At 47.1% G+C, this 288358-nt stretch overlaps 1 protein-coding gene across 3 annotated transcripts; it reads left to right on the forward strand.

The window, feature by feature from the left end:
• The first annotated feature begins 18537 nt into the window (after positions 1 to 18537).
• On the forward strand, positions 18538 to 127906 carry LOC138567154 (prospero homeobox protein 1-like). 3 transcript variants are annotated; one of them, XM_069645089.1, is made up of 5 exons: positions 18538 to 18655; positions 78366 to 79805; positions 123132 to 123239; positions 126216 to 126410; positions 126881 to 127906. In XM_069645089.1, the coding sequence occupies exons 2-5, from the start codon at positions 78387 to 78389 to the stop codon at positions 127064 to 127066; spliced, it is 1908 nt and encodes a 635-aa protein (XP_069501190.1). In that variant the 5' UTR covers positions 18538 to 18655; positions 78366 to 78386; the 3' UTR covers positions 127067 to 127906. The 3 variants fall into 3 exon arrangements, with proteins under 3 accessions (XP_069501190.1, XP_069501192.1, XP_069501191.1); XM_069645090.1 differs by lacking the exon at positions 18538 to 18655 and adding an exon at positions 18739 to 18860; XM_069645091.1 differs by lacking the exon at positions 126216 to 126410.
• The last annotated feature ends 160452 nt before the right edge of the window (positions 127907 to 288358 follow it).

The following is a 288358-nucleotide window of genomic DNA, read 5'->3' on the forward strand; positions in this document are numbered from 1 at the left end:
CCTTTATTGTGATGAACATGGCGGAATTGCCTTAGGCACTTGTCTCAATTGCACGATGCTTTAGGACATCCAGTGACTGTGGCCGTACTGCATGCTGTTACCACTTTGCTTCTGACGGGAAGATACAGCCAATTTCAAATTTTGATCTAACAAAATATGAAAAAGTGCTACTTTTTGCTGCTAATTTCTCACTACCCTGTTCTGAACCCTGCTTCTCTACACCCAACTTCGTGTGATGGTCAGACCCACGTCTGCCTCATGGTTATTGAACATCTCTTGACCCCCAGAATTGAATTAAAACATGTGCCACGGCAAACATCAGGATTGAGGGGGTCTTCGCCTGAGACGTTCACATTAACAAATCACATCAGTGTGTGTGTGGTTTGTACACAGTATGAAGTGTTGGGAACCATTGATTGCCAAATATACAATCAGCCCAAGTTGCTGAGCAGAATGCTTTGACATGTTTTTGTATTATAGCAAAGTAAAGTCTGCTACAATCTAAACGGATTCCCGCCATGCCCATGGGGTGACACTTGACTTTGGCATACTTTGGAAACAACAGGGTTTTTAACCTAAGTTGGCACTCACACATGCAATGGTTCTTATGTAGATGCTTTATTCAGCAGCGTCTTTGTTACCTTCTACCCTTGCAATAGTCACATGCAAAGCATGTAAATAATATGATTCTGATTTTCCTTGAGGAAATTCCCTAATTGATTAATCAGCTGGATCCACGGTGCTCAGAGGCCCGTTGGCTCCTGATTATGTCCTCAGTTGTATTGCAGAGGACCAGTCGCTGATCGAGACCCTCTCTCATCTGGCTATATTACAGGATGTAGCTCCTGAAGAAGAGAAGGTGTACTGGTCTCACAACAATTGTAAATTGGGCAGCAATACTTTATGGGGCAGTCCAGATGGATGCCTGGTAAGACCAAGATCACATTTACCTACTTTCCTAGAATCACTTTGTGATCCACACTGGTAAGACAGGAAAGATTGGTCTTATTACTCGTGATTGGTCTGCACCTTATTTCCCTTACAGTAGCTCACCGGTATTGCAGTACTTGCCCCATCTGTTTAGCTCATAATGAATGTTGACCAGGAAGTGAAAACCTTGCTTTACGCCCATCATTCCGCGAAAGGTCGTTCCTGAATGTGCAAGTTGATTTGATTCCACTCCCAGAATGTCTGTTTTATGAATATTATCTGGTTATCATAGATGTGTTTTCAGGGCAGGTGGAAGTCTACCCCTGAAGAAAGGCTGGCACTATCAATGTTGCCAAGACATTTGTGACCAAGATCATTCCTTAGATTGGTCTCCCTGTTACAATAGATGGTGACAGAGGGCCACATTTTACAGGCCAGATTAACGTAGATATCTGCAGAGCTCTGAATATCACTGAGCATTCACAGTGTGCATATCATCCCAGTCTACCGGCATTGGGGATTGCAGCAATGAAGATATAAAGAATAAAATGTTGAAAATGTACCAGGAGACTGCCATTAAGTGACACAAAGAATGATCACTCGTTCTGCTCCACATCTGCAATAATGTGAACATAATGCATGGGCTTTCAGCCCATGAGATACGCACTGGACACCCCATGCATATGGCCACTACTCCTCCTCAATCATGTTGTGGAATGAATCTCCATTTTAAAAACAATGCTATTTTAAACGACTGTAAATCACTTGTAAATACTCTTAGACTTATGTATCCCGAGATAAAAGAAGCCCACCCGTTGCTGATGGACCCTGCCATTTTCTCAAACTGGGTTACTTAATCTACGTCCGAGTCCACGAGAGGAAGTCATCACTTCAACCATGCTGGAGAGGCCCATGGCATGCCCTCCTCAATGCTCAGACAACCGTCAAGCGCTAGAGGCATTCACTGTTGTTCCATGCTTCTTCCTACAGAAAGGTCCAGCCTCTAGTACACACTCCAGAACTGACTACAGCACCTCCAGAGACCACTATGCTGATTTCCCTCTTAGAGAGGATGGTTCACCTGAACCATCCTCAACCAAAACTGCTTTGTTGCATCGATTGCCATGCCTCCATCGACTGTTCTGAATTGTGATCATCCCCCAATGCAGACTTCATCTTCCACCTCAGTCGATACTCCTGTCTCAACACCAGTGATCAGAAGGGCTGCTAGGGAAGTTGAACACCTGCACGTCCTTGCTGCTCAAGGTAGCCATGCTGCTTCCTCACAAAGGTACGTCTGCCGTTGGTGACGACACTGAAGTTTGTCTGCATTTCTTGAAAAACCTTCATTGCACCAGAAAGCAGAAACACCCCACCCGTTAACGCTTAATGTGTTGTGTAAGTGAGAAGAAGAAGAAGCACTCCTCTGCTCCAACATCAGTATAACAGGGCAAGAATCTGCAACCTTTGTCACTACAAATGTTTTGGACTACAACTCCCATGATGCTTCTCCATTGACTTCACTGAGTAAGTAATGGGTGTTGTAGTACAAGACATCTGGAGAACCAAAGGTTGCATAGACCTGTCATAGGGGGTATTCTTCTCACCGTTGGCAATTTCTCTCACCATCGTTTGCACACCCTGATGACAAAATTATGGATAGCAATATTGTTCTTCTAGTCTGTGGGAATGTACACTGCTTATCAACTTTTTGAAATCTTATAAAGACTATGTTGTTTCCTGAAATGCACATGCACGCTGTGCTTACAGAAACTGAGACTGGGCAGAACTTTAATGTCCAGCATGGCTTTTCTTCAGCTCAGTTTGTTTTCAGTACTGACTGAAAGTCCCTCAACAGTTCCTGACATCCTCTGAAGAACTCTGTTTACGTCTTTGGATAGAAAATAAGAACAGCTATCTGCACACTACCTGGGAGTATGTTTGTATCCAGAACACATCTGAATACTTCTGCTGGGTCTGTGCATACCGACCCCAGGAGATATGTGCAGTGATTTCAGACTTGCCATCAGAACCTATGGTGCTGAAGCTAGTACAGGCCAGCGTTCCTTGATTGGGTTTACTGATCTGCCAAACTTTCCCGCACTTGCCAGACTCCTGCAAAAGGCCTTCTCTGTTTTGAAAATAATGGCACATTGTTCATGGGTGTCAGGGAATGCAGATAGACTCTGTCTACTGAAAAGAATGTCACTATTAATGATGCACCTTAGTTCTTTTAGAAAGATTTCTTTCACCCTACCAGGTTTTGCCAGCCATCATGGTACATATTTTTTTTTCCAGACCTTCCACTTACAGTTCACTTCCAATGAATTAGCCGGGCAGCTGTTACATAGGATATTTATCACTTGCTACTAGACACTTTACTTAATTACCTTCACCTCCCCAAAACATAAGAAAATCAGGACGAGAGAAGTTTGCTTAAGGTAGGGGCTGTCTAATACCCAGAGTATAAAACTGATTTGTGATCAAACCCTTAATCTTTTCACTGTTGCTGGAAATAATAGCAAATGGCACTTCAGATACACTATCCTTAATGAATCAAGAGCAGTTAGCCTTGTGCACCATGGAATTGCAGAATTGCATGGCTATAGATACGATGTTAGCCTATAAGGGAGGAGTATGTGACTTGGCTGTTTCAAAATGTTGCACATTTAGACAAGACCATCCAAGTAACATAATTGAAACTATCGCCAATATTCGAAGCTCTGCCGCTCTTTTACACAGAGACGAATCATTTTACTGGTTGGTTTCTTTGGGTGTGGCTTAATCGATCACTGGGAAATTAAAATAATCCATGGTGTTTTGCTTGTATTCGCAATCCTGCTTTGGATATATTGTTTGTTTGTTCTGGCAAAATATGCTTCAGTTGTACGTCTACAAATACCACCAATATGCTGAAAGTCAAAGAAAGGCTGATGTTTATGAAATGCCCTGAAGTTGTTTTTGAGAGTGATAGTGACTGGTGTCTAAAACTGTCAATCTGGAATGTTCAAAGATTGTGTGAAGCTGCTTGAAGAAGAACCTCGAAGGAGGGCTCTATTAGGGAAAACATTGAATTTAAACTCATATTGCAAAGCTATTGTGAATAAGGCGATTTGTTAATTTAGGACACACAAAAGTGACCAGAAAAGGGAACCATCTAGGCTGGTGCGCATGTTATTTGGCAAATGCAAGTTAAGAGAAACAAGTATTTTTTACTTGTTTGTACATTTATATTTTTCCTATGCCAGCACAATTCTAATTATGGGGTAGTTCCTCCATATGAAGATATGGCATCCTTCCACTCTCTTATCTCTCTTATATTAAAATGTATGCAAACGTGGGTATATATTTGTGGGACGGGTGTCACTCTTTGCTGTACAGTGGTCTCTTTTCCAGTGTTTTGGTTTGTCTCCCACAGCTATGTGAAATAAATATGTTTAAAGAATTAACCTTACCCCAAATTGATCCCTGCATTTGATTTACCCGACAGAAGCATGTACACACATATAATGCACTCCTGAACAAACTCATGGATAAATCCAGCCCCTTAAAGAATACCAAACAAATGCAGAAAACTTTACATAAGAGATGGTACACTCTAAATCTCTTTCTTGGCTACTGTGATGAATCTGGATAATTCATCTCTTCTCCCTATAGGGGAGCCACTGCCTTTGAGGCTAGGGAGGTATGGGCAAGTGGGACTTCACTCGGAGTGTACCATATTAGGCCAACTATTCGGTATTTGGCCAACAACATTTACTATTCGGTACATCCCTACTACAAATACCATGTGAACGTGGGAGTGATAGGAGCGGGAGTGTTAGGAAAGATTTCCATTTCATGTTTAAACACCTTAGTCTGACTTCACCAGAGGAGCACAGCCTTCTGCTGCACTCCCCTGGGCTTTTCACTCACTTTGTTATGGGGAAACTGACATGCCCTTAAAAACAGTCAGTACCGGTAGACTTTGTTTCCCTTAGTCCTTGTCACTGTTGCCACTTTTCTGCAACATGTTGCAAGTGTACAATGTACCTTCCAGTATAGTGCACTTGGGTCTTCCTGTCATTTCTAAAGGCCCTAGATACTCTCAAGGCATTTATTAGAAGTGCAGGTGTGCCTTGGACAGGGCTGGTGGCAGCTTATCTTTTGATATATTTTTAACCCTTTCCTGCCAGGTAAACCACGGTTACCGCGTTTGGCACAAATAGGTGGTGTAAGGATGGAAAGGTCTTTTCAGACTCCCCTGACATTCCTAAGTGAAATGGATCTCGTGTTTACCCAAATGGAGGGAGACGTCCCCCTATTTGTCTATCGATTCAGCTGTTTAGCCACACCGAGACCTTCTTTGCTTCCCTCCTGGCCCCCAAGCAGCGGCCAATGGCAAATGGCTCCAGGTATGAATTAGTGCTGCCCTTCATAAACTGAAAGTGATCATGGAAACTGAGGCTGAGATCACCAACGACTCATGGATTGATTCTTTATTCTCGTGGGTACCTCCTTGGTTGACCCTTGGTGTGAAGATTCTGATGCCTATTTTTGTCTTTTTTACTTATCCTTTGTTGTTCCTGCCAACTAATCCTACGTTGTTGTTCTGCCAAGGTACCAACAGCTGGTGCCATAAAGACTGTAACCATGTCCAAGGCTAGGGCCACCACTACTTCATCCCATACGGGTACTCAAACTGAAGCTGTTTCATTTCTTCCACCAAATTGACATGCTTGTGTGGAGCCGCGGGTAGATTGCAGAAATGGTGGGGGGACGAGTTGTATTGATTCAGCGGAAGAGTATACCCATATTGAGACCAGGTGAGAGATGGTTGTAGGGATGTTTCCCAAGAAGATGATTATGATTTGTTAATGGGGGAATGTTGGGGTTGTCAGGGAGGGTCCCATCATTACAAGGGATTCATGTTGGGGTGGCAGCAAACTGGGCGCAATGTGGCAAACCCATATATGTATCAAGTGAAGTTAATTATGGATGGGATATGTTACTTTTAGTGTTCCAGTTGTTTAGAATGTATACATAGTAGATCTTCACGCACGTAGAAAGATACCATATTAAAACTGCAAATGCAACATGAACACATTCCACACAACATTATAAATACTTATATACTTTTTGCAACAATTAAAACACTCTCAGATACTCTATTACAATCCGCCCCCAAATATGATTGGACAACAACCTCTTCAAAGAAATCCCATCTTTTCCCAATTCTTCTCTTTTTATTGGCCAGTATTTTCTTGATTGTCATCTTCAGATCATATTCAGAACACACCTCTTCTTAGGATTCGTTCGTAGTAGGCCATGTTGTCAGTACATGGTTAAACATTGTTATTGAAAACAGAATTCATTGCTAGCAATAACTGGCCTAAGGCCTTTAACTTTAAGTGTGATTGCACATGGTCCACTTACATATTTTACCAAGTAGAGGAAGGCCTGAATATACAGCATCTCCTTTTAACTACTGATTGCAATCTTAATCCCCCAGACGTTTAGTGTGGAGTAGTGACTTTGCACTGCCAACAAACACATCCCACCGGGCCTAATTCACTGAGTGGTGCAAAGTTTATTTTTGTGTTCAGACTCTAACCTGGGATATAGGCCGGTAGTAGAGAAACTCCCAGAACCCCCCTTGTTTGTCCATCCGTTTAGCTGCAGAATGCCTTTCTAGCCTCATAAAGTTCATCATGTCGAGAATTGAGCTCATCGTTGTTGTTTTATCCGCATTCTCACCCCTTGCTACGTCAAAGAGCCGAGCCTGCCATTGGGCGGTTAACTCTGCCTCTTTGTCTAGTCGAGATTGCATTTTTGTTGTAATGGGTTTCAAATGAACCTTATAGTGGATCATAGCCAAGAGGGTTGCTTGGTCCTTCATAGTCTCACTAAGGGTTTCATACAACTTCAGAAATGGTGATAATGAGATATTCAGGGCCACCATGACATTATTTTGGAGAACCATCATGGTTACTGGCCTGATCATGAGATCTATATATGGAGTATGTAGAGGCGCACTCTGAGTTCAATTGTTACTTATAAACATATAATAAATTCCTGATATTGTTATAAGTACTTTCTAGGTGCTCCCCGTTAGTAGAGTGCTACCTCTACTGTAACAAATGTGACAAATACCTAGTACAGCAAAACACCATGCTGTACAAACCGGGGCACTGCTTGAGGCAAAATCAAATCTTGCAAAATATTCTATTCTTCTGTTAGAATTACTGACATATATTTGATTATTAAATGAATTTAGATTCCTTCAAATTCGACATACTCAAATGCATGAATATATTTATTTTCCAGTGTTTTACCAAAAACATTATTCCATAAACTCAAAATTATGCATCTTAAATAAAAATGACATATTTTCTTATGTGTGTTTTTAAAAAAACAATACATTTTTCTTTCACATTTTTTTCACATATTATTCTCATATGTTGACAAATATAATTTGTTCACGTGATCCAATAAACTTGATAGGTTTCAGATCTTATTTCCTATCTATCAAACTACGCGTTTTGGGTAAATAGTTCCCTTCTTCAAGTTTATAAGAGTATTGGATTTCTTTCTGTAAGATATAAATTGATATATTTCAATTATTTTTCTATTAGTTCCCAAAATTAAGAATTACACTAGTTTATCGCTCAGTACAAATAGACTAACCTTTAGAATTCGTTTCTCCCTTTCCAGAAAGGCTTGCTGCCCAAATAGGGTAAATTTAAGTAACTGTAATAAACAGAAATAAAAATATATATCACTTGAGTGTGATGTTTATTATAACAGAGTGGTGATGTGCAGAGGGACCTGTCACTGTAATTAGCGCTGGGTCCCCCTGCATACCACCTATTTTAAATGAGGGTTCTGAAACATACATAACGGGAAGAATTTAGGGTTTAAACTCACCCCTGTATTCAAAGTTAAATTAATGATCAGCCTCCGCTGTCTCCTATGCGGTTGCAGCAATGTCAAGGAACCTGTAACAACAGGTATCAATATTATAGATATGTGCTAACACGTTTTGAATAAAGTAGCATGGGTATTTTATGGTGGTAGACCACCTACTGTGATTCGCCTACCTGGAAAAGATTACTTGATGTTCCCATGTAATCCGGATAAGGAGATTTAGCGGTTTTTCAATTGGCCCGTAATATTTCGTGCCTTAGTTGGCGGCGCACCTCGAGGATATACAATTGTAAACATACAATTACTATTACTAGCGCGAAATCACTGTGAGAAGCAGTTCTCATATCTGTGACGACTAGAGAAATTCTTACCCGTAACAAGCAGTTGTGTATACTCCTAGAGTGCTCAATGCGCCGTTCTGAAGTGAAGCTCATGGACGGCGAGCAGCGGTACGTGTCGCATAGGCAACCGCGGCTGTTCCCCGTTACTGAAATAAAATCTAGACCAACACGGCCAGTTGATGACGCCATGTTGGAAGGATGATTCAACATTATGTTGTGTGAGTAGAGCATTAATGGCTCCATGTTGGAAGAACTAAATTGTAGTTCAAACGGAGCAGAATTAATTGTTTTTGTATTTATTCACTTGCCAGAGCGCCTAGTTATTGATTAAAAAGCACGTAGTTGTATAAAGACCTTCTCAGATCGTATAAAATATTGGGACGTTGGCCTGTTTCGCGCTGCACCTCATGAGATAAATTAGGATATTTTAATCTTATTTTTAAAGGTTGATAATCCTCATGAAACTTAAACTTATGACATTCAAGCTAATATCCCTTATTTAACTGGCTATTTCAAATAATTCTCCATGCGAAATACAACACAGTGTGTAGTTTCATTATGTGACATTTCAGTATAACCGATACACTCAATTCTTTTTAACATACATGATTCTTCATGGTGCATGGTAGAACCCTATGACCTTACTCTACTTTCAGTATTAATGCTTTTGTAATTTCATGTTGCTACATACTTACAAAGACTTCCACATATCAGAGACTAATCATATTTCATTGGTCAGAACATCAGTGTCCATTTCACATTCAAGAAAAAAAATGTGTCTATAAATAACAATTTAGATCCCAATCTAAGTTCATCCCTCTGGGACTCATTGTATCGAGCATCTCGATCCAGAATATTTCTCTTTGTTGTAAGAGTTTACAGATGTTACCACCTCTTTTCGGTAATTTAACATGTTCAAGAATGACAAACTGGATTTGTGCAATCGAATGTTGTGCTGCATCAAAATGTTGTGCTACTGGTGATTTGGCTGAATGGTTACGGATATTGGATTTATGTTCGCCCCAACGGGTTTTTGCTTTCCTCGTGGTTAATCCAATGTAGTACAGTCCGCAGGGAAATTTCATGCCATAAATGACATTCTTCGTATCACACGTTGAAGTGTGTTTTAACAAGATACGTTGACCCGTATGGGGATGATTAATTGTTTTGCCCTTCATCACATTATTGCACGAACTGCAATTATTACATGGTATAGTGCCCCTGTGTATTTCTTTTGTGGCACAAGGTCTCTGCCTGAAGTCGGACTTGATCAAATGATCCTTCAGTGATCTGCTTTTGTTGTAGGCAAATAACGGGGGTGATGGAAACAGTTTGCCTAATGTGGCATCTTGTGATAACGCTTCCCAATTCTTTTTGATTATTTTCTTTATTGGGCCACTTTGTTGTGAATACGTGGTCACATATATCAGATCAGTCTTTGTGTTTTTTACTTTCGTAGTCAGAGATTCTTGCCTAGTGGTGTTCTTGACTGTTATTGCATGTTGATTCAATATTTCGTCATTGTATCCTCTTTGGATACATTTTTGTTTCAATTCTCTTGATTTAATTTCATACTCATCTTCCTCTGAAATGATGCGCCTGTATCTCAAGAATTGACTCAGTGGGATACTGGATATTGTGTTCCTTGGGTGAAAACTAGTTGCCAAATGTAAACTATTCCTATCCGTTTCTTTGGTAAAAATCATTGTTTCCAATTTATTGTGTTTCAAATATATCTGGACATCCAGGAACTCCATGGTGGTCCGGCTGTATTTGTGTGTGAATTTAATGCGTGGAGCTAAATTGTTCATGAAGGCACAGAACTCTAAAAGCTCTTCTTCCCCTCCTCTCCAAATTCCGAACAAATCATCAATGAATCTTGTGAAGAATTTCAATTTATCTTTCCATCTTGGGTTGTTGATTACTTGTGTTTCTTCCAAGTAGGACATGTAGATATTTGCGTAACTTGGGGCCATTGCAGCACCCATTGATGTTCCAGATATTTGGACAAAAAATCTGTCTTCAAATGAAAATAAATTGTTGTTCAATAAAATCGTCAGTAGTTTTAAGATAAAGAGTGGATCACTTTTTACTGGTTCTGCTGTGTTCAGTAACACCCATTCGACAGCTTCTAATCCAGCCTGATGTGTTATGTTGGTGTATAGGCTTGTTACGTCCATTGTAAATAGTATGTCAGTACTTGTATCAAAGGTCACTTCTCCAAGTTTCTTCAGGAATTGATTGGTGTCTTTTATAAAGGTTGTACAATTTTGGGCAAGTGGTTGGATAATCTTATCAATATATTGAGCGATTGGTTCCAATAGGCTGTTATTAGCCGCAATTATGGGTCGTCCAGGGGGTTCCATCAGATTCTTGTGAATTTTTGGTAGAATATAAATGACAGGTGTCAGTGGATATTCATTTGTGAGGAAACTTTTAGTTTTGTGAGTAATGTATTCTTCCTCTTCTGCTTCTTCCAATGTCTTTTTTATGATTTCACGTACTTGTTCTGTTGGATCTTGAAAAATTTCCAAGTATGTTTCTTGATCATTTAGTTGTTTCTCTACCTCAGCTTTGTATTTGCTAGTGTCCATTATTACTAGGGCTCCTCCCTTATCGGCTGGTTTGAAGATAATCTCCGGATTCTCCCATAGGCAATCCAATGCTTGTTTCTCCCTTGAGGTTAGGTTTCCTCTCGCTCTATTTTTGAATCTAATCTTTTTCATATCTTTTAACACCTGCCTCTGAAAGGTGTCAAGTACTGTGTTCTGTATTGGCGGTGTAAATGTACTTTCCCGAGGGGATTACGAATTGATCTAGAGCCCACCCTATGTAAACAGAACCCAGAATTCGTTAAAAGATGGAGACTCATCTTGAATAAATGTTCTTTAGATTTGATTATATTAACAATTGAAGAGCTATCTAAATCACTTACGTCCATTGAAGTAGATCTGGAAAGTACAAAGAAGTCCCTAGCAACCTATATGACCAAAGAAGAACTCACAACCTTACTAACAGAAATAGACACAAAATTGGAAAATTATCAAAGAGAAATTGAGTCCAAGAAAATAAGGAAATTTAGACGTGACACTTTGGACTATAAATTAGACATAGTGTACTCGTGGAAGGAATACTATCAACAAAAAGATCAACAAAGGGGAGCCATACCGTTTCCCAATAAAAAGAGATCACCATCAGAGACTAGACCTTCATCTTCGGAGGCATCCAGTACTGAAATTGAAACCCCAGAAGTCACTAGCGAAATTGATCAAGGGGAAAGTGAAACGAGAGAGAGTCAGCAGGTTCCAACCGCGTCCAAGAGCCAACCGGAGAAATCTAAAACAGTATATTCTTTTTTAGACCGAATCCGACACGACGAAGCAAAAAGAAAAAATCCTCCAAGGAAAGTGATCCACCCTCCAAAGAAAACTTAGTGGTAAATATCTCTAAATATAAACTTTCTAAATTTGAGATACAGACATTACAAAAAGGAATATCATTTGTCCCACATTACAGTAGTACGCTACTTAAAGAAAAGATAGCATTCTTCAAATTGACCAGAAAAATTAGGTTGAAATTATTCTTTGACACGGTTGAAATCACAGAGAAGCAACAACCTTCTGGATTCCTAGAACTGAAACCCAAAAGTACATTTACACCGCCAATACAGAACACAGTGCTTGACACCTTTCAGAGGCAGGTGTTAAAAGATATGAAAAAGATTAGATTCAAAAATAGAGCGAGAGGAAACCTAACCTCAAGGGAGAAACAAGCATTGGATTGCCTATGGGAGAATCCGGAGATTATCTTCAAACCAGCCGATAAGGGAGGAGCCCTAGTAATAATGGACACTAGCAAATACAAAGCTGAGGTAGAGAAACAACTAAATGATCAAGAAACATACTTGGAAATTTTTCAAGATCCAACAGAACAAGTACGTGAAATCATAAAAAAGACATTGGAAGAAGCAGAAGAGGAAGAATACATTACTCACAAAACTAAAAGTTTCCTCACAAATGAATATCCACTGACACCTGTCATTTATATTCTACCAAAAATTCACAAGAATCTGATGGAACCCCCTGGACGACCCATAATTGCGGCTAATAACAGCCTATTGGAACCAATCGCTCAATATATTGATAAGATTATCCAACCACTTGCCCAAAATTGTACAACCTTTATAAAAGACACCAATCAATTCCTGAAGAAACTTGGAGAAGTGACCTTTGATACAAGTACTGACATACTATTTACAATGGACGTAACAAGCCTATACACCAACATAACACATCAGGCTGGATTAGAAGCTGTCGAATGGGTGTTACTGAACACAGCAGAACCAGTGAAAAGTGATCCACTCTTTATCTTAAAACTACTGACGATGGTATTGAACAACAATTTTTTTTCATTTGAAGACAGATTTTTTGTCCAAATATCTGGAACATCAATGGGTGCTGCAATGGCCCCAAGTTACGCAAATATCTACATGTCCTACTTGGAAGAAACACAAGTACTCAACAACCCAAGATGGAAAGATACATTGAAATTCTTCACAAGATTCATTGATGATTTGTTCGGAATTTGGAGAGGAGGGGAAGAAGAGCTTTTAGAGTTCTTTGCCTTCGTGAACAATTTAGCTCCATGCATTAAATTCACACACAAATACAGCCGGACCACCATGGAGCTCCTGGATGTCCAGATATATTTGAAACACAATAAATTGGAAACAACGATTTTTACCAAAGAAACGGATAGGACTAGTTTACTTTTGGCGACTAGTTTTCACCCAAGCAACACAATATCCAGTATCCCACTGAGTCAATTCTTCAGATACAGGCGCATCATTTCAGAGGAAGATGAGTATGAAATTAAATCAAGAGAATTGAAACAAAAATGTATCCAAAGAGGATACAATGACAGAATATTGAATCAACATGCAATGACAGTCAAGAACACCACTAGGCAAGAATCCAATAAAGAAAATAATCAAAAAGTATTGGGAAGCGTTATCACAAGATGCCACATTAGGCAAACTGTTTCCATCACCCCCGTTATTTGCCTACAACAAAAGCAGATCACTGAAGGATCATTTGATCAAGTCTGACTTCAGGCAGAGACCTTGTGCCACAAAGTAAATACACAGGGGCACTATACCATGTAATAATTGCAGTTTGTGCAATAATGTGATGAAGGGCAAAACAATTAATCATCCTCATATGGGTCAACGTATCTTGATAAAACACACTTCAACGTGTGATACGAAGAATGTCATTTATGGCATAAAATGTACCTGCGGACTGTACTACATTGGATTAACCACCAGGAAAGCAAAAACCCGTTGGGGCGAACATAAATCCAATATCCGCAACCATTCAGCCAAATCACCAGTAGCACAACATTTTGATGCAGCACAACATTCGATTGCACAAATCCAGTTTGTCATTCTTGAACGTGTTAAATTAACGAAAAGAGGTGGTAACATCTGTAAACTCTTACAACAAAGAGAAATATTCTGGATCGAGATGCTCGATACAATGATTCCCAGAGGGATGAACTTAGATTGGGCTCTAAATTGTTATTTATAGACACATTTTTTTTCTTGAATGTGAAATGGACACTGATGTTCTGACCAATGAAATATGATTAGTCTCTGATATGTGGAAGTCTTTGTAAGTATGTAGCAACATGAAATTACAAAAGCATTAATACTGAAAGTAGAGTAAAGTCATAGGGTTCTACCTTGCACCATGAAGAATCATGTATGTTAAAAAGAATTGAGTGTATCGGTTAAACTGAAATGTCCCATAATGAAAGTACACACTGTGTTGTATTTCGCATGGAGAATTATTTGAAATAGCCATTTAAACAAGGGATATTAGCTTGAATGTCATAAGTTTAAGTTTCATGAGGAATATCAACCTTTAAAAATAAGATTAAAATAACCTAATTTATCTTATGAGGTGCAGCGCAAAACAGGCCAACGTCCCAATATTTTATACGATCTAAGAAGGTCTTTATACAACTACGTGCTTTTTAATCAATAACCAGGTGCTCTGGCAAGTGAATAGATACAAATACAATTCATTCTGCTCCGTTTGAACTACAATTTAGTTCTTCCAACATGGAGCCATTAATGCTCTACTCACACAACATATTGTTGCATCATCCTTCCAACATGGCGTCATCAACTGGCCGTGTTGGTCCAGATTTTATTTCAGGAACGAGGAACAGCCGCGGTTGCCTATGCGACACGTACCGCTGCTCGCCGTCCATGAGCTTCACTGCAGAACGGTGCATTGAGCACTCTATAAGTATACACAACTGCTCGTTACAGGTAAGAATTTCTCTAGTCGTCACAGATATGAGAACTGCTTCTCACAGTGATTTCGCGCTAGTAATAGTAATTGTATGTTTACAGTTGTAGATCCTCGAGGTCCGCCGCTAACTAAGGCACGACATATTACGGGCCAATTGAAAAACCGCTAAATCTCCTTAACCGGATTATATGGGAACATCAAGTAATCCTTACCAGGTAGGCGAATCACAGTAGGTGGTCTATCACCATAAAATACCCATGTTACTTTATTCAAAACGTGTTAGCACATATCTATAATATTGATACCTGTTGTTACAGGTTCCTTGACATTGCTGCAACCGCATAGGAGACAGCGGAGGCTGATCATTAATTTAACTTTGAATACAGGGGTGAGTTTAAACCCTAAATTCTTCCCGTTATGTATGTTTCAGAACCCTCATTTAAAATAGGTGGTATGCAGGGGGACCCAGCGCTAATTACAGCGACAGGTCCCTCTGCACATCACCACTCTGTTATAATAAACATCTCACTCAAGTGATATATATTTTTATTTCTGTTTTTTACAGTTACTTAAATTTACCCTATTTGGGCAGCAAGCCTTTCTGGAAAGGGAGAAACGAATTCTAAAGGTTAGTCTATTCGTACTGAGCGATAAACTAGTGTAATTCTTAATTTTGGGAACTAATAGAAAAATAATTCAAATATATCAATTTATGTCTACAGAAAGAAATCCAATACTCTTATAAACCTGAAGAAGGGAACTATTTACCCGAAACGCGTAGTTTGATAGATAGGAAACAAGATCTGAAACCTATCAAGTTTATTGGATCACGTGAACAAATTACATTTGTCAACATATGAGAATAACGTGAAAAAAATGTGAAAGAAAAATGTATTGTTTTTTGTAAAAACACTCATAAGAAAATATGTCATTTTTATTTAAGATGCATAATTTTGAGTTTATGGAAAAATGTTTTTGGTAAAACACTGGAAAATAAATATATTCATGCATTTGAGTATGTCGAATTTGAAGGAATCTAAATTAATTTAATAATCAAATATATGTCAGTAATTCTAACAGAAGAATAGAATATTTTGCAAGATTTGATTTTGCCTCAAGCAGTGCCCCGGTTTGTACAGCATGGTGTTTTGCTGTACCACGTATTTGTCACATCTGATCATGAGATCTGCCTTCTCGTTCTTTGATCTCTTGTCCTTTGATCTCTGCTGGAACACTGAATCATTGATCTCTACCCCAGCAGGGCTACTGTCAGGGATACTAGAGCCACTGGCACTAAGTCTCTGAAAGGAAGACTGATCCGTTGCCTGGATCCCCTCCAAACATGAATCCGGGACCCGAGGGCCTAGATATTTTGCCTCTGGTCGTGTGTGGAGACTCGTTTTCAGGGACATTTGGTGCTCTGATTCCTGGGGAGTATTTATAGATGCAAGATTTAGTTTCCCATCCACCTACAGAACGCTCTGCGTACTTAATGTAGAAATTGAGTCCCGTTTTTTTAGGATCCCATTTTGTAGAAGAGTCCCAAAAACATTGTTTCTTCTTTGTTTGGAGATCCTTAATGATTGGATTTCTGCAATATTCAGAGACAGTCTGGCCGTCCGTGCTAGGAGGTACTTCAAAGCACTCAACTCAACACTATGCGAACAGGCCATGTCAGGAGCTCTTTTGTGAGGGGGGAGAACAGCCACAGTAGATATCGACGCAGGCGATGTAGGCAGCGGCGTTAACATTTTGAGATTATTACAAGCCGGGCCCATCAACTGTGTCGGGCCTCCACCTGCCCCCTGCGAAAATTCCAAAAAGTCTCAGCAATCACAGAACAGGCAATATGCATTACAGGAGTACCTGCAAGAGGAAAGGTGGTAGTTGGCGACCCTGCAGGCAAGGGTTCTCTGTACACAATTGTGATGAGATCAGGGGATGGGGAACCCAACAGTTCTCCAGCTCCTGTGGAAAATTAAGACTTGACCCCCGCAAATCACGAGAGTCATGGGATTTAGACCGTCTAAGGTCTACTGTCGTCACATTCTCGTTAGTTTCCAAATCTAGGAGACCATACCTTGAAGCTAGACTACTCGCAGGCACGCTCACCTCCTCCTGCATTGTCAAAGCTGGTTCCACTTTCTGTTCAATTTCAGACATATACAGGGGATCCAAGGTGTTTGAAACACGGTCACAATCATCTGATGGCACAGAGGGGACATTAGAACACATTCTGAGTTGGTGTCTCGTTCTCGGTTCGCTGAAAGACATCCGACCAAATCCCCCCTCGATCCTCCTCGGTCTTCCGAGTTAACTCCAAGTAACTCCGCGCCGGCGCTTCGCGCCCAGCAGGGGTTTTATAGGAGTTAAAGGGACAGCGTTCTCAATGGAAAAGCAGTTCAAAGTAGCAATTTTCTCTCGCCAGTACCGCCAGATAAATCAATGCCAACTTTCGCGCCCGGCGGGGGTTTTAGGAGTTAAAGGGACAGCGTTCTCAATGGAAAAGCAGTTCACAGTAGCAATTTTCTCTCGCCAGTACCACCAGATAACTCCACGCCCACTCTTGCGCCGGTGCTTCGCGCCCAGCAGGGGTGTTATAGTAGTTAAAGGGACAGCATTCTCAATGGAAAAGCAGTTCACAGTAGCAATTTTCTCTCGCCAGTACCGCCAGATAACTCCATGCCAACTCTCGCCCTCAAAAAACATGTGCTGTGTTATCACATGCCCAATGCATTTTTTAACTTCCCTCCCTTCCTCAAATTACTGCTTTCAAGTTCTTGCCAGTTTACAGTTGAGAATTAGGCCTTTTTAGCACGGTGCAAAGAGTACTTTTTCAGTGCAAAGTGACTTTGCACCGCTTTTGGAATTAGGCCCTGTGCAACGGGTTTGTTGGCAGTGCAAAGTCACTTTACTCCGTGCTAAACGTTCCATGAATTAGGCCCTTGGAATTGTTAGACTTGTCTCGAGTACCAAGGTCCTCGACCAAGGTGCCCCTTTGGGTGGAGTAGCTTCGGTATATAATTTATGTAATTTAAACTACGATTATAGGTTCTTGCGCTATATAGCCACGTCTACGTCGATCAGAATGTGCATATGTAGGTAGGAACAAGGCTTGTGTTCTTTTCCTTTGCGTCCAGGCTCATCTAAAGTGGGGTATTAGTGTGCCAATTTCTGAATGATTGAATACAATGTAAACTTGATTTTAAGATGTGGAATTGACCCGCAGAGCCGTGCTTTGCAGTGGACCGGAGCACATGCGCTGTCTGTTTAGCCTACAGTGTGGGGACAGGCGTAGCGTCTCTGCGTCGTGCAGCAGTAGCCCTGGTGTGGGGCAGCCAGGTCCAGCAGGCTTGAAAGGTTACTGTTCCATAGCGCCCCGGTGAGGGCGCGCCCGTTTACTGCACGCCATCCGCTCGCTTCTGTTGCCTGTTATCTCTCTTCTGAAGCTTGCGTTCTCCCTCCTCTCTCTTCTGGCACCGGCCCTCTATTCTGATGTACATTCTGGGGGTACACTCAGTGCTCTGCCCCCTCCTCTCACTACTGACTCGTGTGCTTCTCCCCGTGTCCACCCCCTGCTTTCCTGGCGCATGCCCCCCGTGCGAATGTACATACTGATATGATATGGTATTTATAACGCGCCTATACACAAGTGTTACTGCCCCTTCCCTCTCCCCTCACTCAGTGTCTACTACTCTCTCTCCTAGCACCCTTTTAACACTCATCCCAGATACTACTCCTTTGTTCCTTCCGCGCCTACTGGTCTCTCGCTCTCTCCCAAATCCCCTTCTCTCTCTCGCGGTGCCTGTTGTCTCTCTCTCTTCCGAAGGCCGCTGCATCATCCCTCCCCCCTTTCCAACAGGGCTCATTATGACCCTCTTCTCCCCTCTTTCCAGCCAGGGCTGCTTTGCATATGAACCTGTCACTGACCCTCTCTTTCCACCTAAGAGAAGCTCGGGCCGAGGACGGCGCCCTTCGCGACCAATGGACGGGCGACCCTGTGACGTCGCACTCTGCTATTGGCTGCTTCCATGGAAGGTTGGCGCTGCGGATCCCCACGTGGGCGCTGAATGTCCATTGTGATGTCACATGGGGGAACCAGCTGCCCCCGCTGGGATGTCAGTCGGGACCACAGAGAGCTGGCGACAGCAGCTGGATGTGAGTACTACCGGTGTGATTATCTGGGGCCGGCCCCGCGTGATAGGGACAGCCGCTGGATATATCCCTCTCTGTGTGGGACTCCTTGCGCAGTGAGTGCCCAAGTTGTGAGTACCTGGGTCCTTAGTCCTGGAGAGGTTGCCTGAGGGGAAGCGGCGGGGGCAGCCTCCGTAGCTGAGTGCGTTCTTGTGCATTATTCTTACCTGTAAGTGCCTTCCCTCCGAATATTTGAGTACCTGGGCCCTCTGGGTATTTCTCTACCGTTGATATCGGTTCCACTATGGTATAGTAATTATATGCGGTCTGTAAATGTATCTACTCCGTGTTCCTCTTCTCTAACTTAAGTGCTTTTGTCAAGTGAGTACCGGCGCCCTGTCTGTGGGTGGGGTAGACTGAGGCGAGGTGCCCCAGTCTGTATTTGACCGTGCCAGTGTATACTTTTGGTATGGAAGTAGTTCTGCTCTGTTTTTAAGTACACATACGTCCTATAGTGAGTACCGTGGCTATCTGTGAGTGCCTCTGTGAACATTTCTGCTGCGCCAGTTTGCACCTGTTCGCTTCTCTGTTTGGACCTGTGTATTGTAGGTTCCCGCCCTATGAACACATATGGTTTCGTGATTACTATTGTCTGTACGTGACTACCTGCCTAGGCGAATGCTTGGGGTTCTGAGTACTTCCTGCCTGTGAGTACCTGCTCCGTGTAAATAGCTCTCCTTTGCCCGAGTCCCGCTGCTGCTGTAAAGCACCTGTTGACGCTCTTCTGCCGCTTCAGAGCGCTTCGGGCCGGAGATACACGGCGAGAGGTTGAGGCCGAGAGCTGTGACGGTGGGTACACGTCTGCGGCGGTGCTGAGGCGAGGACGGGGTTACATCCGATCCACCAGGAAGGAAAGTCCTGGGGTGGAGTGACGTGATGGCCGAGGCTGGTGTGGGGGCGTTTGGCTCGGTAGTGGTGGGTCTAGGGGGGGGGGGGGAGCCTCAAGCCTACGGCCACCTATGTGGACACGTATACTTTCTATACGATGTCAGTGACTTTGCTCTGCCTGCGATTGCATCTGCTCTGTGAGTAGCCCAGCCCCCACACACCCGGTTTACCCCGTGTCCCTGTGAGTACCTGTGCAGTGTAACTGCGCTTTGCGTGTAGCTCTAGGCGCGGTGCCTGCCTCTGCTCCTTTATTGCCTCTTCTCGCGCCGAGCCCATCTGCACCTTCTGGGAGTAGCTTTCTCCGTGAGTAACACTTCCCCTTGAGTACCTAAATGCCTCTTCTCCTCCGACTTCCATATCTCTACTCGGTTTGTGACCGTGGGGTTCTCTGCCGCGTGAGTATCCCTGCGCTGGTTGTAAGTTCGCCTGTGAGCACCTCTGGTCCTCTTGAGTACCGCTTCTCTGCTCTGACTGCAGGTAGGACTCTTTCTCTGACTGTCTCTGCTTTACCCGCATCTCTGGTGAGTACCTCTGAGCAGTCTCGCAGTTCTACCCGAGAGCATATCTGCTCTCTGACTGCGGGCACATCTGCTCAATCAGCAGCTCTGCTCTGAGTATCCATCCCTTTGTGAGTACCTCTGTTCCCCTTGAGTACCGCTTCTCTGCTCTGACTGCAGGTAGGACTCTTTCTCTGACTGTCTCTGCTTTACCCGCATCTCTGGTGAGTACCTCTGAGCAGTCTCGCAGTTCTACCCGAGAGCATATCTGCTCTCTGACTGCGGGCACATCTGCTCAATCAGCACCTCTGCTCTGACTATCCATCCCTTTGTGAGTACCTCTAGTCCCCTTGAGTACCTCTTCTCTGCTCTGACTGCAGGTAGGACTCTTTCTCTGACTGTCTCTGCTTTAGCCGCATCTCCGCGCTGAGGCTACTCTGGTGAGTACCTCTGAACAGTCTGCTCTCTGAGTGCGGGTACATCTGCTCGGCCAGCAGCTCTGCTCTGAGTAGCCACCCCTTTGTGAGTACCTCTGTCTGTTAGCACCTCTGCGAGCGCTTTGCCTATTACCTCTGGCCTGTCCGAGCCCATTTGCTTCGGCTGCGAGTCCTCGCTCTGTCTGACCCTCGGGCCCGGCTGAAGACGTGCGGGGGCCCATTTCAACTCCATGGCTGCCCCCACCTCCCCCTTTGCTTGGAGCCAAAGCAGTCGGGGGCACACGTGCGATAATGGAGAGAAGGATAAGGTTAATGGCCGCCAGTCGTCACGAGACGGCGAGCCAGCAGGCAGGCGCAGCGCCGAACCCCACCAGCTATGAATAGGGCAATGAACCCAACGTTGTCAGCAAGTACCTGATGAGGAGGAACCAGCGTTGAAGGGCAAAGAGGTCCAACCAACGCAGCTTGTAAGGTGAGCGCCGCAAAGCCACACCGTAAGCACCAGAACGTGAAATATATAAAGAAATACACTGCCATGTTATTAGAGTCGCTGGGGACCCCTAAGGCTTGTGGGCCCTAATTGTAAAAGGCTGAAAGGCCCTGCCGCCGTCCCTGGGTCTCAGTCTCGTCTTTGTGAGTCCATCTTTTGCATGAGAACCTTTGCCCCGGGAGCATCTCTGCTCTGTCTTCGTGAGCAACACTGACCTCCCTGCTATGAGCACCTGCTCTGCTCTGAAGGGGGCACTGCTCTGTCTGACGTTCCTCGGGGCGTGAGCAGTGGGCACATCTGCACCGCGGGTATCTCGGCTCTGCTTGTGAGGCCCTGCCAGAGGCCGACTGTGAGTACATCTGCTCTATATGCGAGCGCCCCTGCTCCGTGAGTACATTTGCTTTGGCTGCGAGTCCTCGCTCTGTCTGACCATGGCGCTCTGCATGCCTCTGTGAGCAGCTCTACCCCGTGAGTACGGCGAGGACCCGGGCTCTGACTGAGTGAGTCGGTCTTATTCGTGAAAACCTTTGCTCCACGGGCGTCTCTGCTCTGTCTTCGTTATCGTGAGTAACAGTGCCCTGTCTTTGAGTACCTCCTCTGCGCTGTACGGGCCACTACTTTGTCTGACGTGTTTCTGAATGTGAGCGCGGGTCATCTCGGCTCTGCGGGTACATCTGCTTGTGAGTCCCTGTCTGAGTTTGTCTGCCCTGTCTGTGAGTACACTCGATCTACATGCGAGGGCCCCTGCTCAGTCAATACATTCCCTCTGTCTATAAGGAGGCCTTTTAAGTCATGAATTGGGGCGTAGAGTTGGTGGCCCTCTCATCAGTGGGTTTTTGGGGGAGGGTAAAAAGTTGAAATAATGACCCCTTTCGGCCACTTCCTAGCCCTGTTTTGTTTTGATGTCCTGCACGAATAGCTCCACCAAGGCACCTCAATCCCGAGCTGTGACATCACCTCCAATGTCAGAACTGGGGCCAGCAGTTTTGCTAGTGACCCCCAGCCCTCATGTGCGTGTTGACAGTCCCCGCCAGAGGCGTTGCTGGGGGGAAGGGGGGGTGAGGGGGCTATAGCCCCAGGTCTTTTTGGTTATAGCCCTGGATAAAAGCTTAGGGACTACAACCAAAAAGGCTATAGCCAGCCCTGAGTCCAGACAGTCCTGACATTAGCGTAGCCCCAGATCTTTTCCAGACCTAGCAACACCCCTGGTCCCCACCCCTACACTGCGATGCCAATGCACCCCAACCCTGGCCTCAGGACACCCTGTTACTTCACCACCAGGGATCCACGCCTAGCTGTGCGCAACACACCTCTATTTCCATAAACAGCACCACAAAGTAATCTACTGTTCGCACAAAGGTAGCTCTGTCAGTGCACCTCCTTCAGGTCCTCAGACTGCCGGTGTTATTCCAGCACCAGGGGTGCTTGGCCACTTCTGAATCCTGATCGTCAGAACCATCTGCTAGTCCAGTACTTTGGTATGAACCCCACGTGACTCTGCCGGTGCGCCTCAATCTGGACCTGCATCCTCAACTATTCTTTCACTGACGCCCCTGAGCTATCCTCCCGAGACTAGCACTGGGCCACTTAGTATTGCTAACACGCACGAAGCCTCGCCTGCACACCCCCTGTCATTCTATCTCTGGACTCCCGTGCACAGCTCCGACAGTGTACCTCAGCCCTGATCTTCAGTACCCCTGTGATTCCAGGCTTGGGAACCGCACACCCTGCTCCACCACCACGACCTACGTCAACACTGGCGGTTTCAGTCTGGTCCACAGGCTGCTGACCCCGGTGCTGTTTTTAAAACCCCCTGCTCTTCCATTCCTGGTGGATGCACCCATCCACCCTATATTCTGGCCTGCAGTGCCTATGGAATGTGTCCATCGTTATCCTGATAGAAGATCTACATTGAGTCATTTGCAAATATATTGGAGTTCATGGCGGCTCCTTAGCAACAGTTGAATTCATCAACAGGTTGATCCTAAAATGTTGCAGTCAAACAAAGCCGTCCCACGGCGATTCCACATCCGATGTTAAAGGCACCCGCTCATATGACTGCCACTCAGCAAAAAGACTGTATTTTTTAGAAGAAAGGGATTACTACCTTTTGCGCCAACCAGTTAGTTAAAGGTGCCTTGGGTAAAGGCACACATGACTCTTCCAGGAGACATCAGGTTACAGACTGGCGCACGGCGGCCGAATGAACACAAATACCAGAAAAGCTTTGTCTGAAGATTTAAGACAAGATCAAATGAATGAAAACTTAATCATGAGTAACCCTAAAGCATAAGAAAACCTCACTCAAGGAAAACAGAGAGAAATAGAAGCTACGCGAGGAATAGAATTCTTTTAGAAAAAAGCACATTTTGAAGTGATACATTAAAAATCTATTGATAATTGAAAGAGTAGTGATTGCCTTTACTCAAGGCACCTTCAACTAACTGGTTGGCGCAAATGGTAACAATCCCTTTGTTCTAAAAACAGAATTCATCAACAGCGTCTCTTCTGTAACCACTGATGCAATGTAATCAATGTAGCGCACACGTCATGTATTTTGTGGCAGTTACTGCCACACTGGTCTCCCGTTGCCGGATATGGCTAAGGATTGTGGGACCTGCACAGCTCATCGCTGCATCGCCTCTGAGCAATTAGAAGAGTGCACTCCCATTCCTTCTTGAAATCCCGGACAGATGGGTACATCTGTTCAGACGCCCATGCCCTCCAGCTGTGCAGTCCCACACCAGGGTCTGGAACTGCACGGTGCTGTGCTGTGGTGGAACAGTCTGAGGGGAGTTTCAGTGAGCAATTTGTAAGGGGCATCCTTTGAATTGGTTGCGCTTGCAGGCCTGGACTGGGCGCACTGAGATACACAGAGGGTCTTACTTTAAAAGCCCGTTTTTTGGATGACATATCGTCAAAATGGTAGAGGACTATCCTTACCAATGGCGGCCTTAGCAGCGGCAGTGTCGTGGGCGGTTTAAGAAAAATGTGGCGCCCCTTCCGCTCGCGCCCCTGGTCAATGCTGGAGGCAATTTCTTTTTTAACTCCCCGGTCCGGCACCTGAGCAGGGAGTTAATCCCTGGAATACGGCGCTCATGGGACACTCTTTCTGGGCTCTGAAGAAGTCAGTCTGATCTGCGCCCCCAGATGATGGGAACTCATCCATCTTGGGCCGACCCTTCAAATCGGCACCCACCCTGTCATGCCAACTCTGTGATGGTCTGCCCAAGCTGGATGAGTTCCCATCAGCTGGGGGCCCAGATCCGACTGACTTCTTCACAGCCCAGAAAGAGTGTACCATGAGTGCTCTAGTCCAGTGATTAACCCCCTGCTCAGGTGTCGGAGCAGGGAGGTAATCATCCCAATAGGGTGCTGATGCTTTTGCATCAGCACCCTATTGTTATTATATATGCTGCGTGCGCATTTAATAACAATAGGGTGCCTGCCACGCCTTCTCCCACTATGCCAGATCGGGGGAGCCCTTGAACGACTCTCCCGAGCTGGTGTGGCAGGGGGCTATTGGCATCCTGGGGGGCCAATGGTGCCATAGGCAGTCGTCCGGCCCGCCCTGCCCTAAGGCTAGCCCTGCTTCCTACTATGTTATGTTATGTTACTTGACATTTTTATAGCACCTTATGTATCATTGGTATGATCTCAAAGCACTCTATGATTTATTGCAGGAAGTAGGGGCTACAGTGGCTGTAGGGATGGGTGGGAGGTGGGTATCCCGTGCTTTAAATGGGGTGAAAAATCAAGGGGCAGATGGGGGCTGGAACGAAGGGGGTGGCCTAAATTATGTCTGTGGCCTGAAGTGACCCCAACATGGGACAATAAAAAAGAACAGTTGTTGTGTTACTTTTTTTTAATTGCCCTGCGCTGGGCCCTGCTGGTGACAAGCCAGTGTCGCATTGCACTGTGCTGTTTCTGTGGTGCTCAATGTATTTAGTTTCATTCAAACGACTGTGTCAAGCAGTCTATTGCATGAAACCTTTGGATTCCAGCACCTGCAAAATAGCATAGTGTGATGCAACACTGGCTTGTCATCAGCAATCCCCAGGACGGCACAACAAAAACACATTGTATTTTTTGTATTGTCCCGTGCTGCGGCTTCAAACCCAACCCCTTCCGCTGACAAACCAGTGTTGCAGTGCACTGTGCTATTTCATAGGTGCACCATTTCTTTTGTTTTATACAGTAAACTGCTTTACACATGAAGCCCGTTATGTTGATAAATTGTGGTCATTCTTATGTTCCCAAAATGCACTTTGTTTTAATGCAAAGCTTCCATCATCCTGTATTCAGGGCACGCACATAATAATAATTTAGCATTTATATAGCGCTACGAACCCTCAGTCATCTGAGCGCTGCTTATTATTACCCATGGTGTGTGGTGTTCATTTATCGACCTCGGAAAGATGAAAGGTTGAGATGAAAGATTGAGTTTGGCCCTGCTGGGAATCGAACCTGCGTCAGCAGGCTCTGCACAGATGCCAAAGTGAGCACTCTACTTGCTGTGCTATTGGACCGGCATATCATGCGATACTTGGCTCTGTTTCCCAGTCCTACCCACACCACTGACAATTCCGAACCCCTCCTCCAGTCCCCGTATTTGTTCATTGGAGAGGGGCCTATAACACTCATTCTCCAAGCCACACCCTCACTTCAGCACCAACATCCCTCACGCCTAGGCATGAAACAGGGCTTTAAGTGGGGCCGGTCAAGCAGCGAACAAAGCTTGCTTTCACTGCTTGTAAATGTACCTTGTTCATGCTTTCCGACTCCTAACTGCCCCCAAATACGTTTCTTTAATGCCCCTTGTTACTGCTTTCAGACCCCCAACAGCCCACCAATATGTAGAGGGGCCATTAAGAGCCTGAAAGCAAATGAAGGGGGTGGGGGGCTACCAGTGCCTTAAGTGGCACTGCTAAATGAGCCGGGGCTCATCAAGGGGGTGTGGCCTAACAGCACGGTCACCTGCTGGCCCATTAGGCGACGCCCTCTTGACGAGTCCCAGCTCAATGGGCTATTAGCACCCTTGCCAGGCAGCCTTTTGTAGAGATCAGCACCCTCTGCTCACGTGGGAGAAGGTGCTGATCTCTGCATTTATTTTCTATAGGATTGCCTGGCAAGGGACAACGCCTCGCCTATTCAGCCTTAATGGTGGCCCTGCCCCTCGAGGGGCAGCGCCATTAGGGCTGAAAGGGTGAGCCTGCTGGAAGCTAAGGCCTTTTCCCCAAAGACTGAAACTCCCGCGAATATCCGGAAGCTTCAGGATTTAGAAAACAAGGCCTCTGCTTCCAGCGGCCGCACGTTTCTCTCCATAATGGTGGCACAGGCCAACGGGCATCTCTTGCTTGAAGGGATGCCTCTCAGGTGCAGCGTCACCATTATGGATGAAAGGCATTTTTTCTGAAGCCGGAATCTCTCGCACACGAGCGAGAGCTTCCGGCTTTAGAAAAAATCCTTGCCATGTGGTGGCCAGGGCTGCCAGGGGAGACTAGTGAGCCCCGGCAGGGCCCCGCCTCAAAACGAGATTTCGGAGCCTGCAGGGACTCAGCCCCGGCTGGCCCATGTCCACTTAAAGCCCTGGGGGCTACCCTGCGAGTTACGGCCCAGCAGAAACAGACAAGAGAGGGAAAAACATTGAAAACAAAGGAGTTCGTGCCGAAATCCATTTTCGCACTGCTTAAGTAGATGGATTTGGACACTAACTCCTTGGTTTTCAATATTCCAAAATAGCATATAACGTACAGGTGAGCATTAACATGTTTAAGAAATATTGCTCGCGTTTTACACCTTGCACAGCACGCTTCCGGCCACGCCCATCTTTGTTGCCACACCCCCTTGTTACAGCCCCTCCCCCTCGATTTCTTGACCCAATTAAAGTAGTGCATGAAACAATGTGCCCAGCGATGCAGCCAGTATTAGAGCACCACTTCGCAACCCTGAGCCTTGCAATGGACTGCACTGGCACGTCCTGCCAGGCCTTAGACCTTTATGTGGGTACAACATTAATAATAATGTTATGTTCTAAATTGCACTTCCTACTTGAAGTGCTGAGTGAGACTTGTAATTATGTGCTGTGTTGGACTTCAGGAAGACTGCAGAGGTCCACACAGAGGAGCCAGGTGCTGCGCCTAGTGTCCGTAAGGGAAGATTTATTAATTGTGTTTTGATTTAAAATAAACCTTTCACAAACTCACATATCTTTACAAAAAGGAAATACAGAGAAACATGTATTGACTAGGCAAGAGATCCTTAGACAACATTATCAAGACTCCATGATGGTTTTAGTTGGCCTTCCTTTTGCCTCATCTTGGGCAGAAGATGGTTTCCAATGGCGATGCCAGCAGTCCTGAACATGCTGCATCCACTTCTCTTTTCTTCTCTAATCCAGTGGTCTTCAAACTTTGGCAGGCCAGGCCCTCCACAAAAGCCAAATGGACAGTATGTATTGCAGGCCGCCACCGCACCCTACTCCCAGTATAGTCCCTGGGCTCCCCCACCTGCTTCCGTCACAGTCGCTGGGCTACCCCATCCCACTCTTACCCAGTCCCTGGGCTCTTCCCACCCCATCACACACCCTGGGCTCTCGCACCACTATCCAATGGTTTCCACCCCACCGCTCCCACAATAGTCCCTGGGCTCCCCCATCCCGTTCCCAACACAGTCGCTGGGCTACCTCATCCCACTCTTACCCAGTCCCTGGGCTCTCCCTACCCCATCACACACCCTGGGCTCTCCCACCACTATCCAATGGTTTCCACCCCACCGCTCCCACCATAGTCCCTGGGCTCCCCCATCCCGTTCCCAACACAGTCTGAGGGCAAGTGGCAGCTGGTGAATATTTTAAGTGGAGGTGCATAACTATTTCCCCCAAAAATGCCATAGTGACCTACGCAGTGAGGGAGCCTGAACAAATGAACAGGTGTTCGGGGGTTCCCCCCCCCATGAATTTTTTTTAAATAATGGGTTAAAATGTTGCATTGTAGAGCATACTTAAAAAAAATGGCTAAATCGCCAAACAGTTTGCAATTGGTGCTGGGGGACCAGGGGGCAGGCATGACATTTTTTACTGGACATCTACGATAGATGTCCAGTAAAAAGATACCATCCCTGTCCCCTGGGCCCCACTGGGTCTAACACAATCAACATGATTATGTGTGTATGTAAGGCACTAGGGTGCCAAGGGGGAAAGCAGGGTATTTTTCACTGGACATCTATAATCAGGGTCGGACTGGAACAAGAAATAGGCCCGGACACCCAAAAAAAAGTGGCCCTCCCTCGCCTCAAAAAAGTGGCCCAGCCTTCAAGGTCACCTCAAAAAGTGGCCCACCCCTTGCATCAAGAAAAGTGGCCCTCAAACCATCATCAATGCAAGCAGACGTCCAAGGCCAAATGATAATATGTTATTGTATAGCACCTACTCTTAAGCTCTTTTTTATAGAACAAATATGCATACAATATCACCCAACCTGTGTTGGTACTCATTTATCAATCTCAGAGGATGAAAGTCTGAGATGGCCTTGCAGGGATTCGAACCTGCAACCTGCAGATCACACACACATCGCAGTAGCAAGCGCTCAACCCACTGAGCTATCAAATCAGCAATAGTAAACTGAGCAATTGTTATGTAGTGGATACCATTAAACTGGTAACTGAGATTTAACAGCAGATTAGTTAAGTTCATCTGCAAGTCTGTGCAAATTTGGCCGCATTTCAAGACTGCGTGCATCTACTTTTCGGGCTTCAGATTAGAGGTTGGCAAAATAGGGAAAGCAGCACACTCACAGGACATTCCATACTCTGAGCACTCGTTACCTCATACATGCAAACAAACATCCTGAACAGCATGCTATGCAGATAGGAAAGATAGACACATTACAACAAGGCATTCATTGCGGCACAATGAAGACTAGTCAATGGCCACTTGATGTGCATGGTCAAATATTTCTACACTGAGCACAAGCTTTTAGGCACAAGGATTTCCACATTTCCAAGAGGCAGGCAGCATTTGAAGAAGGTGCATCCGTTGAACCTTTTTTTTTTTATTCAAAGAATGGAGCTTTGGTTATCAGGGTGTGGAGCTAAGAGATACAAAGTGAGACAGGTGGGGGGGACATTAATGATAATGATGTGTTATTTATATAGCGCCTTAATCCAAAGCGCTTTACATACTTACATACAATATCACCCAACCAAAACTGGTACTCATTTATCGACCTCGGAAGGATGAAAGGCTGTGTTGGCCTTGCCAGATTCAAACTTGCGACCTGCAGATCACGCTCAGATTGCAGCAGTGAGCGCTCAACCCGCTGAGCTATTTTACCGCCCATAACAGCATTTACGGCCGGTGACTCTTACCTCCTCAGCTCAGCCAGGGGTGTCTCTCCATCTCCGCTGACGCTGTGGGGTTGTGACTGTGTGGGCAGGGAGGATCGGGGGGGTCGCCCGTGCCCGAGTGCCTGTGTGCCCTCCTGGGCTGGCCTCTGCTGCACTGCTGGAGACGAGTCGAGGGACTCTTGCTGTGGTGTGGAGACAGGGGCCTCGACCTCGCCCATGGCACTGGTAAGGTCCTCATTTGTGCGCAGCTTCCTGCAGGCTACAGCTCCAATCCTGACCTGGGCTGGGAGTGAGGGGTGGTGGCGGCACGGAGTCTCGCCGCATTTTCATTGGCCATGGCCAATATTAGTTGCTTTCAAATTTGCAAAGTAGCGTGCAACGAAATGTGTTGCTTGCTTCCTGCAAAGTTGAAAGCAATTTATCGTGCCTCTGTGCCTCTGGCCAAGCCCAGCCCTGCAGGCGGCCTCCAGGCTCCTCCATCAGACTGCCTGCTGCTGCCCCAGGTCCTTCAAGGACGAGCAGTTGCAGGAATCTGTTACTTTTTTACAAAACACTGGTAGCGGGCCGGGCTGAGGCCAGCCCGACCCACTAACAGTGTTTTGTAAAAAAGTAACACTTCCTTCACAATCACCTAGCAGCAGCGCCATGGTGTCAGTCTCGCGCCGACTTGCTGCCCGCAGGCCCTGATCATGCAGAGCAGATCAGCACCGCAGGCAGCCCTGAGCCAGCGCGAGACCAGCCCAGGCATGGGCTTGAAACCGGCCCCTCGCCAGCCTCTAAGGATTTCGTATCGGCCACGGGCCGATCGGCCGACGGGCCAATCCGACACTGTCTATAATAGATATCCAGTAAAAACAATACCATCCCTGTCCCCTGGGCTCCACAGCGCCACAGAAGGAGAGCTGATTTTGGCAGGTGGATTGTGCAAAAAAGGCATTTAGGCATTTTTAAAATGTCGTTGTTGTACAACGATCCTTCCCCCCCTCTATCCACCACTTGCCAAAATCAGCTCAACGGACCAAAACAAACTAACAAACACACACACACATTCATACAGCAATCACTCTATCATTCACACAGGCATCAATCACCATACACTCACTCATAACACAAGTATACATGCATCCACACACATGTTTAAATAAAAAAGAAAATGAACATAAACGTACCTTTTGCATTGGCCTGCGTGTGGGTGCTAAAACGTCCTGCTCCAGGCTGCTCTTTCCTTATGTGCGAGGAGGCGCAGGAGCTCCCCCACGCACATGCAAACATGCAGTGCCCCAGCCAGCATTTCCAATGAGCTATGCAATGCTGGCGAAGCAAAACGCCCCAGCACTTGCATGGCTCAGTGAGCATGTGCGTCTGGGTAACTAAACTGAACTGTCAAAGGGAAATAGTGTTTCCCTTTGACAGATCAGTCAGCCCAGGAGCACACCCTCAGCTGGAAAAAGCAGCTCAGGGAGTGCTCATTGTTTCACTGGGCTGGCTCCTTAGCTCCTCCATAATAGGTGAGGCGGCCACTGGGTGGACGCTCCCTCTTCCATTATGGATGAGCCGCCAGGCTCGGACTGACCTATAGGGCAATAGGGCAATGCATGTACCAAAAATGCAAAATGCTAGTGTGGGCCAGTCAAAATGGGCCACCTTTTTGACCAATGTGGGCCAGTTTGATGAGTTACTTCACTATGCATTTAGTAATTTTGACCATTGTTGCTGAATAAATATTCTTTAAAAATCACAATGTTCTTACATTTTAACACAAAGCACCCCCTTGGGTACTATTCAAACAGTCTGTGACTAAAGGAATGAATATCCATTTACAACTGCGGGCCACTTTTTCATTGGTGACAGACAGTTACATGCTTCATCCCGACCATGTGAGCCCCCTCTACCTATTTCTTCCAATCTAAAAAAAAAAAAGTTTTTTATTTAAATGTTTTTTTTTTACATTTCATGCTGGGTTCTCACGGCCCCCCAGACATGCGGCCGCGGGCACGGCCCTGTGCGCGGCTGCACCCCACAGTTTGAATACCACTGCTCTAATCAGTCTTGGGGAGCCTTCTTGCGGTGGTGCAAGGGTAAGACCTTCAGATGTAGTTGAGAGCTCAGAAAATCGGATGGAATGAGGCATTGCATGGTGACCATGTTCTTCAGTGAACATAGCTGAGTTTGTGCCCCGTGGTACTAACACTTTTGATGTTTGCTTTACTCTTGATGCACAGTTACTGCTAAGGTTCAGCAAACATGATAAGCGTCATTAGCTGGCTAGACTGTCCTACATATAAGCCTAGCCAGGTAATAACATGTCATTAATGTGGCATGGCATTTTTTACTTGGCATCAAGGGAAAAGCAAACGATACTTTTACTAGTGGCTAAATAGGCCTAAATTAGAATTGCCAGTGTGCAATTACTTTCTTAATGTGTTATGACATTTTGTACATGGCATCAAGGGTGAAGCAAATGTGATAAGTGTTATTACATGGATAGCATCATCGTAGTGTTGGTATGGGGGAGCCATTCAGAGATTCTAGTGGGACGGTGTTCAGTTCCCAGTATCTGCAAACAAGTTATTTTAAACTTTGCTGCTTTCACATCCTGGGCATGAAAGGAGCTCTTCCTCAGTTGGATGATAGGCTGATTCCATATCCCAGATCAGGAATTAAGCAGGCCACGTGATCCACAGAAAGGCCCAAATGAACACATCTTCTTTTAAGGACTCTTTAGGAGGCAAAAGCCCATTCCGTATTTCTTGTGCTGGGAGAAGGGGGTTCAGCTATGTCTAGAGCTGAAGTGGTAGCTTCTTCCATCTACGGCAGGAGGTCCGAAGGCTTCCATGAGAAGATGTCAGATTTGCTGGGCAGGGATGGGCTGCGTAAGAACCATTTATAGTAAACCCACTGCTACTCATTGTCTTCCTTGGAGCTGAAGACAATCTACAAATCAAAGCTGTTGGGCGAGGAGAAGACCACTGATAGAGCCAACAAGTGGGCTGTGGTAGCAGAGCAATGACTGATTCTGTAGGCTTTTGGGTTTGTTGTCTGGTGTGATGCCTTATCCAGGGCTGGTGGAGGGTTGAGGGTGGTGCAGGAACAGCAGTGCATTTTAGATCTGTTGGGTTAGAAGAATCCTGCTGTGACCTTCTATGTTCGCATGGAGGTTTTCTAGAGTGTGGCATTAGTCTGCGGGGCGGGGGGCTGTGTAAAGCAAAGGTGTAGCTCTGTGCCATCAGCATACAAATGTAAGAGGACATCCTAACTGCCAATGATACTGAGGGTCTGATTCAGAGGTCTGTGTAAAAATAGAAATGTGTTGTTCTAAACCGGAAAAACACATTTCCTAACTGCACCATATTCTGACAGTGGAAGAATGTGTTGCAGGGGCATGAACGCTTGGCTTTTGCCTGTGCCTAATTTACAGCTTGACAACAGCCGTAGCAACCATCAGAAATGCAGGGCAGCCACATGGAGGGGATTCTCCTTGCAGGAGGACTGGTAACACGTCAATAAAATGAGCTAAAATACAACACCTCTGAGGTGCCGTTAAACTCCACTGCACACCTTTCCCCTTTATAAACATAGTATTTCTTAGACTGCTGCAGCACTTTAGTTTAATGAAAGTTTAAGAAACCGTTCTTAAATTAGAAAAGTGGCAGTCTTTAAAGAAATGCTCGCAATGCCACTGGAGCACGTTCCCCCCCATAACGTGTGATTTTAGCAGCTTTTGCTGCTGGAAAGCACGACATCTCCCCTCCAACTCTTCCACCCACTTCAGAATGGTGGTGCTGGAAACTGGAGGGGAGAATGTCGTATTTCCACGCGACCTTTATCACAAGCTCAGAATGATGTTAAAGAACATTCATAGAAAGGGCGATCCTTGTTGGATTTTTCAGCCTGATGGGAGTCAACGAGGAAGGGCCCCACTTTGAATTCAGAGGCTTGGGCAAGGCCCACCCAAAATCTGTAAATGCCCACTGTGCAGCGCTGTGTGGGCATTTACAGATGGTAATGTCACTGCGGGGGGCCCAACTACATTAGCTTCAGGCTCTACTTGTTAGACAATCCTGGCTACGCCTCTGGACCGTGAATTGCTCTCATCAGTGAGACCAGAAGGAGGCTAATCAGAAAAGGGAGGAGCCAGCTACGTAACGCAGTTTACTTCAGAGAACGGCAGAGCGGGGGGGGGTGGGGGGGGCTTCTCTAGAATTCCCAATACGATTGACGTAGGGGCTGATGGTAGTTTTTTTTATATGGGTGTGAAGGTGGGGGAGCGACCAGCGTTTGTTCAAAGGGACTGGGACAAAGCTTCCTTTGAGGCTTGCAATGTGAAATGTGTGATGGCGAAGGCTAAAGGATTTACATACTCTTTTTATTTCAATATTTGTACCGGAAATTCAAGTGTAAAACATTGGGCCTCATTACAAATCGCCCGGTATGGAAACAACGGTGGCGGTAAACCCGCCGCCACCGTTCTTTCCATGCCGGGCGATCACAACTCCTGCAGGCGGGAGGTGATGTTCCCGCCAGGTCTGACCTGGTGGGTTTAACACCGCCCGCCTGCAGGCGGACGAGGAAACACCGGCAGCATTATGAGATGCTGCCAATGTTTCCATGATCCCCATTCCCATAGGACTCAATGGGAATGAGGATTAATACCATTCGCCTCCGTGATTCCCGGGAAACCGGGGTTGTAATGCCCCGGTAATTCCGGGAATCACAGAGGCGGAATGGTAATACGAGTCCGGCGGTAACCAGGCGGTTTTACCGCTGCAGTTACCGCCGGACTCGTAATGAGGCCCATCTTTCAGATCAATAGGAAAACCAACACACCCTATAAAACGCCAGCACAAATAGAAGCTTACATGTCATAACGCCAACACAAGAGTAACAATCAAAACCTCTACTTAATCTGTGTAAACTCTCCTCCAACATCCGCCAACAGCTGCCGTCCTTCATAACGGGCTGTAGTGCGCTTCACAAATATAATAAAAAAAATCTTTTTGTTTGTATCGTTACTTTATTCGATAAAGACAGCGCTCCAACAGCGCAGTTCATTCACCCCTTTAGGTTTTACCTTGATACAATTTATTGGTATTACGGGTGGCGTTTGCTTACCTAAAAGAAGTGACGTGACTCTGATTCTCAATAAAAAATTATATTATTTTTACTGCTTTCTTCCCCGTTTCTCTTCTGTCACTTGGTCCTCAGGGAATGAAGAGATTTCGAAAAACAAAGGACGAGGAAGCGCTGCTCATTATTACCCACAGTGCGTGGTGCTCATATATCAACCTCAGAAGGATGAAAGGCTGAGTTTGGCCCTGCCGGGATTCGAACTTGTGTTGGCAGGATCTGCACAGATGTCAAAGCGCGCACTCTACTTACTGGGCTATCAGACCGGTTTAGGAATAATGACTTCTTGCAGTACATTGGGCCGAGCTAAGTTTCTGAGGCAATAACATACCTTTATCACAACAGATTTGTATTAATTAATTAAAAACATTGCATTTATTCAAATTAAAAAAACATTTACAAAAAAAATGCCACCATTGTTTCAGTTCTCCACATTTGAAATACACCTACAAATGGATTGCAGCATCACACTCAACATCTGGGTGTGATTACCTTTCCCAATTATCCACACCTGTGCAAAACTAGAAAAAGCACTCAAGCTCTCACATGTCTGTCCCACAGTCAAGTGACAAAATTCATACAGAAATCAAAATGTACAAGTTTTGTTTATTCTATCATCTCTAGGACTGATCAAATCATAAGAGCACAACTCAAATGTTGCAATTTTGCCCAACATAACATGTTTCTGTTCACAAGCAATTTAATGCAGAACATTCATCGGGGGCCAACAAAAACTCATTATTTGACTGTGGTCTAAAGATAATTCACTCCAATTTCCAGCATATGTAGTCCTTGTGAAAACTGCTCTTTCGTATAATTGAAATACCCAATCTTCACGGGCCAATTTATTAGTTTCTTCCTAGCGCGAACGTCAAATGGCCACGTAGGCAAACGTCCCATATCCATAACTGTGTTGGATGGTTCTCAATCTTTCAGGATAAACGCTGCCCAAACTTGTCACCACTATTGAGGTGTGGTTGCTTACTGAGTACGGCAAACCGTTAAGGTTCCTCCAGCAGCAGTAGTCCCGCCTGAGGTTGGAACTCCATCGGAGAGAAAACAATCAATGCGCGGCTGCTGGATTAGAAAACCCTAGGGCATTTTTCACAGAAGCATTTTATAATGGCAAAGCCCCATTGGAAAACGTTCTGTGAATTAGGCTCTAAGTGTGCCTATTCTTTTTGTGGATATAGGTATTGAAGGGATTTCTACATCTACTGTGGTCCCCCTCATCTCTTTCCTTTGATTATCCAAGTCTCTGGCCATGACCGTGACCACGTTTATTAGCTCTTTCCTCAGTGGGCTTCTTGGTTCTTTGAATCTTTAGACCTTGATGTAGGTTTTGGAATCTCTCTTCTGAACTTGCATTTAAAATGGTTTATTCTGTCTCTTAGGAAATGGGTGGTTTTTAGAACACCTCGACAAAATTGCATCGAAAAAATATGCATCGACTGCATGTTTTTTTCAAGGTAAAGGGTTTAGTGTTATTTATAATGGGTTTTAAAGGGTAAAAAACAGGGGGTGGGGGGACCCCCCATTTTGTTTTAAAAAAAGGAAAAAACATGCATTCAATGGTCATTATTTCGATGCATTTTATTTAGATGGAATGGTCATTCGATGGTAACAAATTGATGGAATGACCATAAACCCTTTTCTATCAATGCGCTAACAATACTTGTTTCCTCGTTTAATCTTTTTTAGACTGTGACTTTGTCTTTGGACCTGATTTCCCAACATGCAATTCAGATCACTTCTCACTTTTCTCTGGATTGGTCATTGGATTTTGGTACACCTTCCTCAATAACCTACAACTATTTCTCAGTCTCTTTTATGGTCGTTTACTTCTTTAGAACCACCCTGCCCGGTAGAAAACCTCATGTCCTTTTCCTTTTTCCGTCCCCCTTAGATTATTAGTGGAGCTTCAAGTACTTTGATGCACACACAATTCAACATACTGCTTGGCCTCTCTTCTCTAGTAGCTGCTTCTTTCGGTAACATTCCATGGATTCTGTAGGATTCCGCTCCTCATTGGATTCAACTTACAATGGCCTTTACTCATTCAGTCTTTCTCACACTGTGACTGCATCCTGGAAACACAGTTTGCAGCATTCAATTCAAATTATTAGGTTCTCGTATTGTTCTTTTTAGGTTGTGACAGATTCTTTGAGGAACTTTGCCCAGCACACAAACTCAAAGACGCTTTCTACGCTTTTATATTCTCGCCCGGCCTTTGAGACACCTACCCCAATGCATACATCAAATAATCCCCTTTCTCATTCACACTTTCGTGGGTTTGTTCGTTATCTTTAAAGAACGTGTTAGTAGAAAATGCTTTTTTACTCTTTCTTGGTCCTCAGAGGTGGGATGACGGAGTCGAGGTGGGGCCCAGGCCCTGACCCCCCTGAGTGTGACATGCCTTGTGTTGCACAAATATTGGTACCACTGTCCTTTCCACCGTGACTACTGTTTTTTGGGATGTGGTCTTTTTTTGTACCTTTCAGAACGCTGGCATCAAGAAACCACAGAGCTAACAGCAGACCATACCAAACGGGAAGAGGATGACAGCTGCATGACTCACTCCAGCGACGACCACAAATACATCTGCAAAGAGGCATCTTTCACCGGACAGAGTGAGGGGCCTCCTTGGCAAGCCCTGGCAGACCCACGCTGGGCAACCAGGGAGAACACAAGCACATGGAAAGGGGCGAGGGGCCAAATGCAGACTTTGAAACTTTGCACCATGAAATCCCAGACCCAGGGAAAAGCTCAGGGGAAGATTGGTCAAATAGAACAGGTGGCTGTAGGGTCCAGTGGCAAGGGGCAGAGGTCAATTCCAGGATGGCCAGGGGTATACATTCCCCACACTTAGATGCAAGAATGTGGGAGGTTCTGGTGAGGTGGAAAGGAGAGGAGGTGAACTAAGGGACAAAGCGACAAGAGCGGATGGTAGAGCAGACTTCTGAGGCGTTTGTGGGAGTGTTGGATGAAAGTACAGGTGAGCTATTGAGAGTGACAGAGGCTGGTGCCAACCCTGTGAGACTGACTGTAGCGATTGCTGTCTGTGTGAGAGGAGAAGGGAGTGGTAGATCAGAGTTTGAGAGTAGGCGAGGGGTCAATGTAGATAGAGAAAGGTCAGGGTGAGAGAGAGTGTGAGAGCAGGAGAGAAGAGGGTGGTAGGAGAGAGGAAGTAGGTGTAGTTGCGAGCAGAAGGGAGGAGGTTGTAGCAGGAAGGAGGTGGCAGTAGAAGAAGAGAAATGAGGAAGTAGTGTGCAAAGATCTGAAGAAGGAGAGGGAGAATGAGATAGGAAGGAGTAGCGAGAGGAGAAGAGGATGTCTAGGGAGAGAGGCGAGATAGCTCAGAGGGAAAGCTAGAGGCCCCTGGGAAGAGAGAAGGAGGCGGTAGAGAGACGGAAGGAACGAGAAGAAACAGAACAGTGATACCTGAGGCAACACATTGAAGACTTGAGTCTTGGCACACGAAAGATGTCTGTTTCAGAAGGCGTGAACAGCGGTCTGTTTATAATGATTGTCTGTTCTACTATGGCAGTTCTATGATGGTTATGCCTTCCTCCTGTCAACAGCTGCTGCCTTGTATTTGCGCAACTCGGGAAGGGGAGGAGGTGCCTAGCAACACTTCTGCTTCCTTTCCTTGTGTGATGCTCGATCCTTGCCAGCAACCCCTCACTCTTCTTGCTGCCGTGAAGTGCTCAATGGTTTTCTGCCATTGGACGTTTCCCCTTTTGGAGCTTTGCTCCTTGAATCACCCAGTCTACTATAGAGCACTGGTGTGAGCAAGCGCGGCGGCCCCAGGTGTGAGTTGTCCTAACCTTCAGAGATCAAGGGAAAAGAAGCAATCGGATCATGCCTGGACTGGGCACCCTCTTATATGTATTCCCCTAAATGCTTCTCCCCCACTGAAATCCTCCTCTCCTCTACCATTCCCCGATCTGTTCTGTGGCTGCAGCCAAGGCAACCACTGAGAACCCAGATCCTCGTGGAATCATTTGAGCTCTGGGGAGCTCTCCGGGGTGTCACCAGTCCCAGGGGATCTGAGACCCGAAAAAACGGTGTAGTTCCCCCCAAGGAATTATAAATGGACAGCATAATCTGGGATTTGCAATACACCCTTGTAAACCATAAAGGTCACCTTTTTGGGCTTCCACCTGAACACTCTCAGGCTGCTGCACTTTGAAAAGATGTAACATTTGCCATAAGCATCTATCAAATCAATATATAGTGGTGAAAAGCCTCAATGAAGCCCCTCCTCACGATGTTTGTACCTAATTTGAGTTCAATTCATCCATCTTCTCTCTCCCCCTTTACTTTTTTCAGTTTGTCCGGGACAGATAATGTTCCTAATTATAGAGCATTCATCTGTCTTTGCCTATGGAATGGAGAATGGAATTATGATAATAAATAACTGGACAGACTCAAAGAATATGGCAAAGCTCAAATAAAGTAGGGAAATCTGGCAAGCATAACAAGTTACAGCTCACACACTCTCAGTTACTTTTCGCTTACACAAAGACTTTATACTTCGATGTACGTCAGCTATGACGTCATACTAAAAGGCAAACAGTAAAACCTATCGAGGGCAGGGATTGGTTAGTGGAACATCTATACTTATAGTATGTATAATTGTTAATAACATGAGTGGGTACCCTTCATCTAGTAGGCACACCTCGAAATATGTATAAACTGATTATTAAAATAATAGCGGATTGGCTTCCGCAACATTGTATAGCATGTCGCTACCTAGCCACTCATGATTGGTTGGTATACTCTCGCAGCCTTGAACATTCGGCTCGCTAGCAGCACATGAACAGAATGAAACCCAGGGGCAGAGAACAATCCGACCACTGCCCACATTTGGCCAATAGCCTACCATCTCTCATCATCTAGACCATGAGCCAAGGCTTCTCCTTTGTAGATGACCTTGTTGGCTGTTTTCTTCTCTAGGATTCAGGGTACAGCACTATCTTTGTCTGAGGCTTAATGAATAGACCTTGTTTTCGACTTCTCAGTCACGTGTCATTAGAGTATGAATTTGTTCATTTCAACCTGTTATTTACTGCTATTTGATTTAATTGTGCTGGGTGTTATTACTGCTATTGTGCCAAGTATTGGACAATCAAGAGTGCAGAAAGCAGTAGAGACTTGGTTGTTCCCTGTTACTTGTGCTTTCTGCACTCTTGATTGTCCAATACTTGGCACTGCAGATGTTTTCACGTCTCCTTAATCTAAGAGAAAAGTGCACTTTGTTTATAGCTTATGCTGGTTTACTCCCTTTGTACTTTCCAATTATGTCTTGCTGTGTCCTCCTTAGTCTTAGTGAAATAGAAATTCTTTATTCCTCGCAGGAAGCTATTTTCTGCAGCGTTTCTGACCTGTGACCCTGTCTGGTCTTTGAGGTAGTTTCTACATGATCCGACATCCATCTTTCCATTGTGGCCGCTTTACTTATGTTATAGTTTCTACTGCAATAAACTTCTAGGTACCTCATCTACCTTGCGTTTCTGTATATGTACATTTGTTGAGCTTCATCTCACTTGTCTTCTCGGCATAGATGATTTCTTCATCTCTTTATACTTGATTACTTCGTTACTTGAATTACACCTTCATTCTTTAAGTATTCTTATATCATTTCTGGGCGTCATCGTGTCTTCCCTTTATGATGTCACTTTACTCTCATCTGTTCGCACTTGCAGCTCTTCTATGTCTAATGTTGTATGCCGACATGCTTCTACCACTTCAGTGTGAGGGTACATTCGATACAGTTGTCTGAGTGCATAACATCTCTCGTACATTCAGTCTGGTATTGGGACAATCCTGGTGCCATGCACAGCCTCTTCCTGTTTTGCTTCCAGTATGACGTAGGTGAGGGGGCGGCTCTAGAGATGGCGTCACCTGCTCCTCTACAGTGTACTCTCACAGTGCACCCCACTATATCCTCTGGCCTGCGCAGGATTGTTCCTTCACCAATATATATACGGTTGCTTTCCATGCAGGATTCTGTATTTTCCGGCACTTGCAGTAGACCGGCATGTTTATCTTTGCGGTTCACTTATTCATTCAGCTTTGAGTATTTGGGCCCATAGATGTGTTCATGCTGGTGATTAGTTCATGGGGTAGCAACACTTTGGATTACATGCCACTGAATGCACGAGTGATGTAGTCTCTTTTAATATGGCTGACAGATTTTTGGCAGCGTTGACATAATGATTTTGGATGTAGTCCATTGTTTTTTTGTGTTTGTACCCGTAACTACAGGTCGGACATGGTTAGTCAGATTCAGTTAAGGCTTAAATACAGCACAGGCACGTAAGGAATTATACACTGGTTTTTAGCGAAATCAGGAAGAGAGACCCAGTTATTACCGTAAGTAGATACTTTTCTAATGTGGACCATAGTTCTCAGGCTATTCCCCTCCGTTGGTTTTTAGTTGGTAACTTTGGTTATGTGATGTTGCTTTCACACATCCTATGGAAAAAGTTTCAGTATGTTATTTGACATGTATGTTGTTTTTAACTTTTGTAACTAAAACTATTGAATATGAATATATTGCAATAAACGTTGTATTAGTTTGCTTTTTAACCACTTCTCATTGTTTAGGTTATGAGTTGTTTCTCGGCCGAGTGTGTTCTGGGTTTGTCCCCTGCGTTTGTACTTAGGACAATGCATGCTGGTACACACACATTGATTGGTGTACTCAGGAATATTATTTATTAATTGCGTACGCAGGTTCTTTTCCATAAGCTTTTGTGTTTTATAGATTGTTTGTGAACATCTACAGTTGTGCCAAGTGACGAAACTGCCCTTCTGCAGGTAGGTGGCTTAAACAGGGTGCCCTTGCAAGTCCCGACCAGGGAGCCCAGAGAACCAAGACCAGAAAACATTCTGGGCCTCATTCCGAGTCATGGTGCTGTTAGCGCCATGACTGACTCCAATAACGGTACCGAGTCCGCCCTGGTTCAATGGGGACTTACCGGTCTAGTCCGACTTTTGCGGGATCGGTAAGAACCCATTGAAAATACCATTCCCCATTCCCATTTGAGCCCCATAGGGCTCAATGGGAAGGGGGAAGGCGCTAATATCGGTACCGCAAATTGCGGTACTGTTATTAGCTCTAAAGTCCCTTAACGGGTCCCGTCCATAACGCCTGGTAAAACCAGGCGTTAAGGAAGGGACCCGCTAAGGGTACTCGGAATAGGGCGCAAAGGGATTACCGGCACCGGTGTCCTTACCGGTCCCCGGTATCCCTTTGCGCCCAACTCGTAATGAGGCCCTCTGTGTAGTAAATACCATGGGTATAGAAGGGATAAAAGCTCCCTATGTGCAGATCCTGTCTCTGAGCCTTGACTTTAAATGTAATGCAAGGCCGAGAACCAGACCCAATCAGTGCGCTACATACTAGGAGATGTCAAGTCAGGGTGTCACTAGGAACCTAATCATTGGGTCACTTCCCTGGCATCTCTTAATAAAAAGTGAAAAAGTGAACATTGGGTTCCTACAGCGCTCTTCTCAAGGTGTTAAGATTGATGTTGTCAAACAGTGAGTCAAGAGCCAGATAAGTTATGTCAATTACTGAATTGATTTCTTGACTCTTATTTATTGGTTATGCTGCACAGGGGAAGGGGGTGCAATCCCTTTCCCAGAACGGCTCTAGGCAGGACAAAGCTCCAATTCAATGAAATGATCTCTCGATGTGATGGTAGATCAGTGGTTTACTGTTCGGCGGGTGGTCGCTGGTAGCGGTATCAGTCCTTGGGCTGTGGGATAGGGCAAGGTAAGCCCCACGAAACTAAGTCAAGCCCCCTCTGCGGTATAGGTTATTCGGAGCATAGGTTGGCGTAGGTGTAATGTGAGGCGACCATCTTACTGCTGGATATCTGGTATTAAACAGCACTTGGTAATTGGCAGGCAGGCCACGGTAGTTGGGCCCCCAGCTTCAGCTCAGATGCTCCTCAAGGGTCTCTCCCCCACACCGCAGAGCCCTCCTTTCATAGATGGGCAAGTCACTGGGGAGGGTTGCACTCTTGGTTCCAGATCCCTAGCTCCACAGAGTGGAGGTCAGAGGAAGGGGCCCCTGGAACCCTGTGGTACTGCCACTGACCAACTTTGGGTCAATGGCTGTTGGATGTGCTCTGCGAGGGGGCACCAATGTAGCACAGTGCGTGGCAGTAATCAAGGTGCTGTGTAGCGATGAGCTAGTGGTCCCCGGTTCATAGATGTAAGAGGATGAGAGGGATTGAATCGCGTCTCGGTGTGTCCTCGTCCCAGTGGCACCGCCTGCAGTCTCGCTGGTTCAGATCTGGGTGGAGGAGTCCCTCACCATATGGGAGCCGTCAGCTGGGAGGCATCGCCATGTTGAGAAGGCCTTGTAACGGTGCCGGCATCCGAGCCCCCGCGGAACACCACAGAGCACACTTAGCAGCAGAGGGGGTTAGGGGCATCACGGGCATGCCCGGCTCTGAGTCCCACCAAGGATCCAAATGTGGAGCGAGCCGCATAGTAACGAGAGCCCCCCACCTCAGCTCCGGAGCGCGCACATTTTCTGTCCCTCACCGCGGCTCCGGAGTGGAATGCTCGTTTCTACCTCGCCGAGCAGCGTTTGGAGTCGGTTGAAAGGCCGCAGGCAGCAGGAGTTATTGGGGAACCTGCCCTGGATTATGGGCACAAAAGTATGACTTGGAGAAGGTACAATCTGTCCTGGCCAGCCGCCGGTATCAGAGCTCTACACGGACAGGGCCATCATGTTCGTTGCGCAACAGCACCCCTTAACATGTGAACTTTTTAAAAACGTATACACAGAATAGATAATGGGTGCACTGTTGCATTCTTTCAACAAAGTCACAATTACATTGTGTACGTAGGAACAGTCATCTGCATTACAACACATTGTATGAGAGACATTCACACATTGCTAATACAGCATGAGTGAAGGGCTGATGACATGGCTGAGTTTAGTTTTGTGACTCACAGTATACCAAAAGCACTGGTTAACTGTGAAAGTAGAAAAGGAACACACTTTGCTAGGTACCCTCTCCACCTCATCCCTTCCTTCTTTCCCTGCTGGTATTTACCAAGGGCATCTATACACTGTTATAGGCAACAATGATCAATTCTTATGTTCCGTTTTGACCTTTACCTCCACGTCCCTCTTTTTCTCATCCCATACAGGAACTCCGCCTCCCATACAGGAACTATTTTTTTTTTCTTCTGGAGGTATAAACCTTGTACCTACTAACAATCCCCAGTTCTTTTTCTCCTGTCTCTGACAGGGACTGGTTCTTCCAGGAGCGACGCTGCAGAGTCTTCCGGATGGCGTCTCCGGCAGGGTGGCGACATGCTCCTGCTAAGATGGGTCTCCCTGGCTTCCTGCAGGGCTTGGGGTCAGGTTGAGTGCAGATCCCTGCCCTGAATCCCCTGCAGGGCTTGGGTGTGGGCGTTGGTTGGCTTAAGGTCTTGCGGTCTCTGTGAGCTGTCACGGGAGGTGGGCTGAGCCTCCCCGCTCTTCCGCCGTGTGGTGGCCTGTTTCGTGTGGGTTGGAGCGCCCATAGAGGATCCCAATAACTCAACAGGCAGGTAGAGCATGTGTTTACCAGCCACAAGGTGCTGCGTTCAAGCCACCCATCAGGTAAGAGAAATTGAAAAGTATGGCAGAGTGAGGCACAGGTAAACTTTTAAAAGAAAAAGGTTGCTGCCTGGTTGGGGGCGGGGCCTCCACCAGCTTCCTTGTGAGATTGATGCTGGCGGGCTTGGGTTCCCCGCTTCCTTCCTTGGAGGCCTGCTGCAGGGCTATCCGGGCATCTCCAGCATGCCTCCGATGATTGCCGGTTGCCATTGTTGCTGGTCTGGCTCGTGGTATGCGTGGTACCAGTGATTTGGTGGCTGGGGTGGTCCATCTGTCATTTGCTGTGTGTTCAGCCCGGTACTCCTCTGTGGAGCTGTCGGCTCGCTTGTCCTGTTTGGGGGGACACAGCATGCACTCCTGCTGGGGTAATGTGGTTTGTAACCCGTGCAGCTCTGCTGCCCATTCGCCCGGTGATTGTCGGTGCTTCTTTGGTCTGCTGTTCAGTGCCGGGGCCCGGATGTGTGTTTTTGTTTGCCTGTGGCGGGTCTGAGCTGGGGGCTCCCCTCCCGCTATGATCGCCACACGTGGCAGCTCTGGTTGGTGTCCTTAACGAAAATCCTTATTGGCGTCGGCAGGCGTCCTTCTGCTGCAGGCTGTAGTCTGTGCAGCCCGCGCCAGTCACTTATATGGGGCTTGGCCCGTCCCTTTCTTTTGTTGCCCTTTTGCGGGCTTTCCCGGCGCTTTTGGCACGCTTGGACCTATCTCTCCCCTAACCCAGGGAGGAGGAGGACCCTGCCCCGGTTATTGGGGTGCCTCCTCCATTTTGTTCTGTCTTTTCTGTCATCACCTTCAGTGTCTGCGGTTGGTACGGTGGCTCCCTCCGGTTCTGTCGTGGGGAGGGTTCCCAATGGCTCCACTAGTGGAGCATGTGTCCACCAGCCGTAAGGTCACCTGTTTGACTCACCCCCCCAGGCATATCACAGCACAATGGTGGATTGTGGCTCCTGGCTCCGGCCGCCCATCCGGCAGGGGAAAGTGCATTGGCAGCGGGAGGTACATGTCTATGTTTTACCTCTGTATATTGTCAGCGGCGCTGAGGATGGTGCGTTGCTGGCTCGACGGATGCCTGTCGTTCTCCCTTGCTGTTTTTCATGGCCCATTGGGGAGGAAGATCCTCTAGCTGGGTGGCTGGGGCTTGAGCTTACCAGTGGCAGGGTTGCAGGTTCCAGTCTGCACAATCGCCTACAAGTACACTGGTGCCTACAGAGCACTGTCCGCTGGGGGGTGATAGTTGCAGGTTCCAGTCTGCATTTTGGCTTGCACTTAGGCAAGTAACATCAAAGCACGGTGCACCTGTTTCTTTTGTCCGTTGGTGCTTTGCCGCATTCTGGTGCTGTCCTTAAGGTGCTGTTTTAGCTATTGTGTTCGGCGGCAGGCTCTTCGTGCATGGCTTGGCCTGTCCGGCATTCCTCTGGACTTTGTTTTTTCTCTGGCCTGGCCCGGCGTTGGGGGTTCTGGCTTGTGGCTGTCCTGTTGCTGGCATCCCACCCTCCTTCTCTGCGGTGCCGGTTCTTGCAGGTTCTTTGTACTGTCCCCGGTCACATACGGGTTTGGCCTTCTTGGTGCCGGCTTTGTAACCTTCCTTTAGGTGCTGGCAGTGGCTGCTTATCTTGTCCTACTGCCAGGGTTTTCAGGTTCATGATTCTCAATGTGCCTTCCCTTGTTGCTGTTCCTCAGGCACGTGCACCCTGTTGTTGGTTGTTTGTTTCTGCGTCCCGGTGTCTCTGCTGGTGTCTGCCTCTCCGTATGTTCAGGTTGCCCTGCTTGCCTCTGCGTCCTGCTATGATCGGACTTGGGCGGTGGGATTCTGTCCGGGTGTCAGGGTTGTGCCCTGGTGGGCCACCCTGCCTCTTGTGCACTGGCTGTTGCTGCCGCTGGGGTGCCCGGTTCCCCTTGCCCTCCCCGTTGGGGTGCCTACAGAGTGCGGCTGCATGCCAGAGGGGGGGGGGAAATTGCTTACTTGGTTGAGCCTGTGTCTCCCTGCAGCAGGGTGCTTGGTTCTGGCCTTCTCTTGGACATATGTCAGTGTGGTGGATGTGTGTGGTGGCAGTCAGTATTACCTTGGTGGCCCGGCCCTCTGGCTGGTCTGTTGTGTTTCTGGTCCTGTTCTGTTCCCTTGCTTTTGACTGGGTGCAGTGCTTTGCTATACTGGATGGTTCTCACTGCTTGGACCTCTGGCTTGCGCGATGGCTGTTGCCTCCCAGTTATCCTGATCTTCCTGCTGGGGTTGTTCCTCCTGGGCCTTCGGTGTGGAGGTCCCTGTGTGCGTCTGGTGTTGGGGTCCTTCTCTTGGGTTTCACGGTTTGCGGCTTCTCCGGTTGGCTATGTGCCTTCGGCCTTGGGTTCTCCCTTTGGGTTGCGTATGCCCCTGGGGGTGTCTCCTGTGTGTCTGGTTTTCCTGGTGGCTCTTCTCTGCCTGCTGGATGTTCGGCTTTCCCCCTGTCTGGTTGTCTGGCTAGTCATTGGGGTCTGACAGGGGTCCTAGCGCTCCTATGCCTCTTGGCTCTTGTTCTAGCGCTCTAGAAATAAAATAAATAAATCTCCGTCTGGTCTGCCGGGCTCTGTGCGTCGGGACTCTTTAGTCCCGTTGGTGTGCTTTCCAACTGTCTCCCTTCCTGGGTCTGGTTGTCCTGAGGGTTCGGTTTGCTCCTGGGTTGGGAGGCCTTCTTGCTTTTGGAGGGGGTCCTGCGTCTCCTTCCTGGGCTCTTCGCGGTCTCTGGCAGTTGTGGATCTGACTCACCTGTTTCCTCTGCTGGGGTTTGTGGCCTTCTGTGTTTCTGGTCCCAGGGGCCTCCTCGCTTTGCAGCCTCTGGTCTCCTGCCTCCTGGGCACTGGTTCCCAGCTTCTCAGGGATCTGTTACTGCTGTCCCGGACTCTCAGTGTCTCTGCTGTGGTAGTTGCTGGTCTGTCGTCTCCAGGAGGGGGTATCCGTGGTTCTGCCCATGGTCCTCTCTTGCTGCTGTGGCAAGGGTGGGGTCCCACTCTGGGTGCACCTTCGGCACGAGGATGTGGGTTTTGTTGCTTGTCCGACTGGATGGGTTGTGTGCCGTTGGCAGGGCTTCCTTCCTCGGCAGGGTGTTTCCCGTTTCCCTGGAGCTGGTATTGTCGATGGCAGTATTCACACAGCTTTGATGCTGGTTTGGTGCTCTGCGGTTGGATTTGTATGCATCTCCTTCCTCGGTCTAGGTCCCCGGGTTTGATCCCAGTTTCGGTCGGTGGGGACGTGGGGAGGGGACGTCTTGATTGTTGAGCGGCTTCGGGGTCTCCTGTTGCGTTCCCGCCTCTCATGCTCATCTTTAGGATGGTGCGTTATTTGCCTTGTGCCCCTTTTTCTCCGCTGGTGTGGGGCTGCCGCCACCCCCTCCTGTAGGTGGTGGTGTTCTGGCGGCTTTTGCATGGCGTTGCAGGTTTTGCTTGAGGGTAGTACACTAATTTGGTGGCTCTGCGGGTTGGGCGCTTCTTGTGGTGCACTATGTTTATTCGGCAGGTCGCTGGTTCGGGTCCTGCCTGGCCAGCTCTGCTTTTCCTCCTTCTGGGGTCAGTGTCTGCGTGCCTGCTTCGGTTGGGTCATTTGGTGATGTATGTACATGGCCCTCTGTACTGCGCTGTGGATTGTGGTGCTTTGTATGATGCTGGGTGTTCTTCTTCCTTCTTAGGGGTGCTGGGGCTCCCCGTGCGGATCTGGGGCTGGTGTACCGGTTACTTTTGGGCCTGGCTTCTTTTCTGCACCCCCTGGGTTCGGTCCCTGGTCTTGCGGTTCTTCCGTCTGGACCTTGGTGTTCTTTGCCCATTTGTAGTTCAGTGCGTTGCGCTCCTGGTGGCATTTCGAGTTGCCTTCTTCTCTTCACGCCTGATGGGGTTGGTCGGGCTCTTCTTGGTCTGCCTTGTGGCCCCAGTTGTTGCCTCTGGTGGCGTTTCATTTGTCATGGGAGGTGGTCCAGCCTTTTCTGTTCCCACTGCCCCGATGGGAGTGGCTTGTCACTGTCTGCCTGTCCGGTGGTCCGTCCTGGCGTGTCTTGCTGGGCTGGTTGCCTTTGGCTGTGGGCCAGTCTGCTGTAGTCCTTTGGGGCAGCTGGGACATGGTGGCCGGTGGCTGTGTTTTTGTTGGTAGCTAGTTTGGTTGGTTCTCTCCGGGTCATGTTTGGCTTCTGGGTTTTCGGTCCCAGTAGGGGTGCAGGGTCGTGCCGCTCGGGGGGTGCTTCCTGGGCTGTAGCCTTGGGTCTTCCTTTGCATGTATTTGGCGGGTCCGCTTCATGGTCGGTCCCTGTTACTTTTCTTACGCCCTTCAGGCTGGCTGTGGGTGTGCCTTGGGTTGGGTCCTTTGGTGTTGGGGTTCTGTCTGTGACCCTGCTGTTGTGCGCTGTGGATCGGGTGTTCCATGGCTCGGTGCATTGGAGTATTTCTACTATGGTTGCCTTCTTTTTGTTGGGCCTCTCCACTGGTTTCTGGCTTGGGTATGCCTCATAGGTGAGCACTGGGACGAGGAAGAGGGACGAGGAGGTAATGCTCAGATTATTTACCGGTAATCATCATTACTCCTAGTTGTGCTCTTGCTCATCCCTGTAGGGGACCTTTCCTAATATGCTATTTTTCAAATCCAGACAGAATTTGCCTTTTTAATGTCCCCAATTAGCAAATCTGTCTTGTTTATTTTGTCTATTGCTCACCACAATGGGTATCAATGGTTTGTTTAGCTCGGTAGCAGCATGGGTTTTTCGCATGAGACGACGGCCCGTCAGCGTGCAATAATTGCAGGTTAATAATCCATCTCGATGGCAGCTCGATTAGCCATCTGCTAGCCGGGCAGACTGAGTCCCCATTTATCTAGAAGGCAGCAGGTTCACCTGACCCGACTGAGACCAGAGCGATATGTTTGTCTTGATGACATGGAGCTGTGCAAAGGACATTGGGCCATATCGGACAGGTGTGTTATCATTTCTTATTCCCGTAAACTCTTTTTTGGGAAACCTATGGCTGAACGAGTCAACGGCAGAAGGCAGCAACCCCTTCCAAGGAGGTAAACTGACTCCATTTGGCACGCTTCTTTGCTGGTTAGTGTGTGACGCAGCACGTCCAACACCAGTGTGTTTGTTTTCCATTGGCGCTGGAAATTGAAAGGAAGAGAAGATCACATCCAGTGAGTCTTGGGCCTAAAATGGAATCTCTTCATTTCCCATTTGGGCCTATTTTGTGGCTCCCTGTTCTGCTGTATTCCCAGCTGTACATAAAGCAGGGCCGACATGAACCGCTTGGCTCACGTCCCCCCTTGTGACTGTCTTTTTTTAATATAATGGTTTTGTAGCTTTTATCTAGAAGGCAGCAGGTTCACCTGACCCGACTGAGACCAGAGCGATATGTTTGTCTTGATGACATGGAGCTGTGCAAAGGACATTGGGCCATATCGGGCAGGTGTGTTATCATTTCTTATTCCCGTAAACTCTTTTTTGGGAAACCTATGCCTGAACGAGTCAACGGATGGGGTGGTGTTCAAACAAAGTTAGGATGCATGCTGAGCAGTTGAAAAGCAGAGCTTCAGGGTATATGGGTATGGACCACTTGGATTCTTCATTTGGTAATGGTTTAATGCGCTCAGTATTTCTAAAGCATCATTTTTTGTATCCCATTCCATTTTACTGTATGTAAAGCAAACGTGTAATATATCGGGAAAGCCGCACAGGAGCAGCACATGTAGAGTCGGTCTCTCAGGCTGATGGTGTGCAATTTGGGCCTTCTCTTTTGCAGGCATTGCACGCAGAGTAACATAATTCTTGTCGGGAGTCTGAGCTTGCAGGGACAGTTGTCTGTAGTGAATTGCCAATTGGTATGGGGTAAGTTAAAAAAGTGGCAATGCCCGACCAATATATTGGAACCCATCAAACTGCTCTATTCAAATACAAAGATTCGAGTAAGACTAACTGAAGAAGGTGTTCAAACTGCCTATATTGAGACCTGGAATGGTCTGAAGCAGGGTTGCACGTTGGCTGCAACCCTCTTTAATTTCTACACTGCTGACATTGAAAATGAGATGATCTCAACCATTCTAAATCCTCCAATACTTAATTCTACAGCTGTCTCAGTGATGATGTACGCAGATGATATTGTCTTACTTGACAAAACTCTGCAGGGGCTACCAGTCAGTCTTGATTTGATGGGAGCATTTATGGATCGGAACAAACTTAGTCAATATAGGCAAAACAAAAATTATGTCAGTGACATAATCACATCGGAGAAACACGAAGATCCCGAGCCTACATATAAATGAAACACCATTGACGGTAGTTACATCATTTAAATACCTGGGTATTTTGATCAATCAATCCCCAGATGAAAAAGAATGGGCAGACCATCTGTTGATAAAAATCCAATCACTTGCATGACAAGTGAAAAATCCAATCACTTGCATGAGATTACTGCATCAACCAAACCCTCACTGAGGCTGCTACCCCTGGACTATTGGACTGCCATGACCCTCCTACCATTTTCTGTTTGGGTTAGTTCCCTCCTTCTTGATTTACCTGTACTTCCTTCGCAGAGAGTACTCTCAACTCTCCCTGTTGTGTACTCATTTGAAGCTTTATCTATACTCACCTCTACCAGCTGATTACCACTCTAAATTCCTTAACTACTGGTCTCCCATTTAGCTGACCTGAGTGTATTTTTGCATTTAGCTGAAAGTGAAACTTCAGTGCATTTTTTGCACCTAACTTTGGCCATTGATTGTAACCTGCTATCCCAATGACTGTTCAATACTGCTTTACCTGCTTACTCTACCCTCTGCCTCCACTCTTTTCCACTCATGGCGCTCTCTGTCTCCCATCTATTCCAACTGCTTCTCTATCAACTATCCTTCTCTTCTCACTAAGTCTGGAAAAAAGAAATTTAAAAAGGATATCTTGGCCTCCAACCCTGGTCTCCCTATTGCTGATACCTATACCAGCGCCTCTTCCAAACAGACCCTCACTGACATCCTCTTTGTTGTCCCTTTGCCGGATCTATGGAACCCCCATATGATCTCTGTGCTTTGTTCTATCTTCTCCTCTCCCATTAATGGTGGCACTCGCTGAGATGTCTTCATGGCTTCTTTCGACCCCTCCAGAGTCTTCCTTAATGTCTACCTAAATGGCACTATCATGGTCCAAGGTCCTCAGGCCAATCTCCTCCTCTTTGATAGGCTCTTCCCTTGCCTCATTAACTTCCTCTCATCTCCAGCTGTCTCCTCCTCTCACTCCTGGGCTACCTTGCCCACTTTTTCCTCCTCCTCTGCGACTCTACAGGCTACCTCCACAGCTCTGCAGGGCAAACCTCTGCTTTGTACCCCTCCCCGGAAGGTCTTTAAGGCTGGCAACCTTCTTCATATTGCCACTCTCAACTCTCGCTCTGCTGTCAAAAACTCCTCTGAAATCTGCCACCTCCTTGAAGAATTGGACCTTGATGTCCTCGGTCTTACGGAGACATGGTTCACGGCCAGCTCTGTCACAAGCTTTGACACTCTACTCCTTGAGGGCTACAAGATCCTCTCCGCACCCAGATCCACTCGACCTGGAGGAGGTTTAGCCCTGATCTTTCCTGAGTGGATTCCCACCACTATCATCCCAATTCAGATTTACTCCTCTTTTGAATGCCTTGTCTGCAGGCACTCAATCTCTCCCAGTCACTCCCTTACTGTTGCTACTCTCTACCGGCCCCCAGGCAAATCACCTCTTTTCTCTCTGAGTGGGCTGATCTCTCCTCCTCCCTTCTGGCCTCAGCCACTCAACTCCTCCTCTTTGGTGACCTCAACATTACCTCAATTCTCCATGTCCCTCATCTCTGCTCTTTCACAACCTCTGCGATTCCCTCTCCCTCTCCATCCTCCCCTCTAGCCCAACACACTCTGCAGGACACACACTTGATGTCTTGATCTCCCCTGGCCTCCCCTCTCTATCCCTCTGACCACTCCTCTCTCCTGGAGTGACCACAGCCTTCTCTCCTCCAATCTCGCACTCTCTTCCCCCCAAGCCAATCCCACCCCAACACTGCCACTTACTTTCTCGGACATCCGACCTATGAAGCGTGTGTCAGCTGAGGCTTTCGCTGCCATCTTCTCTCCCCCGACACAACCCTGTCCCTTCTCTACTATTCTATCTCTGATACACTTGATGCTCTTGCCCCTGTCATGAGGATCCGCTTGAAGCCCAAAACCAAGTGCAATTCCTGGTATGACTCCGACCTAGCTACACTTAAACGGAGGAGTAGGCCGACTGAGAGGAAATGGAGGGCTTCTTGTTCATCCTCTGACAAACTGGCCTGTCGCCTGCTCCAAAGGCAATACCGACTCTCTGTCCACAGTAAGAAGAGAGCCCACATTCAAGCCCATGTCTCTGTGGCATCTAACAACTCGGCTGAACTCTTTAAAATCTGCAAGGAGCTTGCCAACCCTGCGGCAGTCTCCACCCCTGCTCTTGCCTCCCGGGCTCTCTGCAATACCCTGGCCTCCCACTTTATTTCAAAAACCCAGGACATTCTGTCCACCCTCTCCTCCCCAGCGCCCCCCATTCCCTCTCAGTCTGTGCTTGAGACCCCCCTTTAATCACCCCTACCGTCCTTCTCTTTCTTTCCTATTTTCTCCCCTGACGAGGTCGCTAGACAAGTCCGATCTATGAAAGCCTCATCAAAACAGGTTCATCCCTGTTCCTCTAAAACCATCAAGGACCACATTGACACCCTCGCTCCAGCCCTTGCCGATTTTTGCAACCACTCCTTTGCCTCAGAATCTTTCCCCTCCTCCCTGAAGCACTTCCTTGTGCATCCTCTTCTCAAGAAACCCACAGCTGATCCTTCCTGTCTGGCTAACTATCGCCCAATTTCCATTACCCCCTTTCTGGGCAAACCCCTGGAAAAGCTGGCCATCTCTCAGCTTAACCTTCATTCAGACTCTGTTGGCTGTCTCCATGACCACCAGTCTGGCTTCAGAGCGGCCAGAAGCACAGAAACCGCTCTCCTGAATATCCGTGAAGATCTGCTCTCCAACCTGGACTCCAACATTCCCTCTGTCCTCATCCTTCTTGATCTCTCTTCTGTCTTCGACATGGTCAACCACACCATCCTGCTCAACCGTCTCCGTGATAACCTGGGCATCACTGATCAGGCTCTGGCCGGGCTGACCTCTTTCCTCTCTGACCGACCCTCCCAGGTCCAACTGGGGTCCTTCCTATCATCTATCTTCCTCTCTATCTGTGGGGTTCCCCAGGGGTCTAAACTGTCACCCTGGCTCTTCAACCAATACCTGGCAACTCCCACCCACTGCATTGCCATTTTCTGCTCAAATTTCCAGTGTTACACTGATGACACTCAACTCATTTTCCGGCTGCCCTCGCCCACCTCCTCTCCCTCTCTCATCTCTGACTGCCTTACTGCCATCCAAGATTGATGTGCTGCCAATGATCTTTGTTTGAATGCCAGCAAGACGGAGATCCTCCTCATCGGCACACCATCTCCATTCATCTCCCTCAACCTCTGGCCGGCCTCTCTTGGCCCTCTACTCCTACCTGCGAGGCTAAGAACCTTGGGGTCATCTTTGACTCCACACTTTCCTTCTCCGCCCATATCTCTGAGGTCTCTAAAAAGTCAAACTTCCTACTGCACCTCCTCAGAGGCACTCTGCCTTTCTTCTCCTTCCCTCAGAAGCTCACTGTCTCCGAAGCTCTGTTTCTCTCTAGTTTGGACTATTGTAACAGCCTCTTTCTAAATCTACCTGCCTCTACTCTCCGCCCTCTGCAACTTATCCAGAACAGGACTGCTAGACTTGTCCTCGGCCTCAAGCCCTGGGATCGTATCTCTCCAGCCCTGAAATCTCTCCATTGGCTCCCAATGGATGCAAGGATTAAATTAAAAACCCTCTGTATTGTCCACAAGGGTTTCTGGGGCCTGGGTCCAAAATACCTTCAGCTATCCCTCCGCAAATACCTCCCCTCTCGAGCACTTCGCTCCTCTACCTCTAACTCCCTTCGGCTCAATCGCTTTTCAAAGAAACAAACTGGGGGTAGATCTCTATCTTCAGCTGGGGCCGCCCTCTAGAACGGCCTCCCTGCGAATCTAAAACTTGAGCAAAACCATCTCCGGTTCCGGAAGAACCTCAAGACCTTCCTCTTTGCTTCTGCCTTCGCTCCCCCTCTCCCCTGCTGATCTGCTCTCTCTTGGCACTTTGCACCTGGCCACCCCCTGTCCCCTGGGCCCAGGTACCTTCTCACCCTCACTGGGGACTGTATCTGTACCCTTACAGCTCCCCCCAGTTATCAGACTTACCCAGTCTGCTGCCTTAAACACAGCACTTGCCGGCTGCACTACCACTGTTTATTGCCCCCATTTTCTATTTATTTTTTATTTAATATTATTTATCTGCTCTCCTCTGCTCTGCAGTTTCCACTCTCCCCCTTCCATGCCTTTCTCCCTTTTCCTATTCCCATGCACTTGCGCGTTCTCAATGTCACTGGGCCTACTAAAATCGTTGTTGTTGTTGTGTTGTGTTCTCCCCTGTTCCCCTCCCTTGCATAGTCGCGCTCTGAAACACTTGTGTACGAGTGCGATACAAATAAAATATCATATATCATATCAAGGCATACTGCTTCATGGAAAATTTGGGAAATTTTCTTTCATCCCAATACTGACTTTTTACAGCAATAAAGTGCTTCCGTGTATAACTTATGGAAGCAAAGCTTTGCTCAATTTAACACCTATGATATGGCCAAAAGTTGAAGTAATCTTTTGGAGAAAAATCATGAAGCTACCGACTTCTTTCCCTATCGTCAGAATACGCTTTGAGATCGCCACACAATCGTTGGCTTCGATTGTTCTCTGGGAAAAAAATGATTTGTTCCGCAAAGTGATCAGCGAAGAATCAATACCAGCTATAGAAGTTCTGAGGTAAAAAACGAATGCAATATGCATTAAAGCTCTGTCTGAATGGAAGGCAGAAATTAATGCGATAATTGAAAGAGAAGACATACCATTAGAAATGTTAACAAACCGTCCACAAGAAGCAAAGCGAAAACTGATGCGGAATGATTGGCTAAGTACGATGAACGAAAAATCAAAATATCGTGAGAATTTAACATGAAATCTTGATATCAGAGCATTGAACCAACCATCTAACTATCTGAAGACTTTTCTGGATACAAACATCAGGAATCTCTTCCTAACTACGATTGAACATCTTACCCACAAGATCTAGATTAGTAAGAACAAAACAACGAGATGCCTCACAGCAGTTTTGCAGGTTTTGTAAAAACACGGAAACTATTGAGACGATATACCACATAATTATGGAGTGTCCTGAACTACAAACAGAGCGAGCTTTATGTAGAACCTATTTCAAAATTGAAGCCACAACGATGGAGGCGGAAACAAGATGGACCCAGATTTTGCTATGCCACTATAAGAACTTGATTTATACTATTATCCAATTTTGGATTAAAATTGTGAGAAGTGAAGAGAATCGAACAAAGAAAAACACTAATTGATTTGTAATAACTTTGTATGCAAAAAAGGTAACTACTTAAGATGAGATCAAATGAAAAGTTTATTTTGTAAACTATAACACTTTCAACAATAAAAATTTAAAAAAAATAAAAGAAAAATCTTAATTTCCCATTTGGGCTTATTTTGTGGCTCCCTGTTCTGCTGTATTCCCAGCTGTACATAAAGCAGGGCCGACATTAACCGCTTGGCGCGTACGCTGTATGTAAAGCAAACGTGTAACATATCGGGAAAGCAGCGCAGGGGCAGCACATTTAGAGTGGATCTCTCACGGTGATGGTGTGCAATTGGGCCTTCTCTTTTGCCGGCATTGCACACAAATTAACAAACTTCTTGGACGAGAGTCTGAACTTGCAGGGACAGTTGTCTGTAGTTCTGTGAAACGTTTTGATGTTTTTATTTTCAACTCTGACTGTATGCTAGGGTCGAACTGGGTCATACAATTGTCTCAGGCACCAATGAAAAAGTGGCCCACAGTTCTTTTTTGACACTCTTTGAATAGTAGCCAAGAGGGAGTTTTTTCTAAAATTTGATGCAAATTGTGCTTTTTAAAGAATATTTATTCAGGAACACTGGTCAAAACTATCATACTGCATAGTCATCAAACTGGCCCACATTGACCAAAAAAGTGTCCCACTTTGACCCAAAAAATGGTCCCACACCAGAATTTTGCGTTTTTGGTTCGGCCATGGGCCTATCACCCTATAGGACAGTCCGAGCCTGCAGTATGGTCATATCACAAGAGCCTCAAAGGCTAGCATTCTACCGCTTGAAAGCGCTCCCTTTTTATCAGTAATATGAATCCGCAGAGTTCTCTGCTGTTTACATTCTAATCATTAGTGGAGATAATATGACCCAACACACGTTTCATGCAAATTTTTACATCGATCTTTTGAGCTGAAAACCTATACAATGCAATAATCAATTAGCGTGTTCTTACTGTGAGATTGGGGCTCATTACAAGGTTGGCGGTAAGGGGTTAACGGCAATGGTAAGGGTGCTGTTGCCGTTAACCCCTTACCGCCGCATTACAAGGTCCCTTAGCGGGAGCTGCTAAGGGTCCAGGGAGCTAATAACGGGCCTGCTATTAGCGGGCCCGTTATTAGCTCCATCCCCATTCCCATTGAGCCCTATGGGGGTTCGAATGGGAATGGGGAATGGTTCCCAGAATGGGGATTTACTGGGTCCTCTAAGGTTGGAATGACCCGGTAAGTCCCTATTCCGAGAACCCGTTCGAAGGGGGTGCGACAGACACTTAGAGAGGCAGTCGCGGGTCGTGAAATGGCGAGGCTACCAAATTTCCACTTATTTTTGTGAGAGTCTTATCTAGTGTTAAAATGAAGGAGATCTAGTGGTCTTCTAAATGTTCAGCTGATACCAAGGGATGACCTTTAAAAAAATGGAATCTCTTGTTTCCATGCAATTTACAGAACTGGGTGATAGGATTACCTGCCTCCAAGATTCAGGTCCTGCCGTGGGTTTTTCTAGACCCGTTCATCTGTGCTAAGGAGTCCCCTCTAGTAAACCTTCCACCTTGCAGCGCACTTTGTCTGCCTCCATCTTGGAGTTCCACCAGACCTGTTCCATCAGTGGCTGAGGCAATTTAGCAGTGTGGCTGTGACCTAAAGAGCTCTCTACAGCACGCATGTCATGACAGTTTAAATGTGTGGGCCTTGACAATGAGGTCTATGTTAAAGCAATGCGTGCTGTTTGTGTGGCTGGGCCCGACCCTACAGTTTAAATTGATGATGTGCTGTCACGTACACGTTTAATGATCTGTCCCTTAAAACATCTGTTTACAGTTTCTGCTTGATAGGCAGACCGTGACACGCCAGTTCGTTTGGGGGGTTTTCTTTTTATTGGTTAAGTTTGTTATTTATGGGTTTCTTGATCCTTCCTGTAATATTGTGTTCTTTGAATACTTCTATGCAAAATGCAGATTGCTCAATATAAAGATTGTTTTAATGTTTCTGCTCGATGGTTACCTTGGTGGTGCCAAATGTTAACCCTTTCTGCCACTTGCGTCGCCGTGAATTGCACGCCAGTGTATCTGATTGAGGGTTCCTTCCCCACTGGTGTTGTTGGCAAAATGAAGATGCTCAGAGTTCAAGAGGTCCTTTACTCGTAAGTGTTCTATTACTAAATGTGATGTCCTCTGCCTAGTGGGTAATACCAAAGAATGATTGAAAAGTGTATGAGTGCCCCGACCCATATATGATACAGAAAACTCACGGTTTAAGGCTTAGGACCCTTAAGATAATGTATTAATACAAGTTTCTCTTTCTGGCTTTCCAGCCCTATTGCCCTAATCCGAGGCCCTTCGGCTGTAACACAGGGTGACATCTCTGCTCCATGTCAGGCACACAGCTCATGCGCCTATTCTGGTCCGCTTAAGTCAGTAGTGGGGGCAAGGTCGAACTGTGGCATAACATTGTCCCAGGCACCAATGAAAAAATGGGCCACAGTTGCACATGGCAATTCATTTCTTTTGTGACAGACTGTTTGAATAGTACCCAATGGGGAGTTTATTGATAAAAGGTGATGAAAATTGTGCAATTTAAACAATATTTATTCAGCAACAATGGTCAAAACTACTAGCCACATGGTGAAGTAACTCATCAAACTGACCCACATTGGCCAAAAAAGTGTCCCACTTCGACCCCAGAAAACTGGCCCACAGCAGCATTTTGCGTTTTTAGTTCGGGTATTGCCCTATTGACCTCTATGCCAGCCCGAGCCTGAGTGGGGGCTGCTAACGCCTGCCTTTATAATCCCAATGGTGACCTAAACAAAAGGGTGGCATTCAGGGATTGATATAAACTCAATGCTAATCAGGTCAAAACTCCCAACAAAGAAAAAGAAAAGGCAGTAACAAGTATGAATGAACTTGGCCCTTTGGCACCCACAATGAAAAAGTGATGTGTTCTGACAAGTGGCACACAAGCAGCACCTGCCGCAAAGAGGTCCTCTGCCACAGTGCTGCCGCATGTGAAGACTGCGTATGCCATATTAATGTGTCTTTCCATCTAACGGCAAATAATATTTAAATCACAAGAAAAATGCCTGTATTGTAAATTTAAACACTATTTCTACTCGCCTAACAATCAACCAGTTGGGACTGAGAACGTTGATGTTGCTCCCAAAATATCCCTTTACTTCGAATTATCCAGAAAATGGAGCAAAGCACTCTACCCTTCAATTGTGATCTGGCGCCCTGGCTGCATTAATTGGGTGAGGCCAGCATTGGGCTTGCGTATGTGCAGCACACTTCCGTAACGTGCCACCATGTTGTGTATCTTGGCTGGAAAATACAGACACCCCATCCATCTTCCTGTGGAAATAGGCCGTAACCCCACACACTAAAAACAGCACGGACATGTTGACTGCTCATCTCTCAGTGAAACCCCCAGCACCTAGGACACCAAGTATACGAATACATGTCACAATTAACTGGCACGTGTTTTAAAAGCGTTAACACAATTGCACAATTTGGCTTCAGTATCTGTAAACGCATAGGAATCGTGAAGCAGTGAGAAACATGTCCGGCATTGTTTTGCACTGAACACATAGCTTTCTGTCTGATCCACGGTATGTACAGGTTTTCACGCATAGCAAATGCTGGGCTGCCCAGCTCATGGCCCCATAAAAACCCACAGAAAGGCTTAGCTCTATCACTGACCAAGCGCCAGTGCTCCATAACGGCCAGCATGCAAGACAAACCCACTGCAACCTGTAAGCCTCTATCACCAATAGCACCAATCCAGAAGCTCCACCCCCCTAGAATGTCCATCGCAAACACCACTCTCCTTCATCTTCACCGCAGTAAGCAGCTTCAGGTGCAATTTCCTAAGCATGTGTACAATCTCCCTTCATCTTCATAGCTCCTTAACTTCGCTGACTACCACCTTGACCGTTTCCTCATAGTCGAGACTTGCAATTTCCTGGTTCCCGATACACTCACAGGTTCAAATAACATTACACCACGTCCTGTGATGTCACCTGGGGTGGGGATGGGGGTGGTGGTCAAATGACATCACTTCCTGTGTCATCCGGGAGGTCAAAGGTTGTGTGGTGTCACTTCCGCTACCCATGGCATTTTGGTGAGGGGAAGAAGCGTACATCATTTCATCTAAGAGTTTGTGTCCTTCTTCTAATCCACCACACTATACAAATCTCCCCTCCAGTGTCAGGTAGTTGGAGGCTTTATTTCTTTAAAAGCACTTCTTCTCCCCTCTAGGGTTTGCTCTGATTTACTGCCACCATTGTAGTTCGAAAAAGCTTGAAGTGTTAGAATCCTCAAACTGATTTGTGAAGGAGTGGGATCTGCGCTCACCTGGGTCCCCAGCTGCCCTGAAAGAGTAAGCACCTCAAACGCGAATGAGATTGCATTTGAACGCAGCTTCGCTCGTATCTTTTTCCAATGCTTTACTCTCTCTCAGGCTCTCAGCCCTGCAGGCCAAGCAGACTCGCGCTCCTCTCCGGCCGGACGAAGGTGCTCATGCGCATTGTGACTGGGACTGCTTTGATGTGCTCACACAGCACTTAGTCTTCTGTAACTAGTGCTCGGGAGGGCCCTCTCCCATGTAGCAACCCCCCACGCTCCATGACGGACTCCGGTGGGCCCCTGAGGGTGAGTTCAACTATTTACAACCACACCCCCTACGCTCCATGACAGACTCAGGTGGGCCCGTCAGGGTGAGTTCAACTATTTACAACCACACCCCCCACGCTCCATGACAGACTCAGGTGGGCCCGTGAGGGTGAATTCAACTATTTACAACCACACCCCCTACGCTCCATGACGGACTCCGGTGGACCCGTGAGGGTGAGTTCAACTATTTACAACCACACCCCCCACGCTCCATGACAGACTCAGGTGGGCCCGTGAGGGTGAGTTCAACTATTTACAACCACACCCCCTACGCTCCATGACAGACTCAGGTGGGCCCGTGAGGGTGAGTTCAACTATTTACAACCACACCCCCTACGCTCCATGACAGACTCAGGAGGGCCCCTGAGGTTACAACCACAGCCCTACGCTCCATGACAGACTCAGGAGGGCCCCTGAGGGTGAGTTCAACTATTTACCACTACTGCAAATGGACTTGCTCCAAGTAGTCTATGACAAGGAGCGTGAGTGCTGCCTTCACCAACAAGATACAGTTCACAAACTCCTTAAACAAAACAGATCACACCGTAACTCAGATGCGTGTCCCACGAAAGCTAGGAAGGTCTAGGGTGGTTTCTGAGGACCACAATGGTCCAAGAGAGAATACAGTAGTTGGCTGAGGCTCGAGCGAGCAACATTATACTAGAGGTCAGAAAGGAGACATTAGGAAGCAGTCAGGGAGGAAAGGCAGCTTTTGGAAGCAACATAGGAATGAATAGGAAACAGTGAGCAGCAGTGCTCCACCTCTCCATCAAACCCTTCCAGGGCCAACAAGATATCCTGGCGGGCTGAGGAAAAGACTTAGAAGACACAGATCTGGCCGACCTCCCAAGCACTCTATGGCTGAGAGCAGTTGAACCGAGGCCACACACTAGTCACAGGACAAGTCGAGTGTCGTGGGAGAATTCCACCCTCCGTGTGGATTCAGGAGGAAGACTTGAGATGGCCTCTCTGAAAGACTTCATCTAAGATACTTTGGTTTAGAACAATGGGGTCACTTTTGCTGCCACAGATTTTGGATTTCCATTGAAAAGTTGGGAAATTGAATATTTGTACTGAGGATGCCCTCTGGCATAAAGAGGGAAAGGACTGTGCCTCACTATAGGGACGAACTTGTAAAGTAATAGTTATCCCTTTACTTTGGTTGTCAGTCCTTAATTCTACTGGCATAGGCGGCGAATCCACAGTCCACACGGTGGGTCCTCTCCACAGCTCCTGCTATGTGACCACACGCAACGTGCTTACTTTAGGTGTGAAATATGGCTAAGATGTTGTTTATTTTGCCATTGGTCCTGGTTTTCATAGGACCTAGCTGCTGTACTGTATCCATCTCAATGTCTGGCTCAGGCCGCTAACCATCTCAGAAACTCGACCCCGCTCTTTTTTCATTCCTTCTCCTTCTTCTGCTACTTCTTTAGTTCGAATGTTCTCTCATGTAGAACATTTATCTGCACCCTCATATTGCCAAAGCAATGTTGCCCTTGTGGACAACAATCAATTTTCCTGCCATACCTATCGCTTAGCTATAATTCTCCCCATTTCTTCTCCCAAAGAAGCAACATCCTTTTGTGAATCTGTAATATTTCTTGATCAGCCCTCCCTGATTGAGTGAAAATCTCTCCCTTAAACTTTGTACGCCCCAAACCCCCTGCCACTGCCGCCTATGATTGCCCTTCATGCTGCATGAAGCCACCGGGCCCTTCACGCCCTTCTCTAGCACTTCGCATCCCACTAGCTGCCGTGCCCTGCAGGCTTGGGGCTGGGGAACAGCCTCTTAAGCGGGTGCAGATGAGCCGCATCAGTGGCTGGAATGTGTTGCTTTTAGGAGCTGTTATGGGTGAGTGATGGTGTGAGTGTGGGAGTTGTTGGGGATGGGTCGTGTCAGTGGCTGAGGTTGAGTGCTACGCTTGCAGGTGTGTGATCTGTAGTTGCTCGTCGGTGTGTGTTGTTGTGGCTGCAGGGGAGGAATCCTATGGGTTGCCGGGGCAATATTATTGTTTGCGGCTTAAGTGAATATTGCTCTGTGGGACAGTAGAGTGAACCGCTGAGGATGGGTGGGGTTCTGGGTGGAGATGTAAGTGATCCTGGGGAGTGCTGCTGTGAAAGGCTGTGTGCCTGTGTCTTATAGGAGGCCGTATGTTATTGCTGTTATGAGTGCTTCTCGTGAGTGGTGCTTTCTGTGACTCGCGTAAGTGAGGATAGGAGTGGCTATCAATATGGCCTTGTTAGTGACTGGAACACACCGATACATTGCGGAGTGCGGAGTTGCATGAATGGCTAATTGTGGATGATGAGTTGGGTAGACGTTTGAGCGGTGGAGGAGTGGGTGACTTCTTAGCACTATGTGAGAGGCCATGGACCCTTGATGTTTCATGCGTCTGGGTTGAGTTGTGAGTGACTGCAAGTGGGTTGTTGTAGGTGAATGGCTGCGGTGAATGCTTAAAGTTAGTGGTATTATGGAAATCGTAGAATGTTGTAAATTGTGTTAGCAGTTGTGATGTGCTTTTCTAAAATGTCAGCAAATGGATAAAAAGAACAGCACTGTTGAGATGTCATTAATCCCTTCTGTCCTTTAGGGAGGAATGGTAGTCATGCCTCTTGTGGGGGGAATGATAGATATATCTAAATCACCCATTGTTCCGCATTGATATGATATGATAGGTTATTTATAACGCGCTTAATACCCAGAGGTTTCTAAGCGCAGACCCGGGGATCGAACCTGTGCTACTCCATGTCTCCTCCCGAGACATTAGCAAAGAAGGAGAATGCATTGTACACTGTTGGTGCTATGAATAAGACAAATATGCCCTCATTATCAATGTTTTATTCCCTGTTCATATTCATTGAATATTGTATTGATCTCTTAATAACTTACTGAAATCCGTTGAGCGAATAGAACTTTTCTTATCCCTTTGTATGTGCAATGGAGGTAAAGTAATTGGGAACATGGAGACCTTTGGAGGACTACACCATTCCCCAGTAGAGCAGTCATGTGTTTGATGTCCTACACAGACCCTTTGCGGAGCCGTCCTCCGCGTGATGTCTTCTACTGCCCGCCCAATGTTCTTTGCCCCCGTGTCACCCTTCTATCGATTGTACTAAAGGACTGTTTGTTTTACTTGGGGATCCTGAAGTCAACAAACTTGTGAAGCTTGTGAACGTTGACACATAAGGAACTTTGCCCGATGTTGCCTGCGTTCCTCATTTCCGGAGCTCACCCAGGAGGATGTCCCTGAACAGCGCCCACTGAGTTCTGAACAGTTATGACCCCGGCAAGACAGATTCTCAGCTGCATTCTCTACTCTGGGTTGGTATTTGCCCATACTGGTTTTCACTGTTGGCAGGGACAAACACAACTGGAAGAATGTAGCTGTCCAAGGCCAACCTGCCAAACATTGATCGTGTGTGGCATTCCTTACTTCGGTTCATTCATAGCCAGGTACTGTACAAGGCCAACCTGCCAAACATTGATCGTGTGTGGCATTCCTTACTTCGGTTCATTCATAGCCAGGTATATTTTGTTCATGTTCAAATCCTTTCTCCATGCTTTTTCTATATTAATATGCATTGAACCATCAAGCAGCAGAATGAAGCTATCTGTCTCATGTAGCCTTTCTTTGGTTCTCATTGGGGCTTTTTATATGACGATGATCAACCGGCTGCTAATGGATAACACAGAAACGATATATTCTGGGCATGTCTGTTTATATAGGATATTAGCATGGAATCTTCCTTTGAAATTTCCTAGCTGCACCACCAGTCTACCGCTGTCACACAGCCTGCCATTCTGGGCATGATTAGTCTGATGGTGTTATCGTAATAAGGACTTAGGCTCTTGGTATCCAGTACTGCACCTGCAGTAAGCCGCTTCATGCTGGAGCCTTGTGTTCCTTTTCCTCCCCCATTGATCATGTGCATTCCATAAACTGAACCACATTCTGCTACAGAATCACAGAATTCCAACTATTGCTATACGAATCATTACCACAGTTCTCGGATACGGTAGCCAATCAGGGATTGCAGAACGTAAGGCTTTATACACAGGTGAAAGTCAGCGTCTTGCACTGCTCAGCAGACACTAGCACAGAAGTACGCTGAGCTGTGTGCCAGTACCCCGGCCTGTCCCAACTTTCCACAAGACCATTTTGCACTTATCTTTCATTGGCTGACCTCCACGACACATTTTACCTTGCTTCAATGGCATGTGCTTCATTCATTTTTGGTCTTCAACACACTTCCTGTCAACAGCCACTATGGAGATTTAAAAGGGGCTCTCTTGTTAATTCTAGGTAGTGTGACGAATCCCAGGATGCCGTCACTGCTTCTGTAGGGAGAGCCCCTCCTCATGAGGCCAGGGAGGTGAGGCTGCTACCCGATTGTCCCCTTGGGGGTGGTACTCAGTGGGTGGATCTCATGGGAAGAGAAACCACTTTGGGACCAGTGACAAACACAGTGTTCACATAATACTCCCACCTCTCCTTCACCCCACTCTCTTCACCACTACCTTCCTATTCCATATACAACTGTAGTAGGCAAGAAGTAGAAAGGAATGAGACGAGGAAGAATAGGGATGAACATCATGATCCAAAACAAGAAAGGACTGAGACGAGGAAGAGGCACAGATACGCAGGGATTGCTCCAAAGGACTTACCTGAACGGTCTAGCTTTCAACTGCAGATCTTGATGGGAACAGACATAAAAATTGACAAGGGACTTACCTTAATGTCAGACGCTCTGGAACAGCAAGAGGGACCTAGGCTCACCTAGACTCACAGATGGAGGCAGTAGGAGCAGACCCAGGCGCAGAGACGCTGAAGGGGTGGTCTCCAATGGATCTGCTGAGAAAACTGAAGGACTGGCAGCGGGAAACGCCAGCCGTGCAGCACAGCAGTAACATGCGTTCTGTAGAGAAGGGAGACACCGAAGTGGGTCTGAAGCCACAGAGATGCTATGGCAAGCCAAGCACAGCCCCAGAGCGCAGGCGAGGCAGAGAAGGACACCGGGAAGCCCCCGACCGACTTGAGGACATCAGTCAAGACCATAAATGTATTTGGGTGGCTGAGCCTATGGTTGGGGGTTCCCAGAGGGTGTGAGAAAACCTGAGAAGCATAGTTGATGAACCTTTACTGAGACACAGTAATAAGGGGAAAAGGGTCTAGGACCCTTACAAGAAAAGGACATACCAAGTAACAGGAAGGTCTAATCTTCATTGTGGCAGTACCTGGAGGGAAGGTGACCCAGGGCTGTCACATAAGAGAAACAATAGAGCGAACTACGAGAGTGATACATATGAGGGCAGTACTTGGCAGGGGAGTAACCTAAGTCTGCATGTGAAATCAAGAAATCCTAAAGAGAACTGCTAGAGTGATATATGTGAAGACAGTTCTCGGCAGGGGAGTAAACCATGTCTGTACGTGAAATCGAGAAACCATAAGGAGAACTATGAGAATAATACAAGTCTGTGTTTGGGACTAAGAGACATGATAGAGAAGGAAATCAGGTCTGCCAACCAGGGTCGAGAACACACCAGAGCTTAGATACGCTTCCAAACTCCTCTTCTTCGTTGCAGTGTCTGGTAAGAAGAACCCAGGTCTGCCAACCAGGGCCAGGGACCCACCACAGCTTGGAGAAGCATCCAAGCCACTTTTCTTTGTCACAGTGCCTGGTAGGAGGAAACTAGGTCTCCCAACCAGGGCAGGGGACCCACCACAGCTCAGAGGAGCCTCCAAGCTATTTTACTTCATTGCAGTACCTGGTATCAGGAAACTAGGTCTTCCAACCAGGGTCAGGGACCCACAACAGCTTGGAGGAGTCTCCAAGCCACTCTTCTTCATCACAGTGCTTGGTAGGAGGAATCCAGGTCTACCAACCAGGGACCTACCTACTACAGTTTAAAGATGCGTCCAAACTCCTCTTCTTTGTCACAGTGCCTGGTGGGAAAAGAACCAGGTCTGTCAATTAGGGTCGGATCCTAAAGACAGAGAAAAAGCCTACAAACGGCCAAATGAGGAACAGAGACATTTACCCACCACTTTCTTGACTGTCCATCAAGTGTAAGGAGGACCGGGGATGGGAGATATCCCCCAGCAGTTGATGAACTGTACCAGAAGCCTGAATCAGGCTGGGTAAGGGATACAGCCCCCACCCCAACACTCAAGGAACTGATAAAGCCAGAGCTGTCTTTTTGTCCAGGGGAAGGAAGTCATTCCTCTGGGCTAAGAGAACTACTTTTTATTTAATTCAAACTTAGAGTGTGAGGGACAGAGCTAGGATTCAGATATTGGACATTGGGACTTTTGCTTTTGACATCCTGATGTTAGTAATTTTGGTTGAGGCTGGGAAACACCTCTTAGAGTTAGGGGAAGATATGGTTTTCTTTTCATTTTCTCACTTGAATAAACATTTATGCCAACCACCATGACCCCTCCATGTCAGAGTCTTACTTCTGCACCCCTACAGTAGTGAGAGCTTTAATCCTCAACCAGAGCTCATCGAGCTACACATTCGTGCAGCTCTGGTACCTGTTAGCTGTTCCACGATGCGCAGCGAGTGCATCACGGTGAAAGCTCTGCTATAGTGACTGCCATTTTGTAGAAACAAGTGGAACTGATTAAGCTGGGGCAGGGGTGTTGCTAGGTCTGGAAATGATCAGGGGCTAAGCTAATGTCGGGACTGGCGGGATTCGGGGCTAGCTATAGCCTTTTGGTTGTAGCCCCTGAGCTTCTATCCGGGGCTACAACCAAAAGACCTGGGGCTATAGCCCCCTCAGCCCCCTCCAGCAACGCCCCTGAGCTGGGGAGAGAGCTGCCGAATGAGGCTTTTAAGAGCTTTTCCCTATTTCCATGCTGTTTGGTACATTTATTTTAAAAAATGTGTTTTTTACAATTTTGTACTGCATTACATTTCTGGTAAATTGCTGATTGTTATTTGTAGTGATTAGATGTTGCTGCCACCGCTACTGCGGTTCAAGCATATGGTAAGGATATTTAGAACTAGCACTAAGATGTGGGAGTGGCTTTATTGGGCTTTTTGCAGTATTTTCAGCGGCCTCATCCACGAGTAGTAGACTTGCCAGTCTTATTGTTACTTGTGTACGTCAGCTCTGTGACAATGTTTCATTCTGTTTGCGTGTGTGTGCATCTTACACTGAAGCATTTAACAATACATTATAGTGACTCACTCAGTGCATTCCATTATGCGGGAATAATATTGCCGTATTCTTTCCACTTTGAGCTGTGGCATGTATTACAATGATACATTATGTAGACTGAATCGCTGCATTTTCTTATAGAAGAACAGTTTTGCTTACAGAGGGTTCTTGCAAGATAGTACCATTCTTTGTTGTACAACATCTGGCATTTAGTCCAGATGCAGCGTCAAAATATGATTTATCCCCCCACCGCCCCACCAAGTCACTGGAGTTTCACATTGAATCGTAGGTGCTTGAACTTCAAACTATAGGGTGCGAACAATTACTATTATTATGGGGGGGCGAGGGGGGCTCAGCCATCTTTATTCTTTAATAGGGTTGGATTTGGAGTTTTTCCCGTTTGGGTGTTTGTCTACTTTTAAATGTAAAGGCAGTGAGGCACTTGCTAAATAGGGGTGAGCTTAGACCTCCTTATAACAAAGCCTGTTGCTGCAAAGAAGAAGATACTAGATACCTGTGATGGGACTAGATGCAGACTGCCCCATAGCTGTGATGGGACTATATGCAGACTGCACCGATACCTGTGATGGGACTAGATGCAGACTGCACCGATACCTGTGATGGGACTAGATGCAGACTGCACCATACCTGTGATGGGACTAGATGCAGACTGCAGCATACCTGTGATGGGACTAGATGCAGACTGCACCGATACCTGTGATGGGACTAGATGCAGACTGCACCGATACCTGTGATGGAACTAGATGCAGACTGCACCGATACCTGTGATGGGACTAGATACCTGTGATGGGACTAGATGCAGACTGCACCAATACCTGTGATGGGACTAGATGCAGACTGCACCGACACCTGTGATGGGACTAGATGCAGACTGCACCATACCTGTGAGGGGACTAGATGCAGACTGCACCATACCTGTGATGGGACTAGATGCAGACTGCACCGATACCTGTGATGGGACTAGATGCAGACTGCACCGATACCTGTGATGGGACTAGATGCAGACTGCAACATACCTGTGATGGGACTAGATACAGACTGCACCGATACCTGTGATGGGACTAGATGCAGACTGCACCGACACCTGTGATGGGACTAGATGCAGACTGCACCATACCTGTGATGGGACTAGATGCAGCCTGCACCATACGTGTGATGGGACTAGATGCAGACTGCACCGATACCTGTGATGGGACTAGATGCAGACTGCACCATACCTGTGATGGGACTAGATGCAGACTGCACCGATACCTGTGATGGGACTAGATACAGACTGCACTGATACCTGTGATGGGACTAGATGCAGACTGCACCATACCTGTGATGGGACTAGATGCAGACTGCACCGATACCTGTGATGGGACTAGATGCAGACTGCACTGATACCTGTGATGGGACTAGATGCAGACTGCGCCATACCTGTGATGGGACTAGATGCAGTCTGCGCCATACCTGTGATGGGACTAGATGCAGACTGCACCGATACCTGTGATGGGACTAGATGCAGACTGCACCATACCTGTGATGGGACTAGATGCAGACTGCACCGATACCTGTGATGGGACTAGATGCAGACTGCACCGATACCTGTGATGGGACTAGATGCAGACTGCACCATACCTGTGATGGGACTAGATGCATACTGCACCGATACCTGTGATGGGACTAGATGCAGACTGCACCATACCTGTGATGGGACTAGATGCAGACTGCGCCATACCTGTGATGGGACTAGATGCAGACTGCACCGATACCTGTGATGGGACTAGATACAGACTGCACTGATACCTGTGATGGGACTAGATGCAGACTGCACCATACCTGTGATGGGACTAGATCCAGACTGCACCGATACCTGTGATGGGACTAGATGCAGACTGCACTGATACCTGTGATGGGACTAGATGCAGACTGCACCATACCCGTGATGGGACTAGATGCAGACTGCGCCATACCTGTGATGGGATTAGATGCAGACTGCACCGATACCTGTGATGGGACTAGATGCAGACTGCACCATACCTGTGATGGGACTAGATGCAGACTGCACCGATACCTGTGATGGGACTAGATGCAGACTGCACCGATACCTGTGATGGGACTAGATGCAGACTGCACCATACCTGTGATAGGACTAGATGCAGACTGCACCGATACCTGTGATGGGACTAGATGCAGACCGCACCATACCTGTGATGGGACTAGATGCAGACTGCGCCATACCTGTGATGGGACTAGATGCAGACTGCACCGATACCTGTGATGGGACTAGATGCAGACTGCACCGATACCTGTGATGGGACTAGACTGGACCATACCTGTGATGGGACTAGATGCAGACTGCACCATACCTGTGATGGGACTAGATGCAGACTGCACCGATACCTGTGATGGGACTAGATGCAGACTGCACCATACCTGTGATGGGACTAGATGCAGACTGCGCCATACCTGTGATGGGACTAGATGCAGACTGCACCGATACCTGTGATGGGACTAGATACAGACTGCACTGATACCTGTGATGGGACTAGATGCAGACTGCACCATACCTGTGATTGTACTAGATGCAGACTGCACCGATACCTGTGATGGGACTACATGCAGACTGCACTACCTGTGATGGGACTAGATGCAGACTGCACCATACCTGTGATGGGACTAGATGCAGACTGCGCCATACCTGTGATGGGACTAGATGCAGACTCCACCGATACCTGTGATGGGACTAGATGCAGACTGCACCATACCTGTGATGGGACTAGATGCAGACTGCACCGATACCTGTGATGGGACTAGATGCAGACTGCACCGATACCTGTGATGGGACTAGATGCAGACTGCACCAATACCTGTGATGGGACTAGATGAAGACTGGACCATACCTGTGATGGGACTAGATGCAGACTGCACCATACCTGTGATGGGACTAGATGCAGACTGCACCATACCTGTGATGGGACTAGATGCAGACTGCACCGATACCTGTGATGGGACTAGATGCAGACTGCGCCATACCTGTGATGGGACTAGATGCAGACTGCACCGATACCTGTGATGGGACTAGATGCAGACTGCACCGATACCTGTGATGGGACTAGATGCAGACTGCACCGATACCTGTGATGGGACTAGATGAAGACTGCACCATACCTGTGATGGGACTAGATGCAGACTGCACCATACCTGTGATGGGACTAGATGCAGACTGCACCATACCTGTGATAGGACTAGATGCAGACTGCGCCATACCTGTGATGGGACTAGATGCAGACTGCACCGATACCTGTGATGGGACTAGATGCAGACTGCACCGATACCTGTGATGGGACTAGATGCAGACTGCACCGATACCTGTGATGGGACTAGATGCACACTGCACCGACACCTGTGATGGGACTAGATGCAGACTGCACCATACCTGTGATGGGACTAGATGCAGCCTGCACCATACCTGTGATAGGACTAGATGCAGACTGCACCATACCTGTGATAGGACTAGATGCAGACTGCACCGATACCTGTGATGGGAGAGGTTCTTTTAACATGCATGAACACTTGACCCTTGAGGACACACGCAGAGGCACTCTTCCACTTTACATTTCACGTTGTGCGGGTGGCCCTATTGTGAGGACGTGTTTAAGCATGAGGTTGAACCATATCCGTACGCGTGAAGTCCATTTTATTAGGGGCATGTGTCAGAATAAGTTGTGTAGGTTTTGTCACCATGGTGTAGAGTCCCCAAAGCAGCATCTTTTTATCCAGTGTAGTTCTCTGCAGGAAAGAGTCCTGTTTTTTACCAAATGGGTGCATGCTGTGGCTGTTCTGGACACCTTTTCTTTTTGGCTTAGAATCTTGAGTGGGTATTTTACACCTTTATTAATTGCGTCAATATCCCTTTTAACTTCTTTAAAAGTTGATGGATAATTCATTTTGAATGGAAATGTTATAGAACTTGTATTTCCCCTTCCAAAATTAATTATATTATGGAAAGAATGCAATTTCTATGTGTATATTTTCTTTAATGCTGTCGAATTTTCCGTCTCTAATCTTTGAGAATGTAATGAACTCATAGTGTATCGTTTTATGTAGATTGGTTTCAAACAATCAGTACGAAAAAAAAAATTAAGACATAGGGCACAAACAAAGCAAGATATGAATTTATAACCGGTTGGCACATCTCCATTCTCTAATTGTTTATTTTCACACATGGAACAAAATCGATGAACGGAAAGAAACAAAACATTTCCTTCAAAAAGGTCGGTACTTTAATTGCATCATACAAAAGCAATACGAGTGCATGAATGTGGCTTTAAAGGACACCACCACTTCCCATAATTCAGCAATGTTTCAAGTAAATACAAAATGACTTTTCATTTTGTAATTATGAAACTGCAGACTGTAAGGTTGAAATGCAAGTGAACAATAAATAAATAAATGGAAAATGATCTGCAAAACTGCAGTGTATCGCAATCTCACGCAGCAAAACGACACCAAAATACAAGCAACCTATTGTAGTAATAGCTGAGTTAGACCTGAGAATAGTGCTTACCAGGTTTCACCTTCGATTTTCGCAACAAAAAGTGTCATTTGGCACTGATCAAAAGATAAGGATGACAGATTTTACAATAAGATGGTGTCAGAGAGGGGGGATGTTCTCAGCTGTAGCAAGTGGTGCCTTTTGATAATGGCCAGATGGAGTATTCAGAGCTCAGCTTTTGGAAACTGGGGCACTTGTTGTGGTGCTGGCTTTTGATCCAGGGCAAACACTTAAGGCACTTCGCTCTTGTATTCCAAGGGGAGGAAAGGAACACATCAATACTGATAGATACATACTAATGTATCCTTGTGATCTTTGGCAAGGAGTATATTATGAGCTGTGGTGTTCTGTGAGTAGGACAGAAAAGCATCCTGTGCTGGGAGGAGAGAGGATTCCTCACAGTGCAGGATGCTGGTGATCGTGGTGATTGCATTGTGAGGTTCTTATTTCCATGGGGAAGAAAGAGAATGAATCCGGTCATAGAGTTGAAGGGATTCAATGCAGAGCAGCCTCATGATCTTTGGCGAACACTATATTCGGATCTCTTCTGCTCCACCCATGGGGATGAACACAGTCAGCACATCAGTAGGAATCTGGGAATGAGGGATTCATGATGGTACAGCCTTTTGATCTTAGGCAGACTCTACAACCAAAGCTCCTGTATTTCAAACAAGGAAAGGAACGGAATCAATGCGCACTGAGAAGTCACTGTATAATTTGAAAGCTGCCTTCTGATCTTTGGCAAATAATATAATATATATATATATATATATATATATTCCAATATAAAACATAATGTACAACACAGGGCACACACTTTTCTTCCTGTGTGAAACTTGCTACCAGTCCCTGCACAAGGGTGACCAGAGTTTGAAAATAGAAAACCGGGGCATGCCACAAACATAAAAGTAGGACTAGTCCTCAAGCCCATTCAAATCCTCCCGACCTCCACATCCCCTGGGACCCACATTAAAATAAGCACAATTTCCAGCACTTCTCCGATATATAAACTGCAGATTTGGCTGTGACAGTAAGCATGTTAAATACAAAGGCTTTTGCTTTGATTGTTACTATTATTAAAGGCTTTGCTATGTGCATTTCCTAACCAATTGCATGGTTCAAGCAGTAAATGCATGTACCTGTAAACGGAAAGGTTGGGGGTTCTAGCCTACCCTGGGGTGGCAGACATCTGATTAAGGTGATATGGTTGTGCTAGGGAACTCTTGAACTATTTATTATGTATCACTGTCACGCTGAATTGTTGCATCTCAACAGTGATCACTCTCCCTATCCTAAAACCGGGACAGGGTTTTTAAATTAAAAAAAAAAAATCAGGATTAGGAGAAAGCATATTTTGAACTTGCAGATAGCTATGTGCTAGTGGTAAATGCTGCACTTGTGGATCATGTCGCTAGCTATTATTTCTGTTAATTATAGGCCTCAAGTACACTTTTGTAACCTACATTAGTACCCGTGAGGGACAATCAGATTGTAACAATCTGATTGGCCCTCGCTGGGTCGTTACCAGCCCGACAAAGCTTTACCTGCTGTCATTCCACTTCCCTCGATGTCCGTTTCCTTTCTCTTACTGAATGCCATGGAAAGGGAGAAGGGACTATGTGTATGCGGCCATGTTCTTCGTTTCCTTTTTTCTTCATTTGTGAATGGCCGCCATGGAAATATAGTGAGATACACTTATTAACTGAATGAATTTATGAACACATTACATAATTAAGCAATAAGCCCCTGGCCGCGGGGCATTACTGCTTCAGGTAATACCCCAGGGCCTGCGTTGTACCTACGGGCCCCAGGGCATTACCTGAAGCGGTAATGCCCTCCAAACCCCAGCTCGGGAATTATTGCTTAATTATGTAATGCGTTCATAAGTTTCTGTGAAAATTATACATTCTATTAATAAGATAATATCAACTAAATCAATTTTTTTCAATAATAAAAAAAAAGAAAATGAATAAGATATGATACAAATGTTAATGTTACACATAAAGCAATTAAGTTAATAAGTGTATCTGAAATTTCCTAAGTTTTTAGTTAAAAAAAAGAAAAGGTTTCCAGGGCAAAAAAAACTAATTGCATAGCCCAGCCCACCATAGATGGCACCATTTGTGTAATTGTTTCCATTCTGTTTTACAAAGCTGCAGGGGCTTTGGCATTGGAGAGAGTTTGTGGGTGGGATGGGGCATCAATTTTGGCAAAGCAGATTATAATATTTTGAATGTGAGCAGAACAAATTGTCATATATTGTACTATTTTTCAGTTAGGGTGAAAATGTGTTCGAACCACCCGGTCCATGCACTCAACCCTCTCAACGCAACCCTTTGCCAACCATTCCATGAGAAAGTGTTGAGGGATGTGCATGAAGAAAACAACCAAAGCAACAGGGATTCACGGGTATTGTGACGACCCTTCAGATAGCATCACTTCACAGGGCGCCCACTGTGGTTTTCTAATCAGTGTTTGTTACGTGTTACACGATGCTTGACCAGAGAGGATGGGCGGTTTTCAGTCCTAGGCCCACGCCTCTTGAACAACCTCCCAATACAGCTTTGTTCTTTGAATTCCCTCATGGCTCTAGAAAAAAGTTAAAAACCCACCTTTCGATCAAATTGGCTAGATGTTTCCAGTACACCCGACTGTGTCACCATAGGAATTTCGTTTCCTTACGCGCCTTACAAATACAAGTAATAAAATCAGACATATGGGCCCCCAATGGTTAATGGCAAGGATTGGGTGCCAGCCAGTTGCCCTCGGCTCCAGGGCCAGGACTGGCTCTGGATTGTCTTGTGGCAGCCCTTGCCCTCATCCTCTTGACAAGGCCAGACTGCTGGCCACGTGACATAAGCACCTATTTATGTCCGTGGAAGTTTTGCAATGATTTTAGGCTTTTGCAGTTTTTGTATTTGTGTTTATATAGCCTGAACGTAGATAGAGAGCAATAGAGCATGCTACAAATACTTTGGGGGTTTACCAAGTCCTGAAAATAAATGGGGGGGGGCTCTGACATATGCAATGGGAAGTGACGTCACAGAAAGTGAACATACCCTAAAGTCAAATAGTCACATTTCATTCAATTTGTCTTTCCCAGTTGAAGAAAGTGCACAAGACAAATAAGCATTTGCAAAGAGAACATATGTTCTTGTAACATTGCTGCTAAGTATAAAAGGTGCACACCTTTTATACCTAAGAATCTGTAACAAAAAATATCCTGTATGGTAGAATGTCAATAGAAGACATTTTACAAGCTCCTTATGAGACATTCCTGTGGTCTTGCAGCTAGGAGTCTGGCCTCACAGCTGCGTGACGTCAACAATCCTGTCTGTGGCACAGAGTGCATTAAGTTATGTTTTTTTAATTGCTGAAAACACAAGGGGGGCTACGCCCGCTCTCTGAAAAAAGTGGGCAGACTCTGTGGCATATACCTTAGAGTAGCATGCCCTAAGCAGTGGTTTAAGGGGGCGGGAGCAGTTGAGAGCGGTGCTCCTCTACTTAATTTGTTTTAGGTTTCCCTGTTCCTATACTTTTATTTTAAAAAGAAATCGTTCTGCAAAGGTTTCGTTTTCAAAGAAAAGGGTAGTGCAAGAAGAAGTAGGAAATTGCACTTCAGTGCTCTGCACTGAACATTCCCTTAAACAGGGGGTGTGTTTGTTTGGGGGGTTTGGATTGCACGTGGGAGGGGGCGTGGCGATGGGGCTTGTGGGGAGCGGGAGCAGGCCAGCAGGGAGCATAGTTCCACTACTTCTTTGCGTACACTTCGACCACTGGCCCTTAGTGACCTCTGTAGGATGCAGGGGCACCTTAATAGACGAGCCCCCTTTTCAGACAAATCCACAGCATACTCTCCCCGGGCAGCAGTCCCACCATCGAATGGCTTGTGCCTGAATGGCTCCTGTTGGCCACAGTATATAGCATGTGCCGCAGTGTAACAGGTGGTCTACGGGTGAATAATAGGTGAGGCAACAAAGCGTGGGTGTCTGTCCTGCACAGCAAATCACTTACTGGCCAGTTAGAGAATGCTATTGCATTAGCCACAGTAATAGACTTAGTAACATTAGGTCGGTAAATGAAGAAAGCGCCTGTTATGGGCAGACCCAGATCAGTGAGTCAGTGTAAAAGAGCCTGTTGGAGCACCCACGTACTCCAATCCTTCATCGCACTGGGTGGAGGCGAATTATGGGATCCTAGCATGTGGGCTGGGAAAGGCATGTACACCCGGCACCTGGGCTGGTTGAGGATGTGCTTGGGCTCATGGGGGGCCCATTTCGAAATAAAGGGGGCCTCTTGCCTACGCATGGGAACACCAGTCTGACGCACCTGTGGGGTTCATAGATTATAATGGAGAGATAAAGGAATGAAGGCAGGGGATTAATAGCTGCAGTTTACCACAGACAATGCAGCGAGCTGAAGCACTATTTGTGCACTCAAACGATATTAAGCTCTCTTTGCAAGCATATTGCTAGTTGAAAGTGGAGAAAAGGGGTATCTCAGGTAGGGGGGAATTGGGCCCTGCAAATCTTGTTCATAGACACAGGGCCAAACCCCCAAAAGGTTCTCTGCCTCTGACTGCCAGGAATCTCCTCAATACTGAGTCTCAGACACAGCAGCCAGTAAAGGCAGAGAGCTTCCTCAACTTGGGGTGTGTGGGCAGTCTGTGGTGCTGGTTGCATTTTATTGTTTGCTGCACACATAGATCTGGACATTTCTATGTGTGCATCTGGGCCACAACTTGCAACAAGTTCACAGACTCAAAGTCTTCCTTAGTTCAACAGCCCGAACTCAAACAATAAAACCGTCCAAAGCTGTATATATGTCTCATGCTTTGCACACATGTTACTGTCAGGGTGACTATTCTGACATCGGACATGAGCACCAACACCAAGTGTGCATTGCATGCTCAGAAGGAATGAATGTTTGAATTACCAGCACAGGCATGTTTGATAAATTGGGGGCCATTCTTTTGTTCCCAAGATGCACTTTGTTTTTTATGCAAAGCAACCAGCATCCTATATTCAGGGCGTGCACATCATTCAACACTTAGCTCCGCACCCCTGTCCCACCCACACAACGGACAATCCAGCCAGGGAACGGCCCACCCCCCTCCTTAAACCTCAGCCCTGTGCGTGCAAAGTGGATGGGGGGGGAGTTCCCCCAGTAAATTGGGTCCATTTCCAGCACTGATAACAGGGATAAGAATGCTGCTGGATACGTTCAATGCCCGAAACCGGTGACGGTCTGAGGACAGCAGCGGAGGCAGCCTGTTTTGCATGCAGGTTTAACGTACAAATTAAAGAAATATTTTGCTTTGTTATAAGGCTGCCAGCATGGGGGCAGGTGCTAGGGACCCCTCCTGATGCTCAACCTTCTTGTCAACTGAAACAGCAGAAAGGCGCTGGTGCGGCACTGGTGTAGTTTCCATTCCTCTCGCTTAAGAACAGCAATGGAGGCCGCCATGACACATATGTCAACTGCCATTTGCCTATTGATTTCTACCGACAGCCTGCTTTATCGCAGATCAGAAAAGCATGCGCATTCTGCAAAAATCAAGCCGGTCGGTGGTGTGTCAGAATACTGTTCCCACCAGTTTGCGTCCGCTCCTTCTAGAATGATGGTCTAAGTGGCCATTCTGAATAGGACATCAGTTTCCATGGGATACTTTGGTCCAAGTTCATGATTGATGAATGCATCATTGAAGCCCAGAAACCAGTCTGTGTGGCATGTAACCTAGTGGGTTTTAACTGCAGGTCACTTACAGCAGGAACACCTAGTGGCCAGTTAGAGGATGACATGTACATGAGGGCTGCCTAGACTCCTACCAGAGGAGAATGTTGGCCGAGGTCCTGAAAGGGACCATCTGTCTGCCTCTGGTAATGAAGGGGTTATATCTAGTGTCTGCTTCTGCCTACCTTAGAGGTAGGGGCCAAGGGACTAATGAGGCTATCAATTGTGTGTTAATGTCAAAAGTTATTAGTGCAGTAAGTTGGAATGTGGTGGTTTACCTCAATTGAGGACTTGGTCTGACAATGTGATACTCCCACAAAAAGTGTTCTCCATGCATAATGTCGAGGGACTGAATGGAATAGGAGGGAGAACGCAACTCCTAAGACAAGGCACGGGGAGATATACCCATTGATCGGTTTCTACAAAAACTGTGGAGAAGGGTTACCATATTTCACCAATTAGTATATGTCCGGCTGTGAAGAAGGCCATGGGCCGAAACACGTGTCGATAACGGACACTACTCACATTACCGAATAAACTCAGTCTCAACTGGCGCAAATTGTGTTGTGGCATCAGTATCTATAATGATGGGTAACCTCTGCCTAATAAGTCTCTGTTCTATTTGCAGGAGTCCTGGGGCCACTAAGCCATGTCCCTCACTGCAGCAGACCTCAAGGTGGAGTGCGTGGAGGAGGAGGAGGATCTGGACGGGGCGAGCTTCACTTACCACTTCAGCGTCCAGAGTAAGGACAACCCTTACAGGGACCCATCTCATCCCTTCCCTGACAGAAACATTATCTCCCAGCTCCTGAGGAAGGGCATTGTAAGGACCAGGCACGCTGACACTTCGGAGCCAGGGGATCCGGGGGACTCCGGCCTGACAGGCCCCGTGCCAGAGGCTCTGGCTCATGGGAGCCCGATGGGAAGCACGTTCAAACGCCGCTTGGATTCTGAAGGCTTCTATGAGGACTTCATGAAGGCTAAGAGGGCCAGGGTGGAGAATATTGTGTGTAACATCAGCAGTTCCTGCAGCTCTGGATTCCGGAATGGTGGCTCATCTGAAGGGGAGGAGCCAGTGGGGAGCAGCTATGAAGCGCACCACCGGGAAGCCCAGACCCAGAATACTGCACGGGGCCAGGAACGCAGTGAGCTGAAGCACCAAATGGAGAAGATGAGGGAGCAACTATTCCAGCTGCAGGAGAAGCTCTACAGGATGTACGCAGGGGTGTCTGGGGAGGACCCTGGGGCCAGGGTGCCCAAAGAGGGTGGTGGACAAAAGGGGTCTGGAGCCTGCACTACCAAGTCAACAAATGTGGTAAAAGAGTTCCATCACTGTCGGTATGACGCAGCCTCAAAAGAGAACGTCAAGGCATACCAGTCCACCGTCAAAGGACGTGGCTTTTGCATGCTAGACTTGGAGTCCAAGAGCCTGGCAGAGGCCCTGAAAGAGGAGCTAAGCACCGCAGTCACACAGGTTGTGGATGCCGTGGTCCAGGCTTTTTCGAGGCCGGGGACCGAAGCCGTGCTGCCACCCGTTCAAGTCACGAGTTCCCACCTCCTGATGGAGCACAGGAGCAGCAGTGAGGAGGCAGCCTCCCACCTGCCGCAGCGATACTTCGAGGCTCTCTCTAGTGGAACACCCTCAGAAGGGGATGTGGTCAGTTTCGAGGAGGACCAGACTGAGGCGCTGCCCCTGGTGGTCCGCAAGGATGCCAACATCCTGTCCGAGCCCAGTTCATCCAATTCACAACACGTGTCATCTCGGGATTTGGATAAGGGGGGCCTAGTCAGTGCGCCATTCCCTCACGTACCTCAGTACTCCGTGCCAAAGATTCCTCATGCCGTGCCTCTGAACCAGCTGCACTTTAAGGACAGGGCACCCATTGAAGCCTTTTGGGATGGTGTCAGCCTGCGGACAAAGCTGAGTGCCCGCCATATGATGCAACAGCAATGCCCTCTGTTCCAGCTCTCTGGAACCGCCGAAGCTGCTTCTTGCGCACATATTCCAAAACTGGAAAGCCGAGACCCCCGTGGCGGCGTGGACACATCGCTGTACAGACCATCCTCAATATCCTTTAATGGCACGTTGCCAGTGTTCTTTTTTTCGTTTCTGATTGTTGTATGCATACATTTGTACTTGCGCACACCTCTTTGAATTAATATGTATCTCCCAGGTTTTATACTCCGTCAATACCGATGCAAAGGGTGGCTGGTGAAGGAGACAATAATTGCACTTATCAACTTTCAAGGCCACGTGCTGCTGGCATAGTAACTAAAAGCAGCGTTTTGCTTCTTCATGTACATTTATTGACTGCTTGGGAGGCCATCTTGGGAGTACATACGCTATGCCAGGCAGGCTCTTTCCTCATAGTAGTGCCAGTATGTGGGCTTTGTGCTTCTGGCCAACATGCATAAAAAGCAACACTCGAACGTTCCACAGAAAAGGCAGAGTCAGGTTATTTAGAAAGTAAATAACATATTTATCCTATAATACAATTCTCTTAGGGTGTTTGTGCATTTGAAACTGCGCCGGTGCGCAGCCATCCTAATCCTGAAACCGGGCTAACATTATGTGCAGAGCTGGCACCATCCTAACCCTTAGCCTGACCAAATCAGTATAGAAACAGTTCAATAGGATGGTGAGGGGTGTGGGCACACCGCCTAGTGTCCATTTTGTACTTAGCGATCAAGCATCCACCTCTTTTATCACAGACAGATTTGTCAAATATAAAGGTTTGTGGACATTTTGATGTTTTAATGTTGCCACCATGCTCTCTGTTTGCTGAGGCTGGAACCTTCAGTAGTGTATTTGGCCTCGCCCGCTTCCTCATAAGGGTATTTGGGAAAAGACTGCAGTAGTAGCCTATCAGTCTGTTGGTTTTGGGGTGATAGCCAATCAGAAAATCATGTATGTGTTAATTATGTGCTTTGCTCAGTAAGACATGTGATGCCTTCCCGTTATGACTCAAATGCACGTACTGTACGTGACCATGGAAACGTTGGCAGCATGTACACGAAAGCATACATTGTACTTGAGGTCACTGTGTGGTGCTAACAGAAGAAGTCCTTGGCAATTAGTATGGAAATCAATGGCGTATAACAAACACCAAGACTACCAGTTCCTAGCTACCCGGAAGGTTGCCATACAAGTCGATTATTAGTCTGGAGCACAACTTCTGTTGCCATAGTGACATATTTCAGAATAAATGGGTAGCCTGCCCGTGGCCATTCCCATAATGGGCCATGTGGAATGATTACGTGCCAAACTGTTCCTAGAAAACCATACAAATGGTAGCGATAGGACAGTAAAATCTACAATGAGGATACACCTGACATAATGACACTCCTCGATGAAAACACATGGACTGCGGTCTCCAAGGGCGTTCCAACCACAAAGCGCATGGAGGCCATACAAATGGGGAAAGAGCACTATATACATGTCGAATACAATACAGTACAAAAGGGTTCCAGTGTCCTTAGGAGTAATAGGGAAACCCCACGAGAGTCCGGTGCAGCCGACCAGCTACGTGTGTTGGGAGTTAGGGGCTGTTTGTCGGATTCCGAACCTCGATATTGGGATTTGGGATCTTGGGGCCATTTTAGCTTTGGGATTTCAAACGAACACCTTGGGGGGCCACAGAAGTCTTGTATGGCTGGTGGCTTTACTAATCCAGAGGGGAGGGACAAGGAAATCCCAGAAATTGGCATGTCAAGAGGATGCAGCCCTACAACACATATACCGAGTACTGGCCACAGGGACAGGGCTCTTTTCAGGAAGCAAAGAGGGGGATGGGGGGTTTGCCCAACTAGCTTCAGCCACACACAGAGGCTAGACTGTCCACAGGAACACACGGGCCCTCAATACGAGTTCGGCGGTAACCATGCCGCTATTGGCGGCATGGCTGCCGCCGAAATCGTGTCAGGGTCCGGGTCCTCGGAATGAGGACTTACCGGGCCATTCCGAGTTCGGAAGGCCCGGTAATTCCTCCCTCCAAGGACCCGGACACCCGGACGAGGTCCTTCCCCATTCCCATTTCAGCCCCCAAAGGGCTGAATGGGAATGGGAGAGGGAACAAACAACAGGCCATTACGAGATGGCCCGTTGTTTGCTCCCTCTTCCCCCCTCGGGACCCGGTAAGCACGCCGGGTTTTCCCAGGCGTGCTTACCGGGTCCCGCTAGGGGAACTCGTAATGCAGCGGTACGGAGTGAATGGCGCCGGCATCTTTTACGGCGCCGTTCACTCCGTACAGCCAGGGTCGTAATGAGGCCCACGTTCATTTCTTTAAGGGCTTCTTGCGCATGGACAGAGGGGGAGTGGCCAAAAAGGTGTATCATGTTCCCTCCACGTTGGACCTAGAAAGCCTTTTGTATGAGATTTGATATATCTTGGACTGGAAGGAGTAGGTAGGAAGGGATGAGGCAGACATGGTTGGCCTGTTGTCTGCTAGGTTACTCCTCAAAGGAAATCCTTCATTACATTCCCACAACATGGGACTTTCTGGGCCAGTGACTTGATCATTTATTTCCTGACCTTCAGCTCACTCACAAAGGTCTCAGAATTTCACCTTCCTCTGAACGCTTTGAAAATCCACAAACACAGCTCAAGTGGTTTCTATAAGAAACATATGTACACATATTTCAACCTAGTACATCATCACCTGCTTTTCATACATCAGGAACTATAATGCATCCATATCCGCGAACTATTTATAAGTTCCAATTCCACTGCCATTATCATTGGTCCTTACGCTATGTTATAGCTTTCTTCGTACTTTTATTAAATACAGCCATTAGCCTCAAGTTAAGGACCTGTACTAAAAAGATCCAGTTAGCACACAGAGAACACAGACTTCATCTTAAGGAGCGACATGCTCTGTACACTCACAACTTTTTCTCCAAATACTTCCCATCTTGAATGTACGTTGTCCAGGACCCTACAGTAGATGTTGTGTACTGCTACAACGTGTTTTCAGACTCTAACAACGGGAAAGGATGTTTGTGGAGGACCAAATTCTCACAATACATGAACACCGTGGGTCAATTTACATAAAAACTGGTCTGGAAGAGTTTGACCCAACTTTAAATGCTTATTTGGTTTGGTGTAATCCATCCTGCAGAAAATGTTAAATCTGAATAAGAAAACATAGTGACATATTGATGGCTGGGTTTGCAGAAAGTTCTGAACACAATATTCAAATTGAACATCTGTAGCTGTAATTGGTTATTTATAAGACGCTTAACAGCCAGAGGTTTCTAAATGCAGACCTGGGGATCGAACCTGTGTTGCTCCACTTTGTCTTGCTTCTGAGCCAAGCACATTGCCCTTGAGCTATCCTCCCGGGCTGGCTCAAAGGCTAAGATGGGCCTCCACTGTACGGCGCATTTGCTAACTCGGTATTCGCGAGCCAAAGCTACTGACCACAACCATTTGAAATGAAACATGTGGCTGTAAAGTGGCCCCTTGTGCTTGTAATGCGGACAGTGTGGACAGTATTGAAAAAATTGCTAGTGTCCAGAGAGGTGCAGATCTTACATTCAGCTCGAGAGTTCCGTGGTAGATCAGAATCAGGAGGCGGACAGGCAGGTATGATTTTCAAAAGGTTTTATTTCCTCCTGTGATTCAAAAATGGCCGTCGATGTAGGCCAAATGCCTCTCTCTACTCGCCACCGAGCCACTTACGCAACTCCTCAACTGGACTCTGCAGCGGTGGGCATCTCCTTCTGGTTCCTGCTGGCTTGGTGCAGGAGTTTGTGGGTACTCACAGGGGTCAAGTCCAAAAATAAAAGTGGGGGGACTCATCAATGAACGCAATGTGATGTGACGTCACCAGAAATTAGCATAGCAAGGTGATATATGCACATTTCGTTAAATTGACTTTGCATAAACACCCAGATTGCAGAGGTTGAATGTAATTTGCCTTTCATAAAATCAATCCACACACTCAAAACTAAGAGAGGATATTTTCTTCTAATAGTGTTTTTGAAAACGTTAAAATGTGTGCATGTTTTAAATTCCAAGAACCAATACAAATGTTTTTCCTGGAACATACAGTACCGAATTTCCATCAGGTTATATAGTACAGTGGTGAAGTGTCCAGCCGGCAATCCTGACGACTGCAGTTTGGTCGTCTTTAATTGATAAATTCAAGGAAGAGTCTAGGGGGGACTGAGTCCACCCTCTGAATGTGTACCCTCGACTGTTCCTCTTCCAGGCTCTGCCTTGGTCTGCTGAGATATAATCCATTCTCGAACTGGCTGCCACACTCCACGTCTGCAGTTTCTCACCTACCGGGCCGTGTTGTAGTGTAAACCTGTGTGTCCGATGTCACATCTGGCGTTCTGTCTCTCTGAGCGTCTCTCCTCTCAATGTTAGGTGCAACGTAATTAAAGTCCGTGCTCTACATGGATACTCTTTCCTGATTGGTTCCTCACTTGGCGTGACTTCAGGAAGCTGTTGTTTTCGTCGTTCTGCTGTTTTCCGTACATAGGTTGAAATTAAGTTGGGGTCAGAAACCGAGCCAGCCATCATTGAGTCCTCACAGATCTTAGTTCCTGCATACCCCATAAAGGTATTAGTCTCTGGGGAAAAGGGACGGTGACTTAAATCTCTCTCTGAGGTTGCCCAGTCCTTAAGGGGACTCACCTCCAGGTGGATCCCCCTTACTCTGTCGCCAAGGGGTATCAAGTAGAGGGGGTATCTCCTCCTTGGGGAGAGGTGACAAACTCCCTGGACTCTTCACAGCACCTATAAGGTTTTCGACTGCCATTCAATTTTTAAAAAAATATATTGGACCATACTCTGGGCATAGTGGAAATTGGGGCGATCAGATTTTTTTAAACTAAAAACGTGGTTCTGTAATGAATCGCACTGCTTATTTTTCCTTAATTTCTTTTAGCAACATATTTTCACGCAATAATGCTGTACACTTTTCCCACAAATGTCTTTTCCAGTCCCACTCTGATGGTTATGATTCCCACTATAGCATCTGTTTCATGTCCCCACGGTCAGTAGACCACACCCATCACATTTTCTCAATTCTAAAGCTGGGGGTCTGCAGCAAGCTGCTAGCTCTTCTTTCCTCGATCATCCGCCCCTTTTCATGCCAAGCAGAGAGACCCCCACAACCCCTTTCTTGCCCTTGCCCTACTTGCCCTCTCCTTGTTTCCCCACAGCCCCCTTCCACTGCTGCTACACCTGACTGCTCCACACACTGGTCACCTGGTCACCCTCTGAACTCGGGCTCAGGCTCCTGCATGTTCAGTTGCGCTTGCACCGCCTACGGGCTCCCCAGCACTTAAGGGTCTGTATCTGCAACCCTACAGTGCCTTCTCTCTGCACTTATGAGCCACCCGCTGGCTGCACTCGTGAGTTAACTGCACTTCCCCCTTCCCTCTGGCACTTCTCCCCCTCCCTCTTCCCTGCACTTGCGCAATCTGTTTGACGCAAGGTCTAGTAAGATCGTTATTTTGTCCTCCCTGGTTTCCCACTCCTTGGCTTGTCTCGCCTAGGAACACTTGTGTACAGGCGCCTTATAAATGCCACATCATATCTTATCCCGCCCTTCCTCCTCACCTATGCTCCATGCTGATTCGGCATACCACTGTGATCCCACTTGATGCCACTGCCACGAAATATTTTTGTTGGGGTTATTCCATGTTTTCGTTGAAACATAAGTGTCGATATTCACCAATTGTGGCACTTTGTTTGTTTGTTTTTTTGCACTGAAACGGGACAAAGTAGTGATAGGCAGCCACTGACATAACTTCAACTTTGGAGTGGGACTGTAACCTGACCCTTGCAGGGAAATACATTTCCCATCCTGCCTAACGGTGGAAAGGAGAAAGAGGCCAACAGACCCTTTGGAGGATTGCTCCATCCCCGCACACCCTAACTGGCAACTCAGCGAAGAGAAGCCACTACGCAAAACAATTGAGGAGACTGACCCGCATATCAGTGCACATTCAAGTCGCAATAGCCTTCACAGAGATAATACACTCACCTGTACTGGGGCCGCAGAACGGCTCCTAGACTAAACCAGCAATGCTGGGTGCAAAGGAGCCCCCCCACCCCAACAGACTTGGACATAGATTGTAACATCAGCGGTCCGTCATTGACAAACTCAGATGGACCTGCAAGCGAGAAAGGGGCAGGGCTTAGACCCCCTATCATCAAAGTTGTGTGACCAGTTCAAACATCAACTAAACTACCCAGTTGTAGGCCATGTAGCGACAAATATTGTAAATCGTACAAATCTGCAAGGACATTTATTAGCACCCTTGGTGGGTGCATCAAACAATCACATTGCTCAAAACGCAGGCTGAATCTAACGATCCAAGCAGTGGAGGCACCCACCCCCCAACTTCCCTCCCCACTCTCCCCCACTCTTCCCGTTTCCGTTCCTCACCTCCCCCCACTCCTGTAGCTGGGCAGCAGAGTGGCACCACAGACTTTACCCGCCTCCACCGATGGCCGCCATGAAAATAGAAGAGGGGCTCTGCATTAAAGCCCTGACTTCCAATTCCATGGCGGCCATCTTAGATGAGGAATGGATGCCTTTGTATGAAGTAACGGTCTGTGCGCTTGCCACAACCAGTTGTTGCTGTTGGCACCCCGAAGGTTGGCCTCAGGGTGCTAATAGCAATAAGTACCCATTCGGGGGGGCTTCACTGGCTGGTAACAGCGCCGGGCCCGGTGTTAAGCCCCTTGCTTCGCTCAGACCTATAACTTGGGCACCAGACCATTAGCATCCAGTGAAGCCCCCCGAATGGGTGCTTATTGCCACAATGTTGTGGACCCAGAAACATAGCCTGGATGGATGATGCCATCAGACCAACAATTCTGGCCAGGTTCATGAGTGGTATACAGCCTTCCGCTAAACCTGTGCATATGTCTTTCTTTATAGAACAAATGTTGTTGGTTGGAAGTTTTAGGCATTCTGTCCCTATGTCCACCGTAAAACACAAACATTCTAACTGTTGAGTTGGAAGCAGTTCCTGCTTGCCTCATTCAATGAGTAACTGTACGCCTTCCACCAAATTGATTGTCCGTAATCATTTGGTTCGATGGAGTCCACTCCTCCTGGAATATGAAAATCATGTGGTCCAGACAATGAATCATGTGAACAACTCTCTACATGACCAGGACTCTTTATTCCCGTGCCTGACCTCACCAGGGACACTGAAGTTACCTCCAGTGCAGAGAGTCTGGATGGGAATAATAAGATAAACATCGTTCAAGTCTCCAGTGCTCCATCCAGTCAGCTTCCTGAGGGCCATTTAGAAGGTCACTACCATTCATCTTAAAATGGTGAGAAACTATCCACTGATTGACCCCTCTCGAATATATGAGAGTCACATTTTCTCCCTCCTGTGCACCAGAAAGATATTGCTCGAGAAGCCCCTCCGATGGTGTGTTGACTGCACTGTCACTCCCTCCTGTGCGAGATCCATTAAGTTCCTGCCCATCAGTGTCTTTTCTTGCGGATAAAACCCCATTGATGCTGGCGGTTTCACATGCAACCAGGTGAACCCAAGAACTCGGACTTTAAAATCCACCCACACGCGCATATCTCTCTCCAGGCAATGCTTCACTCCACAGTCAAAAAGTATAATTACCCGAGACCGGATAGAACAAGAATAAATGTAACACTGCAGCAAGGGAAGCAGTATAGATGCACTAGGCAGAATGGATTAAAATTTGACATACCTGCTAAAAGAGCAGTCAGGAAAGAGAAAGGTCCAAGGACAGGGAGTGACATTAAAGACTGGTGAAAGACTAGGCATTGGACGATTTCAGCTAGATGTTTGAACTTTTGAAAGGCAAGAACTACTGTTTCCCCCTGTTTTCTCTGGAATCCAGTTATTAGTGTCTCTAGCAGTATTTAAGCGTACTTTGAAGACCTTGCTGTTTGCTTAATGCATGACTGTTGCTTTCTGTGTTTTGACTTCTGGACATATGGCTAACAGTAATAATGAATCAGGGATTCATATTTTTGCTTGTATTTTGTGAGCGCTCAGATGACTCTGGGCTAGCTTGTCGTGGTTCTAAATAAATGAATACAATATTTTTTGTTTTGGCTATTAGGTAGTGCTATAGCTCCACCTATAAGCTGAAACTATTGCATTTGAGTACAGCTATGGAGAAATGGCACATGAGGAGGGATACACAGCTTGTAGGTTTTGTTTGCTTATTTACCCTATGTGATGAATCATGATGAGAATACGTCACTTCTCCCCAAGGGGGAGCCTTTCCCTGTGAGGCTAGGGAGGTGAGCCCGCTCCGCAATACCCTTACTGGGGGAAGAGGCAACTTCCCCTTTGAGGTCAAGGACTTCCGTTCTGATGAGGAACTCCCTAAGAAACACACCATCAACATGCCTCTAAAAACATTTGGTGAAGAAAGGTATGAAGATCATACCAAAATCTGTTATAGACACTAAGACACTCTATTTATTTCTGTAAGGGAAAAACAACATGATACTGAGACAAAGGAAAATATCTGTGGAGGAATACGGATCATGAAGCAAACAGAGAGAAAGGACTGTGACATTATGCTGGGGAAGGCTGAGGAAAGCGTCATAAAGGAAGTAGGTAGAGACTGGTAGAAAAGTGGGAAAACCCGCCATCCTGTGCGAAGGGGAAATACAGCTGAGCTCTCCGACACATGGTGTTGGAGAAGAGAAAGAATGACAGAAGCCGAAGGGAAGGCGAGGTGTCGAAGCCCAGAACAAGAGCTAAGTGGTGTTGGGACCGAAGTTGCACAGATGTGGACCAGGATATCTGTGATCAACACCGATACCACTTTGTTGAATGAAAGGAGATCAAACAAACCTGTGAATCACAATCCGCCAAGACTGTGTGTGAAACCGCAAGCACTACGTGAGGCCAACCGGACCACTGCAGAAAAAAGTCCCAACCAGTCGAAAGTCCCAGTGATGTCCTTGAGCATAGGAGGAAACAGGGAAAACGGGAGACCCAGGAGGGGGACTGAACAGAATCATTACTGACATGCTTATTCATACTCGTCCCAGTAAAGACAAGATGTTCGCATTGAGTGACGAGAAAGAGGATCATTAATGGCACGCTCATACTCGTCCCAGTCCAGATCAGTTATTGAGATTGGATGAAGAGAAGGAGAATCATTGCTGACACGATCATACTCGTCCCAGTCCAGATCAGATATTAAAGGAAGAGAAAGAGAAACATTACTGAAATGCACATATTCACCCCGGTCAAGACACTAATGTAGAATGATCATCCTTACTGGAAGGTTTATAATCCAAGGGAGCAAGGAGACAACCTTGAGATATTACAGAATAAGAAATACTGTTAGAGGGACAACTTGAGAGAACAGATTGAAATAGAAAGCAAGGGCCAAGGCAAAAGTGAAACCACGGACTATGAAATAAAGATTAAGAACTCAGGAATTCAAGGGATACGCTCTAACTGTTGGACAAAGTTATCCTTTGAAAGGAAAAAGGATAAATACAAGTCGAGTAAGAGAAGAGAAATACAAGAAGGAACAAAAGAGTAAAGAAAAGAGACACTTTGAAGAACCCAGTAGTAGAACTGTGTGACTTAATAAAAGCAGTTACCAAGAACTACTTAAAACTACTTTATTGAATGGAAGTTGGTGAAGAACCAGCTCACAGGAGAACACAGGAGAAGGGAGTCATTCTCCTGGCTTTTTTTTGTTATAATAGTGGTAGGGTTAGAGTAGGTTAGTCTGGACTGATCCTGATTTTGTACTTTCACTGACGACTGATGAGCACCTTAGTTTTGTTAGGTTGGGAATCCCTTAGTGTAGGGAGAGGTAGGCCTTGGTTTCTTCAGTTAAAATAAAGTATCAGTGAGATTGAAAGTTAGAGTCTGTGTCCTTCTGATCCGCCACCCCACCCACTGACGCCATGTTAATCCCTATGGCCATTCTCACCCACTTTCTGCCCCTCCGTGCCCAAAAGTCTTCTGAAAGTTATTAACTTATTTGGGGCTGTAAAGACGCTACTTGTATAATAAAAAAAATTCTACACCAGGTCTGCCATCAGCCACTCGATTTATAAGCACTAGGCATGTCCTTCACTGAAGTCCTGTTAAAAACGTGCATTGGCAAAGCAAACAGCTTTGGCTTGTGTATAAGTATTAGGCATTTGTCAGGCACTGCTATTAGATGTCCAGGCACTCGCGCCGTTTTGCAGCTGCTACCATCGATGGCAGTTGTTATCACTACAGCAGTGCCTGGCAAATGCCATTCCAATGCCTACACAAAAGCCAAAACGGTTGGCATTGCCAATGGTTGTTTAAGTTCATTTTCCTTGCTGCTGAAAGGGCTTAACGTAAAAGAACAACAAATATGCTCGCCTCCAGTCTTGCCATAGCATCTGGACATTCATTCTTCTTTACATACAGAGGCAGAGGGAATGTTCAAGGTTTTCACAAGTGAATTCTGTAACTCCCAAAACAGCTAATCCCATTAAACCCATTTGCACGGCTGAGCCAAGGTAAGCAACATGTTGTCTGCAAACAACATTATTTTTCTTGCCACCTTTGCCCAAAAAGGTTGCCGAAAATATCCACTTTCTCGTGAGTAGCGGCCAGCAGCGATGAAATATCAAGGGGGGTGGAGGGGTAATCTTGATTAATTCCTCTATAGTCGGGCTCGATATTACCACTGTTTACAAATCAATGCCTTGGAATGCTTGTAGCATGGAGCCAGGCATTACAGAAGGGTTCACCCAAATTCCATTTCTGGAAGATTCGAAAAGCTAAACCCAGTGTATCAGATACAAGCGTTATCATCCTGCAACGATGTTGGCTGATCCTAGTAAATACAACAAGTGTTGAGTCTGTACATGGAACAGAGCTGAGTATTATCCCACCCAGATTGCGATCCTCCTGCCATTTCAAGGTCTTATCTTCAGTCTCGTGCTTCTGACAACCCAGAATGTGATGGCTTTCTTGTGTCCTGATATATTCCATTCATCCCCATGTGCTGATATTCTCTGTGTCTGTCTAGCACTTAGACTGGGAGGATGTCCGATGATGCTAAGCAGTGGGGACAGTAGCCGGCCTAAGCAGATTAGTGCCTATCGGACCCCTCCGTAAAAAGGTTCGCTTCTTAAGGCCTCTGGGGACTTGCGGCATTGTGAGGGGATTAGAGGCAGGATCTCCGGAGTGGCTCAGGGCGAAGAGCGGCCTGCAGAAGAGTATCCACCGGGGCGAATGACGGGGCATCACATCTCAGGAAAGAGGTGGGAAAGGGCGAGATGTTCCAATTCCCTGGGAATGCAGAGGTACCGTAGAGATCCACCGTGGAGGGTGGGAGCCCCCTGTCAACCGCCCAAGAAAGTAGAGGTACAGAAGAGATCCACCATAGAGGATGGGGAGACCCCCCAGGCCCCATAAGAAAGTAGAGATACAGAAGAGATCCACGTGGAGGCTGGGGAGCCCCCCCCCCTGTCCCCCTCCCTCTAGCTCCCCAAGAAAGTAGTGGTGCAGAAGAGATAGGCAACATATGGAGGAGGGTGAATACATGGAAAGGAGGGGAGGAGAGGGAATAGAGGGAGAAGGATAAGGGAGGGATTCAGTAGTTAGAAGTACCCCAGAAGAGGAAGTGAGAAGTCAGGTGAGTAGAGCGGTGGGGGGATAGGGAAAAGGGCATGTAGAGAATGCATGAAAGATGATACGGGTGAATGGAGATACAATTGTGAGCAGGGGAAACGGGACTAATGGAATAACGTAGTGGTGGAGATATGACATCTGAGAAAAAGTGGCAAGGGGGTGGGCCATGAGAAGGGACTGCGAGCAGGAGGAGATCTGCTGTTTGCCAGGAAAGGCAAGAGATAAGAAATAGGGAACAGGAGACACCAGGAGTAAAGAAATGGGGCATTGAAGGGAACAGTGAATAACGGAAAAAAGAAGAAATGGAGAGAGGGAAGGGAGTGTTACGAAGGATGTGTCAGAAAAGGTCAGGGAGAGGGGCTACATGAGAGCAAGAACAACTAAAGGGCCGAACATGGGGCTCGAAGGAGGGTGAAACAGGACTGGATGCCGCGTAGCCACATTAGAGTTCATAGGGATGCCGCGTAGCCACATTAGAGTTCATAGGGATGCCGCGTAGCCACATTAAAGTTCATAGGCTGACAAAGAAGCTTTAACACTGAAAGGCTCTACAACTTAGGGTGGATTTCAAAAGGGCCGCAACCAGATGGCTATTTAAACTTCATGGACAAACTGTCGGGCAAAGTCCCAAAGAAGCGAGCTCATGAAGCTGGTGGCCACCTAAAGGGGCGACCGGTATTGCTTTACTGGAAGCAAGGCCCCGCTTATGGAGTTCCACGCCCTGATCCAGGCTTGCCGGTGGCACATTTCCTTCGATATTTTAGGTATCTGACAAAGAGTTTACCCTACTCCAGAGAAGTCACTGGCAGGTTTACTCACTGCACTGCTACGGTTACCCTGCCCAATGCCAGGCTGAAGGCTGTGCCACACCCCCTACCCTCTGCCCCTTACTAAACGTAAGAAAATATCTCCCCGCTATTTACGACACGCAATCCATATACCCCCTAATCAGAGATTCGTTCGTTTGTTCTAGCCCTGCAACAGCTTATCCTGAAAAATATCTTACATAAAAAAGGGTCATTCCTTATTGTGCATTTCATTTTGGTTCCTCATCTTTGTATGCCCTTGTGGCTCCACTCTTGTAATAATGTCATCATCATAATGTGATGTTTTGCATGACCCTTCGTGCCTGCCAGCTTCCTCCCGCTGTAGGTGCTATTGCCACCCAATTTGATGGGATGTTGGGAGTCATTTCCTGGGCTCCCGCTCGAGGTGACGGCAGAGTTCCTTCCCCCACTATTCACTTGACCACTAGCTGCAGGATACACTGCACTGGTTCCGCACAGGCCAGTCTCCTGACCACATTGACCAGTGCTATCCCTTCCGCTTTCCCCCTCAGTCCTGCTTCCGGGTCATGAAGAAACGGGATGCCAGAGGGGTTTCCCTACAGCTTGCTGTGGACCATGAACCATTCCCAGGGTGTGCCCCCCTCCTCTCGGATTACCCACAGTTCTGGAAATCTTCAGCACCCTCTGATCTGGCAGACTTTCAACGGGGCGCCGCTTTCTGTCCCCACGGGCCTGTTTTCCGATGCACAATACAAGCCCCAGAGCTAGCCTTCAGGCGGGACGTTCCATGATGCTCGCACCTGCCTCCGGCGCAGCCTCTGGGACCTTCGGCAGTGGCCGAGATACACCGCTTCCCTAGCCTGCTTTGCAAAAGTAGCACGCCCTTAACCAGCTCAGCGGAAGGGTCCCTGCTTACTGAAAACATGACTGCCCAAAAGTGGGAACGCCCGTTGGCAGCTCTCCTCCCCAACTGCTGCCATTACAGCAATGGGGACCACTCTCGAGACTAATATCCGAGGCTGCTTTACTGTCTCACCTGCTATAGTGTCCCTGCGCTGATGGCATCCTGCTGTAATGGCCCACCTACTGCTGCTCTTACAGCGATGGGGGACCGCTCTCGAGATTAATAGCAGAGACTGCTTTACTGTCTAGCCTGCTATACTGTCACTGAACTGAAGGCATCTTGCTGTAATGGCCCACCTACTGCTGCTCTTACAGCGACGGGGGACCGCTCTCGAGACGAGATTCATATCAGAGGCCACTTTAGTGTCTCACCTGCTATAGTGTCCCTGCGCTGATGGCATCCTGCTGTAATGGCCCACCTACTGCTGCTCTTACAGCGACGGGGGACCGCTCTCGAGATTAATAGCACAGACTGCTTTACTGTCTAGCCTGCTATACTGTCACTGAGCTGAAGGCATCTTGCTGTAATGGCCCACCTACTGCTGCTCTTACAGTGACGGGGGACCGCTCTCAAGATTAATATCCGCGGCTGCTTTACTGTCTAGCCTGCTATAGTGTCCCTGCGCTGATGGCATCCTGCTGTAATGGCCCACCTACTGCTGCTCTTACAGCGATGGGGGACCGCTCTCGAGATTAATAGCAGAGACTGCTTTACTGTCTAGCCTGCTATACTGTCACTGAGCTGAAGGCATCTTGCTGTAATGGCCCACCTACTGCTGCTCTTACAGCGACGGGGGACCGCTCTCGAGACGAGATTCATATCAGAGGCCACTTTAGTGTCTCACCTGCTATAGTGTCCCTGCGCTGATGGCATCCTGCTGTAATGGCCCACCTACTGCTGCTCTTACAGCGATGGGGGACCGCTCTCGAGATTAATAGCAGAGACTGCTTTACTGTCTAGCCTGCTATACTGTCACTGAGCTGAAGGCATCTTGCTGTAATGGCCCACCTACTGCTGCTCCTACAGCGACGGGGGACCGCTCTCAAGATTAATATCCGCGGCTGCTTTACTGTCTAGCCTGCTATAGTGTCCCTGCGCTGATGGCATCCTGCTGTAATGGCCCACCTACTGCTGCTCTTACAGCGATGGGGGACCGCTCTCAAGATTAATATCCGCGGCTGCTTTACTGTCTAGCCTGCTATAGTGTCCCTGCGCTGATGGAATCCTGCTGTAATGGCCCACCTACTGCTGCTCTTACAGCGACGGGGGACCGCTCTCGAGATTAATAGCAGAGACTGCTTTACTGTCTAGCATGCTATACTGTCACTGAGCTGAAGGCATCTTGCTGTAATGGCCCACCTACTGCTGCTCTTACAGCGACGGGAGACCGCTCTCGAGACGAGATTCATATCAGAGGCCACTTTAGTGTCTCACCTGCTATAGTGTCCCTGCGCTGATGGCATCCTGCTGTAATGGCCCACCTACTGCTGCTCTTACAGGCATAGGGGACCGCTCTCAAGATTAATATCTGCGGCTGCTTTACTGTCTAGCCTGCTATACTGTCACTGAGCTGAAGGCATCTTGCTGTAATGGCCCACCTACTGCTGCTCTTACAGGCATAGGGGACCGCTCTCAAGATTAATATCTGCGGCTGCTTTACTGTCTAGCCTGCTATACTGTCACTGAGCTGAAGGCATCTTGCTGTAATGGCCCACCTACTGCTGCTCTTACAGCGACGGGGGAACTCTCTCGAGACGAGATTCATATCAGAGGCCACTTTAGTGTCTCACCTGCTATAGTGTCCCTGCGCTGATGGCATCCTGCTGTAATGGCCCACCTACTGCTGCTCTTACAGCGATGGGGGACCGCTCTCGAGATTAATATCTGCGGCTGCTTTACTGTCTAGCCTGCTATACTGTCACTGAGCTGAAGGCATCTTGCTGTAATGGCCCACCTACTGCTGCTCTCACAGCGACGGGGGAACTCTCTCGAGACGAGATTCATATCATAGGCCACTTTAGTGTCTCACCTGCTATAGTGTCCCTGCGCTGATGGCATCCTGCTGTAATGGCCCACCTACTGCTGCTCTTACAGGCATAGGGGACCGCTCTCAAGATTAATATCTGCGGCTGCTTAACTGTCTAGCCTGCTATACTGTCACTGAGCTGAAGGCATCTTGCTGTAATGGCCCACCTACTGCTGCTCTTACAGGCATAGGGGACCGCTCTCAAGATTAATATCTGCGGCTGCTTTACTGTCTAGCCTGCTATACTGTCACTGAGCTGAAGGCATCTTGCTGTAATGGCCCCCCTACTGCTGCTCTCACAGCGACGGGGGAACTCTCTCGAGACGAGATTCATATCATAGGCCACTTTAGTGTCTCACCTGCTATAGTGTCCCTGCGCTGATGGCATCCTGCTGTAATGGCCCACCTACTGCTGCTCTTACAGCGACGGGGGAACTCTCGAGACGAGATTCATATCATAGGCCACTTTAGTGTCTCACCTGCTATAGTGTCCCTGCGCTGATGGCATCCTGCTGTAATGGCCCACCTACTGCTGCTCTTACAGGCATAGGGGACCGCTCTCAAGATTAATATCTGCGGCTGCTTTACTGTCTAGCCTGCTATACTGTCACTGAGCTGAAGGCATCTTGCTGTAATGGCCCACCTACTGCTGCTCTTACAGGCATAGGGGACCGCTCTCAAGATTAATATCTGCGGCTGCTTTACTGTCTAGCCTGCTATACTGTCACTGAGCTGAAGGCATCTTACTGTAATGGCCCACCTACTGCTGCTCTTACAGGCATAGGGGACCGCTCTCAAGATTAATATCTGCGGCTGCTTTACTGTCTAGCCTGCTATACTGTCACTGAGCTGAAGGCATCTTACTGTAATGGCCCACCTACTGCTGCTCTTACAGGCATAGGGGACCGCTCTCAAGATTAATATCTGCGGCTGCTTTACTGTCTAGCCTGCTATACTGTCACTGAGCTGAAGGCATCTTGCTGTAATGGCCCACCTACTGCTGCTCTTACAGGCATAGGGGACCGCTCTCAAGATTAATATCTGCGGCTGCTTTACTGTCTAGCCTGCTATACTGTCACTGAGCTGAAGGCATCTTGCTGTAATGGCCCACCTACTGCTGCTCTCACAGCGACGGGGGAACTCTCTCGAGACGAGATTCATATCATAGGCCACTTTAGTGTCTCACCTGCTATAGTGTCCCTGCGCTGATGGCATCCTGCTGTAATGGCCCACCTACTGCTGCTCTTACAGCGACGGGGGACCGCTCTCGAGATTAATAGCACAGACTGCTTTACTGTCTAGCCTGCTATACTGTCACTGAGCTGAAGGCATCTTGCTGTAATGGCCCACCTACTGCTGCTCTTACAGTGACGGGGGACCGCTCTCAAGATTAATATCCGCGGCTGCTTTACTGTCTAGCCTGCTATAGTGTCCCTGCGCTGATGGCATCCTGCTGTAATGGCCCACCTACTGCTGCTCTTACAGCGATGGGGGACCGCTCTCGAGATTAATAGCAGAGACTGCTTTACTGTCTAGCCTGCTATACTGTCACTGAGCTGAAGGCATCTTGCTGTAATGGCCCACCTACTGCTGCTCTCACAGCGACGGGGGAACTCTCTCGAGACGAGATTCATATCATAGGCCACTTTAGTGTCTCACCTGCTATTGTGTCCCTGCGCTGATGGCATCCTGCTGTAATGGCCCACCTACTGCTGCTCTTACAGGCATAGGGGACCGCTCTCAAGATTAATATCTGCGGCTGCTTTACTGTCTAGCCTGCTATACTGTCACTGAGCTGAAGGCATCTTGCTGTAATGGCCCACCTACTGCTGCTCTTACAGGCATAGGGGACCGCTCTCAAGATTAATATCTGCGGCTGCTTTACTGTCTAGCCTGCTATACTGTCACTGAGCTGAAGGCATCTTGCTGTAATGGCCCACCTACTGCTGCTCTTACAGTGACGGGGGACCGCTCTCAAGATTAATATCCGCGGCTGCTTTACTGTCTAGCCTGCTATAGTGTCCCTGCGCTGATGGCATCCTGCTGTAATGGCCCACCTACTGCTGCTCTTACAGCGATGGGGGACCGCTCTCGAGATTAATAGCACAGACTGCTTTACTGTCTAGCCTGCTATACTGTCACTGAGCTGAAGGCATCTTGCTGTAATGGCCCACCTACTGCTGCTCTTACAGCGACGGGGGACCGCTCTCGAGACGAGATTCATATCAGAGGCCACTTTAGTGTCTCACCTGCTATAGTGTCCCTGCGCTGATGGCATCCTGCTGTAATGGCCCACCTACTGCTGCTCTTACAGGCATAGGGGAGTGCTCGAGATTAATAGCAGACGCCAACCTTTATTTAGGTACGGCCATTACTTTTTATGCAGAGCAAAACTATAGGAGGGCACTCACAAGGATATAGAACCAGGCAATTTATGTTTTATTTCATTTATTATTTATTTCATTTATTGTGTAGGCCAATGGGTCCTACCACCTCACATATAAAAACACATATATATACTTTTTGATCAATGTTAAGTTAATGCAAATTTGATCAAGTACTATTTAATACATGATACATAAAAACACCACAGATGAACCATTCAAAGTCTGAAATACAAAATACCATTCAAAGTTTGTAATCCAAAATGTAGGTTACCGAAACACACATTGAAAAACCACTCAGTACATAAACATGTTCGTTGACTAAGTACTGAATGTCACCATGAGCCAATTCCTATGTCCTTAGGCCACACCCCCTAACTAACCCTCCTCCTCCCCCTCCGCACCTCCCTCGATTTCCAATCAACTTCCACTTAAAGCACTGGCAGTGCCTCTTTCCCGTCAGAGCCCCGGGCTCAGCACTCGGGCATCACACCTGAGCGTTGCCTTCTGCCTGCAACCTCCTCAAAGTGGGAGGGCTTAAGCCCTCCTTAGACAGGGGCTGGTGTCACCCCAGCCACTTTCCAATACCCACTCCGTTGGCACCTCTTAAGGGACATGTCAAAAACCGTGCCCCCTAATGCTCAATCTCACACCCAGCTCTGCCTGCAGGCATATGGCGGTCTGTGTTCTTCATTTCAGAAGACAAACGCTGCGGCGCAGTTTTTGCGCTGGTTCGTGAATGGGATTTATGCCCCAAGCACGCAATTGAAATTCAATGGAGCAAGCCTGTCAGTGCGAGATAGCAGAGTGAGCTATGACATGAGTATATGAGCCGCAAAACACACCGGTTCAAGTCCCTACACCTAGGGGAGCTTTGAAAAACAAAAGTCACTTGCTCCCATTGTCCAAGAACGGCGGTCTGGAGACCAAAAAAGTAAGGGGCTGATGGGTGAGTTCTTAGAAAAGTAAGGGAAAGTCGTACCCTTTAGTTCCCGCCCACTTCGACCCCCGGATGTAGACGACTCCATGCATTTATCCTCTGGTTACAGAGCTCCTAGTACCTCTGAGCTTCCACGTGTGCCCACTGGGCTTCGACACACTTTCCAACTGTTTGCCCCTTCTGACCCCTAGGAAAATGTAGACACCTCCCTCTCTGTGGTGGCTGCGGCAGGCGATCCCTTATCTTTCAGTGGCCTATTGCAGAGCTCTGCCTCAACCCTTTGTTTCCCAAGGGATTCAAAGGTGGGTGGGGGGGCAGATTGTGCTTTTGGCTGATGAGAGTCCATTGTATTGGATTGGGAGGGGCTTGGCGGGTGAGGAAACTGGTTAAATGGTGGGTGACACCTGCCAAAAGCATGTGAGTTGCGAGGTATGCTATTACTGTTTCTAGGTAGGCTCGTCCACCCTAAGTGCTTCTGAGCCTGGATCCCTTCCTCTGAGTAATTGCTTTGATTTTTTTCCGGTTTGCCTTCCCTGATTGACGTTCAGAATGTCAGTCTTGCCCCGTGGTTTTGTAGCCCCACCCCTTTGATGCGATCTAGTAACCCTTAAGGTTTATTCTGTGGTGCTATATATCCTTTCTGGTTTACAATCTGAAATCCTTTTCACTGTGGCAGTTATCCATCCTCTTTGTCCTCCTCACCCTACACTTGCCGGGTTGTCCCCCTGTGAGGGACAATCGTCATTTCTACAGTAAGCAGTGGCAGATAATCATTATAGCGACCGATTCAACCTGGGAACTTCCCGCCCGACTGCCATGGCTGAAGCAGTCAGTCTGTGCGCTCAAATTCACCTTACACAAACCTGTGGTGAAATCAGGGCTTTAAGTGGGCCGGGGCCAGCCCCAACTAGACCCAGCCAACCGACAGCTCAGGTAGCCCGTGTTGAGGCTGCACGGTTACACGAGCTGCCTGCAGGTGTCAGCACTTCAGTTTAGAAAAAAGAAAAGGCATCTCCTTTACTTTTTTCTAAACCGAAGTACTGACAGTTGCAAGCAGCAGGTGTAGCCGTGCAGTGAGCTACCAGCTGCAGGCAAACCTTTCATTCAAGGAACCTGTGGTTAAAGCAGGCTCCTTGAATGAAATGGCTGCCTGCTGCGTACGAGCTGGGGCACACTGGTGACAGACCTTTTGGTGCGCCCAGTCCCTTCTCTTGTTTAAAAGGAGGGGCTGGTCGCATCAAAGGTAATAATGCCAGTGTGCCCCAGCTCCAACATTTACCAGCTGCCCCGCACCCCCCACCCTTAATCGAGGGGGGGCTGGTTAGGGGGCACACTGGGTGAAATACTCCATCCTGTGACCAACACGCCACCTTACGGCAACAGTTCATGCTCTCTGCCACAATTACTGTACACCGCTAATACTGATCTTCATTACTTTATGGAAAAGGGCCTGGGATTTTAGCCTTGTTCTCATTTCCTCACAGCTGTTTGCCTGCGATAAATATTGGCGATATTGCTCGCTGATAATCTTCACTACTCTGAGCCCCAGTCTGCCTCATCACATTCCTACATTCCAAAAGGACGGTGACGAGGTAGATAGAGAAGGAGGTTACGCCTCGTTTACTGGCCAGTAATCTTCATTACTCTGAGTCCCAGTCTGCCTCATCACTTTCCTACATTCCATAAGGACTGTGACGAGGTAGCTAGAGAAGGAGGTGACGCCTCGTTTACTGGCCAGTAATCTTCATTACTCTGAGTGAGTGCTACGTTTCCATCCTCTGTGCCCTTGGGGGTCTGACTTTGTACTACAGAACGAGGGGGATGACTGGCTCCTATAGATCTAGAAAGCGAGGGACCAATCAATTGAGCAACAAGTGAAGAGGGACAAAACAAGCACAGGATGGTCGTCCCTATTCCGTGTTGTTAATAAGGTGGCAGCAAGTGGCTGTGTTGGGAGCGAACAATCCTCATTTTGTCAGAACTGTGACGATGAAGACGGGTGATGAGGTAATCATAGCCTTGTCAGTAAATGCTGGTGAGTAGTTAAAAGTGTAAAAAGGTCTTCACGGTAACGTCTAAAGCCGATCAGCGTTCCTGGTGAGTTCTTTCAGTGTTCCATGATGATGCCGACCCTAATTTACTTTTGCTCTGCTGAAATTGGCCCCACAGCCATTTGTAGGGGCAGTGTGGTTTCAGGTGACCGCACGCCGTGACATTGCATGTCACGACGTGCAAGCTAATAAAGACCGCCCCGATTGGTGTGCTCAGTCAGATCGGAGCAGGGACTGTTGTGGCCTCAAAGGTTGACAGGACGCTTGGAGATGTTCTAACTGGCTTTATTGCCTGGTATAACAATTAACTGCATCTGACCATGCAAAGGGGCAGGGCATGTACTCACAGTCTCAGGCTGGGCTTCCCCAGTTACTTCACTGGAGGCAAGGTGTGCATGGACTGCACGCTGTAACTTCCAGGGCCCCCATGAGGCCTCCTGTGGCATTGGACTTCCTGCAATAAGGCTCCTCATAAGGAGCAGCGCTCGCCAGTGCGACTGGTCTTGTCGCTGCGAGCCTCTCTACTCCCGCCAAACGCTTCTCGCGGAGCGCAAGCTTGCGAGATCCCGTTTGGCCGAGATCTCGCGAGATCGTGCTCCCGCGATCACGTGATGTCCCCACAGGGACCTGCCGAGACCACGCCTGCGGCCTGTGTGCAGAGTCTCCTTTGAGCAGCATGAGCGGGCCTCCCCCGGCCACATAACAATGGTGACCAGGCTGTCCTGCTATTGATCTCCTGGACAGAGAGGTTCACAGCGTCAGGACTCCCACTGTGTGCGCTCCCCTGAATCATCGGACGTCGGCCGCATTTTCCGATATTCTGGCAAGGAGCCTCGGGCCTGCGTTTTGTTTGCCGCCAATTTCGTTGCACACAGAGGACCCCCGCCTCCATTTTTGGACCCACCAGGCCAGTCCTGGCGACATGCTTGGGCAACAAGCATATGTTCTTTGAAGGGTGTAAGACCTCCCTCCATTGTGGGTCGTCAGGGCCTCATTAACCAGAGGCTCCATCCCTACACTGTGTAAAGCCCCCACCTTCCCAAGACCTGTGAGTGCCACGGCTCCCCTTGGAGTGCTTGTGTGCCCGCCTACAGCCAGCATCATTGCCGCCTGTTGTGTTTGATGCCCACCACAACAGGGGTAAGATGTCGGGATAAGATGACGGGGCACCTTTACCACCACCAAGTGGGAGGGCGTCCCACCAACGAGGCTCATTGGTGCCACTCTGCAAATTCGACGTAGACAGAGGCCCAGCCAGCATTGTTTCATGGTGGGAGCTTTGGCAGAGCGCCTTGAAATGTACCACAGGTCAAAAGGATGACATGAAAAAAATGTTTACACTGATATATTCAGCAGGCCCAGCAGTACACAAACCTTTTAAAACTCTACACCCCACAGATGACTCGTATGAGGCGGCAGTGAAAGCCTTTTCAGACTACTTTGCACCCATGGTCAATACTTATTTTGAAAAATGTGTTATGCCCACTGCTATGCAAAAAAGCGACGAAAGCCTGGACAAGTACCACATCCGCTTGAGACAATTGGCAGCAACCTTCGCTTGGTCGAATGAGGAAGAAGTAAGACTACACATCATCATAGGGTGCCACTCTGTAAAACTGCAGCAACAAATACTTTGCGAGCCAGGGATAACACTGCCCAGAATTCTGGAACTGAGGCGGTCTCACAAGTTGACCGATGTCAGAGTTTCCAAAATGGAGTCGGCATTGAAGTCAGTGAAGCTGGAGGAAGTCTGCACGGTGGAAAAACGTCCGCCCAAAAGCCAAGGTTGAAGGAACACCTGGCGACAAAGAAAACAAAGAAAACAACAAAATGCATCCACTCCTACTTCTTGCCCACAGTGTGGATATGACCTCCCTCACAAGAAGGAATACCCAGTGAAAGAGTATACATGTACCAGGTGCGGAAATCAGAACCACTTCGCGATAGTGTGCAGAGCAACGGCCCCTGCCATTGTATCCCGTGGCAAAGAACGACAGAGAGACACTGCAACTCACATTGGCCTATACAGATTCAAGAGGCTCAATTTCAGCATCTCGTCGGCGGCCGAAGTCTTTCAGAATGACATCCTGATCCACAGAAAGTCTGAAAGTCAACATTTAGAGCGCCTCGAAAATGTGCTGAACAGGATTCAGTCTCTGGGGTAGAGTTCTTCGACTTTATTTTCCAAGAAGGGGGACTTTAGGCTGACCCAGCCAAAGTAAGAGACATACAGGAGGCCAACTCACCAGAATGCGTTTCTGAAGTAAGGACCTTCTTAGAAATGGTCACTTACTGTGGCTGTTTCATTGAGAACCTGGCGACGCTCTCTGAGCCCATGCATACCCTTACGAAGCAGCCCACAGCGTGGAGATGGACACCCCTGGAACAGAAATCATTTGACGATATCAAGGCAGCCTTGTCAGAGGATTGCACCCTAGCTTTCTTCAAACCAGGAAAGAACACAGAAATCATAGTCAATGCCAGCCCGTTCGGCCTAAGGGCCGTGCTCACGCAAGCCACCCAAGAAGGCACCTCACACACCATTGCCAATGCCAGAAGGACCCTCTCCCCAACAGAACAGAGGTACTCTCAGATCGAGCGAGAGGCACTGGCAGTACTGTGGGGGTGTCGTCATTTCCACGTGTACATATACGGGAAGCCAGTCAGCATGGTAACCGATCACAAGCCCCTGCTTCCCATCATGACAGGAGGCTCAGCAAGCCCACCACTGCAAATTAAAAAAGGGTTCCTTGCACTGCAAGAGTACGGCATCAGCCTAGTGTACTGACCAGGGCTGAACAGCACAGCCGACTATCTGTCCAGACTACCCCATGCCACAAGCAAAGTTGCACAGAAGGATGTCGCAGAGGCAGAAGAGTATGTGCAGATGGTCACAGAAAGGACAATTCCCATATCAATGGAGGTTGACGACCTCAGGACAGCATCAATACACGATGGCCGTTTTCAGCTCCTACACGACGCCATGGGAAAACCATCTTGGAAAACCTGGGTGATAAGACTCAGGAAGCCAAAACAACGCTGGAACAGCTATGAAAGGTGTGGCATGAAATGACAATAACAGATGACGGCCTACTCCTGAGAGGTGCCCACATGGTAGCACCCACTGAGCTAACGGATACAGCAATTGCCTTGGCACACCATGGGCACCAAGGAGCCGCAAAGACAAAAAGCTGCCTTCCACTAAAAGTTTGGTTACCTGCTCTTGAACAGAAGGTAGAAGAATTCATACAGGCCTGTAAGTGGTGCCAAGTGGCCACCCGAATGTGAAGGAACCCATCATTCTGTGCATGCCAAGGAGCAAAGAGCCCTGGCAGTGCCACCACATGGATTCTGGATCCATGCAGCGCGACTCACACTTCCTTGTGATGGTGGACCAATGGTCCCGCTATCCTGAAGTAGAGTTTATACCCTTGGTAGCCCTACACGACGTTTTGCCGGCAATGGAAAAGGTGTTTGCCACTCATGGGTTCCTCTGGTCAGTGTGTTCGGACAGAAAACCACTGTTTCAGAGCTCAGGGTGGGAGGAATTTGTAGCCGAAACGGGGATCACACACACGAACATCACCCCAATATGGCCTTGAGGTAATGGAGAGGCTGAGGGCTTCATGCGCACCCTGAACAAAACTTTTTGAATTGCACATGGTCAAGGGCAGGGTGAACTGAAAACGCAGTTCCATTTCCCCCTCGGGTACAGGACCACACTGCATTGCTCAACAGGGGTTGTTCCGGCGGAAGCCCTATTTCAGCAGTGCCCTCCCACCTTTCTCCAAGAATTGGTGGGGAGAACTCTGGGGGTCATAGGCAACTAAAAAGTCAGCACCCAGAGAGAGACACTGACCAGAAGGGAGAACGCGCGCTGAGGACTTATGATCTTGCCATAGGCAACACGGTCTTAGTGCGAACTCGAAACCCAAAGGGAAAGACTTCCCTAATACACGAGCCAACACCCTTGAAGGTGTCAGAGTAAAGGGATGCCAAGTGACAGCAGCAGATAACCATGGGCGAGTGACCAGGGAATCAAGTTTCTTCTGCAGACTACCGGGCCATCCCGGTTACAGAAAGGGTGGAATGGATGTGAAATGAATGGTCCAGCCCGCCACCTAGAGACGACTGGGAGGGGCCATGTCCAAAAGAGGCAGAAGATCCACATTCTGTGGTCATCATGAGTGAGAAGATGTGCCATATGCAGAGACTGAATGCTGTTATCCGGCTTGCGAGTTGAGAGGTCCACCTGCATATTGGAGAGACTACGACCTAGGCACGTGACATTTCCCAGACATTTAAGAATGCTTGCAGTTGCTTAAGCGTAGCTTTGATCTCGCATTGTTCACAGTTGTGTTTGATCTGACAGGTTGCCAGCAGAGTTTGATTTTTGTATAAAATAGGAGGAGTGTGGTGTCAGGTGACGGCACCCCATGACGTTGCACGTCACGACGTGCAAGTTAATAAAGACGACCCTGTTTGGTGTGCTCAGTCAGACCAGAGCAAGGACTGACTGAGACCACACCTCTGTGCAGAGTCTCCTTTGCACGCCGCGCAGCATGATCGGGCCTCCCCTGGTCACTTAACAGGCGGGTAAACCGGGCAAAGGCTTGGGGCAAGTATATACTGGAAGGGTTGCAGCAGGCACAGCTTGTTAAATCTCTCCCATGGTAGAAGACAGATTGCGCTTTGTATTTCGACAATGATTCAAAGTAGCAACACATGGACACATATGCCCTGTCCACATTCATCTACCCCCCCACGATGCAGGGAAAGTATTAACTATTCTGCTCCCACCTCCCAAATGATCATCTGTGTTTCTAACATCCTTAAAAGTATACCACAACCTTGGACACAGTGCAATAATTATATAGGGACTAAATTATATAGCTTAGGGTGGGCTAAACAGGCCTGTTGTATTTGTTGCTGGCTTCATCAAAAGGGCTAGTGACGTCCTGGAGTAGGAGCTTCTGAAGGCAGCGGTGGAAGATAGAAATAAATTGCCAAAATAAGGCATAATATTTGATCAATGGAGAAACTGCATTGGTTTATCGGCTGTGGCAGTGGAGTAGGCGCATTATCGAAACACACTGGGCTTTCTTTTGAAAATCATTGTTTTCGCGTATGGTAATCCAACTAAAAACAGACAACTGCTCCCAGAATGCCTTTATTTGTTAGATGAAAGCCCAGTGCTGGAACACACGTGTCTTGGTGACATGGAGTAACCTGGCCAACCTATGCTGTTTACTGGGAGGCACATTTTTCGATTGGACTAAGTAGAGACAAATCAATATTGTTGCTCATTATGTCCGTTGCTCTTCAAGATTTAGGCAAAGGGGGCAGAATTTGGAAAAATGGCAGGATAATGATTTTGAGCAGAGGAAAGTTTGACGGCTGAGGGGATTGCTTTTAACTGGATAACTACCAGTGTTTAGGTTTTTTTTCCATGGTCAATTTTGTTTGTGTTTGTGAAAAACCTATATGGGCAAAGGTAGAAAACAAGCATTAACAAAGACATAGTTTTGGCTTGTTTGTAGTGATAATGTCTTCTTTGTTGCTGCAGTGATTTTCTTACAATTGCATATCCAAGTTACTAACCTTTGCCATGATATGTTCACATGCATCATATGGTTTATAGTGATTTTTTCGAACGCCATATTTTCGAAATACAATTTTGTCGACACAAAATTGCCGAATTGATTTTTTTCAAATGTTTTTTTTTTAATTTTATTTTTGAAATGGGGGGTGGGGGTTCCTCCCCTAACCCCCAGTTTTTTTATTTACACTTTTTTTACTTACGAAACAAAAATAAAACATAAAATTAAAAAAATAAATTGCATTTTTTTTCCCCCATTTTGTTTTAGACAAAATGGCATTACGAAAAATTTGTTTTGGAACAATTAATCGCATACCGCATCATATTACAGGTATTGCTATCATTTTGTAAGATACTGGCAGCATCGCTAGGGACTCACACAAACTGTCAACTTTTGCCATTAGATAACAACTCACAGAATGTACTAGGTAGGTCAATAAGTTGGCCTTATACCATATAATGAGTTGCTGTTTCTTAGAGATTCATGGACTGGCCGCATGTAATATTCACTGTTATTGTTACCGATTTGTGGTACTCAATTTTTTGACTTTGGAAGGATGACTGGTCTAAGGCCAACACTGTTTCAAACCTGTGTTGCATGGCATTGTGCCATCCCTAAACAATAATGATGCACATAAACTATCCACCCGGCTTGCAACAATTTACCAGATTGTAGCATTATATACCCAGGTAGTTACATCATTATGTAGCTGATGCTGTCATATACAAAAGTTGTTGTGCCATTTTCTAGAGATTGGCATCCTATACTCGGGTACTCTCACAATATGGCAGGTTCTGCCATTAAATGTTCATGCACTCACACCATTTGGCAGATTTTATTCTATTGTTTAAAGCGTGGACCTAGCTTTAAAGCAGTGGCGCACTGTACAGAGTGTGCGGAACGAGTGGGCTGGTAGCTTTTAGCAGTAACGCAATACTGTGAGTTGCAGTCAGGTCGTCAGTCTGTCCATCTATCGGGATTAGACTTTGGTCAGGTATTGTTGAAAAGCCATGTTTTTAGATCTTTATGGAATTGGGGAATTGTGGGGCCATTCAGAGCCGACACAGGCATCTAGTTCGAGAGTGTGGGTGCGCAACAAGAGAAGGATTATTTGCGTGTCCTCTCTTTATGGACGAGTTGTGATTCAAGACAGCTGGTCAATTTGTGGAGCTTAGTCACAAGGTCCGCTGGTGTGCTACTCGTGACTGCTTTGTAGATTATACATGCAGTCTTGAACAATATCCTAGCCTAGAGAGGAAGCCAATGTAGTTTGCGTAGGACGGGGTGATTTGGTCAAATTTCTGCACACCCTTAATGAGGCATGCTGCAGCATGCTGGGCTGCCTTTAGGTGATGTAGGTGAGCAGATGGAAGCCCAGACAGGAGGGTATTTCCCCCATCAATTTGCAAGACTACTAGGGCCTGCACCATAGTCTGGAAGTCTTGTAACGGGATGAGAGGTTTGATTTTGCAAAGGGTAGAGTTTGGAGCCAGGCCATTTGTGACTTTTTGGCTATGTGTTTGTAGAAGGGCAGACTGCTGTCAATGAAGAAGCCTAAAGATTTTGATGAATAGAGAGTTGTGGATCAAATCTTTGTAGGACAATATTATTGAGCCATTGTTGGACGAGTTGTTTAGTGGAGGGAACAATGGGGCTAATTTGGTCTTCGAGAGGTTACGTTTGTGGTAAACAGTCTAAATCCAGGACTGGATGATGGCTAGGTAATTGTGGAGACGACGGATGTTCTTTGCGCTGTTTACTCTCGTGTGCAACTATGTGTCATTGAGGTGTTGCTGAATGGCTATATAGGCATCTTTGAAGAGGGTGCCCTGTCCAGAGGCTTTATGTAAAGGTTAAAGAGAATTGGTGACAGGATGGAGCCATGGGGGACTCTTCAGGAGACTGTGAGTTGGTTAATACACAACATGCTCCTCTGGGTGGCCTGGAGCCTGCTGCCCAATAAGTAGAAAGTAAACTAGTTCTGGACAGTGCCTGCCAGTGAATCCCATCCCGGTCGGTGAGGCGGGAGAGGATGTGGTGGTCGGCTGCAGCAGAGTGTCACAGGTTTCCCCCCTTCTCATCTATCTATGTTGTTTGTTAGAGTTCTTCGATGGAGCCTTCTTTCGAACAGTTCGGTCTTGTATAACTCTGTGCGTTGGTCCACGGGTTCCAGAGTGTGTTCAGAGTTCCGTCTCCTGGAACGTTCAGATGTCCGAGGAAAGTCCAGGAAACGGCGAAGAGTGCACTCGGGGAACGAGTGCACAGAGATCCGGGATGCAAGAGAGGACAAAAAGGAGGGGGAATGAAGGAGGAGGAATTTAGGGGGACCGGGAACCAGGAATCAAAGGATAAGCAAAAGCGAACTATGGCAGCACACGTCTAGCCACGGCAAGCGGTAGCGTTGAGACGCGCAGGGCCGTGCGACGTGTCCGCTTTATAGAACATAGTGCGTACGGCGCGGAAACTGGTAAACAGCGTTCCGCGTTCGGCGGCCATGTTGGGAGTACTGCTGAGTGCAAGCCCCTATGGGTCAGGGACCAGGAAGACCAGTAAGCACGCGTCCGATGGTTCATGACAGCATGCCTCCTCCGAAGGCCTGTTCCTCTGGGTTTGCCCGGGTGTATAAGATGGCCCCTTTGAAGTAGCCTGGGGGCGTTTAGGTTTGAGACTGGTTCCCAGGTGCGTTCACTGGGTGGATAGCCTTTCCACTCAACCAGATACTGTAGCTGACCACGTCTGTACCTGGAGTCACATATTCTGGACACTTCGTATTCTAGCTGGTCATCGACAACCACAAGGGTAGATCTTGGAGCAGTTCTGGGAGCTCTGGACGTATGGTTTCATTAGGGACGTGTGAAACACTGGGTGGATCCTCTACCAGGAGTCTGGTAGTTTGAGTCGGAAGGCCACTGGGTTAATGATTTCCTTTATGGAAAAGGGGCCATAGTACCGAGGAGCCAACTTATTAGGTCGTAAGTGTCGAGGCAGTAGTTTCGAGGATAGCCAGACTTTATCACCCACTGCATAGGAAGGTCCGGGTCTTCTTTTGGAGTCTGCATAGTGCTTGATGTTAGTTCGGGCCCTTTAAGGTGTTCTTTGGCTTCCTTGTGTACGTTGATGAGGGTTTCAATCCAGGAGTCGACTGTAGGAACTGGTGTAGGATGTGGGAGAAGATATGGTAGAACCAAAGGGTAGAATCCTTGGCTGCAGAAGAAGGTGCTGGTCTTGACAGCCGAGTGATCCGAATTGTTGTAGGCGAATTCAGCCACAGGTATTAAGAGAGAGCAATCGTCCTGGACCTTGGTGGTGAAACAAAGAAGATACTGCTCCAGGGTTTGGTTCACACGTTCAGTAGCTCCGTTGGTCTGTGGATGTTAACCTGAGGAGAGGGCACGTTGGATTCCTAGTATACGGCAAAAGTGTTTCCAGAATTGAGATACGTATTGAGGACCTCTATCTGATATGATCTTGGAAGGGAGTCCATGAAGTCGGAATATGTGTTCCAGGAAGATTCCAGTGAGTTCCGAGGAAGATGGTAGTTTATACAAGGGTGTACAATGAGCCATGTGAGTGAATAAATCAATGGTAACCATGATAGTTGTGTATCCCCTGGAAGGTGGTAATTCCACAATAAAGTCTGTAGCGATAAATTCCCAGGGTCTTGTTGGTAGCATTGGTTGGAGTAGGAGACTCGCCGGCCTCTTGTTATAATGCTTGTTTTGATTGCAGACTGCACAGGCTTGGATGTACTGCTGGACGTCAGCTTTCATTTTTGGCCACCAAAACTGCCTTTGTAATAAACAGAGAGTGTTGGTAATGCCACGATGTCCTGAATGAAGGGTATCATGACAGAGGCTTGTAATCCTTTGTCGCAGTCTCTGTGTGGGAATGACCAGGCCATTGCCTTGAACAAATACCCGTCCATTGTTTTAAGATTCCATCGATTCTTCCCAGTAAATTCATTCCAGATCTCAGAGGACTGGGTTTGAATCTGAATGTCTTCCAGGAGAGTGATTGCTTGGGCTACGAAAATTGTATGGGGAAACATCTTTGGGAAGGATCGATCTTCAAGAGTTTCGTAGTCGGGACACCGGGATAAGGCATCAGCAATTATGTTGTGTGTTACAGGAAAATGATGGATTTGGAACTGGTACTGGGCAAAGAAGAAGGCCCAACGGGCTTGACGACTATTCCTACATTCCAGGGATTGTAGAACTTGAAGATTCCGATGATCCGTACGGACTTGAACAGGATGTTTTGCTCCCAGGAGTAGATGACACCACTCTGTGAAGGCTTGACGGATGGCTAACAATTCCTTTTCCAGAACAGAATAATGGGTCTCGCTAAAAGTTAGGGTTCGCGAGAGATAAGCGATGGGGTGTTCTAACTTGTCCTCGAATTCCTGCTTTAGGACTGCTCCGATGGCGTAGTTGGAGGCATCAGTCTCCACTAGGAAAGGTCGATCAATGTCAGGTTGAGCCAAGATGGGGGCTTGTGTAAATTCCGACTTCAATCGTTGGGACGCCTCATCTTGGGCTGCTGTCCAGAGGAAGGGAGTATCCTTCTTCAACAATGTAATGATTGGTTGAACTATCTCCGAAAAGGAAGGTATGAATTTCTTGTAGAAGTTGGCAAGCCCCAGGAAGGATTGAATCTGTTTCACAGTAGTTGGAACAGGCCAGGATAGTATGGAATTTACTTTTGAGTGGTCCATTCCAATTCCTTCTGGACTAAGGACAAATCCGAGATAGTGAACAGTAGAGACATGAAAAGGGCATTTCCCAGGAGCATATGTTCATGTAGCCACTGTAAGACTGCCCTAACATGCTCTTCATGCTTAAGATGGTCCTTGGAGTATATCAGTATATCGTCGGGGTAAACTATGACGAAGAGGAACAGCATATCGGAGAACACCCGGTCCATAAAACGTTGGAAGACCGCTGAGGCATTGGCGAGTCCGAAGGGCAAAACCAGGTATTCAAAGTGACCAAAGGGTGTTCTAAAGGCTGTTTTCCATTCATCACCTTCCTTTATACGGATCAGATGGTAGGCACCTCTGAGATCCAATTTCGTGAAGATTACAGCTCCTCTCACCGCTTCCAGGATATCCGAGATTAAGGGCAATGGGTAGCGGTCCTTGAGGATGCATTGATTAAGACCACAATAATCAAGACAAGGCCTAAGCTCCTTAGTATCTTTCTTGGGAACTAAAAATAACAAAGCTCCCGCCGGGGATTTGGATGGTCGTATGGTACCATTTTCTAAATTGGTATCCAAGTATTCTCGGAGGGCCCTTTTCTCTGGTTCTGATAGGATGAACATCCTTCCAAAGGGAATCACTGCTGAGGGTTCAATATCAATATCCCAGTCTTCAGGTCTGCAAGGGGGTAGGGCTTGAACTATGTCAGTTGAAAACACATCAGTGTAATCCTGATAGGCCCTGGGGACCAGGATATTTGAGACCGTGAGTGGGCCTTGCTGGTCTGTCAGCGTACCTTCAGAGGATCTTGACGAGGAGTCCAGGGATAGACAGTGAGACATGCAATGTTCGGAGCCAAGAAACAAGGATCCTGCTGCCCAGTTGATGTATGGGTGTGCCTCTGTAACCAGGGCATACCCAGTACCATTGGATAATGGGCAGACTTTATGATGTCAAACTTTATCATCTCTTGATGATGGTTTATCGAGAGCTGGATCTCTTTGGTTTGCAGGGTCATTGGTCCTGAAGAGAGAGGTCTTCCATCGATGGCCTCTACAGGTTGCATGATGTCTCGAGTTTCATATGGAATGTGGTGTGTAGTGACCCAATCCTGATCTATTAAAATCCCCATGGCCCCACAATCCACTAATGCCAGAATGGGGTAAGTTTCTTTCTTGGACGGCGATAGAAAGCCCTGCAAGATCACAAGGTTGTTTTGTCCAGGAGAGTTCAAAGATGGAATAGATGTGGAGCAAACATCTCTCTCCCGAAGCTGTGCTCCATCTAGGATCGGGAGCTGGCGTTTCCCAAACGCCGTGGAGGGGCCAAAGGACATTCTCTCACGAGATGTTTATCTGAGGCACAGCACATACACAGCCCGGTGTGAATCCGTCACAATCTTTCTTGCGGGGATATGGGTCCGCGGAAGGCCCCCAGTTGCATGGGTTCTGGGTCTGTGGTCGGGGCAGGAGTGGGCTCGGGTTTAGAGGGAGATTCTATAGAGGTCTGTTGGTAAGGCATCTTTGTTTTCTTTTTTTCCGCCTTCCTTTCCTGCATACGAAAGTCTATTTGTAAAGAGAGGTCCATAAGGGTCTGGAAGGAACCTGGGCGAGCTACCCTGGCTAGCTTGTCTTTTATCTCTTCGTTTAGTCCTCTCCGAAATAGGGTAAAGCAGGCCTCCGAGGACCAATCTGCTTCCTTGGCCAGTTGCTCAAAGCGTGTTACATAGGTAAGCATATCCTGGGACCCTTGTTGGAAATCCAATAGACGTTCTTGGGCACTGAAAACCTGTTCTGGGCGGTCAAACATGGTCTTTAGAGACCGTACAAACCCATCATAATTATCCAGGAGGGCATCTCCAGAATTAACTAAGGGTGTAGCCCAGGTTAATGCATTCCCGGAGAGATGCAAAATCATAAAGCCCACCTTTGCTTTGGGGGTGGAAAAGTAGTAGGGCTTAAAGGTAAAGTGCACTAAACACAAATCAAGGAAGCCACAAAGGTTCTTTGAGGAGCCATCATATTTATCCACTACTCTGCCCAGCAATACACTTTCCTTGGTCGCGGAATCACGTGACAGGACTAGTTGTTTTAATGCGGCATTCTCGGCTTTGAGATTCTGAACTTCTGTGGTTCTCTTGCATGCCGCGCATGAGGTCTTGAACTGCAGCCTCCATGTCCGTATCTGTATCAGTTTGTTGGCGTCTCAATCTGTCACAGGTTTCCCCCCTTCTCACCGGTCTATGTTGTTTGTTGGAGTTCTTCGATGGAGTCTTCTTTCAAACAGTTCGGGTCTTGTATAACTCTGTGTGTCCGTCCTCGGGTTCCAGCGTGCGTTCAGCGTTCCGTCTCCTGGAACGTTCAGATGTCCGGGGAAAGTCCAGGAAACGGCGAAGAGTGCACTCGGGGAACGAGTGCACAGAGATTCGGGATGCAATAGAGGACAAAAAGGAGGGGGAATGAAGGAGGAGGAATTTAGGGGGACCGGGAGCCAGGAATCAAAGGATAAGCAACAGCGAACTACGGCAGCACACGTCCAGCCACGGCAAGCGGTAGCGTTGAGATGCGCAGGGCCGCGTGGGCGTGTCCGCTTTATAGAATTTATTGCGTACGGCACGGAAACTGGTAAACAGCGTTCGGCGGCCATGTTGGAGTACTGCCGAGTGCAAGCTCCTATGGGTCAGGGACCAGGAAGTCCAGAAAGGACGCATCCGATGGTTCATGAAACAGAGAGGCTTAGGAGAAAGAGCAAGCACAAGTCGCCCTTATCAGTAATTTGGAGAGCATTGTCCACCACTTGGATGGTGGCTGTCTCGATGCTGCACTTAGGGTAGAGCCCTGACTCAGTCTTGTAGCAGCTTTAGTTGTTTGAATATAGCGAGTAGTTCTGTAGCAACTACTTTTTCCAAGATGTTGCTGATAAACGGAAGGTTCATAATGAGCCGGTAGTTGGCCAGATCACCTGCTGAGAAGAGCATTGAGCGCCGTCAATTGTTTAGTGATGGATATTGGATGCTACTGTTAGAGTAGGGGGTAGGTTTGAGGGAGGGAGCATTTTAGGAGGTCTGGGGAAAAGAAGAGAGAATTCAGACCACAGGGGCAGCGTGTGTGCTGGGGTGCAGGGGGGCTATTGCTGGGGAAGGTTGATTCGATGATCTGTCAGATTCTGTCTATTTTTTCACTAAAAAAGTTGTTTATGCTCGAGTTGTTGGCACCTCGGGACGAGGTGAGGGCTTGTGACAATGCTTTACTACTTTAAAAAGTGCTTTGCTACTGTTAGAGGCTGTCGTGATGGTGGTGGACCAGTAAGTAGTCTGACCTCGATGATCAGAATCCTGCAGTTGGCGCAGAGAGATTTGAGGTTGGTGAGATCTCTGGGGGTTATGAGTTGTAGTCACAATTTCTCTCAGTCTCTGACTTAGTATTTGTTGGAGAATAGATCAGGGGTATACTAAGGGGAGATGGTTTGGTCTCAGAGTTGCTACTTTTTAGGGGATATGAGTGTCCACCAGTTTCATAGCACAGTTCAGTAATTCTAGGAGAACCAAGGCATTCCCTTAGGCAGGAAGGTCTGAGAAGTTTGCTTCTAGCTCATTGTTCGTGAAGGTTTAAATGAGTGGCCCTGAGTGAGGGGCATTTAGCCTGACCATGGTTTGGAGGCCAAGGTGGTGGGTGTGATCGGCAATGGAATTCAATAGTTGTCAGACCAGTGAAGTGGGATAGTGTCTGAGCAGGTGATGAGGGGGAATGATGTAAAGACTAGGTCTAGGCTGTTGCTTTTGTTGTGCATGGGGGAGAACACAATTTCCTTAAGGTCCAAGGATCTGGTCCGTGTGAATAGCGTGCTTCAATTGTGGTTGTCGGTGTGAGCCTCTGGGACGTTAACATCTCGGAGAGAGATATTATTGTGTGATACTTTGGTAAGGGAGAGTATGTCATCGATGAAAGTTCCTTCCATGGGTTTATCTATAGATGAGGTCAAAAGCGATGGATTTCTTGTGTGATAAAGGGGCGCATAATTTGAATGAGCTTGTTCTGGGAGATGGAATGATGGAGCATGGCCAATCAATCCTGTGGATGATTGCCACTCCACCTTCTTCCCCTAGCGGCATGTTGGATGCTGTAGCTGGGGGTAGGAGGATATTGAAAACATTTGAGGAGGATGGGCTAAACCATGCTTTGGTTATATAAAGGGAATCAAGTTTGTTGTACAAGATGAGGTTGGAGATCTCAGCAGTGTGACTACTGAGCAAGCATTGACCAGCATGAGGTGTGTGCATGCATGGTCTGTGGGTATTGAATGGGGGCAAGGTGGTTATTGATGAGGTTCACTAGGGTAGCTTTTCGGACCTGCCCAGGGCACTTGGCCATTCGACACTAGCAAGTTTGGGGGTGGGCTCTGGAGGGAAGAGACACATGGTGATGTTTTTGGGCAAGTAGTTGTGTAGCGACTACTTTGAAGCTGAAATGCGGATTGCAGGTCTGGTCCTTGGCCCCATCAGGCCCGAACAGGCATAAACAGGTGAGGTCCTTGTCTTGATCCATCCTTTGCTGTCTACACTGGTGATGAGGACATCTAAGGAGGACTCGTGAAATAGTTGGTGGGCAGAGCAGCTGAGTGGCAGGTTCTGGTCACATGGCCAGCAGCCGCCTCAATGCAGATATTGTTATAATTTGTCAAAGTACTTACATCATATGGCAACATGACTGCTTCACCTCATAGCCTACCTACCCAAAATCCAATTTTCAATATGCTCACTGTAACCAAAAAGACATACAGAACATACAACAGCAGCGAAACTTAGTTCAAAACAATTCTTATTTTTGTAGGTGGGAACATGTACTGGGCAGACTGCTGGACCCGCATCCAATAATAATGCAGTCAGTATTCTCTTCAGTACACCAGTTACAAATCTGCAGTCTGCAAAGGACTTTCAAATCCTGGGATCTAATACACATTTGACCCACTTTGGGATTAAGCTAAACTAGGATTTTGTTTTTGAGTGATTCCCTTCATTCCTCTTGGCTAGGCTTGACCACATTTGTCAAAATGATATTTCTTGAGTCTTAACCCACCAACAATGTGACATAAGCTTACCTTGGAACGGCCCTGCTTTTCCACGCTGCCTAACTTACTTCGTCCGTTCTTCCTCTATGATCACTGAACAGGGGGTTCCATAGCTGAAGAGAGCTATAGTCTCTTGCTGTACTTTCAATTGGGAGGGAAATTGTCGGGGAATATAAATTGCAATGATTTCATGATGTTGGAGAGAGAGTGCAGTGCAGGGTAGCAGTGCGGGACCAACCTAGTGGGTCATATTCTGGTGTTTTGCCCGTGGCGCAGTATCATCTAGAAACGACCCACTTACGAATTGCATCACATTGTCTCCTTCGCGATGACAGCTTCTCCATTGCCCAGTTTCCAATCCTCCTGTGTTGTGATGCATTGTAGCTGGGACAAGTATGGCCTCCTGCTTCTAAGTCCTGTCAGAGAGAGTGAAAGATGGAGTTAGTGGGGGCAGGTGGAGCAGCAAAATGGGAACCCCTGAGCTGTTAATGCTTGCATGCCACGTGGGGTGTGTTTTTCCACAGGTGATCCCCATGTGTAGTCACCATGTTTAACGACGGAAACCCACACCAGCCTGTCGCAAAGTCAGTGCCCAAGCATAATACATTCAGGTAGGACCATCAAACTTCCTTCTCCCCAAAATCTGCCACCCTCCCCCAAAACCAGACAGAAACACACGACACGTGGTGTGTGGCGGGAAAAACGCATGTGGCGTGCTTTAGTAGGCAGGATTTAACCTACAGGTGCTCAGTTAAATGAAGTTGCAGTGTCATGATTCTAGGCTGAACTGGCGTCCTTGCTGTGCCTGTGAGGAAGTTCTTAGCCTCCTCACCGGGTCACCTGGGCAACGGCCCTAAAGGCGGCCGCTCCAGCAATCCTTTCAGGGGGAGTGCAACTCCCAGCGGCTGTCGTTCACCAACCCCTTCCCTCACAGAACACTCGAAACCCTCCCTTTGCTCACCCCCATCCATGCACACTATTCCCACTTTTGGCCCTCATCTCTTTGCATGAATATTTCCACTGTTGGATGCCATGTGGGCCCTGTGCCTGGAGGCTGTCTTTCATTACTGTTCCCCAAGCCCCCTACATGTCCCTCACCCATTGCATGCCCCATAGCCAGACAAAGATCTTGTACCCCCAGGTGCCGTGATGTGATTCTTGGGTGTGACCATTGTGGTCTCAACCACATTTAAGTGGATGCACCATGTCACTCCGCCGCTGGGATCTGAAAATGAAACTGAAACAGTATTAACAACAGAAAACAAAATACAGTATCAGTGGGCGGGTGGGTGGTCATGCTGTTAGCGGTTGGCTTGCTGGTGACTGGAGGGCTTGCGCACATATAAACCCATGAGGATATGTGGTACACCCTCAAACTTCCATGCCACCAAGGTCCCTCCCATCTCCCGCCTCCACCCATCCCCAGGCCTAAACCACACTCCCTCAACCGGGTCAACTGCGGTCTGTCCCTCTGACAGCCCCTCCCTACTGCTCCACACCCCCTTCTCATCAATCAGGACTCTGCTGCCAGTGGCGGGTGCTGCCACGAAGGACGGTACCCACCAAAGCCTCCCACCTGGTCTGCTCAAGACCCAGTATAGCGACGGCAACCCAATAAATCCTGATGGCACCATCAAACCCCCTCCCCCGCTACCCCCAAACCCACCACCCTCTGCCAAAACCACACAGAAACACAGGGCAAGTGGTGCGTGGGAAGAGAAACGCCAGCAGTGTGCTTTATTAGGCAGGTGTTAACTGACAGGTGCTTCATTAAATGAGGCCACAGCGTCAGGATTATACGCTGAACTGGCGTCCTTGCTGGGCCTGCTGGGCCTGTGAGGAAGTCCTTAGCCTCCTCACTCTAGGAAACAGCTATAAAGTTGGCCGCTCGGGCACTCCTTTCGGGGGGAGGGGGGAGTGCAAATCCCTGCAGGAGCCACTGACCAACCCCTTCCCTCACTAAAATCTCTAACTCGAAACCTTCCTTTGCACCACCCCATCACACGTTCCATCTTTTTCGCCCCAGCTCCTTTACGAGATATGTCCACTGTTGGATACCAGCTTGGCCCCCGCGACCAGAAACGGTCTTTCATTACTGTTCCACAATTGCCCCCCCCCCCCACATGTCCCTCCCCGCATGCATGCTCTGTAGCCTCGACACAGGTTGTTTACCACCAACCAGCACTTTTTCAGTGGATGCAGCTGTAACACTGCCACGACTCGGGCAGAGGTGTCGCTGAGATCGAAGAGTCTCCCGCCATCCCCGGTGACGCACTCTTCACACACACACACCGCTGGCTTCGGCGCTCCAGCCCAGGGTTGATACCATTAAATTACCAGGTTTGGATTGAGAGGACAAGCTTTAGTGTCGTGAACAATTTAAGGACAATCGTAACTTTCCAACATTTCATGAATTCCCCTGGGTAGAAACTGAGTACCAACCTCACACAGGTGTACACTGTCATCTGCTATAATTCTTCTCCTGGGCCCTTCCAACAACCGCTCCAGTGTAGAGACTCGTGCATTCTAGGGTTAGATTGCAGAATTAGCTCTATTGTAGTGCACAACTAAAGTCTACTCTAACCTTCCCTAACATGTCACAAATGCCCTGGACCCTCCTTCACCTGCTGTGCCCATCTGCTGGAGGTCCAATCAGACCAACCACTCCCTGCTGCAATTAATCTGTTCCATGCTGGATCTGCCATATCTGTAACTTCAGTCGAAGGGCCTTCCTTCACCAAGCAATTCCCTCCTCCCCAAATGCACTACTCAGTTGTGCAGCTCCCCCACATTTTCATCCCAAATGCATGCCCCCCATGTGATGTTCCAGGAACATCAATGCGTGAGGGGCTGACTCGCCATTTAGCGGGGCTCACCCACAGACGGAGACCACACAAGGTACGCCTTATCGTACTGCCAACTTTATACCACTTTGAGGACTTCCTGTCCTCAGAACGTCGAACTCGAGCCTCTACACATAACAAGGCTAAGAGAAACAGACAATGTGACATCTCCCCCTTTCTTAAACACTAGGATGAACCTCAACCCATTTCTTCAATCAGTCTTGTTGGTTTTATTTTTGTCCCTCCCTCTGACAATCTGGATTTCTTCTCATGGGAACTGCTCTGTGTCATCTCTGACATCTCCCACTCTTCCCGTGATGCCTCACTTCCTCCTTGGTATGAGTCTTCGGGGTCCCATGCACCCTTGCCTCTTCTGGCCATTCTTTCGCTGCCGTTCTCCTCTCTGCAGTTTTTGAAGTGAGAAACATTTCTCGTGATTGTCCATCCATCCGCGTCACCAGCAGTGACCATGATCCTGCGTATCTGGGTGACCGTCTGTACTTCTGGAGCAAACGTGGAGTCTTCCTTCCATTGTCTGGATTGTGTCACCAACTCTCTGTCCCCCACAGCAAAAAGCACCTCTTGGGCACCCCTCCGGGAGTCAGCAAGTTCCATCATCCTAATTTTTGCAGCCCAGTTCTTCCCATAGACCCTCCGGTCTATCTGGTTCCCCGTCCCTGGGCCTTGTGATATTCGGATTCGGGTCCTGATCCTTCTGCCAAATATGAGATCTGCCGCGCACATACCCGTGGTACTGTGGTGTGTGTGATGCTCTTGGGTGACTTGGTCAGGTTGTTTTGCCATGTCCGTGGCATGTGTCATTTTCTCTGCGGTGATGCAATGTGCAATGATGGCCAATGCCGGGTCTGTTTCCGACTCCTGTTGGAGCGTCGTCCAGGCGGTAGGGAACAACTTCTTCGTTAGAGTACAAGTGGAATGTGCAATGTTTCATATGTATTAAGAGTCACATAACAAAGTTGTCTAACGTCTCACATTTTTGCTGTGTGGTCATGTGGAACACATGTCTCTCCTAGTCCATGTTGGTTTGTGGTGCAAAGTAAGTAGATGGGGCTTCCTGTATTTCTCGAAACGTTGCCTTTTCTTCATCCATCATCTCATATAGTATATTGTGCACAGCCGCGCCTACTGCTAGGGTTACCATGTTTTCTTCCGCTCCTTAACAATGAGCCCCCTGGCACCAATGTATACTTTGAAGTCCTTGGCCCAGCGGATCCATCGTGGGCCTATGTTACTTGTATCTGTGAGATCAAAAGCCATGGGTAACTGTCACGGGACAGCTTCCCCTTGCACCATCTCAAACATCCCTGAGGGTGCGCTGACACTGCGGCTGGGACATCTTCCTCCAACATCTTCCTATCACCCTCCTTCTGGACTCTAGCCCCCGAGTCCCTCACCAAACAGCACCTTGTCATGTGTCGGGATAGCAGCGATCCCATCCATTCTGAATGTGTAACCCTCCTTATAGGGTCGTATGGCAGCAGCCCCCTGGTACTCCTATGTATGGCCGTGTGAGGACGGTGCGCCCTTTATCTCAGAGTGAGAGGGTCATGTGGCAGCAGCCCCCTGGTACTCCAGTATCTCGCTGTGTTAAGATGGCGCGCCCTTTATCTCAGGGTTGCACCATGCGTGTGGGAAGATCACGCCCGCTGCCCAGGGCTCCATTTGTCAGTTGTGCCACGGGCCTTTGAAGTAAAGATGACTGCTGCCGCCCGGGACACAGCTGTGCTGTGTGTTGGCAAACAGCGTGTGGCACCACGGATGAAAGAGACGTGGATCCCCCTGCACAGCCGGATTCTTGTCATCGTCAATGTGATGTTCCAGGAGCATCCATGCGTGAGGGGCGGCCTCACCATGTAACAGGAGAAACAAGACTGATTGTTCCAAGGCAAAGCGCTGTCACATCAAGTGAGATCAGGAGTGAAAATATAGGAATTACAATTTCTACAGTCTGTGTTTTAATCACAGTTATGCAGTAAATGTGTCCAAACTTTGCCAACTTGGCCAACACGCATTTCGACCCTTCCTGGGTCTTTTTCAAGACAAGGCTGAATAGATAAATACACGATATAGATAAACAAACAATATAATGAAAATATGAAAATATGGCACACATTGGTTGTAAACGTGTGATAATTACACATTACAGAAGTAAATAAGGGAAACGCAGAGGAGCAAGGACCCATGTTCCATATAGCATAGTATACATGTCACTAGAGATAGTACCAATTGTAAAAATAGGTATCGGCAAGAAGTTTGAAAATGAAAAAAAACCACAAGGGAAACAAAAATACAATGTGGGGAAAGAGAAAAGGAAAACAAAGGGAAAAACAAATAAACAAATAATACATATGCCAGTACTCGGTTCATATTCATTGTTGTAGGCAAACCAAAAGTTTATTATATGCAAACTACCCTATCCCAATCCATATACAAATGGAGAAAACTAATGTAGGAGGCATTTCGCCCAATTATTGGAAGTCCTGATTCACACATAGGGTAAAGCGAAACCAAAAAACAGATACATTGTAAATCATGTTATCACAGACTCGGTTCTTATAGGATTGGTTATTGTCGGGCCTCAATGCAAGAAGTGGCACCACCAAGTACATTGTGTATGCTGTTCTTTGCTTCTATCAAAAAGTGTATGTAGGCAGTACGATACACGTCAGCTTCGTAGAAGGGTACGCGAGCACCTCTCACCTGAACAGCCAGGACCCAAAGTTACCATTTGCGGTGCATTGGCAGACTTAATGCAGCACTCCACTGCTAAAGGCGGCACATTGAGTCCCACTACTCTCGGATCAGCATTTTGTAAATAATGGACCTTTTTTGTTTGCGGATTTAATCCTCCTTAATTTATCGACCTTATGAAAGGATGAAAGGCTGCGGCAGCCCAGCCACGTTTCAGACCCGAGTTCACGGAGATCAAGCAGCCTGTGGCCCTTGTTTATCTTGCTGCAATCATTTACCTAACGGTCACCCTCGCTCCCGGGGTAAGGAGACCTGTGTTGACTTTTGGTGTCTGAGCAATGTCACGCTGCTGTCAAAAAAGGATGACGCTTCTGGGGGATTTGCATTTAATACAGCGCTCTTTAACCCTTCCCGAATAAAGGAGTCAGAGCCCATTAGAGAACACACAGTAACCTTTATAACCAATAACACCATTTCTTTGGAAAACAGCTGCTCTTTCCGCCTTGTTCCCAGGCTCTCCCAACAACTTTTCAAACCAAACATCTCGGGCACCGCCATTCTCTGAACATTAAGGTGTACACATGTGTTTCCAGCATTATCATGATGTTCCCCTACAAAAGGGCTGTGCGACCTGTGGCTCTCCAGATATTTTGGGCTACGACTCCCATGACCCCACCTCGAACTATGCTTGGTTGGGCTGTGGGCTGATGGGAGTTGGCAGCCAAAGCATCTAGTCACAAGGCCATAATTGCAAATATTGGAAGTAGGGAGGTAGGGCGAAGACACTCCCTTTCTCACGTGGTGGTAGGAATTACTTTTTCTAATAACCACTCTGCTCTGTGTCAATGATCTGTTATCAATTGGCATTATGAACTTAGATAGTCCCCGCTGTGCCTCCCCACAGAGGGCCACTGTTGTTGTGCAGGGGTCGGTGGGGGGGAGCTCGTGGGGCTGCTGTTTGGCACTGTTACAATCGAGGTTGCACCCCCATACCAGCCCCCTTTCTACCTACCTGTGCCTGTGGGTCCATCCCATGGCGCACCACACTTTGTGCGGTGTCCTGGAGATTCTAAAGGCTTCTCTGGATTTCTGTATTAAAAGAACACCCGCCCATTCATGGACAGAACCCCCTGTGATTTATTTATTTATTTATTTTAAAGTGCGCGCCTCACCCTTAGGTATCTGGGATGAGTAGAAATGAAGCATGAAGCTCAGTAGAACACCCGTGGAACTCCGCGGGGTTCCTCAAGGAATCTCCACCATCCTAGGCAGAAATGTCTGGTAGAGTTCATCGGAAGGGCCTGCATGGTCCATACGGCCGCTACACCAGAAAAGAGCTATGAATCGGAGGGAGGGGCCTAGGTTGGCGGGTGATTTTGTGACTAGAACCCTTCAGTTCATCTTTAAACAGCGGGGCATTTTACGGTACCCTATGAAAGGCCCTGAATCCCAAGGGTTCTGTAAATGTCCAAGAGAAGACGTTCACTCCACACAACGTGTTCTGTCCAAAGGCTGTTGTAACCGTACAGCGGCACTTGGGTAGTGCATGGGCCCTGCACTTACTTTTCAGTGAGTGGACCGTGTGCATAAGATGTTCCCGTTTCTTCCTCCTGAAATGACATGACCCACTCTCCCAACAAACCCCAATCCCTGCCTTAGTGTTTGTCCTGAGTCCATTTCACGTGCCTACTCAGGCTTTGCCGCAGGTGCCCGCCTTTCAGGGCCAGGCCAGGCTAGTTCAAAGTTTCCTTAACTCTGCTACTCCCAGGAAGGCTTGACTCCCGGGCACTTGAAGAAGGCCAAGCTCATGTTCTTCTACTGCCGCTACCCCAGCTCCACCACCCTGAAGACCTACTTCAACGATGTCAAGGTGAGTGTGCAATGGTGACTTAGTCTGTTCAGGTGCGTTCTTAGTACAGTTACTCTCATGGCAGCCAGGAAAGCATGCTGCAGCCAATAGCTGTACCCGAGAAGAAGAGCATGAGCCCTGCAGCTATTGCCAATTCATTGATGGGAATTTATGAGCAATGGGTGGCTACATAGAGAGACGCAGATTTAGACAGGGAGTGTTAGCGCTTTGGAATGTGCCATGGCGTGGAGGCTCTCCAGAAAATCTGAAATGTCTCCGTGTTGATCATTCTTTTTCTTTCTAAGATTTGTATGGCAAAGTTGTGCATTATGTGTTTAAGTTTAATTCTGAGTTGGTATTAGGAGCAACAGGGACAGTAGAAGTAGAAGCTTTAGCTGAGACAACACCCTTTGTGGCCACTGTTGATTAGATGCCGCCTAAAGTCCTACTTGAAATACCCTTGCCTCACCTACAAGTAGCCCAGGCCGAACTCAAGGCATCACTCCACCAGAGGTGATGGGCATGCAAGGTTCATAAGCACACATTCAAAACAATTCATTTATTTTACTGAATTAGCAGTGATTTTAACTGTTCTTTCTTCTCCTAAATTCTATCAAGAACATAGTGGCTTGTTTCACTTTATTCAGTGATGAATGCTCCCCTAGCTCTGCCTGTAGCAAAACAAAAGAGGCGTTGCTGGAGCTGGAGGGTTTAGAATGAATCTTAACCTCTGGAATTGCTCTGGGCAACTCTCCAGACCACTGCTCCTTGTCTGCCAAGCCTTTACAAAAGGGGAAAGAGCATATGCAAATCAGGCTTGCTCCCACCCCCAAAGGGGCAGTCCAGCCCAAACTACTTGGTGAAGTCCCTTCTGCACGAGATCACAAGCCTCTCCAGACATATTCTCGCCGGGATTGCAACAAAAAGATCGTATCTAAAATGCTAAATGCACGTTTAGAGCGCATTCGGCATAGTAGATACGATCTAAGCCCATAATACCGAACAGGGGTGCGGGGGGTGTTCCCCCGCACCTCCAGTTCGGTATTATGGGCTGCAGGGGTGTCCCCTGCATACATAATAGGCAGTGCGGAGGACAAACGGACAAAATCCTAAAAGACAGAACTACAAAATGCAGGCTAGTGGAGTCTGTGATTTTGTTCGGTCTTTTGGGATAAAATATAATAACCTACATCCGTTCCGGCCTCAGCGAGCATTATCAGTGAGGAGTAGCTTGGGACTCTAAACCTTCCAGCCAGCACCCCTTTTGTTTTGCTATAGTCACCCCAAGTGGGATGGGGAGGCCCAGACATGGGCCTCTATGCTTGGCATAGAGACCCAAACTACTGCTCACTGATGAGGCCCAACAAGGTTTAAACATGTTTGGTTAACCCTGCACGCCCTTGTCATCGCCAATGTGATGTTCCAGGAGCATCCATGCGGCCGCCTCACGTCTAAAACCCCGAGCAGTAACAGCTAGGTCATTAGCTCACATTCCTTCCAAGCTTCACTGTCGCAATCCTCGTGTGGCGCCTACAAACTGGGCAAGCAAGTGCCTCCCATGGCTTCCCGAATTGCCACTCCAGACTGGACAGATCATTCACTGGTCCCAGAGAGACCTGCCAAAATTCCTCTTCTCCATGCATCGCCTCAGCCAAAGCCATGCATTGAAAGGAGGAAAATGGACGTCCTATCCCCACTGACCCAGAACCACACCACTGCCAAGGGGCCAGATATCCTTGTTTCTTCCAGACGAGTGGCAGATGACCCAGCTTGTTGGGTTGCGATGGCATTGAACCAGAGATTCAATCACTCCCTGCCATCTGTTCCGGGGTTCACCCTTTGCCATCTCAATGCTTCTGGAAACAGCAGCTATTCAGGTTGTTTCTCAAGCCAAGATGAACCAGAGATTCAATCACTCCCTGCCATCTGTTCCGGGGTTCACCCTTTGCCATCTCAATGCTTCTGGAAACAGCAGCTATTCAGGTTGTTTCTCAAGCCAAGATGAACCAGAGATTCAATCACTCCCTGCCATCTGTTCCGGGGTTCACCCTTTGCCATCTCAATGCTTCTGGAAACAGCAGCTATTCAGGTTGTTTCTCAAGCCAAGATGAACCAGAGATTCAATCACTCCCTGCCATCTGTTCCGGGGTTCACCCTTTGCCATCTCAATGCTTCTGGAAACAGCAGCTATTCAGGTTGTTTCTCAAGCCAAGATGAACCAGAGCTTCTACTTCCACTTTTCGCAGTGAAGCTCCGATTACCATCCCAGACCGTTACCTGGTGCGGGAGCAAGGGCACCATCTGCGGATTGCAGTGCTGTGTTGTGTTTGTGAAGCACCTGTGTAGGCTGCACCTCACACCTTTCGTGAGCGCTGATGCAAGCTCCAAAGTAGGAGTCCTGGTCTACTAAGCATTGATCAGGAGTATTTCTGGCCAAAAGTCTGCGATTGTTTCCGTGTTCGCTCCCTCTCCCCTTTGGGGGTTTCGGAAATGTTCAAAGTAATCCAGAGGAAGAGGCTGTGGTGTAGAAGTAAGCACATGCGGGTTACCATAGAGACTACCACACTATAGTATCAAGCCCTCGCCTCCATTTGACTTGCCAACTAGCCCAAATCAGTGGCGTTTGTATTGCCACTATGAAGCAGATGGAGAATGGTCTTGGAATCCAGAGGGAATGTGGAGGGGCAGGTTTGACTCCGCGGCAATACGCAGCATCCACGGCTTCCACATGTTGGAATTGCCTTTGTGCTGCGCAAAAAGTGCTCCATTGTCTGTCTACCTTTACATGCGCCCTCAGACCAGAGGAAGAGGGCGCTAGGGCAAGAAGTGCACACATGAGTGCAGTGTCTAACTTGCACTCTATGCATCGTGTTCTTAGTGCAGGGACTTGAGTCCCATGTGTGACCTGTGGGCTTTGGGAGTTATTGGATGTGCCCTCTAGGTTAAGGTTACAGATGCATCCTCTGGACTTACCCGTCTGCTCTTCCCTCTCCGTAGTTCAACCGCTCCATCACCTCGCAGCTGATCAAGTGGTTCAGCAACTTCCGTGAGTTCTTCTACATCCAGATGGAGAAATTCTCCCGCCAGGCAGTCACCGAAGGGGTGACCGGCGCAGACAGGCTGGCTGTGACCCGGGACTCGGAGCTGGCTCGGATACTCAACCAACACTACAACAAATCCAGCGACTATGAGGTGAGCGGACTCTGCTGATCTACTTGTTCCCTAGAGATCCTGCTGAGAGACAATGTTCAAATCAGGTGACGGGCCACCAAGAGGCCAGGGAGAAGAGCCAGCTTTCTCTCAGCAACTATACCAAGCCACTCTGGGAATGGTGATAAGCTAAAGCTAATTGCACAGAAAGCCTTCAGTGCCATTTAGTGGCTTTGGGATTCTTTGCAGAGAACCTTTAGGAAAACCTACTGATAATGTCGTGAACAATATGTCGCCTTGTGCGCCTTTCATCTTCTCAGAGAACTTGTTATCCTCGCTCTGCCTAGGTCTGAACATGTGCGTTCCTGTTTAAAAGTGCCAAAACCTCGAAATAGGAATAATGTGTTATAGAAATGCCGTATTTTGCATATATGTTGCAGTTTCAGTAGGGCACAGCTTATGCATTTTATTGTAGTATAACTTGACATCATTTTGTGGGTTTTTTCTTCTAGATTCCAGCCAAGTTCCTTGAGGTGTCCCAGATCACCCTGCGGGAGTTTTTCAGTGCTGTGGTCACAGGGAAAGACGTCGACCCTTCATGGAAGAAGGCCATCTACAAGGTTATCTGCAAGCTGGACAGCGACATCCCCGAGGCCTTCAAATCCCCCAACTGTTTACTGGAACCAATGAACGCGTGAGGCCGAGGGACTGGCAACGGACCCCCGGGGTTAGGTGGGAGGTGGACCTCCAGCAGCTCGCCCCCCCCCCCCCGTCAGCCGAGTCAGACGGGCAACACACAGGCCTGGGCAACAACACAAACAAGGAGCCCACTTTTGTTGATTGCTTTTCCTGACTTTTTCGCAACAATCTGAGTAGTGCCTGGAAGCAATTCTTGGTGAACATTCATGGCATATGGTGCATTTCATAGCACACTGACCCAGTAACATGTGGTGCAAACGACCAATTTTGTGGTTCATTGAGTCATCATATTGGACCACATTGGCCAAGATCAAACCGCCCCCATTTGGCCTGCCTGGCTCAGGCATTGCGCGGTTGCCTAGTCCCCAGCTTGCTGGTTACCTTTTAGAGTTGGCATGAACCAAGTCTGTTTTTGTAGGGAGGAAAGAAGTTGTGAAGTGCTCTCTCTGCTGTGGGAACCACCGGTCCCTGTTAGAATGAATCTACTCGTAGGCCGGCTACCATTTTGCTGCTGACATTTGTCCTGCTGGGCTGCGCACTTAATCAAAACTCAGGTCTAGTCAAAAATTGCACAATGCTCTGAGCCCTTGCAAGGGCTTTTAGACTCCTCCCGCCACCAAACTGGTGCAGTTGCTTGCTTTCTCGTTTGTTTCATACATTAAAAACGTACGTTGCCAGAGAGGAGGAAGCATGGGGGGCGGGCTCATCCAAACGCAGCAGATTTTTGCAATAGAGTGCAAGTTTTTAAAAATGCGTTTATTTAATTTCCAAGATGTTTGGATTACTTTGGTCCCATTTGTAATTATTTGAATAAATCAACATGATTTTTGAGGTGGAAAGGTTTCTCAGAGTATTATTTCAAGGGCTGCTAAAAATGGGGCGAGATGGAAATACATATTCAGACAACAGTTGAATAGGCCTGCCTCTCTTTGGCAACAATACCTCCAATTCACGTGATGCTTGGAGGGCGCTGCTGGCGCTGTACTGTTGCAGCACAGTTGCTGTTGAGATGATTTCCACAGTAGGTGCACCCTGGCCCACCTGTGGTGGTTCTACAGGGGAAGTGGACGGCGCGGGAGCATTTTGGGGTGCTGTGCTGGGCTCAGCTGTCTTCTGCCATGGAGGGTAGCTTAATTCTGCCTCTGGAAAGGAAGTAGGTGGCTTCTGTGGAAAGGGTTAGCGGGCTGCCCATGAGGTGTGCTGCTCTGGTGGAGTGAGAGATTGGGCTGGTTGATGGTGCATGAAGTGGCCCAACTGAACTGTGTTCGGTGCCCGGCGTGGTGACTGTGCGTGCAAGTGCACTCCTAGGATGGTGCTGGTCCTTGCTAACCTTCTTGACACTGGCGCTCTTAGTGGTGTCATGTTTGGATGAGCACTAAGGCTAAATCGGCTGGTGTGTGTGCCCTCGTTATAGTCATGGGACCACTGATCAGTGAAGAAGGGTGACGTGGGTCTGGATGCCTCGATTGTTAGGAGTTGAATATCTCAACATTGTGAAGGAGCAGCGGCTGCAGCAGAAGCTGAACCACTTTATGGGCGCTAGAGGGAAACCTTTAGATCGCCCCAGCAACCGTGTGAGGATGCAGCAAAGACCACTCCTGAGGAAAGAACGATTGGATCAACTCTTGGAGGCTATAAAGGACTCCTGATCTTCTCTGGAAAATGAGATACAGTAAGTGGTTTTCGAGGTGTCGATGGCGAGGGTGGACCTGAAGAAGGTGAATGAGAGGGTTGCCGAGGTTGAGCAGAGAGGGAGTGAGGTGGAAGACGTGTTGTCTGCTTTGCAATCCAGAGTAAATGCTCTGGTCTCTGCCACACAATCCCTGGAGGATAGGTCGGAGGATGCTGAGGGCCTATCTAGAAGACGTAATGTAAGGACCCTCGGGATTGCTGAGGGTGAGGAGGGTCACAGCACTGAACTGTACCTTGAAAAGCCTACGGTGGACACAGTGTGCTTTAAGGGTATTTCGAAATGGTTCACCAAAGAGAGGACGCACAGGGTTGGGTTCCTGGAAGAAAACCTTGGTGGGAGCCCCACCACGGGCAATCATTGCTAAGTTCTTGAATTTCCGGGACAGGGATGCTGTGTTCCAGGATGCCAAGAGGCAATTGGAGTCTATGGTCGGTAGTTCGAGCATTTTGATGTGCATGGATTTTACAAAGGAGACCTAGAGGCAGCGGAAGTCCTATGATGCTGTGAAAAAGAAGCCGAGAGACCTAAACCTGAAATACATGATGTTTTGCCCAGCTGGATTGAAGGTGCTGGCACAGGATAAACCTTTCTTCTTTCACAGCCCGAAGGAAGCCTGGGACTGTATTGAGGAACTGGAGCATCATGGCTCTGCACTCAGATGGAGGGATGGCAATTCACAGGGTGCTGGAAATGCTCCCCAACTACATGTGCCTGTGCCAAAGGTGGCGCATACGAGGAGGGTCCTCGTGAACCCATATGGCATGTTTGACTTTGCATGACACCTCGCATGTTCTGGGACTGAATAGCTGGCAGGACACTGGTTCAGTTGATGAGCCTGAATGACCATGCAGGAAGCTGCTTATTGCTGGTAAACTTTAGCTTTTACTTGGGATCGTATTGGTGGGTGCTGAGGGGGGAAGTGTATGTACTGGAACATATGGTCTGCCATTGTTACTCTGAGGCTGTTCTTTGGGTGAGGTGGTAGAGTGGATGCTTTTGCGTATATGCGGGAGGGGGGGGGAGTGATTAGTGGGTTGGGATTTGCAGGCTCATTTGGTGGGTTGGGCTGTTTGGACTTGAGCCTACCCATGAGTTTTTTTCTCCTGACTCAGCTTGTTTACTGGGCTGCTTTGTGTAAAGACTGGTAGGGGGTGTCTGTACTTCTGCTCTCTATATGGTAGAGGAGAGGCACAGAGGACCCCAGCCAAGATTCTCTATTTGGTAGCAATGGACGAGCAATCAAGGCCTAGCTTCTCAGGAGGTTATGCAGGCTGGTTCTTAAGTACAGTGTACTCCCTGAACCCCCACAAAGGAATGTCCACACACTGTATTACTGAAAACAGTCTTTATATAATTAATATTCAAAGGTATGTACACGATCACAATAACGCACTTTGTACTCGGAAGTCAATAATGATAAATATATACAATTCTAAAGTGGTACCACCAATGTTATCAAATCTCATTAAAGTGCATCAACTGTACGGTTAAAATGTCACACAGATCAGTAACGAGGAAACCAGCAATAGAGATAGGCAGGAACGTAAGATGGTTGAAACAATAGGCAGAATGCTGGCCCAGTTACCTAGACACAGTTCTGTGTGGAGATCCCCCCACCTGGGCAACCTGTAAATAAAGATATATAACACAAGCCCAGTCCATGTAATGTTCTCTTATTAAGGTTTTACCCCCCCAATATACCTGGTGGAGTAGAGTTCTCCGAAGATGCATCGACCGATCCTTCTTGAGTGCCTCCCTTTAAAGCAGGAGCCACGGATCGTCGAGAGGCGTCGGGGGAACTTGGCGTTCGGTGTCGGGGAATCGACGGCCCTTCTTGAGTGCCCTCCCTTTAAGGCAGGAGTCACGGGTCGTCGAACGTCCGACGCCGAACAGGTTGAATTACGGCCGTGAAGTGGCAGCTTCGTTCCTAGCGGTGCTCGTCGACGACAGAGCGTTGGCATCCTGCAAGGAAGAGGCGTGCGGGGCACCTCGGTGATGATAGTTCTGGACCGCAAAGAGATGAAGAACTGTGGCCCAGCAAGGGCGTCGAGTCGTCGGCGTCTCTGTGGTCCTCAGGTGGCGGGAAACCCACTGGCAGATGCTCCTCGGCGCGTCGACGGTCGGGCCTTCTCCAGTGGGATAAAGCGGGCGACGATGCAGACGAGAGCGTCCGATGATCAAATGAATTTCTTAGCCAAACGGGAGCACGGCGGCTCCGGTCGGCGACGGCGGTTATCGACAGTGGCGGACAACAGTCCAAGTGCTTCTCCTTGTGATTCCGCAGCAGTCCCCGTCTCGGGTCGGCATCCTGTCGTAGGTCTGTCTACCAGGGAGCTTTGGAAAAGATCAGCTGTGCACGATGGTCCCTTGTAGCTCGGGAAGAGGGCGCCTTACCAGGTCCTCTCTGGGTCAGTCCTTGGAGGCACAGCAGCTTTCAGATTGTGAAGGAGAGCAACAGCAATTCTTCTCGTCCAGCAGGGCTTCAAGGTCAAGCTTCAGTTACTCCAGTTACTCGTCGTAGTAGACTTCAGCTTCTGAACACGATTCCTAGCATTAAGAGGTCCCCAGATATACTGTTGATCTCCCATTCATTCCGCTGGGTCACACTCAAGCATCCAATCACAACTAAAGGCATTCAGGCAGTCAGGCAGCCAATCAGCCAATCAGACACACGAGGTATTCAGGTCATTCACTTCTCTCCAGACACACACAACAAGTTATGTGTATTGGGACAAGTACCGAACCATTCAACACTCCAAGCTGCATTCATACCGGTTTCGGGCAGGGCTGTCTCAGTCATTGTGTCAACCACCAGATACTAGACATCCACAACACAGAATGCATATTCGTCACACACTCTATTCACCCAGGTCCCACCCACAGGAGGTACCCACAACATACATCACCGGGAAGGCTCCAGCTAGTCTGGCCGGGCCTTCACAACAACACCATATATGGCACTTCCACCCATCAGCCAGTCAGGGGGAAGGGACAGAGTCAGAGCTTCCCAGGACTTTGGGAAAACAAGGTAATGGGTAATAGAAAGCAAGAGGCCACCGGGGCCATCTCGTTTTCCATCAGGAATCAACTGATCCCAATGGCAGGGCCGGGGTATCCCAAAATGGAGGATACTCCGCGCACCTGTCAAATTCAGCATGGAGCTGCCACCAGCCCATACCCTGCTCTATGGGCCACCCACAGGTGCCCAAAAACATACACTAGTGGCACAGGGTATCCCACGGGTCCGCTCACCAAACCAAAAGAGAGAGGGCTGCACCGCCAGGAGTCTCACAAACTCCTGCGTGGAAAACACGACAGAACACACGATAAAAAGCAGTAAAGGACAAGGATACAGAAGCCCTGTCCCTCCGATGCATTTCCAGCATCACAGTCGCCCCCCCCCCAGACTGAGGTGGAGGGTGCCTAATCCCCCACGGGATAGACACCCTCATCCAGACGGTCAACATACCTTCTGGAAAGGCCATCTGTATTATCGTGACTCTTCCTTGGTCTGTGCTCTATGGTGAAGTCTAGCCCTTGCAGGCTAATGGACCACCTGAGCAGTTTCGGGTTCTCCCCCTTCATCTGCATAAGCCACTTCAGGGGCTTATGATCTGTTTGGACCTTGAAGGTAGACCCCGTAAGGTAGGGCCTAAAACGCCTAAGGCTCCAAACTATACTAAAACATTCCTTTTCAACAGTAGCCCACCTAAGTGCTCTACCCTTGAGTTGTCTACTGATGAATATGATAGGATGTTCTCTCCCTTTGTCATCTAACTGGGGCAAGACAGCTCCAATTCCGGTGTCGCAGGCATCCGTCTGGACGATAAAGGGTCGGCTGTAGTCAGGCGCACACAACACGGGTGCCCTACACAGACTTTCTTTCAAGCCATCAAAGGCCCTCTGACAGTCTTCGGTCCAATTAACCTTCCTAGGCTTTTTGGGTGAAGTCAGAGCTGTCAGGGGTGCAGCTATGGTTCCATAGTCCGCCATGAAATTGCGATAATACCCAGTGAGGCCCAAAAAGGCTCTCACCTGGGTTTGAGTAGTGGGAGTCTACCAGTCCTGTACATCCTGTACCTTACTGGGGAGAGGTTGGATTTGACCCCCTCCTACCTCATGATCAAGATACGCGATGTTCCCCTGAGCTATCTGGCACTTGGTGGCCTTGATAGTGAGGTTAGCTCTTTTTAAGGCCTGCAACACTCTACCCAGATTTGTCAAGTGTTCTTCCCAAGTGGAACTGTAGACGGCAATGTCGTCTAAATAAGCCACACAAAAGGCTTCCAGCCCACTGAGAGCATGATTGACCAATCTCTGGAAGGTGGCAGGGGCATTCTTTAACCCAAAAGGCATGACCCTAAACTGGTAGAGTGCCTCTGGTGTTGAGAACGCCGTCTTTTCCTTGGCATGGTCCGTCAGAGCTATTTGCTAATAGCCTGAGGTGAGGTCAAAGGTGCTCACAAATTTGGCAGCACCTATGGTGTCCACGAGCTCATCAGCCCTGGGTAATGGGTGCGCGTCAGTTTTGATGACGGCTCCTCAGTAGTCCACACAGAACCTCCAATCTTTGGTACCTGCCTGGGAACTTGCCTTGGGGACAAGGACCATGGGACTAGACCAGGGACTGGTTGAGGGTTCAATAACACCCAGATCCAACATCTTGGCGACCTCAGCCTGGATGTGCTTCTTAACCGTATCTGACATTCGGTAGCTCCTGCTCTTGACAGGCACGCTGTCACCAGTGTCAATTTTGTGCTTACACCACGGTGTAAGGCCTGGCGTTAGCGAAAAGAGAGAGGCATACTGCTGGAGCAAAGTCCTGCAGGCCCTCTGCTGCTCGGTTGTCAAATCTGGAGAGAGATGCACTCCCTCCACTGAGCCATCCTGAGGGTTGCTATGAAGCAAATCAGGAAGGGGCTCTCTCTCATCCTCTTTTTGCTCGGAAGCCAGTAAGAGACATGAGACTTCGGCTCGCCTGTGGAAAGGCTTGAGCCTATTAACATGGAATACCTGAGGGGCTACCCCTGGGATTCCCATGTCAACCAGATAATTGACCTCGCCCATCTTGGAGATTATCCTGAAGGGTCCAGTCCACTTATCTGCCAATGCCCGAGGCTTGGTAGGCTCCATCACGAGGACCTCCTGTCCCGAGTCCAATCCACTTGCGAGGCTTTAAGGTCATGCCAGTATTTGTTCAATTCCTGGCTGGCCTTGAGATTCGCTGTTGCTTGACCCATCATCTGTGTCATCCTCCGTCTGAGGCCTACCACATAGTCCCCCACTTGCTTGGCGGGACCTGGAGGGGTGGCTTCCAAACCTTCTCTGATCAAGGCAAGGGGCCCCCTCATGGGATGTCCAAAGAGTATCTCAAAGGGGCTGAAACCAACATCCTCTTGAGGTACCTCTCTGTAAGCAAACAGCAGGCATGGCAGGAGGAGATCCCATTTACTCCTTAGGGGCTCTTCCAAAGCACCTAGCATGCCCTTGAGAGTTTTATTAAATCTCTCAACCAGACCATTGGTCTGGGGTGGTAAGAGGTGGAGAACTTATAGGTTACTCCGCACTCTTTCCACATGGTTTTCATGTAACTAGACATGAAGTTGGATCCTCTGTCAGAGACAACCTCCTTGGGGAATACAACATGGGTGAAAATGCCCGGGAGAGCCCTGGCAACCACCTTGGCAGTTACAGTCCAAAGGGGTATAGCCTCAGGGTACCTGGTGGCATGAGTACCTGGTGGCATGATCTACCAAAACCAGGATGAACCGATGTTTACCTGACGTGGGAGGGTCAAGGGGACCGACGATGTCGATGCCCACCCTCTCAAATGGTGTGCCAATCACTGGCAATGGCTGAAGTGGGGCAATGACACCGCCTCCAGTCTTGCCAGACAACTGACAAGTTGGGCAGGTCCTGCAGTGGGACTCCACTTCTACTCCCATCCGAGGCCAGTAGAAATGGGCAGAGAGCCTCTGCTTAGTCTTCTTGGTACCAAGATGACCAGCCAAGGGCACCTCATGTGCCAACTTCAGTAGGAAAGGCCTGTAAACCTGGGGTACCACCAACCTCTTGAGGGCACCAGGTTCAGGCTTAGTGGGCTCACTAACAAGGAGCTCACCCTCCCAATAAATCCAGAACGTCCTAGGCACTTCTCCTTGTGCCTGGGACAGGGCCTGTTTCCTCAGACCCTCGAGAGAGTGGCACTCTCGCTGTCCTTTACAGAAGTCTGCCCGGCAGGGTCCCCCTTCAGCTAACAAGCATTGAAGATCGGGATGATCCTCCGGGTTGAGAACCTCTCCCACAGGAGAGTCTTCTGGCTCTTCTCCCACAGGAGTTGAGACAGGGTTTACCACTGGACCCAGCCCGTCCGGAGCATGGATCCCAATGGGTGCTGTAGGAACAGCAGGAAGAGAAGAAGCTCCCTCCACAGAGGGGGCCTTCTTGCTCTTCCTTTGTCTTGCCTTAGGCCGCGCCTTCGGCTCGGGTACCGGACTCACAGCCGGACCTGGTGTCACCTGTGACCTAGTGACCGCAGCAGCAGTCATGGGAAGACTATCCGAGATCAATCCCAACTCGACTATATCATTACCTAACAGAATGTTATCAGGGACATTGTCCTGAACCAGGACAGGAAGCTTTGCTGTCTTGTCTCCAATTACGAGTGTGACTAAGGCTACAGGCGATTTGGGAGGCCCACCAGGTAACCTGGTGGTTCTCAGAGGAGCACCTACATAGTCCTCTGGCTTGAGCAGGGTCCTGTCCACCAATGTCATGCTCGCCCCAGTGTCTCTCAAACCAGTAGAAGGCTGGCCATTCAAGAGGACACTCCTCAAAAACCTACGGGTGTTCTGTGGGATAGTCGCCAGTACTTCCGCGTACTGGTCCCAGGCCCCAAGGGACACTAAGGAAATCTCTACGGGAGCACCAAAGGTGATTCCGGTAGAGGAAGGGAGGACAGTGGCCTCCACCTCAGACATGGGGTAAGGGTAGGTCAGGCTGACAGCCTGTACTCCAAGTGCCTTACCTTTACACTTGGAGTCACCCCTTCTGTGATCCAGAGCCCCACAGTCCCAACAAGTGCCGGGAGTGCGGGGTACGGTACTGGAACCACCGGGAGCCTGCTTTGCAGCAGGTGGACCACTACTCTTATTCCCACCCACAGATGACTTATCCCCGCTAGATTTTTGGGTCTTTGGAGAGGAGGGTTTAGGTTTACACGACTGACTGCTTTTGGGACTCCTCAGCTTTCTGAGAGGCCCCCTTTTCTTTGTCCTTGTCCTTCCCACTGGAGTCCTTAGGGGACACCCGGTGAGAGACCCACTTGTCAGCCAGCCTAGCCAGCTTAAAGGGATCCAAAATGTTCTGGTCAGCAACATACGGACGCAGCTCCGGTGAACAGGCTTCAGAAAAATGCTCAAAAAACAACAGGTGGGACAATTCAACAAACGTTTGCACCTTGTAACCATCAATCCACCCCATCATATTCATGTGCGCCGCACTCGCCCAGTCAACCCAAGAAACATTCTCTCTTTCCTTAAAATCCCTGAACCTTTTAAGGTATTGGGTAGGTGCCTTGCCAAACTTGGCAATCAAAGCAGATTTCATACACTCATACTGACCCCTTTCTTCCACACTCAGCTTCAGAATACAGTCATATCCAGTTTGAGGCACTCTGCTTAGCAAACACTTAGCCCAATCTCTTTTGTCAACATCATGAATTGCACAAGCCATTTCAAACGCTTCAATCCATTGGAGGATATCAGAACCCTCCACAAACACACCAACCAAATCCTTCATAAATTTATTGGCTGGGGACCTGACACTCTCACTGGGTTTCGCTGAAGTCTCCACTCAAGCTTTCTCTAGCTGGATTCTCTGACATTCAGTGTCCTTGTCTTTGAGTTCAAGATCCCTGTTCTTGAGTTCAACTTGTTGAGCCAACTCCTCCTTCTTAAGCTCAGCATCTATTTCCAACTTGCGATATTCAAAGGCCAATTTCATCCTTAATAACAAGCTCCAAGGAATTGCTGGGGTTCGGAACAGAGGCAGCAGGAATGGCGGCATTCCCAGAAACAGATTCAGTAGAAACCCCAGGGGCAGAGTCCTCAATGGTTGCATTCCCCCCCTCATCAAGAGTTTCACCATCGGTCTGGTAGTCCACCAGGACAGCTATCAGATCAGCCCTAGACTTATCCACAAAGTCTAACTCCCTGGCTTCACAAGCACTCTGGAGAGCCTCTAAGTTCATCCGAGTCAATTTACCATTTGCAATAGACTCCATTGCTTGTAATGCAGTTATTTTGTACACAACCAAACCTTAATTTAATAAAGTGCAGATATTTTGTAAGTGGCACGGTTATACACTGATTCTTAAAACCATAAGCATCCCACCGCTGCCACCAGTGTAAAGACTGGTAGGGGGTGTCTGTACCTCTGCTCTCTATATGGTAGAGGAGAGGTACAGAGGACCCCAGCCAAGATTCTCTATTTGGTAGCAATGGACGAGCAATCAAGGCCTATTTTCTCAGGAGGTGATGCAGGCTGGTTCTTAGTACAGTGTATTCCCCGAACCCCCATAAAGGAATGTCCACACACTGTATTACTGAAAACACAGTCTTTATATAATTAATATTCAAAGGTATGTACACGATCACAATAACGCACTTTGTACTCGGAAGTCAATAATGATAAATATATACAATTCTAAAGTGCTACCACCAATGTTATCAAATCTCATTAAAGTGCATCAACTGTACGGTTAAAATGTCACACAGATCAGTAACGAGGAAACCAGCAATAGAGATAGGCAGGAACGTAAGATGGTTGAAACAATAGGCAGAATGCTGGCCCCATTACCTAGACACAGTTCTGTGTGGAGATCCCCGCCACCTGGGCAACATGTAAATAAAGATATTTAACACAAGCCCAGTCCATGTAATGTTCAATAGTCTTATTTCCTCCTATTAAGGTTTTACCCCCCCCCCAATGTACCTGGTGGAGTAGAGTTCTCCGAAGATGCATCGACCGATCCTTCTTGAGTGCCTCCCTTTAAAGCAGGAGCCACGGATCGTCGAGAGGCGTCGGGGGAACTTGGTGTTCGGTGTCGGGGAATCGACGGCCCTTCTTGAGTGCCCTCCCTTTAAGGCAGGAGTCGCGGGTCGTCGAACGTCCTACGGCGAACAGGTTGAACTACGGCCGTGAAGTGGCAGCTTCGTTCCTAGCGGTGCTCGTCGACGACAGAGCGTTGGAGTCCTGCAAGGAAGAGGCGTGCGGGGCAACTCGGTGACGATAGTTCTGGACCGCAAAGAGATGATGAAGAACTGTGGCCCAGCAAGGGCGTCGAGTCGTCGGCGTCTCTGTGGTCCTCAGGTGGCGGGAAACCCACCAGCGGATGCTCCTCGGTGCGTCGAGGGTCAGGCCTTCTCCAGCGGGATAAAGCGGGCGACGATGCAGACGAGAGCGTCCGATGATCAAATGAATTTCTTAGGCAAACGGGAGCACGGTGGCTCCGGTCGGCGACAGCGGTCGTCGACAGTGGCGGACAACAGTCCGAGTGCTTCTCCTTGCGATTCCGCAGCATTCCCCGTCTCGGGTTGGCAGCCTGTTGTAGGTCTGTCTACCAGGGAGCTTTGGCAAAGATCAGCTGTGCACGATGGTCCCTCGTAGCTCAGGAAGAGGGCGCCTTACCAGGTCCTCTTTTGGTTAGTCCTTGGAGGCACAGCAGCTTTCGGATTGTGAAGGAGAGCAACAGCAATTCTTCTTGTCCAGCAGGGCTTCAATGTCAAGCTTCAGTTACTCCAGTTACTCGTCGGAGTGGACTTCAGCTTCTGAACACGATTCCTAGCAGTGAGAGGTCCCCAGATATACTGTTGATCGCCCATTCATTCCACTGGGTCACACTCAAGCATCCAATCACGACTAAGGGCATTCAGGCAGTCAGGCAGCCAGTCAGGCACACAAAGCATTCAGGTAATTCACTTCTCTCCAGACACTCACAACAAGTTATGTGTATTGGGACAAGTACCGAACCATTCAACACTCCAAGCTACATTCATACCGGTTTCGGGCAGGGCTGTCTCAGTCATTGTGTCAACCACCAGATACTAGACATCCACAACACAGAATGCATATTCGTCACCCACAGGAGGTACCCACAACATACATCACCGGTAAGGCTCCAGCTAGTCTGGCCGGGCCTTCACAACAACACCATATATGGCACTTCCACCCATCAGCCAGTCAGGGGAAGGGACAGATTCAGGGCTTCCCAGGACTTTGGGAAAACAAGGTAATGGGTAATAGAAAGCAAGAGGCCACCGGGGCCATCTTGTTTTCCATCAGGAATCAACTGATCCCAATGGCAGGGCATGGGTATCCCAAAATGGAGGATACTCTGCACACCTGTCAAATTCAGCATGGAGCTGCCACCAGCCCATACCCTGCTCTGCGGGCCACCCACAGGTGCCCAAAAACATACACTAGGGGCACAGTGTAGTATCCCCACCCATGGGTGCCATAAGGGTATCCCACGGGTCCGTTCACCAAACCAAAAGAGAGAGAGCTGCACCGCCAGGAGTCTCACATAAACTCCTGCACGGAAAACACGACAGAACACACGATAGAAAGCAGTAAAGGACAAGGATACGGAGGCCCTGTCCCTCCAATGCATTTCCAGCATCACACTTTGGTCACACCGGTGGAAAACCTGATACAAATAGTTTACAAGGGGCCTTTTGCCCTCCTTTTTGGGATTTGGGAATCGCGTCAGTATGTTCGGGTAACAGAGCCAGGGAGGAGGGTGGTAGGATTGGTTTCACGGATTGGGCTCTTTATTGGAGGTTGATTTGTACTTTGGGGTGATGGGGTACTTTCAAGGGCGATCAGGGAGGTCTTGACCACTTTATTTATGATCTCTCTGTGGTGGCACTGAATATATTGAATTGGAAAATGCATGTAATCAAGAGTGTGATCAAGAGAAGTAGCGTCCATTCATAGACATAACGTTAACATTGTGGAGGCTGAGTTGGACAAGTTGAGGTCTAGGTGGTGGGGCAAGTGATTGGTACCTCGTTTTCTTCCTTTGCTAAGGGTGTCCTTATCTGGGTCAGAGAGTCTGTGCCCTTTTCTGTTCAGAATACGTTGATTGACCCTGGCGGTAGATATGTAGGAATAATTGGTAGGCTAATGGAAGGGTGAAGATGTTGGTGGTTACCTATGCACCGAACCTGGAGCAGGCTGACTTTGTTAGTGGTATTAGTGATTTAATAGCTCAGCATAGGGAAAACTGGGTATTGTGGCCGGGGGATTTTAATTGTGTCCTGAATAGGGACTTGAGGTTGCAGAGCCGGGCATCTAAAAATCTCTGATCTGCTTCTTTATGATGCCTGGAGGTTGAAGGCATGGCTTAGAACGATGGTATTCATATTACTCAGGCATACATGGTTCCTTTTAGCCCATTTGATTATGGCATTTCTAGGTGAAGAGGTGGTTGGTAAAGTCGTATCCCTGGATTGAATACTATCTGATCATGCTCCAGTTTGTTAGAAATTGTGAGTGAGTGGTGCCATTTTCTTTTTCGATTCCTAGTTGGAGCTTTAACGGCAATATGTTAGTGAACGTGGCATTTAAGACAGGGTCATGTGTTTAATATCCCCGCAAAAATATCAGCATACAAAAATATCGCCATATTTTTGCTGTGATATTAAGGCATGGAACCCTGCGGTGGACACCCCCGCAACTCCCGTATGATTTTAAAAAGGAGCGGTGGACACCCCTGCAAACCCCACTCCCAAAAAACCCTAATATTATCCCCACTAAAAATATTGCCTATGGCCGTTCCCGACAACGATATATAGGGCGATATTTTGTTGGGGATAATATTACCTGATAACTTTGACATCTCTGAAGGAAGATATTCATCAGTTTTCTTGGAGAGAAATTAGGGGTCCACTGAGCATAGGTATACGGAATGGGGGGCACTGGATCGTTTTTATTAGGAGGAGTGCGCATCTCAACAAGGTTGTAGTGCGGAAGGGCTGTCGAGCACCGTTCTCTTTTGAGAATGAGATGTTGGCGATGGATCAAAGGGAGGGTAGTGGTGACGATGTGCAGTCCGCCAAGATGAGCATGGGGCGGGAGCTTGATGAAGCACATGATAGGTTGTCCAGATTTGATTCTGCTGCATACGTGGCATGACATCATGATGAAGGGGATAAGGCAGGTAGGGCTTCTTGCCTGGTTGCTGAGGAGGGAGAGTGGGAAGCGAACATGGGAGGGCAGTGCCAGATGCGATGGTGAGATGGTAACCCTGAAGGGATTTACGGGGGGTTTTCCAACAGTTTTATAGGGGGGACTTGTATACTACCCCGAGAGGTTTTTGAATACGTTCATGCCAATGCATGGCTAGAGGAAACAAACTTGGATAAAGTCAACAGATGAGGCAGAATGATGCGCTTGGGTGCACTGCTGTCACTCGCAGTCGCGGCCATCACCGCGACTTGGCGATTTCTTCCGCGTTGGAGTTTGAGAGGACGCAGAGGAGGATTACTTTAGTCCTTTTTCTGTGTTCGCTCCGCAGCTCCGAGCGCGGGACGCAACGCTGCCGGGAGTATTTAAATCCCCGCCTCCCGGCAGTCGTTGCGTTGCAACCCTCCTCTGTTGTTTACTTTTTCGACTCTGGGTCCTTCGCTCTTCCTCTGCACCTCGCTTTGGAATTTCTCAGGGGTTTCTCCCCTTGGATACTTTTCTCCGGGTTCCGGCCTTTCAGAACACCGTACTTTGTTTCCCATTTTCTCTTCGCCGCCTTCCCTGGGCGGCGCTAGCTGTGCTTTTTTTTTTTTTTTTTTTTCCCTCTCCTCTCTCTCTCTCTCTCTCTCTCTCTCTCTCTCTCTCTCTCTCTCTCTCTCTCTCTCTCTCTCTCTCTCTCTCTCTCTCTCTCTCTCTCTCTCTCTCTCTCTCTCTCTCTCTCTCTCTCTCTCTCTCTCTCCTCTCTCTCTCTCTCTCTCTCTCTCTCTCTCTCTCTCTCTCTCTCTCTCTCTCTCTCTCTCTCTCTCTCTCTCTCTCTCTCTCTCTCTCTCTCTCTCTCTCTCTCTCTCTTTCTTTCTTTCTTTCTTCTTTCTTTCTTTCTTTCTTTCTTTCTTTCTTTCTTTCTTTCTTTCTTTCCTTTCTTTCTTTCTTTCTTTCTTTCTTTCTTTCTTTTCTTTCTTTCTCTCCTGTTCTCTCACCTGGCTCTTTTTGGTCCAGTCAGCGTGGGGGTTCCTCCGTGCTCCTCCCGCAGTACTTTTCTGGAACATTATCGACCTCCACTACAGCCTCCTCTGCTGCTGCCTTCTCGCCTGCGCTTCAGGCCTACTGCTATTGTTGGACTTGGACATTTATTGGCCACCCTTCAGTTGTTGGAGATCCTTCGCTTCCTTCTTTTCATCTGGGAAAAACTGGCCTTCGCAGACAAGTCTTGGCACCTCTTATCAGGGTTTTTTCCCCTCTGCGGGTTTTTCCTGCATTTCTGGCTTGATACCGGAAAGGAGGTCACTGTGCCGCTGTTCTCACCCAGCGGCACAGTGGCTTCTCTCCGTAACAAGCCCACGCACAGAGAAAGGAGAGAGACTACCTGGCATGTCGAGGATTGCAAGAAACCATTGACTCGGAAAGCCAGGTGAGGAGAACGTGGGTACAGGGGAAACTCAGCCAAGGGTACTTGTCAAGTCACAGATTGCAACGCCAAAGAGTATCACGATGTCAGGCTGAGGAACAGGTCCAAGAGCTGTGGAAGGCTTTTCAGGCTATGTCCCAGGAGCTACAAGGGGTCAAGACTGAGAATGCTTTGCTTAAACAAATGGTTGCGGCCAGGGAACCGATCCCTCGGAATTGCCACCCATGGCACTGTCCTCTGGGAAGTTTGATGGCTCCCCCAAGAAGGTGAAGGAGTTTCTTGAAGCAAGCCTGGTTCATTTCACATTCAGACCTCGTACCTTTGCTACAGATCAGACCCGGGTGGGTTTCCTAATATCCAACATGACTGGAAACGCTCTGTCCTGGGCCACCCCATTGGTGACTAGTGGAAACGCCATTTTGCAGGACTATTCGGGGTTTCAGAATCTTCTCAAGCAGACCTTTGAACGACCAGAGCTCTTCTTCACAGCCTGCGAAGATCTGTTGGATGTCCGGCAAGGCTCGCTAGATGTTTTATCATATATTTCCTCTTTCAAGACATTAGCAGCCGGAGCAGGATGGCCCGAGGCAGCACGGTATGCCATTTTCAGAAGAGGACTGAAGGAGGAAATTAAAGACGAGCTGGCCAGATCTCCTCGTTCTCCGACTTTCTCAGATCTACTTTCTGATGCACTTCATATAGAGTATCGTCTTCAAGAGAGACAAGTTGAACGTCGGAAGCAAAGGATTCCTGGCCATATCCCAGACCCCTCTGTACCCGTTCTCCCTAGTCGCTCTACTAATATCGTTACTGAAGAACCCATGCAGATCGGTGCCACCAGGGCGACCTTGTCCGCAGCTGAAAGATGTCGCAGAAGAGAGAAAGGACTGTGTGCCTACTGCGGATCAGATCAACACTTTCTCAGAGACTGTACAGAGCTGTCCAATAAGAAGTCGGGAAACGACTACCCTCGGCGTCAGTAGGGACAAGCGACCGAGGGTCTTCGAGCAATCTTCATCGTCCCTCTGTCTCTCTGTGGTGACCTCCTCGGAATCCAAGGAGGACTCCAGGCTGATGGTCATTCCAGTACAACTCAACCTCGGAAAACATCAGGTGGAGACACTGGCCCTATTAGACTGTGGCGCGGCAGGAAACTTCGTTGACACCCTGTGGGCAGACAAGGTGGGTCTCCGTAGGATTCCCTGGGCAGAAGGTCAGAAGGTGGAAGGTGTGGACGGTTCACCTTTGTCCTCAGGTCCCATCAACCATACCACTGAAGATCTCTCCTTGACGATTAACCAACATAAGGAAGTTATGAGTTTTGATATTATCAGGGCTGCCCATTTCCCCATCATATTGGGCATTACCTGGCTCCGTCGACACAATCCTCTGATCAACTGGACCGAAAATCAAATAAGTTTCAGTTCCCCGTATTGTGCAACCAACTGTTTTTCACTGGAAGGTCGAGCTGATCTGCAGCCAGTCAAGGTGTTTCCCAACAACCATGTTGGTATCCATGCTTTACCCAATTTCTGCTCTGGCTTCTCTGAGGTATTTCAGGAGTGCCTCCACGCCAGACTTCCACCCCATCGACCAGAGGACTGCACTATCGATCTGGAGCCCAATGCCTTGGTTCCGTTTGGACGGATGTTCGCGCTCACCCAAACCGAGAGACAAGTCCTAAGGAGATACTTGGATACCAACATGGAAAATGGTCTCATTCAACCTTCAAAGTCTCCAGCAGGAGCCCCTTTGTTTTTCATTAAGAAGAGAGATTCCGCCGATCTTAGACCCTGCATCGACTACAGGGGCCTGAATACAGTAACAGTCCGTGACCGGTATCCTATGCCCCTTATCACAGACATTATTGAGGCGGTGCAAGGTGCTCGAGTTTATACCAAACTGGATCTTCGCAACGCATACCATCTGTTGCGGATTGCCAAGGGTGACGAATGGAAAACCGCGTTTCGTACTCCTCTGGGCCTATTTTAGTATAAGGTTATGCCGTTCGGTTTGGTGAACGCCCCAGCGGTGTTTCAGAGGTTTATGGACCGAATGTTCTCCGACATGCTTTCCATCTCGGTCATCATCTATTTAGATGATATCTTGGTTTTTTCCCCTAACATGAGAGAACACATAACACAAGTACGACGAGTTTTGGAGCGTCTTAAGGTGAGCAATCTACTGGTCAAGGAGGAGAAATGCATATTCGCTGTACCATCGGTACATTATCTGGGATATGTTCTATCAGAAGGAGGGATCGCCATGGATCCTGACAAGGTACAAGTTATTCTTGACTGGCCAGCCCCGACCTCTGTCCGGGAGGTCCAGAGGTTCCTGGGTCTTTCGAATTACTACAGGAGATTCATTCCTAACTTTTCGGAGGTGATATACCCCATCACCCGCCTACTCAAGAAGACGGCCTATCCTTTTTCCTGGTCTACTGAGGTGGAAAAGAGTTTCTGTTATCTGAAAACCCTCTTTTGCTCTGCCCCGATTCTGCAGCATCCCAACCAAACTCTCCCATTTATTCTGGAGACAGACGCCTCTGCCATAGCTGTCGGAGCAGTGTTGCTTCAGTCCTTTAACAAGGTGGAGCATCCTGTCGCCTATCTCTCCAAGACTCTTTCTCCCAGCCAACTCAACTACTCGGTTCTGGAAAAAGAATTGTTAGCAATGAAACTGGCTTGTGAGGAATGGAGGCACCTTCTCATGGGTGCCCGCCATCGGTTCCTCATTCGCACCGATCACAAGAACCTAAAGGCTTTACAGGACATGGAATGTTCAAACTCCAGGCAAGCTAGATGGGCCTACCTATTTTCGCAGTACGACTTCCAAATCACGTACATCCCTGGGTCTCTCAACCGTCTGGCTGACGCTTTGTCTCGCAAGGATTCCCACTTGGAAACAGTAGCTGTCAAGTCTGAGCCATTGTTCCACAGAAATCGGATCCTAGCCATGGTGAGTTCTTTTCTTCAGGAGGTCAAAGCTGCTGTTGCGCAAGAGGCTCCTCATATCTCTTTTCCAAATCAAGGACGGTTGGGTCTTCTACAAGAAGAGGTGGTATATCCCTGAAGGGTCGTTGCGCCGGAAGATCCTAAAATGGTGTCATGACTCTCGTCTAGGCGGACACAGAAGCAGAAATGGTACGATGGAACTTATCTCGAGGTCATTTCTTTGGCCCAACATCAGGAGAGACGTGTTCAACTACGTAAAGACCTGTCCAACTTGTGCCAGAATCAAATATGCCTCGGGAAAGCCCCTAGGACTTCTCACCCAAGTGGAGATACCGACTCGCCCATGGGGACTCATCTCCACGGACTTCATAGTGGAGCTTCCTGAGTCCGAGTCATGCACATGTATCATGGTTACGGTGGACTCTCTAAGCAAGTTAGCCCATTTTTCTCCTCTTCCTGGACTTCCTTCTGCCACTACGATGGCAGAGACATTTGCCCGAGATATCTTCAAGCTTCATGGCCTCCCCGACAAGATAATATCCGATCGAGGAAGCCAGTACATTTCCAAATTCTGGACGGCTTTGTGTTCTCGATTGGGAGTGGAAAGGGCCCTTTCCTCTGGGTTTCACCCACAGACGAACGGCCAAATGGAGCGACTCAACGCAACCTTGGAGCAGTACTTGCGATGCTTTATTTCCCAGCGTCAAGATAATTGGGTTTCTCTACTCCCTACTGCAGAATTCGTCTACAACAACTCCAGGCACACTGCCACAGGCCTATCCCCTTTTTTTTGTACCTACGGTGTTCACCCGCGTTATCTAATGCCCGAGGTGCCCAGGTTCTCTAACTCTCCGACTGCGGAAGAGGTGCTAAGAAATGTCAAGGAGGCCAGGGACAGTGCATTGCTAAGCTTGACGGATTGTAGACAGCGGAATAAGATTGAAGCCGACAAACATCGCAGGGAAGCACCTTCATGGAAACCCGGGGACAAGGTGTGGTTGTCCACCAGATTCCTTCCCAGATGGACAAAACCTTCTAAACTGTCTCCGCATTTCTTGGGACCTTTCCCCATCCTCTCCAAGGTCAATCCTGTTGCCTATCGTCTAATACTCTCTCCATCTCTCAGACGCATACACCCTGTCTTTCACACCTCTCTTCTTAAGCCCTACTACTCTGATCCACATCGCCGGCTTCTCAACCGGAATCTTCCTGTCACTGCTGCCAACAAGGAGGAATACGAAGTTTCTGCCATTCGCAATTCTAGATTTCTTCGTGGCCGGTTGGAATACCTCCTGTCATGGAAGGGCTACCCGGTATCGGAGGATTCCTGGGAGCCTGCTTCTCAAATACATGCCCCTCAGCTGTTGGCTAGGTTCCATCGCATGCACCCGGGTAAGCCCGAGTGGTTGCACTCTAGGGGGGGGCATACTGTCACTCGCAGTCGCGGCCATCACCGCGACTGGCGATTTCTTCCGCGTTGGAGTTTGAGAGGACGCAGAGGATTACTTTAGTCCTTTTTCTGTGTTCGCTCCGCAGCTCCGAGCACAGGACGCAACGCTGCCGGGAGTATTTAAATCCCCGCCTCCCGGCAGGTCTTCCTCTGCACCTCGCTTTGGAATTTCTCAGGGGTTACTCCCCTTGGATACTCTTCTCCGGGGTTCCGGCCTTTCAGAACACCGTATACTTTGTTTCCCATTTCTCTTCGCCGCCTTCCCTGGGCGGCGCTAGCTGTGCCTTTTTTCTCCGGCGGGGTGTCTCTCTCTCTCTCTCTCTCTCTCTCTCTCTCTCTCTTTCTCTCTCTCTCTCTCTCTCTCTTTCTCTCTTTCTCTCTTTCTCTCTTTCTTTCTCCTGTTCTCTCACCTGGCTCTTTTTGGTCCAGTCAGCGTGGGGGTTCCTTCCGTGCTCCTCCGCAGTACTTTTCTGGAACATTATCGACCTCCACTACAGCCTCCTCTGCTGCTGCCTTCTCCGCCTGTGCTTCAGACCTACTGCTATTGTTGGACTTGGACATTTATTGGCTACCCTTCAGTTGTTGGAGATCCTTCGCTTCCTTCTTTTTCATCTGGGAACAACTGACCTTCGCAGACAAGTCTTGGCACCTCTTATCAGGGTTTTTTCCCCTCTGCGGGTTTTTCCCTGCATTTTCTGGCTTGATCCCGGAAAGGAGGTCACTGTGCCGCTGTTCTCACCCAGCGGCCACAGTGGCTTCTCTCCGTGACAAGCCCACGCACCAGAGAAAGGAGAGAGACTACCTGGCACGTCGAGGATTGCAAGAAACCATTGACTCGGAAAGCACAGGTGAGGAGAACGTGGGTACAGGGGAAACTCAGCCAAGGGTACTTGTCAAGTCACAACTGCACAGTGTTACAGGATGTTGAATGGGTGATTGATAATCTGGGATTGGGTAAAACCCCAGGGATCGATGGTTTAACGGTGGAGGTGTACAGGACTAACAAGGAGATGCTTGCTCCGAAGCTCTTGGAAATATTTATTGAGGCGTTGTTCCTGGGTGGACTCTTGAGTTCTATATTGGAGGCTTTGGTCGTGGTTCTGCCTAAACCGGGCAGGGATACTAGTGAATGCAGCTCTTATAGACCATTATTAGTGATCAATGTGGATATTAAGATCTTGTGCAAGATATTAGCTGGTCGATTGAAATTGGTGAAAGGGAATATTGTGTACCAGAATCAAACAGGATTTATTCTAGGTAGGAGCACCATGCGTAATCTCAGGAGGCTTTTTCCAATCCTGGATAGGTATAGAGGCAACAATGCAGGTGTGGCGGTGGTTAGTCTTGACTCCTACAAGGCATTTGATTCTGTGGATTGGAATCTAGTGCTTGAAAAGATGGGTCTGGGCACTGGATTTATTGGCTGGGTGCGCCTCTTGTATGAGGGGGCTACGTCCAGGGTCAAGGCGAGTAGGGTTGTTTGCCCTAGTGATTGAGCCACTAACCAGGGTGATACGCAGGAGACACTAGATGGCAGGTTACAAGTGGGTGGAATGATACATTGCATTTACCTATTTGCGGATGACATACTACTGTATGTGTGTGTTCCGGTCGGGAACTTGGAATGGGTGCTGGATTCAGTCAAGGAATATAGGGCTTATTGTAGTCTGGTGCTTAACCACAATAAGTCTGCTGCTCATACAATACCTGAGGCGGTTGGCAGTAACGTGACGCATTTACGAATGGAGATTCTGGCTGGTGGCTTTTCGTATCTTGGAATTGAAGTTAGTGCGAACTGGGACTGGATCTATCAACGGAATGTTGAGCATGGTATGATTGTGCTTAGTAAGTCGCAGACCTTTGGGCGAAATGCCCACTATCAGTACTTGGGCGTTTTTCAGGTGATACCAATGTCGCTACCTAATGAATACTTTCAGAAGTTACATAGGATATTGGGGAAATTGATATGGAAAGGTGGGGAGTCGAGAATTGCTTTATCAATGTTGCAATTACCTACAGGGGTGGGGGCATTAGTGCGCCACATTTTAAAGCATACTACTGGGCTGCTCTGTTGCAGCGTCTAGTGGATTGGTTTTGGCCCCCACAAGCGGACGACATCACTAATATGGTTGCGAAAGTGTCTAGGCCACTCAAGCTGTTTGATCTCTTTGGATCCTGGCTGGAGATACTCAAATCGATCTCCTCTCCTGGGGACACACTTATACGTGTCAGGTGACAAGACCTCCGGGTCGGAGGGTGCCCTTTCTTCTGAAGATGACTTTATTGTGCAATCGGCTGGGTTATGTTCTCAGAGAAAAGAGTGGTCGGATGGGTCGAGGAGGATTTGTATACAGAGGGCAGAGCTCTTACGTACCAGGAGCATCGGCCTCATCATTCTAGTGTTCGACGTAACTTCCTGGAATATGCAAAATTGATGGTGAATGTTAGATTTCTGTGGGAAGGATTTCCAGGGAGGCCTACGCCGCACACTATTAATGTTACACTGAAGCGTTTGATGGAGGGCGGCAAACGGATATCGGAGATGTATACTGCTGAGATGGCGTCTAGACCAGTAGGTGGGGTTAAGGTGCGGAATCACTGGAGAAATGACATGGGGGGGATTACTGATAGTGAATGGGCAGGGTGTTGCTTCATGTCAAACAGGTGTCTAGGAATGCCACCTTTCAATGGATACAGTCAAATGCATCATGAGAGCCTATATCACTACAGTAGTTCTTGCTAAAATGGCGCCAGGAGCTGACCCCCGCTGCTGGTGCTGCAAGAAAGACACTGGGACGTATTGATGTATGTGGTGGAGTTGCGGTACGGTTAGAGCATTCTGGAATGGAGTAGTTCGTACGCCGGTTGAGCTCACTGGGATGCAGATCCAAGTTTCAATCAAGCTATGCTTTTTGGGGTTACTTCAATAGGGGAAAGGCAAAAGCCATACAATGCTTATTACTGATTCTAGCTAAAAGGCGCATTGCAATGAGGTGGAAATCGCTGGGTGGACCGGTCCTGGAGCAATGGCCTGAGGATCTTAAGAGATACATTAAAACTGAAACGGATATTGCTGACAGATGAGTCGACCCGGTACTGAGGACGGTCACTGTAGTGTATGACAGGAGGTGTGGGATTTGCTGCAAGCTCCACCTGATTTAAGACCGCCCTGACTTAATTTGATTGATTGGCATGAGGGATGAAAGATGTGTTTTCCGGGCTATGTGCCCTGGCGAACGATACAAAGCTGAGGTCTTGTACGCGCTAGCTTGTTTTTCATGATGCTCTACTTGTGAATCGATGGGGTGGATGAACTGCAGAAGTAGGGTTCCTACTGGAATGGTATTTGGATTAACTGACAGGCTCTGGCTCACTCTGTCGTTCCTGATGTAACATGTGTAATGTACCTGGCAAAGTGCCATGTTTTTCTGCTATTGTAAATTAGGTTGGACCCGCACATTTCAATGAAAAGAAGTTTTTTTATAAATAAATGCCATATTACTGAATCTTTGACGACGGACTGGCGGTCCCTTGTCAGAAAAAGATCTCACTGAGAATGATACCAAGCCGGAAGGAAACCAGCAGAACACATGCAATGCTTCCAGAAGTCTCTGTCCTAAGAGCTATGGCCTATTGTTATCTTGTTGCATAATCAATGCCCATACTAGTGGCCTTATTAACTGCAGCTGAGCGGTGGAGGCGCTTCAGACCCCCGCAGGTTAGCAACCATATAAAATGGCACCATGAAAACACACAGAAGGAAATGGTCTTGTCTCACAACCCCAGTGTCAGGGGTAGCAGTGTTTGTTCACGTCCCAACAAACAGAATGAGTCGGGAAATACTGTGAAACCTGGTCCTGTGCTCTGAGATTCCCAGGAGCCCTTCTATGGGAAGTGTGGTGATCGCAGCGCGCAGGAATGTCTCTTTTCCTTCCTGCTGCATAGGAGGACGGATCTGCAGCCTGAGTCCACAACCGCTCCCCCTCCTGTTGGCGAATTGAGCAGCGCTCTGTCGTGCCCTCAAACGCATGGTGTGTGTGTGTGTATGTAGTCTGTGCCTCCACCTGGTTATTGGAGGGCAGCTCTCTCGGTCGTGTACTGGATCATATGCTGTGAATTGTCATAACATTTCTACAAATTGCTTTCAAAATGGCCCCATGTCTATAACGCGATGACGTCATCACTCTCGTACTGTATCCGCGTGATGACGTCATTGCAGCATTTTTCGGCCCCTTAAAAGCCCTCGAATTATGGGAGGGCTTGTGCATCAGATCGGCTGCATCAGGCACTGGACAATTGGATCCAATCCTTTTCTGGCTGTTACTCAAATCAAAAGGTATGCGTTCTTTATCCCACTAGTTGGACATCTTTAATACTTGCTCTTTTGGCTCTACCTTCCACTCACACAAGTAACTGAGTGGATGTTTTAATTTTGTTGTCTCTCTGTTTAGGCCAGTGACTGAAAATAACTGGACCTTGAAAAATATCAGCAAATCTTAAAAAATTAAGAATTAATAGCGCACACTAAGATTTATTAGTGTGGTGAAATAGGTGAGTAGCCAACAGGATAATCACTAAAATGTGGACCCAATTTGCCTATAACTAGGAATAAAACACTAGATCACTCAGCCCTTAAATTAAAAGCGAGATGTTCTTTCTTTCCCACACATTTCCTGCCCTTCACTGTGGAGTTATCAATCATGTAACCTTTGTTATGTCACTACACCTTAACCAAAATATTTATTTATTTTGTATTTTTAAATCATGATATTACTTTGTTCCTTAGAAACGTCCATAACAATAACCAGTGACCACGGAAATGATCCTATTTACACATAACCATTCATGGGATGGTTGTAAGGGTACAGTGAACATTTAGCTGAGGGAAACTACCAGATGGTCACTTCGCTGTTGTTTCCATGGCGTATGTTATTGTTTGTGATCTGCCCTTTATTACCTGAATGTTATTACATTGTCTAAAGCCTGTCCATACACTGCTACATTGTATAAACAGGCTTCCCTTTTTGCAGGAAACCTAAGTCACCTCCCCCTACTTCAATTTATACTTGACACCTTTTGAGATACTATATATTTCCTGTGTGGCTCACTGATGCTAAGCACATGGGCTAGTCTCTCTCCAGGGGCTTCTATCATTATATGTTTGAATGCTCCTTGGGTTGCCACCTGACTCCATGCCAGGAGGGACTTCTCACTCCACTCCTGAGCTTTGCTTTTACCTTAGTTTTATTTAGGTCAGTTTTACTCGATTGAAGTCACCCAGCACTGCATCTCCGGGCAGGCAAGTGATGGAGAAGTGAAAGCCTAGTACTGGAATGTGGTGTCCCTCCTGACATGGACTCCAGTGGAAACCATCATTGAGGAAATTGAGGAAATCCTAAATGGGACTCCTCTCAGCCAGGGCCTATGTGCACAGCATCACTCACCTGAAAACAGTCTGTTCCCTTTCACTGCCTCACACACTCGCCTCGCAGTGAGCTCCTGCTTCCCTGTCCTCTGTCATCTGTCAGTCATGCGGTCACTGGGATACTGCTAATCCAGTCCAGCCTCCATGCAGACACCATGCTGCCACCTACTGGCAGATCCCTGCGGTCACAGTCCAGAGCCACCCAGCCAATGAGCAATCAGCATGAGATTACACCAGGAACCAGAGATCTGAAAACTTATAACATCATTCTGACACAGGGATTATATTCGGACAAACATTGCACCCGCTCTGCCATGTTCTGAAGGCCACGGTGGCTGGGTGTAAGTTGCTAACACTCCCGGTAGGGCCTACATAGCTGGGGTTCTTTCCTATTCCCCCAGCCCCACACACATTTTACCATTGAATTGAATAAGGCTGCATGTTGAATGGATGGGAATGAAAAGAACAGAGCATGGTCGGGTGTGGGTGCCTGCAACAGGCTGCTGCTACGTTGGAAAGGGTACTGGTCCATCAATAAAGGATGTTACTGGTCCATCAATGAAGCATGAGGACTTGAGCTGGCTGTCCTTTTTGCTGGAGCCTCCCCTCTCCAAAAGTAGCCTAAATGAGCTAACATAAGCGGTCTTCTCTCCCATTATAAAACCCTGTTGTTACCAGTTTAAAGTGCACATCATTGAGAACAAACACTGAATTGTTTGGATAAAAGCAACTCACAAGCTGTGTGGAAGGGCTATTCAATTTTAAAGTTATGGGAAACGGAACTGTGACTAAATGCGGCTGGTGATACCGATCTGCCGGCACCTGATATGCATATTTGGGCCAAGTGGGCATTTAGTCCTCTCCCTGCTTTGTAAGCCAGTAGGATGCCACATGCCACTGCCAGGTATAAAATACCTGCCTGTAAGGATGTGATCTATTAGAGGACCATATGGGGGTGAAACCGCACATTCTGCCTCACTACGAGTTTGTCGGAAAATCGGTGGCAAATCTACCGATTTCCCACCAAACTAATTACTGTTACCACCACTCGCATTACCACAGGATTACCGGTGGGTGTAGGGGGGATTTGAGAGTGCATAGGATTCCATGGCGATTTTTGGTGGATTTACTGTGAACACAAATACTGCGCAGTAAATCCGATGATTTTTGGAGGTAAAATGGCTGGAGGTGAATCGCACACTTTACCTCCAAACTCAGAATTCGGCGGTGCAGTAAAATTGGCAGAAATTTCATTACCATCCAAAAAAGTGGCGGTAACGAAATCACTGAAGAAAAAGCCGAAAAGGTGGGCAAAATACAGAACCTGGATTTACTCTTATTTGTATAAAAACATTTTTTTTCCCTATTGATAAGTAACCTCTATTGAGGTACACGAGTGAGAGTGACCGACTGGCCATTTTTTCAGTCTGCTCTGCAAAAATCAAAACATTTATTTTTCAAAGGTTTAGAGACTTTATAATAGTTTTTTTGAAAAGTAAGACGGAATATAAAGAACATAGATATCAAAGTATTTTTCAAAATGTCGTTTGAAGAAATTGAAGGCCTTACAACGAAATGCTCAGAAACCTTAGGGTTTACATCGGAAGAAGTGACAGCAATTCTGGGTTTGATTAGCGAAACAGCTATTGATAAATCTACCAGTCAACCCGAAGGATCCTGCAAAACTAATCAAACAGCTGAAATACTTAATTAGCAAAGAGATAAATCGCAAATTACACGCCATTACACTTGGTAGATACTTTAGGAATCAAAGAATTCCAAGAGGCTTAAGAATACAGTTACGCCAACACTGGGTAAAGAAAGCAAAGAGTTTGTCAGAAAATGGGAAGCAATTCTAAATAAATGTTCGCTTGATTTTTTATCTAAGAATCTAACGTCACTAGATGCTGAGTTTGCAGAGTTTGAAAAAGAAGTAGTGGAGAGTTTGGGAAAAAAAGATTATGATTTGATATTAACAGAGATAAATGACAAACTTGAAGGCTACAAAAGGGAACAGGAACAGAAAAAGATATGTAAATAAGGCGCTCTTCACAGTTACGAGGAACTCGAGAGAGATGCATGGGTGAAAGACAAAATCTTTATTACCTCCATTGCACAGCTTGTGCGACAGGCACGCCAACTTTGAAGAACTTCGTTTCGACTCCAGTTAGGTCAATGGACTCCACACAAGTGGAACGCAGAGTTAAGAGAGTACAGCCCTGATTAAGGATATTATGTTCTCCGAAATGCATTGGCAATGATTAGAGCTCTCATCATTACTATATAAACCTAGTCGGTCTGTTTGCTACCTTCCAGGCAATAGTAAACTTAGGAAGCAGTTTGACTATATATCAGTTCGAAATTCAAGACACAATTACTTTTCATGCTTATTTTAAAAAAAATACAGAACCTGGATTTACTCTTATTTGTATTTTGCACAAGTATAAAAACACATTTTTTTCTCTAATGATAAGTAACCTCTATTGAGGTATACGAGTGAGAGCAACCGACCAGCAGGGTGTGTTACACTCTACTTTCTTCACATTGGTAATGAAATCACTGCCATTTGTTTTACAGTGAACTCGTAATGAGGCCAATGAATGCCCTGTTCACAAATCGCTTGGGGGACCAAACTTAAAGTACCTGCCGTAAATATTCAAGAAGCATGTTCCATAGAGATCTCCAAGGCAGATATGCCTTGAAAGACGCGCCCCTGCAGGCTTCAAGAGAAATGAACGCGGAGGTAAAACGTTAGCAGCGCAAGGCTCCAAATTATGCAGCAATCGGAACCTGGCGCTGAGGGATAAAAGATCCCGTTAATGTCTCCATGTTGACCACCAGGCACAGGCCTTGGATGTATAACCCACATGCCCAGGCAGCATCTCTCCGAGTAGCCCCCCTAAGTCACTATTACCAACTATGCCCTCTTTCCCTGCCACTTCTGTGCTTTATGGCACTGCCGTGTCTCCCTTACAAGCACTTGGACGTTCTTGATGGTTTCAAATGAAGGCATGGTGAGCGGAGGTCTATGCCCCACGCGACACTCACACACTTTCCTGTCTCTTCTCCGGCATTTGGATTTCCTGGGGTTTTGTCATGCGTAGCTACTGAAACCGGCTGTACCTTTACATTCCCGTCTTCCCGCTCCTACCCTCTCCTTCAGTGGTGCCATGAAGCTGCTTTTGTCTACAAATATGCAGGTTTATAAATCACCAATGAAATCAAATAAGACCATTTTGACCTCCGCTGAAAGGCTGCATTGGTACATCCCAAAATATAATGGTGGGGGTGGGTGTGGGTAAGCTGTATGTCCAATGTCTGAAATGGATCTCAACCACCATGGAATAGCCTCCTCTCACTGGCCCGGGACATTCCAAGTCCAGGATTGCTCCATGATTTCACTTGCTCTAAGATCGCTCCTCAACGCGTGAATGATCTGATCGATCGCTGTAGCCTCTAACAGAGAGTGGAGAAAGCACAGCATTGCACCTGGGCTTTGAAGTCACACATAATGGGAACCTTCGCCCCTCTGGAAGTCCAAAAAGCTAAGACCGCTCTACATAAAGATGGTCACGAGAGAGAGACTGGGGAACCTGTCTCACAGAGTGATAGCGAGACTCTGATAGGGTAAAGGCAAGGCCAATGGAACCAGTCAATTGTGCCAGTTGAGCAGACAGTGAGGCACAAACCAAGCTTGTACTGATAAGTGGCCCATGGCCGAAACAGGTGTCTTCTCAGGAGGGGGTGTTTTACCAAGAGTCCATGGAGCTCACCCCATTCTTTCTTGTGTCCCAGGGAACCTGTGCTCTGCTTTCAGCAGGCCTGCTCCAGAAAGAGGTGGTTTAAAGGCATCGGGAATTACTCGAGATGAATCTGCAGACCTTCCGTGTGCTCGTGTGCAAGCTCTGGTTTCCCATGAGCTACAGTAGCTTCCAAAGCGTGCAGAAGTTTTTACTAATCCAAACGACCCCCCCCAGAAGGAAAGGGGCGAAAGGGGAATGGGAGATGTTTCAAACAAGTTGAAAGATACAGGTTTCCAGTTAGGGCATGAAAGACGAGCACATGTTTCGAGGTACAGGTAGGGTTAGAGTTAGCGGTGGAGAAGGTAATATACATCAATGGGTGAGGGGGATTTATAGGGGAACTATTGCAGCGGGCGGGAGCGGTGCTCCTCTACTTTTATTTTTTACGTTTTACTGTTCCTATACTTTTATTTGAAAAAGAAACAGTTCCAGAATGGTTTGGTTTTTAAATACAAGTGTAGGAAGAACTTGAAACTGAACATTCCTTTAAACAGCAAATATGTTTGGGGGTTTGGATTTCGCGTGGGAGGGGCATGGTGATGGGATTTGCGGGAGCCGGGGCAAGCCAGCAGGGAATATAGTTCCACTACTTCTTTTTGTACACTTCGATCACTGGGCTATAGAGTTTGAAAAGGATAATAGTAAATATACCAAAGTTATCAAGTCATAGACAGGGTTATATAATCCCAGATAGAAAGAGCTGGAGACTACAAAAGGGGTCATAGATTTGGAGAAAGGGGTTCTAGCATTAGAGACAGATGGAGTTATAACGTTAGGGACAGAGGGGTACAGAGTTCGAAAATGTATTATAGAGTTAAAGAAGGGATTGGAAACCAAACGTTAGAAAAACAGGCTGTTTATTAAGAGGTGTAGGTTGCTTTAGAGGTAACAACGTATGGTTATAGAGAGGTGCGGGCAGAGGGAGTTGGAGTCGAGGACAGGGTTATAGAGACGGGGTTATCGAGCGAGAGACCGTGGTATAGAGTTTGCAATAGTTCTGTCTAGCAGGAGAAGATGGCCCATAGCTCAGGCCGCGTTAAGTATATTGTCAGGTTAGAACCAGTCGCTAACATCCCAGGAGAGCTACATAACTCCAAAGATCCCAGTGCAATAGTTCATACATGAAGGAAGTGCCAGCCAGCCAGAGAGAATTTCCAAGCAGAAATAACTCTTCCTAGCACACTTCTGGATAGAACGCAGCATACAGATAAACGAATGAAAAGTGGGGTAAAGTAGCCTGGTATTGTTTCATAGTGAACCTCAAGTCTGGCTGGAGTTCAAAGAACCAAATAGCAATGAATAGCGTGTAAGGAACAATACGTACTGTATCCTGGCGGAGTGTGGGCACACACAGAGCCCAGCACAGTAAATAATACGCTAAAGGCTATCTCATGTGGTCACAACTGTCATGGGCCAATCGCCAGCATTGGAGAACCGTCTATGTTGGGATTTGCTGAATTGAGTAGATTGAGGTTGAGGACTAGGGATGGTAAACAAAAAGTTGAACTCAGCCTGGGCTTCATAATGTGCCTTGTGGCTCGGGGTCTAGGGCTGTCTGACCTGCAGTGGAGCAGGGACTCACCCACATGGCTACGTGAGCTTAGCTCTACGAGGTGATTCAGCCTAGCACTTTGAGACAGACCCCTGCGCTCACAGGAGCTATTGTGCCAGGAATCATCTGATCCTGTGGTGGTTGTACTAGACACCAAAAGAAAGGAATGATCCGGTTTGTTACCTGTCTGGGTTGACTTGATATGGGGCTTTCGGGGTTCTGCGTTCACTGTTAGGCACTCTACTCTTCTGGGTTCTTGTTCATGGAAGTTTGGGCAGGTAGCTCCGCGGGCATGCGTCTGGGCAAAGTCTTTGGTCCTTCTTAGTCCTGTTGTTCTTGCAACTTTGGTAAGTGTATTGTCACCAGGCTGGTCCAGTGCAGAAAGATCAAAGACTTAGACATGAGCTCCCTCATTACAGCCCTCAGCTGTTTGGCCCCCTACTCACAGTATAGACAGTGGCTTTAACTCCACACTAGCCACAAAGCACTTATAATGAGATGCTCACCATGACAGTGCTGAACCTATGGTTAGATTGGGATAGTAGCACAGCCACCGTAATAAATCGCAGTCGCAAGCTGATTGTGGAGCCAACCTGAAAATGTGTTTCTTCTATGTCACCAAATAGTCTAGATGTCAGTACAGTGACTGCCTCAAACCCCCAGAGTGAGGGCAGGGAACAGGCCTTTTTCCACATGTTGTGAGAAGGCTGCCCAGCACCACAGGAGATGAGGGCCAACTACAGCATGGTCAAGCAGAGAGGATGTGCATATCCTCTTATCTGGTCGCCTCCCAGAGTGGAAAGAATCCATGAAGAAAAGCCAGTGGCAGGAAGACTTCCTGATGTATGACACATGGGCCAGTACTTCCAGGAAAGAAAATGTGACTCATCCCACAAAGAGGAGCATGAAAACTGAGCAAGACCACCACACGCCATGGGAGCAGCTTGCCCACATCTGCAAGACAAAGAAAGAAAGCAGGCTGAATCGGGGATTTCGGGGAACCTTAGTAATAAGGTTTAAGTAAAAACAAAAAAAATCATGTTTTTTTTTAGAATGTATATAATTCAGGGTGCTAGGGAGGTTGACCAGCCCTGGCACAAAGGTTGCATAACATATACAAAAGTTAAAGGATCCTGTGGTTGAGGATACTGTTCTCTGCACACCAATAAACTGCTGACAGTCAATATTCGAGAAGATTGATTATTTTTTGTTTCACTAACTACAAAGAGAATTTTTAGGCATTAGGTATTGAGGACCATTTTTCTGATAGAAAATACTTCTCACCAACAAATATGAATACAGACACAAATTTGATATATTGAACTTATCGAAGGAAATACTCCGATCCATTATTTCTTTAAATTCATGGCTCAACACGTTTCAGGATCAGAATAGCCCTTCATCAGGAGCAATAGTATTTCAAATCTGTCAAAACTCAATTATAGGAAATATATCCATTTATTTATTACATGGCCATCTCCAAAATTTGATGATGGTATCTGACAAACCTATGTGAAATATTAAATCAATTTTCCTCAATTTTGATCTTCAAAGTGCTTAAACTGCGAAAAACTGTCCTTGATACCTAATTCTATTCTCAAAACGCTACTGAATCACAGGTAGGGATAAAACAGACCTCTTGCTCTGTGCGCATACACTTGTATAAACAAAAAGACAGTCCGATATTTACTTAGGTGTCACTAAACACTCTTCCCACAACAAAAAGTGGTATCAATTATCACAAAATTTTATTAAGATTCTAAATTTCATAAAACAATCATAAAAATGATCATCGTACATAAAACATATACATTATGCTTAAAACCACACAAGTAGAAATACCATAAGTACAGCAAGTTTTCAGATGTTCTATAAGGATCTTACATTGTGTGTACAACTCACACTCTGATTCCTATGTCACACTACTAATGGCCTATTTCCTATTGGTATAATACAAACAACCCGACTTTTACAAGTTTCTGTCCTTAAGATACAGTGATGTAGGACATTCTTCAGGGGAAATTGTCTTGTGCCGCAATTTAAAAATTCTTCTTTCTTAGGGGAGAACTCTCTCTGCTCAATCATGAATCTTGGGCTTTCTCAGTTAAATATTGTAGATTCCCGATTTCTTCAGGTATTCTAGCGCTTCCTTATCTCTCCCTTCTCTCTATATCAAAGCAGGGTTATGCTACAGTATGGCTGAACATCTTGATCCCAAGTGTTCTGTAAGGATTCCTCCTGTATACTGGTGAGTACCAGACTCCACTCCCCTTATAGGGCCAAGTTCTTGAACATCCTTTCTCTTTACCACCAGCCCGTAGAAGCACCAATCCTGTGTTCCTGCTAGGATCCCAGTGGAAGTGATGCTAAGGAGGGGGAGGAACCACTTCGGGGGGCAAGGGTGGCAGGAGTAGATTCTGCTTGCGGGGGGCTGTGCACACTGATCTCAGGAAAGGGAGAGACGCAGTGCACAGAGCAATGACATGCTTTACAGTGCAAAGGAGGGCAGGTCAAGTAGTTCGGGTCCGTGCTCCCGGTTCCAGTCTCTGGAGAATTAAGATGTAATAGTTCCATGGGGGCAGCGTCTGGTGTCCCGATCCGGCCTGGACAGGCCAAGACAGGCATCAAGGCACTTAAGCGTGGCCCTTCGGTGCAAACCGGCTGCACCTGCCGGCTTTCTGCTGGTGTTTCCTTGTGCTCTAGGGGCAGCCAATCATGCTGCAGGAGGGTGGAGCGTAGAGGAAAGTCAGTCCTTCTGGGGGCACAAAGAGTGCTTCGGAGAAGCCGTCAGCCATTTTTAAGTGACATTCTCGGTCGATGCAATGCCTGTATTGGGGGTGCTGGCGGTGCTAGGGGTGCCATCCGATGTTGTAGCTCGCATGAGCTGATGTTAGATGAACAGGTCAAGACAGGCATAAAGGCGCGATAACCTCAGAGGTATAGTCCTTGCCCTAGTATAAGTACAGATATGTCATGACATGCAGGATGACACCTGTGAACTGGGAGTGTCTTGGGACCGTGAAGTAGATCTTCTTTTGGGATTTCTTACAAAACCAGCTCAATGTCAGCCAGGTCAGATCGTTTATCCTTGTCATTACCTCTCCAATTGGCTGTCAGATGTCAATAATGCGAAAGCACTGTCAGCTGAGGAACAGCCACTGACCCCAACTCCTGCCACCCAAAGCATAATAGCGACTGCCATTGAATCTGTCCCAACTGCCCTGAATTAAATGACTTGGCCCAAACCTTCACAACTGTCTAATTTGCGTTTCTATTATTTTTCTAATCTGTTTTTTTTATATGATGTTCAGCATATGCAAAAAAGGTTGTCTTGGTTTGAAATGGAATGGTAAATGTTAGATATGACCCCAAAAAGATCGGGTAGCCACATGGCCTTTAGAAGGTAGACTTCCCAGATGGGGGTGGCCATGGTTGCATCAACAGGGGTGTGTGATATAGGAAGGGAAGAGATAGAAGTTGGTAATTAAACAAAGCACTATAATGATAACTTGTGGTAACCTATATCAATGTAAAGAATCTGTCTCAATTCATCTATCTGCCTTCTAGGTTACATTCCAGTTCCCTAATTGTTCAAGAGGAGCAGCGGTCAGATTAGGGCATCACCTATAAGTATTGACATCCAGTAGAGGGAAGGCAGAGGTTTCTTATAAGGTGTGGGATGAAGCAAATACAGCCTTGCACCATTGAGTGTGCATATGGGCCAGTCCCTCAGTGACGGTTTTGTTTGTCTGGAAAGAGCCACAGGGCTCATTACTGGGGCACAGCTCACCAGCACAGATGCAAATGTATTTGAGCTCTGTAAAATGTATGCCTTCAGCTCAACTACCAGAGAAATCCTAATGCACCTTATCTAGAACGTCACGGCCTCAGGAACAGCAATGGAATGGGACTTTCTGAACAGTAACTCATAAGCATTAGAGAAGAGGTGAAGCATCAAACCTGGCCACTGGAACTTGGTGAAGACTGTGGTGGGTCAGACAAAGGAGGCGGACCTCCCTGCTCCTGGACAGGCCTTTTCCTCTTTAATAGTCTATCTTGAGATGGTTCCTTGTGACATATGTAGCTCCTTTAATTCCTCAGGAGGACTCTTCCACCTTCTCTCAGGTATTCCCTGTCTTAACTTATTTACAGTTCCTTGTTTCCCCATTTGAGGGTCTTGGTCTCCACTCCTCTGAATTTCTTTTGCATCAATATTCCTCTCACTTGTACTTGTTTCACAGTCCCTCATTCCACAGAGATCAGTGTCACCGGTCCCTTTTACAACTTCGTTATCTTCTGAGCATTTCCACTTATGGGAACCAAAATGTAGATTCTTCTGCTCCTCTTTGTATGTGTCTTGGTATTCCCAACCACTAAGACAGGTATTACCAGTCTTTTGACTTTCTTCACTATCGTTACTGTTTTTGTAATCACTGGAACGAGTGTGAGGAATCCCTGCGTATTAGTTGTATTCTCTGCTGCTTTCACAGTTACTGGGACGAGTATGATGAGTCACTTTTCTCTTTTCTCCTTCGTTCTCCACGTCCTGTCGACCGAGGAACTCCCGGAATGTCCTAGCTTCTCTCTCCCAAGTTTGAACTTCCCATGCTTCGCCTGCTCAGTGAACACGACTCTCTAATGCAAGTCCTTCTTTACTTTTATGCATCTGAGCTGGGTCCTCCCCAGCAGAGGATCTTTGTCCTTCTTCTCTTTCCCTGAAGCATTCTTTATTACTCAGTGGTTCTGACTCTTCACAGTATTCTCTATTTGCCATGGAGGCATAATCAGCATTACTCCCCCACTCTTCTTCTTCTCAGTGGATTTGTGTTGGCTTTGAATACTGGAAGTTGTATTACAATGGCAAACAGTGGTCTGTTCAGTGTGAGGAGTCAAAAATGGAAGTCAGACACAAAGTTGCCATGTTTTTGGTTAAAGGCTTTTATTAACACAAAAAGGTTTGGAAAATGCCTCTCTGACCCTGCTCTAAGAGGAATTTCCCTACCTGTGTCAGGATGTCAAATCCAAACTGTCCTTGTGTCCAAACGTTCTATCCTGACCCTCACACCGCAAATCAAACTATAAGGTGAAAAGGGAAATGTCCTTAACCTGGTGATTGCAAAAAGAGTTCATAAAGGAAAAATAGAACAGCCACAACATAAAAATTCTGCATTGTAAAAGAACCTTGGTTCCAGAGGGTGAATCCCTTCCCCTGGATTCTTCCTCAATGACATTGATTCTTGGTTTAACAGTTCTTTGCGTCTTTCTTGGCCCACAACAATTCTGTTAGTTACACAGCTACTTATCCTTGAAGCTCCTTGTTTCAAATGTTCCTCATTGTTGTGAGGGGTCAGAAATGAAAGCCGGACACAAAGTTGTCATGTTTTGGTTATAGACTTTTATTCAACTTAAATGGGATGGGAAAATGGCTCCCTGGCCCTATTCTACAGAGGAGTTTCCCTATCTACAAACCAAAACTAAGGCTCTGCCTTTGTTAGGATGTCATGAATCAAAAAGCCGTCCTTGTGTCCAAAACATTCTATCCTGACCCACATACTAAAACAAAATAACAAAGTGACAAGGGAAACGTGTATAACCTGGTATTTGCAAGAAAGTGTTCTTAAATAAAAGTAGAATGGCTCAAACGTAAATGACCTCCAAAGAGGAAAAGGACCTTAATTCCAGAGGGTGATTCCCTGACCCTGGATTCTTCACTGGTATCACAAATGCCTCTGGGACTAACAGTTCTTTATGCCTTCCTTGACCCACAACAATCCTGTTCGACGAACACAGTTCTACCTTGCAAGTTCTTCTGCAACAAAAAGTTCCTTCCTTTAAACACAGGTTCCTTCCTTGTTTAACAAACACTGCTTATGCTTTATACTTCTTTTAGGTTTGCAATTTGCCTGCTAGGCCTCTTTATGCACTTCCAACTACCAGGTGTACTATCCTGCCAGGGCTTCTCTTGCACTTTCAAATGCCTGGTATACTCTCCTGCCAGGACTTCTCTTGCACTTTCAAATGCCTGGTATACTCCCCTGCCAGGACTTCTTATAGTTCCCCTTTATTTTTAAGAAGCATACACCTTTCTTGTTGGCTTGGTATATCTACTTGACAAAAAATCCTCTTTTGACTTTACTTTCTGAAATTTCGCAATGTTCAAAATCTTCTACACTTTTGTTTCATAAACAATCTTCTTGTCATTTCACTTTCCATACATTCCCAAGGTTCCAATTCTCTATGGCGTGGTTGCCGAAACGCCACCAGGTCCCCACTCTGCTCCGGCAGACTCACTGGCTCACTGTAGCATTTTCAGGCTTCCTCGTGCTTAAGTAGCATACCTTTGCCACTGGTTTCCCACTCTGGGTGGCTCTGACATCTTTCTAGGCACTCACATCCCTGCTCCTACACAATGGCTTCTCTCGGACTCCAGGTAAGGACAACGCTGCTTCTTGGGGCTGCTGGATGCCCATCTCTTGGCATCTGCACGGCATGCCTCGCTCGCACCATGTTTCTTTCCTCCTTCTCTGCCTGTGAGCCCCTTCACTTCACCACACCAACTCATGTCTGAAGCTTCTGCACACGAGCTTGTACCTCCAACCTCTGTCCGCCTTCCCTGGAGATATCACATCTTCTCCAGAGCTCCTACTCTCAACTCAGTGACCATTTTTAAACGTTCATCGCACAGGTGTTGGCCTCCAACAAATAGCAATCTATTCACGCTTGCTGCTTTCCACCAATTCCTTCATCCTCCTTGTCTCAATACTTAGATGATTGTGGGAATTGTAATCCGCTGATATTAACTGAGGATTTAGGTGGTTGTGGGAATTAAAGTTAATTTATAGTTTCTGATGCATAGTTTTTGAAGGATCCCTTTCAAAGATCAGTTCTTTTACTCTTCAGGTTATGAATGGAAGTTTGGCCTAAAGGGTGTTGAAAAAACGCTTCTTTGGTTTCCTTACAGGGGGAAACAGATTTATGGCAATAGGCCATTAGGGATTTCGGTAACAGGGAGTTTTCCTCATGGGGAAATGTAGGATACTGTGTCTTTTTCAATGAAGCCATGACATCTCCCCAGTGGCTATCTCCTCCCATGTGATGCTTCCTCATATAGCCACCCAAGGGTCAGGATCAGGTAGTGGCTGCCATCTCCTGGCCACATGGGAGGAGGCTTTCGTCAGGGAATCCGTGATGACTCCATTGGATTCATCACATTGTTCAGCAAACACAATTTGTATATCCTTTCTTGGAACTTTCTGTAGTTTTTGCAGCTACCTTGTATACTCCCCTGCCAGACCTTCTTATGCACTTGTGATTGCCTGGTATACTCCCCTGGAAGGACTTCTCATTCACTTACAACTACCTGGTTTACTCACCTGCCAGGACTTCTTATATTCTCAGGTAACCGCTCCTCTTTTACTTCCACAATTGCATATATCTTCTTGAGTATTGTACATCTTGTTGATTCAACATTCGCTCTGGGTTCCCCCATATTTTCATTCCATGTACTCATACATGGCTGGGGTTTTTATTTTCAATATGCCTCCTTGGTTTGCAATCAGTCTCTTTAATGACTCTTTTCTGTGCCTTTAAGGGTTACAGTTTGTATTCGGCACGGTTTCTGAAACTCCACGGGGTCTCAACTTTGCTTGAGTTGACTCACCAGCTCTCTGTGGCGTCTTTGGTCCCGTCCGTTGTTTCGTGGCAAGGCTTTGCCACCTGCTTTTCACTGTGGACTGCTTTAACGTTGTTCCGGTTTCTCTTGCGGCTTTGCTTCCTCATGCCCGTTTTCCTTCAGGTAGGTGAAACGCTGTTTCCCCGTTTGCCTAACACCCAGGAATCTTCGCTTGGCTCCTGGCGTGTCTGCGGCACATCCTGCACGCTCAACATTCCTCTGCTTCGTTACTGGCGAGCCCCTTGGCTCTGCCACACCGGTTTGTGCTTCTCAGCTCCGCAAGCCTCACACAGAGGTGCAGCGACTTCTCCCAAACATCAGCCTCTTGCAGTTTGTTTTTTGGCCTTTAAATGTCCTGCGCACAGGTGCATTTTGAAAACAACTGGAACACTCATTGATCTTGAGGCTCCTTCTACTCTGCATCGTTCCCTTTCTCCTCCTCGTCCCAGTACTTTGTTAATTGTGGGAGACGTAGTCCATTCATGTTAACTTATGCGAACTACTTGGGAAATTACTTTCAATGGTTCCACATGATGAGCCAGTTCTATATGGAGGATAGTTAGAACTGGAAAAGGTAGTCTTTGAGCTTTTAGTCTTTTGACCAGGGATGGAAATTTGGCCTAATGGTTTTTGGGAAAAGGTTTCTCTATTTTTTGGGGGTATAGATGCACAGCAATAGACCATTAAGGTATTGGATATTGAGGGGTCTTCTTTATGGACAAGATTTGTTTGACCACATGGGCAAATGGCAATGGGGTCTGGAAAACCGTATGCTCCCTGCCTTGAGCCTGTTCCTCCTGCCGTCTGTAAGACCTGTTTAGAGCCAAATTGGCCCGGCAAAAGCTTTCTCCTTTGACTCCCATTCTGACTTCATGGCTCCTCTACTTCCTCATGTTCTTCAACCTCCTCATTATCATTCTACTCAACCAGCGCCTGATACTTCCTAGAAGATCTAGGTATGATGCCAGTCATGGATGGCTTCGATAACTCCCAAGGGCAGATTCTCGAAAAATAGGGCAAATGAAAGGGGCCCAGAGAATGCACCCATTTCCTTTGCGCTATTTTTTAGAAAGGCGCAAGTCACCTTATTCTCAAAGGTGACCTTCGTATTTCAGCAGGGGCTGGACTGTGGCACAAAGATACGGTGTTCGGCCCTTTGCATCCATTAGTGCCGAGAGTGTGGTCCCAACACTAATGTATGACAGGCTTTCAGCAAACTTAACACACGGTTCAAGAAAAAGGCATGGCAGGGTGAGGAGGAACCCTGCCATGATTTGCGCCTCCCCTTGCGCCTGTTTTAAAAGGCACACAGGGGAGACCGTCATTTTTGTGAAGTTTAAAGCGCATCCCATTTGAAAATTCGGGATGCTCTTTAAAATGCTCAGAAATGCCCCCTTCTGTGTGCAAAGGGGGAAAAAGTGCATTTAAAGGAGTGATTCTAAGATGCGCTCCTTCAGAGGCCATTTGTGAAATGGACAGCCACTTTTTTTGTCGCAAGTGAGGAATCTGGCCCCAGACGCATGGTTTAAGGTTTTTTTAGCTTAGAAATAGTAAAAGTCACGGATTCTTCTCTGGCCATGATGCGGGTACTCTGATAGGACCTTCCCCGCTCAAGCTCCAGTGGGCTCCCTCCACCCTAACCTAGCTATCCCTAACACCCTGGTTTCCCAGCAAGCGATCAGTAACATCTACTATCTAATACTAGCTTTTGATGGTTCCATGTCTTTATATCAAAATATTGTATATTGAGTGCACATATCTCGAATATTTTATATTGAAAACGTTGATAGTGAAAGCACTTTTTTTTGGGGGGTGCCCCAAACCTCAGTTTCCAACCCCTAAAAACCAAACCCAACAGTTGCTAAAAAAATATTTAACCCTTTACTGCACCCCTAAATGCATTCAATATAAAGGTTTTCAATATAAAAACATTGATATATGGGCATTCAATATAATACATTCGATAGAAACACTGTATATCACCTTTGATGACAGCCAAAAGGCAACCAGACTTTTCTACCTGACTCCGTCTCACACTCTCTCAACCCTCTCCTCCCTCTTCTCTCCACTACTCGCCTCGCCCCTCTTCACTCTACTCTCCTCCCGCTCTCTACACTCTCCACTACTCGCCTCGCCCCTCTTCACTCTACTCTCCTCCCGCTCTCTACACTCTGCTTTCCTTTCTCCACTCTACTCTACTATCCTGCCCCCTCGCCTCACATATCCCCCTTCACTCAATCAATCTCCTTACTCTCAATCAAACCCCTATACTCTCTTCCTGTGCTCTCTCACCAAATCCACCAAGCACTCACTCTTTCACATTCTCTTTCCAACTCAGATACCACTCTCACTCACTGCCTACGCCCCACCTGCAACAAGCTCCAACAAAATCTCTGCAATGCTCTGCTCCCCCACCTGCTCTCTCAGTCTGCCTCTACTCCATCTGATCGCACCTGAACACCTCTCACTCATTTTAACTTCCCTTTCCACTCCTTTCCTTTGCGTTCCATTGGTTATCTTCCTCATCTGATTTCTTGGGCCAGTCTGGTCTTTCTTGTTCCAAGGGGTTGGCGCACAACACTGGAGGTATTAAACATGTCCTTTAATCCCGCCCCCTTTCTGCACCTAGCAGTAGAATAAGTCTCTCAGGTGCAGGGATCGGCTGTTGGCTGTAGTCGCTGCGGTATGGTATGTCCTTGTTTTTTATTTGGATGGGCAGATGTTATATATATGCTTGAATATAGTGATATTAATTTGGTAGTAATTACTGTTAGTAATGTCACTTATTAGAAATTGTAATATTTCAATCATACTGCTGTTAACTGAAAAAATAAACATGTTTTGGGTGCAGTTAACTGTAAGCATAAACATGTTATGGCTGATCCAAATGTCAAAGATATATATGTTTATCATTTTGCCACCCATGTGGTCAGTGTCAGAACAACATGTTGTTGTTGTTGTCTTATGTGGGTAATGTAGGACCTCTTAGGGTTCTAAGACAGAGTCTATATAAGGCTTGGTAATTGTTCAGAGTGAGATTAATTCAGGACAGAGGGCCTCTTTTATATTAATTAATACTTATATACAAATTGACTTTCAAGTCATAAAGCACAGGTGTTGCATAGAACTGCAGAAGAGATGCTAGCGTCTTTGGCTAACGAAGACGCTAGACAGATCTGGCAGTGGCTTAATAAAGCTACTTCCTCACATCGACTTCCTCTAACTAATCTGGTAACTGAGGAGGTTTGGGTTAAGTTCCATGAGGACTTATTCGGGCTAAAAAGTAGTAGCCCTCACACCGACTTAAACATTAAAACAAATGGTCATTGGTCCTTCACAGTGGATTTTCTAGACCTGGAACTTTTATTCAAGAAAGCAAATCCTTCTAATGCCCCCGGCACCGATCGGTTTACCAACTCAATAATTAAAGAGGCCCACAAGGTTGGCTACCCTTTATATTCAGGCTGTTTGCTCAAGTGATAATGTCGGGTGAAATCCCTGATTCTTGAAGATCAGCCATTATTGTCCCCATTTTAAGAAGGGCAATAGGACTGATCTGTCCAACTATTGTCCTATTGCCCTTATATATGTGTTGGGAAATCTTTTTGCAGCCCTACTTTTGACATTTCTGAGGATGTGTATGGCAGAGTCAAATACGATAGTCGGGCTTTGTGGAAGGGGTCGGGACTAAATTGAACGTGTTTCTGTTAAACATTCTGAAGGGGAAAGCTTTGAAAAATCGATCAATAATCTACTTAGCTTTTGTAGATTTCACAAAAGCATTTGACAGTATTGACAGAAACCTGCTGTGGACAAAAATGGAAGCATGGTATTACTGACAGCAATAAAAGCTTTATATGCCGGGACTAAGGTACACGTTAGGCTTAATGCCCATGGACTTTTAACTAAACAGATTGAGACCTATAAAGGATACAAGTAGGGCTGTCCATTGGCCCACACCTTGTTTCATCTATTTTTACAATTGGGACAATTGGGATCATGTACAATCTTTTCCACCTGATGTGAATGGCCACAAGGTGCCCCGAATTTTATATGCAGATGATCTGGTTGTGATTGACAAGACTCTGCTAGGTCTGCAGAGGTCTATGGACGTGTTACAGTATTATATGACTAGAAATAGGCTAGAGATAAATCCAGCAAAAACCACCATTTTAGTTCTAACTTCTACGAGCGGCAGACAGAAACGGTCATTTAAATGGCATTTGGGGTGTGAGGTTCTTTCCCAGGGGCCATCAGTGATTTATCATGGAGCATGAATAAACTCCAGCTTAGCGGATATTCCCTGACAAAAAGATAGAACAAAAATGAAGACCTTGCTCGCCCACGGAAGGTTGATCCAATGAAAATATGGCACATTTTCTTAATTATTAACGATCTTGACCTTTTATAAAAACAAAGGTAGTGTCTATCATGTCTTATGGTGCATTCGTATTCACCTCAGGGAAAATCTGGGTGACTTTGGAAGGTTCTTTCTGGAGAAATGTTTGAGGCTTCCCCATACTGTTTCAACGGTCGTAATCAGATATCAGCTTGGCTTGATTTCTATTCATGCTGGAATTATATGGACAATGTTATCCTTGTTTAGAAAGTGTGTTGTGACTCCTCTAGTCATCCCATATCAAATTCTAAGCCCGACGATCTGTAAAGGGAAGGTTGAATTGTTAGATCAGTGGTTTTCACATGTGAAGTTATATTAGAGCTCCTGAGAAGTAGTCAAGAAATCTTGTTGACAAATCTGGTGAAGGTTAAGAGACTACTCTGCGAATATGACAGGATCTCGAATTTGAAAGAGAAAGATAATCATTCTCTCCAGGTCACATTTGAAAAATGAAACAAAAGCATATAACGTTGCATCTAAATACCTGGTTAGTTTTCCCTGTTCATGGTTATAGGTATCAATTTATGAGGCTCTGCTTCAACATACTTCCTACAAGGCAAATTTGAAAGATTTACGTGCAAGTCTCTGACTCTACTTGCAGATTCTTCGTCTCAAAAGAAAAGATTGAAACAGGAAAACATATCATCTTGTTTTGCTCAGGATTGACTTCCCTACGAATTTGCTATATGGGTAATCCCATTTTAAGTAGACACTGCTATGATGCAGAAATTACTTGGGCATGGAATTTAGCTGGTGAAAATGATTCCATTATTTTTGCTGTAGCTCAGTTTCTTAAAGAATCTCTTGAACTGAACGCGAATCGATATTAAGATGTGATGTTATTACAAAAAGACTGAATTGGTTAATATGTGATCTAAGGGTCTCACGAGACCTCCTGTATGTAACGAAAATTAGCATTTAGGGGTGAAGGGGGAGGGACTGGGATGGATTGAAGTTGTTTGGGCTTGTTTCTTAAGTTTTTTCCATTCCTACGTTTTCTATATTTATTGCTTGTTTTTTAGAAATTAAGCGTGGATCGGTTTATTCTGTTTTTCTCTTTTAAATATAAAGGTTTGTAACAAACCAGAAATCTTAAAATAAAAAAAAACAAAAAATACTTATACTTTCAACTTAACTGGATTCCTGCACCTCCATTACTTCAGAATGGCGATGAGCTGAATCCCTGGGAGGCCCTTCTTCTTGTATGCCGCCTGCCTGCTGTCTTTCCTTCTCCAGCTGATCATGCTTCCCTGCCTTAGCTGGTCCTGCTAATCAGCTTTCTGCTCCAGCTCCTGGGTGCTTAGATTTTAGCCTGCCATGGCTTGCCACGTTGCCTCGGCTCCATACTTGCCAACATTCTGTGACCAAATTAGATGTAGGATTTTTCGAGTTTCAAACATAATGCCGACATCACAGGAAAATAGAAAACATACATGGTTGGCACCATTGGAGCATTCTAAAATACACAGCATTTCAAACAACACAACATGGAAAGATGTACATATGTTTAAAATGTATACTGAATGGTAAGTTAACACCAAATTCAGTTACCTAACTTCACAGAAGATAATCCCACAGAGCTGGTAGGCAACATTTGCCATTGCTCTGTAGCAGCAGCCTGGGAGTACATACTTATTCCTGCAGTGCAAGTTGAATACTGAACGACAGACTGATACCCTCCTCCGTCTGATAGGCAGATGCTGTGTTATGGTGGTACGCTCTGCCACTTGTCTTCACTGGTGGTTCACCAAAAGTCTGTCCCGGCAAGAGTGCAGAGCTCTGCCAATTGTCTTCAAAGGTGATTTACTGAAAGTCTGTCCCGGCAAGAGTGCAGGGCAGAGTCACGTAGCTGTCAGGTCAATGGATTGATCTGAGCCGATCACTCGAAGTAATCACTTACCCGCCCACCACACAGACACATTAATGTGTTGCATGCTTTGTCCTATGCTCGGTCTAAAGCAGGCTGCCTTAGAGGGACATAAATTACCTGCCACTGAAAAAAGCAGTAGGATCTGTCACCCAATCTGTAGGCGGTAGGCCTGCTTAAAAAGCTGTAGCCTACTGCCTAAATCAGGGTTGGCAAGTATGCAGCTCTCTCTCTGTGCTCTGCATCTTCCCCAGACGGTAGCTGCCATCCCTTGGCCTCTGCAGAGTTGGGGCAAGAAGAAAAGGAACTTCTGCAGTGGCCCGATGATCACCTGATGGTGAGCGCCTACGCCACATCCGCTATTGCTTCCTGGTTGCCCTGATGTCTACGCTCTTTGCGTAGACTTGCGATGGAGCCTCTCCTTGTTGTGCACTCCGATGCCTTTGGCAGTTCGATGCTGCCCTGGCAACTACGCTATTGGCATGCTGCATCAGTGATCCATGTACAGCTCGCCGCTTTCCCGTCTTGCTGTAGATTTTGCCTTTGCTCCTCCTCATTGTGGTTGCACACTGCATGCCAGTTCAGGACTGTGGTGTTCACCTGTAAGCTCCATTGCTCTGTTGCAACTGTTACCTATGCTGTGTGTCGCCGGCAACCCCTTCTACGTACTGGTTGTCTCCTTACGCAGTGCGCTCCCAGTGGCTATTCACTATGGAATTTCCTCCTGTAACCTGCCTCGCCTGCCTCTTCATAATTGTGGCTACTACCCAATGTTTGCTTCCTGTATCACTTTCTATCTTTATCTGCAGTGCTGCACTGTTATTGCCTTTTAATGCTTGTTTGGTGTCAGTTTTCTCTTAGCAGTAGGTTATCAGCCAATCATCCCTGACATTTTTACTTACACCATTTCCTCCCCTGTGCACACTTCTCGTTGGAGGCAGCATCTTCACTACAGCCGTTTTTTGTTGTTCATTCTCTTCAAAGTTTCTTGCTCATTTTCTGTTAAGCTGTTATAGTGTAACCATGACAAATGTACCCCTCACTTCATCCAGTCAACTGGTGACCCTGTGGTCTCGTGATTTTGTTGATTATGTAATGGCTATTCATGTCCCAAATTTTAACATGCAATGGCCCAGGGCTCTCCTAATACATTGCTTTTGGTATTAGGGCTGGTGCATCTTCAAGAGTCTCCATGACTCCACTCAGGTATCTGGTGAGGGCATGGAGTTTCCTTTTGCACATGATGCAATTTGGAAAAGGTTAGACAAACATTATGAAAAGAAAGTTAGCATCATATTACAGCGTAACCATTTCAGTCGCAGGGAACAGGCTAAAGATGAGTCCATTGAGAATGCAATTACTGTTCTTAGAGAGCTTGCCAACCGATGCAATTTCGGCCCATCTTTTGATGAACGCCTCAGAGATCAGTTCATGCTGAAAGTGAGAGAAGCTACTAAGAGATGACATTTGGGTATGGGGTGATCCAAGCTTGGAGGAGGTATTAGATATTGCTAAAGGACTAGAGCACATGGTGGCTTGTGTGAAAGAATTGGATGACAAGGAATGCAAAGAGTCTATTAATGCACTAACGTCTCACAAAAGTAAGAAGCCCTTCAAAAATAAAACCCTATTTGCTCCTAAAACAACTTCATAAAAGGGATGAACGTGAGGAGGCGGTAAATCACAAAAAGGGCATCAGCAAGCCCTCACCCACCTCAAGATCTAGAAAGTGCTTTAGGTGTGGGAGCTTCTAACACCTGGCAAACAACAATCCTGAATGTCCTCGTCAATTGGCGCAATGTAACAAGTGCAGTAGGAGGGGGCATTTCACAAGATGCTGTCGGAATATGTCTCGCAAAGTAGTAAAAGAAATTTGATACCAGTTCATAGGGTGATTGGCGTGGTGTGAGTTGCTCGGTGTGTGACGTAGGTCCTTCCAAAAGGTTGGATAAAAAGGCAGACTGCATAGTACTGATTGATGGTATAGCAGTAAACAAAATATAGATTTTGGGTACGACTGTAATATTATCAATAGAAAAAGATGGCAAAACACATTTTTTAACAAAGGTTTGAAGCCACTAATATTAAGGCAAGTGCATATGGTGGATCAAAAAATTACCATGGTGGGGTGTTTTCTGGCAACCGTTGAGTTTAAAAACAAATGTACCAAAATAAAACTGTATGTATCAGATAAGGGTGGATTACTTTTGGGTTGGTACCAGCAGAGTGGCATGGGACTGATTGACCCCAGGATTCCTGGCTGTGTCGCACCACCATTGTCTCATCCCCTGAAAGCAACATGTCTGGTGTTTTTAGAGAAAAACCTGGATGCCTAAAAAGGGAGGTGTCACAAAATGATGCTAACGAGTGGTGCTGTGCCAGTAGCCGCCAAACTGAGATGTGTTCCGCTTGCCTTAAGGGAGGAAGTGTGTAAAAAAAAATCAAAAGGTTTGTTGAGGAAGATATTATTGAATCAGAGGCTGCTGATTGGTGCTCTCCAGTGGTAGCAATTAGAAAACCCAATGGTAGTGCTCGCCTCTGTGTAGATGTAAGGGCTGTCGATAAGAATGTAATTGTTGATTGGTTTCCGCTATCAAGTATTGGGGAACTGGTCAGTCTCACATCTGGGAGTAAGGTATGTTCCATCCCTGGCCTCTGCATACCACCAAATCAAACTTCATCCAGAATCCAGGGATCTGACCATCTTTATTACACATCAAGGCACATTCAGGTTTAAAAGAATGCCCTTTGGACTTTGGACTTGCATCAGCTGCTGCTTTTTGTAAGGGTTATGAAAGATGTGTTAGGTGACGTTGATGGTGTATTTTACTATCAATATGACATTCTTGTTATGGGATCATCAGTGAGGCATCATGATCTCAAATTTAAAAATATTTTGGATGGGCTGAATGATGCAGGGTTGACCCTACAGAAGTACAAATGGTGCTTCAGAGTCTCTCAAATTGATTATTTGGGGCACAGATTATCTAGTGAAGGGATAGCCCCCAGGCAGGGTCTGGTCAAAGCTATTATACATATACCACTGCCGCAAGACAAACATGAAGTGATGTCACTTTTAGGTGTTGTTGAATACTACTTAAAGTTTATTAGAAACTTTCAGATAAATTCAAACACATGAGAGCATTGCGTAAAAAAAGGCTGTACGTTTTAATGGACCAATGATTGTGATAAGGGATTTTATGACATCAAACATGCAATCTCTAATGCTCCAATACTTACTACTTTCTATACCTCCAAGGAAACATTTCTGATGACGGATGCCAGTGGCACTGGTTTGGGTGCAGTCATCACGCAAAAAGATAAGGATAGTGACAATATTGTGGCCTTTGCTTCTAGATCTCTTAAAGATGCTGAATGTAGATATTCTGTCATCGAGAACAAAGCGTTGTCCGTAGTGTGGGCTATAAAGAAATGTAGGACATTCTTGTGGGGCAGAAAATGTTCTGTTTTGTCGGGCCATACGCCACTGGTGACAGTCTTCTCATCTAAATGTTTGGATGGTGTGTCTAGACGCATTGTTAATTGGGTGGCACAGGGACAAAAGTTTGGCATCTAATGGTTCTGGCAGAGATTATGTTATTGCAGATTTTCTCTCTAGAAATTCAATCTGCAAAAATGATGACGATGAGGAAGAACCTATACAAGATGTGTTTTGGGTATGTGGGGGCTGCATCTCAAAAGACAAGTGGGACACAGCCCTAAGAGAGGATCATGAGCTAAATAAAGTCAAAGAGTTAGTATTAAGCAATTGGTTGGGATGGTCTCCCGACATGGGACTTGGTAGCTTCCACAGAGTGAGGGATCACTTATGTATAGAGGACAATAACATGTTGAGGGCTGGTCGCATTGAACTACCTTTGGGTGTATGGAAGAAATTACTAGATTTGGCCCATGCTAGTCACCCAGGCATGTCCAAAAAAAAGGTAGACTACGAGCTGACTATTGGTGGATTCAGAAGTGGAGGAATGATTAAGGAATGTGCAATGTGTGCATTATCAGACAAGGTGCTTAAAAACACGTCCAACCCCTAAAACCTTTAAAATTTCCCAAACTTCCTTGGGAGTATGTAGCCTTGGATATTTTGGGTCCTTTATGGTCTAAAGGGGTCATTAGAAACATGTGCTGGTATTGGTGGCTTTGTATTCAAAATGGGTAGAGGTGAAGTGTGTCCTTGAAGCAGATTCCAGGGCAGTTTTACAATTCATGGATGGAATCTTCCAAAGAGAAGGTATTCCACTTAACATTTTAACAGATAATGGGGTACAATTTACATCTAGAATACCGAAGAATGTTCTTAAGGGCATGGGTGTAGAACACCACAAGACAGTTCTTTTCCGCCCTTCCACAAATGGAATTGTAGAAAGATTCAACAGGATGCTCATGCACAGTGTGCGGATGTCAATCCGTTCTGGGCGATTTCTAGGAAGGAGACAGATAAACTTGTATTATCTTACAGGTTGGCTAGACATTCAACCACTGGTTTGATTCTGTTTGAAATTTTAACGAGAAGAAAGGCTGCCACATCAGTGTGTCCCCCATGGTTGGGAAGGATGCGCTTCGTGAAATGGGATGAGGCTGCCCTAAGAGAAGATACATTTGAGAAATGAAGAAACAAAAAAGATGCATAATAACAAACATAATGCCAGACCCACTACAGTGGAAACTTGTGATCAGGTCTCAGTGTGCAGACTGTTTGGCGTTCTAAAAGGTGGGAGGAACTTCGTGGGACCTTTGAGAGTACGCGAGAAAACGGCCGAACATTTAACAAAGGCAGAATAGCCATGAGGCCTGCGGTGAATAGGCGTTAACTGTTTCTTCCTCCTGGTACATAGAGGGAGGTATGTTATATATATACATGTATATAGTGATATTAGTTTAGTAGTAATTAATTACTGTTAGTAATGTCAGTTATTGGAAATTGTACTCTTTCAATCAAACTGCTGTTAACTGAAAAAATAAACATATTTTGGGTGCAGTTAATTGTAAGCATAGACATGATATGGCTGATGCAAATGGCAAAGATATATCTATTTATTTTGTTGCCACACATGTGGTCAGTGTCAGAACAACATGCTATTATGTTACCTGAGTAACCTGGAACCTCTTAGAATTCTAAGACACAGTGTATATAAGGCTTGGTGATTGTTCTGAGTGAGATCGATTCAGGACAGGAGGCCTCTTTTATATTAATAAATACTTATACTTTAAACTTACCTTAATTCCTGAACCTCCATCACTTCAGCCGATTGATTTGCATTGTTGTTCTCTCATACCCACTAATGTCCAACACTGCACCCGGCTTCCATTGGTCTCCATGGTCACATGCCGCCCTTGGCCAATATCTATCTAAGGGATTCATCAGAAGATTAGGACTTCCTTTGGAAGGCTTTGAGAAGGCGCTTAGCCCTGACCCCTTTTCTATCCCTATACTCACTACCATCTAAGACTGCACCAGCTCCCATTGATCTCCCTGGTCACATGTCCCCTTGGTCAATCTCTAGCTTATTGTATTTAATTTAATGTGTTGTTAGTCCTCAAGAAGTAGTTCACATCTGTAAAGAAATACATCAACATTACAACTGATCGTTTCATTTCATTATTTTTTTTAAAAAACGAATTACACAACAGAACAAATTAAAACTGTTAAAAAATATAAAAATCTAATTACTTAAAATTCTCATAATTCATACAAACATTAAAAACCTTTCATTTCATTATTTATTCTTCCAGTTTAGCGCTCATGGCTTCCCATACATCATGAAGTGCAATTATTAGTGAAACGTTGTTGGAATTAAGGCAGTACTTCTAAAAAGCTCCCTCGCTTATAGAATTAATATTATAAACAAATCGGGCAAGAGGTTTTAAATACAGGTGCTTCAGGGTCACACAAGATTGTGTGCTCTGCGGTCTCTATTATGCCTGAACTAAAGCCAAGGTGACAAGCTTGAAACCTCTGTGGGATAAGCGATTTCAGGCCCAAAGTAGACCGTGTAGGGAGATGGTCCAACCTCAATAATAAATCAAATCTATGGACCAAGCTAGAAGGGCATTTCTGCAAGTAACACTGTGGTGATATGAATATGTAGCTCAGAAGACAATGATCAGAATATCTCTTGAGCACTTTGATGTGGGAATAATTGGCCAATCCCACGCATTTTTTTTAACAAATTCAGTCTTCAATTGATCAAAATCACAAGTCCAATCTGGGTAAAAGTTCAATATTGCAAACAGTTGCACGTTTAGTGAGGATCACGAATATAAATCGCTTACCCTTACGATTCTCCCTCATCAAATGACTCATACCCCTCAACAATGGGCACGAAGGGTCCTTCCAAACCTTAATAAGGAGTATACACCTTCTCCTAGGTACCAATGAGGGGAGCGAGAGGAACCCATATTCAATGTGCACCAGTTCAACCGGAAACAATCCAGGTAAACCTAATATTGATCTACAGAATTTGCCCTTAATTACTTTTAACAAGCTCAAATCATACATATAGAGAGCTTCCAATCCGTATATTATGGCAGCACAAAAACTTTGCTTATACAATAAGGCAATACCTGCAAAGCTGTACCCTGACGTATTATTAGCAATTTGTTTATCAATGAAGTCTGGATGATCGCCTTGCGCTTCTTTTCCACCATCAGTTCAACATACTTTCCCTTATTGAACTCCACACCAAGATACTTATAGCAAGCAGTCATTTCAATCGTTACCTCCACCAGGATTATAGAGGGTTTCTTGCAACCCTTGCCATAACACCTAAGCTTAGTTTTTTCAGTGTTAAGGACCAAATCATGGTCATCTGCATATCTATGAAGTTTGCTGACTGTTCGACGCAGACCCACATAAGTATGATCGAGCAATACAATGTAATCGGCATAGGACAACCAGCAAACATGGACACTAGCTATCTTTGGCAAGCAACCATTTGCTTTCCACAGATGGTTAGGCAAGTCCGAGATGTATAAGTTGAACAGCAGAGGGGCCAGCATGCAACCCTGTTTAACCCCACGATTAGTGAGCACTGGGTGAGTGCTTGGCCCTCCACCATCAAGCTGCACATAAACATAAGTGGATTTGTGTAACTTCCTGATCGCCTCAAGCAGCCATCCCGATATACCAGAGCCAATTAATTTTCGCCACAGTTTTTCTCGATTTACTGTGTCAAATGCCTCCCATAGGTTGACATTTCACAGCTCAAAGGGACCTCCAATTTCTCAGAGCAATTCAAATCAATCACTGGTACCTTAGGAGCTCTTTTCTGGATCCCTCCCGCCACTCCAGGTCTGTCATTAAAATGCAATTCAGCGCCAGGTTGCTCTGCCCGCTCTACCATGTGGAACTCGGGCAGTTTAAAACTTTTTCCACTTGTCAGCAGAGATGCAATCCTCTGCATGGGAAACCCCTGGCTGGCTGATCTGCTCGTTCAATCTCCAACTGAGTTTTAAAATCTTTTTAGTGCAAACTGCATGATTGAAATGGTTGTCAATAGGTCAAGAGAGGGTTCACAGCTCCTACTAGTATCTTCAGGGCCCAATGAATCTCAGAATAATTGGGTAGTAGTACTTAACCTAGTTCCTGGCACTGTAGGAGCCGTAGAAGCCGCCATCGGCTGTACTTCAATAAGGTCTTGGCTGGTAAGTTGCGTAATTAGGTCAATAAGGGGAGGAGGTACTACTTGTGCAGGTATCTCGGTTTGCAACGAGTAGCACAAGTTCAGGAGAGAATTGTTGTCGATCTCCACAGACTGGGAAGGATCATGGCATATCAAACCCTCTCCTACTACTTCTCCTTCGTGAGATTTGCTGCCCTTTTCCCCACATGGAAATATGAAGTTATTTTACCTGTTTCGGGTACTGTTTTTACTGATTCTTCAGCCCTCGAATTCCCATTAGCACCTTCCTGGTGGGTCTCGCCATTTCCATAACTCATGGCGACACAACTAGCTTTCTTTTCGCTTTGATTTCAGAGTTTGTAAATTGTTGCAGATTTATCCTTATTTCTGTTTGCCATTGAAGTTGATTAGTGCGGCTGCGTTAATGAATAAATGCAGCAATAATGTTACTTAGTTTAGAGATGAATACATTTCCAAATATCAACTTATGCAAGGAATGTCAGATTTCGTACCTCGCTGTAGGATCACTTGCCACTCCCTGCTACTCTGAACCGCCAAACTGCTACATCACTTGTGTTTGCACTTGCTGTGAGTGCAATCTCTATCTAAGGTTAGGACTTCCTTAGGAAGGTTTTGTCAAGGCTTTTAGCTCTAACCACTTTACTATCTCCATTTGTGTGACTGCAGCTATGTGGTCAGACTGCTTCTTTTCCTTATGGTTTGCTTCAGGTGCTGTTGAGTTTTGTTTCCAAGTGGGTTTGGGGAGGATGTATGTGTCTCCCGTGCTCCCCTACATTCCCTTCTCACTCTCAGTTCATTTTCTGTTTCCCCACCATTCCCCTGATGGCCTTCTGGATTTGGTGGGTCGGGTGTTGGGAGCCTCGTCTTTTTTTGGCAGTAATGATCCCAGTCCATTCTATGCCTGATTTAAGTTCCTTCCTATGGTTCCAGTCTAAGTTGTATTGGTTTCACCCAGGTACACTCTGGGAGTTGCAGTTCTGAAACAGACAAAAGAGAACTCTGGCAAGAAGAGAGGCTGACAGTCATTGTGGAAGAGACTGTGGTACCAGCAGTCATATACAATGTACACTCCAGGGGGTAGTGACCGGGCCTCACTAACTCCCTCTCTCTGTCTATGGGGTAGGATCAGCTCTGGTATACACCCTGGTAGGCCGCCTACCCCAGATCAGGGGGAGTGCTTGTCACCCCACCCCCACCACCAGATACCCCCCTACCCCCTGCCCCTGAAAAGGCCATGCTGCCCAAAATGATGTCTAAAAATACGTGTTCAGGGAACTAGTACTGGCCTATTTGAGGATGTTCCAATTAACTCTGATTCCCAACTTAACAAGCAAAGCATTCATTGTGGCAGAGAGCATGGTGCCTACAAATGCTGAGGATCAGAAAGCAGACAGCAAGAAGAAATCCAATGTGGGTTCCAACCTGTCCTTAAGAATGGGAATGTTTAAGGTGTATCTGGCCTACTCTACATTGAAGGTTTTCCAACATATATGTACAATGATGGAAAAAGGAGAAGACTGCTGGGAGGTCCTTACAGTAATGGAAAAGCAAGTCCAAAAGATGTCAGATAGAGCCATGTATTCCATTGCGGCAACATAATTATTTGTAAAATCAAAGATTGCAGTCCATTCTAATATTTATGTGTAGGACTGGCAAACGGATTTGTCCTGGAAAATTGCTATTACACAGGCCATTTCAGACAATATCCATGTAATACAAGGGCATTGAAGAACCTGGCTAAGTGTGATGGGCGTCAGCACGAGAGAAGAGGATTCGCTTCTCAAGAACACATCAGAAGCCCACTCCATCAAGCAGTTCTGGGAAGACATTCCTGACTGCAGGCTGGATCTCCCAGCAAGGGAGAAATGTAGTTTTTTGCCCAGAATTAGAAATAAACAATCCAGGACACCTGAGCATGCAAGTTTGTGGAAGAAGAATATTGGTTTGAGTAAATAGCCCATTTCCCCCGGCCCCGCCCCCTACCCCGCCACTCCCCACACTGGAAATCATTCAGACCCACCTGTCTGCCAAAGAACAAGGAAACGTTTCCGGCTCTGATACCTAACAGAGATTCTACTGATATGAAAGCAATGTTTACAGTTTCTACTTAGGAAGAGGGAGAAGGTTTTTTCCTCTATTGTCTTTCTGGTTCTCAAGGTTGCCCCAGGATTATGATACTAGACTTCAGGTGCCTCAATCTATGGATGCAAATGATCCGTTTAAAAGGGGGATGTTGCAAACACAGCCCTCAAGGTTCCCAGGGCCATACGTGAGAAGGCCATCCAATCCTTTTTTTGCTTGGAATTCTGGGACTTGTCGTTTTCCTAGATCTAATTTAGAATAGAAACAACTCCAAGTCCCAGAATTCAAAGAATAAAAATAAAACATGATGGGAACCTTGAGAGCTCTGTTCATAGGTCTCTGCCATAATGAGCCCTCATGAGTTCCTACCATCCATCTACTTACACAATCCTTATCACCACAACCCTGCCACAGAGAGTTACCAGAAGTATATCCGGTTCGCCATTGCAGGTAATCAATTCCAGTTTACTGTGTTGTCCTTTGGCATCAAGGCAGCACCTGGGGTATTTGCCACCAAGGTGGTAGCTCTTGTTGTGGGCATTTGCCACCAGGAAGGTATCCGGATTCACCCTTATCTGCACATCTGCTTCATTCATTCAACCCCAGAGCTCCAGATGGGAATAGACATGATAAGATCCTGTCAACTCCTGCAGCAGATGGCACTCCTTATCAACACACAGAAATCCATACTCCTAACATGTTAGGACCTAGAGTCCCCAAGTGAAACACATTTCTCCTTGCCTGTTCATTATTCCAACGTTATATGCACCAATTTCTCCTGGGTACTAAGGGGACCACACGCCAATCGTAATTTTGCTTTATTAGCTATGCCTTGTAACCACCTCAGTACACTTATAATCTGACTCTGATAATGCTGAAATATCATTAATCTTTAAATATGTGATATTTTATTGATGCATTCTATACTAGTAACCAGTTTATTCAGTATAAATTAATGTTATTGACTTTCCTTGCCATGCCTATCTTGCCTTTATGCCAATAGGTGTTTCAAGCTTCATCGGCCCCTCTGCAGGACCTTAATCACAGTTTTTAGTACTGAATATGTTAGATTGGCAACACCCTAAACAAGTATTTCTTTACAACTAAGTTCTTCTGATTACAACAGGAAAATAAACTGGTCTTTTCAGTCACATGCAACTAATGTTAATACCAGAAAGAGATCTTTACCAGAGACGTTATCTAAAAATAGGTGGTAGGTTCTGTCACAAATGGCCTCAAGAACAAGAAACTCTTGAAGAAGGTTCAAGGGATTTTATTAAGATTTTGGAGAAGGTGCTTTCTAAGGGCAACCCTCTGTCTCTCATCTCCTGTGAGCGTTTCCCTCCCTAGCTCAGCTGTTCCTGAACCCCAAAGTAGCCACTAGAGATCGGTGACCGCTACTATCTACAGCTGATTGGCCAACTGTGATGGCCTAAAGAAAAACCCCTTATCTAACTGTCTCCCTCTGGAAATTCATAGGTGGATTCTATCCAGGGTTCCCACGAGAAGACAATAATCTCTACAATTAGAAATGGTGCCTTCCAATTGCCCAGGCTTCACTTGTCTTCCCTCTCATGCCCTCGTACTGCTCAGCCTGAACTTCTCTCTGCTGTCTCTTCCTCCTACTCTTCTTCCAGTTCTTCTTCTGACTGTCTCTCCCTTATGTCTCTCTCCTGTCCATCTGACGCTCCTCCCCATCTCTCAGTCTATTTCATACCTCTATTCTCCAATCTTTTCTGTACTATTCTCTCCTCACCCTGCATTTCTCTAATTGCTCCTCCCACTTCACTTTACTACTCTCTCATCCCACTACTCTCTACTACTCCCTCCTCCCACCCCACTTGACTACTCCTCTCACTATACTACACTTCTCTCCCTTCCTTCTACCCTCCACTAATCACTGCTCTCACTACACTTCGCTCCACCCCACTTTCTTCCCCAGTCACTCCCCTTTCACTCTCTAATTGGCCTTATTCATACACTTCCACATATTTACTCCCCTACACTTTCACAAGTCTCATAAACTCACCTTACACGTACTCTCACACCCAAGTAGCACTTTGTCCCTCCCACCAATACTGTACCTGGCACTAGCTCTCTCCAATTCTCCTCTACAGTACACAACACCTTCCTTCCCTCGTCTCTTGGTCCATATTCTCGATTCTCCTGACTTGACCTTACCCGAGCAACCTAACTGACGGTTCCCCTCTTCCCTCTGTAAGGGTGCAGAGGTAAGAGTCTGGCACAGTGGTGGCATGGTGATTGGCACAGACATTTAATAAGGCAAAAATAAAGAGGAAGCCTATCTCTCCCTAACTCTAAGAGGGGTTTCCCTGCCTCTACTAAGGACCTAAGGAATCGGTTATAATGTCCAAGTAAATAAAAAGAATCAACCGTCGTGTGACAATGCCTTCTTATATCCCTCACACTTGTTGCTGATAAGAATAGGGTAGTGGATCTTCTTGTCCAGAAGAAAGACTCCAATCCATCCGTAGGGGGGATTTCACCTGTAAGAATGACTCCCTTCTCCAGGTCTAAGTTCCTTTCCGAGGAAAAAAACAAAGTTCCAGCTTGTGGTGCTGCATGGTTACGGTTTCAATTCAAAAGAAAAGGTTCCAACTCAAACATCATTCCTTATTGACCATAGTTATGTTTCAATATTGGGTTCCTGGAGAAAGCCTTCCTTCTCCAGGTATTTGGTTCTAAATGTTTTCACAGTGTCAGGGGAAGCAATCCCTTGCCTGGGCCTTCTTCCTTCTGATTGGCTTCACGATGCACACTCTTCAGGAAAACCACCAGGAGGTATTGCTTACTTCTCTTGAGGTCTCTTGGCTTCACAGTTCCCAAGGGCTGGGGCGGAATGACTCCCTTCCCCCAGGCCCTTCTTAGGCTTTTGCATGCAGTTCACACTGCCAGAGGGAATGCCTCCTTCCCCTGGCTTCTTTACCCTTTTTGGCTTTCACAATTCACATCTCAATATTTCTTTGCCCCACAACTCACAGTTCAATATTAACAGGTTAAATGCCTCCCTGCCCCTGGCTTGATTGGCACTTCAATAGTTCACATTTCACATGGCCTCCCAGTCTTGTGGGTGCGGGTTCCAGACCTGCGTATTCCTCCAGTCTTGGTACAATCCTGGTTCACTATACTGCCAGGTACTGTGACTATGAAGATGACTTTGGCTGATCTTCATAAAGGAGTGTGGGTCACGGACCGTGGGATTCTCCCCTTTAGGTGCTGCAGACCTGGTTCACTATCCTGCCAGGTACTGTGACTATGAAGATTACTTAGGTTACTCTTCATAAAAGGGTGCAGGTCCCGACCCTTGTTCGAATGCTTGTTAGCCCTTTTGGAGGCCCAGCCTTCCCGGCAACCCAGGTACCTGAAATGGGCTTGCCGGTGTTCATCTGTCAGTCGTGGGCTCTCTTCTGTGTCCTTTCAGCCTCTCACTGCCCCTGCTGCTGTCTGGTGTGCTGCAGCGGCTCTGCAACATTTGGTTCCTCGCAGACTGCATATCTCCTGTCGACCGCACTTTCCGGCTGCTCCTTATGTCTGGGCGCCTGCTTCTCAACAGCTTCAGTCAGTCTCTGCACGGCAGACCAGATGGGGAAAGCGCTGCCTGCAGGGCAGCGTCCCCAACAACAATTTCTCCTGTTCTCCGCTCCGGTCTGCTTCCCGTCTTGCTGTTCCTCCAGGGAGGGCTACTCTCCACTTCCTGGTTTCCCTCTTTAATTTTGAATGGGCTCTGCACAGTCAGATCTCGAGAGAAAATACACTGTTGATTCACATTCTCGTAAGTGTTCTCTATGCTTCTGCATTTCTTCTTCACCCCAATACTGGTCTTCAGGTCTTCCAGAAGTCAATTGCTCTCTCCCTTGTCTCAGTACATAAGGGATATGTGTCCCTTGAGGAGTCTACACTCTTCCTCGTCCCAGTACTTCCTATATTGATGGTATGACAACAACAAATCAGAACACCAGGGAATGTGTTGGTGGGAGGGGGTAGGAAGGAGTGTTGGCGTTATGTGGGTTGTGGGGACACCATGTTCTCCCCAGGTCATCACTAATCCCACAGGGGGCTTCCCTCCCAATGAGATTCACCCGCTGAGTTCCACCCTCAGGGGGACATTCGGGAAGCAGCCTCACCTCCCTGGCCTCATGGGAAGGGGCTCCCCCTAGGGGGAAGTTACGACATCCAGGGATTCATCACACCTCTTTTATTCTCCCCCATTTCTCCTGATTGGCCCTCTGCAATAGCTGGTTCCCTTCTATACAGGAATTTTAGATTGCAAAGCTATGTATGTTTTAATATCTATTAATGTAAGTCCTGAGAATTGACAGATGACTTATTGGAAATATTTTTATTATTAACTATGTATGTGTTTATACAATTTCTCTTTCTTCCTTGTTACAAGTTAAGAGAACTGTTAGATGAATTGTTTTTACTCGTTTATGATTTTGCATTGCAAGATTTCTTCGTTTTCTCATTTTTCTTTCTACTTTTTATTCTCTCATTTAAAACAAGAAAAATTATGTGTAAGGTTTTGTAAACCAAACCACGAATAAAAATATATTTTTTTATTTTTTATTAAAAGTTGTTTATTAGTTTGATAAACAAACTGTTACAACATAAACATCATCAGTATTACAAAAATTTAAAATATAAAGATAAATTCCTCCAAAACATATAAATTCCATTTCATTTGGTATCAACTACTTTCAAAAAAGGAAATTGTGTTCAGCAGTATATTGAGCTAATTAGCTCTTTAACCGTACAACCAGATAGATAATATTTACAAACATTTCTATTACTCAAAAGGGTCTCTTATTACTATACAGAAAAGCTGTTAAACTACTGACAATACAATGGTATGCATTACATTAATTGACAACCATGAAATAGAGAATGGCTGACCAGGATAAACCTGCCTTATTTCTCAATCAGCAAGTATTTTGCATCCAATTCTTGTTCAAGAATAATGAGAAATCTGGTCCTTGCCAAATTTGATTTGAGCGAATTACCCCACTTGAACGTCTTCCAACACCATTCCCTCGAGTTCTGTGTAGTCCCTAGAAATTGGGTTCCAATCATTTTGGAACGCAATGCCTCAAAGTAATTACATTCCAATATTAAATGCTTTAAAGTTTCATTCAAAGTACCATCACCACAAAAACGACATAACGGTATACTATTAGAGCAACAGGCCCTGTTCCATGCAACTGTTTTTTCTAGAGTGTGTAGCTGGTTGAGCTTAAATCTCAAATATAAATTGCGTAACTTACTAGATGGAAATTTAAGCAAATATGATCTACGCTGAGTCCTTGCTGCTGCAAAGATCACTGCTTCAGAATACAGTTTTTTAGTGTGCATTTCATTCAAAGTTTTTGCCCAATCAAACTCAAATAGTCGCTTTTTTATGTGTGCACAACGAAATTCAAGATCAGTAGATTTTAGCGCAATTTGGTCAAGTATACCAGTATTCCCACAGACAACGGATTTCCTGTTTGAAGCATAATACAAAAATCCTCATAAAGCAAGTTTACTGGTGGATATAACATTTTTGCCAGGTTAGATAATTGTCTCCACTGATAGCTGGCTGAGAAGGCGGTTAAACCAATCTCTTGTCTCTATACACAGTTTGAATCTGGTCAAGTATGGCGTCAATATCAACCAAGCATAAATCCAACCCATACAACTTTTAGAAGATAAAATTCAAACAACGGCCCCATTGAGAATTTGCAAAGTTTAGCATATACTATCCTCATTTGAGAGCCCAGTACTGGGATTTTTGAGTTTAAGTTCTTTCTCCATGTTTTTTTTTTAGGTGGAATCAGTAACGTCATACCCCAAATATTTTTAATTTGGGGCTATGTTTATTGCACGACTGTTTATGGCCCATTTCACAGAGTACTTCTTCTTTTTCAAGTTTTAAAAAATAAAAATATTTGATTTATTCACATTACAATGGAGATTGTGTTTAAATAAGTACTCTGAGAAAATATCACGTTCTTTCTGAAGACCGTATGGCGTTTGATCAAAGATCAGCACGTCATCTGCAAATGCCATCCATTGTAGTCTTAAGTGCCCAAGTTTAGCAGGAGAGCAAATTTCACTTTGCCAAATTTGCTCGATGTCACAGAGGTAGAGGTTGAAAAGGGTTGCCACCAGGTTACATCCCTGTTTAACCCCCACCTCGGTGACAATCGGTTGTGTGGTAGCCCCTGTGTTATCAACTCGAACCATGTAGGAGGTTTCATGATGTAATTTTGCTATCAGTGAGATAAGATAAGAGGGAACACCCATGCTCTCAAGTTTCTCCCACAAGATTGTGCGCACCACACAATCAAAGGCGGCGGAAAGATCGACAGATGCCATATACAAAGTGGCTGCATTGGGCATTTTAGTTTGTTGGAGCAAATGTGCTAAAACTGTTGCATTTAATGCTGTGCCCATTCGGGCACGAAAGCCAATCTGAAAAGGCGAGAGAATAGCGTATTTTTGTATATAGGCTTTAAGCTCTTGAAGTAGTAAGATGGCAAATACTTTGGCCCATGCATCAATGAGCGCAATCGGCCGAGAAGCTATTAGGATCATTTTTAGCCCCCTTTTTGTATATTGGCACAATCATTGATTTCAGCCATGAGCACAGCATTTTCATACACTCACAAATCTCATTGAATTGAATTTTCAACAACTGCCCCCACAATTCAGGATCATATTTTAGAGCACCTGGCAGAATACAATCATGTCCCAGAGCTTTTGAATTGTTTAATTTACCAATTCCCCATAGTATATCCTCCAGTGACCAGCCCTTAAAGCCTTCTACGTCCCCATCCGCTAAATTAGATTTGTGGTTAGCAAATCTCGTAGGAAGCGCACATTTAGTCTTGAAATGCATGGTCCAAACTTCTTCAGAGATATTAGAAGATTGTTCACACCTTGCTGAGGCATCGTTCCCCCTTAGTAAGGCCCAAGTTGTTTGTCTGTCATTACGACATAAACTAGTAATCATTGCCTGGTTAGTAATATGGTGAAGATGATTTCTCTGATTTCTAATTCTATTATGGCATTTGTTAAGGATTCTTTTTTTAACATTAAATATTCTGAATCTTTAAGTAAGCGCCGTTTTAAAAGCCTAACCTCAGCATTTTTTATTTTTATAAGGTTTCTAATCGCGTTGGTAGTTGCATACGGTTTGTTACCCAATTTGTTATTTTGCTTGTGAGTGCATATCAAAACTGTAATTGAGGCCTTAATAATTTTAACAATTTCTGTAGATGTTAGCAGATTAACACTGCCAATTATACCCAAGTTTGCTCTTTCATTAAGACACCTGGTGATCATCGCATTTAACTTCATACATGTCGATGGAAGCCCCCGGCCGATCCCCTTCAATCAGTACATGAGAAAGATCACTTTTCAGAATTGGAGTGGGTATTTGGATTGATAGCTGTAGTATGCCATGATCACTAGTGTCAGACATAATAGTGTCGACTTCACGGGATAACAAAGCTAAATCCTCCGACAATGCAATATAGTCAATACATGAAGTCATGAGATTACGTTTCCAGGTGTATCCACATCCCTGGGAATCAAATTGAATCAATACAATACCCCATTGAGTCAACAGATCGTAGAATAATTCACCTCTCCTTGTAGCAGGGGATAAGTTAAACTGACCATGTGAATTCACAACTGGATTTATATACCTCATACAATCTGAATTAAAATCCCCACCCAAAATTACTTTGCATTCGGGGTATACAGGAAATACCTCACAAAACAAATTTTGCAATTTTTCCAGTAAGGTACCTATAAGCATCTGGAGAGGATTAAAATATAACGAAATGATTAAGAAGCTATCACAGTCACCTGTTCCCATCTTGATGAGTAGGGCTACAAAACCTTGGGTTTTTTGAAACATTAGAACAGAAAAAGAGTCTGTTACTTGTGAAGACCGCTACCCCTCCAGACGGTCTCCCTTTTGAGCCAAGTTTTGCTTCCATTTGAAATGCAGTGAAGCCATTAAGCTGAATTTGCTTCGTTGACATTGTCTCCTGACACAGGATGATATCGTGGTCTGTAGGGGACAATAATCTATTTGCCCATTTTAAGAGATTCTTGCTTCCACACGAATACCAGGACATCACCCTAAGCCCAGTGTAGCTACTATGTGGGGACTCATTTTTGTTCCTCCTTGGAATTCAATACAACAGACAGCCAGGACCAATCTTTTGTAGTGGAGGAGTTAGCTGCTAACTGGGCTATTGCTGAAGCCTCTGAAGACTGCAGAGAGTAATACCCAATGATGTAGTGTTAACAGTCTGTAATGCTGGTATAGGAGTCTCATTAAATACCTTTGCTTCCTCAATTGAAGTTAAGGAAAATACAGATAATCCTAACATTTTTAATTCTCTTTTATGTACCCAAATTAGTTCGGCAATTATTGTTGATTGCACTTGAAATATCATCCTATGATTGTTGATAGGAGGAAGAGTAATCCACACAATATTGCTGGATACTAAGGTTCTAAGTGCTGGAATTTTCTGGAAGACATGAAGCATGAACGATCTATTTAGACTCTTCATGCCATTCATTTCATGCGCACCAATCCATCCTAAGATAGACGACACCTGTGGATGTCCAACTGGTTCGTATTTATTAAAGATTTTCCTTTCGTCAGTTGGTATTAATGGATCCACCTTATTCCCTAACAGTGGGTGCATCTCAGGAGTCTGGCTCTTGCTGAGTTTGTGGGGAGAGACAGATTTATTTGTGTCAATAACTTCCTCACCATCCAAGCCCTCATTTGCTCGGTGATGCTGTTGCTTGGAAGGGCGTGCCAACATTGATAGGTGAGGTGATGTTATAATTTTGTTTATCAATGGAATGAGTAAAACCATCCCCAGCTATGGGACTCAAACAATTTGCGCTCAACTTGTTTTCTAGGTTATTTTTTTTGTTAAGAGTGTGTTTATAGAATGTTGATAGCAAATTTTGCTGTGAGGTAGTAAGAGATGGTGCGAATGCAGCTTGTTTGTCTGTAATTGTAGGACAGTTTGCAATTGCATTCTGTTTTTTACCCCTACTCTTACCCATATTAGGTTGAACTTGCAATGCTAGTCTGCTTTCAGGAGTCAATTCCTCAACATCAATCCCCATATCAATATAAGGCAAAGTTAAGGGATTAGATTGAGAAACATCCCTCACTATTTTGTGACTGTTATTGTTCAATCTATCAGTGCTTTTTTCAGGAACAGTTGGCTTCAGAGTTACTGTTTTTGTTTTTTTCTGGTCATTTACTTTTTCAGCTTGAGCAGCCTTGTGCATTTTAATTCTGTTCATTGCCCGAATAAGTAACTTTTTTCTTTACGTGAAGCAAAACGTTTCTGATGAACAGGAGTTACAGACTCATCCTCCAGCAATACAATGTCTGCCAGAAGGTTATCGCTAGGAGATTCATCCTCCAAGATGGCAGTTAATGCTGATGGACTATCTGGATGCACAAGATTAGCCTCGTGAGTTACGTTGTCATGATGTATAATTGATGAGTTTGAGTCTCCTTCATTAGCTTGATTGAAAAATAACAGCTGCTCAATGTTTTCTGTGTGGTTCGCAACAGTCTGACAAAGCTGAGCATATGTAAGAATTTGAATTGGCATAGTGGGTTTTGGTGCATTAAGCGTTTGTGCAAAGGATTATGGAAATTGGAACGATTGGGGTTGTTCTACAGAACTACACACTGGCTCATTTAGTACTGTTGCTGATTCTGTTTGAGTTGCTGTTGTGCGGCCAGTGTTTTTGGCGGAGGCAGGAGAAATACAGCCTCCTTCCTTCCTATAATTCTCTGTAAAAATGAATCCCTCCAATTTATTCAGCTTTGAAAGCATCACTGCCTGTGCAGCCTTAATATCGCGGAGCTCATAATGAGTATAATCATGTCCGCGATCCAATAAATTAACTATTCTCGATATTACTAGAAAGGATGTTTCAAAAATGTGTAAATCTTCTGAGAGGGTGTTAGAAATAGACTGTTGTCCTACAGCGTGTTCCACATCAGAGGAGGTATCATGAATATCCCTCTGTACCTCGGGAGAGGAGGATGCAGGGTGGTCCACAACTGAGGAAACAGAATGAATAGCACTTTGTACCTCGGGAGAAGAAGATGGATTAGTATCATTACTCGCCAAGATCTTGCATTTGCCTGCATTGATCGATAGCGAGTTATTAACCGGGGCTTCAACATCATGCTTGGAAGGATACGTTGCTATTTGGGCTTCGCAATGCAAGTGTACTCTTTCCTTACTGCCTGTTCTGGATGTAACAGGCGTTGAGGGTCCAGCAAAAAGTATGACCCTTTTTTGTAGTTCAATCAAAACTGCAGGAGCCAGGGTTGATACATCGGAGGGAGAACCCACCGGTGTATCCTCTGTAGCACCAAGAGTAGTGCTGTCATCCACCTCAGGCATACTCAGGAATCCTTTCCTTAGATTAGGTTGAGCAGTGCTTCCTTTTAACTCTCCTACAGGCGCCAATTCGGCTTTATGTGGCAAAGAATCAGTGTTGTTAGATTTTTTAGCAAGTAATGCAGTGTTCACAATATCCATGTCATACTTTTTTGCTACTGGTCTTACATACTTTGGTGGCAGAAAATGTTTCAATACGACCACTACATAAACGAGCTGCCATTACACTCATTCCAAAGCATAGAAATGTAACTCACAGGAAAAACTAAAATTGTTATTTGGATTTATCAATTAAATAGTAGCAAAATTCGTGTGAGAGCCAAGTGAACCCTAAATTTCACCCACACACCCGCTCACCAGCCAAACAGCACGGCACTTCCGTGCACTTCCTGGATGCGCGCGTGGATACCCGTACCGTGGGTAGGGGGCGGGGCTAATTTTGCGGGGTATTGCTGGGAAAAAAGAACACCGTAAGTAACGTCCTTATTTTCTAGCCACTTTAAGCAACAAAAGCATAGAGCAAAGGTCCCACAAGAAATAAAAGGTCCCACACAAATTCTCCCATTAGGGAATGATTACTTGTAAATGTAGTTCCTTTTCGGGCGTTTCGCTGCAGATGCAGTAGCCAGTGCTTCCTCTTCAGCATACAGGCCTGCGTGGACTAAACAACTTTGATCTCCAGCACAATAGACAAATGAATACAATGGCTCCAGCCTAGAGTCAACAGCACAACAGCACGGCACTTCCGTGCACTTCCCGGATGCGCGTGTGGATGCGCGTACACACGGGTATTGTAGCGTGCTTGTGGGTAGGGTGCGGGGCTAATGTTGCGGGGTATTGTTGTACATGTAGTTCCTTTTCGGGCGTTTCGCTGCAGATGCAGTAGCCAGTGCTTCCTCTTCAGCATACAGGCCTGCGTGGACTAAACAACTTTGATCTCCAGCACAATAGACAAATGAATACAATGGCTCCAGCCTAGAGTCAACAGCACGGCACTTCCGTGCACTTCCCGGATGCGCCGTTAAAAAATGTGCTGGTCCCTTCAGCTGACCACAGCCTTCTTTCTCCCCATGGGCCGTGTTACAAGTGTCAAAAAGTATAAAACTAGCTTTAAACCCTATCCCCTTTTTTGTATGTAGGCCCACACGACTCTTTGCAAAGGCGACCCCCTATGAACATAGCTGGTCAGTTTCCCTGTTCCATGCGGAATCTTTGAACCAGTCCTGTGCTTTATTTTCCACACTGCATGGTGGGACTTGTAGGCCCGCCCATGCAATGGCAAAAACGAAACTACACGTTCCAGCATGCAATTGGAAGCAAAAAGCAGGACTGGCTCAGGGTGTCACGCAGTCATTTTTAGAGTGTGTATCCGCTTTGGATGGAGTTCTCCAATTGCCGGCTTGAATGGAGTAGTTTTCTGTTTCTTCTTCACTTTGTGCTGCTTTTCCCCTGGCTGAGTTCCGAAGTTGGGCATTCGCTGCACAGACTCTTGGTAGCTGTAGTCCTATGGGAGAAAGAGAAAAGGACGGGCCAGCATTGTGCACACACGTATGGGGGTGATTGACAGCATTGCATTGTAATATATTCGAAAAGGCACTGCCACACAAAGGTGTCTAAGTGCTCTACAGACCGGAAGAAGAAGCTTGAATACTAGCGAGAGCGGGAATGACAGAAGATGTTTTGTCCGCAGCTACAGCTAGGGTTTTCAACTTTGTTCTGGACAAAAAAGATTATTTATATCCCGCACCTCGGCAGAAAGATTGTTCCAGAGGTTGGTTGTAGCAATAGTGCAGGCACGGCCAAACTCCCTAGAGCCTGTGAATCGAGTGGAAACACTATTTTTTAGTGCGCAACTGCTCTCTGAGGGCGCGAAGAAATGATCAGCTTAACCCGAGAACAATAGCTAAGAGTGTAAAAGAAATCCTTCTCTGTCGGTAACCCATATGTGAGGGCCCTGGGTGGGTTCATGACAATCCTCGCTGCTGTATTCTTCAGGGCCTGTAAGCTGCTGGATAATACAGCGCGGAATGCCTTTGTAGAACGTATTGCATTACCTAGTCCGTTTCTGCACCAATAACAGCCCTGGCAGGAGACGCAGTGTTTTTCTAAGAGCAGGGGCCTGTATTTGGCAAAGCAGCATGAGGACAGAAAGAGCGGTGCTAGCTTGACATTTGCAACCAGGCAGAAGCGACAGAGACTAGGGCCCTCCCCACTTCCACAGGACCAGCTCTTGTCACCACCGTTTTAGGCCTCCTACCCCCGTTTGAGAGGTTTCCCCGTCCCCTCTTGCCAGGATCAGATCTCTGGCCCAGTCACAGTTCCAAATATTGAACAAGAAAAACATTAAATCATGACAGAGACTAGAGATATACAAAGACAGAAAAATTCAAATGAAAAAACAAAATCACAAAATAAACGAGAACGCATTGACTAAATTAGATAAACATGGTGTTTCGTAAAATTCACAATTGATACATAGTTTGCCCATTATCCTACTACTCTTCTTTGTGGTATTATAACCTGATCTTTCTTCATCTTGTAATCATAATCTGCATGTGTTACTTATAATCAGTCACTCATTTGTCAATCATCATATGGTGATTTTAACTTGATCTCAATTGAATTAGAAGTGATAATTGAATATATTGAAATCGTATTAGAAGAGGCAAAATCTCTGTCATAGATTCTTCCTCAGATGAAATTAAAGTTTCCCAGTATCTGGCTAACTGCAAAAACTGCTAGAAGCCTAGGGAGCTAATGGTAATAAAGCTTGCAAACCATTTGCACGGGGTGGTATAAGGCGGCGTGCAAGCGTGTATGCTGCCTCTTGCTCTCCCCTTTTGCACTCCGCCATGCAAATGAAGCGAACACTGCCTGCCACGCAATTTACAATGGATCCCTATCGGGCTGTGGAATTACAACTCAGGAGACAGGTGGATGCTGAAATAATATCTAACTTCTGAGAGGAAAGGGGTCTTCAAATGTCAATAAAGAATAAAGGTTCAAGCGGTTTCTTCACCAGTGCTTCTTCCTTCCAAAATATACTGGGGTAATTCCCAGCTTTCTCCTATCTCGTGGTGTCCGGATAGGCCCACCACTCCGTTCTTCCTTCACTTCTCTCTTCTGTGTCCTGTGAATAGAACAGACAACGTCAACGTGATTTGGCAGGTTTTTTTTCATTTCCTTAGTTTCAAATCCCCACCAATCACCATGGCCCCTGCCTAGCCCTCCATTCATTGGCTCTTGAGGCTTCGTCCCGCCTCCCTCAAAGGCTGCCGTCCCGGCGTGCAATACTTCCTGCATCCGGAGTTCTGGGGGAAGACCGCGTTTCCCATGGGCCCGCAGCCAGGCCGAATATGGGCGGACCCTGGCATCGGGTTTCCCTCCCCAGCGGCGACCTGCTCCACGACTGCCACAGGATGCTGCTCGGTGCCGATCCTGCCCTCCCCTTATTCCGTCTCGGAGTGGCCGCGAGGGTTGCCCCTCCCCCTGCCGGCTCACTGGTGATGTGTCGTGTTGCCGTTGCTGTATGCAGCGTTTTCTGACAGTGCTGTATGGCTGACATGAACTGCCGTACTTAGCTGGGCTCTTCCGGTGCTCAGCCCCCCTTTGCTGTCTGTGTTAGGGGTGCACTTTACCTTCTGTGGCTCCCTCCTAGGTGCTCTCTTACAGGGGCCCACCTGGATTTTGCTGCAGCACAAAGCAGACGGACCACATAGGGGTCCATAGCATTTGCGTCTGCATGAAAATGCATTGCGGTGCAAATGCTGCAGGATGTGTATGACATAGAGGAAGAGAGTGTGGAAACGCAAGTTGCGTTCCGCCCATTCTCTCTGCCATAATAACTGACAAAAATGGGATGTGGTGTGAATGAAAGGCATAAAAGCCTTGCGCAAGGCTGTTACGCCATCCATTTACGTTACGCACCAATTCAAAATGAGCTCCTATTTGTTTGCACGTTTGTATATCTCTTATGCCAGATAATACAATATTATGGCTGTTCTCTATGCCAATAATGCGCCACCTAAGTCTTCTCCCGCTACCATCGTAGCAGATGGACATCGCCTAGTGGCATTACGTTTGTCTGGGTGCTAAACAAGTCTAATCGCTCGTTCATACACTGACTCATTGGGGCTCATTTTTGCGTCACCTGTAATTTGATTGCTGGGACCCGTCACGTGTGCACCTTCACATGCACGAGCCCCTGACACCAAATGTTTGTCATTTGCACAACGGTTTCCAAAAGGGGAGGGCATACGTACTAACTAACTAACTGAAACGTTTTTTATATAGCGCACGCACACCTGAAGGCCTCAGGGCGCTCACATAACGAACAACAAATAACAAAAAGAATAAGCCATTGGGCGACTTGACAAGAGTACCTCCGGGGTCTTTCAAAATGGAAGTAGCATTGTTAGTTCATTTATGTATCAAAAATAAATGTTTTAAGGCTTTTCCTGAAGTGCTGAGTGGAGGCACATCCCTTAATATCCAGTGGAAGCAGGTTCCAAAGTGGTGGGGCCCAGGCATTAAAGCTCGCACTGCCAGTTTTTTCAAGGTAACACAAGGTTGTGCCAGTAACAATTTGTTATTCGAACGTAAGGTCTGATGAAGAGTTGCTTTTTTCACTCTAGTAGAGAGATAACCTGGTGCTTCACCCATCATGCATTTAAATACTATGACAGCGCCTTTAAACCGTATTCACTGTTTAATAGGAAGCCAATGAAGCTTCCTTCGTTATTCTGAGACGTGAGTTTGGCGAGCAAGCCTGCAAACTGCTCGGACTGCACTATTCTGCAGTACTTGAAGTTTTTTTATGTTACCTTTCGACGTCCCAACAAGGAGGGTGTTACAGTAATCCAGTTCAGTGTTTACTATCACTGCGGCAATCAAGGCCCTGTTGGGTTCAGGTAGATATGGAGGAATCTGCCTTCGCAGGTGTACAAATTAGGAGCAGGAGGACTTTAGATAGGAAACGTGTTTTTGAAAGGACAGGTGGGAATCAAAGATGACACCCAATGTCTTTACTCAGTCCGACACAGGGATGGAATTGCCATTGATCACAAAAGTTTTATATTGTGGGTCCAGGTTCTTTAACCTGTGGAGAGTTCCCACGATGAGTAACTCTGTTTTCTTGTCATTGAGCACCAGGGAATTTAGGGCCATCCATTTCTGGATTGCCCCAAAGAGCCTGTCAACATTTGCTACGTCCTCCTCATAGATCCCAGATAGCTTAAAGACTATCTGGGTGCCATCTTCATAGTTGGCAAATTTGACACCCAAAGATTGCAGAAGGTTGCATAAGCACTTGACGTAAATGTTAAATAGCAGAGGAGACAAGCATGATCCCTGAGGGACACAGTAGGTCACAGATATCTTCTGTGACTGAGAGGTCCCCTTGGCAACACATGCCCTTCTGGGCCCGAGAAAAGATTTAAGCCACGATACAGCCATAGGGGAACATCTGCCTACATGGTCTAATCTGTCTGCCAGTAGGTTGCGATGAACCAAATCAAATGCAGACAATAAGTCTAGTATAAAAGCAACACGGCGGTATTTCCGTTCTCAATGACTCTGTAATGTTAGTCTTCAGATTTAACAGAGTCGTCTCTGGACCATGATTGACCCTGAAGCCTGATTGCTCTTTTGCTAGGATATTGTGTGTCTCTATAAAGGTTTGATACTGGGAACAGGACACCTTGTCGATTATTTTTAAAATTAAAGGCACATTAGTTATGAGGCAGTAGTTACCAGGCACCGTAAGAGCAAGATTGGTCTTTTTTTAGCAGAGGAGTGATCCATTCCCTCCTTGATGACCTCGGGCACATAGGGCTCTGGGAAGGAGCGATTAATAAACTCTGTAATCCAAGGACTTAGTATTGGTGCGAAATCCTTAAATAAAGAGGATGGGAAGACACCGCCTTTGCAAGACGTAGGCTTCATCTTGTCTATGATTTGCAATACTTGTTCTGATGTTTCACAGAAGGAGAACAAGTGTATAGAATTTGCACAGTTTCGCTGTCATGGTCATTCACTAAACACTGTGTTTCAATCTGGCTTTGGATGTTTGCCTGATGCTGTAGTGTCTTTTGACAGAAACTGTCTAAAAACGTAAGGCAGCGTGTACGCTTGTATGTTGCCTTTGGCCCTTCCTTTTGCACTCCGCCGTACAAATTGAGTAAACGCTGCCTGCCATTCCATGTACTCATGACAGGCAGAGTTTACAACGAATTCCTATGGATGGTGTCTGCCTGCCTTTTTGCTGGTGCAAAAAGCCTGCAGACTCCATAGAAATACCCAGCATTAGCGCCGGCATGAAAATCCAAGCTGGTGCAAATGCTGCAGTATTTGTATGGCATAGAAGAAGGGAGTGGTGGAAACGGAAGTTATGTACCACTCCTCCCCTGAGCCATACAAATCAAGAAACATGAGCCGTACCAGAAATGATATGCATAAAATCCTTCCCAGTACAAGGAGTTCAAAAGGAGCTTTATTGACTCGCTCACTCACTCTGTCATTAGAGTAACCAGATGTCCCGTTTTTTTCATTTTAGAAACCCCGTCCTGGGGATTGCATGGTTGGGTGGCTACAGTAATTAAAATTGTAATTTTTATCAGAACACTTTCAGAATTTTGAAGTTGGAGGGTTGGCTCAACACTCAACCTTTCAATTACAAGTCACAACACTTGCTGACTGTGTCACAGGGACTGGCGTGTAAAGGATTGTACAGCAAGCCATGTTATATCAATTCGAGCAAACGCCTGTTTTGCATTAACATGCCAAGATTCACAGACAAAACTGCACAAATTAGACTATATACAGAAAGGAGAAGTGCTGGAAATATGATCAGGTGATGGTTGTGGGGGCGTGTTGGGGGAGGGGCGGTAATTGGTGGGCTGCTATGGGTAGTCCCTCTTTTATGTTGTTGGTCGTCCCGGTTTTTCGTTTTGGAAATCTGGTCACCCTATCTGTCATGCATACCCTTCCAAATGCTTCTAAAAGTCCAAATATTTTCGGGGAATCCCTCAAAAATTAGGGTGAAGGAACTTAAATGACAAAAGCCCTTAAGGGTTACGCCACGCGCTGATCTATCAGAATCAAAAAGAACCTGCAGAAGGGGCGGCCTCCACCACGAAACCGAAACTGACCTCTACAAATCCACACATCCATGCAAAGCATTGTGGGGGCAGTCGGGGAGGTCCCACGGCCGGGCAGTTCCTCCACCCATGTGGCCAACCACACAACATAGCACACACAGGTAGAGAAACAATTACACATAGGAAAGAGAGACACTTCCGTGTGTCTTGGGGTTAAATAGCCCACAACCTGTCTGTTATTATTAACGTTAGAAGCTCAAATTAATAGAGGGGGAAAGCACCTCTAAGAAACGTGCACCCGCTTCTACCTACCACCAAGATGGCGGCCCCCTAAAGGGACGCGGACACCCAGAGGCTTATAACATTTCTGAGGTGAATTCTTGCTCTTGCACGCATTTGGCATCTCACAAGTCCATTTCCAGGTAAGAGCTTACCAACCTGTATTGGTTCTATTTGTGGCACAGTAAGAGTTTATGGGCCCCGGATAATAGTGTCACTTGACCGCTTGGTTTCCGGCAGTTCCACATGCCTACCCCGGCTGGTGGCTAAATAAGAGCTTACCAACTCCAGAGAAGTTGGTTTCAGCAGGGGATTCAACAGGTACCTCTCCTTCCTCTGTCTGGTCATGACAGTAGAACTTCTTCTAAGGGAGGTGTGTGGGAAGACATCGACGGCGGCAGGTCGCACCCACCGCGCCCCATGGTGATGACGGTAATACGCAGGCCACCTATGCGCCACGTGGGTGCGGGGGTCCAGGCACTTCGCCTCTTTGATCCACCGGCACAAGTCCGCAGTGACCCCCATCCAGAGGACATCGGACCCCAGCTGCCGATGCTGGCCCACACAGAAGTAGGGTTACGGCAAGAACTCAATTCTCCTGCAGGGCTGCATGAACAAAGAGACCTGTTCACACCACGCAGTGGGGGGCAGGGAGTAACCCCTAGGGAAATGTTCACACACCCTTGTGAGAAGCACTAAAGCAGGAGAAATGAAATATAAAAATACAGTGGGGCCATGTGAAACTATGTGAGTGGGGGGGGCAACATGACTGTGGGTAAGGATCTTCGAAGAGTCATCTACCCTTATCCTGATACCATCTTGGGATATGTGCAGCCATAGAGAGGGGTATTTGGACAGAGTTTCATCCTCAGGTACTGAGCAGATCAAAAAAGTCTCTAGCTGGTTGGCGTTCAATTTGCCATGCCAAAACATAAAGAGGTATCGGGGTGAAGTAAACAAATTGGCAGGCAGGCCCCAGAACAGGACTGAACCCAAAGGCGTTGCTTGAGGGGGCTATAGCCCCGGGTCTTTTGGTTGTAGCCCCAGATAGAAGCTCACTGGGTACAACCAAAAGGCTAGCTAGCCCCGAGTCCCAACAGTCCCAACGTCAGCGTAGTCTGGATATTTTGCAAACCTAGCATCACCCCCGACTGAACCCTTGGGCCATAACAAGCTGCCTGAGACAGAAAAGATGCGGACATGGTCAGCATGTCATCACAACTGTGCCACACAAGAAGGGTGCGCATTTGTATTTGTGTAAACTCCCTGACTTTTATGCAAGTGGCTGACTTGACAAGGTCCATTACTTCTCCAGCATGTGTGCCAACTCGATGACTTGTATGCAAGTGGTAGACATGACTAGGTCCACTACTTCTCCAGCATTTGTGCGAACTCCATGACTCTTATGCCGGTGGCTGACATGACAAGGTCCATTACTTCTTGGGTCAGCCAGAAAGATAGAATTAAGCAATCCTTGGACCCTTCACTTTGAAGCACCAACATCTAGTTGGTAACCTGTTGTATTTAGGAGCCGCACAATGGGTCACCCCTCCAATGCTTAGAACTAATGTGCACAGCACTCCTCCCTTTCTAGCTGTTTGGGGGCCTCCTGTCACTAGGATAGGCAAGGCAAATCACAAGGTTCCAGTTCTACACCACTCACATGGAAACTACCACACTTACACTGACACCTGCGAGGGGGCAGTGCAGCTCTGTAAATCTAGGGCAGCAGTTGTCGGTCAAGGTAGCACTGAGAGGGGAATGGGCGGCCTTCAAATGGACAGGGCATCTTTCAGGGGAAGGGAGACAGCTCAGTGACATCTCTGAGGTGGGGGCTGGGTTGCTTTAAGAGGAGACATTGCAGCTCTAAGGTGTAGAGGTCACATATAGTGGGAGAAAGGACAGTTCAATGGCAGGGGTGGACTGGGAACTAAAAGAGACCCTGGAAATAATGTTAAAAGTGTCCCCCATAGTACACATTTTCATGGAGCCCAACCCTTTCCCTATGAGAACATTTGGAAATAAAATAAGTTACCCCACAAAAGAGGCCAGGGTGCAGAGGCCTAACGGGAAATCTCCAGAGTTCCCTATAGGCCAGTCCAGCCCTGCTTAATGGGGAGGGACAGCTCTGAAGGTAGAAAGTGCGAGGGGCAGGGTATCTCTGAGGGGGTGAGCAGCCCTGAGGGGGATCCGGCAGCCTTGAGAGGTATCAAGTGCTTACTGAGTGGCACAGTGGATCTAATGGAAATATGCCCATTTAATTAGCTGAGGCGGGAGGAGCTGAGGAGTGGTCCCTGAGAAGAAAGTCGCTTCGCCGAGAGTTTGAGCACTATGGCCCTCATTACAAGTCAGGCGGTGGACCATGGTGCTATTAGCACCATGGTCCATGCCGGATTCTGCCATGGTGGATGGCGGAATTACCGCCCCATTCCAAGGTGAGTGGGGCGGTAATTCCCCATTCACCATTTGCCCTTCCCCATTCCCATTTTTGCCCCATAGGGCATAATGGGGATGGGGAAGGCGCTAATTACGGCACCGTAAATTACGGTGCCGTAATTAGCACCAAGGTCGCTTAGCGCCTTGGACTTTAACATCTGCAAAAAGCAGGCGTTAAAGTGTGAATCAGTCGTTAAGGGTTTAACAGCGCCGACGCTCTTTACGGTGCTGTTAACCCCTTAACGCCTGACTTGTAATTAGGGCCCATGAGTGTTTGGGGAGAAGTCGCTCTGAAAAGGGGGGTCTCTATAGGATCTGACTGAGCAGACAGACGTTCTGAGGTGCAAGATCTAAAGACTGCTTGTTTCTATTGCCGGTGCATTTCTATAGCGCTGCGATGCCCAACAGGTGACTAGGAGCCGAGGGTAGAAATGGAGGACCAGTTCGAACAGCTATGTTTCTAACTTTGCAGCTGAAGGTTAAAGAATCAGTTGTTTGGCAGCGCTCTTCGGGAAGAGAGTTGTGGGGGTTAGCAGCGTGGCCCTGAAACGAGCTACCTATCAGAGTGGAGTGGTAAAATCGAGGAACTACCACCAGCCCTTCATTGCAACACCAGGGGGGTTTATTCTTCAGGTACAGGGGCGCCGGCTCCTATAGAGCTGTATATGACCTGTGACTACATTGAACCGAGCCCTGGTTCGCCACCAAAGGACGGATCTGCGGAACCTATAGCCAATCCGGCGGTTGCTTATTTACAGAAATGTGCACGAGATACTGCAGAAGTCCAGCCTGGCACCAGTGAAGGCGCGTGCCGTGGTGGCTGTCACGTTGACATCTCCAGGACAACGGGGGCGGGAGGGACACAGGGAGCGGGGAGAAACGGGAAGTACCGTGGGAAGGCGAGAGCGGGGGACAGGGCAGTTTAGCTTGTATGTTGAATAAAGCAGCACGTAGATCACAGCTCTCCTGTCCACCTGATTATTTGCTCGCGCAAGGCCATAACCTGGGCATTTGTCCAATAGCTATGCCGTTTGTATCCAACCTCACACATTCTGTCAGCCCCTTCGTTTCCCCTCCAGTAAGGTGCTGCATGAGACATTTCCTTTGGTTTGGCATAACAAGGCCGCAGATTTATTTTTTTACATATACATGACCACTGCAAACAGGTAAAATTTTAGTTCCAACAGGTGTGGCGACTGCTCCTCGTCCTGCTTCCCCCTTTTTCCTCCATATTGATTGCAGGCACAACTCCCCCAAGGCCCTCGAGTCTGAGAAACCGCCTGCCCATGCAGGTCTTTGCGGACTGGGGGAGCGCCGTTTGTTGGGGGGAAGTTGAGCCCCAATTGCTACCGCCAGACACCCCCGCCGTTTAGGCTCCCAGGAGGCACTGTCTAGAATGGGCGAAGCCCCTTCCGGTTTAGCAATGGCTCATTCGGAGTCTTTGTCTTATATTAGGTTGCCACAACCCGCCTGTCCATCCTGCGACAACGACGTCCAGGCTCCGCCATAGCTGTAGGGTGGGAAAAAGAAGTCCTCCACTCTTGGCGGGCGCCCGGCTGCTGGAAGAGCTGCAAGTGATCCTGTGCCGGGCGCCCGCCGTCTTTATGCCCCAAGCCCCGCCCCCTTCCTTTGTTGCCCTTCGCGGGCTTTCCTGGGCTCTTGGCGCCCTTTTCTCTGGCTCCTTTGCCGCCCTCTCCCCTGCCCCTGTGGGGGAGGGGGAAGAGAGCGTAAAGGAGGAAGGCCCCTGCCCCGGTTATCGGGGTGCCGCCTCCACTCGCCGTGCTCTCCCCTCGTCACCTTCATAACCTGGGCATTTGTCCAATAGCTATGCCGTTTGTATCCAACCTCACACATTCTGTCAGCCCCTTCGTTTCCCCTCCAGTAAGGTGCTGCATGAGACATTTCCTTTGGTTTGGCATAACAAGGCCGCAGATTTATTTTTTTACATATACATGACCACTGCAAACAGGTAAAATTTTAGTTCCAACAGGTGTGGCGACTGCTCCTCGTCCTGCTTCCCCCTTTTTCCTCCATATTGATTGCAGGCACAACTCCCCCAAGGCCCTCGAGTCTGAGAAACCGCCTGCCCATGCAGGTCTTTGCAGACTGGGGGAGCGCCGTTTGTTGGGGGGAAGTTGAGCCCCAATTGCTACCGCCAGACACCCCGCCGTTTAGGCTCCCAGGAGGCGCTGTCTAGAATGGGCGAAGCCCCTTCCGGTTTAGCAATGGCTCATTCGGAGTCTTTGTCTTATATTAGGTTGCCACAACCCGCCACGCCAAAGGTGGGTTACCGCCCACCGTGGCTCCCCCCTTTCCTGCTTATAACTCCAGTAGTTTTGTGCAGATGTTCCAGAAAAACAGATCCATTCCCTGCTCCGACAAATGCACCCTGTCCTTCAAGTAATACTCCTTGTTTTTCCGATTGATCAAACCATGTCTGATATGCTGAAAGCCTCTCCCTTTACAAAACTTAGCCATGGCCCAGTTCAACTTCCTCCTTGAGTTTTCAACGGCTGCCTGACTCTCGGCGCCCCTCCATTCGCACCTCGAGATGATTTCAGACCACACGATTTCCGTGTCCCCCAATTCGGCCGCTAGATCCTGCAATGAAGACATCATTTCCCTGAATAAGATCCCCCTCCCCAACTCGGCCAAATCATTGCCGCCGAGATGAACCACCAATACATCAGGCCTCCGGTGGCCCCTCAGGAGACTGCGTATGTGCCCTTGTAACTGTGCCCATTTCATGCCCGGCACTCCGTGCCACTGCACCCGATATTCCCCGGCGGTCAGCACCTCCTGCTCGGCTGACCAGCTTCCCTTGTCCCTCGACACAAACGAATGGCCCACCACCCAGGCAGACCGCCGCCTTCCCCGCCTTGGTGCTACTGCGAGGAAACAGGAGGAAGGAATTGTTAGTCTTACATTTTTTCAGGCCTGACATACCGCTTAAAACAACTGGACCTCCAGCCCCCAATATGTTTGATTGTCTCCGCTCCCAGGCCCATCCCAGCCGCAGTTGTGGCGGCCCCTATCCTGAAGGAATGTGTCCCAAAAACCCCTGTTGAGAACCCCGCCTCCCCCAGTGACCTGTCTAAAACCTTTTTAAACTGAAACAGGCTTAATGCTGACCCGTTGTTGTGTACCAGAAACGGGGCCTCGTCTCCTGTGTGGCACCTATGACTCACATACCTGCTCACGCATCCTACTGGACAGACCGGACTGTCCTGGATACTCCCTAATGTGATCATTCTGCCTTTCCCCGTCTGATCGGTCTTAGACCTCCTCAGAAATATGCATAACCGTTCCCCTTTTACCCTTATGTCACAGCTCCTCAGGAAACTCAAACCTTTACCCTTCTTGTTGGCTGGCACCAGCTCGCTTACCCTTAATGCCCCAAAAATGCCAGAGAGAAGGCTGCTGCGAACAATCCTTTTTCATACTCGTCCCTGCACACCACCCCCAAGCTCTTGATCAATTTGTGCAACTTCCCCACATCTATGGGCCGTCTCTCGTCGGGTTTCGCCATCACCTGCTTGGCCCAACCCCTCATGGCCATGACAATATAATGCTCCCTGGTGGGGTCAGGCATGCCCCTTAATTTGTAGAATTGGGCAATCGCCGCCAGATGGTAAGCCACCCAAGCCCTGGACCTTCCTTGGCTCCAAGACCATCCCACAAAGGCACGCACAGGCCTGCCCTTTTCGCTCTCGGGCAGGATATTGTTTTGGAAGGCGACGAACCGTTCCCAGCACGCCTTGTATCTTCGCATAGTGCCTGGTGCGAGAGCCGTGTCGATCAATGCACTCAGATCTCCCCAACAAATCCCCACCACTGTGTCTGGAAGGGTGTCATCCTTGCGCTCGCCTCTGGATGGTTTTCCCGGAACCTTCCCCACTGCAAACGAGAAAGAGAATCAGCGGCCACATTCTTAACCCCAGGTATATGACGTACCCTGACCTCTGCATTTAGTTGCAGCAAGCACTTTGTCAGTTCCCTGAGCAGCCCCAATGCCCTACCATTCTTGCTAGTTCCTTGATTGATAATCTGCACCACCGCTAGGTTGTCCGACCAAACTAGCACTTTTCTGTCCTGCATCTGTTCCGGCCAGAGCTTGAATGCCACCACTATCGGGAACAACTCCAGCACTGTAATGTCCCTGGAGATACCCTTGGACTGCCATTCGCCCGGCCAGGCCTGCCCGCACCACCTCTTGCCCAGGATAGCCCCAAAACCTAGGGCCCCTGACGAGTCGGTAACCAGATTGGGTCCATCTCCCTTCCCCAGGGGTTCCTTCCACACCAATACCCCGTTAAAATGGTCTAAAAAGGTATTCCACATTTCCAGGTCCTTCTTAACCTCCTTTCCTAGGCACACGTGCTGACCCGCGTGCCCCAAGCCCACCATTTTCAACTCTATGCTTCTAGCAAATGCTTTACCTGAAGGGATCACTTTGCCTGCAAAATTCAGGCTGCCCGCTAGGGACTGAAGCTCTTTCAAAGTGGCTTTCTCTTTGCCTAACAATCCTGCGATTACCTCCTTCAACCTTAGTACTTTGTCTCCCGGAAGCCTGCACACCCCTGCCACAGAGTCAATTTCAATCCCCAAAAACACCAGCGACGTGACCGGACCCATAGTTTTTTCTTTAGCCAGAGGTACCCCAAACTCTTCCATCAACTCATGAAATACCGTCATAAGGTTCTTGCAATCATGCGTCCCTTTGCTCTCAATAAACATGAAATCATCGAGGTAATGCACCATCCCCCCGACCTTGCTTCTTTGCCTTACTGCAAACTCGAGGAATCTGCTAAACCTCTCAAAATACGCACATGAAATTGCACACCCCATCGGCAAACATTTGTCGTAGAAGTAATCCTGTAACACCTTGAAACCCAGCAAATGGTGGCTGTCCTTGTGAATTGGTAGCAACCGGAAAGCTGACTCAATGTCCGCCTTCCCCATGAGGGCCCCCACCCCCGCAGCCTTCACCAAATCCACTGCATCTTCGAATGCTGCGTAATGAACCCTGCATTCCTCCCCCGAGATGCCATCGTTCACTGACTCCCCCTCGGGGAAGGACAAGTGTTGTATAAGTCTGTACTGCCCTTTCTCTTTTTTAGGTACCAAGCCCAACGGGGACACTACCAGGTTCTCTAGTGGAGGTGTGCGAAAGGGGCCAGCCACCCTCCCCAACTGTACCTCTTTCCCCACTTTCTGCGCCAAGACCTCAGGCATTGCTAGCGCAGATTTCAAATTACGTGCCTCCTTAAGTCCTATCTGTCCCTGGAAAGGAATCTTAAAACCCCACCTGAAACCCTCCCATAACAGTTTTGCATCACACTTGTCACTATATGTATTCAGGAAAGGCATCATGGCCTGTAAACGTATTGGCGTTGGCAGCTGTGTTTTAATCCTGCTTGCTTTTCTCCTTGCCTCTTGCGTTGCCCCTTGCCTTACCCTCTCGGCTGGCAGGGCTGTGCCTCCCTGTGCTTGCAGCCTTTGAGTGTTTAAACCTGCACGCATTACCATAGGAGCACCTCCCTTCTGCAAACAACCAACATTCTGGCAACTCCCCTTGGTAATTGGGCCGGCTGTTCCAAGAGGAGTTCCCACGAAAGGACCCCCTCCCCTTTGAGTAGGACCCCCTGCCCCTGCCCTGGGCTGGTCTTTCGCTTGCCATGCTCTCATCTACTGGCCTGTCTGGGACCGTTTTCGTGTCTATGCGCCCCCCCACATCCACTTCATCCCAGGTCATTGCTGGCCATACCTGCATTTTGAGTCTAAAACCTTTATCGTAGTTGCTCCATGTATCCCCCCCATGCTTCAGGTATTGCTCGTGAATATACTGTTCATACGCCATCAATGCCACGCCATCTTGTGGGAATTTTTCTAACATAATAGTGGCATAAACCCTGAATGCCCTTAACCAGGTATGTATATTGAGCTCTATTTTTGGCCTCTCCCTCTCCTTCTTCTCCCTTTCCCTCTCAGTGGGCTCGCTGAAGCCTTGACCCGAGGGGACCATCCACAACAACTCCATAATATCCATGAACTCCTTCCTCCATACCCGTTCTTTGTAAGCCAGCGGGATGTGCCATGCCAATGCATTAATCGCCACTCTGGCAGGTGCAAACCCAGGCATTGGCCTCCCGTATATCGTGTTATTGCTGGCCTGCTCCTGCCCATGCACCTGTGAAGGAGCCTGTGCCCCCCACCAAGGAGTCCCCCCAATTTGTGGTGTGTAGGTGGTATTCGCCCCTTGCGTTGCCATCTGCCCCGGGTTCACTCCCGTTACTGACTGACCTACGCCTACCACGGGCTGACTCGCCCCCGAGCCAAGCTGCTCTGTGGCCCCACTACCCCCTTGCACTCCATTACCCACCATGTTCAAAGCATTATTATTAACAGGCAACTGACAATTTGCCCCCTTCGCCCAAGCTTCCATACATTCCCTGAACATACCTTTCACCATCTCCAAGGTGGTTGGCACCTCAGCTGTTACCCCCGGTGTGGCTACAGGTGTGCTGCGAGGACCTCCCACTGGCCTTGGAGCCTCAGCAGGGACAGGTGCCGGAATGGCTTCAACCTCCTGCGCCCTCCCCCTTCCCTTGGGGTTGGCTTTCCGCTTCTGTGCTGCCGCCGCTTGCTGCTGGCTGTCCCTCGCTTTCTTGGTCATCACTCTTTTCCTTTTAACGACTGGCTCCTCCTCTTCCTCGAGCTCCGCGATGTCCAGCTCTTCCCCCTCCTGTGCGTGCACCTCCACCCATGCCTCCTCGATGGGTGTAGGTGGAAACAAGAGCGGTGACTCGGACCTCTGGTTGCGCCCTGCAACCTCAGCTCCCACCTGTGCTGCCATCAACTGCACCCAGCTGGTGCCATATTTGTCCCCAGCCCTCCTTGCCATCATCAAAAATGCCTCCAAGTCCTCCTTCTGTTGGTCCTCCTGGTTTTTCCCTTGCATCTGCATGATTCCCCTTAACCAATGTCCTCTCAATCAATGTCTTACTTGCTTTACTGCGTTCAAATGCCGCCCGCACAGCTAATTAGTTCCAAAAGGTGCGGCGAAATGGCAGTGTTCACAATTGTTGTCCTTCTTTGCTAAAGTTTTGGCAAAAGTTTGTCGACACGAACACTACTTGTTGCTCAACTCGTGCCGCTCCTCAGGCTTCTGCCTTAGCGCTGCTCTTTAAACGCTCTTTGGGCTGGTTGAGGAGTGCGCACCCCACGTTCCTTCCTTCCGATGCTGTCGGTGTTTTTTTTTTTTTTTTTTTTTTTTTTCTTTCAAATATTCCCTGCCGATCCCCGGGATCGAACAACAGACCTTTAGCTCTTCGGTCTAACGCTCTCCCAACTGCGCTATTTCGGCCGCCTCTTCCCGCGGCGCTCAGCTGATGCCTTGGCTCACCGTATGCTTCCCCGGGATGCTCCTCCGCCAAAGATTAGACCTCTCTCGTCCCGCGCCGATCCGCAGCTGCGTTTCCTCCGAGGGAAGCCGTGCCTCAGCCCTTGCAGTCCGTGGGTCTGCAGCTCCTTGCTGCCTCGCCGATCGGCTGCCGAGGTTTTCTTCCGCGTAAACCCTTTGAAAAAGAAGTCCTCCACTCTTGGCGGGCGCCCGGCTGCTGGAAGAGCTGCAAGTGATCCTGTGCCGGGCGCCCGCCGTCTTTATGCCCCAAGCCCCGCCCCCTTCCTTTGTTGCCCTTCGCGGGCTTTCCTGGGCTCTTGGCGCCCTTTTCTCTGGCTCCTTTGCCGCCCTCTCCCCTGCCCCTGTGGGGGAGGGGGAAGAGAGCGTAAAGGAGGAAGGCCCCTGCCCCGGTTATCGGGGTGCCTCCTCCACTCGCCGTGCTCTCCCCTCGTCACCTTCAATAACAATGGTGAAGAGGATGGCTGCAGGAGCAGCGCGCCTCTCATGGTGAGGGCAACGCGGTCCGCCACTACGAACACACGACAGAAGGCAGAGCGCTCAGAGACACAGACCTACGCAGCAGGGCCCCATCACGCAGCCTCAGGCCGAGGAGAAGAGCATAAGCGGAGGAGCCGGTAGGCCCGCCCGCTATCTGCAAAGAAGCGCGGGCCGCGCCGGTGATGGCACGCAGAGGAGCTGGGAGCCCCACCCGCTCTCTTAAGGCAAGCACAAGGAACGCTTACCTGCAGGGCACGTGCTATCACGGAAGAAAGCACCTACGCTGCTCCGAACTCGCTGAAGGGCAGGAATCGTGTACAGTTAACACGGGGCCCACGGAGGGGTAGTCCCGCGTGGCACTCCAAGCCCGCACCAGGACAGGGGAGGCAGCACAACACGTGTGCACACACAGGGAAAGGGTATACGCAGGTGCCCAGGAGCAAAGATCACGGCAGGTGTGCACAGTGACAAAAGGTCTACATCGGCAAACTACTGTCTGGTTGTAGTTTGTTGTGGCGCCCACGTGATTGTTCATGGACAGAGTGGAGCTAAAAATGACTCCAAGGGCACCCACCACCTGTTAGACAAAGCTAAAAATGCCACAGGTGTGTGAAAACCGGTGGAAAACTTGCCTCTGCAGGTTTTCCCGCATCCATGCCATTTTGCTGCATGGTGTTTTTACCTTTCCCCGGCATCAAAAGCCGATTTTGGCATTTGATTGAGTAGACTAGAGTAGAAGTAATTCCAGGGTATGAAATGGGGCGGAACGAAACGGAGCGCAGGTTTTCTTGCCGGAGCGTTTCTCTGTCCCCAGAATGAAGGGCTAAGAAACTCCCAGATGTGTTTTGAGGCACAGCTTTTCAGAAGACTCAACACAACTCAATACAGAAATTGCACATACTGTGTTGCAGCTGCTCCAAATGAGATATATATATATATATATATATATATATATATATATATATATATATATATATATATATATCATGCAATTATATGATGTTTTATTTATATCGAGCTCATATACAAGTGTTTCAGAGCGCGATATGTACGGATATATGTATAGATATTTGTTTGTTAGGGTGAGTATTGCGACCAATGACAACAAGTGGCCAATTTCCATTGTTGCCACAAAAGGGTTTCTTAATGAATCTATAAAATATGTTTCAAATTTAAAATTGCAGGTATTCTCATGTTCCCATAATGCTCTTTGCTTTTATGCAAATGCCCAGAGTTGGATTGTATGAAGGGATACTGTATTGGGTGACCTGGGCTGTGGCCACACCTCTCAGCCCCACCCACTCCTACCCACGCCATGTCCCACAACATAGGAGAGCGTTCCCCGGTATATTGTCCATTTCCAGTATTGATTCTGCCTTGTATTGTTTTAAAGAGCTCATGTTCCTTAGTGTGAAAAGCCTTTTGTTTGCTGGGTCCCAATCACATTCTGTGCACATGTGTAGTTTAACGAAGGGAAATGTTCCGGGTGTGGCCCTTGGAAGGATTGCTCTTCGTCCCTGCTGGGCGAGCATTGAGTGCCAGACGTCCCTCGCCGCCGCCTTGGCCCGGACCCCTGCTCCCCCTCTCCCTGGGGATCATGAGTTGTGAATGGGATTTGCGGATATCTCGCTTTCGGCCCATCTCACTAATGTACCGCAGTGTAGGGTAATCTGGGATTTAGCCAGTGCCTCTTCCAGCCTTCCCATCGGGATTTGCACTAAAATGCCCAGCTCGGCCAGCTGTTCCCCCCGCCTCAGCTTCAATTAGAGAGTGGGGCGAGCGCATTTCCCGCCATGGCCACCGTGAGATAGAAAGCCTCAGCTCTGCAGAACGCGAGTTTTCCTGAAACGTTTAAAGCTTTTTCTCGATTACATTTGTTTAACTAAATACAGCCCTAAGGCAAAGAAAACGGACTTCTTACCACAATGTTTCGGAACAGTAGGCACCTGCAAGTATACCTTGTTGGTGTGGTAGAGGGACTCCCAGGAACCCCCATGTTTTGCATACTAAGCAGTAGTTACCAGGCGAATCCAGATGTGGACCCTTTGCTCACTGTTCCTAGAGAGCCACAGCTCCACCACCTGTCTGGGTTTGCTGTTAGTATTTCGTGCTGGACTGCCCCTGTGCAGGACAAAGACTGATATGCAGGGATATGTCTCCTCTGTGATAGATTCAAAAAATTAGGGCTCCTGGTTGGGAGCCTATTCTACCCAGGAGGGTTACTAGGAAACAAAAGTTACAATTTAATAGGTCCAAGAAAAAAAGTGCTCACAGAATACTCCTGATTTTTTTTCAACCTCTGCATAAAGAAAGAATTACTTCTTCATACTCTGTGTAGAATCAATCTTGTTCTTTATCTAGAGTTGTACAGTTCAACATAAAATAGACACTCAAGAGATAACATCAAAAACGGAATTTGGCTGGAAGTACAGAAACTATTTACAACACACAAAACCAAAAGTTTCTTTGCCCAACAACCGCTTTGTGTGTGTAAGGCAAACTCAACCTCAGGTGTCATTTGCCATGAAGTTCACATAAAACTATCAAACACATAAACAATTCGACATTTGTAACATCACATATAAATTTCAAGGACACAAATAGTTTTCTCTGTGTTAGGCAGCGTGAATATACTGCAGTTGGGGGTAATGCATCTACACCACGGTGTTTCAGCCGTTTCTAGGTGGACTTGATGTGTCACATCTGGTATACGGCCTTCATCAGGACGGGGGTATGTACTTTATGATGTCTGTGCTATGGGTATATTAATTCCACAGGTTCTGTTGTTGGGAGATACACTAGCCACACGGGCTGGTCTCTATATGATCCTCTCAAACGAATGTGAAAAATCACTCGAATATCAGCCTGTCTGTCTGCAGAGCCTGCACGCCGTCTGCCGCTAGAGCGTGTGAGTGGCCTCAAAATGCTGAGTCATTGAATGGTTCACGGAGGCCTGGCCTCTGTGAACCATTCAATGACTCAGCGTTCTGAGGCCTGGCCTCCGTGAACTGACTGTGGCAGATCCCCAAATTCTCCCATTGACACCCTTTTGGAAACCCTAGGATCCTGAGCAAACATTACATAGATCACGTGTGGTAATCATCGTTACCCAGGACCTCCTCCCTTGTGCAGTATTTTTTTTCTTTTCCTTTCCTCTGTGCCGTAAAAAGCCCCCCATCCCCCTTCACTTCTTGCCTTGGCAATGAAATGGGCGTTGACACTTAGCTCCTTCCAGTGGTGGAAATGGAAAAAATGTGGTGGGGGAATCTCCCAACACAAGGACCAGGTTGGGGGAGGAGTTTGGGGGGAGGTGCCTGAGGGGCGTGGTCTAGAGGGGCGGGGCTCGTAGCGGACATCAAGCAATGCTGGAATATGAAATTACATTTATTTTTTGTAAAAGGGCCCACGAAGGCAGCATTGTATTTTACCGCCGGCAGTGCCAAAGCTGTGGGAAAAGGCAATGCTGCCGTTTCGGGCGCTTTTTTTTAAAGTTTTCCAGCGCGGTTCATGGGCTTGGGTGGCTGACTCTGGACAGATCCCGAGATCTGGCTCCATATCTGGTGCCAGATTTCAGATCCGCCGAGAGCCGGCCCAATGACCAGCACAGGCTCCTTCGGTTAGAATCACTCCGCTGAAAACACACCACCCTCATGGCAGAGTTTGGAGTGCGTGAGTACTGTGATGAGGTAGAAGGTCCTGTGTAATGGTGACCGATTACCCTATGCTCTCGATGCATTTCCCAGGACCTCCTCTCTCGTCACATTCCTGGTGAGTATAAACCAAATACGTTTTGTCGTGTCAAACAAGGAAGAGTCGTGGAGACTTAATACTTGCACCACCGATGTGAATTTATACATAAAACAAGTATCAGTCCTCTTCCCCTCAGTGCTGATAAACCGCCATCCACATGGTTCTGCTCGGAAGAGCTTCCCATGCCACGATAACCAGAACCTGATGATAGGGAGTGTGGAAGGCAACAGGAGGAGTCCAGGTCGCTGCTCTGCAAATATCCAGCAAAGGTCCACCCAAGGCTTCAGCCTACCGAAGAGCCACACTGCGGGTGGAGCGCCCTTGAACAATCCGGGGAAACTGCATCCCTGCAAGACCATATGCTTTCTGAACAGGAGATCTGGTTCCTCTGCTCAAAGGATCCGTAGAAGGCTCAAACATTGGGCCTCATTCCGAGCTGGGCGGTAAGGGATACCGGGCACCGGTAAGGAGACCGGTGCCGGTAATCCCTTACCGCCCAATTCCAAGGTCCCTTGGTGGGGACCGTAAAGGACGTGTGGTCTGACCACACGTTCTTTACGGGACCCGTTAAGGGGCCTTGGAGCTAATAACGGGCCCGCAATTAGCGGGCCCGTTATTAGCACCTTCCCTTTGAGCCCTATGGGGGCTCAAATGGGAATGGGGAATGGCATTTGGAATGGGGACTTACTGGGTCCGCCTAGGCCGGAATGTCCCCGTAAGTCCCCTCTCCACCAGACCGGACCCGGACACGATTTTGGAGGCAGCCATGGCGCTAATAGCGCCATGGCTACCCCCAAAGTCGTAATGAGGCCCATTGTCTACCACCACTGAAGGCCGCCAAGAAACTGTCCCTCTGGAAGCTTTATTTAGTTCTATACATCCAAGCCATGAAGGTTGCGCTCCTCAGGCAAGGAAAGCTGGAAAGAAGAACATACTTTGGGGAGGTAGGGGAAAGCTGTCCTCAAAATAAAGGTGTCTAGAAGAACCCTAAAATAGGGCCCTGAGCACACCCAGGCGCCAACATCACCTATTCAGGGGATGTCCAAGCCCCCAAAGGGGGCGCTAAAGGCACAGCCCGCATAGCGGGATGCCCCTCTGGCCACCCCCTCCCCTCTGTAGGTATCTCCCGTCTTTCATCCGGGAGGAAGGGGCGTCACCAGGGCTGGAACATCCGGCGCACCCTGGGGATGGTATATAAGGCGGGGGGACTGGAGCTCAGTCTCTTTCCAGTCCTCCCCACCTAAAGTCCCACCCACCCTCATCCTTCCTGGCTAGCTTAGAACAGATAGAACCCCGCTATAGTATGTCCACTATCTCCATTGAGCACCACGAGATTGTATCCCATTCAAGATGGCCGTCCGCCATTAACGCCTGACTCTCTTCTGCCGAAGTAGACCCAGCAGCTGACTCTGCCGATCCCCGATTGGCCTGCGGTCCAATTTCTTTGACCAATGAGCACCGGCAGGCGAAGCCAGCCCACGTTCTACAAGGCCCACTTGAATCAAGGCCAATGCCTGTCTTCGAGCCTGTCTTAGCAGCATCTGCCCTCTGCCACCCCCCTGGCTCTCACATCCCAGCCAGCACAACCGACATCCCACACTCAGCATCCAGCCGGCACTCGTTCATACAAGTATCTGAAGCTGCTCAACTGTTCGTGGTTCTCACACGTCAAGTGCAATCACTGATGGACTTTTATCGACCACATGTTTACAGGTACACTGTTGTAAAATCTGCATAATACAGTATAGCCATGCATGCACCTTCGCCATACTTTGTAAGCATTCACGCTCGATCTGATTCGCCTCCTATGCTACCTCTCCCCTGCCCAGCCACATACCTGCTATAGGTAACTAGCATACAATAAGAAATCAGCCAGCAGCCACGAATAGTATCTCCACATTGAGTCGCTCACAGGAGAGTCGCCAGCTTGCCTTACAATCTATTGTACCTCCGTGCCCCCTCGATTTATGCTCCTACCTACATCGAAAATGACTACTAATTTGCTTATACTGTTATTATTTGTCAATATATGTTTTTGATATTAGACCCGAACTTACAATAGGAGAGTTGCTCCTAGACTGCCTCATACCATTATACCTCCCGGCTTTCCACCAAATTCTTCAAGCCTTTAGCAGAAAGTTCTCCCTAGCCTGCCTAAATTGTTCTTTTATGCCTCCACATGCCTTGCAAATACGTTCCAGACCACAATAGGTGAGCTGCTGCTAGACCGTGTAATACTGTTGCTATATATATGCTGTTCCTCATTGCTCTATGCTAACTTGCTTCTAACCTATAGCTGAAAGTTCCTTTCATACCTTCCCTAACCTGTTGAAACTGTCACTGCCAATCACTATTACATCCTAGCCGACCTTAACTTGTACTAGCCTAACCTTAATTTGTACTCAGCGGCTACCCTATACCGGCCACGGTATACACGATACCAGGGCTAACCTTACCATTGTGGACCCCTCCGGTATTGCTATATCCTCTCCTTAGGTACTCAGGACCCCACCTGTCCACCTCAGGTCCACTCACCTGCCAACATCGCTATGACATTCTCCTCGCTCGCCATATCCATATGCCTTCTAGCCATACTTGTATCATCCATTGCCCTATTAACTACGGAAACTCCCCACCTCAATCCACTTACAGAAAGGGAGTTGACCAAAATGATGTTCACACAACTGACTCCCCAACAGTCCGCTCTCCATTTATAAACCCAACCTAATCTAGCCTGTCCTAGAGATCTAAGGAACTTCAGATTAGGTACTAGGCTGCCCAAGCAGACATATGCCCACCAGTACCCTAGCCACCACAAGACTCTGCCAACCTACAACAGGCGCAACAAGCACATTAGGAAAGTCAGCTGTAACAATACACTCAGGTCCAAAGTGCCCGAAACCCTGCCCAATAATGTCCACACCACAGAAAGTCCAAATGCAGCACAAAACCTCAAGGGTGCCCTCATTAACGCTAAATCCCTAATAGCCCACGCATCCGAAATTTCAGACATCATTACCTGCAACCAACTTGACTTCGTAGCAGTTACTGAAACTTGGCTGCACAAAGCTGCAGGTCTGGCCTTAATGCTCGCCATACTCCCAACTTTGCCATATTCAGAAAAGATAGAGACACCTCCAAAGGAGGCGGCATAGCCTTCCTATGTAAAGATAACCTTATCATCAAAGAAATAGTTAGTATATCCATGCTAACAGCAGAATTACTCTCCCTAAAACTAGAAATCTCCCCTTCACGTACAATCATGGTACACCTCATCTATAGACCTCCAGGTCCACTAGGTGCCTTCGAAGAAGACTTAACCACCCTCTTAAACACCAATCCCAAACCAGGAACCTAAATCATCCTACTAGGTGATTTCAACTTAGGTTATAACGACCTCAAAGACACTAATGCCTCCTCCATAGCTAACACCATCTCAGAAGCAGGCCTCACCATTCAGAATAACGGCCCCACGCATTGCAAAGGCCGCACACGACTGGGTCGCAGACATTAATTGTGCATCCACCATAACGGCAATTGAACCCTGCATTTGTATTGACCACTACCTGATCTCACTGTCCATCTCTGATCTTCCCCTAAAGCTACTAAATTATATGCTCCTCCTACCTTTACACGCTGAAAAAAATATATAACACTACCCAACCTCATCCCATTGATTCACCCTATCACCAACCTCTCTAGACTGATCACTGACCCTAATGACCTAGTTGACCTTTAGAACAACACAATCAACCTTGCGATAGATGCCATTGCGCCACTCAAGCTTACCAAATCTAAACCCCTGGCCCATCTCAACACTTGGTTCACCCCAATGTTAAAAGCCCTACGTAAGGAGAAATGACACGCAGAAGCCTGCTGGAGAAAAAATCCTTCTCCCGATAATAAAAACCTCCTTACCACCCTCACCAAGAGCTACAAAGAACAAATCATCCAAGCTAAAAAAGAGACTTTCAATGACAGAATCAAAAAAGCTAACTCTAACCCTAAGGAAATCTTCTCCATTTTAAGAGAATTAGAGTCTCCCATTGCTCCCATAGACCTGTGCGTCAATGACAACAAAATCACAATGTTACAAAATACAATAGCAGCAAAAAAATCCTCCCTCCACAACATTGCCCTCTCAACGCAAAAAACCATCCTCCAGGAACTTGCAACAAACCAGATCAAACCTCCCAACCAATTCAGCTTTAGAGCTATTTCCATTCAGGAAACTAAGAATATCATCATGTCTCTCAAACCCTCTCGATGCCTTGGTGACACTTGCCCAGCCCCTATCATCAAAGAGGCTGTACATGAACTAGCCCCCTTTGTCACTACATTTATTAACACATCATTCAAATCATGCTCTATTCCTACTAACCTTAAAGACGCTTGGATACTACCCCTCCTAAAAAAAGGCAACCTGGACCCAAGCATCCCAACTAACTACAGGCCCATAACTAATGTCTCGTTCCTCCTTAAGATCCTAGATAAAGCGGCAAATCTACAGATCCAATCTTACCTTGAGCTCGACAATCTACTAGGGATTAGACAATCAGGTTTCAGACCGAGACATGGAACTGAAACGGCCCTCCTTGATCTCAAAAACCAACTAGACGAGCGTAAAGACAGTGACGACATCTCCATTCTCCTACTCCTAGACCTATCCGCCGCCTTCGATCTGGTTGATCATAAGGTTCTATGTAACCACCTTCAATCGGCAGCCAACTTCTCTACGCAAGCTACAGCGTGGATAACCTCTTTTCTGGACAAGAGAACCATAAGAGTCTTCTCATCCACCTCAGAAGCAGATCCAGTCCCCATCACCTGTGGAGTCCCCCAAGGGTCGTGTGTTTCCCCTACCTTGTACAATATTTTTACAAAGCCCCTCTTTGATATATTGGACAAACTAGGGGTCTCATACACCAATTATGCGGACGATATGCAGATCCTTATCCCAATCCAAGGAGACAATGACAATGACACTATCCTCATAAAGAAAGTCTACCAAATTATCCAAACGTGGATGGCCACACATGGCCTCTGTCTTGATGGCGACAAGACCGAGTTGCTAATCATCGGATCCACGAACAAACTCAACAAACTGTCCCATCTCTACAACTTCTTCACGATCGATGGCATCAAAATCAAGGTAGCTAAAGAAGTCAAAACTTTAGGATTTTACTTAGATTCGGCCCTCACTCTCGATAAACAAGTAAATGCCACTGCATCAGCCACTAGTTATACATGCAAACTCATTCACGCCTGCAAACCCTTCCTATCGATAGCCAGTTGTACAACCATAGCGCAAGTCCTCATCCTCTCCAAACTAGACTACTGCAATGCACTGTATCTAGGCACTAGCAAACACAATATTAACAAACTCCAAACTTTGCAGAACAATGCCCTCAGAACAGCATTAGGCATCCCCAAAGGCCAACACATTTCCGACCAGAGAAGAGCTGCCAACTGGCTTGCCATTAATGGCCGTAACAAGTTCAAAACCCTTAACATTACACACAACTGTATGAATAACAAGGCACCTGCCTACCTCACCGATAAATTCACCAAGCCTACCTCTGAACGTCCTATTAGAAGAGCTCAGGCAAACAGCATCAAAATCCCCAATTTTAAATTGAAAAGAACGGGAGGATCTAGCTTCCCAGTACTAGCTGCTCACCTCTGGAACTCCATCCCAGACTCACTCAGAGCTACCCCTTCCTTTCACGTGTTCAAAGCCAATGTTAAATGCTGGCTCCACACTAATGACTGTTAACCTCAACCTGTATGTACCTGAACACTATGTATACTGAATGTAAATACTCTGTAACAGTAACTCCTTTTTCCTCCTTTCACGGAAAACTATGCAACAATGTGATATAATATATGATGTTCATGTACTCTGGTAACATAAGTATTGTATAATAACTATGTACTTGTAATAACAAATTTGCAACCGCCCAGTTGCTTAACAGCCTGGTGCGCTCTACAAATAAATATACATAAACAGTAAGATGTGTTACTTTGTCCTGGGTATCAGACCAAGGTAAGAGGGGGTGCAGCCATTTAATTTGTGTACAATGGATCTCTAGGTCACAGGTCAAGGGGAACTCTTGATGATGGGTAGGGTACGATCCGCACCAGCTCTTAAACTTTATGGGTTTTTATTGAGACATGTGTAGGTAGCAAGTAGCGTTAAAGAGGTAAATGGGATCAAGATGTGTAAATATGTTAAAATTGGGTTTGAGCGGATTTCAAGGTGTCAGTTGGTACATGCGGTTTGCTTGTTTTCCTTTACCGTTAAGGATGTGAATTAGATCAAGATGTGTAAATATGTGAAATTTTGTTTCAGTGTATTTCGAAGTGTAAGTAAATAATGTTTGCTTGTTTTTCCTTTGCTATGTATTAATTGTTCCATTTCTGCCACAGGCAGAGTTTGGGGCAGTCCTAGCCGGGGAGGAGAGTGATGCTGCAGTTTGAACCGTGGGCGGGTTTCCCAATGGCCGCACTCGAGCCAAATTCAGACGATGGGCACCGGGTCCCTTAGGAACACTTGAGATTCCTCACCTGCAAGATTCAGTGGCCCAAGGAGGAAGTACTGCGACAGTACAATCTAGAGCGTATGTCCGGTGCCTTGTGAAAGCCGTGGGTGGCAAGGGCACACCGTGAACATTCAGAACTGTAACATTGCCCAGCTTTTGGGTCACCTTTAGAAGTGTATGGTCGTGAACAATGTTCCCTGTAAGGTGTGCGCCTGTGCGGCCGCGCACCTTTTGATAGTGAGCCGCGCATAGTGTTTTTTTTGCCGCGCACTTGTGCTCCAATCATCATTTCATTGGAAAAAAAAAAAAATGTTTAACATTTTTTTTAAAAAAACATTATTTAAGGCTGGACACCAAATATAAATACTGGCGGGTTGGCGGCCAGCCTAGGTGCAGGCCAGGAGGCAGCAGCAACGTTCGTGATTGCTAGAAAACACACCGTCGTGCAGTGACACAAACTTTGCTGCAGCCTCCTGGGCTGCTGCTACTCGTGCTGACTGTGCTTGGCTCAGGGCTGCACTCTGCGCTTGCGCAGGGAGCTTAGCCACCGCCCTGTCGCAGCAATGCACGTGCCCTGCTGCTGGGTCTATCCTTGCCTTGCGCACTAGGCACTGTCTGCCAGTAGCAAGTGTGAGAGACCCCAAGCCTGCATGCAGACACTGGCTGAGCCTGAGGAACTCGTGCTGCTAGTGCCACTACGGACTAGCCACAGGTACCTGCTGCAGCTTGTGTGCCCCCACCCCTGTGAAGAGAGCTGCGCACAGCCACGTACCACCTAGCCTAAGGTAGGTACAAAAATAGTTATATGGGTGGGTGGCAGGGCGGGCAGCCTAAGTTTGGATTTGGAAGTCCATTTAAGATGAGACTTCAACTATCTGTCGGATTTCATCAGCAGGGGACCGTCTCTTATCGCCACCATGACAGCAGGCCCAACCTGCCTGTACCCCCTCGGCATTCTACACCTTATCCCCCCCCCCGCCTTCCACCAGACCGCACCTAAGGAATGCTCTGTTTTATTGCATTTTAAGTATCCAGGGGGGGGGATCCCAGGCCAGCTTTTAAAACACGCTGCTCAGTCGTGCTCAGTCATGGGCTTAAAAGTCGGTGGCAGCACTGGCAGGCCGCGCTGAGGACTGAAGAGCCTTCTTGATAAGGTCCAGGCGTATGAGTGGCCTGTACCCGAACATTGCACCCTCCCAATTCAGGAGGATCAAGACACACTACTCAGCGTTTTAAAAGTAATGTCTTTTTGAACAGCCCGTCATGGTGGAATTCTCCAGGTTCTAGGACCTGTAACCTGGAGAATTCCAACATGACGGGCTGTGCAAAAAGACATTACTTTTAAAATGCTGATAGTGGGAGACGCTAGCAAGCAATGTAAGGACGGTAGTAATGATGACTAGTTTACTTTCTATTGTTTGAACTTGTGTCCCGAGTTTCAGTCTCCTCACCTCCTTTTCAGTATGTAGTGTGTGTCATCATTGAAAAGTCACTATCCCCCAGTAAATGACTAGAACTCAGGGGCGGACTATAGGGAACTCCGTAGATTTCCTGGCAGGCCTCTGCGCTATTGTCGTCTTTTGCGTGGTAAGGTAACTGGTATTTTATTTCCACAGTTTCTCATAGGAAAGGGATTATGATATGATATGGCATTTATAACGCGCCTATACACAAGTGTTCATTGGGCTTGGGCTTGCTGAAAATGTGTAATTTGGTGTAATTTGGGGAATTGGGGCCACTTATAACGTTTTTCCAGAGCCTCTTTTGGTTCCCGGTCCACCCCTGCTAGAACCAGCTCTCTACAAGCGTTCAATTCCATATAAGTTAAATAGATGGCGATACCGAGTTTGAGTCTCAGGCAGCACCTCCATTTCAGCATGTAGTGTGTGTGTCATCCTTGAAAAGTCACTATCCCCCACTAAATGACCAGAACTAAGGGGTGGACTATAGGGAACTCCGTAGATTTCCTGGCAGGCCTCTGCGCCATGGTTGTCTTTTGTGTGGTAAGGTAACTGGTCTTTTATTTCCACAGTTTCTCATAGGAAAGGGGTTGGGCTTGGGCCTGCTGAAAATGTGTAATTTGGGTAAATGGGGCCACTTATAACGTTTTTCCAGAGCCTCTTTTTGTTCCCGGTCCACCCGTGCTAGGACCAGCTCTCTACTGGCACAGTGGCAAGCGTTCGATTCCATATAAGTGAAATAGATGGCGAAACCTCAAGTCCACTCCGTTCCTTCGCGCATCCATCCAGAATGGGACCCTAGGGCTTCCACTTATAGGTGGCTCTTGGGCTGCATTCGAAAGTTAGGGCATCCACGGCGCTGCATTTTAGGGTGCTGCATTTACCTATGTGCCACACTTGACCTTGAAATATGCTGATAGTGGGAGACGCTAGCAAGCAATGTAAGGACTGTTGTAATGATGACTGGTTTACTTTCTGTAGTTGTTTGAGTTGAGTCCCGAGTTTGAGTCTCAGCACCTCCGTTTCAGCATGTAGTGTGTGTCATCCTTGAAAAGTCACTATCCCCCGACCCCCAGTAAATGACTAGAACTCAGGGGTGGTCCGACTATAGGGAACTCCGTAGATTTCCTGGCAGACCTCTGCGCCATGGTCGTCTTTTGTGTGCTGAGGTAACTGGTATTTTATTTCCACAGTTTCTCATTGGAAAGGAGTTGGGCTTGGGCCTGCTGAAAATGTGTAATTTGGGGAAATGGGGCCACTTATAACGTTTTTCCAGAGCCTCTTTTTGTTCCCGGTCCACCCCTGCTAGAACCAGCTCTCTACTGGCACAGTGGCAAGCATTTGATTCCATATAAATGAAATAGATGGCGAAACCTCAAGCCCACTCCATTCCTTCGCGCATCCATCCAGAATGGGACCCTAGGGCTTCCACTTATAGGTGGCTATTGGGCTGCATTCGAAAGTTAGGGCACCCGCTGCATTTTAGGGTGCTGCATTTACTAATGTGCCACACTTGACCTTGAAATATGCTGATTGTCAGAAATGTACCAAAGTATCAACTGAAAAGGATACAATACTCAAAAGGATACAGGAGGTAGGGTCTTCCGGATCCCTGTTCACCCGACTTGATAGTCGTGAAGTCAACAAAGACCTTCCAAATGATACAACCCTCTGGCTGATAAAACAGGCAGAGCGATGGATCACTGGAAAGGGCGTGGGTAAGGTATAGTAATCCAGCCTAGGACAAATTAAAGTATCATGAATAACTGCTCCAATCTGAGTATGATGAATTAGATAATGACAGGAATGATCACACTGACCTGTATCTCTGGGTAGAACAATCCAGAAGTCTCTTGATGGATTTGAAATGAAGAACAAAACGACAGGGAAAGGGAAAATTAGTAAGGGAGACTTATCCCGAACGGAACGAGGCTCACGCTAGATACGGGTTGAATTCACCACAGGATAGCGTCCAAAGTTCAGTTCAAAGTCACTTCCAATGATCCTTGAAAGGCTTCCTTCCCACTTTAGGGATCAATCCTTCTGTTAATTCCACAGATGCAGGAGTTAGAAGAAAATAGCGTTTGAAGACAACGTGAGCGTGTGGATTTACACGCGGGCAGGATTCGCGCAGCCTGGGCCAGCCGCGTGTGAAGACAACGTGCGCGTGTGGATTTACACGCGGGCAGGATTCGCGCAGCCTTGGCCAGCCGCACTTGAAGACGAAGAGCGCGTGTGGATTCTACACGCGGGCAGGATTCGCGCAGCCTTGGCCAGCCGCACTTGAAGACGAAGAGCGCGTGTGGATTCTACACGCGGGCAGGATTCACGCAGCCTTGGCCAGCCGCGTGTGAAGACAACGTGCGCGTGTGGATTTACACGCGGGCAGGATTCGCGCAGCCTTGGCCAGCCGCACTTGAAGACGAAGAGCGCGTGTGGATTCTACACGCGGGCAGGATTCACGCAGCCGTGGCCAGCCGCACTTGAAGACAAAAGAGCGCGTATGGATTTTACACGCGAGCAGGATTCACGCAGCCTTGGCCAGCCGCGTGTGAAGACAAAGAGCGCGTGTGGATTTTACACGCGGGCCGGATTCACGCAGCCTTGGCCAGCCGCAATTGAAGACAGAGAACGCGTGTGCATTATCACGCGAAGGGATAGTTCCAGGAATCAGCGTGTGGCGGAACACACGCTATCGAAGGCCCAAAAGTAGCTGTAGGATTATGCCAGGATGTAGATCAGAGGTTCAGCTACACAACGCCAATAGAGACGATCAGAAGCAGCGAGTGAAGTTTCTACGCTGCTTAAATACGTAATACCGTAGTTCACGTGACGAAGCAAAAGTCACGTGAAGTTAGCGACGTGAAAAGTGTAAACGTCGTTTTCCCGGTAACGTATCGAATAGCCTCCATTTGGAGTAGAACGGTCTCGCTGTCCTACGAGCGTAGCGTCCAGCATGCATGACAGTGCCATCCCCCAAAGGGACAACCTCTCCCCTTCTTGTGTGAAAGCGCTTCAATAAAGCAGGAGCATGTATGTTGGAAAGAGGTTCCCAGGACCTATCTTCGGGACCATAGCCCTTCCAGTCCACCAGATAATATGGTCTACCAGAACGGAGTTTCATATCCAGTATGTCCTGTACCTCGTATTCATCAGACCCCCGCACAGAAATAGCAACAGGCCGTACAGGCAGTCTAGTAGTGTCAGAGAACGGCTTAATGAGCGAGACGTGGAATACAGGATGCACCCGCCATCGTTGTGGCAAAGCCAGACGTACAGCAGCAGGATTAAGAACATGGAGCACTTCATACGGACCGATGTATCTAGGCAACAATTTCTTTTTGCCTGGAATCCTTAAGTTCTTAGTGGATAGCCAGACTTTCATCCCAGCCTTATAGACAGGTGCGGATACCCTATGAGCATCGGCATAGAACTTGTCACGTCGTTTAGCCTGCTCCAATTGCTGCTTCACCTTTCTTTGTAATCTCTTCAGATCACGAAGAGTACGGCCTGCGGCAGGCGTGTCCAGGGATAGACCGGAATCCAGAGGTATTGATCGGGGGTGTTGTCCATAGAGAGCATAGAACGGTGAAGTGCCTATGGCACTATGATAAGAGTTGTTATAGGCAAATTCAGCCGCCGGCAGTACCGTGAGCCAATCCGATTGGTATTGCAAACACAGACACCGCAGATATTGTTCCATAGTACAATTGACCCTTTCAGTCTGTCCGTCGGTTTGAGGATGATAAGCGCTGGACATTCTATCATCAATTAGCAATGCAGATGTTAAAGCTCTCCAAAAGCGTGACGCAAACTGCGAGCCCCTGTCAGTAATGATTACTGACGGTAGACCAAAGAAACGAAATATATGTTGGATGAACAGTTCAGCCAGAACAGTAGCAGTTGGTAAACCAATACAAGGAATAAATAGGGCCAATTTAGTGAAATAATCCACTACGACCCATAGGGTATCATATCCCTGATTTGGGGGGAGTTCCACCACAAAGTCCATAGATATCATGTCCCATGGTTTGGTAGGGACAGGCAGGGATTGGAGTAAGCCCACTGGTTTACCAGGTGTATTTTTACATTGGATACATACAGAACAAGAAGATACGTAGTTTATAACGTCTTTTGCCATGGATGGCCACCAGCACCACCTTTTGAGCAGGTCCAGTGTTTTCTTCCGTCCAGGATGGGCTGCAATCAAGGAATCATGATTCCATTTGAGGGCTTTATTCCGCATTGAAGGAGTTGGTAGATAAAGCACTCCTTGTGTGAATGGTAAACCGTTCTGCACGTCCAGATTCATATCCTGGACTACGTTTCTCAAATCGTTGATCAACTGTGTCAAAACAGTTAAAGGATCCGTACCCTCCATGGCTTCTGATTCTGTCAGAAATGTACCAAAGTATCAACTGAAAAGGATACAATACTCAAAAGGATACAGGAGGTAGGGTCTTCCGGATCCCTGTTCACCCGACTTGATAGTCGTGAAGTCAACAAAGACCTTCCAAATGATACAACCCTCTGGCTGATAAAACAGGCAGAGCGATGGATCACTGGAAAGGGCGTGGGTAAGGTATAGTAATCCAGCCTAGGACAAATTAAAGTATCATGAATAACTGCTCCAATCTGAGTATGATGAATTAGATAATGACAGGAATGATCACACTGACCTGTATCTCTGGGTAGAACAATCCAGAAGTCTCTTGATGGATTTGAAATGAAGAACAAAACGACAGGGAAAGGGAAAATTAGTAAGGGAGACTTATCCCGAACGGAACGAGGCTCACGCTAGATACGGGTTGAATTCACCACAGGATAGCGTCCAAAGTTCAGTTCAAAGTCACTTCCAATGATCCTTGAAAGGCTTCCTTCCCACTTTAGGGATCAATCCTTCTGTTAATTCCACAGATGCAGGAGTTAGAAGAAAATAGCGTTTGAAGACAACGTGAGCGTGTGGATTTACACGCGGGCAGGATTCGCGCAGCCTGGGCCAGCCGCGTGTGAAGACAACGTGCGCGTGTGGATTTACACGCGGGCAGGATTCGCGCAGCCTTGGCCAGCCGCACTTGAAGACGAAGAGCGCGTGTGGATTCTACACGCGGGCAGGATTCGCGCAGCCTTGGCCAGCCGCACTTGAAGACGAAGAGCGCGTGTGGATTCTACACGCGGGCAGGATTCACGCAGCCTTGGCCAGCCGCGTGTGAAGACAACGTACGCGTGTGGATTTACACGCGGGCAGGATTCGCGCAGCCTTGGCCAGCCGCACTTGAAGACGAAGAGCGCGTGTGGATTTTACACGCGGGCAAGATTCGCGCAGCCTGGGCCAGCCGCGTGTGAAGACAACGTGCGCGTGTGGATTTACACACGGGCAGGATTCGCGCAGCCTTGGCCAGCCGCACTTGAAGACGAAGAGCGCGTGTGGATTCTACACGCGGGCAGGATTCACGCAGCCGTGGCCAGCCGCACTTGAAGACAAAAGAGCGCGTGTGGATTTTACACGCGAGCAGGATTCACGCAGCCTTGGCCAGCCGCGTGTGAAGACAAAGAGCGCGTGTGGATTTTACACGCGGGCCGGATTCACGCAGCCTTGGCCAGCCGCAATTGAAGACAGAGAACGCGTGTGCATTATCACGCGAAGGGATAGTTCCAGGAATCAGCGTGTGGCGGAACACACGCTATCGAAGGCCCAAAAGTATCTGTAGGATTATGCCAGGATGTAGATCAGAGGTTCAGCTACACAACGCCAATAGAGACGATCAGAAGCAGCGAGTGAAGTTTCTACGCTGCTTAAATACGTAATACCGTAGTTCACGTGACGAAGCAAAAGTCACGTGAAGTTAGCGACGTGAAAAGTGTAAACGTCGTTTTCCCGGTAACGTATCGAATAGCCTCCATTTGGAGTAGAACGGTCTCGCTGTCCTACGAGCGTAGCGTCCAGCATGCATGACACTGATACTGATTTTTTTCTGTTTTAAAATACTTGTTGTCAGACTACCACTCTCATTTTAAATGCGGAGCGAAAATAAACAATATAAATGCGAGACATAGGACCACATTACAAGTCTGGTGGTAACCATGCCGGATTTGGGAATTTTACTGGCGGCTAGCTTGCCGGAAACACCGGGGCATTATAGCCCCTGCGGTTCCGGGAAGTCAGGCCCCAGTAAATGATAAATCCCCATTTCCCATTTTGGGAATGGGGACTATGATATGATATATGATATATTTTATTTATATCGCGCTCATACACAAGTGTTTCAGAGCGCGCCGACAAGGCAAGGGAAGGGGAACAGGGAAGAACAAAACAACAATCTTACTAGGCCCAGTGACATTGAGAGCGCGCAAGTGCATGGAAGAGGGGGACGGGGAAAAGTGCATAGAATGGGGGAGAAAAGGAGAGTGTGTGGAACAAGGCGAGACAGATGAATAAAATAAAATAATAATAAATAATAAAGGCAACAAACAATGGTAGTGCAGCCAGCAAGTGGCAAGTGCTGGGTTTAAGGCAGCAGATTGGGTAGGTCTGATAAGTGCAGGAAGATAAAAGGGGGGGGACTGTATGGGTACAGATACAGACCCCAGTGCAAGGGGTGGACCGGAGGCAGTGCAGGAGGGCGGCAGGGTGAGCAGGTACCTGGGCCTGGAGGACAGAGGGTGGCCAGGAGCACAGTGCCGAGGGAGGACAGAAATCAGCAGGGAAGGGGGGGGCGAAAGCAGGAGCAAAGAGGAAGGTCTTGAGGGGCTTCCGGAACTGGAGATGGTTCTCTTCAAGTTTTAGAGTGGCAGGGAGGCTGTTCCAGAGGGAGACTCCCAGCCGAAGGCAGAGATCTACCCCGAGCTTGTTTCTTTGAAAAACGACTGACCCTGAGGGAGTTAGAGGTAGAGGAGCTGAGAGCTCGAGAGGGGAGGTATTTGCAGAGGGAAAGCTGAATATATGTTGGACACAGGCCCCAGAAAGCCTTGTGGACAATGCAGAGGGTTTTGAATTTAATCCTTGCATCCACAGGGAGTCAATGGAGAGATTTCAGAGCTGGAGAGTGGAGACCATGGAAGCCCTGGCAACGTTAAGAACGGTGCCGGTGCTTCTGTGAAACTCTGCAGGCGGGTGTCGTTCCACCCGCCAGGTTGGCAGTACAGCAGTGGTGTGCGGTGGACTGGTGGTGGTCTGGAAGGACAACCAACGTTAGACACTGTGGAATCTGATCACTAAGCCTTGCTCACTGGTACGGCGCTGTACCACCGCCGCCGCGCCTCCGCCGACCACCCCCGGTCTGGCAGCGTATCACTCAGTTGCGCACATGACTGAAAAACAGCCTGCACACAACTATTCTTTGGCGCACACAGCCCAAAAAAATTAGAGGGAACATTGGTCGTGAACCATGATGTCTTAAGGGCTGGGACTGTCCCCTTTGTTGTGATGCTCCAATAAATTGTGACCTTTTGTTTCTAAATGCAGAACTATTGTCAGTCTATTATTTGGGTAGTAAGTGTATGGTCTATGGTCTGATTCTCCCCCTGGCCCCCGGAAAAGGGGTTGGGGGGCAAATGGGGGCTGACTCTGCTATGCGTGAAGACACCTCCCAGGAATGTCAAGCACTCTGTAGAGCAGTGCTGTAAGGCTCATATGTGTGGTTTCTTAACACCTGGAGCGTCAATTGAAGATCCTATGGAAAGAGGGAAATCTTACGAAGAGGGTTGAGCAACGAAAACCTTTCAAACGCTTCGGTATCAATGATTCCAACATAGACAAAACCCGCTTCAAAAGTCGAAGTGCTTTGGCTGCGCCCAACTGACCCAGCACTGTTCAGAGTGACACCTTTTTGTAATCCTCCCAATTGGGAGTCAAGAATCAACCGAGGCTCACACGTTGTGGCATTATAGCCCTTCTTAAAACACCACCTTTCAAAAGACACCCAATGGTGTGACTGTGCTTCCTTGGTGGAAGACCGCCAAGAAGTCTGAACTACAGAAGCAGCACCCACTGATAATTCCAAATACAATGCTTGCAAGAAGGCGCTGGGTCAAATTATGATAACTATTCCAAGCAAGACATATTAGGATATTAAATTCTCATTTTAAATCAATAGAGATCAAGTTAAAATCACCAAGGTGCTACTAAATATTTGTTTACAATAATTTCTGGTAGCAGGGTTTAGCGACAGGGGGGCCTATTAGGCCTAACCAGTCCAATTTCATTTGGCCCCCTGCCACAAAGAGTGGCACAACAGGGTTTGTTGTGTAGAAACATCTCTGCTATAGGCCACTTTTCCCCATGGATATGCAAACATGGAGATGGACACAGGGAGAATGAGCAGAAGAGCAGGCGAAGCATAAATACTGACACAGAGAGAGTGGCTTTCTAGCATATACCATTCCTGGAGCATCAAAAACTCATCCACAGTTTTGATTCTCTCCCATTTTCCTAGTGCCATTATTCCTGAAGCAGAATTTTGGACTCTCCAATGGCACTATCTGCAAGGGTCCTCCCCTGTCTTCGACCCATGTCAGTAGTTTAGCAAGTTTTGGCCATAATGGCTTGCATCCATTTCGCACTATGTTAATGGTGAGCTCGTAGTGACCGAAGACCATCCATGCTCTGCAGATAACCACTCCTTTCTCCCATCCGTCCAGTGAAAGCACTGTTTCCCAAATTTGCATTTGGCCTCTGTTCTTCCACTTCCGAGCTTCTTCTGGAGTTTTTCCTTGGATGTTTATTTTTTATTTTGCCTCTCTTCTGATCTCTGCTCCTTTAACTCCAGGCTTCTCATATCTTGTTCTTCCATTGTTTCTTGTCTTTATGTCTTGGACATAATCGTCTTCATTTGGAACAGTTGCTTCAGTTTCCCATTTCAGTGAGGCATCACTTCCCATGAACTGGTCTCTGGTCTTGCACATTGCTACGTGTGATAGGTATACACGCATTTCGTCAACCACTTTTTCATCGTGGGACTTTTCATCGCCGACCGTTTCATCGCCAACATTATTTTTAGAATTTTTTTTTAGGGGGGGTGTTTGTGCGGGTTGGGGTATGATTATTTAAGTAAGGGGGACTTGGGGGGGCGCAGCCCCCCCCATAAATACATTTTTTTTTAAAAATGTTGGCGATGAAAGGGTCGGCGATGAAAAGTCCCACAATGAAAAAGTGGTCGACGGAATAACGTAGAACCGAGTGATAAACAGTGTGCCGTCTGCACATCTATTTCTACAGCTAAAAAGATCTTTGATTTCCCTATGCTGTAAGGTAGGAGTGCACAAACAAAGCATTCCTCCTCTGAATTTCGTCTTCCAACTTCTTTCATATGTTGGCACCAGATGTTATTTCCCAAGTGTGCTGTGCTGTCCAGGTAGTCGTTTAGTTCATTATCATCTCCTTGTATGCTTCTCTTGATTCTGAAGGTTTTCATGTAGTTTGCTATCATCACATCTTTAATAGCATCCATGTAACTTCTTCTCACTGGAGGATTCTCAGGTACTTCCATCCATGTTTAAGGTCTCTCCATCTGTACTATTTGGGTAGAAGACCCAAAGACAGTCTGGCAATTCTTTCCTTGTCCTCTTGTCTTTTCCTTTCTCTGGCTATGAAAGGCCATAATGATGTTGCTATCATCTGTGCACGTGAGAGTTATGCTGGGCTTGCACTTGCCTCTTTCAGTGCTGGGTCAGGGGTCTTTATCAGTGCTGTCTCTGTTGGTTTCTTCTCCAACTCCTTTTGTTTCTTTAAAAGTTCAACTTTTCCATTTGTCTTTTCACTTCACTTGTAGTAGAGATTCTTATCGTTGGTTGTCCAACCTTCTCCTATTCTTTGGATTGTGGTTCTGCAGTTATTGACACTAGACCTGGTGTATGTGCACTCATTGTTTGCATGCGTGTGGTTGTCAGTAACCTTTTCTCATCCTTACTCTGCCGACCCTGTCTCCAGCTTTTCAACTTGCTTGTCAATGCATGTGTGTCATTGCTAATCACATCCATTTCAAGTTCACTCACTCCTTTGTCAGACCTTCTAGGAACTGGAATCACTATAAAGGGTCTGGGTGCTTTTGTGGGTGTCATGGGTACATCATTAGGTGGGTGCACTGGAATCGGAACACTTTGTGCAGCAATGAAAAATGCAGTTCGAATCTTCAGTGACAGTAAAACAACGATGAATACAATGCATAGATACATTATTCCTCTATAGGTTAGTCAGCAGCACTTAGTTCTGGAACAAAAAGAGTGTCTCTCCTCCTGAGGGATGACAATGATGCTGTTTTGGTTGCCCATCTCTATCATCTAAGGAAAGAAGACTAACTTTTAATACATTCTAGGCAATAATATCTCTGGATTTTGCTGTCTCTGCTTGTCGGTTGCAGGTACTGGAACAATTGTCCTCCTTTGTCTGGACAATGGATTGTCTATTGTCTCTGGATACAGTTCTCTTTTCTGTATATGAAAAATGTCAATTAAGACAATAAGTTCAGTAAATCCTTTTTTTACTGTATGTGTTCAAAATACACAAGCTCCCAATCGATTCCTCTTATCTGTTTCACTTCAAGACTGTCCTTGTCAGTATAAACAAGAGTGACGTTTTTGCCAACACTTTCTCGATTTGTCCCTCGGTGGAAAGTCTTACAGTCTCCTCTGGAAATTCTGATGATGATTAGAAAGTTCAATTTGCCTCACAATGCCATGCACGAGCATGCTCATCTGTTATGTTAATGTTATGTTAAAGGACATTTGTACCGTGCACTATCACCACCGGAGTGGTCCCCTGGCGCTCTGGTGGCTCTGAAAGAGGAAGGGAGGGGACTTAGTGGGAGGAAGCTGGAAAAGTGCAAGACAGCAGTGATGTGCTGTTGGCGGCCTCAGCCCGGTGGGTCAGTTGGCTGGGTCTGGGGTGTTTGCGGCCGGTAGTCGTCGTGTACTGTTGTGCGAGTCTAGGTGTGTGTAGTGAAGTTTGTGCACTTTGTTGTGCTGTAGGTTTGTGGTTGTGTTTGGTTTGGAGTTTGAGAGATGTATGCGGAGGGCAGAAATTGTTCATGCAAATTGATTAGTTGCCATTTCTATCCTCACTTGAGGCGGTGGGCTTCGGCTTCTGTAGTCTCCCCAGGTGGGTTTCAGGAGCACCCCAGCACCTCTGTCCTGATCTGGGTACGTCGGGCCTTGAAGGTCCCTTTCAAATCTGGCCCCCTCCTCCTTGTCTCCCTCGCAGCCCTACCTGCCTTCCCTTCCCACTCATACGGCCAGTGCACCTGTCAATGTCCATAGCTCAGTTATTGTGATGTTTGATAATATCCCGACTATTTCATGACACTGTGGTACCTGGTGGGAACTAAGGGGCGAGTGCGGGTGTTTGGTGGGGTTAGGTGGGGTTGTTGACTCTGTCTCCATGGGTGTCGCCTGAGTTCCACTCTATACTCTGCATCACTCGTCTGGGTGCCGTGGGAGCAACCCTGTCGGGTCTGGGATTTATCCGTGTCCACTCTAGTTTAGTCATCCCTATTCCTTTCTGTTTCCGTTTTCAGTTTGAGTCTGTGGTGTTGAAGAGCCAGGTTTATAGTAATTTCCTAAATTTTAGGTGATCTTTGGTGTTTCTTATTTCTTTTGGGATGTTGTTCCAGGTTTTTGCGGCTAAGTGGTAGAATGAGGTGCCTCCAAGTTTTTTCTTGAGGTATGGTTTTGGTTCCAGGCGATGTCGTTGCTTAACCTGAGGGGCCTTGTTGGCTTGTAGATTGTTATTTTCTTTTGTAGGAATTCTGCTCCTTGTCCGCTGATTGCCCTGTGCGTTATGCACATTTTTTTGAAGGTGATGCAATGTTTTATTGGTAGCCAGTGTAGTGTTTTTAGAGCAGGAGTGATGTGTTCTCTTCTTGATAGTTTAAGGAGTAGTCTTGCTGCTGCATTTTGGATCCGTTGTAGTTTCTTCAGGAGGTATTCTGGTATTCCGAGGTACAGGCTGTTTGCATAGTCGATTCTTGACATGATGAGGGCAACGATAGTGAGTGTTTTGTGTGTGAAGTAGAGGAAAGGTAGGATTCTTCTTGCCGTGTGGAGGAGGAAAAAGCATTTCTTGACTGTTGCATTTATTTGTGGTTCTAAGGTTAGGGTGTTGTCCAGCATGACTCTCAGATTTTTTACTACCTTAGATGGTGATGGTGCGGTTCCCATTTCCGTTGGCCACGGGATGGCAGTTTTGTTCTCTTGGTCTTTGGATATGATCATGATTTCTGTCTTTGCTGGGTTGATTTTTAGGTTGTTGGCAGTCATCCAGTTGAAGACTTCTTTTAGACAGTTGGTTACGTTTGAATGATCGGCTTGGGTGTCTTTGATTTTGTAGATGATTTGAGTATCATCTGCGTAGTTGTAGCATGTAATGTTGTACTTTTTGAAGATTCTGATAACCGGAGTCTGATAAATGTTGAAGTACAGTGGTGATAGTGAGGATCCTTGTGGCACTCCACAGTCGTTAGCTCTTGGAGTGGATATGAAGGGTTTAATCCATACGGTTTCTGGTCTGTCTGCTAGGAATGATTTAGTCCAGAGAAGTGCTGTGGCTGTTATGCCTATGTCTTCTAGTCTTTTGGTTAGGGTGTCATGACTATCTATGTCAAAGGCTGCGGAGAGGTCGAGTAGAATAAGGGCTGAGGTTGTGTTGGAGTCTGCATTAGTTTTTAGGACATCCCAGATGGATAATAGTGCTGTTTCGTTCCTCTTGCGGGTTTGAAACCGACTTGAGCTTGGTCTAGCAGGTGGTATTTTTCTAGGTGTTGTTGGGTTAGTTTGTATACATAGGTTTCCAGGAGTTTTGCCAGGTAGGGAATGTTTGAGATCGGCCTGTAGTTGGAGAGGTCTTCTACGTCGCCACTTGTGTTTTTTAGAAGTGGTTTGATATATGATGATTTTAAGGTCCTCGGTACAGTTCCTGTTGCTAGTGATAGGTTCAGAAGGTTTCTGTACTATTCTGCTGGGATTCCTTGTGTGAGGATTGATTGGTAAATGTCCGGGGGACAGGGATCCATGGGGTCTCTGATGAAAGTGAGGACGTTAACACCGTCAGACCTCCCAAGTTCTGGAAAATCCTCAATCAGGCAAAAGAAGGCATTGCTTGACAATCTGCTATCTTGTGGTGACAGGGACATTTGTCTTGTCCTTGCTGTGAAAGGAACTGTTCGGCACTTACTGTGAGCAGCTTCTGTGATTTCGATGAAGTGAAGAGCAACCTGAATTATGTTTCCATTCAGGATTATACTCAAACGTTCTGTGTTTGCTGGATCTCAGAAATGTCAAGATGTCAGTGGGCCTCATTACGACCCTGGCGCTAAGGGGTCTGCGCCAGCGTTAGCTGCGCCGACCCCTTACCGCCAACTACGAGTTCCCATAGCGCCATGGTCATTTTTCCGCCCGCTTTTTGCGGGCGTAAAAATCCATGGCGCTATGGGACCTCGGTGTTAATTACGCCACCGTAGTGTACGGTGGCGTAATTAACACCTTCCCCACTCCCATTGAGCCCTATGGGGCCGAAATGGGAATGGGGAAGGGTAAATGGGTCAATGGGGACTTACCGCCCCGCCGACCTCGGAATGGGGCGGTAAGTCCGCCATCCGCCATGGCGTAAAGGGACTTTGCGCCATGGCGGAAAAGTCCGCCGATGGCGGAAAAAATCCGCCAGGGTCGTAATGAGGGCCAGTGTGTCTCCCGACAAGATCTGGGCAGTCTTCAATTAAACAAAAGAATAGCACACTGACAAGCCTATTCGCTTCTTCTTCTGCTTGGGACATTTGTTTTTTCCTCTCTGTATTCCAGAAGAAGGAGGAACTGCTCAGCGATCACAGTGAGCAGCCTCCTTATTGTCTTTTCGTTTTCAGGGTCTTGAAGAAATTCAGTGACAGGTACGATCTCAAGACTATGTCAAAGTAATTTAGAACGTCTTTAGTGATGTCACTGCTGTGGGACACCATAAGTGAGTCCAACCAATGTTCCTCTTTGGAAAGAGTCTGGATACTGTATTTTTGTGTCCTCGATCAAAATTTGGCATATCCTTTTCTTATCAAGGCTTCAGTGTGCCTCAGTCCAAAGTTCAAAGTTAATAACCTATGTTGTGGCTTATGCATGCAATTCTCTTCTTCACCCTGCAACTATGATGCACAGAGTGTGCGTTTTTTAATGTCCTTATCCCCTTTTTTGTAGAGGAAATGTCCAAAATGACGCCACAACCTTGCACAAAAGTTCTTTGTCTTTGCTTTCCTGGTCATGCATCATCATGTGTCAACGGAGTGTGCATCCTTCTGCCTGTTGCTATTTCGTGTGGTGTAAGATGATGGTCAGAACCAGGCTGGTTTCTGAGTGCGTACAGTGCCGATGGAAGGCAGTGCAACCATCCCTTCTTTAGAGTGAGCTTCAACTTGGCTATCCTTTCCTTTAACAAGACGTTGAGCTTCTCACATATCCCATTACCTTGCAGATGATACGCCGATGAACACTTGTGCATTTTACCAAGCAGCAAGCTGATCTGTTCAAATACTGCATTAACAAAGTGAGGACCATTATCTGACCTCATGACCTCACATACTCCACCCCTGGAAATACCTCTCTCACCAGACATTTGGCCGCACAGGTAGAGTCTGGGTGTGTACATGGACCTGCCTCTACCCATCTAGAGAATGGACACACCACAACAATTAGATACCTGTACCCGTTACATAATTGAATCATATCGACATAATCGACATGCAAGTGGTGAAAAGGTCCATTGGGCCTTTTGATGACTCCTCTAATTACTCTTAGTGTATGCCCAGCCGTGAACTGTTGGCAAATTATACAGTTCACCATATAAAATGCAACATTTTCTGCTAAGTTCGGTATAAACCAGTCTTCAGCGATCATTGCTGCTATATTCTCTTTTGACATGTGCGCGGGATAATGCAATTGTTCCAATGCTATTTTTAACAGGGCTACAGGCATCACTGGTTTACCAGTGCTGTCTTGTCGCCACAAGCTTTCGGAGGGGTTTAAGAACACCCTTGCCGCTTCCAGAGATTTTTTTCCTCCTGTGGTGCTTCCCCTTGGAGTTCCATTAACTGGGTTTGCCCCATGTTACTATAACCCTCAGGTTCACTTTGTGCAACAATCATTTTTTCATGTACATCAGTTATTTCCACATTCATTATTGTTTCGCCCTTTGTCACCATACGCTTGGCTTCCGGCCTGCTGCTTGATTTCCTCGTGAGATAAAATCTGTCCCCTTCGTGTGCTCGGTGCATTTCACGATCGCTATGCCCACTGGGAGCTGTAGTGCCTTAATGAACCTGTCCAATAAGGCTGCGTGCTGCACTGGCGTGCCGTCCGTTCGGAGGTAGCCCCTCCTTTTCCAGCACGCTAGGCCTGTGTGCACTGTCAACGTCACATAGGCAGAGTTGCTGTACACTGTCACTTCCTGGTCTGCGTGATTCTCAATAGCGAGTATCAACGCCAATAATACTGCAGCTTGCGCTGAATAATAAGAGGTAATCGGGCACTAATGAGTACTCAAAAGTCTCCATTTGCTGTGTGCTTTACCACAGCAGTGCCTGTATATCTTTGCCCATCATTTTGATTGTCTCTCGAGGAACCGTCAAAGACAATTTCTCCTTCTGCCAATGCATTTTCTTTCACTCTGAGAATCTCATCCTAGAATTCTTCGTAGTTCGCGCAGTCATGGATTGGCTCTCCGTCAGTGACCGGCTCTGCTATAAACATAGCTGGGGTCACTATCTTACATCGAATTATCTTAATCGATGGATTAGATATGATCACTTTATAAGCAGAAGGTCTCTGAGATGTCAACGTGCCTTTCGGTTTTTATAGAATGGCAAATAATGCGGGCTCGACGAACAACGTCATTGAGCATCCCATCACAATGGTTGTAGCCTTTTCTATGGTGAACGCTGCGGCAGTTACACTTTGTTTGCAAGGGAAGTCACCTCTCATCACTGGGTCCAAATTCCCACTGTAGTATGCCAGGGGCCTGTACCCCAAAGTGGTTCTCTGTGTGAGTACTGCTGTCATAACACTGCAATTCGTGTGTCAAAAGAGGTAGAATTCCTCTGCATAATTGGGAATCTATAAAACTGGTGACATACAAATTGCTCTCTTGAGTTAAAAAACCCTTCTTCCATGGTCTCAGACCATTCAATATTTTCTTTTGTCATCTGTGCTTTCTTTAGGGCCTGTAGCAAGGGCTTGGTATCTGAGCTGTAGTCAAAGTCCCATGACCTGACATAATTGCAAAGACCTAGACAACTCTGCATGTGTTTTATCGTGTGTGGCTTGGCCGTGTTCAATATGGCCTCAGCCCTTTCAGGGGTAACCCTTTTTCCCTCATGCAAGATCAGCTGGCCTAGGTACAGCACTTCTTGCTGACAATATTGTAACTTCCTTTTGTCAAATTTACATTCTTTCTCAGCCAATATAGTCAATAGCTGCATAGAATCGTGTCTGCACCTTTCCTCTGTCATGATGCAAATTAAGATGTCATCCACATATTGCAAGACAACACTCTCTAATGCAACGTTGCTTAAGTCCATCTGCAGGACTCTGTTGAAAATCGAAGGAGACTCACAGTACCCCTGGTTTAACCTCGTGCTTTTCAGACGCATCTGTCTGAATGTGAATGACGTCAAATCTTGTGAGTCTTTGTGCAATGGGATTGAGAAAAATGCATTTTTCAAGTCAATCACAATGAAATATTTTGCCTCAACAGGTATATTACATAGGATTGTGGACGGGTTAGGGACTAGAGGGAACTCGGCCTCTACAATATCATTTATCGGGCATAAAACCTGAATTAGTCTCCATGACCCTCCCTTTGATTTTTTGATAGGGTACACTGCGGTATTGCATGACGTCTCTGACGTCACTAAGATGCCCTGTTCCATCATGGCAGAAATTGTCTTGAAAATCCCCTCATCTTCTTCCCTCGACATGGGATATTGTCGTGCCTTTGGTAAAATTGCTCCTGGTTTCAATGTAATCCTCACTTCTCCGACTCCTTTTAGTAAGCCTATGTCATAGGGGCCTGTGGTCCACACTGAGACAGGCACCTGGACCATGTCGTCATCAAAATATTCAGGACGGTTTTGTGCCAGCATCATTCTCTGGGGCACCTCTCTTTTGATCATTCTCACCCAAAAAATGTGATTTACCTCAAATGTTGTTTCCTCAACATCTGTTTGTTCATCAAACAGATCATCATCAGTGATGCCAGTCAATCTGTACCCTTCCCCAATGGTGATTACGGTGCACCATTGTCTGCCTTCATCATCACAACCATCGATCCATGCCTTTTTCCCTCGTACTATGGCTGTGTCTATTGTGAAGGTAAATACTTGTCCCTTTTCTTCATGCATAGGTATTCTTGGCCTGAATAGAAACTCATCGGGGGTCCTCATGGTTTTGTCTGCAAGGCCTGGTAGCACTGCCATTAACACACACACTGCATACACGAATATTTCTGTTCCAATTGAACAGCCCTCATAGCTGTTTGTCCCGTGTATGCTGTAATCATTTTGCATACGTTCAAATAATGGATTCCTGGAGTCGAACATACTAAGCCCTTCTCTGTGAACGAGATTGTCATTTCTAACTTCGTCATTAGGTCTCGTCCCAATATATTTACTGGGGTTTGCCTTGAATATAGCAGTGGCACATTCATGTCACATTCTCCTATAGAGACTGGAAGTTCATTTGTAAAAGGAACACTACTTGTTGCTCCTGTGAAGCCCTGAGTATTTATGGCATCGCCGGACAAGGAAAACTTGCCTTCACGTATACACGAGCGTGTTGCACCTTTGTCAACTAAGAAGGAATATTCTTTGTCTCCTATAACGACATCTACACTTGGTTCCTCGTGAGGCTTAGGTGTCACTGATAGGATAGAACACATCAGGTTTCCCAGTGAGCTGTCCTAATCCATATATAACTTTGTCCCATGCTGGGTGAATGGACTTCCTCCATCACTAGTGTTATTTCTCATTCCAGAATTCAGTACCTGTCCTGCACTTGTTGTCTGTGACAGTTGCATAGGCGACTGTTGAGACTGTCTTTGCGGAAAATTTGTCATATTCTGAGGTTGCAAGCTTTGTTGTGCTCCCGGCGCTTGCTGCTGCACCGTGTGATTTTGTGCAACTCCATTTCCACCCTGCTGTAAAAACACAGGTGGGTTCACCAGTCCTACTCTTGTTCCTTGGTCGTTTTGCATCATGCCTTGACTTCTGCATGTGCGTGCTAGATGCCCTGTCATCCCACACGTCCAACATATTGGTGGTGGTCTGATTATTTGCCCATTGGACATATCCTTATTGCTATTTTACATGTTTTGAAAACCTCCCCAACTACCTTGGAAACCTCCCTGATTACTCTGCCATCCTCTTCCTCGAAAGCCTCTCCCTCTTGGTTAGAATCCATTACTACCCTGATTAACCTGCTGTTGATTATTGACCTGCTGTATGTTCGATCCATCTGTGCAAGTTATCATTGCCCCCTCAATGGCATATTTTGACAATTTTTTCTGCACTAATTTTGCCTCTTCAGCTTTTCGTGCAGCCTCTTTTTTGCGATTCTTCTCTTGCAGCAATCTGCAATAGTGAGCTATGGTCAACTGTATTTCAGACCACGGTTTGGCCTTGATTCCTACCAATTTCTTGAGCTGCTTCTGCACCTGATCTCCCAGCCCTTGGCATTATATATGGTAAAACACGGGTATAGATTTCCCCCAAGATTCATGAGTCTCTAGCACCCATGCGTCTTGGAAATTCTGAACATAAAGCAAAAGCTCCTCAGACTGCTTAATTTTTCGTGTCATTATAGCTCCCATGTCAGATGTTTCCAGGTATAGCAATCGTAATGCTTTCCATACCACGGCTCTGCAATTGTTAAATAGAACTCCATCGTGTGCAGTATTAACTATAGTCACGCCAGGATAACCTGCACGTGTCCACACATCGTCAGTGCTATCACCAAGTATGGCGATTAAAAGACCCTTGATATCCCCTATAGCTAACGTGGTCCCTCTGGTCATTTTTTCTATTTCATGTATCCATTTTCGGGCTCCCGATGTCAACATTGGAAGCTTATTTTTCAGATTTTCTCGATCCATGTGTGGCCATGGAATATACTGTGGCCTCGTTCCTCCTTTTTCGAGCAACGGGAATTCTAATACATGGCACTCCTTTTTCTCTCTCATCATTTTTCTATCCACTGCAGTCGGCTCACATAGGGTGGTGGAGACACCCCCCCTCTGACAGTAAAATAGTCCTTTGTGTCGGTCTGACTGTGTGGCTGACTCTGATGCCTTAGGTGCAGACTGGCCTTTATCTGACCATCTAATCCCTTTTCCTCCAAAGAAGCGTTTATCGTGTCTTCTCTCTTCTTCCTTTTCCTCATATTCCTCTCTTTCTGCGTCTGATATTGTCTGTGCCCAACTCGTGCAACTTCATCTTATCCTCCGCATTCCTGTTTAGCGTCAGCCTATCTAGGGACAGCTCTCTATTTCTGCTACTTTGAGAGGCGTCCTCAGTATCCTACAACTGAATGCTCTCAAGCCGATCGTCCTCTACTCTCCCTTGGGGTACTTGTTCTAGCCCCATTTCATCATATATTCTATAGATCATTTCTGATGCATCTGGTGTCAAAGTCATCTTCGATATTTGCCCTAGACATGCCTGGTACTGAATCATACTCCGGAAATAATTCTTCTATGCCTTCCCAGTCTACTACTGGATCAGGTTTTTTAACCTCTCTCTCCAGATATTCAAGATCACATGCTCTCTGTCTTCGCTTACATTCTATGTCATCATCGAATTCTCTGCGCTTCCTCGCTTCCTCTCTGACCCTATCTTCAACCTGTTTCTTCGCATCTCTTCGTTCATTTGCTCTTTGTATTTCCTCATCTCTTCATCTCTTTATTCGCTTCTCCATTATCTTTTGTTCTTCTTCTATTCTCTGCTGTTACTGCCTGCTCAGATTGTTAGCTATTCTTGGCTTATGATCGCATTTCCTTTCTTGCTCCTCACGATACAACTGCTCTCGTCTCAGTCTATCTTTTGTACTGATCCTTTCGTCTCTCAATCTTTTTTCCTTTTCCTTCTCTTACCTTTTTGAATCATCTGGTTCTCCCTTTTGTATCACGTCCTCAATGCCTTTACCATCGAGTTTCAATAGAATCTGACCTCCCATCCATTTGTTCTCTGTGAATACTAGCTCATCAGTTCTATCCACATCTCCTTTCCATCTCTTGCCCTCTCTTTCTCTATCTAGAGATGTACTTGCTTGTGCCTGGTCTCATCCCTTTTGGTATCATCGGGTACCCTTCCCGGTATTCTCTCTTTAGCTCCGCCCCCCACGAGTCAATATTTCTTTCCCCTTATATATGTACATTCTAGTCTTGCTCTGACATTATTTTTTGTCCCTCCTCCCTCCATTATCTTCCCTTACTTGTTCTATGGCATGCAACTTTTTGCCAAAACATTTAGTCTTTTTCACTCACCGTTCACATGTTTTTCCTCTCTGGATGCTCGGGATCACCGCCTTCATTACTGCCTCTCCTGCTTTTTGCTCGATCGGCTGCTCGTAGAAGTGGGAAGGGGTTTGTGGGAGAAAGCACAGGTTCCTTCAGACCTCAACCTGCAGATTTTATACTTTAGTCTAATCACTATCTACGGGGAGCATTTCGGTCTACTTAGCCGGATGGCAAAGGACTTGTGATTTTGCCGAGGACCTAGAGTTACTTTTGTCGACGGTCAATGGGTGTCTTAACTAATCGATAGTCGAGAAACCATCCTCTCTCTGCTACCATGTGTGCACTACGACCCCAACTGGCCCATAAAGCTGTGGGTTGCCCAATAACACTTTAAGATGAGTATCAGCACCCTTGAGATGGATGGGGATGCAGATTAATACGCTAGCATCAAATCAATAATGACAACTCAACGGTTTGGCAAAGGGAGTCAGTTTAATGACAAGTACAAAAAACGCGGAGTTCATGAATATCGGCAATCGCTCGAGCTTCCTTCTCGCTTCAACAACTCCAACAAACTTTATAAAAAACACATAATTTATAATAAAAACTCGTCATCACTGACGTGTAACACTTAAAATGTTGCATGCAATTCTACTGGTTCTAGGAAGGTAATTTTAATATAGGTACTATATCTGTATATGGTAACGGAGTGAGGGGATTGGACAAACACTGTCAGGTGGGGCATCTAAGCCCTACCTTCAAAATCACTATTGTAAACTTCACTAAAAGTACGACGTCTCATTGGTTCTACTCACTATAGGACCCTAGCTACGTGGTCCTCTATGATTGGGTTGGCAACTACCCCACTCATACTTTTCCACTTGCTTAGCAGCATTCAGAATAGCCGGCCAGGTGGAGGGAGCTCATCTGCACCCCCAGCTTTCCTCCAATTATTGCTACAATCAATCATCACCTCAGTGGTCATGTGTCAATTTTTTTTTCTTTTTTTTTTCGTTTATTTGTTATAGTTGAAATTAATCAACCTTTCAAATATACATAATACAAATATATTAGAAAGAGGAAGATAAAAACCAATAAATAATACAAAACCAGCACAACATACCACAATTACATTACACAAGAAAAAGCCTAAAAGATATTTTGCAAATACATTTCATTGTTATATGATAAGTTCATGACTTATGATTTCACTGACTTATGCTGACTTAAAATCGCTATCGGTTCCAACTTTAAACTTAAAAGAAAATTAATAGTCGCAATTTGTAATGGCTGATATCCTGAGCCCAGAACAAGAAACCACGACAACTCTTGTGTAGCAAGTTGGAGGTAGTTGCAATGTCGCGCAAAATGAATTTCGCGCAGAGGACGCAAAACTGTGCATTCTGTTATGAGATGCCTCATAGTTTCAAGAGTATTTTGAGATGTACAAAAACGACAGAAATGTCCAACTCCATGCAGTTGATTCCTTTTATAAAGCAATTCTCTAGTGCCCCATAAATTAAAACGTAATCTTAAAATATGATGACGGTAATTTAGAGAAGGGCAACGTACTAAATATGAAGGCAGGGTGCGCATTTTCTTATGCGGAAATCTATTAGCGTCAGCATCCTGATACATAAGACAACTCTGACGAGTTGTAATCCAGTCTGTGGCATACATTTTTCTTTTGGCTGTGTCTGGATTGTAAATTAGTAATTCAATGGATACTTCGGCTTTGATTAGTACCGCATAAACAGACATTAGCCATGTCTTGACAAAATCATGATTTGTTGAAAAAATATAAGATGATAAATATTTCATCAAAATTCGTGATGTGGTTGACATAATGCATTTTCTAAAGAAGGCACATTTGTGCCAATTGAGAATAGCCTGTAATGAGATCAAGCCAAGCTCATATCTCAGCCAATTCACTGGAATACAGTTGGGCAAATGCAGGATGTGACGCCAATATCGCGCTTCCCATTTGGCCAAATGCATGGGTGAAATTTCTTGAAAGGTTTCCAAGCCGTACAGTAGGGCCGGGACTGTTTTTACAGTCCAGAACTGCCATGCAGGAAGGACTGAAAATTTGCCATATTTGTTCATTAAGATAGTTGCTTGAGATATGAAGCCAGTTAGTTTGCATGCCAAACGTGCAAGATGACTTGCGGGAGATTGTACATTTTCAAATATAATTCCCAAATAGGTATACGAGGGCACTCTGCTAATCCGAACATGGTTCATGTGCCAAATATAAGAGGAGAAACAACGCCTTTTTGGACAAACAGCCACAATTTGAGTTTTAGTAAAATTGACTTTGAGTTCATTATGCACAGTGTAAGAGTAAAATGCATCCAAAAGTCGTTGGAGCCCTACTTGAGTCTTTGAAATCAAAACCAAATCATCAGCATAGAGGAGGGACTGAATTGTATAACTATTCAATTTAGGTGAATCTGAAACGGTTTTCAACAAATCAAATCTTAAATCCTGAATGAAGTAATTAAAAATGGCAGATGCCAATAAGCAACCTTGCTTTAGGCCTTGTGATGTAGACATTTTTTCAGATAACATACCGTCTAGAGTAAGACGAATTGTGATTGAAGTGTTGGAATGGAACTGATGTATGATGTCTAACAATGTCTCGGGACAATGATCTCTGTACAGTTTAGCCAACAGAAGCACCCGACTAACAGAATCAAAAGCTGAATTAAGATCAATAAAAGCAAAATAGACGGTTTCTTTTTGGTGAATGCAATGTAGTTTGATGGCATTAAGAGTGAATAAGTTTATGGAAGTGCCCATGCCCGCTACGAAACCCGTTTGATTTGGATCACGCAGCTGAGCACGGCAAGTCCACGCATTAAACTCAGCCAAAACAATCTTCGCGAATACCTTCCCCGGAGCATCAAGTAGAGCGATCGGCCGATAGTTGGCAGGGATAGTGCGATCGCCCCTCTTGAAAATGGGGATGATAATCGAGGTCTTCCAAGAGGCAGGAATTTTGCGGATGACCAAAATTTCATTGAAAATTAGAAACAAAATACGGGCCCATTCATGTGGAGAAGCCTTAAACATATGGTTAGACAAGCCATCAGGCCCTTGGGCTTTCGATGAACTGATTTGTTTGAGAGAAGCTAAAATTGACTCTTCTGACAGACGAAGTTGCCAGGGTGATGGAGAAGTTGATGTGTAGAGCAATTTATCATATATCGGATCAGCGTACAATGTCGGAAAATGTGAGATCCATTCTTTTTCGGTGACGCCATTGATCTGAGCGTCACCCTGTAAATTGATTTTGGGATTATTCAACATTTGCCACATCTGTGCCGAATTTTTGTTCCTCACTGCACCGAGCCAAGAGACACTGTCATGGTGAAACTGTAAGGATTTCCTCTGTTTAAGCCAGTTTTTATAGCGGCTTTTGGCAATCTTTAGTAGCTGATAACAGAATGGACCATTATGAGCAATAATCTGTTTCCTAACGTTCCTATATTCAGCTTTTAACTTCTTGATTACAGGATCAAAAGTATGTGGATGATAAATGCGATTATGGCGTAAGATTGTGATGTTTTGTCTGTAGGGCTTTAACAGATCATAATAAGATACCCCATTGGTGTGCCAATCATTTTCTTCTAGAGTGGACATGAAAGAATGTAATTTCTGCGAGGTCCATCTGAGACGATTTCGTGCTGTGTTAATGGATGCTACGTCACGATGGACCTGGCGATGGGATTCATGTTCGAATATCCATGCAAATTTCACAATTAAAAGACAATGGTCACTATTAGGATGAGGACAAATAGTGAGCTCTTGCGCTCTTTGAAACAAAAAGGAGTTCGTGTATATGTAATCTAGAGTGCTCGTACTTAAACCTCGATGCCAGGTGTAATGAGATTGAATGTCACCCTTTATGGACCCATTTAATCTATGTAGGTTCCTTTCAGACATCAGATTTGTCCATTTTAAGGCCACTGGAGAAGGTGTTAATGAATCTCGACAATCCAAATTAAGGTCCCCCGCAACAATAATGTGAGATACAGATTTTCTGGTTAATGTGAGGTTAAGCATTTTATTCATACCTTCAAAAAAAACCTCATCATCCATCATGGACGGATTACGATAAACATTTATGAATGCTAATTCTTGAGAATGATCCCAGATAAGGACCAGCTGAATCTGGACATCAACTGAGGCCCACGGGGCAATGCAAAAGCCACTGGCATGGTGTACCCCCACTAATAAGCCTGATGAAGGACGGCCTTTGCTAGACTTGGCAGGGAGAAGGGAGATTTCATAGCCATCCCAAACAGGACAGGAGGTCAGCCAGGTTTCTTGTAAGGCAATTAGGTGATACTTGATGGGAAATTGTGCAAAGGTGGAAGGTAAATGAGAGTGTCCTCTTGTGTTCCAACTCAGAAGGTAAGCAGCCTCTGTCACTTCTGACGTTGATGGTTACAGGTGGTAGATATCATCGTTCTGTGCATTACCCAAAGGACGCTGAGCGCCGCTATATATATTGGGTTTGTGCCTAAGCTGTTGAATAGGCAAGAGCTCCTTGACTGGATCTTCTGCAAGGAGAAAACCCATACTGAATAATGACATTTTACATTGCCAGATGGCATCATGAACTAGACCAGATGGTATCCATAACCTCACAATTGAGGTTGTTAAATCAGAAACAAATTCAATTTGGTCAATATCATGTGATGCCACTTTTTTCAAGTCCTCAATATCTCTAAAAATGTTGAGAACGCTATTGCGATTTAGATCATAGCTGGGAAAATTTCCCTCTCTACATTTGAGAATGAGTGTGAAAAAGGAAGCACGCCGGGGATGTAAGTGACGTGATATTATCTGGCTCGAATTTTTCTGAGGAGCCCACTGTAAGTGGGGCATATCAGGATAATTGGCCTCATGATTTCCATGAACACATACACTGGCTTGGTGTTGACTTATGGAAGGCTGCAATGGATGATGAGTTTCGGCAGCTACTGTTGATGACCTCAAAGCATTTTGTGCTTGAGCTAAACTATTGGCCAGATAAACATCTATTTGTTGTTTGAGAGTATGCAACTGTGAAGGAGGGACCAGATAAACTGGGGGAACTGGCATTTTGGCTTTCTTCTGGTGGCCGAGATCAGTAATGTTAGAGTCAATGTTCATCAACGGCCCATTAATGGTAGAGGAGCTTAATGGATCTCTATGAAGAGGTTTGGTGGTCTGACCTGGCTCTCTTGTATTTAGGCCACCTTTGGACATGAAAAGTCTATGGTGAGCTTCATTTTGTGCTTTTAGTGTCACCAGCTGTCTGTCAGCCTCTATATTCCGGTCTATGGAAGATATTAATTGGGACAAAGGAGATAGAATACCCTTCGTCGAGATCAAAGATGGCTGTGTAAAGTGTTCCGTGGAGATCGACAAATGTTCTTCTGACAGCTTAGCCGGTATCGAAAGTGATGACTTGAGGATCTTGTTTGCAATGAACGGTATCTCCCTCTGTTGGTGTATCATCGGCCTACTCTGACCAAAGCTCAAGGGGTACTCCTGAGCAGCTTTCTTCGATTGATGAATATCTAAGGGGGCACTCCCCGAGGCCGGCACATTTGTAAAGGTGAGTGGCAATACATGGGGTTGCTCGCTCTGTTGGGGTTTCATTGACCAGCTCTCCGCAGCTCTCCCCAGAATCGGTGCGTTCATAGAGGTGGAAGGCAGAACATGAGAAGGACCTGGTGGTACAATTTCCCTTTGTTGATGCGCTGTTGTCTTGCCCAGAGCTTTAAAAAAGGAATTCAGTGTTTTTTTAGTTTGCTTCAGACCAACCATATTTTTGGTCTTTTTTAGTGCCAAGGTTTTTTTTTGGCATGACCTTTGGGTTCCGAACGTTCAAGGCGTCCAGATGACTAAGGCCCTGGCCATTTTTTCTAATGTCAGATCTTATCAAAGCTGGACTGGGCATTTTGTTATCAGATAGAATCTGACTTTGTATCTGTACAGAACACTTTTGAGGCGCTGATGTTATTTCATGAGGTGCCTCACATGGGCAAATAATGCCAGGAATTAAAGGAAGGGCACAAAATCCAGCAATAGGTACGTTAGCAATGTGGACAGATTTGACTACTGGCGACAAGGATGTAGATAGATCCTTGCGCTGTTGAGAGGGATCGGTCATACTTTGCTTGCTTGGCGACGGGATGTTTTTAGCACCAACAGAAACATAATGAACCGACAACCATCTCACTAAATCGTCAAGCTGTTTGGATTGATAAGAAACCTTTGTATCTAGAGATTCAAATATCTTGCACAGGCTCATGAGGGTAGTATTGATGGCAGACATAGCTAGTTGTGTCATAATCATGTCATGTAGTCGTATATCTGTCGTCACTTCTTTTGGAGCTCTTGGGGTCGGTAAAACAAAGGAAGGTAACAGAGATTGAGGGGAATGGGGGTGAGACCGATCATTTTTAAGAGACATGGTTCCTAATAAATTAGCAGGTGGATAGATCGACATGCTCCCATCTATGATAGACTCATTTTGTGTTGATTCCGTCAATGGATTGGAGTGATCTTGTAATAAGGGTGGAAAAGGAATTGGCGAGATGCCAATATGGGATGAGGAAAGGCGTGAAACATTATGCGTCAAGGCCAACATGGTGATATCTGATAATGGGCAAGGATTGTTAGTTACACTGGGAGTTTTAAAAGAGCATAATGGTTCCTTGTGGAAGACCTGTGATCCAATACCAGAGGTTCCCAAATGCGATGTTGACATGGCAGAGATCGAAACTATGGGGTCATGCACATCGTGTTCAAATGAAAAAAAGGGCTTTACTGGAAGCAGTTTCCCCGAATCAATGGCGGAGTGTGCAGAGTAGAAAGGTTGAGGACCAGGATCTGTTTCCACGACCATGCAAGAAGTAGAGCAAGTTTTAGATAAAAGGTAAATATCGGTACTTTGGGAGGGCATATTGGATGTAAGGCGATAGGACATTTTTTTTTTTTCCCTTAACAACTCCGCGCTCTGCGTGATATAATAATAATAGTCAGATAACCCACCGCTTCTTGTTCAACCTGGAAGAAAGCGAATCTACAATGGTGGACCCCCACAGGGTAAAATTCCGCCCCACCGCTCCACGCACCGCGAACAGCAAACAGCACTCGCTGTACTCGACGTGTGCGCGGCGCCTGTGCGCGGCGCCTGTGCGCGGAAGGCAGGGTAGTTAAGGATGATGGGAAGGGCAGAGTGAGTAAGGGGCGGCCTCACAAACAGGAAAGAACCTTTAAAAGTAAAACAAACAAAGAGCACAGTAAGCACTTGCATCCAACGTTGTAATCAAGAAAATGAGGGGAACGTAGTTTATGACGTATCTCAAGGGAACCACCCTTTTTTCCTTTGAAACACTGGGAAGCTCCTGGGAGTGCACACGTGACTCAATGGGACCACCCTTTTTCCCTTTGAGACACTGGAAGCTCCTGGGAGTGCACACGCAAGCACTACCCCTCCCCTGGATATGTACGGTGAGCCCCCAAGAACACAGTCACCTTGGTCAGGCACACTAGGTGCAACTGTTAAAGACGTCCTCCAGGCAGAGAAAAGTTCCACGTTTCACAGCAGCGCAGGCGATCAACGCGCAGTCTCCCTCCGACAAACAGCAGTGCAGGCGATCCAAGCGAAGTCTTCCTCCAGCAAACAGCACTCGCTGTACTCGACGTGTGCGCGGCGCCTGTGCGCGGAAGGCAGGGTAGTTAAGGATGATGGGAAGGGCGGAGTGAGTAAGGGGCGGCCTCACAAACAGGAAAGAACCTTTAAAAGTAAAACAAACAAAGAGCACAGTAAGCACTTGCATCCAACGTTGTAATCAAGAAAATGAGGGGAACGTAGTTTATGACGTATCTCAAGGGAACCACCCTTTTTTCCTTTGAAACACTGGGAAGCTCCTGGGAGTGCACACGTGACTCAATGGGACCACCCTTTTTCCCTTTGAGACACTGGGCACACGCAAGCACTACCCTTCCCCTGGATATGTATGGTGAGCCCCCAAGAACACAGTCACCTTGGTCAGGCACACTAGGTGCAACTGTTAAAGACGTCCTCCAGGCAGAGAAAAGTTCCACGTTTCACAGCAGCGCAGGCGATCCACGCGCAGTCTCCCTCTGACAAACAGCAATGCAGGCGATCCAAGCGAAGTCTTCCTCCAGCAAACAGCACTCGCTATACTCGCCCTGTGCGCGGCGCCTGTGCGCGGAAGGCAGGGTAGTTAAGGATGATGGGAAGGGCGGAGTGAGTAAGGGGCGGCCTCACAAACAGGAAAGAACCTTGGTCAGGCACACTAGGTGCAACTGTTAAAGACGTCCTCCAGGCAGAGAAAAGTTCCACGTTCCACAGCAGCGCAGGCAATCCACGCGCAGTCTCCCTCCGACAAACAGCAGTGCAGGCGATCCAAGCGAAGTCTTCCTCCAGCAAACAGCACTCGCTGTACAGCACTCGCTGTACTCGACGTGTGTCAATTATTTCTTTGTGGTTGGCCTCGAAACTGTTTTTCGGTCTGGAAAAGTTAAGATATCTGTGCATGGCACAAGACCACGCGTAGGTGTGACAGTTTCATCCCTTCTCGGTTGGCTCGTCACGTGATTCAGACACCGTGAAATCATCTTATTCTTCATGCAATTTGTGTATTTGATTAAATTATGCCCGCCATCTGCGGCTTATTTTGACTTTTCTGAACAGGATTCCCTGTTCTTCTTTCATAAATTGTATCCACTGTTGGTCTATTTCAGCTGATACGACCTTGGCTTCTTGGCACGATTTGCATGCCTCGGAGTTTCCCTCTGTCTTTAGTTTTCGATTTGCTTGCTGCAGGGCTCTTCTCTTGAGACCTTTAGTAACCTTTGGTTGATTTCTGCTCTTGTGCATAGTGGAAGTATACTTATATAAAGCACTCCATTTGAGGTAGAATAGTATAGGTGGCGCTTGCTGCAATCTATTTTACTACTAAGCGTAAGCAAGCCTCGCGATTCTTTGCTTCTTGCGGTTCCTTGCGTATGTACACGTGTAAACTAACTTAATATCTTCATCATGCTCATGGCATAAGATTCTGACATTTTGACATTGTTATTTCACTTTAGGTTCATGATGGCCCTTATCCATGGTGTTTCGTCTCTTTTCATCATTCGCAGGTCGTCATATCTTCTATATGTGAGTCAGTCCGGGTTCTTGTGACGTCACCATTCGTCTTCCTTCAGTATCTCTTTAGCTTCTTCTCGGACTGTGTTCTGACAACCTTCATTCTGGTTCATTTGTCAATATGGCTTTCTCAATGGGTACCTTACTGTCCAGGTTTTCTTAGGTGTTGGTACTTCAACAGGTGCTGTTCTTCTGATAGGTACTGGACAGAGCCCCACTACGGCTCTCTGCTGGCTTATTTGCTCATCATACGTCACATATTTCGGCGTGAATGTTCCTGGTGCTTCCAAATGAATGGCTGGAGTGTGGGTCGTGCTTGGGACCTCCTCTACAAGAGAGGGATATATATATATATATATATATATATATATATATATATATATATACACATATATAGAGAGAGATAGAGAGAGAGAAAGGGAGGGAGAAATATATAGTGAGAGACAGAAAGAGACTGAGAGAAAAAGAGAGGGAGAAGTATATTGTGTGAGAGAGAGAGAGCGAGAGAGAAAGAGCGAGAGAGAAAAAGATAAGGAGAGAGAGAGGTCGAGAGAAGGATAGAGAGACCAAGAGAAAAAGAGAGGGAGAAATACAGAGAGCGAGAGAGAGGGGAGAGAGACTGAGAGAAAGAGCGAGAGAGAAAAAGATAAGGAGAGACAGAGAGAGAGCGAGAGAAAAAGAGGGAGAGGTCGAGAGAAGGATAGAGAGACCAAGAGAAAAAGAGAGGGAGAAATACAGAGAGCGAGAGAAAGAGAGAGAGAGAGAGAGATAGAGACCGAGAGAAAGAGCGAGAGAAAACGAGAGGGAGAGACCCAGAGCAAGAGAGAGAAAGAGAGAGCTAGAGAGAGAGCGAAAGATAGAGAGCGCTAGTGTGCAACGGTGGGAGGATGAGGGATGGGCCCACAAGTAAGATCGGGTGGGAGTATAGTGGGTGGCGGGGTGTAGATACTTGTGGGTCGCAAAGAAATCGACCGAGAGAAAAGGAGAACACATCAAGGTTGGGCGCAGAGAATGCTGGGCAGAGAAGCCTTGTTGCAGAGATAGATAGACTGGCACAGAGCGAGCCTAAAAGGCACGAGGTGAGAAAGTGGCGACAAATCAGAAAGGGACCAGGGAGCCAAGGGGCAAGAGAGGGAGAAGAGTGGGCTGGGAGAGCGGAGGAGAAGGGGAGAGAATGGCCACCCGGTGCCCCCCACCGGCCCATCCCTGCCTTTCAGAGAGGAGATATATTGGAGAGAGTGACCAAGGGGGCAAAGGGGACGCGAGGCAGGGTAGAGGCGAAGACCCACTAAGAAAGGGGAGGGATGAAAAGACCCGTTACACCCAGTGGCCAGTCCGTGTTGCGTGAATAGATGGGGCTTTTCGTATCGTGTACACCCGGGCTTGAGCATGCCCATTTGCTGTGTATAATACGCCTGGTGCGTAATCTCAGCAGAGAGGGCAGACAGTGACTGAGCACGAAGTCTGATGTCTGCACTGAGGTCAAGCAGGAGAAACTACTATCCCAGTAAGTCAGTGACACGAATAACGGGAGGGCCGCAGCACTTACCAGCGCTTCCGTACTTTTAATGTGAAAGTCAAGTCTGCGGTGCTTCTTGGTGCCACCCTGACCCCGTGTGAACGCCTGCGCTTCTCAGCTGGGCTACTATACTTTTGAGTAGGTCAGTACTAACCGTTCTCAGCAGGGCGCTCTAGATATATTGGTACAGTGCACTGCCAACACCAAGTCTACTATATTTTTAATGACACTGTAACAGCACTTCTCAGAAGGGTTGTGTCATTGTAGTGAGACATAATCGGCACTTAAAGGGACAGTACGGATACTCCCAGGTTAGTCTGAAGTGCTCACGATGGCACGGTAGTGCCCTTGCTCACGAGCGCCGTGATCGTTGTTCAGGGTGCCGGACAGTACTGCTCTGCTGGGATACAATACATGTAGCGCGCCAGCAGTACTGAGCAGAGCTGCTATACTGTACTTGGGCCAGGCTCTCTCAGCTATGCTGCTACATGTTTATTGGTACGCACCAGTGCTTCCCGTGACCGCAACAGCACTACTGAGCCAGCCTGCCCCCATCATCATCATCATATCGATCTGGTAACGTGCTGCACGCCGTCCAGATCATGCGATCACTGCAATGTGACCCAAACAGGATGCGATCACTTAGAAGCTGGTGCATTATCGCGCAGGAGGAAATGCTGTTACATGTTACTGTGGAAACGTTACACTTCTGAACAAAGCTTTGGTACCTTGGCGGGACCATTCCACTGCTTCTCGCAAGAGACAGGGCGGCACAGTCCAGCTCAGCAGGAGTGCTCCCCTTTTAATGGTACAGGTCCCCACTGCCCAATAGGGCAGCCATTATTGTCTACACTTTTGATGGGAGAGCGGCAGCACGTTGCCACGTGTCTGCTTTGCATTTCAAGGGGTAGTGCTGGTGTTTTTCAGCATGGCAGCTTCCCATGTATTGGGACAGCAAAGGCACTGCTGGATTGAGCTCCCATACTTTTCTGTTCTGTTAAGGATTTGTGAGAGCGAATTCACTGTTTTCGCCCCCAGTGCCAAGGCCTTTTTTGGTGATTTTGGTATTTCGCCATTCAATGCCTTCTAACGTTTTCTGTTGCCTCCTGGATATAGGCTGTTCACCAATATGTCGGACAGAGACCGCGACTGGGAGTTGTGAGCCATAAGGTGAAAGGCGCTGCACCTTTGAGATGGCAGAATACGCGTGTTGGGGTCTGCTGGAGGCTCCAAAAAAGTCAGCCTTTTCTAGGCCACCTTGGCATGACCTCCAATGGCGGGATTCTGCTTGCCACTTATCTTAAAAACAAATCAAGGGGGGGGGGGGTCTGGGAATCTCTCTACCAGCACGAACACAGCCCAATTACCTGTTCTTTGGTGGATGGCCCCTGGGAGTGTCTCAACCAAGTCTTTAGCTCACTGTCCCTTTCAAAGAGAAGCAATTTCCCTGCATATCAGTCTTTGTCCTGCCCAGGGGCAGTCCAGCATCGAAATACTAGGCAATTCTCCTCTGAACAAGAGTACCAACAGCAACCCCATACACGTGTTTCAGCCTTGTTGGGTATCATCAGTGAGGTGAAGCTGTGCCTCTCTAAGAACAGTGAGCAAGGGGTCCACGTCTGGATCGTCCTGGTAACTTAGGGTATCTGTGAAATTTATGGCAAATGCCTAATACTTATACACAAGCCCAAACTGTTGGCTTTGCCAAGGCTTGTTTTTAACAGGACTTCACTGAAGGACACACATAATAATTATAAATCGAGTGGCTGAAGGCACACCTGGTTAAGACATTTCTATTACACCAGTTGCGGGTTTACAGCTCCAATCAAGTCAGTAACTCTCAGAAGACTGCTTTGAAAAAACACAGGCAGGCTCATCCAGTGCAAAGTTTGATGCGAATTGGGATGACTTGATTAAAGAGAGCGCAAAGAGTTCCCATGAGGAGGAGGTGTGGGTGGGGAGATGCAGGAACTGGGTGGGAATGGCCATAAGGATTAGCATGGCCATGAGCAGTGAATAGTTTGGCAAATAACCGAACAACTGTCAAGGATGGCATTCTGTCAAGAGTGGCAGAGGGCTCCCAGGTAGGGTTTGGGTGGCTGTGCTGATGTGAGGTGACAGATAAGTACACACAGCAGGAAACTCATCAAGAAGGAAAAGTAGGCAACTGTAGTTTTGAACAGAAAAGGGCAGCAAATACAAAGATACAAACAAACTGGATTCTCTCTTGGGGTGTATGCAGATATGGAAAAAGAGTGTTCCACGGACCTTTGGAAACTCCAGCCTTCTGCACAGATTACTATTACAGAGGCCCACTCGGTCTGCTCATGGCTGGGAACAACAGCTGTGGGTGCCTGTTAAACAGAAAACACGACAAGGGAAAGGGCAGAGGTTGCCTGCCGGAAACCAACAGTCAAGCTCTGTACAAAGGATCAACATAAAACACAAGAGAGACAAGAACAGAAATAACCAGGAAGTCTAAGAGAAATCTAGCAGAAGGGAATGAAGGAAGAAACAGTACGATAGAAATGGGTAAACTAAAGGGGAGGACAGAGGAGTCAAGGAAGAGAAGGACAGGGATCAAGAACAAGGGGTTGAAAACAAGGAAGAGAGCAAGGGAGCAGCAGCCAGGAAAGAGGGGGGCTGCAAACAAGGAAGCAGGGCTGCAGTACCAAATGGTACAAGGTACAGAAAAACTGTAGTGGATTGCAGAGGACTGTAGTAGGCTGCAAGGCAGAGAGCCCAGAGGAGTAGGGCAGCAAGGAGTGAACCCAAAGGAACAGGACGTAGAGGCAGAGAGACCAGAGGGTCAGGGCTGAAAGCAGAAGAGAGTAGCAGGCTGCAAGGCAGGGAGCCCAGCAGAGCAGAGTAGCAAGGAGCAGGCTCCGAGGAGCAGAGCAGCGAGGCAGGGAGCCCGGAAAGCTATGGCTGTAGGCAGCCGAGTTAACAGGCTGCAAGGCAGAAAGCCCAGAGGAGCGGGGCTGTGAGGCAGGGAGCCCAAAAGGCTAGGGCTGTAGGCAGCAGGGTGTAGCAGGCTGAAAGGCAGGAAGCCCAGAGGAGCAGGGCTGTGAGGCAGGGAGCCCAAAAGGCTAGGGCTGTAGGCAGCAGGGTGTAGCAGGCTGCAAGGCAGGAAGCCCAGCGGAGCAGGGCTGTGAGGCGGGGAGCCCAAAAGACTAGGGCTGTAGGCAGCAGGGTGTAGCAGGCTGCAAGGCAGGAGGCCCAGAGGAGCAGGTCTGTGAGGAAGGAAGCCCAAAAGGCTAGGGCTGTAGGCAGCAGGGTGTAGCAGGCTGCAAGGCAGGAAGCCCAGAAAGAGCACTGGAACAAAAGCAGGAAAATGCAGCAGCTGGAACAGCATACAATTTCGAGAAAAAAGGCAAAAAGGGGCTGGGAGGACTCTTGATGCAAGAGACTGAGCTCCTGCAGGCAGCTGCTTAAATACCGCCCTGCCCTGTACTGAGGCAGGCTAATTGGCAGCACCTGGAGCAGCACACCTGAATACAATCTGCCTCCTCCCTCTCTGGTCCTGAGATGGTGGAAGCAGCACTGATCCCTAGGGCTTCTGGGGATTATGGTTCCAATGCTGACAAATGGGAATGGCCAGGAATTGATAGCTGTAGCAGGGTGCATTGTGGTACATGTAGTTAGTTGAGTTATATAAGAAGGCACCAAAGTCACGCAAATGGGATTTAAGTACCAAAGTGTGAATAGGGGTTGTTCCAAGAGTATTCTGAAGATAAATGAATAACAAATAGTCCATGATGGTTGCCAATGCGTGCGCCCATGGCACAGGCATGACAACAACACCTAGAAGCTGTGTGTCCCTCATATGCCATTTCTCCCTATCTGTACTCCAATGCAATAGTTTCGGCTTATATAGGTGATGCACCTTATGGTCCAACCTAAAAATGTGGAATGTGTCTAAGTATCAGAGAGTCTGCCAGAGTGGGATTTCCATGTGCGTACACACATATTCATGTTGGAACAGAAATAGGCTTCTTCCCATGTGTGAGAAGGACTAAATTGACACAAACTGGGCCAATGGGACTGATGAATAGTGACACTGGACTCTCATGTGTGGGATTACCTCCCAGTGAATGGTACTCTGCTCTCAGACATGGGACTCCCTCCGATAAATGGGTGTGAGTCTTAAATGAATGAGGTTATTCCAAGGAGTAATATTCACACTCAGTGAGTGTCATACTGACTGAGTGAGCTTGTGCTCCCAGCTGTGGCATGTTGACCAAATAAGTGAGATTGTGCTCCAAGGTATGAGAAACAGTCTTTGCTCTGAGGTGTGAGACACAATCACTGAATGGAACCGTGATCCAAGGTGTGAGACTCATATCTATTGAGTGAGATATTACTCCCAGGCGAGAGACTCATATCTATTGAGTGAGATATTACTCCCAGGCGAGAGACTCACATCAATCAACAAAGCTTTGCTTAAAAGTGATCTTTGCACAAAATGAGATAGGAAGCCATCATCCAATGACCAAGACAGTGCTCCCAAGTCTGGGACTCACAAACAGTAGGCCAGGCAGTGCTCCAAGATACAATCCTCACTCGCTGAGGGAGTCTGCACTCCAAGGGGTGAGGCGTACACACACGCCGTGAAACTTTGCTCCAAGATGTGAGACTCCAACACAATCATCCAGGCAGCTCTCGAATTGATGAGGTGGTCTCCCAGGAGCCAGCATGCGAGACTATGCACCAGGATGTCTCCCTGCTACCAGACAGCAAGAGCCCTGCTTCGCATGAAGCTCACACGCAACGAGTGAGACTGTGCTCAGTGGCGTGGAGACACCCAACCCAGAAGAGAAACGGTTTCACACACTGAATGTCTCTGTTCTGCTTGGGCTGTTGGGAGGTTTCCTGCGAATGACACTGTACTATCGTGTGTGTGTGACTCACATTCGGTGTTTGAGACGGTACTCCCAGTATCAGGAGTGAGAGTGTGCCACGTGGTCTGAGACCTGCACCCAAGGATCGGCACTGCTCTAAGTGTTGATACTCACACCCAGTGAATCATAGTCTTCTCCACTCTGTGTGACTCACATCCAATGTATGTGTGACTTTACTACATTTCAAGAGACTCCCCAATGGGATTGCCATCCCAGGAATATCCGACGAGTGAGACATTGTGCTCATAGGTGAGACTCCCGCCCAACCATGAATGAACGAAGTAGCCCTTATGCATGGCACGTAGAGAGGGAGAAATAGGGACGAGGAGTTGAGGAAACATAAAAAGAAACATGTCCTGCTTTTGCCTGATGGCTGCCATGCTTTTGCCTGATAGCTGCCATGCTTTTGCCTGATAGCTGCCATGCTTTTGCCTGATGGATGCCAAGATGGACGGTGCTCTTTCTATGTCACTAAACCTACGACCACAGCCTGTGCACTCCAAAGCACCATGTCTGCTGCACAGAGCTGGGCTTTCTTCGGCCAGACCACATGGTGGGTGGGCTTCCCATGCACATAGAAGGGTGGGACACCCATTCTGCGCTTAATAAATGATGGGCAGGCATGCCATGCACATTCTGTGGCAGAGTCCTGAATGGCGTAACCAGTGGCCTATAGTCTGTGCCACAGTAACCTGCGGGCAAGCACTACATACACAGGGTGTCAGCGGCAGGCATATGTGGCCATCGAACTGATATCCACTTAATCCAGGTGTATTAACTGTGTAACGGGCATTATTCACACAGTAATGAATGGACAGGAATTCTTCCCCGCAGCAATGAATGTGCATACCTTGGGTAGCACAGGGATTTATCGATAGGTTTCCTGTCTGGAAGTAACCGATGGGCAGTCAATATGTGCACAGTAACGTATTTGTGGAGTCTGGTCTGCGGCTCAGACCACATGCCATGTTAAGCATAATATGGGCAGACACAGAAAATATCACTGGTGGGTAAGATAGTGTTCCATTACACTGGCAAGAATTCCCCCTATTACTACGGCACTTAGAAGCAAAGTAATCTGACATGAACTGTTATATAACAAAAGTGCTGATATGTTCACATGACATGCAGTTCCATGTATTTTGTGGCTCTGCCCAATGAACTGGTTGGCAAAACTGTCAAAATAAATCATGGCCAGGCATTTGGGAGTAGATAGAAGGCAGGCATTATGTGGCCCAGTGATTGATGGGCATGCCTTCTGTGTCTCTGGCATTGGGTCTAAGAATGGCAGAGCAGAGTCATTGACTGACCCATATTGTGTGTCATTCCTGCTGGTAGACAGGCATTCTGTTACAGAGCAGCAGATGTGCAAGTTCATTTACTTCGACATTCACACGCTTCTGGTAGCTCTATCTCAGACACTGGCTTTGACCATAGGGGAAGTCTAAGGAAAACCTCAAGCCTGATGAGGGATAGATCTCAGACACTGACTGAGACCAGAAGAAGAGGAAACAACAGTGCCACGAGCCCACCGAGAGATATATCTCAGACACTGACTGAGACCCGGGAAAGAGGAAACAACATTGCCACAAGCCCACTGAGAGATATATCTCAGACACAGGCTGAGACCAGAGGAAGAGGAAGAGGAAACAACTGTGAGGAAACAACAGTGCCACAAGCCCACTGAGAGATGTATCTCAGACACTGGCTGAGACCAGAGGAAGAGGAAATAACGGTACTGCAAGCCCACTGAGAGATATATCTCAGACTCTGGCTGAGACCAGAAAAAGAGGTAACAACAGTGAAGAAACAACAGTGCCACAAGCTCACTAAGAGATATATCTCAGACACTGGCTGAGACCAGAAAAAGAGGTAACAACAGTGAGGAAACAACAGTGCTACACGGCCACTGAGAGATATATCTCACACACTGACTGAGACCAGAGGAAGAGGAAACAACAGTAAGGAAACAACAGTGCCACAAGCCCACTGAGAGATATATCTCAGACACTGGCTGAGACCAGAGGCAGAGCAAAGAACGATGCTGCAAGCCCACTGATGGATAGACCATAGACACTAGCTATGACCAGAGGAAGAGGAAAGAACAGTGCTACAAGCCCACTAAGAGATATATCTCACACACTGGCTAAGACCAGAGGCAGAGGAAACAACGATGCTACAAGTACACTGATGGATAGATCTCAGACACTGGAACAGACCAGATGAAGGGGGAACAACGGTGCTACAAGCACACTGATGGATAGATCTCAGACACTGGCTCAGACCAGAGGAAGAGGGAACAACGATGCTGCAAGCCCACGGATGGATAGATCAAAGAAACTAGCTATGACCAGAGGAAGAAGAAACACCAGTGCTACAAGCCCACTGAGAGATATATCTCAGACAATGGCTGAGACCGGAGGAAGAGGAAACAACACTGTTGCAAGCCCACTGAGAGATATTTTACAGACACTGTCCAAGACTGGAGGAAGAGGAAACAACAGTGAGGAAACAGCAGTGCCGAAAGCCCACAGAGAGATATATCTGAGACACTGTCCGAGACTGGAGGAAGAGGGAACAACAGAGATGCAAGCCCACTGAGGGATAGATCTCAGACAATGGCTGAGACCAGAGGAAGAGGAAACAACAGTGAGGAAACAACTGTGCCGCAAGCACACTGAGAGATATATCTCAGAAACTGGCTGAGACCAGAGGAAGAGGAAACAACAGTGAGGAAATGACAGTGCTGAAAGCCCACTGAGAGATATATCTTGGACACTGACTGAGACCAGAGTAGGAGGAAACAACAGTGCTGGAAGCCCACTGAGAGATATATCGCAGACACTGGCTGAGACCAGAGGAAGAGGAAACGACGGTACTGCAAGCTGACTGAGAGATATTTTGCAGACACTGTCCAAGACTGGATGAAGAGGAAACAACAGTGCCGCAAGTCCACTGAGAGATATATCTCAGGCGCTGTCAGAGACTGGAGGAAGGGGGAACAATGGTGCTACAATCCTACGGCCACTGGCTGAGACCAGAGCAAGTGGAAACAACAGTGCTGCAAGCACACTGAGGAATAGATCACAGACACTGGCTGATACCAGAGGAAGAGGAAAAACAACAGTGCTGCAAGCCCACTGAAACATATATCTCAGACACTGACTGAGACCAGAGGAAGAGGAAACTGAGAGATAAATCGCAGACATTGGCAGAGACCAGAGGAAGAGGAAACTGAGAGATATATCTCAGACACTGGCTGAGACCAGAGGAAAAGGAAACAACGGTGCTGCAAGCCCACTGAGAGATACATCTCAGACACTGGCTGAGACCAGAGGAAGAGGGAACAACAGTGCTGCAAGCCCACTGAGAGATATATCTCAGACACTGGCTGAGACCAGAGGAAGAGGGAACAACAGTGCTGCAAGCCCACTGAGAGATATATCTCAGACACTGGCTGAGACCAGAGGAAGAGGGAACAACAGTGCTGCAAGCCCACTGAGAGATATATCTCAGACACTTGCTGAGACCAGAGGAAGAGGGAACAACAGTGTTGCAAGCCCACTGAGAGATATATCTCAGACAATGGCTGAGACTGCAGGAAGAGGAAACAACAGTGCTGCAAGCCCACTGAGAGATATATCTCAGACACTGGCTGAGACTGCAGGAAGAGGAAACAACAGTGTTGCAAGCCCACTGAGAGATAGTTTACAGACACTGTCCAGGACTGGAGGAAGAGGAAACACAAGTGAGGAAACAGCAGTGCCGAAAGCCCACAGAGAGATATATCTCAGGCACTGTCAGAGACTGTAGGAAGGGGGAACAATGGTGCTACAAGCCTACGGCCAATGGCTGAGAGCAGAGCAAGAGGAAACAACAGTGCTGCAAGCACACTGAGGAATAGATCAGACACTGGCTGCGACCAGTTGAAGAGGAAATAACAGTGCTGCAAGCCCACTGAGGGATAGATCTCAGACAATGGTTGAGACCAGAGGAAGAGGAAACAAAAGTGCTGCAAGCCACCTGAGAGATATTTTGCAGACACTGTCCAAGACTAGAGGAAGAGGAAACAACAGTGAGGAAAGAACAGTGCTGCAAGTCCACTGAGAGATACATCTCAGGCACTGGCTGAGTCCAGAGGAAGAGGAATCAACAGTGCTGCAAGCCCACTGATGGATAGCTCCCAGACACTGGCTGAGACCAGAGGAAGAGGAAACAACGATGCTACACGCCCACTGATGGATAGATCCCAGACAATGGCTGTGACCAGAGGAAGAGGAAACAACAGTGCTACTAGCCCACTGAGAGATATATCTCAGCCACTGGCTGAGACCAAAGGAAGAGGAAACAACAGTGCTGCAAGCCCACTGAGAGAGATTTTATAGACACTGTCCAAGACTGAAGGAAGAGGAAACAACGGCGAGGAAAAAACAGTGCCGAAAGCCCACAGAGAGATATATCTCAGACCCTGGATAAGACCAGAGGAAGAGGAAACAACAGTGATACAAGACCACTGAAAGATATACCTCAAGCACTGACTGAGACCAGAGGAAGAGGAAACAACAGTGAGGAAACAACAGTGCCACAAGCCCACTGAGAGATATATCTCAAACACTGTCCGAGACAGGACGAAGAGGAAACAACGGTGCTGCAATCCCACTGACAGATATAGCTCAGACAATATCTAAGGCCAGAGGAAGAGGAAACAACAGTGCTGCGCGCCCTATGAGATAAATATCTCATCCAGTGGATGAGACACTTGGAGATATATCTCAGTCATTGGCATTAGCCAGAAACCAAGAAGGAGAACCAAGAGCCTGTTATGGGCTGGAAGCCTTGACCCAGGCTGGTGAGTGGGAAGATCTAGGTCTGAAAAGACATTAAGTAAAAGGGAATACATTTTTGCTGGTAGGAGTATGTGAAAGGTATTGCTGCTGGCCCAGGAGGATGATACGTGGCTACAGGATGGGAACATATTTGCCAAGACTATGCCCTAAGCAAGGTGAGCGGAGAGTGTGTCAGCGTATCGCTACTGGCCCGTGGCTAGTGGGTGAGCATATCTAATTACTGATTCGAGTCAGTCGAGTAGCAAGCTGGCTACATGCCTGAGGCTGTGGGGTTGAGCCAAAAAGCAAGCAGGGTGCTATATCCGTGAGATTAGATATTAGGGTAGGGAGTTGGGCATAGCTAAATTGGAGAAGGTCAATATAATCTTGTTAAATTGACCCATCCTGAGAACTTTAGTCATAGTTTTTGTTCCTTCAGAAAATCCTGAAGACAGAGAAAAATGCAGGAAATCCTTATCTTTCGGTTCAGTTCCTACAACACCATTGAGTTATTTATGCTGACACTATGCATACAGCTGTCCCATTTATGTTTTAGTCATCCATTTGGCCTTACAGCAGTGCCTCCCAACAAACCTGTGATTGCTAAATATTGTACATCATTTAGCAATCATGCAGACGTATTTACCATGTAAAACATAAGAGCCTTGTATTAGAATATCAGCACTTTATAATGTATTAAGAATAACATGCATCTTGTTAAAAAAACTTTAGAAAAATATAAATTTCCATTTTATTTACAAACATTCATGGGGAGACAAGGAGATGGGCTGGAAAGTGACGTGCCCTGCCTAAACTTCAATCTCCTAAGTGCATACCGACAGTGGGAAAGGGAATTAAAAAATCCTTATCTAAACAATTCTACTTCTATTGCATGTGTCGACGTGTGTTTCGACACCTCTCACACATGTAACCATAGGGGTCTTCATCAGGATACTAATCCCTCATGACTCATTCTATTACATTCATGATATCATGATTCGAAATGTGTGTAACTTAATAGATCACCTAAAGCAATAACTCAAATGACTCCTACAAAACATGAAAAGACAAGGCGTCACCCGCCATTTTCATTCCCTTATATTTTGTTTGTGATTCTTGTCGTTTTAAATACCATGTTCATGTAGTTTAGCCTCATTTTGAACATCTAGCACAGATCATGCACGTTGTTCATATGTGTCAATTGTGGCTTTCCTATGTAGTCGAAGAAGAATAACACCTGAAGCTTGATCCTCAGGACTCCCAAAGCTCCTGCTACGCTCGACAGAAACAAACCAGCAGGAGTAGGGTAGGGGACTGGTTTTGTACATCCACTCAAAAGGGTGAGAATTGCTTTTTAAACCCTCCCCCCCTCCCCCCTGCCACAAAAAACAGTTTCTGTGTAGGAAACAGAGCCATCTCAAAACTACTATACTAACTGGGACAAGGAAGAAGGATGAGGCGGTAATTGCTGCTCCGCATGCCATGTATTCGCCGCTGTGAAACTAAATGTGCAGTTTTCACTGCAGTCCTTTTCGTCGATTTCCTTTAAACACATATGTGGTACGTGTTTGGTAGGGATTGGGGTGTGGTGGGTGGCAGGCTGAGGTGGTGGGGTGGATTCAGTGGATTAAGTGGGATGCTAAATCGAGGGGGGCTCTCATTAGGGGGTGTAGCCAGCCATATCCCCCTAACGAGAGCTCCCCCTCGCCAATGGGGGCGGGGAGGCTGGTGAAAGCAGGGAGCTGGGGTGCACCTACATTATTACCTTTGGTGCGCCCAGTCCCGTGCCCCAGCTCTCACACACAGCAGGCAGCCCTTTCAGTCAAGGCCCGGTATGGTTGGGTTCCTTGAATGAAAGGGCTGCCTGCTGCGGGATGACTCTGTACTCTGAAAAAGGAGGAGGGCTGGAGGACCCAGTCTCTCCTTTTGTTTCTGAGTAAAGCGACATCACGCATCAAGAAGCCTCGTTTAAAATGCTTTGTGCTGCATGATGATTCTTTACTCAGAAACAAAAGGAGAGACTGGGCCCTCCAGCCTTCCTCCTGTTTCAGAGTTCAGAGTCCAGAGTCATCTGGCAGTCGTGTAGCCGAAGCCACGGTTCCACTGTCTGTCTGCAGATGTCAGTACTTCCTAAAGTGCTGACACCTGCAGGCAGTCCGTGTAACTGTGCAGTGCTTCGGCTAAACGGCATGGCTGGGGCTAGTCTAGTCGGGGTGGGTCCCGACAGGGCCCTGGCTCGGGAGCCCCTTCTGGAGACGGCTGGGCCTTGGCCCTAGCTTGCCCCAGCCCTCTGAAAGCCCCGGGTAGGTTAGATTGAGGGGGACATCTAAGTTAAAAAAAAATCAACGAAAATGACTGCAGTCAAAACTGCACGTTTAAAAAAAACAAACGTGCAGCTTCACAGCGGCGAAAACACGTGGAATCCAAGCAGTCCTCCTATGGCCGACAGCAAAGGGCACACACTCTAGTCAACACCTGCAAAAATATTTCTAAATATACAAGTATACACTTGGGCGTCATATCAATACATTAACTTTAAAATATTTAAAGTGTCAGTGTTGGCTAATTCATTTAATTTATGAATATTTTATGATGTCTTTTTCTGGGCTGGATGAGGGCAAACGTACAGGTTTTGAGGACAATTGATGCTGCCCTCAGGATTTTTTGTAAGGGCTGCAATTTATTCAGCGTTCAGGGTAATTCATTTGTACACTGGCCCGTACTGCTTTATAATGTGACACATTTTCTTTTTGTGAAAGATGAGTTGAGACCCCTAAACGCCACATCAATAATTTATTTTGATAAATACTCCACGGGCCTCATTCTGGTAGCAGAAGAAAACTGTCTATAAAAAGTGGCTTGCCACCTCCATTCTATGGCGGCTGTACAAAATGGCGGGGAGCAGCCATTATATAAAAGTTAAAGAAACTCATTGATGCATGGAAAGAGGGCGCAGCGAGGTCACAGCAATACTTATATGGAAAGGTGCACATGCTTCACCTTTTCAGCGCTGTATCATGGAGGGTGACAGAGAAGGCCCGTTCGTGTCTGAATGAAGTGACATTCCCTGATCTGCATGGTCTTCGATGATGCTTCTCCCAGTGTCCGCACCATTTCTAGGGGAATGCATACTTACAGGGAGCTGGCAAGGAAGGGGGGTGTCACGTTGATGTTTTCAAAGTTGTGAGGGGCGGGTTGAGGAAAGGGAAGTGACGTGGTGGGAAAGGATGTGACGGGTGGTGGGAGGAGGGTTGGGTTAGTACCTGCAGCTCACGTGACGAGGGGGGGGCGGAGCGTTGCTAGGGACCGTATCTCGGATAGGAAGTCCAGCCGGATCACGTGTGGAAACCGGGGAGCCTCGCCTGAAGCGCATGTGCAGGCGTACCGGCCGGGGTCCCGCGTGTCTGCGTGCTGGCCTCCGGGGCTCGCTGGATGGTGTTTTGAGTGGAGGGGAGTGTGTGTTTGAGGTACGGTAGCTGGTGGTGTGCGTTGGTGGGGGTGTTTGTTAGCGGTGGGGTTGCTGGTGGTGTTGGATTGGGGGCAGTCGGTGGACCTGGGGGCGGTGCGGGGTAGTGGGAGCCTCGCCTGAAGTGCATGTGCAGGCGTACAGGCCGGGGTCCTGCGTGTCTGCGCGCCGGTCTCCGGGCCTCGCTAGTTGGTGTTTTGAGTGGTGGGGAGTGTGCGTTTGTGGTACGGTAGCTGGTGGTGTGCGTTGGAGGGGGGCATTTGTTTGCAGTGGGGTAGCTGGTGGTGTTGAATTGGGGTAGTGGATGTTTGTGGTTGGGTGGCTGGTGGTTTGTGTGGAAGTGTGGGCTGTGTGTTGATTGGTGGGTTTGGTGCACAGCATCCTTTTGGATGGGGAAGCGCCTGCGTGGGTCCGCCCGCGCATTCGATAATTGAGAAGAAGAAGGTTTGGGTTAGTATTACGCTGGAAATGAATAAAGAAAGACGCATACTGCAACTCTCTGTGTCCGTCATTATTTCCACGTGCGCCGCTCACAGGGACCGAGGCACACTCACGCCACAACACTGGCGACGAGGCGGGTGCCCCCCCCCCTGCAAGGCGCATGTGCGGCAGAGAGCGAGCGACCGCAGATGCAAGGAAGCATCACGGCCCTTCGCTCACACAGCGACAAATTAATGTCTCAGCCGCATGCGCTGGAGCACGTTTAGAACGTTGGAGGCCTGCCGGGAAGAGGCAGCTCCGGGCTGCTGTCCTGATTTGATTAATCAGCCCATTCTGGGCCGCAGCGGTGAAAACAGAGGCTGGGAGGACTCCAGCCAGCAGGCACGGGCCCCGGAAGAGGGGAGAAGCAGCCTGTCACAAGGTAAGCCAAGGCAATAGGGCCACCTAAGGGAGAATCAGAGCAAAGCCCCACCCCACAGAGACAAATCACATGGATGGTGCTCGTGCCCTGAGAGGCGGCCACCCTAGGGATAGGAGAGGACAGAGGCACATCCCTCAGACTGTGTGACACGTGGGGAGCTGGAAGCCCAGCAGGGAGTGGTGCTCGTGCACAAGAGGCAGCCACACCCCGAGTAACAAGGACCTAAGCAAGAAGTGACCAGGAGGTTAAGATGTCCGGTCAGGACAATGATCAAGCGGCACAAGCCCAGAGCCAAGGACAGGGCCCCCAGGTGGCAGACCAAGTCCCATATAGACTGCCGGACACGCTGGCAGTTCAGATGCCAGGGGCATTCGACGTCATCAACACCAGCAAAATGGGTCCTAGATGGAGCAAGTGGATCAGGGACTTTGACCTGTACATGGGTGCCACAGGGCCCATAGAAGATGACCACCAAAAATGCCTGTTAAAACTAGCCGTGGGATCTGCTACCAGGGATATCATCGAGATGCCCCCTGACTCCATTGGTTCTATTCAAGAGCTGAAGGACGCACTTGCAGCATATTTCACACCCCACACCAAGGTGGATTATGAAAGACGCTTGTTCCACAGTACCAAACAACAGAAAGGTGAGACTATGGATGCCTATGTCATGAGGATGCACACCAAGATGAAGCATTATGACTTTGCGAATTATTCCAACACTGAAGATTCAGGTCTCAAATCATAGCTGGGTGTGAATCGCAGACATTCAGATGGAAGTTACTTCAAAAACAACGCACCCTGGATGAGATACTCGCGCTGAGCGAGCCATAGACTCACAGGTGGAGAGCTTCAATTAACCCGCAACAGGGGAAAGCATCCACAAACTGCAACCCGAAAGAAGGTCAGAGGAACTGTTTTGCTACAAGTGCGGGTTTGAATACCGCCATGAAGGGACTTGCCCCGCCATTGGTCAACGGTGTGCCACGTGTGGCGAAGAGGGACACTTCAAGTCAGTGTGCAGACTCTTCAGAGATAGAGGAAAATATTGGGCAAGAGAAATACCACCTGATACAAGACAAGAACCCAACCCTCCTCAGGGAATCACCCAGGCACGTCACATCAAGGACCATCCACTCAGGCAAACCCTGACTCCCATTAACGAGACTCAGGGGATGACAAACAGAGAAGAGAGAGCACAGACAGAAGAAGATATGTAATGAGAGCGAGATCGGAGCGACGGTCAAGGCGGCACATACGCTACCTAGTGGAGCAATCACCATCTGACTCAGACCCCAGCTCCTCGGGAAGCGATCAAAAAAAGAAGGCATATGTTTATGCTTTGTGAAATCCCACTGCCACAGCACACAGTCCCACTCTGATTATCAAACTAAATGAACAACCCACTGAATTCCTGATTGACACGGGTGCCACCGTGAACATCCTCAGTGAAGCCATTTTCAAGGAACTTCCTGCAAGACTGAAGCTGAGCCCCGCCGTCGTAGACAACGATGCTTATGGCGCCAAGGCACCCCTCAAGTGTCTAGGACAATTCGAGGGCACATGTCGATACAAAGGACATGAGAAAAGAATACTGGTTCACGTCCTGGCAACCGAAATGGATAGTGGGTGTATGCTAAGTTTTAAAGCAGCGGTCGACATGAGACTCATCCACATTCTATATAACATTATGGTCCACAAGTACATCGACCCTGTGGAAATGATCTCAAATCTATACCTACGCATCTTTCGAGGCATCGGAAAACTGAAAAATTGACCTATTAAACTATATACAGATGAGTCCATACGCCCGGTACGCCAACACTACCGAGGAATTCCGATTAACATCCAAATGAAAGTGGAGGATGAACTACACAAGCTGCTTGAGCAAGACATCATTGAGCCAGCCACCAGCCCCACCACCTGGGTGTCACCGATAGTGCCAGTCCCGAAAAAAGGTTCCGATGCGATCAGGCTCTACGTGGACATGAGACGCCCAAATCAAGCCATTCAGAGGGAGAGACACCTGGCCCCGCGCATCACCGATTTGATACACCTCCTGAACAGGGCCAAAGTATTCTCGAAACCGTACTTACAGAAAGGCTATCACCAACTGGTGTTGAGGCCCGAAAGCCGTAACATAACCACGTTTGTGATGCATCTGGGACTTTTTCGCTATAAAAGGCTAAGCTTTGGGGTATCCTCGGCCGCATAAATATTTCAGGCCAAAGTACACAATTTGATCAAGCATATACCCAACTGCCTTAATTATAGCAACAACATCCTGGTTTTCGGCACCAATGTCAGCAAACACGATGAGGCCCTCATGAAAGTGTGCAAAGCCCTAGAAGCAGCCAACCTCACACTTAATCGGGACAAATGCGAATTCTGCAAGAGCACGCTGAAATTCTTTGGTCACATCTTTTCAGAATCAGGCATGTCCCCAGACCCAGATAAAGTGGCAGCACTCAATGACATGGCACCCCCGGCCAATGTTTCGGAACTACGATCCATCCTAGGGCTTGCAAGCTACTGCACCCGATATATCAAAGACTTTCGACAGTGAGCAAGCCCCTGAGACTGCTAACCAGACAAGATGCCACCTTTCAATGGACAGACGAGTGCCAAAGGGTGTTCGAAGATATCAGGAAAAGAGTCGCCAAAGCCGAGAACATGTCGTACTATGACCCAGATCGTCAGACAGAGCTGACGGTGGACGCCAGCCCGGTAGGGCTAGAGGCCATACTGGCGCAGGTGGACCCAAGTGATCCCTTGTGAACGCACATCATCGCATATGCCAGCCGAAGCCTGTCGACCACGGAGCAAGCATACTCCCAGGCAGAGAAGGAGGGCCTTGCTGTGGTTTGGGCCTGCGAACATTTCCATCTCTTCCTGTACGGCAAACCATTCCGGGTGGTCACGGACCACCAAGCGCTGCTGTTTCTGTATAGGAACCCCCAGGCCAAAATGCCACCTCGAATAGCACGCTGGAGGTTACAACTACAAGACTACGCCTTTAAAATTGTACACCGACTGGGAAAAGGAGATAATCCAGCGGACTTCTTATCTAGAAGACCCTGGGAGGGGTGCATACCAGAACCCTCAGTGGCAGATAGGTATCTCAGGTATCTGATACACCAATCCACCCTAGCTGGGATAGACATTGGGACGGTGGCCCGTAAAACTGAAAGAGACCTGGCGTGCCTGATAATCTGCGAGGGTCTTCAGTCGGGCATGTGGAGAAGAGCCTGAGAGAAAGGAAGAGCCGCAGGATCATGGTACAGATGTGGAACGGCTGGTGCAGGTACGAGATGAACTAGCACTATCCGATGACCACCTTCTGATCAAGGACCATAAACTAGTAATCCCACTGGCCCTGCGAGCCAGGATCATCGAGATGCAGTGGAGTAACTTTCTTGAAAATGTTGGGGGGGACATGACATCTGAAGAAAAGTTGCCCCAGCCACATGAATACGGACAAAATGATGTGCCATGAAAGTTGGGGGGGACAAACACCTCTGTCCCCCCCCTAAAATTACGCCCATATCGAGATGGCCTATGAAAATCACTGGGGGAATAGTGTCAACCAAACGCATACTGCGCCAGAAAGCCTGGTTTCCCAATCTAGACTCCATGGTAGACGAGGCACTGAAGGCCTGTCCCACCTGTAGCCTCATCACATCAAACCGTCACCCAGAACAACTGAGGATGTCATAACTCCCTCAAGGGGTATGGGAGGCTGTGGCGGCCGACTTCTTCGGGCCCATCGAAGGAGGAAAGTGTGTGCTGGCGGTCATGGACGAGTACTCTCGATATCCCGAGACCCAACTTATCTACTCGACCGCCGCTCACCATGTCATACCCGCCCTGGACCGAATCTTCTCTGCCTATGGCATCCCAAGTATACTCAAGACTGATCATGGACCCCCATTCAATGGGCACCAGTTCACCTAGTTCGCAACCTACCTGGGCTTCCATCATCGCAAGATAACCCTGCTGTGGCCTCAAGCCAACGGGATGATAGAGCATTGTATGGCCAACCTAAAACAGGCACTCCAGATAGCCAAACTGACAGGGCAGCCCTATGAACAAGTGCTGAACCAGTTCATGAGAGATTATTGCAATACGCCGCATAGCACCACAGGACGAACACCCTCCGAAGTCATGTTCGGGAGAAACGTCCAGACCCGAATTCCGTAAGCTCCGCCACAAGAACCGGTAGTCGATATCGATCGGGAACTACGAGAGCAAGATGAGGCCGCCAAGGAATGGATGAAGAACTATGCCAACCGAAGGCGAAGGGCCCGGTCACCACAGATAGAGGTTGGAGACGTCGTGGCCATACAACAGACACAAACCCACAAGCACACCCCCATCTTTCAGGCAGACCACTGCTGGTCACCCAAAAGAAGGGGCCCATGATTACGGCCGAGGGCTATGGAGGGCAAATTAGAAGGAACTCCTCCCATTTCAAGAACATTCCTTCATTGGGAACACTCAGTGGCCGCGTAAGCATCCCCATTGATTACACCTCAGATGACCCCTATAAAGGGGATCATGGAGACACCGATGACTCCGACCTCGAGGGTCCCCCGGAAGGTGAAGTCCATGGAAAAACCTCAGAACGGGCCAGTTCATGCCCGCAGCGAGCTTGGAATAAGCTGCGCCTCTGGATTGAAGAAATGGGCTAGGAGGCCCGCCAGGGATGTTCACCCATTGTGGACATCCTGGCAACTGTTTAAAAAGAGGGGAGATGTCACGTTGATGTTTCCATAGTTATGGGGGGCGGGTTCAGGAAAGGGAAGTGACGTGACGTGGGGGAAAGGATGGTGGGAGGAGGGATGCGTTAGTATTATGCTGGAAACGAATAAAGAAAGACGCATACCGCAACTCTCTGTGTCCGTCATTATTACCACGTGCGCCGCTCACAGCGACCGAGGTGCACTCACGCCATGACATGTGCTGAATATAGCGTTCACGTTATTTACAGCTGCAACAAAATGGCAGTGATGGAAGGTAGAATCTTCCCTGCCCAGGGCCATTTTAAGGGATTCGGGGGGCCTGCCGTACAGATTGCTTTGTGACCCAACACTGACCCCCCCAACCAAAAAAATGAAAAGAGCCAGAGTCTCTGGTCGCTCCATTGTTCGCAATCACAACCCATCAGCAATGAAATGGGCATGGGACCCCATCAAGTGCCCTTACCCGATCCTTTCTGGAATTAGAATGATAAACAAGTGGCATGTGTAATGCAAAACTCGCAGTCCACAGTGAGGGTAATTGTGTTCAAGACACATTTTTACAATAACAGACATCATGAAGGTACACGGCTGGAATACAGATACAGAGCACAAATCAGTAACTAAATATACCCCATCATAGACATAGAAGATTACCAGCCTCACAGAATGCAAAGGTGCGCAATCTTGGACACAGCTTGGAAGCAATGAGGAAGGTACCATACCCTAGCATAGTTAGTGGATAATGATTAGGAGCTACCAGAACGGTGCACATATTTAGACGTAGACTGAAATTAGAAGAGGCCCTTGTTTTTCTAATGGTGCTGACATTAGAGAGCTGAGCAACACACGAGTTTGTGTTGTGCAATATATCAATGAGCACTAGCATTACATACTAGGCAACACTACAGCCAGTTAAACCACACATGAGGATTTTTTAAACAGTGCAGCCTGTGAACAAAATTTTCTTAGGGAGAGACTAAAATACAAAGAACCTGGTTTATCTCCACTAATGTCTGTGCTGCAGGAGAGGCCCTCTCATATTGCAGTTTTTGCTGATTAGTAGAGAATCTTCTTCGGGGTACAAAAGGTGGAGAAGAGCCTATGGAGCATAGTGACGAATCAAAATCAGGGGCATATTGCTACCCCAAATTCAGGGGGAATTAAAAAAACTATCAACATTTGTATCCATATTCAAGTTCTGTGGTCTTCCTTCTTTAGTAAACGACTCCTGCGAGACAGGTAGAGCAGGCAAAAAGCTCATCTTGATCACAGGCATTTTCAGCAAAGGCATTTTGGGCATGAATCCGGTGGGGAGGCCAATCAATATATCAACATCGGATGGTGCAGATATAAGATTATCCCCAACTCCCCGATTCTGTGGGAAGGGGTTTATGTCAGACCCCAGGGGGTGAGGGTGGGGGGGAGCAGAAGGTTGATCACGGCCAACATTTTCCCGTCTGAAGTGGAGTTGGGCTGAGGGGGCATGTTGCATTTACCACTCCTCAAATCATACAAATGTATTTCCACAAAGTTAGGGTATCACCCTGAAAGTGAGTTTGCAGTAATAAATCCGCCAGCGATAGGTGTAGCAGGGGAGTGGCTCCAACACAATAGCACATCTGCACGGACGCCCACACTGCACCTCTGCGCAGCTCTGCACCGCTCCACGGCTACAGGGGATTTTAAGGACTTCCTGCTCCCTTCTTCCTACATCATGCGATTGCAGCCAGGGAAGAGAGACTCTCGCCCACACCAACTCCAAACAAACTGCCTAGACTGCTCCTCTATGCAGTTACTGATGGATTGGAGGATCGGTTACTACATTTTTAAAATCTAAGGGTTCCCCATTTTGTGTCAACTGAGTCCGATCCCACACTGACACCATATATGAGGAACCAGGAATGAGACACGGACACAGAGGACTCATGGTGATTGATAAAGACTTTTATTTAAATGAAAAAAGGGGTTGGAAAATGTCTCACTGTCCCTAATCGAGGAGCTATTTCCCTACCTCAACAAAAACAAAGAGTCTGTCAAGTGTCAAGATGTCCAAGCAAACATTTCCTGTGCCCGAAATCCTATCCTAGCCCTCACATTCTAAAACAAACTAAGGTGTTAAGGGTATTGTCTTTGGCTTTGAAATTGTGCAAATGTTCAAGTTCAACAAAATGTATAACTCCAACAAAAGTTTCAAATGGATAATGTTCACAGTTCCAAAGGGAATGACTCCTTTCCCCAGGAATCTCTCCACCAAAACAAAACTTCAAAGAATAACCAAGTTCTTTATAGCCCATAAGGATAACACCCTAATCTTATGTTGCAATTTACTCCAGGGGAAATGACTCCCTTCCCCAGGCCTTTTTCCGCATTCAATACAATTCAAATCTTAAGAGTCTGGGTCTTCCTTATGATTCACCTTCCAAGATAGCACAACTTGGTTGTGGGTCCAATACTCGCAAAACACCTGGTATACTCTCCTGCCAGGTTCTCTTTGTACAATTCCTTGTGGGTGCTGTGAGAAACCTGAGGGTATCCTCATGCCTACTCCCCCTGGATCCTCTGTTCAGGTGGCCAGGGAAAGACCATGGCTCTTGGATCCCGACCCTGAGGGTGGAGTAGTGAGGCAGGTTCACTTGGGTGGAGAGTCCTGGGAGTGGGGCGCCCACAGATGTCCCCCTTTCCCTGTTGTTTACCAACCTAACCCTGCCCCGATATGTATGGGTTATTGCAAAACCTCTCCCTTCAATTCCCCACATTTGACAGTTGCTATTACTGGGACAAGGAAGAGGAGACTAAGAGTAATGAATACTACACCTACATTTTACCACTCTGGTACTGAGACGAGGAAGATGCCTGTAGAGTATGGCGAGAGTCAGGCATGTCCCTTTAATCAAAGTCAGGCAAAACTAATGAAGGGTTTTCACCTGCAACCTGTTAGAGGCTTGCATGTGTATCAAATGAGAGCCAGAGAATGGTACTCAGATGGAGGCGGAGAAGAAGGAGAAGGGAGAGGGAAGCAGGGAGACGTGTAGGAAACCCTTCCCAAGAGGATGCAGCCGTGGTGGGAACTGTGGAGGAGCAAGGACGCTGGGCAGCAGCCCAAAGAGGGAGCCTCCGTGTTGCTGAACTGTGCAAGAGCAAGAAGAACGCCATCCGTGTCACCATCGAGGCAGCTGGGCTGGCAGCATGTGAGAGGCGGTCCCTGGTATGCGAGCAGGGCTCCTAGGAGCTGGCCCGCTGACCTACAAGGAAGAGTTTCACAGTGGGAGCCATTCGGGAATGCCGTCAAGTACCGGTGAGTGTTGGGGAGAGGCGTTCAAGGCCCAGGATGTTTCTAAGCGAGCTGCGAGTGGGGAATGAATGCATTCCTGTTACCGAACTGCACAGACAGCTGAAATTAAGCATAATGAACATTTATTGAATACCAAACTAAATAACAACTTGAAACTAAGCCATACAGAGTGTATATTGTACACCAAATTGAAGGAAAACATTAAACAATACATATCTGTTGAATACCTAACTGGAAAACATACCAGATGCATATTTAAATATCAAAGTGAAAGAAAACTTGAAGTCAAATATAAATGACTGCAAATTAACCATCATACTGAATTAAAACTTGAAAATAAGGACAGGGAATATTTGTTGGATGTTGAACTGAATGCAGCCTTACACTTTCACTTATTGAATATAGAATTGAATAACACTTTTTATGGGCAAAGCAGAGGACAGTCAAAGAGAAAGTGCCTTGGGAAAACAGTACATAGGAAAGATTGCATATGGGGAAAAGTATTATACGAAGCTAGGACGTGAGCAAGACCACCACAAAGTTAACTTTGCTGACAAATACAGTGTGGCAAGGCCGAAAGACTTGCACGAGGTGTGGGACACATTGGGCAGAGCCAGTAGGCTAATCAGGAGAAGCCAAAGGAGTGTGAACATTGCACATAAGCCAAGGGGCCAACCAAGAGAGACTATAAAAACACATCTCTGTACACAAGGATAAGACTGGAAAACCTATGTGCACCAAGGAACCTAGGGATCCTGGTTGTGCAACCTGTGATGGGTGGACCGTGTGGTGTGACAACTGCGCATAGACCAGTGAGCCTGGAACTGTGTGAATCCAAAGACATTGTGTAAGCTAAAGTCTTGGGCAAGGGCACCCTGAAACTCAAGGAATTGTGAACCCTGTCTTGAGAATGAGGTCTCAAGACCCTTTTACTTTTGAACTTTGTTGCTTGGAACTTGGGGAAGGGGGAGCTAGAGAAAAAGCTAAGAGCTGTATAAAGCTCAAAACTTTATGTTGATCACCATCCCTAAACATTGTTTAGCTTTATTTGTAGGGCAAAAATAGGTTTTGGACAGAGCCAGACTTTTAAGTTGAACTCTTTGACTCAGACTTTCCTTAGTTTCGTTCAGGTAGGGAAATCCCACCTTAGCATAGGGGAAGTTAGGACTTCAACCATTCTGGCATTTAAGTTAATAAATATCATTTTTTTAACTTTAAGTCTGTTGTCTCTGTTTTGCTTCATGATGCCTTCACAATGCGAATCCCAGATCCACAATTCACCTTGAATACTCTCCTTCCAGGACTTTATGTTGCAATCTCTCTTTCCAAGTCAGTAAAAGGGGGCATGGGGTTTCGCCAAGTTGCTTCATGGCAAAGTACTGTGACAATGAAGATGACACTGATTCCAATGAGGGTTACTCTCTTCTTTCCTCTCTGATTGACCCTCCCAGGTCCAACTTCGGTCCCTTCTTTCCTCTATCTCCCTCTCTACCTGCCGTGTTCCACAGGGGTCTAACCACTCTCCCTGGCTTTTCAACCAATACCTGTCACCTCTTGCCCATCGTATTGCCTCTCTCTGATTCAATTTTCAATGCTGTGCGGATGACATTCAACTCATTTTCATGCTTCCCTCGGCCACCTCTTCTCCTTCTCTCATCTCTGAATGCCTGTCTGCTATTCAAGAGTGGTGTACCGCCAACAATCTCTACCTTAATGCCAGTAAGACGGAGATCCTCCTAATTGGCACACCGTCACCCTCCTTTCCTGTCACTCTCTGGCCGGCCTCTTTTGGTCCTCCTCCGACCCCCACCTGCGAGGCTAAGAACCTCAGAGTCATCTTCAACTCCACACTTTCCTTTTCTGCCCACATCTCAGATGTCTCTAAAAAGTCAAACTTCCAACTGCACCGCCTCAGAGATATTCTGCCTTTCCTCTCCTTCCCCCAGAAGCTCACTGTATCTGGAGCCCTGGTTCTCTCTAGGCTGGATTACTGCAACAGCTTCTTTCTAAATCCACTTGCTTCTACTCTCCGCCCTTTGCAACTCATCCAGAATAGGACTGCAAGACTGGTCCTAGGCCTCAAGCCCTGGGATCGTATCTCTCCAGCAGTGAAATCTCTTCATTGGCTCCCAGTGGCTGCAAGGATTATATTCAAGACCCTTCGCATTGTCCACAAGGCTTTCAGGGGCCTGGGTCCAAAATACTTTCAACTCTCCCTCTACAAATACCTTCCTTCTTGAGCTCTTCACTCCTCTGCCTCCAACTCTCTCAGGGTCAGTCGTTTCTCAAAGAAACATGCTGGGGGTAGATTTTTGTCATCAGCTGGGGCCTGCCTCTGGAACAGCCTCCCTGCCACTCTGAAACTTGAGGAAAACATCTCCGGTCCGGAAGCACGTCAAGACCTTCCTATTTGCTTCTGCCCTCTCTCCTCCTCTCCCCTGTTGATCTGTTCTACTTAGGAATTGTGTACCTAGTTACCCTCCGATTTTGGGCACAGGTACTTCCCAGCCTGCCACACACCCGTACTGCCTCCTGGCAACCCTTGCACATTTGGGTCTGTATCTGTAACCCTACAGTCCCCACCTTTCCCTGCACTTATCAGACACCCCCGGTCTGTGCCTTAAACATAGCACTTGCCACTTGCTGGCTGCACTACCATTTGTTGTTGTTTTTCATTCCTATGCTCAGCACTTTCCACTCCCCCTCCTTTGCAGTTCCCCCCTTCCCTCTCCCCTGCACGAATATGTTCTCAATGCCACTGGGCCTAGTAAGATTGTTGTTTTTGTTCTCCCTTGTTCCCCTCCCTTGTCTCGTTGCACTCTGAAACACATGTGTATGAGCGTGATACAAATAAAATATCAATATCTTCCCCACTCTTGGCAACAAATTCACCTTTTGCCTCAGAGTATGCTTCCCCTTCCCCCTCTAGGTTCACCGACAACCTGCGCATTCTCTCACTCACTCCAATCATACACATTCGGGTACTTGCCTCAGCATCTGCTGGACTGGAGTGGCTTTTCTGCAGTCAGCGGCACACAGCGTTCTTGCTCCTTGCCTCAGCGCTAAGCCCATCCTGGCTTCCAGGTCCCACCGCAACTTCCTTTTTCTCACTATGCGGCTGGTCCAGAACTCGTCTCTGCACCTCTCCTCTTGCCGGCAGTGCACAACTCTCGGTCCTGTCTGCTTCCTGGTCTGCTCGACCGGCCAGTAGAACTTGGGTCGGCTCCCACTCTCGCTGCCTCCACTCGGCTGCCTTCAGGGTTCGCTCCCGGGTTGGGATACTGTCTGCTCTACACTGCACCCTGCGTCTCTCGTCGGTCCCCAAGCTGATGCTTGAAAAAGGAAAGTGTAGAGGAGGAGCCAAGTACCCCCACTCCACCTGCCCTGCCTACATTACCTGAAACACATGGACCAAAATATATGACGTATACTGAACAATTAAACCAGCAAAGAGAAGAGAGATGTCTCTTTGCAGTAGCCATCAGACTACCTATACCTAAGAGAATATGGGAGGTGAAGTACCCATTGAGGAAACCATACTTGCATCCAAGAAAATATGATGGTCATTTGAATAAGATTCCTGATGAAGCAAAGGAACTAAAAGACCACGATGAATGGTGACGTCATACAGAGCTGAATCGACACCCAGATAAAAAGATAACCAGACCAGAGAGGCAGACGATTTATAAAGAACAAAGAAATACCAAGGATAAGTGACATCTTGCCACAAACATGATGAAGATACTTAGCTAGTTTAAACGTGTAGAGATGCAATGGAACGCAAGCAGCAAAGCAATCATGAAGATAGCTAAAAGCTTTTAAATATTAGATCGCGGCACGTGCCAACATATACTTATATACTTCATAAATACATATGGATTAAATAAAGAATGAATGTTTCCACTACGTGTAAAGCAGTCTTGAGCAACAAGGAAGGCCTCAATTCAGTGTTGCCGTTGCAAAAAGCAATTGAATTAAACAGAATATATTTCAGCTAAGAAGTTGGCTGAGCCCTGCAAGCCAAGGTCGTATCAGAACTGGAATTGGCTGACATTGCATACAATTAACGTGAAAGAACAGAAACTCCTGTTCAAGAAGGCCAAGCAGAGCAAAGAACGTCAGAGGAATATTAAACAATAAAATCAAATACACAAAAAGGCTCAATTCGCGGTGTCCAGTCACGTGATGGAAGAATGTTGGACGCACGAGAAGATCACACCTACGCATGGAAGCCAGAGAGTACCCATACTCCTTAAAAAGTCCCAGAGAAAAGTACAGACTAAAGGCCAACTTGAAAGTGCTAATTGACACTGAACCATTGAGGTGATGATGGATTGTATTTTTAATTGGTGGGAAGCTAGTGTCAAGACAAGCTCACCCGCAACTGGTTGTTCGATCTGCGTGCTGCTCACATAGGTGGAAAGTTACTGACGGGGGTTAGAAGCCAACCAATTGTAGGGGAACACATAGTTGGGGGTCCTATAGTTTGTGTAGCCAATGGGACGTTGTACATTTAGTGACGTTCATAGTGGCCATTTTGAAGGGAAGGCTTAGTTGCCCCACCTGATGTTAATTATCCAATACTTTCTCTCTCCTTTACTCCATACAGATATAACAGCTATACCAAGTTATTCACTTAGGACCAATTCCGCTTCTCAATAGGTTTTAGTAGTTTGCCACGTAGGATGACATTGGTAATGACGCAGGTCAACACGTCAGCTATGACCAATTATGGGTTTAAGAGCCCAGCTGTTTTATGAAGCGATTAAGAGTCAGAGTATCGAGGGATAAGACTTACATTAAAACGGACAAACTTTTGCCAAGCTATTTGTGTCATCTGAATTATTGATGTTTGATTAAAATCTGCATCCCCATCTATCTCCAGGGTATTGCTACTCATCTGAAAGGGCTTGAAGCATCCAGTTCACTTGGTTACAGAGATTGATGGTTAGATAAGATACCATCCGCCGTCGACATAAGTAACTTTAGAGTCTCTGCAATATCACACGACCTTTGCACTTCGGCTAACAGGATGTGAAGCTCCTCGTGGATAGTGGTTAGAATAGGACACAATCCTTACAAGGACAGTTGACAGGACCCCTAGTTTCTATAGGAACCCCTCCCACATCTACGAGAAGTGGATCAGAAAAAGCGGCTCAAAGAGGCGGTAACGAAGGCAGTGATCCTGAGGGTCTGAAGACGAAAAACATGCAATCAGTGAGTGAATACCACCAAAGAGTGTGGCAAGAGGATGCATGCATGGTAAATAACGGAGAGTAATGGAGGGAGGCGGGATAAGAAATTATGCAAGAGTAAGAGCGTAATATATATGTATATGGGAAAAAGATATTGACTTCAGTGTTGCTAAGTAATATATGAGGAAAATAGTCGTGAGGTGTAGCCACGCTATGAGGATACGCCCTGTTCCTAGACTTTAAAGAGTGCTAGCAGAAGCTTTAATTCAGAGCCCTTTACGAGGGAAATATAGGAGACGAGATTAGTTTAAAGACTTTCTTAAAGAAATAAGCTTAAGTTCCAATCGGAGCAGAATATAGAGGGTAAGACGAGTCCTAAGAGAGGGTCATGAGGTGCACGTATATGTGGCCGGTCAAGCTTGTCTGTTTTGTTTTATGTGTTTGTTAGGTGTGATGACGTCAGAGTTGAATAAAGAAATCTTTTGAGTAAAAGAAACGTGAAGTTAAGAGACGAAAAATGATTATTTTAAGATTAAACTTTCAGTGTTGTTTTTTAGCAAGATTAAAGTAAAAAATTGCATTGTGATTGGATTGGAGCTTGTGACGATTGGTGCTCGCTCATAAGTGTATGTTGATTGAAACATAAAGTTGAAAACTGTAATTAAAGCATAAGCAAATAGTAAGCAAGAGAAAAGTAAAGGTTAAGAAATGGAAGAAGTTACGCCATTAGTGCATCTTTGCAAACAGCTACCAAAGCACGTGATTAAACTTAAACAGTATAGTGCAGAATGGGTTAAAGGAACTGCAGACAAAATGTTTATGGCATGGCCCCAAGGCGGATCATTATCGGGAGCAGTTCTACAGCATATGATGACATATTTGCATGCTGCGTATACAGGAAAAAAGTTAGGAAAGCGCCTAGCGAGTCTAGAACTTTGGAAAATGTATGAACATGAGAAGGAGGAGGAGCCTCCTTTAGATTGGATACTAAATATGTGCAAAGAGGGGGTGAAGAGCCTTCTGCTCCGCCCGCCCCGTCTAAAATGAAAGACAAGATTAAGAAAGAAGTGTAACGCTCACCTGATATCCAGGGGGACGCCACTCAGCCGGTCCGGACTTCCGACCACTTCGAACCCTTCCCTGGACTTGCTCAACCAAGCACTGGGCCTGAAACACAGTATTATCAGAGGTCAATTCCCTATTAGTCTTGCTTGTCTGGCCCCCCCTTTTGTTCCCCGGGGTCCCAACTTCCCCCGGACCTCTCCTCACCTTGTTTTTTGATGCGGGGCACTCTCCGTCCTGCCTTCGATGCAGGGGTGCATTGGGTGATGCGGGCTGGAGGGTGCTCAGTTGCTTCACTGGCACGGGCCCGGCGGACGAGGCTTGCTGCGGCTTCAGCCCGACCGGTAATTGAATGAGTCTTACAAAAGTTCTGATGGCTCTAGTCCCTTTAATACTGTGTCTTTCTTTCCTTAGGTGATGAAGGTCTTGAGGATGGTGAAGCGCTGCTGAAGTAAGTAGGAATGCGGAGCGTGATGCTCATTGGCTTCTTTAGCACTAACCAATGTTCGTCTTTTCTGTGTCGTTTTAGGTGCCGCAGTAACCCAGCATGGAAGCGAGCTGAGGAGATGAGCTGCGGTGAGAAAGCGCAATGTGCGGTGCCTCTTAAATGCTTTGCTCTAACTTGATGTGTCTTTTCCCCTTTTTCAGATCGGCGGGATGCTCCGGAGCAGAAGTTGTCCGATCGACGGGAGTTCAGGTAAGGATTCAACTCTATTTGCAAATTCGAGAGATCTAAGTATTGCAGAATGCTTACTAACGTCTTTTCTTCTATTCTTCTCCCCTTTGGTAGGGCTTGGCGTGCCGAGATGGGGATGACTCTGCAGTAGGAATCCGCAAGACTGGGAAGAGATGGACAGAAGTTGGATGCTCTTCGAGGTGAGTATTGGCAATGAAGTTCTTATTCTTGCAGGTGCGCTGACGCTGAAGAAAGAAGTGGGCCTCTTCAGGAGATCCCAGCACGTTGAGTGTCACGCTGCAGGTGCAGAAAAACGCAAAGCATGTTTCTCAGGCCGGGTGTGGTTTAAATACTCTGTAGGTATCCCAGGTATCCCTGGGCTGAGCCACACCCGAAAGACTAGACTGCTCATCCAGTTCAAGGAACTGAATTACATGGGGGCATCCATTGCCCCATAATACATTGCAAGTCCAATACTAAGTGGATCTCAGGACTGTGTGTGAGCTTGATGCCAAAGGCGCCAAGTCTGAATCCAAGTAGGTGTCTGGGGAGATGGAGAGGCCCTTGGGGGCCGACAAGGTGGCCGTGAACTGGCTCCAGCCTGATATGCCGGGGGGCTGGGGGCAGGAATCGTGACAAGAAGAAGGGTTATACCCATTAAGAGAACTTAAAGGCGCGACGGGATATAGCAATCCGTCATATGAGTCACCTACGCAAAGTAGTGATGAGGGCCCAGAGAAGGATACCGAGAAAGATATAACCTCCACAGTCCCGAGGGACAAGGTGAGACGCGATAAGGAGAGAAGTGAGTAAGCAAGCACATCTCTAGACATAAGGAGAGAAATAAAGAGATGGAAGGGAGATAAGGATAAAACTGATGAGATAGCACTCGTACAGAACGAATGGTTGGGAGGTCAGATTTTACTTAAACTTGATGGTAAAGGCATCGATGATGTAAGACAAAGGGGACATCAAGACAAACAAAACAGAAAAGACAAAGAAAGGGAGGAACGATTGAGAGATGAAGGAGCGAAAAGAAAAGATAGACAAAGACGAGAACAGTTATATCAAGATAAACAAGCTAAAAAACAAGAGAGAGCAGAAGAGCAAAGAAAGTGTGATAATAAAAGAAGAACAGCCGATGAAAAAGAAAGAATGAAAGAGAAAAGAGTAGAAGACAACGGCCCTCATTACAAGTCAGGCGTTGGACCATGGTGTTATTAGTACCATGGTCCATGCTGGATTCCGCCATGGTGGATGGCGGAATTACCGCCCCATTCCAAGGTGAGTGGGGCGGTAATTCCCCATTCACCCTTCCCCATTCCCATTTTTGCCCCATAGGGCATAATGGGGATGGGGAAGGTGCTAATTACGGCACCGTAAATTACGGTGCCGTAATTAGCACCAAGGTCGCTTAGCACCTTGGACTTTAAAGCCTGCAAAAAGCAGGCGTTAAAGTGTGAATCAGGCGTTAAGGGTTAACGGCGCCGACGGCGCCGTTAAACCCTTAATGCCTGACTTGCAATGAGGGCCAATGAACAGGAAAGGATAAGAGAGAAAAGAGAACAGAGGCGAAGAGATTAAGAAATACGAAGGGCATATGAACAAAAGGATATGAAAAAGAAAGAGGTGGATAGAGTAAGAGAAGAGGCTAGAAAGCGCAGAGAAGTCGATGACGACATAGAATGCAAAAGGAGACAGAGAGCGTGAGTTCTTGAATATTTGGAAAGGGAAGTAAGAAATCCCAGTCTACGGGTAGCATGGGAAGACATAGAGGAATTCTTTCCTGAGTCCGAGTTATTACCAGGCACATCTAGAATAAACCTGGAAGACAAGTTTGACTCGCAAAGCATTGGGGTAATGGTCAATAAAGTATACCACGAAATGCAAGCCCAGAAAGGAGCACAAAGGAAGGGAAAAAATGATCGCCTCGAGAGTACTTAGTTGTATGACACGGAGGAAGCCTTCTGTAGTGCGAGACAGAAGGAGCTGTCATTAGACAGACTAACATTAAATAGAGATGACGATAAGAGAAGTTGCACGAGTTGGGCACACGAAGTATCAGATGAAGAAAGGGAAACCTTCTCGAGGAAGGTTAGGGTGATACAGAAGAACATTCGCCTTTGAACAAAGAAGTAATGTGGTCAGATTTGAAGATACTTATGTCCAAGGTATCAGAGCCACTGACACAGTCAGACCAACATAAGGGGCATACCCATGGTCAGAGGGGGGGAGTCTCCGCCTTATGTAAGTAGCTAAGGCCATTGCCAGGTAGACGGCGATGTGGGAATATTACCCCAGCAGTAGATAGACAAATGCTGAGAGATGAGAATGAGTTTGGAGCGTCACAGTTCCCCTTGTTGGAAAAGGGAGGGACCAGGCCAGAGTATATACCATGGCCCCATATGGACAAGGAAAGTAAACTCCCGAATTTAACCTCCGGCGCTGGAAAATGGATACACGAGTTAGAAAAAATGACAGGAGGGAATACATTAGCTATAGGGGATATTAAAGGTCTTCTAATCACCATACTGGGTGAGAGAGCTGATGACAAATGGACACAGGCAGGTTACCCTGGTGTGACTACAGTCAACACCGCGCATGATGGAGCACCGTTTAATAATTGTAGAGCAGTGATTTGGAAAGCGCTTTGAGTGCTATATCCAGACACGTCCGCTATGGGAGCTATAATAACAAGAAAAATGAAGGAAGGAGAGGATCCGTTGCTTTACATTCAAAGTTTTCAAGATGCATGGGCGCTTGAAACACGGGAAGCTTGGGGGATGTCTATACCTGTATTTTATCATATATTATGCCAAGGGCTGGCAGACCAAGTACAAAAATAGCTCAAGAAATTAGTGGAAATAGAAGCAAAACCATGGTCGGAAATTCAGTTAACCATTGCACATTATTGCAGACTCCTGCAGGATAAGAATCGCAAAAAGGACGATGCACGTAAAGGTAAAGAAGCAAAGTTAGTTCAGAAAAAGTTATCCAAGTATGCCATTGAAGGGACACTGTTAACTAACGTGGGCGGATCAAACCCGCAGCAAGCAGTACACATGCCGCAAGTAAATGACCAAAGACAGTTTGATAAGACAAATAATGGATATACTCCAAGAGGAAGGGGATATCGAGGGAGAGGTTGGCAAGGTAATCAAGGGTATTGGCAGAATAATCAGGGAGGTTTTCAGAATGGGCAGCAAGGGTTTCAGAATATGCAAAATGGTAATCAAAACATGCAATATGGGCAGATGGGGAGACAGCTGTTTGTATGTTGGACATGTGGAATGACAGGGCATATAGCTTGTATGTGTAGAAGCCAAGGGATGGTGCAGAATGCTCAGTTTTCAAGACAGGGAATGGCAAATCCACCTGCATATTCGCAGCAGAGTGGAAATGGATTTACGCAAGATCAAACAATGTAGCAGCAAGCGCTGAGAGTGCAGCAAAGCTTGCAACCACAGCAAGTGACAGGTAATCAACTGCAAGGACAATCGCAACAATCTCCTATGAAACTTCAGCAAAACACAAACACGGATAAACCAATGACGTGCAGAGTAGGAGGTGTCACTTTTGATGGAGGAAATCCATAAACGAGTGATGGAGTGAGACTGTACACGAAATAGGACAGCTCACTGGGAGACCGGATGTGTTCAGTCCTATTTATTACGCCGAATCCTAATGAGGAGCCAAGGGTAGACGTAATTGTAGGCGGCAAGGCTTTTTCCTCCTTAGTGGACACGGGTGCAACACGCTCATATATATGTGAGGGCACATTTTCAATGTCTGGTGATGCAATGAATACTCAGGGCTTTACAGGAGCAGCGAGTCGAGTTCCTTTTACAGAAGAATTACCAGTCTCCATAGGAGAATATGATATGATGGTGCCACTACTTTATTCAAGGCAAACACCTGTCAACATATTAGGACGAGATTTAATGACAAAAATGAATACGACCATTTAGTTTACAGAAAATGGCATAGTATGCTCAACACCGGGAATGCATTATTTGAACGTGTGCGAAATGATCACGGCATAAGCAGGACAAGTAGCGGCTAAAGCAATACCGCTTGAACCCGAGGTGTTCCGTTATGGAATATATGTTTTGTTAACATGGCTACCAGGCTTAGTGGGCAGAACCATGAGAATACCATATGAGTTTCTATTTCGGCCACAGATACCTATGGCTGATGAGGAGGGGCACATTTTCCACTTAGCCATAGAAGCAGCTATAGTCTGAGGAAATATGGGTTTGCTTGATGCAACTGATGATAAGGGTAGACGATGCAGCACAATAATTGCCATTGAGGAAGGCTGCAGAGTGACTGACGTCACTGATGAAGATTTGTTTGGAGATGAGAGATCTGACGATTTTGTGATATTTGAAATGTGCATTACTTATTGGGTTAAAGCGATTAAGAGAGAGGTCCTGCAGAGAATGATGCTAGCAAAGAAGCATCCTGAATGTTTTGATGAAGATATGGCAAAAGTGCCAATTTCATTATAAACCACTGGCCCCTATTGTCAGGAATCCGGGCTGGCAAAGGCGTGGAGTGCTAAAATATGCCTAATAAGACAATTGAGACTTGGAAACTACAGTTCCCAGCATCCTTAGTGCTTTCCTGTAGTTCTGCACGTGCGCGCACTGCCAGCTGTCTTGAATTAAGAACAGCTTATTCGCAGGCAATGGCAGCGTGCAGGTGTGGCTTATTTTGATGCAGTGTTGGAGGAAGGCGGCCGCGTGCGGAGAGGAGCAATGTAAGTCCAGGAACTCTGAACTTTCCACAGCCGCGGTTCAGAAGGAGCAGGAAAGCTCAAGGTGACAGATTAATATCACGGCGGCACGTTCATCGTCTGGGAAGTCCTTTGGGGCTCCCCAGACCAAAGATAAGTACTGGGGAAAACACAGTGTTGAATGGCATTTATGGAATGTTGTCGGGAGTGATTTACAGCGGGCCATATTTCGTCATGGGAAGTCCCGAGGGGCTCCCAGACCTAAGATAAGTAGCGGAGCACGTTCAGTTAATGCAGTGCTGTGTGTCAAGTTAAAAGCTACGTTACATGCCGTAATAAGAATGAACATGCAAATGTAGTATCTGTCTGGGCATTCTGGTATTTGTATCTAAGTATAAAGAAATATCCATGGACAAAAAGTACAGTGAACTAGTGGAGTTACCATTTATGTTTGTATGTTGCTTCCGCTGCCCAAAGGGCCATGTGTTTCATGATCTCTGCTTCCAAAAGATCAGGACTTGCCCGACTCCCTTGGAAGCAGACCCATAACCCTGGTTCCGAGTGCCAGCCAGTCCCAATTGGGACCTTTTGGACCCTGTCCTGGCGCCAGTGGCACCAGGCTTATAAAGATGCCCAGTCCCAGCGCTGGAAGCGCCAGGCTCATAATGCTTGGGTGGACTTACCTGCAGCAGACCATGCTGCTTACTTACCTGCCAGTTGAACCCCTGATCCTCTTCTGTTTGGGACTACTTTTCCTGTTGGGTGGGGCAGGAGCCAATCCCTAGGTTCAGAATACTGGAACTCTTCTGGAAAGCAGGAACTCTTTTCTTACCTAGGCGTGGCTGTGGAAGGAGACACCTAAGCACTACAGGAGGCTATTTAAACCACACCCGATGGATGAATCTTGCTTTGTGTTATTCTGCATTCTCTGCAGCAGAACGCTCATCGTGTCTTCTGCTTCTGATCCTGGGCCTACGGGAACAAGGGCTTACCATCCTGGAATCCAGTCTTCAGCAGCACCTGTAAAGACAAAGAAAGAACAGGTTAGCACTACGGTCTTCAGTGGCAGCGCATCTCTTACCTGGTCCATCGGCTGTCACCAAGGCCTCGCGCTGCATTCCGGCATCTGAAAGACAAAGGCTTACCTACTCTTCGCATGCTCCGGAGGTCTTCGCACTGCATTCCGGCATCTGAAAGACAAAAACTTACCAGCTCTTCGCACGCTCCGGAGGCCTTCGGCGCTGCATCCCGCATCTGAAAGACAAAAGAAGGTGCGTTTAAAGACATTGGGCAACTTTATTACTCACGTGCCATTACTCCTTCCCACGCCGAATCCAGTGGGTATTCCAGCACCCTTCAGCTTCTCTAAAGCTCCGAACTTGTACCTGCAAGATAAAAGGGACAGTTAGTGCGCATCGTGAAGCAGGCTACAAGCGCTTACTTACGTGCTTCCAGGCGCTTCTATTCCTCACGCGGGTTCGATCCTCAACTCTCATCAGCCCGCCATCCGCCATCGCCGGAACCCTGCAAAACAAGAGATATCATTACAAAAGACTTTTAAGACATTTGAAGTGCCCAGAACTTACCGTTCGTGCAGTTAACGACGGACAGCAGTCCTCTGAGGTCAAGAGGCCTGCACCCTTATCCAGTGAAGAAACTGGTTACGGCACCCTGCCCCGAGGCAGATGGAGAGCTCGACGTTCACTTACCTAAGGTGAGGGCGTTAACCTTTGGGGTTCTATAGGAGAAGAGAAAGGGAAGAGGAGAGAGGCACCCAATAAACCCAGTTCATTAATCCCATATTTTCTATCTGCAGACATCTTACTCTTCGAGTCAGACATACAGTGCACAGAGGTCCAGCCCAAAGAGCCAACCATGTGTTACACATCACCTTTGAAGATACGGCATTCACCCAGTCAAGACCGGCGCCTCTGCGGGAATCAGGTGAGTGTTACAGAACACAAAGCCTACCGCAAAACTCCCACCCAGGCGCTATGGAAACCTTGGATACCGACCAGCTAGCCCAGTTACTTGGGGAACTAAGAGCAGAAGTGCATGCAGCCCGTCAGGAGACGAATGCTCTAAGAAGGGAACTGATTATTTCCAAGGAGCGAACAGACGATCTCGCTAGACAATTGCTACAGTCACAAGCCGGACAAACTCCGTTACCCGCATCAGGGGCAAATCTTCCTTCAACATCCTCTACG

The sequence above is a fragment of the Ambystoma mexicanum genome, chromosome 2p (assembly GCF_040938575.1).
Source record: "Ambystoma mexicanum isolate Mex_15411 chromosome 2p, UKY_AmexF1_1, whole genome shotgun sequence".
Classification (NCBI taxonomy): Eukaryota; Metazoa; Chordata; class Amphibia; order Caudata; family Ambystomatidae; genus Ambystoma; species Ambystoma mexicanum.

What these genes read in the sequence shown, in the direction of transcription:
- LOC138567154 (XM_069645089.1), top strand. Translation starts at nt 78,387, where the DNA reads ATGTCCCTCACTGCAGCAGACCTCAAGGTGGAGTGCGTGGAGGAGGAG. An exon ending in CCTACTTCAACGATGTCAAG is followed by an intron (nt 123,240 to 126,215) that starts GTGAGTGTGCAA and finishes CCCTCTCCGTAG; the next exon opens with TTCAACCGCTCCATCACCTC. An exon ending in ACAAATCCAGCGACTATGAG is followed by an intron (nt 126,411 to 126,880) that starts GTGAGCGGACTC and finishes TTTTTCTTCTAG; the next exon opens with ATTCCAGCCAAGTTCCTTGA.